The following is a 288,358-nucleotide window of genomic DNA, read 5'->3' on the forward strand; positions in this document are numbered from 1 at the left end:
TGAGAAAGTAGCCAACTGAGATGGAAAGGCAGAGGCCTTGATAATAATTTAATATGATAAAAATGAGGAGGAGATTATAAACCTAGAGGCTTAGGCAGGAGAAAGGAGATAAAGTTAGGTACATAGGACTCTTCAGTTTTGGTAACACTCTTAAAAAAATGCACATTGTCACAGTTAAAGCAACATTTATAGATGCAAGTTAAGAAGGGAGATGTTTCTAATTTGAAAAGATATATGCACCCCTATGTTTATTGCAGGAATATTTACAATAGCCAAGTTATAGAAGCAACCCAAGTGTCCATCAATAGATGAATGGATAAAGAAGTTACACACACACTCACATACATACACTGGACTATTACTCAGCCATAAAAAAGACTTAAAACTTGCCATTTGCAATAATATGGATGGACTTAGAGGGTATAATGCTAAGCAAAATAAGTCAGTCAGAGAAAGACAAATACCAGATGATTTCTCTCACATGTGGAATTTAAGAAACAAAGAAGAAAAGAGACAAACCAAAAAACAGACTCTTAACTATAGAGAACAAACTGATGGTTACTAGAGGGGAGGTAGGTGGGGGGATGGATGAAATAGGTGACCAGGATTAAGAGTATGCTTATCATGATGAGAACTGAGTAATGTACAGAATTGTTAAATCACTATATTGTACACCTGAAACTAATATAACACTATGTTAACTATACTAGAATTAAAATTAAAAATAACAGAAGAAGGGAGATGTTTGCAGATATAAAAAAGTTGTGAGGAAAGGAATATATTGACAAAAAATTTCCTAAAAATTCAACAACAGAATGCTGTTACAGTCTATACAGGTGAATTCTTGTAAAATAAAGCAGTATGAATAATTTTTGCAGTTACGTATGTTGGAAAAATGATTGATTAAAATATGCATTTACTTGAATAGGCCAGGAGTATCTGTACTAGTTTCACAGATAAGTGTGTGCAGCTTGTGGTTTGTGGTTTTACAACCAAGGTGCCCAGAGGGAGGAGAACACAGCTGGGTTGGTGGCTGTGACCTTCGTTATTTCCATCATCATCATTAGGCAACAAAGACACTGTACATTTTGGGGTGCTGAACCCCACAAGTGTGATCCAAATATCAACTGCCTAAATATTTCTAATTCTCCCAGATTACTGAGGTCACAAGTCCAGCCTCAGTGCCAACTGGGAAACCACCATCCTCAACTATGTTCCTTATCTCCCCAATCTCTAAGGATTCCTGGGGTTGCTATTTCTTATTATTCTTAGTCTCTGCTCTGAATCTTACCTTATGTGACTGCTTCTCTTGTCTTCATAGCACTTTGCCCCATATTGGACACTGGTCTGCTTATTTCAGTTCTCCAAACTGCCAATAACACAAGGCTGAGCATGTGGCAGACTTTTACTTTGAGGGTATTTGCTATGGACTTAGTGTTTGCATCCTACCCAACTTCACATTTTGAAACCCTAATCCTTAATATTATGGTGTTTAGAGACGGGGCCTTTAGGAGGTAATGAGGTCATGAAGGTGGAGCTCTCAGGATGGGATTAGTGCCCTTTTAAGAAGAGACAAAGGGAGTTTGCTTCCTCTTTGCATGTGCACACCGAGGATAGGCCACATATGGACATAACCAGGAAGAGGGGCCTCACCAAGAACCCAATCATACTGACATCCTGATCTTGGACTTCCACCCTCCAGAACCATAAGAAATAAATGTTTGTTAGTTAAGCCACCCAGTCTATGGTAATTTGTCATAGCAGCCCAAACTAGACAGTAATAGAGTGATTACATGGTATAACTGTGGAGACAAAACAAGATATAAAATATTAATCATCATTGTTCTAACATTCATTACCAATTTCCTACCTTCACATAATTTTTGCTATACATATGACCTCCTTATGTTTTGGCTGCCTTAATTTTTTGTCTCTGGTCCTCTCTATCTGCTAGCCTCTAGCCCCCAAAATTCCTGTTAATTTTTAGGCAATATGATTTAGTTTTTGGCCTGCTACTCTAAACTAGACATGTAATTGAGTATGTTTTAACAGAAATGATTTTCTACTGTGGGTGACCACTGTTTCATAGCATACTTTTAAGAAGCTCTGCTAACCTAAAAGGCTTTCTACCACGGGTGTCTAAAATTTAACAGTAGAGGGGGAAAAAACTAGAAGAAGCTCTGTAATTTTTTTCTTTTAACATGATCAGAATTTTAGAGAAGATTTCCTCTCCCTGGTAAGAGCACAACACATGGACTTTTGTTCTCCTTCCTTTAGAAACACAAATTAAACACAACGATCCTTATAGTTTTAATGATAACAGACTGAAACAATTCAGTGTAAAGGGATAAATAGAAAAATGTATTCATACAAAAAACTTTAAGTGATTTTATGAATCAGACTTTGTTGTCGAGATTTTCACATACCCAGTGTCTTTAATTTTTTACAACCACCTGGTGGGTAGTTTTTAGTCATTTAATTTCACGTATTGCTAAGGTATTGAGTGACATTCAGATAGAGATGTTGACCAATGGGCCACTACATTTCAAGTTATGTTCTCAGTTTGACAAGTTAATAATCTATTCAATTTCATATACTCTAAAATGATCTGGATTTCAGTAACAGATTCACACTACCTTAATCCAAAAAAGGCTGTTATATGATCCAGAATGCCAAAATTCTAATTTATAATAGGACACATCCCTCGCCAGTGAACATAACTTTTGTGTACTATATACTTGGGGACTACTTCCTTCCTCCTGGAATCAATGTATTTTGGGGTCACACTATTAATCAGAAATATATCATCAGAAAATAGGAAGAAGTATTGCTTAGAGATATTTTACCTAAATTCAGAAAACCTTGATCAGCTACGAGTATCCTAAAGTCTCTTCCAAGGAGACATTTTCCATGCAGGCCACCCTCTTTTCCTTGACACATATTTTCTTAAGATCAGTTAATATTACCGGTTAATACATAATCTAGACATTAATTCATGGAACTGAGAAAGAGTCCAATCCTCAGAGTGTTGGATTGCCCCAAATCATAGTTTATATACACTACAGAGAAAACAGAAGGCTGAGATTAAGTGACTCATTCAGTGTCCCAAGGGGAGCAGGTGCTTGTGTTTGCTTGTATACCGCAGAGGGAGAGCCACTCTTTAAGAGAGGCTACAGCATTAAGAGCTATTCTAGGGGGAAAATGAAACAATATGAATGAGTAGACCCTTGATTTATAAGAGGAATAAAATTATTAATATGTAATCAGGACAGAAAACATTGCTAAATGTATATTTATAGTCTGTTCCCTCCTTTCATTCTCATCAGAGGAAAAGATTCTTGCCCTCTGCATCAGACTCTGGGCTCTCCTTTGGGGTAGAGAACCTTAGTAATGGGCAAAGGAGAGAAAGAATTTAAAGAGATATCCAAGAGGCTGAGTTGATTTACCTAAGAGCTGGGAGTGGGGGAGGCAGAGGGGAGAGCAAAAACTTTTATGGGCTTTGTTTTTTTTTTTTAAAGATTTTATTTATTTATATGAGAGACAGTGAGTGAGAGAGCACAAGCAGGGGGAGAGGCAGAAGAAGAGGGAGAAGCAGGCTCCCCGCTGAGCAGGGAGCTCGATGCAGGGCTCAATCCCAGGACCCTAGGATCGTGACCTGAGCTGAACACAGATGCTTAGCCAACTTAGCCAACTGAGCCACCCAGGCACCCCGCTTTATGGGCTTTTTATCAGGAGAACATATTTTGCTACAAAATGGCAAGTGAGAAGCAAAGAATAAAAGATTCTAGAGCAGCTTCTATAAAGGAAGATCAGAGAACAGAAACCATGAGTTTAAAAATTGTAACTTAGTGTAATGAATTAGATTCTCTTTATTGGTCTTTGCATAATGCAAGCAAAGAGTAGAATTATTCTTAATTACACTTGGCTACTTTACTGGCTTGTGTTTCTTTGAGTGAGATATCTTGGCAAGGCTAGGTCACTTGAAGCCCTGGGATTTATTTGGGTCATAGTTGGAGAAAAGACACATTGTACCTGAAAATTCATTTATTTGAAATAGGGTTGGGGCTGGCTTCATGGGTATGTGGCCAGTGCAGTGGCACAGGCCCCTTTATGCATAGGAACCCATGTTTGCCAACTGTAGTCTGAAATTCTTGATAATTCTATCTCAGAATTTGTGTTTTGTAAGTGAGGTCTGATGGGACAATGGAGCATGGGTGTAAAGATGGGCTAGTTGGAGTCAGGCCATGTCTGGCATAGTGGGGCATAGTGGTGGCTGTCCTAATGCCAATGATATGGAGCATTAAATGGCACAGCAGAGTACAGCCTCCTGTCCATTTTGATTCATGAACTAAGCAATTCCTGGTGTAGAGGTTTTAAGATCACTGGGGTCATTCATCTGCCCAGAGTTGGGCCAGTGGGAAGGGGGAAATGCTTGACTGACTTTCTTTAGGGTGGCTGGTGGGATGAGGAACCCTTGCTTGGGACCTGACACAGTGCTTGCACATGGTCCACTTCCCAAGGCCAGATCTTAAGGCCTGGGGGTGTGGGGTGGGAGTGGTCTGGGAAGGTCTTCTTTCTCCCCCTACAAGTATTCTTGTGGCCTGGAGTGCTCCTTTGACCGACTTTTTATTTGTGGGCATGCTTTTCCTGCTTCCTACCGCCTGTGTTTGACTTGTGCTTGTCTCTTCTGGTCAGTTCAGAGGACCTATGCAAATGAACCACTAAATACAAACTGAGTAATTCTGGTGATTCCCCACAACAATTAAATACTCTAATATTTCCATTTAGAACTGGCACTACATAGTATAAATATGGATGGTAACATTCGGGCTAGTAATTTAAAATTTTAGTTTTTCTTTACTTAGGATGACATTAAGTAGCACATATAAAACAACATGATAAGTAGAGAGAAATCATTGGGAAAATGACAAAATTTTATATTTTTATTTCATTTAATGGCATCCCTCCCCCCCTGTTTTTTGAACAAAGGGCTCTGTTTTTGGGGGGGTTGTTTTTGTTTTTCTGTTTTTTGCTTTGTTTTTTTTTGTTTTGTTTTTTTGTTTTTTTTAAAGATTTTATTTATTTGACAGAGATAGAGACAGCCAGCGAGAGAGGGAACACAGGCAGGGGGGAGTGGGAGAGGAAGAACCAGGCTCATAGCGGAGGAGCCTGATGTGGGGCTCAATCCCATAATGCCGGGATCACGCCCTGAGCCGAAGGCAGACGCTTAACCACTGTGCCACCCAGGCGCCCCAAAGATTTTATTTATTTATTTGACAGAGAGAGAGACAGCCAGCGAGAGAGGGAACACAAGCAGGGGGAGTGGGAGAGGAAGAAGGCAGGCTCCCAGCAGAGGAGCCTGATGTGGGGCTCGATCCCACAACGCCGGGATCACACCCTGAGCCGAAGGCAGACGCTTAACCGCTGTGCCACCCAGGCACCCCCCCCTTGCTTTGTTTTGTTTTGTTTTGTTTTTTTGCACTGGGACTCCCAAATTATGTAGCCAGCTTTCATGAGGGAAATTTGTGGCTAGACATTGCTAGAAGAAGGGAGAAGGCTGGCAGAAACTGATTCAGGCTTAAGGTGGAAATGTAGTCAAGATGCTTTACCACTGGAAATGATGGGATTACTTTGAGTGGATATAGTGATGCAGAACACAGGATCCCACTAGGATTCTATGGTATGGCATTTCAAGCTATGACTTCTACAGTGTATTTATGGAACTTTCATTTTTTGGGAAATGAATCATTCCATCAATTGCAGCATGGGGTGTTGCTTGAATACAGGGGCTATTTGAATATATTGACACTGCATTTTCCCGAGATCTTTATATAATTAGGATGGTGTTTGTGAGGTTGTCTACCAAAACTTGTGTTCCACCTTCCATAATGTAGAGTTGTCACTGCAAAGTAGCAACCCAGCTAGGGACTACATTTCCCAGTCCCTCTTGCATCTAAATAGGATCATGTGATTAGTTCTGGCCAGTAGAAAACAAATAAATGAAAATAAGAGTGTCATTTCCAGGCAAAGGAGTTTAAGAAATGAGTGTACTTTCCTTGCTTCTTCTTTACTCTTTTGTGGGTCAGATGCAGAGAGATCCAAGGCTTAGGGAACAGTAGAGTCACAAGATGAAGGAAACTTCAGTTCCCTAATTGACACACAGAAGAAATCTACCTGAAATGTGTTTATTGAACTTGGTCATGTAATGACCAGTAAATAAACTTCTCTTGTGTTAAGCCTCTAAATTTGAGAGATTTTGGTATTATATAACTGACCTACTCTAACAGCTTTCACCAAAATCTGTAACAGACTGTCTGTAACCTTTAAAAAAATTCAGTCTACACTCTGATTGTACAGATGAGGAAATCAAAGTCTTGGTACTTAAATTACTCTTTCATATAAATGTAAATAGCTGCTAGCAGAAGCAGAGACAGATACTAGAGCTCCAGTCTTCTAGTCCAGCTTACTTTCTACTTTCTGGTGATAAATTCTAAACTTAATAACTATTTACCTACGGCATGCTCTTGGAAGCATTATTTGGTAGAGAACTGCAATAGCATTTCTTACTTAAAAATCAGAATAGCACTAAACTACTCAATATATATTTTTTCATGTTATATTATTTAATTTTGTTAATCATAAAATCTTTTCCCTTTAAACATAATTTTAAAAGTTTCATAAAATTTTAATCTTTTGCTATGCATGTTTAGTTTTAAATGAAAATCAAGAGAGAGCTTGATTCACTTATGAACAATTTTCTTTACAGCAAACTTTGTTAGAATGTGCATTAAAATCTTCTAAATGAAAAAAGAAATGCCAGTTATGAATGCTATAGTTTAAACTTGAATTACATTTTTGGAGACTGCCAAGAGATTTCTATGAACTCCATCACCAAAGATTCTGCTTCATCAAACAAAGGAATCAGATCAAGAAAGAAAAAAGCACAAGAGAAAGAATGTGGAAGTTGTCTCTCTGTTTGAAAATTGAATAGGAAAGAGTGAAAATAGTCTTGTGCCTCTGAGTTTTGGGTAAAAATCTTGGTCAAAGAATACTTTTGTAGGAAGAGAATGTAATGATAGGTGCTAGTATTAGTATAGAAAAATATTTTGGGTGGAAAATAGTGATATGCAGTATATGTTGAAAGTGGTTCTCCTGTGGGAGGATTAGGAAGTTTTCATCCTCTGTTAAGTATTTCTGTAATAATAGAATTTTGAGAATTAATAACTGCTTCTATAAACAACAAACTGTAATTGAGGGACAGAGACTTGAATCAGACTACGCACTGTGTCAGTTCTGCAAGATATTGAGCAAAGTGTTCTAAAAGTCTGTTGTATCTCATAGTTAAGGAAACTGCCAGAGGTGAAGTTTTAAGGCATAAAGTTGTCCATTTGAGAGAATTTAGAAGTGGTAACTAAAGGCTTCTGGCTAGCTAGCTAGGTAGTTGTTAGGATTTTGTTTGTGACGTGGACATATCATCATGCCTTTTACTCAAATCTCCTTTCCTGGTTATTCAAACTCTCTCATAACTATTTTCACAGTTAACACTGGTTTTACTACATTCTTGGAGTGGGGGTGGAGATGGAGACAGGAAGGAGGAGTATTAACTGAGAGAGAAAGCATTCTTCAAGGCAGGCTATGATCTGCAGAAATATCTCAGAGGTATCTCTCTAAGGCACCCCTGTTCTTAATTTTTGTTGAAACCATGAACACCTCTTTGATGTATTGGGTCTAGTAATACACACCTTCTTCCTTTCCAGCCAGCCATATGAATTTATTTACATCACAAGCTTCTGCCAGAGGCCAGGAAAGAGATCTGTATAGTAATTCCAAACGCAGTCAAAAAAGGAAGTGGCTCAGTAGTTTTCATAAAAGTCAATGACACCTATCAAATGGCATTAGAAATATTTAGGAAGGACTATTCACAATTGCCTCAAACTGACATGATAGTACCTGTCTCAAATGAAATTGCACATCACTGGATGGTCTTTTAAACATTCGTTCAAAGTCATGCAGTCAGCAAAACAGTTTCAGCTGCCCAGAAAAACGGATGTTAAGTGGTGATTGTGCTTTGAAATAGAAATGAAGTCAAAGGTCTTCTACTGCTTTTGAGTATCCGAAAAATAAAACAATTTAAACGAAAACATTCTTTTATATTGCAGTTTTTTCTCATAACTCACATTGTGTTGTCTGTGTGTACAGTTCTAGCTATTTCTATAATTAGGAGAAAATTCTAAAAGCAGTTTCTACATAGAATTGCTAGTAAAATCAGCTGTATAACATTAAGCCTCTACTCACCTTATTATATTAGAAATAAGCTGTTAATTATAAAAACAACTCTATGCTGGGTAGGCAAGCATTAGATGATCAGCTCTTCAATTTATAAATTAAACAACAATAAATGTGCCATAATCCATCATACATTGATAGCTCCATTTTTTAAAACCAAGTTATCTTTTTTATCTAAAAGAAGTTTTGGTTGTTTTGTTTTTTTTTTTTTTTTGATTCTCAAAATAACACTCTCCTTTCTAATTTAATCACTAATTCTTATGTACTGAATTCGGACATGCTCAATAGTACCAGGAAGCATTTATTTTTGCTCAGTTGCATTCTTTTAACAAGTCTTAGGATTCAAGCTTTTAAAAAAGTAATTTGCTCTCATAATCTGTGCTTCTGCGATATTTCAATCCAGCAGCTTGGAGAGTCTTCCAGTCACTCTCGTGTGAATCACCCTCAGACCTTCCTAAATGAGAACAGAAGTCTCACTCAGCATTCTTTCCTCACTTTCAGGTAACAGTGACCTTTCCTCATTGTTTGAAGGCAACCCAAACTCATGATTAAGATGAAATCTACCGAGGATGTAGGACTGATGTCTAGCACTGGATATTCAAGGGAGTTTGGCCAACTCGTGTGTATCTGGATGTTTGTATGCATACATATCATATGTATGTATTTGTATCTTTAGAAGAGCAATATATATTTACATAACACTGATTTTAAAGGACAATTAATCTTTAGATAGTAATGAACATCTTCTCCATGATTATACAAATTTCTGAGGTACAATTTAGTCCAGTACTGTTTTGGCATGCAAAACACTGACAGCCAAAATCCTGTTTATCAAGTCTTAGGCTGTTGTTCACATGTTTCAAACAGTATTCCATATTTTTAAAAAAATGTATTAGAGCACTTCCTTAGAGATTGTATTAATAAGATTTTCTAAAATTTGAAAACCAAAAATTTAAAATCATCAACTGAATATATATCCCAATACTCATATTTTTGGCATTATATATTAAAACACCTTGATATTTTTGTAGAGAACTCTTATCCTAATGTTTGAAATCAGGTAGATATGATCTATGTTAACTATGAAAATAAGCATTCGTCTACAAATGGCCTTGACTTTGCCCAGGACTTTGCCCAGCATATGCTTAAAGGAATTAGGCAATGCATTTAATGGAAATCAGGTGTTATGCCTTAAACACATAAAGTAGATTCTTTTCATTACCTAAACATGGGATTTTATGTTTGAAAGAGACCAAACTGCTATTGTTATCCATAGGTACTAGAATTTTCTTCGACTAAGTTCCATTAAATGGTAAATATATGGTGATTTGTCTCACTTTTTTTTTTAACAACTGTCTCTTTGTTACACATGCCTTCCTCCCTTTATATCTCCCCTTCATCAAGTTTCATTGGATATATCTGCTTTGTTCTGCCATCAAGACTTAGAGAACCAATCATGGTTTATTTCCTCAGGTCCCAAATCTAGGCTCTTAAAGAACCTAAGCTGATACATACAGATGGCTAACAGACACATGAAAAGATGCTCAATATGACTCATCATCAGGGAAATACGAATTAAAACTACAAGGAGATACCACCTCACACCATTAAAAATGACTAAAATGAACAACAGGAAAAAACAGGTGGTGGTAAGGATGCAGAAAAAGGGGAACCCTCTTACACTGTTGGTGGGAATGCAAACTGGTGCAGCCACCCTGGAAAACAGTGTGGAGGTTCCTCAAAAAGTTAAAAATAGGGTTACCCTACAATCCAGCAATTGTACTGCTAGATACCAACCCAAAGGATACCAAAATACTGATTCAAAGGGTTACATGCACCCCAATGTTTATAGCAGCATTATCAACAATAGCCAAATTATGGAAAGAGCATAAATGTCCACTGATTGATGAATGGATAAAGAAGAGGTGATACACACACACATACACACACACACAATGGAATATTACTCAGCCATCAAAAAAGAATGAAATCTTGCCATTTGCAATGACGTGGATGGAACTACAGAGTATTATGCTCAGTGAAATAAGTCAGTCAGAGAAAGACAAATACCCTATGATTTCACTCATATGTAAAATTTCAGAAATGTAACAGGTGAATGAACACAGGGGAAAAAAAGAGAGGCAAACCATAAAACAGACTCTTAACTATAGAGAACAAACTGAGGTTTGCTGGAGGAGAGCTTAATGGGGGAATGGGTTAAATAGGTGACAAGTATTAAGGAGGGCCCTTGTGATATGCACTGGGTGTTGTTGTATATAAGTGATGAATCACTCAATTCTGCACCTGAAACTAATATTACACTGTATGTTAACTACCTGTAATTTAAATAAAAACTTGGGGAAAAAATAAAGAATTTAGGCTGATTACTTTACCCACATTAATCAACACTAGTATATTGGTACATTACCCTTTCCAGCTAAGCTCTTTGCAAACTTTTAATGATGATCCTCTCTATTTCAGTTTCCAGACTGGTTAGGTAGTAGAACTGAAAGGAATATAGAATTTGTAGTGAAAATATTTGGGCCAAATTCTGATTTTGCTACTGTACCCTAGGCAAGTGAACCTTCCAGAACTTTAGTTTTTCATCTATAAAACGGAAACATGGAGAAGATCCTGCAATATGTCACAACATGGAAGAGCCTGGAGGGCATTATGTTTGGTGAAATAAACCAGGAACAGGACAAATACCAAATGGTTCCACTTATATGAGGTATCTAAAATATTCAAACTCATAGAGAGTGGAGTGATAGTTGCCAGAGGCTGAGAGAGGATGAAATGGGGGGTTGCTAAAAACAGGTATAAAGTTTCACTTATGCAAAATGAATACTTTCTAGAGATCTGTTGTACAACATAGTGCCTATAGATAACAATTCTGGATTGTACACTTAAAAATCTGTAAAGAGAATAGATCTCATGGTAAGTGTTCCTAGCACAATACAATAAAAATTAAATTTTGAAAAAGCCAGTACACTTATACTTGCCTCAGACGTAATGGATACATTTTGGGGTTATCTGCTTAACTTATTACAAGCCAGTTGCTCTGAAATTGCCCACTGCCCACAGGCAGGCCATGGCAGCCATGTTTACAGTACCTGGCCCAAGCCTGCTGGCCAAAGATGATTGGACCAGGAAAGGATATCTTTTAAACTGGGCTGATTAGAGCTATACCCTCCTGGGAGCTTGGAGTCGGTACTGAGTAATTATAATTCTGCTGGTCTGGTCACTTGATCAGAGGAGGAATAAACTGGGAGTCTTGATGGTCAAGTTGGACATAATGAAACAGATGTACAGAGAGAAACAGAGCCAGAGATGAAGAGTGCAACCGTCAGGTCCTCCTGGCCTTCCCAGGTCCCAGTTCCACCTGTTTGTGAGGCTGGTTGCCCTTTGGGTTTCATGAGATGATGATGATGATGATGATGATGATGATGATGATGATGATGATTTTTTTTCTTAATGTTTAACATTGGTTTCTTTTATTTTCTACAAAAAGACTTGACTGAGCCATCATAGATATGCTATGAGGATCAAATCATAATATTTGGGAGACTTTGTAAAACCGTATTGAACTATATAAATATAAATATATATACATATATATAAAGATTTTATTTATTTATGTGACAGAGAGCCAGTGAGAGAGGGAACACAGCAGGGGAGTGAGAGAGGAAGAAGCAGGCTCCCAGTGGAGGAGCCCGATGTGGGACTCGATCCCAGAATGCCGGGATCACGCCCTGAGCCGAAGGCAGACGCTTAACGACTGCGCTACCCAGGCGCCCCTATATAAATATATTTTTTAAAGATTATTCATTTATTTATTTAGAGAGCAATCGGGGGGAGGGGCAGAAGGAAAGGGAGAGAGAAAATCTCAAGCAGACTCCATGCTGAGCCCAGTTCAAGGCTCCATCTCACGACCCTGAGATCATGACCTGAGCCCAAATCAAGAGTTGGTGGCTCAACTGACTGAGCCACCCAGGTGCCCTGAATTATATAAATATTATCTATGATTATTATTAGAAAATGTCCTAATATTTAGGTGGGATGAATATTAGGACAGTGTGGGAGGTACTCAGAGGCAGATAGGATACTTCAAACCTTTTCAGTGTGCCATGTAGGTAGGTATTACTCTACTACTTCTAGTCAATTTTGTTTTTAGTCTAGAGATAAAGTGAAAAGAATAAATCTGGCCTAGAATTGGAGGAAAGTAGCCCTGAAAAATTGGGAATTGCCTAATTTAACATTTTTTTAAAGATTTTATTTATTTGAGAGAGAGAGAGAGAGAGAGAGCACGCGTGCGCACACAAGCAGGGGGAGGGGCAGAGGGAAAAACAGACTCCCTGCTGAGCAGGGAGCCTTAGCGGTGCTGGATCCTGGGATTGCAGGATCATGACCTGAGCCTAAGGCTAGACACTTAACTGACTGAGCCACTCAGATGCCCCTACTTTAACATTTTTAAGCCAAATATTTTTTGTCATCTAAATATTTTTGAAAGTGATTGGCAAAAATTTAATAATATAATAAACTGGGAGAATTACTGGAGATCCTAAATTTTCATATATAAAAACAGATCAACCAATAGAACTGAAATTAGTGATTGAGAAATGGAAGCATAATAGCAATTGTTAACAAATATGCTTTTTAAAAATGTTTTTTCTTATTTTTGTTTGTGACTTATAAATACATATTTTGTGTTCATTGTTTCCAACCTGAGGGCCAAGGATGCCTGCCTGAAGACATGGGAGTTCAGAGTAGATTTAGAGAAAATGACCTGTAAATTCATATATCCATCAGGTATTATCTATAGATGTGATAAATACTTTGTATTAAAAATGGCTAACATTAATTAAATAATTACTTACTGAATTATATAATTTAATTCTCACAACAAACCTAGATTTTATTACCATGTTATAAATGAGGTATCTGGGACCTAGAGTGATTTGGTCAGTGTCAAACAGTGGTAGAACTGATTTACACCCAGTCAGCATGACTCCCAAGCTCTTAATTCACCATAATCCATTACTTCCAGTATAAACTTTATTAGGTTGAACCATATTAAATTGCCATTTGTATAGGCTGAGAACATGCAAATATTAGCAATTTCATGATTCAGCATTATTATTTTCTATTAGCTTACGTAAAGCACTAATTCATTTGGAAACATAATTGAATCTAATGTAGTTTAGCAACATATATTTTCCCATAATGAAGAAATTGAAAATACAGCTAATGTCTTATGAACATTAATGTCTTTGGTTTAATTGGGAGGTGACGTCTCGGAATAACAAGAGTAAGGGAAAAAGAGAAGTAAAGTAGGGAAGAAAGAAAAGCAAATACTATGTTGTAAATTTCTGAGCTGGCCACAGCTTAACACATGCACAGACACACATGTACACAGAGCTAGTTACTCAGGCACACGGGGAATCTTTCTGTGCACACTGTACTCAGAACAGTCTGTGAGGGACTTGAGGACAAAGGACTTCATCTGCTGGTCACATTGTATTTCCCAACTCTCGCTGAGGTACCCAAAAATCAAAGTTCAACCTTTCTAGGTTAAGTTATTTGGTCTGTTTGGGAAGATCTCTCTCTCATCATCTGAGTCTGGAAATAGTGGGAAAAGCTAGAACCCTTCATGGGTTTGGTCTGACAGGCCTATATCTGCTATTGGTTTTGACACAGTAGGTTGAGTGAAGATGGTGCTGACACCTAGTTCTCACTTGGGGGAACCCTGAGACAGCATTAGACTATAAGGCCAGGGCAGCAACAGCTGAGGCACTCCATTCAGCAACCAGTTGAGGACCAGAAGGCTGGGGTGAGCCAAGCAAATCTGGGCAAGCTCATAAACTAGATCTGGTATGGGAGAACCTCAATTTTATTTGAAGCTTTGAAGAATTCCTAGTAATCTAAAAATCATAGAAAAACATAGCATTTTCCCCCCTGTTAATAGGTTATTTTCTATTTTTTTTCCTTGGGTTGCCTGCAATCAGTAATTCCTAATGAAACCACAGTTTTATACTGTATGGTGACTAACATAACATAATAAAAAATTATTATTAAAAAAAGAAAATATTCTTTTTTTTTTTAAAGATTTTATTTATTTATTCGACAGAGATAGAGACAGCCAGCGAGAGAGGGAACACAAGCAGGGGGAGTGGGAGAGGAAGAAGAAGGCTCATAGCTGAGGAGCCTGATGTGGGGCTCGATCCCACAACGCCGGGATCACGCCCTGAGCCGAAGGCAGAGCCTTAACCGCTGTGCCACCCAGGCGCCCCAAAAAAGAAAATATTCTAGGAAGCAATTAAAAATACAGCAAAAATCTAAAATAAAAAAAAAGAAACCACAGTTTTAATATCATGCTTTTAGAAATAATATAAGATGACCCCCCACCCCCTGAAATGATAGCAAACAAACAAACAAACAAAAACTAGTGTGCAATTTAGGAAAGATTGATTAAGACCACTTATCTGGTATAAAAAAAAAGAATTACATCATTCATAAATATTCAGGGCTCATCTCTATTTGAGAAAAGATGTTTGCAATTTTTAAAGCCTTCCAGTGACCATCACTTTGCCTTTTTTTTCAGTGACCACAAATTAAGTTTTATTGGAATATAGTCATGCTTACTTGCTTACATGCCATTTTTGCTTTTTTTTTGCACAAAGAAGAGTTAAGTACTTGCAACAGAGTCCATATAACTCACAAGGTCTAAAATACTTCCTATCTAACCCTTTATAGGAAAAGTTTGCCAACTTGTGCTTTAGGTTGCTATCTGTATTCTGAGATTCCCCAAAGATTCCACTGGACACAATTTTATATAAATACAGCTTGCCATCAGGTGCCCAAAATAATTTTAGAATTTAGCTAAGATGCAAGAACATTACTAATTACCTGTTCTTAAAGCTCAAACTTATATTTGATTTTCTGAAAAGGAACTGGCATATGTAAACAAAATGCATACATGTATTCTTCTATCTGAAACAACTTAAAACTAGTTGAAGACTTCGGACATATGTTTCTTCCCACAGATAATTTAGAGCAGTTCAGAGTGAATCTTCTCAATTGGACACGAGCAGAATAAAGACAGGGTGTACTATTGGCCAGTTGAGAAGAGTTGGTTATTTTTTGCCCTGACAAGTCGTCCCACCTCTGGCTTTGAAGGCTTGTCTGAGTCAGCCACCTTTTCTCTAATTTCTTTTCCTAGACTCTTCCTGCCCCTCAAGATCAAACCTGTTTCTCAGATAATTTCACAAGCTAATCAACAGTCACTGTTCATAAGGGTGGGAAGGAAAGTGAGCAACTAAAACATGACTTTGCCTTTTATTCTTATTGGAAAGACAGCACCTTTCATGATACAGTGCCCCCAAACACTGCTATATGGAATGGATCCTGAGAAGTATTCATTTCCTCTAGACAGTACTTGCTCACATTTCTATTGTTGTTGGATAAGCCCCATTTCAGTATTGGCCAGAACTGACCTTTCATATAACTATCCATTCTGAATAGCCCATGGCTTGAGGTGTTAGGATGTCAGCCAAACTGAAGGAAATATAATCCTAGAACAGTGTGTATTTCTCTTTTTTTTTTTTTTCTCTTTAGATAGGTTTTCAAGAAGAACGTAGGGATGGGCAAGTTGAATGGGGAGGAAGAGGCAAGAGAATGTAGAGTAAAAGGCATTTTCCATAATCCTGTGTTATGATGTTGCCATTATAGTAGTAGTCATATGATGGCTGTCAGTAGCATTGTCCCTACTGCCCTGCTCAATGATATGACAGCAGTCTTTTCTGGTGAACAATTGACAAAATGATGTGTTTGCCTGTCTGAGTATGGAGCCTGCATGTGAATACAACAGTTACTTTTAGAAAAATCTTGCTTTTTCTTTTCTTTCATGAACAAAAATCCTTTTCCTACTTAAGACCTGCCACAGAAGACAGACATGATAGAAAGGTTCCCACACAGGGGTCTTTGGGTATCTGGAAACCTCATTTACTTGGCATGTGCCTTTCAAAATTACTGTGTTTTCTAGTTTTAAGACTATTTGTTAACTTTAATTGTAATTCACTGTGAAACTGGCTAAAATTCAATAGCTAAGAGGGCTAAAATTCAATAACTAAAAGGTCAAAATACAATTACATAAGGAGTGGGCAAGCTAGACCAGTTTGGAATTGGCTCAGGTTTTCATCTTATTCTTTCATGGTCTCAGATTTAAGTATTTCTTAAAGTTTAGAACAGAATATTTAAAAACCATATACATAGGAAGAAAATAAGATTAATTCCTAGTATTGTGTGGTGATATGATCAGTGGCAGCATGGTTTTTAAAAGTTCATAGTAAGAACTTGAGCAATATATTATATTTCATCTGCAATTTTTCTCCATCCCCCAGAATTGCACTACTTTTTTGAGGCCATTTTGGTTCCTCTGTATTAATCCATTTTTGAAATATTAGGATATGAAAATAGTCACACAGGAAATAGTGCATGCAAGTTGAAGGAAAAGACTGAAATATGAACATCTGGCTATGGTTTATTGATTAGCCCGTGACAAAAATTAAGTCCTAGAAATAGCTTGGGTCAAAGTACTGGAGGTTAAAATAAAATGCCAAATGCTTGGCATCAGTTAACTGAATTCAACATTATTTTCATTTTTTTAAGCATTTAATGCCTGACCAGTGATCTGGAAGAGAAGAGAACGTATCCAACTCTGTCATTGCCCTTGAATAAAGCAAGACACAGGAGGTAATTAGTGACCCTTACAAGGCAAAATGGGATGTTGTACAATTCCAAAGCAGTTCATATTTTTCCAAGACCCTCACTTCACAACAAGTGAGACATAGCTGGATCACATGTTATTTTTAAAATTTTACAGATAGGAAAACTGAAATTCCAAGGGAATATTTGATTTGCCCAGGATTATGCAAGAATAAATGGTGTACTGTGAGTTAAATAAGGTAACATTTTTCAGTGTGGGACTTCAGTGATAATGGACACAAATGTTATGAGCCAAAGGGCAGGACATGACCACTTAGACAAAGCTAAACATATAAAAAGAGGTTAATGGCAGCTATTTATGAATTGTCTTGAGTGAATTGTTTCCTCTCCTGAAGCTAGAACTGCTCAGCTGGCGCTCTAAAGTTCTAGCATGCCCGTTGCTAAAAAGAAGCATGAAAATAGGAACAGACAATTCATGGACTGTGTGTGTGTGTGTGTGTGTGTGTGTGTGTGTATACACATGTGTACATACACACATATATATACACATATATTCGGTAAACCAAGACATACATTTTTGTACTTCATCAATCATCTACTTTGTGCCAGACATTGTTCCTGGGTGCTAGGAGTACAACACTAAATAAACAGTAATATAATAATAATAATAATAATAATAATAATAATAATAAAATACATATTAAATTCATAGTTGGATATAATTTTTTTTGTTTCTGAATGGCAAAAAAAGTTTCAGATTATAATTTTTTCAAAGACTTATTTATTTATTTATTTGTGTGAGAGAGCGAGAGAGTGAGAGCAGAAGCAGGGGCAGCGGCAGGCTCCCCTCTGAGCTGGGGAGTCTGATGCGGGATTTGATCCCAGGACCCGGGATCATGACCTGAGCAGAATGCAGATGTTTAACCAATTGAGCCATCCAGGCATTCCAGTATAATTTACAAAATCATAAAACACTCATATACCATTTATGAAAACATAAAGTGGTACCAGTTTTTTAGAAAGAATTTTGGTAATATATTTCTAAAGCATTCAAAATGGTAGCTTTAGAACCAGCAGTTCAATTTCTAGGAATCCGTCCTAAGTACATAAGGATGTACCCAAATACTGTATATTTGAAAGTTGTTTAGAAGAATAGATTTTAAAAGTTATTATCACAAGAAGAAAAATTGATAACTGTCTGTGGTTTATTAACTCACTTATTGTGTTGATAATTTCACAATATATATACCTTTATCAAATTATTATGTTGTATACCTGAAATGAGTACAATTATATCTCAAGAAAAATTTAAAAAATGAATCTGTGGACCAGATCAAGAATTGTATATTGGTGGCCTAAAGGAAACCTGAAGCCCACAGATGTGTTTTGTTTAGGCTGCATATTTGTTTTGGTTTAGTTTTGGGGGGCAATGAATTGTATTAAATTTGCATTAGGTACACAAAGGTGAGGACAGGCTAATTCTTACTATCCCACACCCTCCAAACAAGACAATAAAAAGAGGAAAATTTGGGTGCATCCTGAGGGAATTTGAGCAGGGCTGATTTGAGCTATGTGCTACTTCCTGTACCTAACCACCTGTGAGATTAGGTCCTATGCCAGACAGCTCAAAGCATGGGCACGCCACTCTCCAGTGGTGACATGGAGTGTTACTCTCTACATCACCAATGGAGAGTGACAATCTTCTATTGTTCTTGAAACCCAATCAGCATGACCTTTCCCTGAACTTCTGTATTTGTTGTATGCCCAAACTATTGTTTGGAAGATCACAGCAATGGTCACTGTGTCAGTGCAGAGTTTGATGATTCCCAAGGCAATTGGTGCTTGCTGGAGAACCACTTACTGAGTTTGACAGCTTTGGTTTTGCTTGCGCTGTGTTCTTCTGTGCATAAGTAGAAATATCCTGAAAAGTTTCACTTGGTTTACTGGAATACCAAATATATGAGAATTTTGGCAAAACTGTAAAACATCTTGATACACTGGCTATTGTTGATAATTTGGGAAGGTTCAAAATATTCAACCAAACCTTCAGAAAATTATTATTGTTCTGGACTCTGTTAGACAAGTGGCAAGTTCCCTGAATTTACCAAGTTGGAGAGTCATGACCTTTTTCCTGATATCTTTGGGTGTTCGGTATATTCAGGCCCATTTTTCCAGGAACATGTGACTTAGATTATGTCCAATGAACCCATCAGTGTCAGCAGCAAATGGATGTCCCAAACCTACTTCAGCAAGGAAGATGAACTGAAGGGACTAACAGAAAGCAATTATTATCCCACTTAGTTACCGAAAACCACACAAATTAAAGTGACTGTTAAGTAAGATCATCTGAAAGCTGGAGTGCATGTATTAATACTCCAGGGGAGTTCTGTTCTAGCTAAGCACAAATCAGCCTTGGAAATCTGGCACTGGCAGTGTTTCATCTTGCGTTCTATTTCCTTAATCTATACACCTGAGATAGTTACCAGTGAAGTGTGAAAGGCTGTAGACAAAGTACTGTATTCTTATATAGAGAGACCATTGTAATGTATGTGTCATGCTTGATAAAATTGTGATGATTAGTGCTTTGGCTATGGTAGTACTTTTCCTATAGCAGATATTATAATCAAAAGAAAAGGAATATGAATAGTGGCATTTCCTTCTCAGGATTTAGGTCTTATGAATACCTTTAGTTATTCACTTAAATGCTATTTTTAAAACAGAAGAGAGCAGAATGGTTGAGAACAAATTTCATTAGTTAGGTAAATTGCATTATGCAAGGAGAATTAGGTAAAATGATTAGTCCCAAGATCAGGGAAATTGAAATATCAATTTGAAATTTAAAAAAAAATTAATTAAACTTAAGAATTCTGCTATAATTCAGTCACTTTTGAATTTCAGAGATATAAATGAAGTATTTGCTGTAAAAGGTATTGCAATTGGATACAGGAAATATTTACTTTTAGATAATATATCACAATAATAACAATCTAAGTGTCCATAGATGAATGGACAAGAAATGTATATATAGAGAGACAATGAAATATTATTCAGTCATAAAAAGGAATAAAATACTGCCTTCTGTGACAACGTGGATGGACCTTGAAGGCCTTTATGTTAATTGAAATAAATCAGAGAAAGACAAATACTATAACATCTCACATATGTGGAATCTAAAAAAAGCCAAACTCATGTAAATAGTAGAATGGCGGTTATCAGGGTCTAGGGTGGGTTGGGGAATGGGGAGATGTTGGTCAAAGGGTATAAACTTCTAGTTATAAGATGTAGGTTCTGAGGATCTAATATAGAGCATGGTAACTGTAGTTAACAATACTGATTATATAGTTGAAAATTACTAAAATAATAGATCTTAAATATTCTTACCACAAAGAAGAAAGGTAAGTATGTGAGGTGATGGAGGTGTTAATTAATCTTGTTGTGGTAGTTATTTTATTATATATATTTGTATCAAACCATCACATTATACACCTAAACTTACACACTGTTATATGTCAACTATTTCTTAATAAAGCCGGAGAAACAATAACAAATATTGTATTTTAGATAGTTAATAAGAAAGTAATCATTAAAATGGAGAGAATTATACCCAAAAGAGACAAAACTTGATAAATTACATATAAAGTTTTTACACTGAGAAATATATATTAAAAATAGGAAATTAAGATGCATGCTTTCTGATTAATATACTCAATTACTTTGAAATGCTCAAAAATTAGCAAAGTAGAATGTGATACATAAAAAGCAAACATTTTATAGACATTAGGAACTACTATAATGGCAACGAGTATTTTTTCAACTATGAATTTGGCATATGTGTTTATAACTGATGTGATCTGATTCACAAACTCAGTACCATTAGGTGGACAAATAACAAATTTGTCCTTTGAGTAGGAAGCCCAGTCTTTTCTGCTTCCGAATGTCAGGTGAATAAGTTTGTGCCTGCCATTGCTGCTTAACTCCATGTGCTGCCACTGTTTCTTCAAAGATTGCCAGAGGCTTGTTATCTTACAATGATGTCTCAAACATGAAGTACCTTATAACTAGAAGTGTCTCAGCCTAGCAGGAGCATCACTGCAAGATGACAAGTTTTTTTCTACTGTCTTGGTGGATTGTCAGTAGTACCTTTTCCACTTAAAAGCATCATGATTTAAAAAGAAAATACACAGCCTCCTTAGTTTTTAAGGTCAGTGTACTACCTATTTCCACTGCACTTATTTCTCCTCAGATTATACTCACTTAACTAGAGTTGTTCTTTCCAGAGAGCTGCCAGCATCAACTACATTAACCTTTACCTCTGAACCTTAGACATTTGCTTGAGCCTGAATTACAAGCTTAGACTCCTCCCTTCCTAAGGTTAATATTATTTCAGAGATCTCCTTGCTCTTCTGTCTCTACTGGCCCCGAGGTCTTGATCTACCCCAGTTGGTCTCCCTAGCTTTAAAGCCAGGTTTGGAGCCTCTACCCTAAAAACCTCTGGACTCACTGTGGAAATGTCTATCACAACCCCTGTGGTTAACTTCTCACATCAGCCCTCTCACATGATGTAACAGGTTTGACAAAGCCCCAGAAGATTTTGTAATAGCTAATCCTGGAGCAATGAATGTCTTGTTCTCAAGAACAATAAGCAAGAGGGCCATCCACTCATGTGACCCTTCGTAAGACAATAAAAGATCAGCTTTTTTTCATTTAAAATAATACACTACTTAACAATGAAAAAATAAATAACCCAATTAAAAAATTGGCAAAGGATTTGAATAAACATTTCTCCAAAGATGTATGAATGGCCAATAAGCATTATGAAAAGATGCTCAACATCATTAGTCATTATAGACATACAAATTAAAACCACAGCAAGATACTACTCATACCCATTAGTATGGCTATAATAATAATAATAATACCCAGACAAGTGTTGTAACGATGTGAGGAAATTGGAACCCTTATACATTGCTGGTGGGGTTGTAAAATGGTGTAGCCAGTTAGAGAAAATTTGACAGTTTCTCAAAAAGTTAGACTTAGAGTTACCCTATGGCCCAGTAATACCCAAGAAAAATAAAAATTTGTGTCCACACAAAAACATGTATACAAATGGTCATAGAAGATTATTAGTAATTGCCAAATGTAGGAACAACCCAAATAGCCATCAACTTATGGGTGGATAAATGAAATGTAGAATATCTATATAATGGAATATTATTCAGCCATAAATAGGAATGAAATACTGATATATGCTACAACATGGATGAAAACACTGTGCTAAGTGAAAGAAGCTGGACACAAATGGACAAATATTGTTATGATTTCATTTATATGAAATGTCTGGAATAAGCAAATATATAGAGACAAAGTAATTTAGTTATTTCCAGGGGCTGGGAGGAGAGGAAATGGGGAGTGACTGCTAATAAGCATGATTTTTTTGGGAAGTGATGAAATTTTCTGGAATTAGATAGCAGTGATGGTTGCACAACTTTGTGAATATACAAAAAACACTGAATTGTACACTTTTACAGGGTGAATTTTATGATAATGTGAATTACATCTCAATTTTAAAAATATATTATGTTGCTTTGAGTCATTGGATAATTTGGTTTTAGTTCAAGACTGATGAATTGTTAATGAGTTCTTAGAGATGACGTTAAATCTAGAACTAGAGAGTGAAAGAAGTGTTCTGTATAAGGCAAACTTCATTTGCTAAATATCCCTTCACCCTGCCTTTCCTCCCCTTCACACACCTTATACAGAATTTGTATTATACTTCCATTACATGTAATGTAATTCTTTTCAGATTGGTCTATCCAAGTAATCCTACTATAATATGAATACTTTTTCTTAAAAAAGAAGATTATAAAATAGGTAAACCTTTAAGATTACTTATTGTCATTCATTTTTCATAGGGTTTCCATTAAATAGTGAGATTCTTTTTTTTTAATAGTGAGATTCTTATAATTTAAAATATGGTATTCACAAAAATTGATTTGGATATACCTTAAGAGGTACATGACAAAAAAGTCATCACTATATGATAATCAGTCTTCTGAAAGGGGTTGCAAACTGGGAGCTCCATGTCAACATCTGGCCTGCAAAGATGTCATATATTCACCTCAACTCCCTGATTCTATAGGCATTTGCGTTTATGACTTCTTTTGAAAATTTGAGTTTATCAGAATTATTGGTATGGTCTTTTTTCTTCTTCCATTTCAATTTTGTTCCTTTATTCCCTTGCTCCTTTCCATTCTTCTTTCCTTTCATTTTCTTTGTGCTTGCAAACTTGTGTCTGTCATGTAATTAGCTCAAATTCAGAGACTGGATTTAGGCTCATTAATCCCTTTATATTTGGGTCAGCATAGCCCAACTTGGGTAAGTTCATACATACAGAAACTCCCAATATAGCTTTCCATACAGATCGGGAGATTCATCCCTTTCTGTATTATATTAAAATACTTACAACTCTTATTATGATGGTAGTGACAGAGGTATCTCCATTTCCGCTTCCACTTTAAGTCAATTACAGTAATGATTTTTCTCTGTTACGTTACTCAAACAGAAGCACAAAACAGAGGCACTGGGAGCTTGGAGTGGCTAATGAGTTTAAGAATATTACATAATTTTCATAGATATGATCATCTGTCCTTCACTTAAAAGGTACATTTTTTCACATTCTCTAGTTGAGTTAGACAAAGGGTACTTAAATGTGAATCTAACATGGTCACACATTCGGTGTTTCTGGAAGGAGACTCTGAGACTGAGTTTAGTGTGTGGCATATTTACTGAGGAGTGCCCTGAGGGATGAACACCTGTGGAAGTCAACCTGTGATACAGGCCCTTGCACAGGAGCTCTGCAACTGGAATGGTCCTTCAGAATTGTTTCCCATTAGGCCAAGATGGCCAATCCTTTATAGCCCCACATCAATAAATTATTAGATGTCAGTTGTCCCAGTTAACCTTGGATAAGGAGATTTTCTGCAGCTGAGACAGTCCCTGATGAGACTGACAGCTATCTGCTGATGGAACTCCCAGAAGCTGGAGCAATAGGTCCTTCCTTCATTGAAAGGTATCTGGATGGTACATTACAGTCACCACCACAAATCACATGTAGAATATTGCTATCATTATCAAGCAATTAATGAATCAATCAATAGCTGGTTTATGCACATAGGAGATATTTAAGGAAATGAACTTCATTTTGTTTTTAGTCACTTGGTGATTGAATTTTAAGTCTTTTGCTTTCTCCTTTTCGTTTTTGAGCTGGGAAATCCGTGTGAACTGAAATGCCAACAACATACACTTCAACTCTTTGGAAATCATAATTAGCTTGTCCAGGAATCCTCTCATCTAAATACCAATACCCTTTTTAGGACTAGGAAGAAAAGTAAAATGAAGCTAATAAAAGCTGATCCCAGGAAGTATGAGCTCTTCAGGATGTGTCTCAGTCATGATACATCTGCTTTAGGTGTTCAGTATCTGAGCCCTTCTGAGTTTGAGTGAAGCTGTGACAGGCAACAGCTCTTCTCAATCTGGCCTAGATTCATTGATACACAAAAGGCTCGGTGAGCTGCCTGGGAGAGGACCACTTACTTTTTTGTTCTTTTTGTCTTTTTCTCCCTCTTCTCATTTTCTGCAACCCTCCCAACAGTATGTTGTATTTGAGAAACTAAAACAATAACTCACAAGTTCTGATTTGTGTCATCTCCAGAATATGAAAAAAAAAAAATCCTTGGGCAATGCCAAACTAAATAAATTTTTTCCCGTTCTGTGCTTCATTTGAAATGATTTATGCAGAACATTTTTTAATAGTAATCTTTACGTTTCAAAGACTGAAATATTTGTTTTGGTTTTGAAATAGTCTCACAATCTTTGTCTTTAGAACTATACTTAATGTCTTTGCAAATGTCAAATCTTTTACATAAGGCTTTTCCTTATATTATTGAATACTAAATATGTATGCAATGAATAAAAACTTTACATTACACTTTGAAGTTCTTAAGCTTGCTAAAATTTATTTTAAACATACTCTGGATGTTAATAGGCCTGATATGCATGTAGTTATTTAAAATAACTTCTAAACCAGAGTCATAGTCAAATTCAAGACTTCTGAAACCACAGTATAAACTTGGATATAAATTTAAGCCAGATAATCTGCTTTTTACAGTTTCCCTCCAATTTATAGTTTGCATGAACTGATTCCTTTGTATCTCTCTTACCTCTGCAATCCAGGCTACTTCTAAACTTTTATCAACCAGCGTCTTAGTTAAAGTATTCAAAAGTTAGAAATAATGAATCCGTTTGGAGTATACATTCCTCTCTGTGCTTGGATTGACAAAGTATACTTAAGGATAGTTTGTCCACTCTAAACTTAGTTCTGTTCATCTAGTTACAATGCATATAGTTGTTATAGTCATTAATCCTTATAAAGACAGAGAATAAAAAGGTTATATCGATTAAATACAGACCAAAACTACACATTAAATACGAAATCAAAAATCAAAAGCTTGGGAAGCCTGGGTGGCTCCGTGGTTAAGTGTCTGTCTTCAGCTCGGGTCATGGTCCTAGGGTCATGGGATCAAGTCCTACATTGGGCTCCTTGCTCAGCAGGGAGCCTGCCTCTCCCTCTGCTTGCCACTCCCCCTACTTGTGTTCTCTCTCCCACTCTGACAAATAAAAAAATAAAATCTTTTTTAAAAACTCAAAAGCTTGCATGCCCTAGGGCATTGGGAGATAACTTTTAAGTATTTGACTTAATACTTAAAGTACTTGATTTAAGTATTTAAGTACTTGTCATTAGTTTGAATTGTAATGGGACTATAGGGGGCAGGGAAACATTGTTAGAGTATAGTTTCAGAATGGAGAAGGTGAATGACAAAGAGAAATCACTTGCTTGTTAAGTTTTATCAGGTACCAGCTCAACATTTAAAAATACATAACTTTTTTACATGTACTAAGTTAGAATAATTTCTTTCTTTACTGGATATTGCAGTACCATATCTGTGTTATTCCCGCACTCCTCCACCTTTTTTTTTTTTTTTGCATACAGGGAAATGCCAGATGAGTTGGGAGAAGTGAGCCTCCTACCCTCCATAATCAGTGTCTGTGAGGGGAACAGAAAAGATTTACTGATGAGCATAATTTCACTACCAAATCACTAAGAAAATATTTCATTTCCAAGAACACTAACATAAAAAGAGAGCAAACTCATATATTGATGATGATTCAGTGTTGGCAAGGAAGACTACAAAGGCTTTTTCTAATAATGAATCATATGATAATGTCATGTTAGGTGGCAAATAACTCAATTACTCTTAATAATTTACAATTCCAGTGGTCAGCTTATATGTTGCAGATGTGAGATACATTAAAAACACATTTCATATTATTGCACAACATTTTGGTTAGCTTTTTCCATAAAGCGTGAATGCTTTTCTCTGCATTGGAGTTGAGTAAAAATATCCACTACTTCTCTAATACTCTGTCTTCAATCCCTGTCTTAGTCTGCTTGGGCTGCTATAAGAAAAATACCATAGACTGGAAGGGCTTAAAACAAACATTTATTTCTCATAGTTCTGGAGGCTGGGAAGTCTGAGATCAGGATGCAGGCAGATTCTGCGTCTGGTGAGTCCACTTCCTAGTGGTTCTCTTCTTGCTGTGTCCCCATGAAGGAGTTCTGTAGGATCTCTTTTATAAGGTCACTAATCCCACTCATGAGAGCTCCAACCTAAATCACCTCCCAATGGCCTTATCTCCAAATAACATCACGTTAGGGATTAGGTTTCAACATGTGAGTTTGGGGGAACACAAACATTTAGTCAATAGCAGTTTCCTTTATAATATACATTTTTCCCCACTCTTAACCAGAAAATATTTCAAACAATAAATTAAGATTGTTATTTTTTGATGCACTCTCTGTATATCCCCTTCCCCTCCAGTTTGTGTTTGCAAATCTGTTAGACACTGAGAAAATATAATAGAATTAAAACTTGTGTTTCCTATTGGGGCTGCCTGTAGCCTATAACGATTCTTTGTGCAAATTTGAAATAGGTGCCCCTTCCCCTGGCAGCCACAGCCCTGCACCAGGGCCAACGCTGGAGGGCAGAACACAGGCAGATTGCAGTCCCTGCTTCACCTTCAGCTGGGCGCCTGTTTGGCATGACTTGAGCAGCAATATACAGGGCCTTGTTTCCACCTTCCTTTTAGGAGTGTTCACTGAAGTTGGTAGATAGGCAACAGGTGGAGCAGTGTTACTATTTACATTTAGTAAATGTGGGATAATGTGATATTAACTTGGGGTAGAAACCCAGAGAAGATCAAAAACATAGTGGAGACCAGGAAGACTGAATTTCTACTCTAAGTAAGAACTTTTGATTTTATTTCAAAACATGTAAGTCCACTTGGGTCTTGCTAAGCATGGCTCAAGATAACCCTGGCTACCATTTGTTGAGAAGTAGAGGCTTCTTTCTAAAGCCTATGGGCTCCTGAGTTTCATCTACTCTCCATGAGAGAAGGAGGGGACTTTCTGAATGACTGTTATCAGACTTTCCACCACATGTTGGCAGATGGAGGTTCAAGCCAGTTCTAATTAAATCTGAGAAAATCAAGAAATGCCAGACATTATGCTAAGAATTTAACATATACTTGCTCAAACGATCCTCAAAACATCCTGTGAGGAAATTGCTTTTCATGTCATCCTCATTTTACAGATGGGGAAACTGAAATCTAAAAGAGTTCAGTAATTTACCCAAGGTCACCAGATGGTAAATGATAGAGCCTGAATTTAAACTGAGGCAGTGATCACAGGTATCACCACCTGGCCACCCTGCCTGGCTTTATCAGGTCTGATTCCACAAGTCTTACAGTAGGCACGCAAGCTTGGCAAGCGACTCCATGACCCAGCAGTTCTAGCATAAATCAGAAGGACTTACATTAAGATATTGGTATTATGAACAGAGTAGAAATAGCAATATGTCAATATCAATCGTGTGCTTGTTATTTCTTGAGGTGGACAGATACTGAACTGGGTCTGCTTATGGTATATACTGCAAGATAATCTATGCATAGATGGCAGATGTGTAGCATATCGTCAACACATCTATAAAAACAGCTCAAATGTTCCTCAAAGCCCTTAAGGGCTTCCCTGATCCTATTTGTTAATTGGTGATCTTTTGAGTTAACATGTATTTTATGGCTTTTTCACATATACTGCCATTCATACCTGCTATCTATGCCTTCCTTCTTCTTAAGCAGGAAAAGGCATGGGTGTAGGGGTCTGGGTAAGAATTAGGTATTAAGTTTGAAGCCTGGGGAATGTGCACAAGAGCCAATAGGAGGCGATACTCAGACTGGTTGAGGGGTCTTGCTGGTGTGGGTAGAGAGCCTGAGGTGGGAACTCTGAGGCATGAACCCATGGAGTTCTCGAAATGCACAGGCCAGAGAAGGAGGCTTCTCAAATGACTGGTATTGGACTCCACACCAATTTCTGACAGATTTAGTTTCAAGTTGGTTTTAACTGAATCAGAGAAGGAAAATGAAGGAATGTGAAATTACCTCCATCCTCAATATCATAGGGAGGGAGACCACAGAATTTATAATCCAAGCTGAGATCCTTTTGAAGGTAAAAGGGCATTCTAATTGAACCATGAGAGACTATGGACTCTGGAAAACAAACTGAGGGCTTCAGAGGGGAGGGGGGTGGGGGAATGGGATAGGCCAGTGATGGGTATTAAGGAGGGCACGTATTGCATGGTGCACTGCGTGTTATATGCAAGTAATGAATCATGGAACATTACATCAAAAACTGGGGATGTACTGTATGGTGACTAACATAACATAATAAACAATTATTATTAAAAAAAGGGCATTCTGTTACTATCGGCACGAACTCTGTGGGTTCCAGGCACATCTGCCATATCCATAGTTGTTTATCTTTGTGCAGTATTTTAGAGTTTGGTAGCATATCCATTACCATATATAGAATATAATACCTGTTTCACTATATGCATTTGTATAATTTATAAAAATAATTCCCTGAGCATCAACCACCATTGGCTCAGTTGAACAGCCATCTCCTTCTTGCTGGGTCATCCTTTAAAAAATATTTCTATTTGAAGTTTGTCAAGAGTCCCTCAACCTCAGCAATATGTGCATTAGTCTATTTTATAAATTGGGTTATCCAAAATCTGGGTCAGAAAGTTAAAAGTGAGAGGAAAAGCTAATCAGGGAAGTCAAGTCAAATCCTTAAATGCACACTACTCAGCTGGGTCTTCAAAGTCCTTGATAATGTATCCATCTAGCCAGTATTCCTCCTGCTTCTCTGTTCTCTCAACTCCTCTACCCCTGCCTTTACCACAGACTTATTTTTTATTTAAAGTGATTTATTTGAATTAACATTTTACCGTATCATCCTGAAATCACTGAATACAATGACTTATACAGAACCAAACTAGAATATCCAGAAATTTCTCTAAACTTTGTCTGAGAGCTTGAACTTTGTGGCAACACTGGCTCCATCTCTGCTACCGTGCTAAGCACATTCTGTCAGTGCTCAGAATGCAATGAAATTCATTAGCAATTATCAAAAAGAAAAATGTGAAGAACATTATAAATGAGCTTTGGGATAGTTTTCTATAATAATACTTACAGGGTTGATAAAAGCAGCAAACACTGAAAAGTGCCATCAGAAGTTTGTATTATCTATTGTGTGGTGAAGCAGAGCATTTTACATAGTGAATGATGGCCGTAACCAGACTCTGAGCAGTGTGTATTACTGTATTCTCTAGGCAATAAATCATTATCAATGTAGTTTCAACTATGCCTTTACCACACTTACCTTAATCTGCCTACTAACCTCCAAAATACCCTACTCACTTCTGCATTGGACCTTTGATCAAACTGAGACGTACTGGAATGCCCTTTACTCCAGATCTCATCTGCCCTAATACTTGCCTAGCAGAACGCTATAAATTCCAGTTCAAATGATCAAATTATTGTAGCAGGATTATCTCCTCCTTCCCCAATGCCATGTTTCTGTGTTCTCCTATACTATTTATCATAGACTATTTTCTCTCTAGTCTATGGGTAACCGTGTAATTTATTATCCAAATCAGGATACTTTTGAAAATAAAATGATGTGCTGAAAATAATTAACAGGTGTTAATTGATGTATAATAGGTATGAAACAAGTGAGATGTCTCATCAGCCAATTAGATATGTGCCTATCTGCTCCCACTAGAATGGGAGCTCCAAAAGGCAAGTATATTGGTCAGGATTGGTCACATTTACACTTCAGTAACAAACAACTCCAAAATTTCAGTGGCTTAATTAAAAAAAAAATCGCACTTTATTTCCAGCATGAGGCAGTGGAAGAACTAGTCCATACAGTTTCTCAGAATTCCAGCTGGTAGAGGGTCTATCATGGCACTGTAGCATCTAAAATAACTTTCTTGATTGTCAAGGAAGCAGAAGAGCAACAAGGAAAGTAATGAGCCAACTCTTTCTATGCTTTGGCCTTTCTTTTACTCACAGATAATTGGTAGAACAAGCCACATGGTCTTATCTAATTCCAAGAGGACTGAGAAATGCAGGAAAGCAGATCAAATGTTTCATGGGCACCATTACCTCTGTCAAATAAAAGATCCTTCAGGGCTGTATTTTTATGCATTTATATCCCTACAGTACCAAGCATAGTGCTCTATATGTAGAAAATACCCAGTAAATGTTTGTCATATTGACTTTGTTGAGTGGTTTGACTTGACCCATTTGCTTTCCTTTTGTATATTGTTTGCCTACTTTAAGAGGAAATCTGAATATTTGAAAGTGAGGTTTATGTCTGGAAAACATACCTCTGTATATCAGAAACAAATGTTTTAAAATAAAACTGAAAAAAAAAAAGATGAGGAAAGGGTGGGAAGTGATTCTTACCGTGAGACACTGCCACTCATCAGCATAAGAAGGCTCTTCTCTTTGCCAAAACATCTGTTTGCTATTGTGTAGACATGGCCTCCCCAATGTGATCTACATTTAAAAGTATGTTATTACATATTGATCTATGACTAAAGGTCACACGTGGAATCTTGTGAAATTTACTGATGGCTTTATCACTGGGAGGTAGAACATAAAATTCATTCAAGTAACTCTCAAGCTGAATTTTGAGATTGTGTGCAAAGAGCCAGAGATAGAAACACATGTTTGTTCTATACACATGGGCAGCGGTACTGCATATGGGGTGCAGAACTTTTGGAGCATCTAACTGTGAGAGGACTTCATCTATGCTCACTTTGTATGGGACTGAGATGGGAAGTGGAAGGGAATTAGGGAAGAAACAATCTTTGATAGTATTGACAGCTCTTAACCCCTTGGTCTTTGAATTTATTCCTCTTTTTTCTTCTGTGACTCTCCTTCCTGCTTCTCCTTTTACTGCTCTAACCACTTTTCCTCTTTTTTTTTTTTTTAAGATTTTTATTTACGCGTGATAGAGAGCACAAGCGGGGAAGAGGGACAAAGGGAGAAGGAGAAGCAGACTTTCTGCTGAGCAGGGAGCCCAATGTGGGGCTTGATCCCAGGACCCTGGGATCATAACCTGAGCTGAAGGCCGATGCTTAACTGACTGAGCCACCCAGGCACCTCACTTTTCCTCTTTTCCTAGCTCCTCTTCCTTCAACTTCCCATTTAATGTAGTCCCCAAGGGAAGTTTATCAACTTACGTTTTATGTTTTTATGGGTTGGTTTTATGTGTTGCCTTTCTGCAGCATATCCAATCTATATTTACAAGCGATAAGTGAAGAATTCCAGTTTCCTAGTGCTCAGTGTCTAGGAAATACCAGCATAAATTTCAGAAGGCATAAGTCTGGTTCTGGCCTTGTAATTATCTCCCAACATGGACTTAGGACAAATTATTTACCATCTCCATGTTGTTTCCTTTTATGTAAAATGGAAATAAAATTTGCTATGGTTACTTTTGCAGAACTGTAGTGCAGGTAATACATAAAAATGGTGAGAAAGTACTTTGGTTTAACGTATAGAACTATTAAAAACATCACTCTAAATATTGCCAAGGCAAACAAATGTAAAACTATAACCCTGACTACTTTCCTTAACACCAGTTCTAAATTTGCATCTGTTTGCAGGACATTTATCTCCACATGGTTGTCTTCCAGGCACCTCAAATTCAACATTTTCAGAAGCAAATTTTTTTGGTTTCTTCCCATGGGATTTCCCTTCCCCTTGTCCTCTGCCTCCTGCATTTCTTCTTTTAGTTAAGGCATCACCATCTTACCATTTTTCTCGACTGGGAGCCTTGAGGACATCTCTAACCCATCTTTCTACTGAACCTTCATACTTGCTTCTCTAATCAGTTTATATATCTTGTGGCTTCTTCCTCTAAAATGCCTCTTGAATACACCCACCATTTCCTTCAGACTGCTGCCACTTTTTTCCCCTATTCAGATTCTGATCTTTCTTTCTTTGTTCAATCTATCAAGAGTATATTACCTCTAGATCAATTATGGCTTGTTATGGGAGAGGACTAGTGCTTTGTTTTGGCAGTACCTGTGGACACAATCTATGCAATAAAAGATAGACCTGATATTTCAGTTCTTTCTGATGTCACTATGTGCCTCAGAGTCTGCAGTCATGGTATATCTCAGCCAACTGAAATACTTTCCCTTAAATAATATACAGAGGCATCCTTGATGCCCTGGTCCAGGGGACTTGGCGCATGGTAAATCTTCTGAGGGTGGAAATGGGCTGGTATATTCCCTTAGTGCAACCAAAATTTTACCTGCAAACAAGGACAACAATTATGGGATAGCAGCAAAGCAACAGAACTCTGCTGGTGTCACTTATTTCCAGTACTAATGTCCATGAATTACAATGGGATTTTGGTTACTTAAGTTCAGGCAATGGTCTCCATATCTTATGTCTCAAGTTGTGCATCTTTGTACCCTGAAATATGTATCCATGGCAAAAAAAAAAAATCTTGTATTTACTTTGTGAGACCAGAAACAGATGAAGATAAAACAAAAACCAGCCTCAAAACTTTTTAGTGTTTATTCTTCATCTGTATGTCTCCTAAAACCCCTCATTTTTCACTTTTTATATGAAAACTTGTGAATCAATTAAAAACAACATCAAGTCTCACATGCAAACAGAAGAGTTGCTCTTTCTTCTCCACGTGTTTCAAATTAGTTCAGTTTGTTCATCAGTGAGAAATAAAACAGCAGACTAAGTTCCTGGCAGAGACTAATCTAGAGATATCAAAGTATTGAAAGATTAATGCAACGTTAAGACCCAGAATACAATATTAAGACTCAGAGTTGATAAGTTTCTTTTCCTTGGAATTCATTTGAGATCTTCCACAATGGTACATTGTAGTATTTCTAAAATGCTGTTTCTTCTACTTTCTGTTCAAGTGAAAGATTATACTGTAGGAAGGCACTGACCTTTCCAGTTTTATATTACTGAGGATATTGAGCTAAGAATTCATCTCAAAGTTAAATTCATAATCTTGAGATTGGTTTTGTTTTCTACCAAATCACAAAATTATAAAAATTAATTATAGCTTTAAAACTTAGACCATTTATCTTTTACTTTCAAAAAAAGCCTCCTCTTTAAAAGAGAATACTTACATAGCTCTGACTCTGTCCAGTCATTGTTCTAAGCCCTTTACATATATTAACTCATTTAATAGTCACACCAACTGTATAAAGTAGACACTGTTATTTTACCCAATTACTTATGAGGAAACTCCCATCTTCCATCTCATCTTGTTCCAACACGAAACTCCGAAGACCCGCAGACTTACTCACTACACTTATTTATTCCTGTGTTTACTTAGGAGTTATTGTGGCATCATTCATTCGTTCTACAAATATTTTTAAGCACAGACTGTGAGCCAGACACCAAATAGACCTGGAGAACAAAGATAATGGCATGGACCCTGTCATAGAAGAGCTCATAGTCCAGTGAAAAGAATGACAAGCTAAAGGATGACTGCAGAGTGAGACCAGAGTGAAAGTGTAATGGGATCCTCAAACCAGGGGTGGGGGTCAGGAAAGAAAGTAGAGTGACCTGTGTCCTTGAGATCAAGTATGGGAGGACATCTGGTCCAAGGAACAGATTGCAGACAGCATGGAGATGGGAAAAGGCATTTGAGTAGATCTCTGTGGCTGGAGCGTACAGCATGAGAAAAGACCTTGAGCTTTGGAATTCAACTGAACTTACCTCTTCTACTACGTATTTGACAGATGACTTAGGACACTTATTCTAACCCTCAATTTCCTTATCTGTAAAATAGGGGTAATAGCTATCTCAAAAAATCATGAGGATTAAATGAGATAATATATGTATATTTGTTTCCTATGGCTGTTGTAAAAAGTTACCACAAATTTGATGGCTTAGAACAACAGAGATTTATTCCTTCATGGTTCTGGAGACTAGTAGTTTGAAATCAGTATCACTGGACTGAAATCTAGGTGTCATCAGGGCTGTACTCCTTCCAGAGGCTGTAGAGGAGAATCCATTTCTTGTCTCTTCCAGCTCTTGGAGCTGCTGACATTCCTTGGCTTTTGGCCACATCACTTCAATCTCTACTTCCATGGCCACATTTTTTTCTCATCTTCTGTATTATTTCCCTTTGCCTATCTCTTATGAGGACACTTATGATTGCATTTAAGGCTCTTCTGGATAATCCAGGATAATCTCCCCATCTCAAGATCATTAATTTACTTTCTCTCCTTTTCCATATAAGGTAACATTTACAGGTTTCAGGTATTAGGATCTGATATTTTTAGACAGTCATTATTCAGCTTACTACAATATGTAAAAGATACTGGCACATCGGAAGCCTTCAGTGCATGCTAATTCTACCATCCCTATATTATGCTTTGACTGGGTCATTGATGGGTCCTAGTCTCTTACACCTGCTGGCCTTTCTAAGTGATGGTTAGACAACTTTGGTATCCCAGATAAGTCTGTCACTATAAAGATAAAAGGAACACAAAGATTAGTAGCTTTGTGTTAATGGAGGAAATAATTCTTATTTATTTTGCTAATGCAGTCCAAACCATTAAGATTATTATGTTGAGGACCCAGTGGTGCATTTCAGAGGGGGCTTTTCTTCCATGTTTTATTTTGCCAGGCATGCCAATGGGCTTTGTATATGATTAGAGTAGATATATATTGATCTTTTTTTCTCTACACGTTACTCATTCTTCTTTGCCGATCAGTGTATGGGAAGAATAATCACTGCAGAGGTCAAATAGCACTTAGGAACAATTTAAGAGTCAAAGCACTAGGCTATGAGATTTGAGATAATGCTCAACTTTACACAGACTCATCAACTCCTACATTTATTTTGACAAAGAGACAAATATTTTCATAACTCACCAACCCTAAGTCAAGAGGGCAAACCGCAAGGATTTGAGATAAAATATTTATTGCCCTGAAAAAGTAAAAAATTGAATTCACTTATAGAATTACTGCTAATGGGATAATGAAGCAATTGTGATTCTTAAACAAATAATGACTAAAAGGATATATAATGTCAAGGATGTGACCCACTCCAGGTTCCAAAATTTGGCTGACTTGAAATTCTTTTACTTTGACCATTGGGCCTAATTTTCCACATTAGCACTTTAAAAGTCATCTCTTTACTCAAAACTGTGCCTCCTAACACATTTGCTGCCAGTATATTTGTTCCATATTGGTAGTCATCTTCATCACTCCTTTTTTTTTCTTTTACTCATATTGTATCAATAAATATATCTTGGGTAACTTCATGTGCTAGAGGCATTAAGCTTGCCTCCAAGGAACTATTAGTGTTTCCCCCGAAAAGCAGAAGCTAGGGTAAGGACTTGAGGACAAGTGGTTTATTTGAACAGTTGATCCCAAGGAACAGGAGTGTTGTACTGAGAAGTTAAAACAGGAACTGAGGAAAAGCCAGTCCAAGAATTGTGATTAGGCTAGTTACTGCTGTGGGCAATTGCTGTGGGCAATTGAGCAGAAGTTATTGCTGAATCTTCCTTGGGACTCATTGAGGATTCACTTGGAAATTTTGGCTCAGGAGACAGTAAAGAGGAATATTTATTCATTGATTCCTGTCCCCCATTGGTCAAGGGTTCCTTGTACTTCCATGTTTGTTAATGCCATGCTTCAGAATGCCTGAGTGGCTCCCTGCAGCAGGTATCCCAAGTGATGGTGGTGCAAGTGCACTGGGGCAGAAAATGAGAGAGTTAGTCCTCTTAGCTGAGATGGATGAGGTGCCTCCAAGTTACACTGGCCATAGGTGATGGCTGCACCAGTGTCTGAACTGAAAAGATAGGCCATGAAAATGTGAGGCTGGGCATTATGCCCAGTACCTACATAGACAGCTACGAGTGCAAAGTATAAACAGTAGTTTATGATAGCTAGGTACATAATATCACAGGGTATACAGAAGTTATTGCCAAAGGAGTAATAGAGACAGAAAGTATATTTGAGAGTTTATTGTACAGTTTTTCAGGACTGGATGTTCAAAGAATTTTAACCAAAAAGGGTGGGTTTCAATCTAGAACTTGAAGGAGGAGTAACATAGTGGACATAAGTTGTGTTTTCCACTCAGCGTCCACTTGTTCTTCTTTTGGTAACCAAATAAAATTCTCTTTAAAGGATGTCTCCTCCTTTTCCCCTAGCCTTGTGCTTTGGCTTATTCCAGCCCAGGGGTAGAAAAGACAGGAGCCTATGCAAATCAGAGCATGGTGCTCCCTAGCCACTGGGATTGAAGATGAGAGCAGTTAGAATGAAATGAGATTTTCCTAAAATTTCTGGGCAAGAGATTTGCCTTATTTGCTGGATTTAAAGCCAAGATGATGCAAGGTATAGACTTGTTATAATTAAGCTGTTCCTTTAAGGGTAAAGCTGCCTGAGGAGGTGGAGTTGAGAAACAGAGAAAGAGAAACTAAGACCCAGAAATGATGTTTGAGTCCCTTGCCTCAAGTAGTACTTGAAGCCAGAAGTTCCTCTGGATTTTTCAGATCTATGAACCAATAATCTCCCTGTTATGTTTAAGTCGGGTTTAGATGGATTTTCAGTTGCTTCCAACAACAAAAACAGCAACAAATCTTATAATTCAGGCAACTTTTAGGCACTTTTGTCTTCCCTATGATTTATTCAAATTTTTAAACTTTAATTATAATGATTCCAGTGTTTTCTTCCTCAACCTTTTCACTTGAGAATGAAAAAAGAGAGGAAAATGTCTATTTTCAAAGCACAGAGAATCAAAATAGGGTAGAGGTAGGTAAAGTGTGACTTGGAAATTTGATTATATAATTTGGCAGACAGATCGTGTGCATGTCATATTTATAAGATATCTTGTAGTTCTATCATGTGGAAGAAAAGTACCCAGATTATAGTATCTTTCTCCATATGCCTGCACTGACCCTATAAATTTGTTGTTGGCTTTATATGAATACTGTGAAGGTTGCACTATCAATCAAGAGTCTAAACCAGACTGTCTCTGAATGACCTACAGTTCCAAGCAGGACACGAGAAAAGTGAAGATGAATTTGCAGAAAAAAAATTTATCCTAATGCCAAGAAAATCTTTAGACAATGAGATGGTTACTTACTTATTATATTTATTGGATCTTTCCTATCACTTACTAGCTTCTAGCACAGTTGTGCATCAGAAATCCTAAAGGTTGAATGGTCATGTCTGACGTTATAGCTCAGTCTATAGTAAACATAAAAAGTAAGCTTGAGATGCAAATAGCATTTCAAATAAAGCCAAGTAGAAGCCCTAGGAAGGAAATTGGCCATGGCCGTGCTGGTTTAGGATACTCAGTGGAAGGAAGCCCCATCAAGCTCACTGTAATTTCAGATTCTTAATATGAACTGGAAATGCAGCTACTGTTGTATTCAGACATTATTTTTTCATTGGGGTTGTCTAAACAGCTAGTGAACCATGACCACTCTACACGATCTTGGCCTTTGTCCTCTATGACGGACTTTACTCTTAGTATTATTGTTAGGAATGATTGAAATCACATGAGCAGCCATTTGTGCTGATCACATTTAAAGCTTCTATCTTATGGAAAACCCATTATCGGATGGTCATTTTTCTTGACAGAAGTCATATTAGAAGCAGGACTATTACACTTATATATCTATAGAGTAAAAGTTAAATTAGAAGATTGAAGCTATTTTCTTGGATCCACAACCTTGGAACAATCTGGTTTGAAGGTCTCCACTGTCCAAATCAATCTCTATCCATCTTTTTAAAAAAACCCATATTAGGTCTTTGCACACACTTAGAACACAATACATGTATCTGAACTAAATTAATGATATAAAATGTGAACCTTCTTTCAGTAGCAGAATTTGATATTGTGTCCAAGTCTTGAGTAACACACTTAACATTTAATTTCTGTTATGTTTTAAAATAGATGAAAAAGAAGCTATTTTAGAGATAATATCTTTAATCCTCAACCCTCATATATAGTCATCTAATATATCTCTAGTTATACCAATATGAGTAAGAAATGATTTCTGAAACAAAATGAAATTTAATTTTTAAAAAAGGAATGCTATGCAATATTTGGCATAAAAATCGAAGAAGTTCATGAAATCAGATAACATGCCTCCCTCTAATAGAACAAAGAATCATTGCTTTGAACTAATGAGGAGGTGGCTTGGTTAAACAAAAACATTTATTTTGATTGGTTTAGGTTCTCAGAAATACCATATTAACATAGGGAATCATTTTGAAGATGATTTGGGTATTTAAAATTGCTCACTGAATAACTTGAATCTTTTCTGGTGGGACATTTCACTAATCTGATTTTTGATTTTGTTAAACTCCCGAGTCCTGTGTTTGGCCACATTAACCTGAGAGCATGATTAGAGTTAGAAAAGCAACTCTGTAAAAGCTGTCACCTTCCTACTGAACCATATCTGCAGCTCCCCTTGTGTCTCTGGATCACATCTGTTTACTGACAGAGGTCCAACCAATGTCCTCATTCACTCACACGGAACATCAGTGAGGGTTGCGTGTATGTTCTGATAATACATGTTGGCCCCAAACACATGTTGTACTACTGTTAGTCTTGAAGTCCATACAGAAATGACCTGGATTTTATCTACTCAACTCTGTACATCAAAATAGCTCCCATCCAAGTTCCTATCCTTGCAGCTTTACCTTCATGGCTGTAGAAAAAAACAACAAACCCAAATACTGCATTACAATTTGATTTTCAGATCTCAGGGCTATTTTAAGCTTGCTGAAATAATTAAGTTTGTATTTCTAGCAAAGTAAGCTGCTTTGGTAGAGAAGTTAAAATTTACTGGGTAAAATTAAAGGTCTTTCTTCCTCCATATTTTCCCCCCACCAACCCTTGACACCCACAAATAGAGTTAATTTTTTTTTTTTTTAAAGAGGAGCTTCTGGAGTTTAAAAAAAAATAAGACTATGGACTCTGGGAAACAAACTGAGGGCTTCAGAGGGAAGGGGGTGGGGAATGGGATAGGCTGGTGATGGGTATTAAGGAGGGCACGTATTACATGGTGCACTGGGTGTTATACACAAGTAATGAATCATGGAACTTTACATCAAAAACTAGGGATGTACTGTATGGTGACTAACATAATATAATAAAAAATATTATTATTAAAAAAAATAAGTATGAGATACTGCCTCAGATAATTTCAGCATATTTTATAGAGAAAGAATATAGAGTGTTTGATGATAGATACAGAATCCTACTTTTGTATTCAAATAAATAGTTTTATTTAATGTGCTTTTCTTTATGATAGCTAAAAATAAGATTATGCCTTTTCCTTTTAAGACTGGCGTAGATCTTCTCTTGCTTTGGTAACTTTTTCTAATTTTAAAAAAGAATATCAACATGTAACTATTTAACTTTACTTTTACTTAAAGCATATTGCTGTAGAACAGCAGTGGATACATAATGATTAACATTATGGTGACCTAGTTTGAGCCAAATTCTTTCTTTCTGCTTATGAGGAAGAGAGAGGTATGCAAATTACCACAGTCCCATGGGCAGCAAATGTAAGTAAAAGTCAAATGAGAGCCTGTGATTGCACCCAGGACACCAGTCACACACCAGTCTTTGCAAACGCATTTATTTATATGGGAAATAAAATAGATAGAAGCATCTATTTTCAACATAGTATTTCTTTTTTTTTATTTTTTATTTTTTTATTTTTATGTTTTTTTATTATATTATGTTAGTCACCATACAGTACATCCCTGGTTTCCGATGTAAAGTTCGATGATTAATTAGTTGCGTATAACACCCAGTGCACCATGCAATACGTGCCCTCCTTCTATCCCATTCCCCCACCTCCCTCCCCTCTGAAGTCCTCAGTTTGTTTCTCATAGTCCATAGTCTCTCATGTTTCATTCCCCCTTCTGATTACCCCCCTTTCTTTATCCTTTTCTTCCGCTACCAATCTTCCTAGTTCTTATGTTCCATAGATGAGAGAAATTATATGATAATTATCTTTCTCTGCTTGACTTATTTGACTTAGCATTATCTCCTCCAGTGCCGTCCATGTTGCAGCAAATGTTGAGAACTTGTTCTTTCTGATAGCTGAGTAATATTCCATTGTATATATGGACCACGACTTCTTAATCCAGTCATCTGTTGAAGGGCATCTTGGTTCCTTCCATGATTTAGCTATTGTGGACAATGCTGCTATGAACATTGGGGTGCATATGGCCCTTCTCTTCACTACGTCCATATCTTAGGGGTAAATACCCAGTAGTGCAATGGCTGGGTCATAGGGTAGCTCAATTTTTAACTTTTTAAGGGACCTCCACACTGTTTTCCAGAGTGGCTGTACCAACTTGCATTCCCACCAACAATGTAGGAGGGATCCCCTTTCTCCACATCCTCTCCAACAATTGTTGTTTCTTGCCTTGTCTATTTTTGCCATTCTAACTGGCGTAAGGTGGTATCTCAGTGTGGTTTTGATTTGAATTTCCTTGATGGCTAATGATTTTGAACATTTTTTCATGTGTCTGTTAGCCATTTGTATGTCTTCATTGGAAAAGTGTCTGTTCATATCTTCTGCCCATTTTTTGATTTGTTTATTTGTTTCTCGTGTATTGAGTTTGAGAAGTTCTTTGTAGATCTTGGATACCAGTCCTTTATCTGTAGTGTCATTTGCAAATATCTTCTCCCATTCCGTGGGCTGCCTCTTAGTTTTTCTGACTGTTTCCTTGGCTGTGCAGAAACTTTTAATCTTGATGAAGTCCCATAAATGCATTTTATCTTTTGTTTCTCTTGCCTTTGGAGATGTGTCATGAAAAAGGTTGCTTTGGCCGATGTCGTAGAGGTTGCTGCCTATGTTCTCCTCTAGAATTTTGATGGATTCCTGTCTCACATCGAGGTCTTTCATCCATTTGGAGTTTATTTTTGTGTATGGTGTGAGAGAGTGGTCAAGTTTCATTCTTTTGCATGTAGCTGTCCAATTTTCCCAGCACCATTTATTGAAGAGACTGTCTTTTTCCCACCGGATGTTTTTTCCTGCTTTATCAAATATTAGTTGCCCAAAGAGCCGAGGGTCCATTTCTGGGCTCTCTATTCTGTTCCATTGGTCTATGTGTCTGTTTTTGTGCCAGTACCATGCTGTCTTTGTGATCACAGCTTTGTAGTACAGCTCGAAATCCGGCATTGTGATGCCCCCAGCTTAGTTTTTCCTTTTCAACAGTTCCTTGGAGATTCGGGGCCTTTTCTGTTTCCATACAAATTTAAGGACTGTTTGTTCCAGTTCTTTGAAAAATGTCTTTGGTATTTTGATCGGGATAGCATTGAAAGTGTAGATTGCTCTGGGTAGCATGGACATTTTAACTATGTTAATTCTTCCTATCCATGAGCATGGAATATCTTTCCATCTTTTTATGTCTTCCTCAATGTCTTTCAAGAGTGATTTATAGTTTCTAGAATATAGGTCCTTTACGTCTCTGGTTAAGTTAATTCCAAGGTAACGTATGGTTTTTGGTGCTATTGTAAATGGGATGGATTCCCTAATTTCTCTTTCTTCGGTCTCGTTATTCGTGTATAGAAATGCAACTGATTTCTGAGCATTGATTTTGTATCCCGCCACGTTACTGAATTGCTCTATAACTTCTAATAGTTTGGGAGTGGCTTCTTTTGGGTTTTCCATATAGAGTATCATGTCATCTGCGAAGAGAGACATTTTGACTTCTTCTTTGCCGATTTGAATACCTTTGATCCCTTTTTGTCGTCTGATTGCTGTCGCAAGGACTTCTAGTACTATGTTGAATAATAGTGGCGAGGGTGGGCATCCTTGTCGTGTTCCTGATCTTAAGGGAAAGGCTTCCAGCTTTTCCCCATTGAGAATAATATTTGCAGTAGGCTTTTCATAGATGGCTTTTATGAGATTGAGAAATGTACCTTCTATTCCTACACTCTGAAGGGTTTTAATCAGGAAAGGATGCTGTATTTTGTCAAATGCTTTTTCTGCATCAATTGAGAGGATCATATGGTTCCTGAGTCTTTTCTTGTTGATATGATGTATCATGCTGATCGATTCGCGAATGTTGAACCACACTTGCCTCCCAGGGATGAATCCCACTTGGTCATGATGGATAATCCTTTTAATGTACTGTTGGATTCTATTAGCCAGGATCTTGTTGAGGATTTTGGCGTCCATATTCATTAGGGAAATCGGTCTGTAATTCTCCTTTTTGATGGGGTCTTTGCCTGGTTTGGGGATCGAGGAATATTGGCCTCATAGAATGAGTTTGGTAGCTTTCCTTCTGTTTCTATTTTTTGAAATAGCTTTAGGAGAATAGGTATTATTTCTTCTTTGAATGTTTGGTAGAATTCCCCAGGAAAACCATCCGGGCCTGTAATTTTGTTATTTGGAAGGTTGTTTATCACTGACTCAATCTCTTCATAATTAATTGTCCTGTTTAAAAAATCAATTTCTTCCTGTTTCAGTCTTGGTAGTTTATAGGTTTCCAGGAAGGATTCCATCTCTTCCAGATTGTTTAATTTATTGGCATGTAGCTGTTGATAATCAACATAGTATTTCTAAGCTAGAAATGATTTGCTACATGACTGGTAAATAAATGGATGAGGAAACTCAGGAATTTTGTGAGATGATGGAGCAATTTTACTCTTCTTTGATTATATACTGGTTTCTCAGAGAAAATGTGGACTTCTTAAGGCTAGGTACCATGTTGACTCAGCATCTGGTGTGCAGATTACTATTTAAGAAATTACAACCCATGCATTTATTCCATGTATATTTATTGAGAATCTATTATGAACTAGGCGCTGTGTTAATTGATGAGTATAGGGTAGTGAATGAGGGGGATGAAGAAAAGGATATCCTTCCCTAGGCATTGAGATTGTAATCTGTTTTGTAAATTTGGAAGAAAGAATCAGGCATAGCCAACTGAATGCTTCCTTCTATTTGGAGTCATCCTCCTGGCAGAGAGCATGTTTTATGACCAACCTTTTACCATGAGCTAATAGTGACCTTTACCTAGAGAGGGAGGCCTGATGTTTCCTACCTAATTACCAGATGAGTAAGATTCCTGATTTTGGAATGAAGTATCAGCATGCCTGTTTGATCTTATGCCCAAGATGTTTTTCTCACAAATATTCTCATCATTCAAAAAGTTAACACTTTTTCTACCTGACTTGTAAGTCTATCTCTTTCTAAATGGGTTCTAAATTTGAGTGGATAAGAAAAGGATAGTAATATTGACTCCTTAAAACACCAAGATAGACATATCTCTGGCACTAAACAGCGGGATGACCGATGTCAAATTACTTAACTTCTGAGTTTCTTTATCTGAAAATAAGACTAGGAAGTGATTTCTAAATTCCATGCCTGCTCACATATTCTGTGATTCTATGATTATTTATGGTAAAATTGTTTTAAAGTGTAATTGATTAAAATAATTTTTTTTTATTGAGAGTTTAGAAAATTTTTAGTTTTAAAACTTGTTATTGGTTGTGCAGTGCAAGTTCTTAGGACTGTGGTCAAATTTGGGAAAATACCTGTCACAGTTTCTTTTACAAATGAACTGTTGTTGCATTGCTACAAGTTGTGCCCTATAAACATAGGAATTCTGTGAAATTTTATTTTGCATGATTTCTATCAAAAATTTTTAAGTATGACACATTTATCACTGTATTCACTATATTATTTAACATATTCTAAAGGAAATTTGTATATTGAAGCCTTAACCCCCAATGTGAAGACTACTTGAAGATAAGGTTTATGAAGGGTAATTAAGATTAAATAAGGCCATAAGGGTAGGGTCCCAATTCATTAGGACTGATATCCTTATAAAAAGAGGAAGAGACACAGGGATATTTGTATATACATAGAAGAAAGGCCCTGTAGGACATAATGAGAAAGTGATCATCAACAAGCCAGGGAGAGAGGAGTTAGGAGGAACCAAACCTGCCAACACCTTGATCTTAGATTTCCAGCATCTAGAATTGTGAGAAAATAAATTCCTATTATTTAAGCCACCCAGTCAGTGATATTTTGTTATAGCAGCCCTAGCAGACTAAGACAGTGGGGAAAGTTAAGTGGAAAGAGTCCATGATCTTAATTGATTTTGATTAAAATATCTTAATTCTGAAAGTTTTGCAAAAATATATGACTCAAGTTGTGTTTCCACTCAGGATGTAACAAGATGCGAGAGAACATTGACCCCACCCTGACAAATCAGAAAAATCTGTACAATCTATAAACTTACAACTTTTTCTGAGCCTATCAGAGAGTGAGATTACAAAGGCAACTCCGTGGGTTGAATTCCAAAGGGTGACAAACCCCCCTATGAAAGATGGACATAGGAAATATTTCACCTTTGACAGAGCATTGGAGGAAGAGATAGCCACCATAAAAGAGCGTCAGAAGAAAACAGCTGAAAATTCAACAAATTCTCAATGGCAGAGTTCAACTTAACTTGACAGTGTAGAGCAGGGGTCAACAAACCTTAGCCCATGAACCAAATCCAGCTTTCTGCTTACTTTTTATATTTTTAAATCATTGTGAAACACTCAAAAGAGTAATAGTTTGTGACATATGAAAATTACATGAAATTCAAATTTCAGCATTTATAAATAATTTTTTGGAACACAGCCACCTCATTGTTTACTTATTGTCTGTGTCTGCTTTTTGTACTACAATGGCAGAGTTCATTCATTGCAACTGACTGTATGTTCCGCAAAGTCTAAAGTATTTACTATCAGGACCTCAACATTTTTTGACCCCTGATTTAGAGCCCTGTGAGCCCTGGACACATAGAAGTTACACTTACTTGCCAGCTCTTTTCCATGCCAAGTGTCTACCACGTTCTTATGAGAAAGATTGGGCAGGGCAAGAGAACAGAAAAGTCCCTTGGTGATACGCAGACATAAAACTACTTCCTCTTCCCCAGAACTTTCTCTCATATGAGGAAAAAGCTGCAATTGCCAGGGGAATGCCAGGAAATCCTTCCAATCTCTAGGTCAGGAAAAGAGTCAGTACCTCTGAGGCAAGGGTAGAAGTAAACCTTCTGACACTAGGGGAGTTGTGGGGAACTCTTCTGCTCCCCCAGTCTCTGGTCCTTACTGAGGAAGAGGTAGAAGCAAAAGGCCTCTATTGCTGTTGGAGAGTAAGGAAACACTCTCATGCCCTGGGTTCTGTATTAAACAAAATAGAGATCTACTACCACTGGGGGAAGATTAATAAATTCCTCTTGCCTAATACCTCTCAGCTATACAAGAACTGTTAGACTGCAATAGGGGGCAGGGACAGAAATGCCAAGAAAGTCCCTCTTCTGAGATCCAGATGCACGGAGCCTGCCTAGACTGAGGCTGGACTGGAACAATAGAGAACTATGCCTACCCACCATGAGCCTTGTACTAAGTAACCAGCAGTATCAATCTACTAGTTGGGGAGAGAAACTACCTACAAAGAAGTACTCTGTGTGATGTAGGTGTACAGGACTTGCTGAAAGGCATTGGTTGATCAGGACCATGGAAAAAGAAAAATCCTCCAACACTACAGGTCATGAATTGGGTATAAGATAGGAGCTGACCACCACTGGAGGAATTTGAAGTCTGTGGTGCATTGAAAGTAACTCAATCAATGGCAAACCCAAACTCAGCTCAAGTATTGAGTAAATTGACTTAACTCTCTGCGCTAACAGTGGTTCAGAAGAGGTATGTCCTGTTCCAACTGTAAGTACCACTTACCTTGGTCTCTACTAGTTTTTGGTTTTGTTTGTTTTTACATAAAATATTCAAAGAACTACGGAAAATTATGAGATATATTTAAATAGCAAGAAGAAGAAAACTTGACCTATTGTCAAAAGAAAAAAATAGTCAATAGAAGCTGGTGACGAGATGACTTACATGTTAGAACTATCAAAAACTTTAAAGTAATCATAATCAACATGTTAAAAGCCTTATGAAAAAAATGAATAAAATGAATAAACACATAAGACATTGCAGCAAAGAGATGAAAACCTAAAAAAAATTAAATGGAAATCCTACGAATAGGCACACCTGGGTGGCTCAGTTGTTAAGCGTCTGCCTTTGGCTCAGGGCGTGATCCCAGGGTCCTGGGATTGAGCCCCGCATCAGGCTCCCTGCTCTGCTGGGAGCCTGCTTCTTCCTCTCCCATTTCCCCTGCTTGTGTTTCCTCTCTCGCTGGCTGTCTCTCTCTATGTCAAATAAATAAATAAAATCTTAAAAAAAAAGAAATCTTATGAATAATTGAAATATTATAGTTGAATAAGTCCTTTGGTAGGTTAATTAGCAGACCAGACACAGCAGAAAAGAAAATCAGGGATAGTCAATAGAAATTATGCAAATTGAAACATAAAGAGAAAAAAAAAACCAGCAAAAAAGTATAACAGTGCATCGAGGAGGTCTTGCCCACCATCTAATGGGCTAACTGTGTAAATGGAATCCCAGAAGGAGATTCGAGAGAGAATGAGGTGGAAGAAATATTAGAAGAGTTAATGGCAAGAATTTCCCCAGCTTAATGAAGACAATAAACCACAGATCCACGAAACTCAGAAAAACCCACAGAAGATATATACAAAGAAAAACACAGCCAGGCACATCTTAGTCAAGCTGCTATAAACCAAAAATAAAGAGAACATCTTAAAGGTAGGCGGAATGAAAGAATTCACTGCATGTAGACAAACAAGATAAGAATAATAGTAAACTTCTTGTTAGTAACTATGCATATCAGAAGACAGTATAGCATTATCTTTTAAGTACTGGGGGGGACTCTCAAGCTAGAGAAGACACAAATTATAAATTATGAAGATGAAGAATGAAAGAGAAGTCATTTGTATAGATACTACAGGCATTGAAAGGATAATAAGAGACTATTTTCTATCTTCTCCTTTTCTTCTTCACGTGCATAGATTTGATACCTTAGATAAAAAGGACAAATTCACTAAAGGCACAAATTCCCAAGTGCTTGCAGGAAAAAAAAATAGATAATTTGAATAGCCCTGTACCTCTTAAATACACTGAATTCATATTTTAAAAAATTTCTTATTGGTGTATTTTGCTAAACATTTAAGGAAGAAATAATACCAACTTTGTAAAAAATCTTGAAGAAAATAGAAGAGGGAACACTTCCCATCACACTTTACGAGGTCAGCATTACTCTGACACAAAAACCACAGATTAATATTCCTCATGCACAAAGAAACAAAAATCTTCAAAATATTAGTAAATCAAATTGTACTGTATGTATCATGATGAGATAGGTTTATCCCAGGTATGTAAATTTGGTTCTAAATAACTGATCAATCAATGTAATTTACCATCTCCATATACTAATAAGAGAAACCATATGTTCATCTCCATAGATGCAGGAAAACCTTTGACTAAGTTGAACAACCATCAGTGATAGAGTCACTGGAATATAAGAAAACTTCCACAGCCTGATAAATGGCATCTATAAAACACCTGCAGATAACATCATATTAAATTGTGAAAAAAATTAATGCTTTCCCTCTAAGATAAGAAACAAGGCAAGGATTTCCATAAAGGCATACAAGTAGGAAAGAAAGAAAAAAAGTCTTTATATAAAAATGACCTCATTGTCTGGAATCTCTCTCTCTCTCTCTCTGGAAAATCTAAGGAATTTATGAAAAAATTAGAACTAATAAGTGACATTAGCAAGGTCAGCACACAATTTTGCAAAAGAACAAAGTCTAAGGAACTATGCTGCCTGATTTTAAGATTTAATATAAAGCTACAATTATAAAAACAGTATGATATTAGAGAAAGAATAGGCATATAGATCAAATGAACATAATAGAGAATTCAGATTTATTAAGTCAGAATCTGCATCTTAATAATATTCACAGGTAATTCATATATACATTCAATTTTGAGAAGCATTAGGCTAGAATAAGAAGAATGAATGGTGTTAATCTACAATACAAATGATCTCTTATTGGTTCACATCTCTTAAAAAGATTTTACCATTGACTAGGTCCTCAAGTCTCCAACTTAGGTGTTTTCCCTGATTTTTCCCTTTGCCTCACCCCTTCGTCCAAGATCATATCTATCTGCAAGTTATGTTTGTTTATACCTCCCAAACAGGTCTCAATCCATCCATGTCCCTATTCCATGGCCACTGTATTCTAAGACACCATTTTCTCCCCTGTATTACTGTGGCCTTCTGATTTCTTTACTTCTTCCCCCCCCCACAGACAAGTTATAAAACAGCCAGAGTGATCTTCATGGAGCTTGTGTTCAAGTGGAGAAGACAGAATAAACACGTAAGTAAATAAATGAAAACAATCATTATTAACTGTAATAAATGCAATGAAGGGCATCAATACAGTGATGTGATAAAGAGGAGGCTACTTGCCTCCTGTAGATGAAGACTATATAAGTAAACTTGGGTTGTCCTAACAAAATACCACAGACTGGATGGCTTGAACAACAAAAATTTATTTTCTCACAGTTCTAGAGGCTGAAGTCTAAGATCAAGGTTACCTCAGAGTTGGTTTCTGGTGAAACCTCTCATGTCTTGTAGAGAGTTACTTTTTGCTGTGTTCTTACCCTGCCTTTCCTCTGAGCCCATGTGGGGCATGGAGTATACTCTTGTATCTCTTCTTCTTCTTTCTTCTTTCTTCTTTCTTCTTTCTTCTTTCTTCTTTCTCTTTCTTCCTTCTCCTTCTCCTTCTCCTTCTCCTTCTCCTTCTCCTTCTCCTTCTCCTTCTCCTTCTCCTTCTCCTTCTCCTTCTCCTTCTCCTTCTCCTTCTCCTTCTCCTTCTCCTTCTCCTTCTTCTTCTTCTTCTTCTTCTTCTTCTTCTTCTTCTTCCACCAGTCCTATCAGATTAGGGCCCTTATGACCATTTAACCTTAATTACCTTTTTACAGGCCCTATCACCAATAGTGATACTGGGTTTAAGGCTTCCATGCATGAAATTGGGTGGGTGGAGATACAATTCAGTCCACAACAGGGAGACTGGGAAGGCTGCTCTGTAGAGGTGGGATCTGAGGATCTGAGATTTGAGGTGGAGCCAACCATGTGAAGAATAAGGAAAAAAGCATCATGGGTAGAGGGAACTCATGGACATAAGACACCTTCAAGTATTGGAGTTTTGGGTTATCAGGAAAAAAGTAAATCCAGCTATTTCCATCCTGGTCAGAGGTAAGACTTTACAGTCAGACCTGACATCTTCATATTTCTATTCAAAAGTCACTCTACAGCATTTGAAATTGGCATTTGGACAAGGACAGAAAGAATACAAGCAGAAACCAATCACAGGCAGGTGGGAATTGCAGCTTTATTTCCAATCCAGAACTAACACCTCTCTCCCTGAGACTGGTTCACTTAAAAGTCATCTCAATGAAGGATGACTTCTTGGGACATCTCATTAAGTATTCAATGGCTATATGCCTGTTCCATTGATGGTGATTTAAAAGCATTACCATGAAGGAAGAGTCCTTAGACAGTTCTGAAGTTCTCATTGGCTGATGTACATGGAAATTCTTAATCTCAGACTAAGTCAACTGAAAAATATTTGACATCACATGTCAGCAGAAACTTCTTATGGGTGCCGCCTGCAGCTCTCCACTGTTTACCCAAGCAGCAGCACCCAGCAGACTATGGTTGAGACCTGCTCCAAGGCTGGAATGGGGAATGTGAAACACTGAAATTTTTCCACGTTTATTCAACCACACCCCATTTTCATTATCTCTGTGCAAGGAGGTGAACAGAGAGAACTACTAAATACCACAATAAGCATGATTTGTGCTTGATTNNCTCTTTCCTCACTCAGTGTGATCGTCAGTAACATCTCAGTGATACAAATGGGCATTTTGCTGAGTTCACTCCCAAAGAAGGATTGCTTTCATGGCAGGACTCTAAGGGATTGAAGTCTTAACTTACTCAGACTCTTTGTGTGTTGTCCTACTGTTACTTTTTGGCAATCATCTGACCAAAAACTATATTTAAAAAAATTATCTTAAATATTATTATAGTGCATAGATGCTGTTGTTTGTGAAAAAGAAATATACAAAAATAATACACACTGTATGTTCCATTGCCAATGGATAGGTTGTATTCTTTGATAGATTCTATGTCATACTGCTTTGGTATATAGTATCATTGGCTGGTTTTCTGAAGTAATGGCCAAGAAAAATTAATATTTATCTTTCTTTACATTACATTCTGTGCAAACTCTACTTATATAAGTGATAAGTAGAATAGGACTATGTTGCTTATCCAGTTTTCTGTGGTTTAATTTGTATTTAGTTGGACAAAATTGGAAGAGGCTTTTATCAGATAAAGGGCTAGTATCCAAAATCTATAAAGAACTTATTAAACTCAACACCCAAAAACCAAAAAAGAAAAAAAAAATCCAGTCGAGAAATGGGCAGAGGTCATGAACAGACGTTCTCCAAAGAAGACAGACAAATGGCTAACAGATGCATGAAAAAATGCTCAGAATCATTTGTCATCAGGGAAATACAAATCAAAACCACAATGAGATACCACCTCACACTGGTCAGAATGGCTAAAATTAACAACTCAGGAAACAACAGATGTTGGCAAGGATGCAGAGAAAGGGGAACCCTCTTACACTGTTGGTGTGAATGCAAACTGGTACAGCCACCCTGGAAAACAGTATGGCAGTTCCTCAAAAAGTTAAAAATAGAAATATCCTATGATCCAGCAAGTACACTACTGGGTATTTATCCAAAGTATACAAAAATAGTGATCTGAAGGGGCACATGCACCCCAATGTTTATAGCAGCAATGTCCACAATAGCCAAACTGGAAGAAGCCGAGATGTCCATCGACAGATGAATGGATAAAGAAGATATATATATATAATATGAATATTGCTCTGTTATCAAAAAGAATTAAATGAAATCTTGCCATTTGCAATGATGTGGATGGAACTGGAATGGTTATTATGCTAAGTGAAATAAGTCAGTCAGAGAAAGACAAATACCATATGATTTCACTCATGTGTAGAATTTAAGAAACAAAACAGATGAACGTAGGGGAAGGGAAGGAAAAATAAAATAAGATAAAAGCAGACAGGAAGCAAACCGTAAGAGACTCTTAACTATAGGGAACAAACAGGGGTGTTGGAGGGGAGGGGAGTGGGGGGATGGGGTAATTGGGTGATGGGCATTAAGGAGGATACTTGATATAATGAGCAGTGGGTGTTATATGCAACTGATGAATCACTAAATTCTGTCCCTGAAACTAGTAATGCACTATATGTTAACTAAATTGAATTTAAATAAAAAATTTAAAAATAAAAATAATGAGAAAAAACAAACCTCTGGAAACCATTTAATTATAATTATTACAATCAAACAGAATCTTACATTTAGGATTCAGTGATATGTAAAAATATCTAGTTACACATGAGCCTGAACTTTTAAAGTTTAAGTTTGTATGTTCAAATAATATACATGTTTATTTCAATTCAGCTTCTTTTCAGTGAATGCAATTTTTCTATGTCTATTAAAATCATTGAGAATCATTTAAGCCATTATTCCGTGAAACAGATTACCTTAAAACTAATACTGTAGATTGCTCAATTTTGGATGATACTTATTTAGTTGTAAAATCCACTCGCTGTATATGTTTTCAACAAAGCCTGTGTATTCTTCTTGGTTTTCTCCAAGGACCAATTTTGGGATCTTTTTCTGTTTTTGGTTTGTACTAATAATCTTTTTTTCTTACAGGTAATTCAAAGTTTACTTTATTACAGATGGTATTTGTCTATAGCTAAAAATACTTTCTAAGATGCACCCTAGCTCAACAGACTAGTTTAAAAAGCATCTTTAATGAAAACAACCAGTCACAACAGATTAACCAGAATCAAAACCCCCAAGAGCATTATAACTGGCTATTTGCACTTTACTAATCCTAGTTTCTTAAAAAATTAATCTAGAATACAAATGGGTAAGAAATAGAAAATCAATTGTGTCACTATATACATGATTTAATGGGACATGGTAACTTGAAGGGCTGCCACTGTGCTGTGTTAAAAACAGGATTTTGCCCATCTCTCTAAACACCAGATAAAACTGATCACTGAGTTTAATAGTCTAGATTACCAAGTATGGAGTAGTTTTGGCTAAAACCTTGGACAGTTGGTTGAACAGGCAGAAAAATTAATTTTTCTACAGTCAAAATTTTATCTTTAGATTTTTATATCAGCATGAAGCCATAAAAAAAATATCTGAGTGCCTACTATTTATGAACTGAACTAGATATCACAGAACAAAGTACATATGACATATGATATGTGACATTAATGTATGTTATTATATATCATGATATATATTATATATTTTTACTTATATTATCATGAAAATATATATCAGTGAATAAAATATAGATTATCTACAATCATTAATTAAAATATGTAAACATCTGAAAGATAGTTTCATCCCTGATCTTTTATCATTTAAATGGGAAATGAATTGCCTTTATGAAAAGATTGTTATTGGAGTTTAAGAAAATGAAATAAAAATTCCAATTTCAAAAATAATGTGTTCAACTGGCAGTATTAGGTTGTTCTGAACATGTACTGCCACCCAATGGAGATGTGCCCCAATGGCACCAGTGTGTAGGTTTGGAGACCATACATCCTTTTGTGGAAATAATACATGTGCCAATCATTCAGTGTGGTAGGTTTTTTGGTTTAGAATGTACTAGACTGCCCTTGGGGAAGGAGGAATGGCAAACTTTAGGTAAAAATATTTTCTTCCATAAGCCCAAGGAAAAAAAAGCCTTATCCAAAATCAGATCTGAGGCGACTATAGTGAAATAGTAAAATTGCCTATAAATATCTTCAGCGATATCAAGTAACAGTGACTGTCTCAGAAACATTACCAACATGCTGATAATAACCTTTTTGTATTATGTAGAAGTTGTATCATGAAGAATTGAGGCTGGGAAAAAAACATTGGAATAAACCACAAGTCTTCTGAGTTGCAGTCTGAATTTTCAGCGTGATCCTTTTGTTTTGTTTTTTTTTGTTGTTTTTTCTTAGAATCAACTGGTTCTTATCAAGGGTAGTTTGTAAAGAGTTCTGATTGCCCTAGAGGAGGAATGGATTAGAATGTCCCTCAGGGTCCCTTCCGCCTTCATGATTACATTTTCAATGCCATTGTTCAAGCCTCTGACAAAAAGTATTTAAAGATGGAAAAAATGTAATTCACCTCCAAAGTTCTTAAAATGACTTACGTTAGGTGCTTTTTAAAAGGTGTTGAATAGGGATTTTCACATTTTTATTGATCCAGAACTTGAGATAACAGCGTATCGTCCCATGGCAAGTTTTTAAATAAAAAGGTGTGCTGATACAGAGGCTTGCTTTGTTTAGGAAATCTTTCATTCAGTAAAAGTTAAAGTAATTTCCAGTTCAATGATAATGTTACTGTGGAGGCTCTTAATGTTCAAAATGCCACTTCCATTTTTCACATAGACCAAAGAAACAGAGGGGTTTAGGTGTTGGAACCAGAACTTCTTTTTTTAACTTTAGCTGTTAAAAAGGTCTGAGCTTAGTAATATCATTTTGGGTAAGCTGCAACATTCTCTAAGGCAACAACCGCATTACTGAATTTATAATTGGATTACCTTAACACCCTACTCGCCAAAGAGAGTAATTACCTAATAATGCATATTATGTGACTATTTAAGTTACAGTATGAAATGTGATAAGAAAGATTAAATTGGTTAAATGAAAAATGTTATGGTAAATTTCTTGTGTAGATTTCCTGAACAAGTGATTGAAGCTATGCTTTGTGTAGGCTTTGCAGTGTTTTTCTGTTTATTGAAGTCAGAAAGTGACAAACATGGAGGCGAAACTGATGGAACATTACATCAAATGATCATCAAGTGAATTGGTACATTGTTGCTATAATTGAAAATTACTGTTCCATTAAAAAATAACTATTACATTTTTTACAAAAATTATGCCAAAGATAGCATCTTTTAGCTAGAAGAAAGTTTCCATGATCAAATCAGATTACTTTAATAATGGTAAGGTACTCTACTAAAAAAGTTATAAACGTTGTATGTATGTAAGATACATAGTGATACTGTAATGACTAAACACATGGGAATGCAGTTGCTCTACGGGATCCTCATTAATAAAATTTGTATCAAGTTAGTTGCTGAAGGACTACAGGGGAATCTAGATGTCCAAGATAAGGGCTCTTGTATCTCACTTGCAATTCACTGGAATTGAGAACCACTGGAGATGTGCATGTAAATCCTGACCATGCTTTTGACTTGCTCAAGTCACAAAAGGATCTGTCCTACCGCCTATTTATCTTACTCTTGGCCAGATTCTCGAAGTGCAGAAGTCACTTCCATTTTAATTCTTACAAGCTCCTCAGGGTACCAGTTAAAAAAAAATTGCTTTTACATAAATAGCTCTCAAATGACCTTGGAATTGAAAACTTTCTAAAATTGCCCAACTGACTCCCAGAGAGTAATTTATAAACAGAAAGTTACTGGTTTTGATCTGCATGGGGCCTACTCTGTAGATCAGAAGGTGAGTGGACTAATAAATATCTTCATAGACTATTCATATTTTGGATTTTCATGGACGGTTCATGTTTACAGCATTAGAGTTAATTCAGTTTGCCTATTTTTTCTATTATCTCTAACTTTGACTCCATCATTAATAACATCAATTATACATCCACTGTTTGTAGAACCCTCTGTCTTCCTTCTAGATTTCTAACCCCTTTTAAGGGAGATATTTTGTTTTCTTTTGACAAAATTTATATCTGTTCTTCTCCCTTCCAGTGGACTGAGAAAACAAAGTGTTCTATGGGGGAGAAATATTTAATGTGAAAAGATTTCTATTCTGTGACCCCATGTGGACTTTCTAATTTGGACAGTATATAATAAAATTGATTATTTGGGAGGATAAAAAATGTTTGGATTCTTTTAATAAATCAGTCCTTTATGAATGGGCAAAAGAACACAACTAGTTAATGAAGGAATAACGGGTATTTCAAAAATTATGTCATACTTCATTTTACTTTTAGTAACAAAATGAAAACATTTAGAGTATCTTTCTCCAGAGCCATGCTTATCTTCCACTCCCCACAGATGCACTCATGAAAATCACCTTATCCTTTTTTTTTTTAATTCTGAGACTTTTTCTGTATCTTTAAGGCCATGTAATGTTTCTTGTTTGTCTGTTCCTTCCCGTGGTCATTGCCCAATGACACCAGATCCAGCCAACTTCCATCCACAAGGATCTGGGTTTGTCCATAGCTTATGTCTTCCAACTGTCCCTGATTTCTGTTCTCAGTTCTGTTCTCTGTGTCCTCAGCTGCAGCTTGTCCCTGGAACTATTCCCAGTTTTAGGAACTAGCCAAGAGAAGCTGACCCACAAGATGAGAGAAATAGAAGAGAGATTTCCTCAACTCTCTTAATTCTTTGGACCTGGGCGCTGTTGTGGTAGGTAGTAGGAGCATGTCAAGTTCTAGCAATGCCCTTCCACTCTCACTATAGGCATTAGTCCCTTGAGTCTTCACAACAGTTCCATAAAGTGGATAATTCTTTTACACATTAAAAAAATGAGATTTCAAGAGGTTATATCTCACACTTACAATGGCACAGCCGATAAGAGAGCCAGGATTTGAACCCAGTTGTGCCTGACTCCAAGAATCATGCTCTTAATCACTATAGGTCACTGCATTCTAGACATCCAGATGTATAAACAGCACCTATGACATTCAGTTTTACCAGCTAAGCAAGTGAAATGCAATACAAATGACCTAATCAATTATATTTTGTTTAATATATTTGGAGTTTAGAGCTTTTTGAATTTAATGTATGAATATATAGTAGCTCATATTTTTGTGTAGTTATTGTGTTCTAGGCAAGGTATTTTACATATATTTTCTTCATTTAAGTCTCATAACCACCATGTAGAAAGGCAGGTACTATTATTATTTCCAGTGAAAAAAATTGAAAACAGAGGCACAATATGCTTAAATAATTTGCCCCAAATCAGAGAGCTGGGAAGAACCGAGAGTTGAACTACAGGTATTTCTTACCCACTGTACTTTACCACTTCAGATAGAATTTTATGGCTTCTATTATAAATGCTTTCTATGAGTAGATATTATGCAAAATGTTGTTTATGTTTATGCCTTGAGTCCTCATATAAACCTAGAGAGGTAGTACTATTATCTATCTCTTAAAGCTGAAGAAAACAAGGATAAGAGATTTTTAGTGACACAATAATAGGAAATAATAGTAGAACTAGTATTTGAACCTAGATTTGATTGATTCAAAATTGATGCTTATGGGAAATAATCTGAAAAATAAGAGGATGGTCCAAAATGGTGGCGTAGACAGATCCTGAACTCACCTCTTCACATGGACACATCAAATCTATATCTATATATAAAGCAGTTCCTCCTGAAGAAGAACTGAGGGTTGATTGAACAGCTTGTGCACAATAAACAATAGAGGGATCGTGTAGAAAAGGGTAGGAAAGTTGGAGACATGGTACCAGTGGGAATGCCACCTTTGACATGGCACTCTGCAGTAGGGAGGGATATCACTGAGGGGCCCACACGCACTCACTCACTTTGGGGCACAATGAAAAAAAAACTATAGTATGGAAAACAACTAGACTGTAAGTGAGGGAAATCCATTTACTAACTCTGCACATCAGCCAAATGGGTGGGGAAGTGCTAGAACTCTCTCTGGGGTCAAGGGCGCTGATGAGGGTCACTTTTTTTGCTCTCCTTCTACCCTGATAGTGCCAGTAGGAGCAGCATACAGGTGCTCTAACTGGTCTGCTAGGCCACCCTGGCATGCCCTGGACCATTTGCTCACAACAGATCCAGCCATTTTGCCAAGGTGGCCCCAGGACATAAAACTAAAAACTGGTTCTTTGAGAAGATAAACAAAATCAATAAACCTCTAGCCAGGCTCATGGACAAAAAAAAGAGAATGCCCCCAAAATAAAATCAGAAATGAAAGAGAAGTTACAACTGACACCACAGAAATACAGAGAGGATCAGAAGAGACTACTACTAACAATTATATGCTAACAAATTGGAAAACCTAGAAGAAATGGATAAATTCCTAGAAACATACAACCTGGCAAGACTGAACCATGAAGAAATAGAAAATCTGTACAGACCAATTACAAGAATAATATTGAATCAGTAATTTAAAACCCCCAAAAAATAAAAGTTCAAGGCCAGACAGCTTCTTAAGTGAATTCTACCCAAATTCAAAGAATTAGTACCTATCCTTCTCAAATTATTCCAAAAATTGAAGAGGAAGGAATGCTTCCAAATGCATTTTATGAGGCAAGCATTACCCTGATACCAAAACCAGGAGACACTGCAAAATAAGAAAAGTATAGGCCAATACCCCTGATGAATATACATGCAAAAATCCTTAACAAAATATCAGCAAACTGAATTCAACAATACATTAAAAGGATCATACACCATAATCAAGTGGGACTTATTCTAGGGTTGCAGGTATGTTTCAGTATCTGACAATCAATCAATGTGATACATCACATAACAAAATTATGGATAAAAATTATGTTCAATAGAAGCAGAAAGACCATTTGAGAAAATTTAACATCTATTTATGACAAAAACTCTCAACAAAGTGCATATAGAAGGAACATACCTCAACATGATAAAGGCCATGTTTGACAAACCTATAACTAATATTGTACTCAATGGTGAAAACCTGAGCTTTTTGTCCAAGATCAGGAACAACACAAGGTTGCCCACTCTCACCACTTTTATTTAACATAGTTTTGGAAGTCCTTGCCATAGCAATTAGGCAAGAAAAAGGAAAAAAAGGGAAAGGAAGGAGTAAAATTTTCACTGTTTGGAGATGACATGATATAGAAAACCCTGAAGACTCCACTAAAAAATTATTACAACTAAGACATGAATTCAGTAAAGTCTCAGGCTACAAAATTAACATACAAAAATTGGTTGCATTTTTATATAATAATAACAACAAGCTATCAGAAAAAGAAATTAGAAAACAATCGCACTTATAATTGCATCAAAAAGAATAAAACACCTAAGAATAAACTTAAACAAGGAGGTGAAATACCTATATTCTGAAAACTATAAGATATTGATGAAAGAAATTGAAGATAGCACAAATAAATGGAAACATACTTGTCATCATGGATTGGAAAAATTAAAATTGTCAAAATGTCCATACTCCCCAAAGTAATCTACAAATTCAATGTAATCTCCATCAAAATACCAAGAGCATTCTTCACAGAGTTAGAACAAAGAATCCTAAAATATGTATGCAGTCACAAAAGACCCTGAATTGCCAAAGGACTCTTGATAAAGAACAAAGCTGAAATTATTACTCTCCCTGATTTCAAACTACACTACAAAGATGTAGTAAATAAAAAACAATATGATACTGGAATGAAAACAGACATGTACATCAATGAAACAGATTAGAGAACCCAGAAATAAGTCCACACATATGTGGCCAATTAATCTAAGACAATGGAGGTGAAAATATGCAATGGGGGAAAAGTCTTCAATAAATGGTGATGGGAAAACTGGACAGCTACATGTCAAAAAATGAAACTGGACTACTGTGTTACATCATATTATAAAAATGATTTCAAAATGGATTAAAGACTTGAATGTAAGACCTGAAACCATAAAACTTCCAGAAGAAAACATAGGCAATAAACTCTTTGACATCATATACATATATATAAAACCAGTTTCCTCAGGCAAGGGCAACAAAAGATAAAATAAACGGGATTACATCAGACTAAAAAGCTTTTGCATAGCAAAGGAAACTATAAAGAAAATGAAAAGCAACCTATTGAATGGGAAAAGAATATTTGCAAATCACACATCCAGTAAGGGATTAATATCTAAAATATAAAAGGGACTTATATTTAATATAAGACAATTTAATATAAAAAAACCTCAACTCAATTAAAATATGGGCAGAGGGCTTCAACAGAAATTTTTCCAAAGAAGACATACAGATGGCTAACGGGAACATGAAAGATGCTCGACATCTCTAATCATCAGGGAAATGCAAATCAAAGCCACAATGAGCTATTACCTCACTCCTGTCAGATTGGCTATTGATACAGCCTTGAAAAGGTGGTGTCTCCCTTGCAAAACATGAAGCAATGTTAGATACACCGGGATAATTGTCTCCCAACACATAAAAGCAGTCTTGTAACAAACTGAATCTGTTGTTTACAAGGGGGACAAAAAGACCAAAATAACAAGTGTTGGTGAGGATGTGGAGAAAAGAGAATCCTTGTGCATTGTTAGTGGGAATGTAAATTGGTGCAACAACTGTTGAAAACAGTATGGAGGTTGCTAAAAAAAATTAAAAATAGAACTACCATATGATCCAGCAATTCCACTTATGAGTATGTATCTGAAGAAAACAAAAACACAAATTTGAGGAGATATACACCCACCTGTGTTCATTGTAGCATTATTTACGATAGCCAAGATATGGAAGCTACCTAAGTGTCCATCAAAAGATAAATGGATAACAAAGATATGGTATATAACATGATGTAATATTTCTCAGCCATAAAAAAGCATAAAATACTGCCATTGGCAACAGCATGGAGAGAATTGGGGGATATTATACTAAGTGAAATAAGTCAGACAGAGAAAGGTAAATATGATTTTACTTGTATGTGGAATCTAAAAAACAAAACAAACAAATAAACAAAACTAAGCAGAAACCGGCTCATAGATACAAGAAACAAACTATTGGTTACCCCAGAGAGGAGAGAGGTTAGGGGGTGGGTGAAAGAGGTGAAGGGAATTAAAAGGTACAAACTTCCAATTATAAAATAAGTTGTGAGGATGTAATGTACAGCACAGGGAAAATAGTTAATAACATTGTGATAACTTTGTATGCTAACAGATGGTAGATTTATTGTGGGGATCATTTTGTAGTGTACAAAAATATTGACTCACTGTGATGTACACCTGAAACTAATAGATATTGTATGCCAATTATAGTTCAATAAAAAGTAATCAATCACTCACTCAATCTCCCAAAATAACTTTAAATAAATTCCTGAAGAGCAGATTCCAAAAAGACCTCCTTCATCCTCTGGCAAGTGCAGTCATCTTGGGTTTCACTTGAGGTCTTCACATAGCTTCTGCTCACGAGCAGTACTATTTGGAAGATGTAGTGTTTGAAGCATAAGAAAATATTTATTGAAATGATTTCTGCCTGTTGGTCATAGTTAAACAGTCATGGCATTAGCATTTTATTTTTACCTTCTATTTGTGGGATTAGATTATTCATTTTAATGCTTTGAGTCTTAATTGCACACAGGTTGACTGTCATAGGCAGACCATTAAAATGGCTGTCGCCTTCCACCCACTCCATCTTCCTAAAGTCCAAAAACCTTTCTACTGTGAGTGGTGTCTAGTCACCTGAGCCTATTTAATAGATCTGTTAATGCAGTTCTTCTGGCTTTTCTGGAAGTGCCACTAGCTCATTCCACGGTGCTATTAGAGTGGCCTCACATGATTATTGACCTGATGTGCCCCTCTGTGGTATTGTTCCTACCCTCTCAGCTACATACTCTGGCTTTATAATATTTGCAAATATGTAAAGTTTTAATCTCCACTCTTGGAAGTGACAGACCTTATTTGGGAATGAAAAGTACTGTGAGTTTTGTTACTTGCTCTTTTTTTTTTCTTCCTTCAGGCCAGATTTTGGACCCTTTTCCTGTTTCATATCATAATTCCCAATTGCATTGACATTCATATTTCCAAGTTGAATTTCATTTCACAATTTTTTCCCCATATTTCTAGCCCCTCTTTTTCATGGTGAATTACATTGTCTGTCGTTACAATTTTAAACAGCTGCCAACTCAACACATTTATCAAACTAGCAGGGGATATTGTTTACTCCCTGCCCTTTACCAGACCATGAATAAAGATATTAAAATAACTTGGTTCCACTCCAATACTATAGAGACCTTACTGGACACCTTCCCCTGTTCAGGGATGGCCATTTATCACTGTTTTTGGATGTGGTACTCTAGCTTATTTTCAGCCCATCTGACAGGGCTTCCATATAAATACATCTACTTCAAGGGAGATTTTTGTGTTGCAATATATTAGCTGTGATATTGCAGATCAGTTCTATTAGGTCTACTGAATTCTTTCCTTCACACTGATCTTGGTAATTCATTCAAAAGAGGGATTAAGTGTGCCTGGCATTATGCACACTGCATTTTGTTTAGAGTTCCATTATTCCAGATGTTCCAAATAAGCAGCTATGGGTACTTTTGATGAGAAAAGTAAAATATTCCCAGACACCACATTATGTGTACATAAATGCCAGAAGTGGTTGCTGACTATAAATATATATATATATGTATTTATGTATATATTCACATATATGAATTTATATATGTATATTCGTATATGTTCTCTGAGAGAGCATATGGTAGTGTGTGAAGCAGAACTATGAAAGAGGGAAAACATTAACCAGGTTGTCAAGAGATATTTCTTATACTTTAGGTTCTGATGCTAGATAGCTATTTGACCCAGTTTAAGACAATGATCTTATAAAGTCTCACTTTCTTCATATGTGAAATGTCTAGGTGGGTCATAATTATTTCTAATGTCCAATGTGGCATCTAAATATATTGTTGCATATCCTCTTTCTTTTTACCTTCAATTTTAGTATCAGGGCAAACAACAGTCCTTTGAGGTAGCCTGGGCAAACTGATGTGTTACATCTGAGTCTATGTCTTTCTTTTCCCCCCGGCATTAGATTAGGGGATTCAGGCTTTCTTGGCATATTAACAGAAAATATTTGATTCTGGAACTAAACCATACAATGGGAAGAAGAGGGAGGAGTTGCCAATACCATTTTGGTAGAACAGATGAGCTGCATTATATACCCTGGGCCGGAAGATTCACTTTTAAGTTTGCTCCTAAGGGTTCCTGAGAATAAAATGGAAACTTCCTTGTCTTTGCAGAGCTTCTGCCTTAGAAACTCACAGAATTTTAGATCTGGGAGCATATTTCTTTTCTTTTTTTTTTCTTCAGATTTTATTTATTTATTTGACAGAGATAGAGACAGCTAGCGAGAGAGGGAACACAAGCAGGGGGAGTGGGAGAGGAAGAAGCAGGCTCATAGCGGAGGAGACTGATGTGGGGCTCAATCCCAGATCGCCGGGATCACGCCCTGAGCCGAAGGCAGACGCTCAACCGCTGTGCCACCCAGGCGCCCCTGGGATCATATTTCTAAGTCAACTATCCAGTCCCTCATTTTAGGAGGCCTAACTTCTTACAACTCCCAGTGTAGGGCTCTTTCCTCTGCATGCAAGGGAGGGAAAATCAAGAATTTATAGCCAAGGGGTGACCGGACCTTCAAGTTTCACTTGGAGCAGGAGCTGGGGACCTGCTAACTGCAGCTGGGTAAGCAAGAGGCACAAGGAGATGCCTCAGACATTCTCTGAGAGGGAGTAGGGAAGAATGACAGGGTCAACTCCCTGTCAACTGCCCCCCTCCCAAAAAAAAACAGAACAGAGGGCTTTGTCCTTGGATTTTCATGAAGGTTTAATTCACAATTTAAAGACAAGACAAGTGGCCATGACTTCTCACCCTGGTATTTCTCTCACAGTTTATAGTTCAGTGAAAACAAAGGTGAAGCAAACACTGAGGGGGCATGCTCACCCTCCATCCCCAGCCAAAGTGCAAGAGAGTTACAAGGTTATTTATTCATAAAAACACTAAAACCAAAGGAGAGTCTGTACTTTATTTAATCAAATGCATGTTATTTGAAAGCCAAGTTTCCCAGAGTAAATTATGTCCATTTCTATTACCAGTGAAATTTCTGTATTCTTTAATTAAGTCATCTGCAACACATGAAGTAATGAGATGCTGAATGTTTCAAAAATTATACAAATACTTTGCAATCACTGGATCTTAAAAACAGTTTCATAAACTATCGAATATACTAACTAAAAATGAGAAATAATCACCCATTTTTATAAAAAATGTATAATTGCATAGGAAAGTTACTGGGAGTATGCTCACTAAGATATAAAGTGTTTACCTCAGATTTTTAAAGTTTTGGATAATTTTTACTTTCTCTTTAACCTTTTCATGTATCATTTAAAGGGCATATATAAAAATTATTTTCTTACTCTAAAATGACAAAGCTTATATCTTTGAGAAGTATTAATAGAGGTCTAGCTTTCAGGTGCCTACAGATTTTTTACCTTGTGGTTCATGATAGGAACTTCCATTTCCCATCCATTCAATTTCTTCTTAAACCTCCATTATTCCTCTTCAACCCAAATCTAATGAAACTCCTTTTCGAATTTACCAATGATTTGCCCTTTTTAAAGATCTGATGTTATTTTATGTGTCTTAATTCCCCGAATTTTCTGTAGTCTAGAGCCAGCTGGCTATATATTCCTTGAATATTTCTTCCCATAATTTTTAATGACACCGAAATTTTCTCCTCCTCCTCCTTCATCCTATGTGAACATTCCTTCTCTATGCTATCACTGAACTGTAGCTATATCCCCCCCCCCTTCATTCACATCTTTGGTGACCCCATCAGCTTTGATGATTCTAACTCCTCAGGATTCTACCACATGGAAATTGATAGCCACTAGATGCCAGACATTGTGCTAGGTGATGAGGAGTCCATCAGAGATAAGACACAGCATCTTCAAGGAACTCACAAGAAAGGGGAGAATATTAGATTATTAGCTTGCTAATTTTAAAGGTAGAGTCACACAGGGAAATCCAAGGAAGGAGTACTTAACCCAGCCTGGAAAGTGAGGAAAACCTTCCTTAAAGAAATGGTCAGTCATTTTAGAATACAATGCAAATCAAGAAAAGGAACAAAGACATGAGATAGCACAAAGTGCATGCTGAGCTATAAGCAGCCTGGTGTTGATGAGCCTGCAAGGCAGTTATGCCCACAGAGAGCAGACAGTGGAGGGCCTTGTGTGATGTGCTAGTGCTATGGACTGAATTGTGTTTCCCTCAAATTCATATGTTGAAGCCCTAACTCCCAATGTGACTGTATTTGAAAATAGGGCCTTTATGGAAGTAATTTTAGGTTAGATGAAGTTATAAGGGTAGGGCCCTGATCTAATAGGATTTGTGCCCTTATGAGAAGAAATGCTAGAGAGATTGCTCTTTCTCTGTACCATGTGAGGACACAGAGAGAGGGTAGCCATTTGTAACCGAGAAGAATATACTTGCTAGAACCTGATTATGCTGGCACCTTGATCTCAGTCTTCCACCTTTCTGAACTGTGAGAAAATAAATTCCTGTTGCTTAAGTCCCCCCACTCTGGTATTTTGTTATAGCAGCCTGAGATAAGATAGCTAGGGAGTTTGAACTTCATCCTGCAGACCAGGGATTCTTTACAGAGAAGTACGACTGCCAGGGGCATTTTTGAAATTTGAGAGAGGGTGTTATTTTTTGGTTGTCACAATGATTGCCAAGTGCTATTGGCATTTACTGGGTAGGGGCCAATGGTGCTAGATGTCTTCTACTTCATGGAGCATTTCCATGCAATGAAGAAATGTCCCACATCCAAGAAACATTTATGTAGGCGAAAAACCTATTTATCTGGGTCCAGAACCAATCTCCATTTTACATAAAAGTACCAAGTGTTTTTATGTAATTTAATATACACTGAAATTTTCAGGAAGATCACTACCCTGTAAATTGAGAAAAATGTATTTTTAAAATGTGTAAACGTTATGTACAATTGCAGAAAAACATGCTGCCACAATAAAACCATTCTTGGTATTTATCTTTCTAGTTTGTGTACCTATAGCAGTCAGCATTTGCAATTGTCACGTGTGTGGTGTTTCAACATATAGGTGTAAACATATGTCTACTTTATTAGGTCTTTTAGTGGTTTTGTGTCTAGGCATTTACTATTGAAAGATATTTTATTATGTTACTTTTTAAAATTTTTCCTTCATAATACAGCTAGAAAAAATTCTAGTTTTTTGCTTTGTTTTGTTTTAAATGTGTACGGGAAGATTGTACTCTTGTGTAAATTATATATGAGGATAATAAAAAGGACATGGAAAAATATTTGTTATAAAAATGGAAGGATTAAGATCTATTGCTCTAGAAGATGGGGTCCTTGTGAAGAATTTTAAGACAAATATTTATATAACTGTATTCAGAGCCTTTAACTTCTTTGCCCAAGAGTTCAGAGGTGGGAAAGACACAAAAGTTCCCTATTACCTCCTTCCCACCCCCGTGTACTGTTGGCATAAGAAATCTTTGAAGCTCCCACTCTGCAAGTCACTGGATTGAGCCTTGGGCTTGACTATTAGCGGCATAAACCAAATGTAGGAGGAAGTCACTACTCATTTCAACATTACTTTAGCCAACCTCATCAAAACCCTGCTCCTGGCTACTGTCAATCTCAGAGGGATCATGATAACCCAAAGAACCTTCTGTCCCTTCTCTTGAGGAGGCACTTATTTCAGGATGAATCAAATTCTGCACTCATAGTAACCTTGGTTTTGTGCTCAGCACCTCATAGCACTCTTGATTTTGTGCTCAACTAAGGTAACGAAGTGATCGGTGTGTCTGATGCCACACTAAGTCACATACCAACAGCTCTGTGAATTGAATATCAATACCATGTAAGGGTCTCATGGAGGTCCACTCCCAGTTACACTGCATAATTCAGTTTCTTTGCCCTAGCCTAGTTCTGTGACTGCTGTTCTGGGAAAGTCTTAGGATTGTTCCATGCGATGGATGCATAATAAAAACTGAAAACACTGCTTCTATGGGCCGGTGGACTTTGCCTTGATGTCAGATATGAGACTGGCAAAAGGATCACATTTCACTCATCATCTCTCCCATTCCTACCAAGAGGAAGAGCATGTCTTTTTTTTTTTTTTTAAGATTTTATTTACTTATTTGACAGAGAGAGAGACAGCCAGCGAGAGAGGGAACACAAGCAGGGGGAGTGGGAGAGGAAGAAGCAGGCTCCCAGCAGAAGAGCCCGATGTGGGACTCGATCCCGGAACGCCGGGATCATGCCCTGAGCTGAAGGCAGACGCTTTTAACGACTGCGCTACCCAGGCACCCCGAGGAAGAGCATGTCTTGATGCTAGTGATTCTGGCCCACCCTCTCTCTCATTGCTCCCCAGATCCTACAGTGGAATCAATTCTGCTGCATGTTAAGGCTCAGATCCCTGCAGGGGAGTTAGAATGCTAGTGGATTTCCTGAAGATGGGCATTTGCTCCAGGTTGTGACAATAATAGATTCATTGGCATGGGCTGCACCTTGATTAGTAGACCAGGCACACTATCTACCCCAAGGGTCTATCTTGCATTTGAGATGTACAAGAATATCTTCAATACTTGTTGGGTTAGTGACCTAGGAGACCACATTCACTGAAAGAGATGTAGGGGAAATCCTGAGATGCTAGGACCATTGATCATGTGCTCCCCACATCATACTTCAGTCTTCACCTTCTGGCTAGAAGTCCCTAACTTGCTCTTCTTGTAAATAGGCTATACCTTTTGGTTTTTTTCAGCAAAGCAATTCTCCTGTTAGCATTGTCTTGATTCTCCTACAAAGCCCCATGTAATCCCTGTGTCATAGGTTTTGAGTAAACATGCCACGTATAAGGAAGCATATCTCCCAGTTATGGTCTCCTTGCCCCTATTTTCATATGAGTAAAAACTTTATGATTGACCTAGGGTCCATCTTCAAGGCAAGAAGATAACACAGCATCTTCTAACCAACCTCTTTTAAGCTTTTGCAATTTCTTTGACACAAATTTAAGACAGAATTTATGGGGCTCCCAACTATAATTGTGAGAGACATAGCATTTTCTGTGAAGAAAAAGTCTGTAAGGCTCTTTTCTGGAAATAGACTATGGCTTAAACATGGTCATACTCTTTTAACTGGTATCAATTTCCCTGATTCCTAAGCCCTTGGATCAGATCGTCAGATGCCCTCCAGAGATTTTTCAACCTCATCTAATTTTGGAAAGGTGATAAATGGAAGGTCTTGCAGACATGCCTTGTCTAGTATGAGTATACTCTAACACTATGTGTAGTGGAGGCTACAATGCCCCACCCAGATTCCCCCTCAGGAATGAAGGATTTATTACCCTAGCTGCTGGATGAGCTATCAAAAAGTTTTGGCTGTCAGCCTTCTTCAGGGTTTGCCTCAGTGAAGAGAATAGCCTTACTCAGTGTCATAATCCCTTTCTGGGGTAGCTAATATTCAATGTGAGGGAGCTATAAAAACTTTGTCCCTTCTTTCCAACTTGGGCCTTCTAAAGGATTATCCCATCTTCAGAGTAACCCAGAGGATTAGCTGAGGCTTCTACTGATGCTGCATCTGAAATTGGCTTTTCCCTTTAACTGATCTTGCTTCTTTCCTTCCTTTCCACAGGTCCTGATCCTAAGAGCACTACCTACTAACATCCTATATGCCAGTCTTTGTCTCAGAGTCTTCTTCCCAGGGAATACAAACTTCAGTAGTTGGTGTTGGGAGTGCTCTGAGAAAGCAGATACTGGGATGTGATTTTGGGGATGGGTCACCCACCATTGTCCTGAACTGGGACAGTATGCATTGGACTAGATTCTGAGGGTACTGATCAAGAGAGAAGAAGCATAGGTTGAAAAATGGAGAAGTTCTAAATCTGGGATCACATTCCTAAGATACAGCATTTAACACCCTGGAGATGGTGCACACTAGTTACTAGGAGGACCCCTAGAAGCATGGGAAAGTGATGGCCCACTCTAAGTGAGGTGGAAGTGCCAAAATGCTATGGCTGGTGGGAAAGAAGAGTTTGGAAGATTCAGAGAAGTGGGCATGCTGGAGTGAATATACCATAAGGCAGAAAACCACTAAGACTGTGTTGCACAGGGGGGTTTGGAGGATAAAACACTTACTCAAGCAATAAAGCTCCCAGTCAGTCTACTGGATCCATGGAATATTCTGTTGCCATTTCCCTGGTCTCAAACGCATAACTGAAATAAACTAATTGGTACTTGTGACAGCCTGTATTGGTCCTGGGCCTCTGGAGTAAGAGCAGTCATAGTGGGAAAGGTCAAGTGGAGCCTCTGAAACTATCCCTACTTAAGTCAGGAGAGTAATCTCATATCTGGGGGTTAGACCAAAGCTATCTTTAAAGACCTAAAAGGTGCAGGGGTAGTGGTACCCATCATATCTCTGATTAATTCAGGAATCTGGTTCCTGCAAAACTCAGACAGATCAAGAGGATAACAATAGATTACTGTGAAATCTACCAGCTAGTAGCCCCCATCCAAGCTACTGGGTCAGATGTAGTACTTTTTGCTGGATCAGATTAACACAAATCTGAGAATGTGGTAATTTGCCATTCATTTGCTGAATAAATCCTTTTTTATCCTTATCAGAAAGGAGGTTCAAGATCAGTTTGCCTTATTTGGGATAAGCCACAATATACATCTTCAGTCTTGCCTCAAGGCTATATCAACTCTCCTGGCTTTTGTCATCATATAGTCTAAAAAGATCTGAGCTTACTAGACATCACGCAGAATATCACATCAATGACATCATATTAATCAGACTACGTGAGTACAAAGTGGAAGTACATTTGAAGGCCTGGTAAGATACAAGCACTTCAGAGGGTGGGAGATAAAACTTATAGAAATTCAGGGTCCTACCACCATTTTGGGTACCTGGTCATCTAGGGCATGCTGAAATATCCCCTTCAAAGTGAAAGCTGCATCTACTGCTTATTGTAACGCCCACACCAGTAGCAATTCCACTCCTACTAATACCGCTCCAACTAATATGGTGTGTGACACAAAAACTGCCAGGTTTGAAAGGGGTCCAGAGCAGGAAAAGACTTGGCATTAGTTCCAAGTTGCAGTGCAAACAGATCTACTGCACTGATCATATGATCTGTAAGACACTATGTTATTAGAAGAATAGCTGGTGGGAAAAGACACTGTATGGAGTTTATGGCAAGCTTCAGTGGGGAAATCATAGTGCAAACATCTTCAGTTCAGCCATGCCTTCTGTAGTAGCTTCAGGTGTGCTGTTGGGCCCTGGTAGAGACAGAGCACCTCACCATGGGACATCAAATGACCATGTTGCCAGAACTACTCTTGTGGGTATTGTCAAACCTACAAAACCCAAAAGTCAAGTGAGCCCAATGTCAATAAATCTTAAGATGGAACTGGTACTTCCAAGAAAAAGCACAAGTAGGACCAGTAGAGGAAATGTAGGTGCTGTGAGCTGGTAGGCCAGACCTCCATGTCATCTACCACTGTTGCACTTGTACCTTCCTCAGCTTACATTATGGGGGATCCTTAATGACCAAAGAATGAAGGAGGAAGAAAAAGTCCAAATTTTGTTTGCAGATAGATCACGTTAGGAATGTGAATGCAAGTCAAAAATGGATGGTGGCTGTGCTGCATCCTCACTCAAGTGTGGCTTTGAAAGTCAATGATAAAGGAAAGTCTTCATAATGGACAGAGCTTCAGGCAGCAGACCTGGTTATTTACCTTATCTAGAAAGAGAAGAAGCCTGAGGTTAAAATATACATAGTATACACAGACTTAACTGGCTGTGCCAGATGATTTGGCTCCATCTTCAGGAGCTTGGAAATGAGAAAGTTTTGAGCTGTAGTAAATGGACCTATGGGAGTGGACATAAAGTGTGAAATGTCTTTGTATCTTATGCTATCCACCAAAGAGAACAGAAGAGGCACAAAATATCAGTTAATCAAAATGACTTGACAGTAAATATCAGCCAGACTGTGCCATTGGCTCCCCGATGCTGTCACAATGGACATGTGAATGGAGTGGCAATGTTGGCAAGGATGAAGGGTATGTGTGGACCCAACAGCATGAACTTTTGAGGCTGAACTAACCATTGCTAATAACAGACTAGTGCTGAATTGCCAATGGATTATTAGATATATGTGTCTGAAACCTAGGAAAAAAGGGTAGGATAGTGGTATACATTTGGTAGTTTACTAGTATAAGATTAGTATGTTATAGGCTCTGATCAAGGGAAAGATGGTAAAACTTGGGAAATAGCAATAGTTAAAGGAAGAAAAATTTTAAAGGGAGGCTGAGAAGGAGCTGTTAGAAGAAAAATAAATCAAGAGCCAACGGAGAAGAGGTTCATATAGAAAGAAGTACAAACAGATTAACTAAGTTGTGAATTAGAAAATATCCGTTGGTTTTAGCAACAAAGAGGACATTAAAAATTTTGGCTGGCGGGCGCCTTGGTGGCTCAGTTGTTAAGCATCTGTGTTTGGCTCAGGGTGTGATCCCGGCATTCTGGGATGGAGCCCTGCATCAGGCTCCTCTGCTGGGAGCCTGCTTCTTCCTCTCCCACTCCCCCTGCTTGTGTTCCCTCTCTCACTGGCTGTCTCTCTCTCTGTCAAATAAATAAATAATATCTTTAAAAAAAATTTTTTGGCTGGAGCGATTTCAAAGGAAACTAGAGAATAGGGGACCTGAAATGTGATTGGTAACTGAAGAATACGATGAGTGTTAGTTGAGTTTTTAAAGCAAAGTACTACTGTGGGAGAAGAACAGAGAGGTGGTACATAAAGAGGAAAGTAATGAAGGTTTGAAATAGCTGCTATAGAAAAATAAGTTGGCCAATCATGTACACAAATAAAGATAGTCAAGCAGTGCTAAAGCCAAGCCAAAGTTGAAGTCCACAAATCTGCGTTGGCACCAACCAATTTGATTTATGTGCTTTTTCACTGGTGCTTGGCTTCTAGAAGTAGGGTCCAGAAAGCACATGGTTAGATTGATCTAGGAATTGGTATAAAGGTAAAAGTTTTTACAGTGGGTATAGTGGGAAAAAAATGGGCCACAATGTTCAGGATCTTGGCAAGTAAGATTATAGTATGATTCATCGTGTTGGAAAAAAAAAAAGGGAAACCATGAGAAGGTGATGGTCTAGGAAGCAGAGAGAGAGTCCAGATGTCTAAGACCAAGAATTCTGGAAGCTAGGGAGTGAAAGAGATAGAGGTATGAGAGGTTATGGGCATACAGATGTGATACACTGGGGTTTGTTTATGCTTTCATAGGTCATTCNNTTCCTGCTGATGGTAGTGTCTACCTTGAGATGACAGTATACCATGAACTAGAGCCTTTGACGGACCACCAGCCTGGGTAGCCAGTGGCTAAAGTGCAATTAATTTGAAAACTGTTAGAAGTAAGGAAGTCAACAGAAGTTAAATATGTCTTCAACATAGATGCTGAGGACACCCAGAATAATGATAGTAATTAGCTTTGAACATCCCAGCAGCTAAGGCACAATGGAGACCCTTTGTCTTATTTAGTTCCTATCTCCTTAAAGAAAGTATCATATTGGTCTGAAGAGATGTTAAATTCTAGAAAAAATGTATTGGGTGAATAACTTTAAGCTTGACTCAAATGGAGTCTGACATTGCTCCAGGAGCAGCACCCGAGTTCTGTAACAGCCCGAGAGAGTACCACTACTACTCTTAGCATGTCCAGCAACTGGAAATGCTCCATCTTCTTTTCTAATTAGTCAAAGTGTAAAATTGCTGTTTTCTTTAAGTGCCCAAAAGATAATAGTAGGGATGTGCAGATAGGATGCCAATCATGTGGCTAAGATGTCTTCAAGAGCCTCTCTGCTGCTTAAACCAAATTCCATTGTCTATGGGAATTCAAAGACTTCCCAAGAGTGTCTTCTGATTCTGCAGGTGGTTTCTGTTTCCTTAGCCTCCCCTAACTCTTAGATTTCTCACTCACCTACACCATTTTGACCCCAAAGTGAAATTCAGTCTTTTCTGCAGTTTTTGCTAGTAAGACAACCACAAAGAAATTTCTCAAATTAACTATTCTTTCTGAGTCAAAACTTTAATATACAGCATGTAATGGGCGGAAAACCAAGAGATAGCACATAGAAAGCCATCTCAAGAGAGCCAAGCCATAGCCTAAGTAAAGTTTTGCTTGTCAGTTCTAAAATTTCATGTTTCTAAACTCTAAACTCTGAGACTTCATCATGATCATGATGATATCCAACTTTATCAACGTTTTCTTTAATCACTTGGTAATGCAAACAGAAACTTCCTTGTCTGTAAGTAGGAATTTTGTACCTATTGCTTGAAGGCATAGATATACATCATTTTGTTACTAACAGGAGGGTTTATAGGCCAGCCTATTTATAAGCCAGACTATTCTGTCTAGCCTGAATAAATAGGAGAAGGGCAGACTGAAGATGCTATGTGTTGGTATAATAAAAAATTTGCTATGGGGCAAGAGAACTTCACTGTGCAAAGTAATTATAGCTACAATTCTTAGAGGAGCTGGCAGGGGGCAAATGATTCTTCCAGTTTTATAACAAGAATGATCTTCTTAGGGATTACTCATTGTAGCCATACTTGATACTGTTTGCAGAGTGCACATGTGCTTAGAGAGTGGTGGTATTCCCTCCTAGGTATCAGGATAGGTGAGCAACTAAAGGATGCTGTGATGAAGAGAAAATCCACCTATTAGCCAAGTGCATATTGTTTTCAACTCTTGCCCTAATCAGATTTCCCCCAAACTAATCAGTGGTACTTTTATTAACTTACGTAGGTGGATGCTGTTTGGCAAATTATGAAACAGTTCGCTACACTTTTAAAAAAGTCAATAACACAACATCTGATTCTTGTTAACAAAAAGTTTCTTCCCTTGAATACTTTCATTACTTTTGACCGTGGACTTATAACCAGTTGTTATTTCCATCGACTAACCCAACTTTTCTAGTTTCTGGTTCCATGTAACTGGAGCCCAATAGATTTAATCACATTTAAAGATGACTTAAGTAGCTGAACTTTGCTTTAGCTTGAAGCTGTGAGTTCAACTGTGCCTTGATATGCATTAGCTGCCTAATCAATCACTCAGCTGGCTACACATTGTACCGTAGGAGAGTCTGTCTATGTGTTCATGTGAAAAATAATGGAACTGGTCCAGAAGAATACCCGGTGGACTCTCAAATCATTAATTTTTGGATTAGGCCTTTACTTTGGCAACATGTGTACAAATAAACAAGCATGACTGAAATTAATTTATTGCATTCAAGAGACATCTGTAATTCTGCAGTTACTCGGTGAGAAAGAATTAAACAATTTCAGCTTTGACCATTTCCCTTTTTATTCCAGCTAAACAAACCTCGCCTTCCCAAATTACTCAGATCCTCTCTTCCAGCTGATAGGAAAACAAAGGGACTCATAAATGAGCCTTTCTTTGTATTTGTAAATTTTAACACAAATAAAAACACAAAGAATGACTTTAAAGTGTCCTAAAAGATGAGTTTAGAGACAAATTAAAGACTAATGCTCCTTGCTTCAAGTGGATCTTGGGCATCTGTACCAAAGTAGTACAGCACATGCTATGTGAGAGAACAGGATCTGAGCGCATCCCTTTCAGTTCTGAATTATGAAGGCTGGTATACAAATCACCTCTGAATATCTTGTGGATCCTGAAAAGTTATATTCAACAAGACCTTATTTCAGATTTTTCCCCCCTATTTTAATTTACTTCCCTTTTTTAAAAAAAAATGGGGGACTCTATTACTGGAGAAAGGTAAAATATGCAGTTTGTAAGATTATCATAGTGCCCTCTTATCTTATTAGGGGCACCCTCACCAAAACTCCCAGCTGGCTAAGGGATGGGTTGGCCTCTTCTGACTCGGGACAAGTAACCTAAGGCTAAAGGGCCTGATGCAGAAATGCATCAGGATAAATGACAGTCCTATTCCAATAATTGACAACTTAATATTCCAGGGTATTTGAGATTTCTGCCAAGATTAGCAAACTTTTTAATTCCAGGTGGCTAACTGGGAAGCTGTCCACAGGTACCAATATGTGTTATTGGAAGGCCTGCAGGAAGAAGGGAGAGGGAGAGAGAGAAGATAAATCCAGGTGGTAGGATAATGGAAGAGGAGAAGATGGGAGCCATTTAATAATGATGGAAGAAAGCTATCAACCTATGAACAGGCAACCTATAGAATGAGAAAAAATATTTGCAAACCATGTATCTGATAAGGGGTTAATATAAAAATATATAAAGAACTCATACAACTCAATAGCAAAAAAATACATAATCTGATTTTAAAATGAGCAAAATACCTCAAAAGACATTTTTCCAAAGAAGACCTGTGAATGACCAACAGATGTATGGAAAGGTGCTCAATGTCACTAAGCATCAGGGAAGTGCAAATATAAACCACAATGAGATACCACTTCACACCTATTAGGCTGACTATTATCATTCATTTACTGTGGTTGTGGTGGAGGGCATGAAGATGGAAAGAGATTTAAAGTGCATTTTTTTCCTTTCTACATAAGAATCTTTTTGTCACTTCATATTATTTTGGGAACTTTGTGGAAGTACATTGAATGGAATAAGTTCCACTCATTGAATACCCACTATGTATTTGCTCTTACAACATCATAAGGAGTCTTATCTGAATTTATCTGGGTTTATAAGGAAACTAAGCCTCCAAGAAGTTAATACATTAAGAGATTTATTCAAGTCAAACATATAATGGAAGGAGAGTTGGGCTTGATTGAACCTGGATCTGGCTTCAAAATCTGAATACCTTATAGTGGCCCCTTCAAAGTGCCAACTTCCCTGACTGCAAATTAAAATCTCTGCATTAGGTATTTAATTGTTCAAAGAGATTATCTTTCTTTAAGTAAGATTTAGTATTTCATTATATGAAAATGTCATTTTTTTTTTAAATAGGCTCCACGCCTAGTGTGAGAGACCAATGCATGGTTTGAACTCATGACCCTGTGATCAAGCCCTGAGCTGAGATCAAGAGTTGGCTGCTTAACCAACTGAGCCACCCAGGTGCCCCACAAAATGTCATCTTCTTAATGTGGGTTCTATTCCATAGAATATTATTTTGTAGATTCATTTAGGACTTGGAGGACAACAAAGTGTCGTAGAAGGCAGACAGAGGGTCAAAATCCATTTAGCATTGTTTGGACAATTTCATGGTACATAATTTGCGCTTTCATTTTATTTTAGCTTGTAGAGTTAAAAATATGAAATGATTATTGACCTACCAAGTTCAAAATAATTTGTAACCCATCTTGTTCGAGAAAGGATTTCAGTTGACTTGAATAATTAGCTAAGTATTTCTTTACTCCTTCATCTCTCCTAACTAGATAGTTCCAGTCTTTGGGGCCAGCGAGTATCCTAGCCATCTTTATTTCTCCAGCAGTACCTAGTAGTTCCTGATATGGTAAGTCACCAACATTTGTTGAATTTATTCTTGCAGAGATGGCTTGACAATGGAGTGTACAAAGAAGAAGGACTTCTATAGAAAAGAGCTGTACTGATTGTCTCTCAAAAGAAATAGAATATTTTAGAATCACGGCTAGATGAAATGATTCAAGTTTGATACTCTTTACAGATTAGTAGTTGACCCTTTTGAGTGTTCAAATATCAATAATTCACATTGAATGAAGAACATTTCTATATTTAGATCTATCACTTTATAAATATTTTCCTAGGCCAGCAAGAATCATTCTACACTTATATTGTAATAGATACTGTTATTTCTGCTCTTTTATAAGGGAACAAAAGAGACAGGTGCACTAAGAAGCAAGCACATAGACTGTATTTATCTCTGGGCTCTGCTTTTATCTATTGACAATTTTATAGATGGTATTGGCTGCCTTCTACTTGTATTCTTTTTGCTTTTTATTTGTTGGCAGCTCTTGTTTATAGTTTGAGAAAATAAAAACGCTACCTGACAGACTTTGGTTTTACTTTATTCTTACGTTGTTTTTTACTTGCACAATACGAGTGCTATGATTAAAATGGCAATTAAAATTCAATACTACATTATATATTTAATGCTATATTACCCGTGACACAGTGAAAAATTAATAAGTGATGATGGATTAAGATTTCACTTGCTGTTGGGGCGCCTGAGTGGCACAGCGATTAAGCGTCTGCCTTCGGCTCAGGGCGTGATCCTGGCGTTCTGGGATCGAGCCCCACATCAGGCTCCTCCGCTATGAGCCTGCTTCTTCCTCTCTCACTCCCCCTGCTTGTGTTCCCTCTCTCTCTGGCTGTCTCTATCTCTGTCGAATAAATAAATAAAATCTTAAAAAAAAAAAAAGATTTCACTTGCTGTTAACTTTGGACAAGTTGTATCACCCGCCCCCCAGATTTCAATTTTAGCATCTGAAGAAAGAAGAGATCAAAGCAAATAATGTACAAGGACCATTGAAACCTTAGCATCCTAAGAATGACTGCACAGTATAGATTAGTTCATTACCTCTGTTTTTCCACTAGGAGAGTCAAGTTGCTTGTAGTTTTATGGCGTAGATGAGTTTAGAATACAGCTTTACCATTTCTACTTTCTTAACCAGAGATCAGCTTCAGGGCAAATCATATTAAGGTATTTTTTGTAGTATCCTAAATACTCTTCCTTCAACCACTTAGGGTAGGCCTAGAAAGAAATTCTTTTTGCCATGCTGTTCCAATAATGGGGTAAAAGCTTTCAGAAATATTACTACTCTCACTGATACTCATGCTACTCTGACTATTAAAAAAATTTTTAGCCTCCTAAAACTGCCCAGTAAGGAGAAGAAATAGCCAGAATCAATCTAACTTTAGATGAAATCGTATGCTGATCCAAATACAAGTTAACTTGGAAGAAATTAAATGTCTTCACAGTGAACTTCTAGACAAAGTCTGTGAAAGTAGTTAATATTTTTCATAAGGGTATTGGGTGGGGAGACTACCTAGCTACAAATTATACTATAAGAGCTTATAAGTCCATAAATTATTTCTAAAAGATTATTGGTGATATTCTTTTGTTATGCAGAACAAATTTCCAGAAAGAAAATTACCAGGGTTGATATCTGATATCCAAGCCAGTTAAAAAACAAAACAAAACAAAACAAAAACAGGAAACTTATTACAAGTGCCAGTAAAATACTCGCCATTTCCCCTTCTTTAAATATGATTTCTTTTACTTTTTTCTTTTATGGGCTTCACTTTTCTGATGCTAGCGATATGTGATCAAAAAAATGTTATATGCTCCAAAGATGGAGATGAATTGCAAAAGCCAGCCAGGGAATTTATTTTAATACTTTAGACTACCCAGAGGATTAGAAAACATATCTTAGGTTTCTAGGGATTCTGGAATAAATTTGGATTATGCTGCTAGCAATGGGTAACTAATACTTTGCATACACTGCTAATATACACTATATTTTTATTGAGATATGGAAAAATCTCTAAAGAGCCCCTCATATCTACTTGGTCCAGAACACTCATTGTTGGGGCTCCTGGGTGGCGCAGTCGTTAAGCGTCTGCCTTCGGCTCAGGGCGTGATCCCAGCGTTATGGGACCGAGCCCCACATCAGGCTCCTCCGCTAGGAGCCTGCTTCTTCTTCTCCCACTCGCCCTTCTTGTGTTCTCTCTCTCGCTGGCTGTCTGTCTCTGTCAAATAAATAAGTAAAATCTTTAAAAAAAAAAAAAGAACACTCATTGTTGCTTTCTTCAATTAGCAATAAAAGATTTGCTAATCATTGGCAGATGACACTAATCAACTCTGTAAATATGTTCTAAATTCATTTGAATTTTATATGGAAATCAGTATGTTCTGAGTTATGTCCCAACCATCCAAAATGTAAATACCCAACTTTGAAATTAATGTTTACATATATGCTTATGTATTAATACTTAGATTTTTTAAAAGAAAAATCTACAGATAGTTTAAATAAAAATGTCTCATGAATGGATGAATGAAGTGCTGTTTGTATCTTATTTTATTTTATTTTTTAAGATTTTATTTATTTATTTGACACAGAGAGAGAGCACACAGCAGGGGGAACGACAGGCAGAGGAAGAAGGAGAAATAGGCTCCCCGCTGAGCAGGGAGCCCAATGCAGGGCTCCATCCCAGGACCCTAGGATCATGACCTGGGCTGAAGGCAGATATTTAACTGACTGAGCCACCCAGGTGCCCCTGTTTATATCTTATTTTAAAAAGTTGTGCCATAGTCTTATAATCTGCTCCATTATTGTGTGCTACTGTTGAAAGAGAACAGTAAATATTCAGAAATGTCATTGCCTTCCTCAGATAGCCTGAGTTTTGGAGACTTTTTGTTCTTGAAGGTTATATACAATTCTGGTAGTTTATCCCATGAGAAGGTTATGGCCTTTGTAGCCTCTCAAAAACAAATAAAATAAAGACCACTTTCTAAACTGTGATCACAGAAAGATTTGCAACCACTCGAGTCTGAAGGGCAGTTTGAACTGATGTGCCATTGATTAGCAGTCTCTCCCTACTCTGAATTTAGCAGACAGCCCATACTGACCTTGACTCAAAGAGCAGAAGGGTGACGGACATTTACAATGTAATTTGGATGCCCATGGATCATTTTAGTGTGCAAAACATTGGAACTTGGTAGCATAAATGGAGAAAGATTGGTAGATAGGTAAAGAGACGTGTAGATGGACAAAGATCACCAGAAATGATTTTTGTGACATTGATTTAATTCACACAATGAGAAATAATTATTTTTAAAAATACCTTCTCCAGCCAATCTGTAGTTCCTGGTTTTGGGTAGAAATAATAGGTGCCTGGGACTTTCCTATGCCCTAATGAATGTCAGATGTTAGGAAAATCTTGCAGGAGATCTGCACCAGGAATTCTTGTCTCTACAGAAAACTGCCCAGGTTTGGTTGGTACCCGTGGTACTGTCATCAAATTATACTTGACTTTTAAGTGCTAGTTTGATCTAAGGCATGGCTTCTTCTATTTGTAGTGATCCTTGCGACTACAGGAAAATCATGATTGAAGGTTATGCTGCATGCATCTGCTTTGTATAAATACTTTATTTCACTTGGAAAAAGTTCAAATTTTTGAGTGACCACAATTTTTGAGTATTATAGACAGACAAATGAGGCTCTGGAGCTTCAAGAGATAATAAGGAAGTGTTTAGTTTTTCAGGGATAACTGAAAAACGTCCCTTTATTTACATAAGATGTGGTTATCTTAGAGGGCACACATTGTTTGCTTTCTCTCAACTTTGAGCCAACATACACATCACTCTGATTTCCTGGAGTTTCTTCACTCCTCCTTCTGCCAAATTATATCCCAGTCTCCTTTCAAAACTATTTGTAAGACACACATCCTTCAGGGAGCTTTCTGGACTAACCCCCCAAGTTCCAGTTGCTTTCATGATATTCCTGTTGAGTTTTACTTTTATTTTTAAAGACTCAATCATTCATTCATTGATTCATGTAACATACGCACCAACTCTATGCTAGGCATAGTTCTAGGCACTTGAGATATATTAGTGGACAAAAAAAGAATTTCTTTCCTCTAGAAACATATTTCATTTAAAGAGAGTGTGGTGGTTAATTTTATCTGTTACTTTGCGTAGGCCATGGCACCCAGATATTTGGTCAAACCCAGTCTAGATGTTATTGTAAAGGTATTTTTATAATGAGATTATTCAGACTTTGAGTAAAGCAAATTACCTTTCATATTTGGGTGAGACCCATCCAATATTTGTAGGCCTTAAGAGAAAAAGACTGAGGTCTCCTGAAGAAGGAAGTCTCTCTCCAGGCTGCCTTTGCAGTCAGCTGCAACATCAACTCTTCCCTGGGTCTCTAGCCTGTTGGCCTACCTTGCAAAATTTGAACTTGCCAGTCCCCACAGTCAGGTGAGCCAATTCTTTAAAATAAGTCTCTCTCTTTCCACACACACACACACACACACACACTCAATTGGTTTTGCTTCTCTAGAGAACCTTGGATAATACAGAGATACATACAACAAATACTTAAGTAAATTACCTAGTATATTAGAAGATGATAATGTGAAAGAAAAATATGAAAAAAAGTAGAGCAGGATAAGGAGGACTGGGAATATTGGGGATGGGACTCAGGCTGTTTTATTAAATAGAGGAGACCTTGTGAATATGAGATTTGAAAAAATATCTGAAGATACGGAAAGAGTTAGCCAAGGGGCTCTCTAGAGAAAGAGCATTTCAGGCAGACTGATCAACTGAAGCAAATTCCTAAGGCAGGAGTGTGTCCGGTATATTCAAGAAATACCAAGGAAGTCAGTATGGCTGGGATGGAAAGCACAAACGGTAGAGTAGTAGGAGATGTGAGCAGAGTGGTAACAGAAAGCCATATGAGTTAGAACCTTACAGCCCCCTGTAAAGTGAGCCACTGCAGAGTGTTGAGCAAAAGAGTGATATAATTCTGATTTATTTTTTTTAAAAAGTTATTCTTGTCTGCTGTCCGGAGAACAGACATTAGAGGCCAAGAGTAGCAGTAGGGATGTATGTTAGGAAGCTGTATCCATCAGCTATTGTTCAGTGAAAACCATCCCATATTTTAGTGGCTGAAAACAATAACCATTATTTAGCTCACAATTATGTGGATTGGCAAATTCCACGGGGCTGAAGTGGGCAGTTCTACTGGTCTTGCCTGCAGTCAGCTACAGGTCAGCTGGGTGGCTCTGCCTCAGGGAGCTGCCTAGCTGTTGACTTAGACAATAGGGATGACTGGGCCACATGTTTATTCACATAATGGCAGCAGGGTTTCAAGAGAACAAGCAAAAGTGTGCAAGATCTCTTGAAACCCAGGCTCAAAACTGGCACTTCTATCACTTGGGGGGCTATATTATATTAGTTGAAGCAAGTCATGAGGTTTACACAAATTGAAGAATTAGAGGAATAAATCCCACATCTTGATAGAGAAGCTCCAAGGCCAAATTACAAAGGGGTATGCTATAGCAAGGGGAATAATTGCTGCCATTTTTGCAAACAATCTACCATGGAGGCTATTTTGGATGTCCAGGGGAAAGATGATGGCTGCTTAGACTAGGATGGTAGCAGTAGAAGTGGGGAGAACTGGTCAGAGCCCATATCTGTTTTCAACACTGAGGCAACATGATTTCTTGATGGATGGTAGAGAGGAGGGGAAGAGAAGAGTCAAGGGTAAGTCTGAGGTTTTTAGCCTAAATGACTGGAACGGTGGAATTGCCTTAAACAGAAATAGAGGAGATTGTATGTAGGACAGATTCCTGAGAGAAGACCAGGACTTTCATTCTGGCCATATTATTTAAAAAGTCTGTTAGATATCTAAGTAGAAATGTGAAATAGACAATTTGATAATAAGACTGACATTTGAGAGATAGGTTTAACCTAGAGTCCTCAGCGCCTAGTTAATATTTAAAACCTTGGGACTGGAAAATATCACTTCAGGAATGACTAAAGATAAAAGGAAAGGACCAAGGATTGAGCCCCAGAACTAATACACTAATACTAATACAATACTGACGCTGATACTAATATGATACTCCTGTTAGGAGTTCAAGAAGAAGAGCAAGAACTGATAATGGAGGCTGAGAAGGAACAGACAGTGACACAGGGAAAAAACATACTAAAAGAGGGCAGCATCCTAGAAGTCAAAGGAAGACAGTGAATTGAGGCATTTAAAATGACTATGTCAAATGTTGCAGACAGATCACCTGAGATCATTGCCAGCCAGATCATTTGAGGATCTTTGCAAGAGCAAACTTTGGGACTTTTCTGTTGTATTTTCTGTCAAAAAAGTATTTCCACATGGGCTATTACAGGAGTGGCAGTGGTAGTAGTAATGTAATAGTTGTGGTAGTAGTAGTGATGGTAGTAGTTGTAGTAGTAATGTAGTAGTGGTAGTAGTAGTCGTAGTAGTAGTGTAGTAATAGCAGCAACAGCAGGGCAATAGTGGTAGTATGGTAGCAGTAGTACAAGTAATAGTAATGGTGGTGGTGGTGGTAGTAGTAGTAAACAGTGTGGTGGCAGCAGCAGTAGAAGTACTATAGTCTAGTGTAGTAGTAGTAGTAGTAATAGCCACAGCAGCAACAGTGGCATGCTCCAGTCACTGTTCCACATGCTTCATGTGGATTATCATTGAATCTTCACAGTAATCCTTTTCTTTATGGATGAGGAGACCGAGTCACAGAAAGGAAACTAACTTTTCCAGAGTCACACAGCCAGTATGTGATGACTCCAGAAGTCACATGCAGACATTATGATTCCAGAACCTTTCCCCTCACCACTCTGCTATACTGACACTCAGGAAGTAGCAGCAGTGGCCTCCTTAGTGCTGGGGTTACAACACATTACATTTTAGGCATCAGATTCAATCGTCATTTATTACGAAAGCCAGGCTCCTGGTCCTGTAACCATTCTTGCAGCGTATCTTGTTCTTATTTATTTACTTAATTATCTTCACTTCAACCTAAAACCAATTTGAAGCAGTTTGTACAAATTATCCAGCATAACTAAAGAATAAGTGATGGGCTGGGGCAGACACCTTGCTTTCATAGGTTATTCTAATACCTGACATACTTCTGGTAGGGAAATGATAACTTTTATTGCCTCAAAATTTGCTTGCCAACCAGTTTAAGAATGTTATATATAAATTTTGATAAAGTCTTTCATAATTGTCCATTTCTTCATAGAATAAGTGGTAAATGTCCTATATCAGTAAGTATAAGCAGCATGTCAAACTCTTTGTACTTTATATAATCAAAATATTATCTTTGAATTATAAACACATTGTAATTGTGAATAATACAAAGAATAAATACTGTTTTTTTTTTCCAATTCCAATTTGGCCTTAGAATCACTTCCATCTATTTCATTTTTCTCTGAAAAAGATACTAACACACCTCCTATTCTTTCTAATAAGATAAAATGATTTGACACAATACAAAAATATGCCTTTGGCCATAAAATATTTTTGTCATGGTGGCCATTTAAATCCACTGTTGGAAGTGATGAAGCAGAGATGATGGTGGGGTATCTAAGTAGAGGTGTCTGTAGGCAGGTAGGTTAACTTTGGGTCAGTGTTGCCCACCTAAAGCATGGTGTGGTGAACAAAGTGTGATTTTAAACCCATTTGAAGACAGGAGAAAAAACTGACACAAACTCATATTCCCGTCATCAAACTCTGCCCCACTTGGAAGTGAATACGTGTTTAAAATGAGACATGTTCTTAATCTTCCTTGTTGCCTCTAGTCTCTCTGCTCTCAAATTCATTCTTTTCACCACCTTCAGATCAGTCATACTAAAGTCTCACTCTGTGTTATTTCTCTTCTTAAAATCTTTAACAACTATCTGTTGCCTGTAAGACCCATACAGTCCTCTGTAGCTTGGGCAGATGGCTAACTAAGGCACTGGCCATCCCCAACACTTTTCTTCTTTGCCAGTCCCACTATAAATGCTGAAAAGCAGAAACCTCTTTGTCTGCCTCTCCTTCAGCTGCAAGTGGCTGTTGACTCATTTTTAGACAGATATAAGACTAATAGGGATCCTGAGAAAGACTTTGCTTTTTTGATTAAAAGAACATATGTGGTAGTTAGTATTCTGTTTTGTGTCTGCAGTGTAAATATAATGCCTGGAACTTCTGCATCCATCTTGTGACCATGAGGAGACATATATAAAGATAAAAAGTCCTTAAGGATGGCAGAGCAGAAGTAGAAAGATTCTGGTCCATGAGAACTCTGTTGAACTGCTGACACAACACTGAGACTGCCTGTTTTTAGATTTCTTGTTAAGAAAACAATAAATGTCCGTATGTTTTAATTAGATTGTCTGTTTCATCATTCCTAAGTAATACACCTTGGCATTCAAACACCTACACTATCTGATTTAAAGCTTTCCTTCCATATACAACCACCTTTTCTACTTGATCATTGTGTTTCAAAAAATCTTTACTAGTTTCCATTTCCAGAACTCTTCCTGGCTTTTCCTGCTTCAGTGGGTTAGCTCATGTTATTTCTTCCACTTGTAATTCTTTTTTTTTTTTTTTTTTGGTATTCTCCCACCAACACCCTTCTCCCTTCTTTGTCTCTAGCCTTGCTATATGGTCTAGTCTTAGATGTCCAGCTTATGAAAACCATGCTGATCTTTCTGGAAATGATAGCTCCTTTCTTTAAATTCCTATGGAAGTTGACTGTGTATAATGAAGATCATACCAAACCCTAGAATATAACGACATATGTATATATCATCTCATCTTCTAAATTATAATCTTTGACTAAAATTTGACCCATTCGTCATGGGTAGGGGGTATTGAACTTCAGAGTTCAATTTTTTTCCTAACTGAGTCAATGAATGAATAAAGAATTGGATTCTAAGTTTCTAAAATATAAAGTAGTATGGAACAACAGAATTCAGAAGTGGTGATAGAGAGAGGACTCCCTAGATAAAGCCAAAGAGCAGAGTATTCTCTCACTGCTAGAGGCCACAACCAAGTCCCCTCAATTATGGGACAACCTAAGTGAGGTTTTGGTCAATTGCAAGAAATGAAGCAACTCTTTGGTCTTAAGTCATATTTTGACTGTTGGGTGGTTGTGCTTTTCTGCATCGTTTTTGTTACATTTAATGAGAATTTGGCACATAATTCTATATATTCTACAAGGGAAACTGGGCCCATAAAATATTCTAATTAAAAATTGTATTCTTTGTGGTTTTATTCACATGTTTTCTTTGTATTATAACCTAATATGCTTGCTTAGAAAAACACATTTCATTGTTTTTGAGTCATTTCTCCATCTTGAGTTTATTAAACTTGAATTAAAATTATTCTAAAAACAAAGCTCTGTTTTCTACACTGGAACTTGAAAAACTTTTGAAACTAAATAAAGTTAAAATTCAAAACACTAAGCAAATATAAGTCTTAAAAATACTAAGGCCTTGCCCATCTCAAATATAGACATTTATTACAGTAACATGGGAATCATTTTGTTCCTTAGTCTTTTCCAGTCGAGGCTGATTAATGTGATGTTAAATGCCTAATATTAGGTAATGAATTAAATTACTCATCCTGTGCCTAGCCCCTTCCCACCCACTTGTAGCAGCAAAGGGTGACTGAAGATAAACAATTATGTGAGTGGAAATAAATATACTTACCCATATGTACAGACAGACATATCCATGGCCTTGGAGAAAGAAAGAGAGAGAGAAAGAGAAAAGCTTCGGGGAAAAAATCTTTCAAATATTTGCCTCTCTCTCCCCATCATGTTTCATAAATATGTATTACAGAAGAAATAAAAATGCTTAGCAAATAAGGAAAGCCCGTTAGCACTCCCTAAGGACTGCTGTCACTACTAGATCTTGATGACAGCCAGCATTCTGAAGAAATATATCTAAATCATGAACTTTTTTTTAAGTTAAGAAATCCAGAAAAGTCATTGGTCCTGATTACAGATTCTGGGATGAGCTCAGTAACAGTTTTTAGACATAGTGTCCTCTCAGTTGTAAACCCACATATGGGTCCTTTACTGGCCAACTTCAGAGCCAATTTCTTCATGCAAGCCTGGAACTCTATCTACTCCTTTCGTATCTTTCAACAGTTTTCAAGGAGTCAGCCTTCCTTCTTTCCAGAAAGCAACCACCCATTCTTTCAACTTCATGTCACTAACATTACTCATCACAGAGGAGGAATAGACAAGGGTAATCATATATTTTTTTAATTTTGGAAACAGCCCAAAGGTTCCAAATTTCTTTCAAAATGATCTAAGTAGCTCCCTAGTATGTGACTGTCAATTTTTTCAGAGGTTATTAGAAGTGGTTTTTTTTTTAACTTTGTTCATTCATTCATTCATTCATTCATTCACTTCTTTATTCACCAAATATTTATCAAGCACCTCCTATGCAGTGGGTACTGTTCTGGACTTTGGGAATATATCAGGGGACAAAATCCTAATGGAGTTTGCATTCTAATGGGAAGAGATGATTACAGGAAAATAAACAAAAAACCAATATACCAGGTAGTGATAAGTAATATGAAAGAAACAACCAGAGTTATGGAAAAAGAGTAAGCTGGGTAGGAGTACTGCTATTTGCATTGTGTGGTCAGTAAAGGATGCTCTGATGATGTGCACCAAGCAGGAAATGAGGGGTATACCATGCAGATACCTGGGAGAAGAACCCTTCTGACAGAGCAAACAGGAAGTACAAAGATCCTGAATGTGTTGATGTGTTCAGGGAATGGCTGGAGGCCAGCATGGCTGGAGCAGAATGGGCAAGAGGTGGGGGTTGAAGGAAATGACGTTAGATATGACATAGCCGAGGCTAGATCAAGACCTTGTCAACCATTTTAAGGATTTTGGCATCTATTCCAAGTGAGATAGGAAGCCATGGAAGAATTTTTAGAAGAGGAGTGATATGATCAGGTTTAAGTCTTAAAGGGATCACTTTGTTGAGAATGGGCTGTAGAGCTCAAGTTCGGAAGCAAGGAGACCAGTTAGGAGACTACAACAATAATTCAAATGCTAGATGAGTTCTTGTCTTAGAAATTTATATATCAAGCCCTGTCTGCATTAGATGTTTAACCAAGATGCTAACCTCATAGCCAGCTTCTGGTTGTAGCATTTCCTCAGAACCATTCATAACCTGCTCTGGTCTCACTTCTGTACATGGACCAACATCTCTTTTACCTACCTATATTCAAGTCAGCCCTGTGATACTATCCCAGGGAAGGAAGACATTCAGCTTGTAGGCTCTCAAAGTCTCTTCCTCTGGGCCTTAAATGTTTTTGAAAGAACCTGGCATTTGTATCTTTCTTCTCTTCCCGGGTATTTCTGATACCTCCAGTTTTGATACTTCTTCTATCTTTGGTCCACTTTTTAAAATATTCTTTTGGTCTTACCCATAGCACATTCAGCTATATGTTTCTAAAGCAAGTTCTGGCTTTAGTTGGATTTCAGTCTCTTTACCTGTTCTCAGTGGTGCCTGAAATGAGTCTTTCTGAGCTGATGTGTGTCCTGTGGCAAGTGACATCGTCCTAGGGGCACCAGTGCCTCATTCTTCAGCATTAGCAGAATTTGTCCTGCTTTCTTTACCCCTCAGACTTCCTACAAAGTTCCTATTTCCAGTCTGAGAGATGCCTCTGGTTCAGAGCTCATTTTAGGAGCAGTAGTGACTGACAGACCCCGAGCCTTCATTCCATTTTTCAGTTCCGACCACCTTCTACCATTACCTATGCCAGAGGTTGCTGGCAATCCACCAGCCATATCAGCTCACAGATGTGTTTCATTTGGCCTATACAGTGCTGTTTAAAAATTTTGAATAATTGCCAATACTTAGAAATGATGAGATTTATATAAAAACCTGAAATTTTCATTTCTCTTGAAAATTGGAAGACTTGGCTAAACTAGGTATGCACACTCACATAGCACCAGTAAATGGGTTGAGTAGCAGCTGCGTCATTTGATGAGGTGTGTACTCTGCAGTTCTCCCCTGCCCCACCCAGCCCATTTCACTGGTTACATTCCCTGCCTGCTGATCCCTCTAGATACTTGAGTGCAAAGCCTCTCATTCTCCCAAACCCCAGTAGCCTTTCCAAAATTATTCTAGAAGTCTCCAATCCCTTGAAGAATTTTTAAGGATGAGAGTAATCATTTAAAATTATACCTTAAGGGGCACCTGGGTGATTTAGTTAAGCGTCTGACTCTTGATTTTGGCTCAAGTCATGATCTCAGGGCTGTGAGATCGAGTCTCACTTTGGGCTCCACACTGGGCGTGGAGCCTGCTTAAGATTCTTTCTCTCCCTCTACCCCTCTATCCCCCCCAAAAAAAATAAAATAAAAAGATAAAATTATACCTTGAAATAAAATTAACACCTCTCACCATATAGAAAGAATAAGAGGTATAATTTTATATAGGAAAGTACTAGTTTCTTATACCAAAATAAGAATCTAAATTGATAACTGGGTAGTTGTCCAGTTTAATGCAACCTCTATAACCATTGGACATACGCCTTGACCTTCCCCTTGGCCCAGCCCTTCCCTGCTCCATTCTAGCAGTCTCCTGAAATAGGATTTATAGAAAGACCAACAGTGCAGTGCAACTGTAGACAGAGATACTGGTGCTGAATTTGCTATTGCTACTTCTGACCTAATGCCAAAGTTTTTATTGCTCCTTGATCCATTTTCAGGTGTCTGTATGGTGAAGGAGGAATTCTCCAATATACCACTGGAGTTACTGAGTAGTCTCAACTCAGTGGGGGTAGAAATACATAAAGGTTTTATTTCTCCCAGTCACTGCCTTCAACCATGCCTTATTCATTTTCCATTTCTTGTCACTTAATACCATCTGGGATAGATTCCATAAATTTCCAGTCACTTTGAGCCATTAAAACTCAGTTATTTTAAAGTATCAATCTCAAATTTGATTTAAATCCCTTCCTTCCTTTGTGATCTTTCTTGTGTGGTCCACGTATGAGTCCTTCAGAGGGCCCTGTAGGACCCACCCACTCTGCAGTTCACTCTTGAACCCCACCTCTTCCACCTCCCATTTGCTTGTACCATCACCCTACAGCTGTTTGTTACTGGAGTCCCTTTGCCAGGAGGACACCACTGTGGGCATGGCCAGATACCTAAACCTGCTACTTTCTGTAGTATTCATTTGACCCACAGTCAACTCGCTCATCTTTGCCACCAAACAATAGTAGAGGAAACTGACCCCTCTCCCCCTTTGCTCTTTCTCTTTAGATGCTTTCTTCCCACCAGATAGGCACAAGGACAAATCAACCAGTTCACTACCTAAGCAGTCATTTCACCAGGGATCCATCCATTTGGCCCCCTGCTCTGAGCTGTTTTCTTGGAGCCTCGGAGTCACATGCCTTGGTGGAGTCACTTCTCTTCTCCCTGGTAAAGGAGGAGTGAATCGTCTCTCATCTAAACCCTATAGTTTCCCTGAGTGAAAGGAATCCATTGACTCTCACCCTATCCTCTTCCCATCAGACTGGAGGAGGGAGGCAGTCACATGTGGGTGGGTCAGTTCTGCGGACTCTGTAAATCCTGAGGGAGGTGTCTGGCTGCTGTCTTCAGAATGCAGGGACTTCATGATTTCACATGTGTTGTTCTCTGTTCTGAGACTTGCTGCCAAGTTAGGAAAAGCCTGCTCAATATGCTGCTACACTGTTGTATTTGAGCTGGCTGAATCAGCTAGGGTACCTCCAGTTATGAGTGACCGAGAACTTGACATAAAATGGCTCAGCTAGTAGGAAGTATATTGTCTCACATAACTAAAAATGTCAAATAAAAAGACCTGGCTTCGGGCCCTATTGATTCCTGGCCACAGTGGTATCCCCAGGGTCCCTATCTCCACTCTGTTTTCTCTGGATAATAAATGGTAGGCGGAAGAGTCTCAGGGTTTTTATGGAGGCCCACTCAAGACTCATGCCATCACACATCAGCAGTGGAGAGTGTGCTTTCCCAGTTGCTCAAATAAAAATCCTGAAATGTGCCTTGGGTCATGTGCCTATCCTTGACCTAATCACAGTGTTAAGAGATGGCTGACGACACTTTGAGAGCCAGTTAAAATTTGGAAATAACTTTCCTTTATCTTTCCCACTTCCTATGATAGCCATCAAAGGAAACCATGGATTTCCCAGATCCACCCTTGTCCAAATATAACCTGTGGGTACTAGATACATCCCAGGACCTGATTCCAAGATGTAAGCCTGGTAAATCATGGAGTTCTTGCTGGGTTTCAGAGAGTCATGAAGAATAGTGGTTAAAAGTTTGGGGCCTGGGAATAAGATAGACCTGTATCCAAATCCTGGCCCTCGTAGGGCAAGAAACCTTGGGGAAGTCCTTCTCTGCAACTCAGTTTTCTCAGCTATAAAATGAGAGTATTGGTAATACCTAAATTATTGTGTTGTTAAGAGGATAAAATAAAATGTGCATGGTACAATTATTATTGCATAATGCCTGGAACAATTAGGAGCTCAATAAATACAATTTTTATTGCTAAACACTTCCTCCTTTGTGCATAGAGACCAACACTATGGAAAAACATGCTAAATTATGAAAGTCTTCCACAGTTCCTAGAAAGGACCAATTTGACACTGTTATCCCAGGGGGTAAACAGATTTTTCTGCCAATTCTCCTATTATTCTTTGCACACAGCAAGTGGAGGACTCAGTGTGAAAGACGAAGGGTGGAGGAGCCCTAAGTATGTAAAATGTCTTAAGTATTGAGAGTGTAGTGTGTGTGTGTGTCTGTGTTGTGTGTATACGTACTAGGAAGCTCATGCTAGGATTAAACTAGCAGAGATTTACTGATCATTTCCAAAGAGCAACATAGGATACATTGGAGTATCTGCCAAACTTAATTCACCTATGAATTCAGCAACACTCTCAAGACCCTGCTGAGGCCTTCTGCTCTTAGGTTTATCCCCATAAAAAGGGGGAAATTGAGGCATGTTGGTTTTGTCATTTAAAGCAAAGCAATCTTGCTAAATTTCACATTTGGAATAAACTGTAAAAATATTGATAGCATGAATTCATTTTTCTAAAATACATTTTAATATTTATTTAAAAAAATTAAACAATACTCGACTTTAACATGAAAGATTTTTTTTTAATGGATTGGGAATGCACCTTCCTGAAACCTAAAATGTTCTTTTCTTGAGAGACAGTAAAAATGAAGGTGATCTTCCCAAGTATACTGTGTGAATTATGTTGAAATATTCGGTGTAACTACGTAAGTACAGAATGTAACAACAGCCCATTATTTCAAACTGGTATTTCATTTATTGAGAATAAGATATCAATTGGTGCCCTCTTGTGGAAGTGATTATGTTAGGTGTTGGAAAGGAAGATCTATAGACTATTGTGTTATACCTGTCCTAGATGTGTTTTTTCCAGGCGCTTTTGATGACTTCAAATTAATATGTAGTTTTGTTTACACGTGACGTGCAGGAGAAGATTTTAGCATGTAGCATAATTAAGGTCTTCACAGATTCACACTGTAAGACTATTTTTTCTTGAGTAGATCTTGATCTGTCGTCTGATTCAACTGTTCTAAGAACTTTAATCAGAATTCATTTATGTACATTTACATTTTACCTCAAAAAGTTGAACCAAATAAGTATATTAAAATACTAATAAATATACTTTCACAGGCTTTAACCCTGTTGTGCCTCCATCAGAATTTTTTCCTTTAGCACCTGCCCTGCTAAAGCTTCTCTTGATGGTTTTCCTCCAGGGATAGCTGGAGTAGCTGACCCAGCTCCTGAACAAGTTCTGATCAAGTGAGAAAGCCTCTACCAACTTCATGGCCATGGCCACCTCCATCTCCTTAGTGGCTGGTCATCCCTACTATATGTGTCATACGAAAAAGAACAATTAGACTAGCCCAAGACTAAAAGTGATTCCTGAGCTATGGAATTCTCTAGTATTCAAGGAGTAGCTGGCCAGCTGCTGAGTAGGCTTATGGACAATTGCATTCAAGCTTGGTTATTTGGATTCAGTGATCTTCACGGTCTCTTTCAACTCTGAGATTCTAAAGCTCTGCCTTTTATTCTTTTTTATTTTTTTAAAAGATTTTATTTATTTATTCGACAGAGATAGAGACAGCCAGCGAGAGAGGGAACACAAGCAGGGGGAGTGGGAGAGGAAGAAGCAGGCTCATAGCGGAGGAGCCTGATGTGGGGCTCAATCCCATAACGCCGGGGTCACGCCCTGAGCTGAAGGCAGACGCTCAACTGCTGTGCCACCCAGGCGCCCCAAGCTCTGCCTTTTAATCTGATGGCCAACCCCACCGAATAAACTGACCACTTCAGTGGCTTCTCTCCAGTCCCAAGATGGCTATGTAGACTTGAACCTACCCCTCACAGCAATGGTCTGTACATTCCTGTGGAATTGCTCTATCAAGTAAACCCTCAGAACCTTCAAAGGGCCAGTCAGAGCGTACATTAGGGCAGTGGACCATAATAGAGATATGAAGCCCTTTCACCATTATTTTAAAACAGTTATAAATAATCAAGGAATGTATAAATTATCTCTAGCAGGCAACTGTCAGGCAGAATTATAGGTGGGATGCTGATCCATATAGGAAAACAGGCAACATAGAAAGTGTAGGTATACAGATTCAAAGGAGTGAAGCTTGATGTGTATGCTTTGGATCACAAAGGACCCAGATACAAACCGTAGCTCTGTTACTCATGAGCTGAATGATACTAGGTAAATGTCTGAGCTTCCTTCACCTGTAGAATAATGAGTATACTTACCCTGAAGGCTTGTGGTAAGAATTAAATGGCATAAAAAATGCAAAGCACAGAGCATGTTATTTAGCACATAGAAGGCTCTGCAAAAATGCTGGCTATTCTTATTAAGGGAATAAATAATATAAAAGGTAAAGTCATGGCCAGAAATGGTCCTTGATGTTTAAGGCCTTAAGAGGCATGGAAAAAAAAAACACTAAATAAATATTTCTTGTATATAATTAAATTATGTTTACTGAAGATCTCTAATACGCTTACCTTGTGAATCAGCAGACTATCTCTCCATCTTCCCAAGTATTTTATCTTTGATTATTGACTGGGGCACATTTCAGTCTCTCAGCATTTGGATTCACACAGTGTAAGCACCCTTACCTGACTCAGAACCATGTATCTGTACAAGCAGAACACTGTAATTTGTACTTCACCTAGCTTTTCATTAGGTCATCTCTGAAACCTGACAGCAACACCTTTCAGGAAACTACAGCTTTAGGCCCCCACAGGGTGAGATCTATGGAGAACCTTGATGGATGAGAACTGACTATTCTTCAGTTCAAAATCCAAACTGTAAGTTTGGTCAGGTCTATAAATTGGTGATTACAGTTTATTCAGTAGAGGATAATTTCTGGAGACTTAGTAGCATTCAAAGGATACAGAACTGGAGAAAAATTCTGTTGGAGAATGATATTTATAATTATTAGCTAAAATGGTGACATCATCAAAAATTAACAAAACAGGAAACAACAAATGTTGGTGAGGATGTGGAGAAGGGGGGGGCGGTCCCTCTTACACTGTTGATGGGAATGCAAGCTGGTACAGCCACTCTGGAAAACAGTATGGAGGCTCCTCAAGATGTTAAGAATAGAGCTACCTACAACCTAGCAATTGTACTACTAGGTATTTACTCCAAAGATACAGATGTAGTAAAAAGAAGGGGCACGTGCACCCCAATATTCATAGCAGCAATGTCCACAATAGCCAAACTATGGAAGGAGCTGAGATGCCCTTCAACAGATGAATGGTTAAAGAAGGTATGGTCCATATATACAATGGAATATTACTCAGTCATCAGAAAGGATGAATACCCACCAGTTTCGTTGACATGGATGGAACTGGAGGGGATTACGTAAGTGAAATAAGTCAAGCAGAGAAAGACAATTATCATATGGTTTCATTTGTATGTGGAACATAAGGAATAGCATGGAGGACATTAGAAGAAGGAAGGGAAAAATGAAGGGGGGCGGAATCAGAGGGGGAGATGAACCATGAGAGACTATGGGCTCCAGGAAACAAACTAAGGGTTTCAGATGAGAGGTGGGTGGGGGGATGGGTTAGCCAGGTGATTAAGGAGGGTACGTATTGCATGGAGCACTGGTTGTTATATGCAAACAATGAATCATGGAACACTACATCAAAAACTAATGATGTACCCTATGGTGACTAACAACATAATAAAATTAAAAAAAAAAGAAAAAAGAAAATAAAATGGTGCCATCATGTGGCAAGAGCAAAAATAGCATGCACTCAGCCAATTCTCAAAGTAGCAATTCTTGATTGATTTTAATTAATCGATTTTGATAATTGGAATAATTGATTTTAATTAATTTCAATTTAAAATAACTTATTTCTGGGGCACCTGGGTGGCTCAGTGGGTTGAGCGTTTGACTCTTGGTTTTGGCTCAGGTCATGATCTCAGGGTGGAGAAATCAAGCTCCTTGTCCAGATCCATCCATGCTCAGCAGGGAGTCACCTTCTTTTCCTCTCTCTCTGCCCCTCCCCCTGCTCATGTTCTCTCTCTCTCTCTCAAGTAAGTAAATCTTTATTTACTTTTTTAAGATTTTATTTACTTATGAGAGAGAGAGAGAGAGAAAGAGAGCACCAGCACGGGGAGGGGCAGAGGGAGAAGCAGGCTCCCCGCCCAGCAGGAGCACGATGTCGGGCTTGATCCCAGGACCCCGGGATCATGACCTGAGCTGAAGGCAGATGCTCAACCAACTGAGCCACCCAGGCGCCCCTAAATAAGTAAATCTTTAAAAAATAAAATAAGATGTATTTCAGATGTATTTCAAATACTATACAAAGTGAAACTTTATTATTGTTTTTTATTTGGTTGACTTTAAATACACATAATTCAACTGTGCATAAAATGTAAAAGCCTTTTAATTTAATTTCTGTGATCTGAACCTAATGTAGACAACAAATGATAAATTGGACTCCTGAAGCTACGTGAAGCATGAAGTCTGGGGGAATAATGTTAAATAAATATTCGATTGCTTTGCTTTGCTTAAAACTCTACTAAATAGTTTGATTGATTCCTGAGTAAAAATAAATATATAGAGTGCTAAGAGAATTGACCAGCATTAAAAATATAAAGGCCAGCTTTTGTGGTCAGTATGGCAGGCTGACTGCATAAAATTGATGAAATTTCAACAGGAAAAATTCTCAATGAGAAAGAGAGAAAGAGACACAGAGAGAGAATGAATAGGTATCAGTGAGTACCTGGAAGAAAAAGTGCAGTTGGAGGACTTGTAACTAATGAGCACAGAGGGAGTTGTAACAGTCTAGAATGTCTAAGGAGAAGGATACAACTGAGAAAGTTTAGATTAGGCCTCAGAAACCTGGAGCTGGAGAAAAAGCCCAGTGGTGTGTGGAAATGAGAACACACAGCAAAAATAAGATTTTGGGGGTAGTCAGGTGATGGGTATGAAGGAGGGCACATGTTGTGATGAGCACTGGGTGTTATATGCAACTAATGAATCATGGAACACTACATCAAAAACTAATGATGTACACACAGTGGCTAACTGAACATAATAAAAATAAATAAATAAAAATAAAAAACTAATTTTATACAAAAATATCAATAAAATCTACACTTAGAAAAGTTGACCCCTAAATTCCCAGTCACCACCCTCTCTATATGCACAGAACTCCAGGTAGCCAGACACTTATGCCCCCAGAAACAAATTGGAATATATTTTTCTGGCTTCTATTCCAAAATGCTATGGAAAAAGCCTCTTCTTCTGGCTAAGATGAGTAACATGAACAATATTTACCCTTCCAATTGAAACAACTAAAAAAATGGACAAAATATATGAAACAAGTTTTTAAGATATTGAGAAAACCTTAAAAAAACGACAGAGGGGGAAAAGCCACAGTAGGTATAGAGAAGCAAAGATAAGGTAACAGAAGAGAAAATAAAAACTAGAAAGCCATGGAGAAACAGTTTCAAAGTACCAAAAAAAAAAAAAAAAAAAAGAAAAGAAAAAGAAAACCCAACTCAACCTAGAATTATGCAATTGTTGGATATAGTGTTCTATATGTCAATGAGATCGAATTGATTAATTGTTGTATCCAAATCTCTATTCCTACTGACTTTTGTCTGCTTGTTTGTCTATCAATTGATAGACATGTACTGATAGACATGTGTTAAAATCCCCAACTGTGATTGTGGATTTATCTACCTTTGCCTTTAGTTCTGTCAATATTAGCTTTGGTATTTTAAAGCCATGTTATACAGTATATACTAATTTAGGAATGTTATACCTTCCCCTTGAATTGACCTTGTTTTTTTAAGGGGGGAGTACAGAGGGAGAGGGAGAGAGGATCTTAAGCAGACTCCTTGACCAGAGTGGAGCCTGACTTGGGGCTCAATCTCATGACCCAGAGATCATGAGCTGAACCGAAATCAAGAGTCAGACACTTAACCAACTGAGCCGTCCAGGTGCCCCTTGAATTGACATTTTAATTATGATGTGATATCCTTCTTTATCTCTTACACTTCTTACTTTAAAATCTATTTTGTTCTTTGTGAATATAGTCAAACCAGCTTTCTTTTGTTTAGTGTTTGCACAGTATATCTTGTCTTCACTCTTTTCTTTCCGATCTGCCTTCTCTCTTCTTGGGGTCTATTTCCCTGTGCCGAGGTTTGGAAAATTCCCTTAAGGAGAAAGCTGGAATGAAGGTGAGGCTTACCACATGTGCTTCCCTTCCCTCAATGACCCTAGCTCTTGGAATCCAGTGCGTGCAGACGGTTGTTTAATATATCTTTCCAGATTTTAATTTTTTGGGAGAAGGTAAGCCTCAATCCAGCTACTCAATCATGACCAGAACTGGAAATGTCCCATCTACTGTCTAGCTTCCAACACTTTTCTTTTGTTGTCTTTCCTATTCTCCTCACCCTTGTGGGTTTATGCCATTTTTTTTTTCTCCTTTTACCATAGTTTTTCAGGCAGAGAAGAGGTAAACATACATGTTCAAACTGCCAGGTTTAATAAGACACTCTCATCTATGTTATGCTGAAGTTTTGCCTGAAATCAGTTCCTTGCACGTTGCTTGCTTGCTTTCTCGTCCTTATTTTTCCCCACTTCCTAACCAATAGTTTCCTAGGATCATTTCCTTAATAAATATATGTGTATTTAAATTCTCATTTCAGCTTGTGCTTCTGGGGAACCAGGCCTAAGGTATTTTATTATATGGTAGTATTTACATCTTAAATTAAAATATATTTACATTTTCTGACCATAGTTTACATGATTACTCAAGTTTGGTTAAATATTTACATGGATTTAAATTTTGCCACCAGTCTTTTTTCACAATGCCTTTCATTTTTATTTCTTCTTTGGTCAGATTTTGAGGAAGATTTTATAATACGGTACAATGTGTAATATATTTCTCAAATTCTTTCATTTTTACCTGTTGTCTTTTTTTCTTTGAATGACAATATGTCTGAATGTGAAACATTTTAGGCTCAGTTTCTTTCCTTCAGCAGTGGTCCATGTCTTCTGTTGATAAATGTTATTGTGAAGAAGTCAAAAGGTAGCTCAATTTTCTTCCACTTCTAAGTAACTTAAAAAAAATTCTTGAATATCTGAAGAAATTTTATCCTGAAAATTCAATAAAGACGAGGGAATATTTTCTTGTCCATTGTGATGTTTCAGAATTTTATTAATATACACTGTGCCCTTTGAATCTGCAGCATAAATTCCTCCTGCATTTGGGATAATTATCTTTTATTGTGTTCACTGTAATTGTTTAACCTCTTTTTTTCTCTGTGTTCATTATAATATTCTCCAGAGTGTCCTCTAGACCTGTACTTCCATAAATAGCTACTGGCCATATGTGGCTATTTAAATCTAAATTAATTAAAAACTTCTCATTGTAAAATTTAGTTCCTTGATTGCATTAACTACATTTTAAGTGTTCAGTAGTCATTGTGGCTATTCTATTGGTTAGCACAGTTATAGATCATTCCAATCATTGCAGAAAGTTCTACTGGACAGTGCTACTCTATACTAATAATTGAGTCTCTGCTGCTTGTTGTATTTATGTGATGTATTTATTCTTTGTTCTGTACTGGTCATATGTTAGTCCATAGTTAATTATATTTCCATATAATCTTTATTTCTATTTTGTATTTTTAACTTACCCTTGAAGTGTAAGGGACACAAATTTGTGTCCTTATAAATTCTCTCATAAAGTACTCTGGGAGAAGGTGCAAGGGGTTTGCTTTCTACTATAAGATATTTTTTCATCTGTCATTTACATACTACATTTTTTCATATTAGTTTCCATCAATTTTTGCTGAAGTATATTTTCCCTTGTTTTTTATACTTTGTTTTCTGTTTCTCAATTTACTGATACTTAACATGTAAAGATTTGTCTAAATGTATTTATGCCAATTACAATATGACTGAATTCCCCTTTCCTCCACCTCCATCCTTTTCCCTCATTTTATGAGTGACACTGCAAAGGTCAGCAAATATGGCGTGTACTACAAATTGGCCCATCTCCTATTTTTGTAAATAATTTTATTGAAACCGAGCCACACTTCTTCACTTACGTAGTGTTACTGGCTGCTTTCATGGTGCAATAGCAGAGCTGGATAGCTGTGACAGGATCACATGGCTTGGGATGTCTAAATATTTACTATCTGGCGCTTTACAGAAAAGGTTTGCTGACCCCTGAGGTACAGAGAAGGAAGCATCTATAGCCTGAGGGCATGGGGTGGGCTGAGTAAATGGTTGGAAGAGATTTTTTTCAGCTAGGCCTGTGTGCAGCCTCTATTGGCCAAACTAGGCTCTGTTCTGTTGCACTTTTATTAAGGGTCTTCATCTGGGTTAACTTTATCTGGGTTAACTATTAAAGGTCTCCATCTGGGTTAACTTCATAATATCTAGGATATCCCTTTACATCCAGGGATAAACTTGAGCTTCAGATCCTCCTCAATTTCTTGTTGAATTTGGGCATCTGGAACTTTTGCCACTTCTGAGGAAAGGCAGTAATACAAGAGGTCTTACCGTGTATTCAGGCATCAGTTGTTTCTACTTTAAAATTGCTGACTGGGGGACGCCTGGGTAGCGCAGTCGTTAAAGCGTCTGCCTTCGGCTCAGGGCGTGATCCCGGCGTGCCGGGATCGAGTCCCACGTCAGGCTCCTCCGCTATGAGCCTGCTTCTTCCTCTCCCACTCCCCCTGCTGTGTTCCCTCTCTCGCTGGCTGTCTCTCTGTCACATAAATAAATAAAATCTTAAAAAAAAATAAAATAAAATAAAATTGCTGACTGGTATGTGATAGGTGGGGTTTGACTCACTTCTTGCACACCTTTAAGACAAGGAGGACTTTTCCTGGGCTGTCCCTAAGGATTCTGGGCTCAGCCTCTCGCTGCTCCTGCAACTGCCTCAAATCAATTTTTTATGTCTGAAGGGATGTGTTTCCTATTTTTATAAAGATTTCTTTGTCACCAACTCTCCTTTGGTAAGATTTTTCAGGTTTCTGTTTTCCTCAGTTCTCCCTCTTAAAGAGTATTAAGAAAGTCAGTAATAGGAGCTTTCTAGAGCCCACTCCACGCTCCTTAAAAGAGCCTTTGTACTTTTCATTGGCTAATAACCCCTGTGTGGTGTATTTTTCTGTTTTTTTTTTCTTTAACTTATTTGTTGTGCATATCTTAGATTATGGAGAAATGAAATTTTGAGATCTGGTTTTCCTCTGCCATCTAAAACTGGAAGATTGTATATTGGCTTTAGAATGTGGTCAGTGAAAAGCTGACCATTTGCTAAAAGCTCTTTCGTATTTGCTTTCCACTTACACGGTGAAGGATTTGCAAGTGGAATAGCTAACCACAAGGGGGCGTGCTTCTTTTGACTCATTGCTTTGAATAAACTATCGTTTATAGTGTATACAGGTTTTTATGTTTTTGTTGAAAACAACCAATGAATAAAATTACACAAGAAGAATGTGTTATTTTGTAAATAATTTCATTCCATTGCAAAACTGCATCAACAATATTTTGTATACCTACAAGGTGCAAGGCACTCTGGTAAGCTGTTTATTAGTTGGGTAACCTGTTAGAAGAGTAATTCCAGATGAGTTTATGTTGAACTAGTCTTTCAAAAAATAACTATTGCATAATCCATTTTTTAATGAGAATGTCAAATACCACCAAAAATATATTAAAGATATTAGTCAAGTGTCTACAGATCTCACACCACACAGTTGAAATTTCTTCAGATAGAGATATTTTCACTTTTCACAAGTCCGGCTACACCTAATAATAAGGGCCTGCATATGGACTGAGACTTGAAAATCTATTCCTTCTTTTTTTAAAAAACCTTCCAGAATCATAGCATTTTATTTTTATTTTAAAGGTTTCACACATTTGAGAGAGAGAGAGAGAGAGAGCAGGCACACGAGTGGGTGGAGGGGCAGAGAGAGAAGCAGACTCCCTGCTGAGCAGGGAGCCTGATGCGGGATTTGATCCTAGGACCCCGAGATCACGACCCGACAGACGCTCAACCCACTGAGCGACCCAGACACCCCTATTCCTTCTATTTTTAAATATAGTATATGAGAATAGTCTTCAACTTGCCTAAAGTCACTGAAGTAACATTTCATTAAGAGTTCATGCTAATGAGGTAAAATATATTACCAGATACCTAGGACTAGACACTATTTAATAGCTGAAAATTATGGCAGGAAATATTTAGGAAAACTAAGGAATTTATTGTCTCACATAATTAAAAAGTCCATGGATAAGACTTCATTGGCCTTCTTTTTATTTTTTTATTTTTTTAAATGATTTTTTATTATATTATGTTAGTCACCATACAGTACATCCCCGGTTTCCGATGTAAGGCTCGATGATTCATTACTTGCGTATAACACCCAGTGCACCATGCAATACGTGCCCTCCTTACTACCCATCACCGGTCTATCCCATTCCCCCACCCCCCTCCCCTCCTAGTTCTTATGTTCCATAGATGAGAGAAATCATATGATAGTTGTCTTTCTCTGCTTGACTTACTTCACTTAGCATTATCTCCTCCAATGCCGTCCATGTTGCAGCAAATGTTGAGAACTCGTTTTTTTCTGATAGCTGAGTAATATTCCATTGTATATATGGACCACAACTTCTTAATCCAGTCATCTGTTGAAGCATTGGCCTTCTTTTTAGACTTATTTGTGCTCAGCCTCCTCAAAATGGCTCAGAGCAGATGCAGAATCATATCTTTAAAAGTGTGTGTGTGTGTGTGTGTGTGTGTCTTTGAATGTGGCTTTCCACTGAAAGTAAAAAGCCATACTTGGCTTTCAGGACCTCCCAGAATCTGTATGTCCAGGTTCCCTTTATGCTCTTCAAAATCATCTCACCAGGCTTGCTTGCTTGCTCTCTCTCATTTTGTATTTTTTATTTTATTTTAGTTTTACATTTCAGCCACACTGGCCTCTCTTTTATCCTTCAAACATGTGGAGTCTTTCCTACCCAAAGTCAGGTTGCCTCTTCCCCCAGCACTGCACACAGCTGGCTCCTCTCATCCTTCAGAGGTCATCTCAGGTCAGGCGATGTTCATTCCCCCCTGATCCTAACGAACCTGTAACCTGATCCTTCCCTACTCATTTCCTTCCAAGCATTCATCACAAACTGTCCTTATTTATTTATTATTTATTTATTTATTTATTTATTTATTTATTTACATACAGTGTCTTCCTAACTAGAATGTAAGCTCTATGAGGCAAGGACCTTATTTTTACAGTTCATAGACATGTCCTTGGTGCTTAAATAACAATAAACACTCAATATATATTTATAGAATAAACAAATTACTTCTAAAATCAAGCAACACAAACTTTCAAAGAAGAAAGCAAAAGTATTTTTTAAGTCATCCGTAATTCCACTGCCCAGATACAGTAACTATTATCATTTGGTGAATGTTATTCCATCCCTTTTCTCTGGGCATTAAAGTTACATTGATATAATTTTTTAAAAGATTTTATTTATTTATTTGACAGAGAGAGAGACAGCCAGCGAGAGAGGGAACACAAGCAGGGGGAGTGGGAGAGGAAGAAGCAGGCTCCCAGCGGAGCAGGGAGCCCGATGTGGGGCTCGATCCGAGAACCCTGGGATCACGCCCTGAGCCGAAGGCAGACGCCTAACGACTGAGCCACCCAGGCGCCTCACATAGATATAACTTTTAAATGCAATTATACTTTGTACTATTTTTCTTTTTTAGATTTTTCTTTTACTTCAATTTAACAACAAAGTAGGGAATTACAAATCATCAGATTATTATTTATCCACAAGACATAGCTGCCCCTAAAGGATCCTTCTAAAATTAAGAAACAAGATTATGAAAAATATTAAGAGGCTTGAATTGTATTTTGTAACTACATGTTCCAATTTGGGGCAGTTTCTATAACTTTTTAAAAATTATTTCAATGTTATTTACATTTTATTGCATAACCATAATCCCACAATTGCTGTCTTTGTTTTATTAAAATTTAAATGGATTAAAATCTCCAGTTGCTTTGTTTTTACCATTAACTTCTTTATTACTGAGTTTTAAAGCTTGATTACTCTCTTTATTGACTGGATTTTTTGCCTGAGGAGATTTTGTAAGAAGGGCTCTTGGATATTCTATTTTTTGAGATTTTGCAGATTTAGGAGTATTAGGCTATGGCCTTTTACAATACCCATTTGGCGGTACTTAACATTTTGGGTCATGCTTTTGTTCTCAGCCTCTTTTAGATATTGCACTGTCTTCTGGCATTAGCTCTCACCGAGAAGTCTAAGGCTGATGTCATCATTCCCCTGTTTTCCTATGTTTGTGAATATAATTCTTTATCCTTGATGTTTAGCAACTGTATAGGAATATATGTTGGTGTTAGTCAGTTCTTGTCAGTTTTTCCTCCCATGGCCTACTACGTGGTATCTAGCCTCATTTCCAATACTTCTTGCAGGGGGCGTGTCCACTTTGCCAACTATTTGCCCTTCTGTGAGCTCATAATGCTGCTTTATATCCCTCTGGCTTAGTACACCTTAGTGAAATTCCCTCATCCCTACCCTCACTCTGACATTGCTGCTACTCATTCTAGCAGATTTAGCTTAGGCATGCCTCTGTGAAGACTTCTAGACTATACTCCTCAGGTGACCAGCCACTTTCCCCTTACCACCCCTGTGAAATGTAACATGTACCTCTAGTATTGCATTTGGTACACTGACTTACCATTAATTGTTTATGACTGTCTCACATCCAGCACTGTGAATTCCAAGGGGAGGGGCGCCTAGCTTATATTCACAAAACTGTGTAAGCAATTTAAAACAGAGTTCTTGCTGATAAAAAGTTGGAAATGTTGGATGGATAGATAGCAACTGGACAAATTACTAAGCAGCTAGTAAACCGGGAAAGTGTAAATCTGACACAGTTCGAATGCTCTGATAAATTGAATGCTCTGCCTATGAGGGACATTAATCATATGCCGGATGTCGGGGTAGATAAGTATCAAAGACAAGCCTACAAGTGAACGAGGGGGAAAGGCGAACTTCCATGACGCAGGTGACAAGCGTCCAGTAGAGACCGATGTCTGCTCCCCCGCACTTCGGCCTCTCATCTAAGACGACGAGCATGAACGGCCAGCCCTTCCCGCACTGCAGGATACCTACAGCTGAAGCTCGCCACCACTACCCACCAGCAAGTGAAAATTGAGCTTTTCGCGGAGCGGTCCGCAGCTGGAACCCCGCAGTGAGAGCAGCGGGGCGGAGCTAGTTTTGCGCAGGCCCTGTGTGGGCGGAAAGAGCCGTCAAACTGCGCCTGCGCTCTCAGTCGGCCCTGCTCCGCTTCCGCGGCCGGAATACCAGACCCGGGATCCGGGCGGGATGGTGTTGCGATGTCAGGTAAGGGTGGAACGCCCTCACCCATGCACCTTCCCCCTTTCCTTCCTCCCTCCACAGACCTGGCCCTGCTCAGCCAGAGTCGAGTCTTACGTCCGGTGCTGCGCCCACTACCACCAGTGTTGCCCCTGCGGGCTGCGGAGACTTTACTTCGGCTGCCCGAACGTAGGTCAGGTCCTCTCCGCTAACTCTTGGTCTCCGAGGTGACGGCGTCAGAGGTTTCTAAAGGCACCCACCACTTCGCCCCATGCTTCGACGCTTGTACGTTTTGGCAAAGACAGTTTTCAAGTTCATGCATTTAACTAAGAGTTCTTGTGAAAAAAGGTGCTTCATATATGCATTTGCAAACCCTTGATGATTTGCAAACCTCTATTTCGTAGAGAATAATTTGCACACTGGGACAGGTGGGTTATTTAATTGGCCGGATTACTTAGATACCAGGCTGACGGCATAGGTTTGTCCTAGGATATACCAGTTTAACCTGTATATCAAACCCACCTGCCTTTACAAACGTCAGGGTTTGTATGTTGCATAACTTAATCCTTGGCAGCTGGGTTCGCTGTAATGTGGGCCGGAATCAAAGGTCATATGACAACCGTGAGAGACGTGTCTCATATTCTTGGTTATTTATTTTATTTGTGTAATTTATATCTTGACTCAGACATCAGTTCACTGCTTAAGTGTTTATAAAACGTGCTATAATTTTATGTCAAATAAAGAACAATTTCATGGTTTTTAAGAAGGGTTTTGTTGTGTCATACATTCATAAAACTAAACATTTGGTAATTAGTCTGAATTGTGCTTAAAACGAAGAGTTTTGAAATTTTGAACTTGTAATTATACTAACATTTTTTTGGTGTGATTTAATTATCCCTAACTCATAAAATTTGCCTTTGATTAAAGTAAGTGGAAAGAATATATTACTGTTATTGTTAAAGGCATTTCCTCTCCTTTACAGGTTGAAGTGTTGTATTTTGCAAAAAGTGCTGAGATAGCAGGAATTCGCTCAGAGACGATTTCTGTGCCACGAGAAATAAAAGCGTTTCAGCTGTGGAATGAGATAGAAGCGCGGCATCCTGGGTAAACATTTGCAGAATGCATATGATTAGCACTTTTTAACATTGAAAAATGTGTAAATGATTAGAGAAAAAAAGCTAATTTTTATTAATGTAAAAAAGTAGACATATTTTTCCAGGACTGCTAATAAATTCTGGTTTCTAAAAATGCATAGATTTCTTAAAGTAATTTTACTAAAAAAAAAACCACAATGAGCTGGAATACTGCCAAATAATTTACAAAATACTGATGTGGGTTCTGCATTTTTATAAAATTAAATGAAATTGTTACAAATTAGGTTGAAAACCTGTGCTTTAAGTTTTATGTCCCGCCCCTTCTTTAGAGAACTCAAAGTAGAAATTTCTGAGATTAAAAGAAAAGTGAAAGCTCACAAACTGTAGCTACTGCTGAATCGAGGATTCATAATATTTGATTTTTTCTGGTTCTTGAAAATCTGTAATTTACTGCTATTGTTCCTACCTCAAGTCTCTTTTGCAACAAAGTGTAATTATGGCTTATTTGAAGGAGTTCCAGGAATTTTAATTGTATTACTTAAGTCTGTATAGATTTTAAACTGGGAAGTCCTAGTGCATGGTAGAAGATACTCCACAATGTGGGTTTAATGGGAAAACTATTTCTTCATTTCTTATCTTTTAAGTTGCGCTTTTTTTTAGGGAAAGAGAATCTTAAGCAGGCTCTGCACCCAGTGTGGAGCTCTACTCGAAGCTCGACCTCACAACCCGGAGATGGTGACTTGAGTGGAAATCATGGGTTGGGCACTTAACTGAGTGAGCCATCCAGGTGCCCTTTGAGTTGCTTTTAAAGTGCCCTGATAATCAATGAAATTGGGTGGGGCCTCTGTCCTGCTCTATCTTGAACTTTTTACCTATTGGGAGACAACTGGTCTTGTGGGGAAATTCTGAGATACACTTAGTATACTTGTGTACTGAGAAGATCTTCTAGGGAGGGAATGTGCTGATTTGGAAATCTCTCTCTCTCTCTTTTCTTGAACTGGTCTGAATGTTGTATATAATCTAGTCTTTTTTTGGGGAGGGTTGTTTAAATCCCTGAGACACAACACTCATTGAAGTGTTGTTAGCAGTTTACTGTGTTCTTTGTGGTGAATATGTTCTTCAGGGGAATTGTACTTTCTCTGCAGAATATGAATTGGTTTAATTAGTAACTTCGCAGGTGGTACTTCATGAAGTAATATTTAATGTGGTATTTTTAGTTGCAGCTGAAGAGATTTGAGGTCTAACACAACATTGATACTTCTAATTATACTTTTTTCCCCTTCAGATTGGCTGATGTCAGAAATCAGGTGATATTTGCTGTCCGTCAAGAATATGTCGAGCTTGGAGATCAACTCCTCCAGCTTCAATCGGGAGATGAAATTGCCATTATCCCCCCCATTAGTGGAGGGTAGTGCTCAGGAGCCACTTGGGTGTGTGAGCTATGTTTTTCTTAACCAATTTTGTGGAAAAGGATCACATAGATGATAACTTGTACATGATTTGCTTTAAGTATATACTCTTTGTAAGTCCGTGTGCACCAGTAAAGAGTTCTTGCTATAATAGTTGATGTAGACAGACTTACACATACCTGTGTATCATCTCTACATTTGTTCTCTTATAAGCAGTTTAATTGTATGTCAGTTTGACATGTTCATTTGCTCCACTTAAAATGGTTTATTGAAATTTTATTATGTGTCAGGCACAGTGCTGGATGCTGGAGTGTTAATATTTCTATTTTGCAGAAAGGAAAACAAATTCAGAGAAGTTAAAAGACTTGTCTGTGATCACATGGCTAATAAGTGGCAGAGCCAACATTTGAATTCAGATTATTGGATTCTGTGTACTTTTTCACAAACATGTTTATTAATATAGGATAATAGCTGTCCTGGGTACAGAGAAATGTAGAAAAATTGCATAGCCAAGAAGTAAAAAGATCACTGTGCCTAACACGAAAGCTTACCATTTTCCAGGTATAAAGAAATGCTTGATTATTATAGCTGTGTTGCAGGTAGCTCTAGGACCCAGTGCATCTTCCCAAACAGCATAGTCTTTATTGTAAGATGATGAATAAGAATATCTCTTAGTATAGTCTGAGAGACAGACTGAGGCTCTATTGTCAACTGAAGAACAAATAATGTAGAAATTAACGATTATCCCTAATTAAAAAAAATTTTAAAGTTAGGAATGAAAGAAAACTTTCTTAATGTGATAGAGCTTTTCTCCAAAATCAAGAGTAAATACCATACTCAATCGTAAAACCTCGGTTTCATTAAAGAAAGGAACATATCAAGGATGCCCGTAATTTTTTTCACCAATTTTTTTCTCCTCTCTGCTGGAGGGCATTGCCCCCCTGCTCAGAGTGAAGAATATATATTGCAAAGCAAATTGCCCATCTTGCTGATAAAACTGGATCTTTCGTAGTCCTACTATTTGGAAATAACAGAATTTCTTGTTAGATATGTATCTCAGTTTTACTGGGAAACTGGTCACCATTCACCATGATTTTAGAAAAATGCCATTTTTTTTGAGTTTGGAATTTATTCAGAAAATAGTATGCTGCCATTAAAGGTGTGTGTGTGTACATGTGAGGGAGAGAGAGAAGATTAAAGGTGTTCTTTGGAAAGATTAGGAAGATGAGTCAAACAGCATTATGTATTGTTTGAAGGTGTTTGACAGGATTTGTAATGTGGTTTTAAAATCCATGTCCTTATAGAACCAAGTTGTAGGAATTTGGTATGGTTCCAAGTTCATAGAGCATAGGCCATGTTTGGGTTACCTATGAAGTTCTTGTAAGAAGCTTAGGTGGCATGTACAGAAGGTTGAAACATCTTAGAATGTGGAATGTAAATATTTGTGCTTTTCTTTCTTTTCAGTAGCTGGAAGTACAGGGAAAAGAACATTGCATTTAGTGAGATTCCCTGATTGGAATCACCTTGAATGAGTCCTTAACTCCTCTGAGCCTTCTTTCCCAATGTGCATAAAATCCCTTAGGATTTATAATTCTATCCAGACTCCTCATCTTGCAAAGTCCCACCTGTGTGCGCAGTCTCAGTCCATCTGTTCCCTCCTTTGAACCCTGGGTTCCAGCCTCCCCTTAGGCTCTGGAGCACACCTTGGTCTTTCTTGTCCCAAAGGCTTTGCATTTGCCATTCCGTCTGTCTCTGCCTGGGAGCATGTTCCCCTGTTTCCTTACAGGACTGCTTGTTTATCTTTCAGGTCTCACTTCTAAATACTATCTCTTGAGAAAGGCTTTCCCCGATGCTCTTTCACAGCCCCCTTCCCTAGCATCCATCCTCTGTCTTAGAACCCTGTTTGTGTTACCCCTATGTATAATTTTTCTTTATTGCTTTGTTTCTTCCATTCCAGTGTAGGTGCCCTGAGGGCAGGAGCCAGGTTTTTTGTTCCCTGGTCCTTGTCTAGTGCATGGGGTTGGTCTCTTAGTATGTAATAGATGCTTGATGACTGAAATGAGAAGTGCATGGCAAAGGGCTTTGTAGGACATCTGGCAAGAGGCACGCAGTTCATTTCCTTATTTCCTCAGTTACTTAACTGGGATTATGTCCAGTTGTAAAATGAGCCCAGTTTCTGTGGAGTCAGCATTGCTTCTCCTTGTCCTCTTTTTGGTTTAGGTGTGGTGCACGGAAATAGAGTGGTTAGAGGCGCTGTGCTTGTGGATGGAGGTGTCGCTGTCTGACCTATACGGTGATGGGAGATAAGAGCAGCAATTCCAGAATTTGGAATAAAGTGGCACATGAGAGGTTACATTTTAAGTGATCATGTTAAGGGTAAATTCCTTTTTATAGACTGCTTGAGTCATTAGGGATATTTATAAACATGCTGAGTTTTGGTAAAATTTTACACTTGCTTATTTTTATCATTCTAGCCCATCTAATGTACAAAAAATATAAATTGAAAAGCAGTCTGTAAGTTGGGTGTCTTGCCTCTAGTACCAATGTTAAGGTTTATTAATATCTTCTAGGGAAGATCTGAATGAAGTTGAAGAGAAATCTAAAGATATAATAAAATTCACTACTGAGAAGCTCTCCATAGATGAAGTCTCACAGTTGGTGATTTCTCCACTCTGTGGTGCATTATCCCTATTTGTAGGTGAGTTGTCATTTTCACAGTATCTGTTGACTGCACAAGACAAGAGAAATTAGCAAGTGTTGCCCACTGAGAACAGTAAGTCAAGATTACCCGTGGTGGTGGGTAGACATTTTTTTGGTTCACATTTTGTTTTAGTAATCTTCAAATTAACCTATGTTAAAGGCATTAAAAGAGTAGGATAAAAGTCGTAATTAGCAGGGAGAATTCTGTATTTTCCAAATATTGAGGGGGAAAAAGTGGTGATGATACTAACAGCGATAATTCTGGGAGTGTAATGTTTCCCATCTTCGTTTGTCCTATGAGTATTTTTGGTATGCTTGCCTAATCAGTGCCATTTTATTTCCTTATCTTTGTGATAATTATTTTTTCTTTCTTTTTTATTTTTTTTAAAGATTTTATTTATTTGATGGAGAGAGAGAGCACAAGCAGGGGAGCAGCAGGTATAGGGGGAAGAAGAAGCAGGCTCCCCGCTGAGCAGAGAGCCTGATGTGGGACTCGATCCCAGGACCCTGGGATCATGATCTGAGCCAAAGGCAGATGCTTAACTTACTTAGCCACCCAGGAGGCCCTATTTTTTATTTTTCTAACCGAGTTTTTATTTTTAGAAAATTTGAGAGCAATTTTTAGACAAATCGGCATGCTGCTTATCTATTCAAAAATAATCCTCTTTTCTATTAATGTGTTATTTCTATTTTAAGGAAAAACCTTATTTTAATACTTTTCTTTCTTTTTTTTTTTTTTTTTAGGGACTACAAGAAATAACTTTGAAGGGAAAAAAGTCATTAGCTTAGAATATGAAGCATATCTCCCGATGGCAGAAAATGAAATCAGAAAGATCTGTAGTGACATTAGGCAGAAATGGCCAGTCAAACACATAGCAGTGTTTCATAGACTTGGGTATGATTTTCTTTAGCAATTTAAAAGTTAATTGTAGTTGTTTTCCATCTTTGTACTGATTCTGATTCTGGAATCTTCCATAGGAATCCTGTATTACCATGAGAGGAAGGTTTGTGTATTATTTTGGCAGACAGAGTGGAGACACTCTGGGTGTTACATTGTAACATTTGGAGAGCGGCTGATGCTGTAACAAAGTCCAAACGTGCCCAAACTCTAAGGCTGCAACAAAGTCTAAACGTGCCCAAACTCTAAGGCCCCAGCACAGATAGCTTGTGCTAATGTGTGCTAAAGTCCTGAAGGCCTTTTAAGAATCGGTTCATAATCTGGACTCAGTTTGTATGACAAGTTATTACTAGATTATTTTTTTTTTTTATGTAAATGCCTTTGAAGGTCACTAGATTAGTTTACCTTTTCGTACCACTAAGAAGAGTGGAGTTCCACGCTTTAAAAAGCACCCAGCAAACAAACTGAGGGCTTCAGAGGGGAGGGGGGTGGGGAATTGGGATAGGCCGGTGATGGGTGTTAAGGAGGGTACGTATTGCATGGAGGACTGGGTGTTATACACAAACAATGAATCATGGAACATTGCATCAAAAACTGGAGATGTACTGTATGGTGACTAATATAACAAAAATTATTAAAAAAATAAAAAAAAGCACCCAGCAATAGAGACTCCATTCTATTATTTTCCATTAGTTGTTATTTTATTATTAATAATGTTAATTTTATTAACAATTTTATCAGTTCTATTAATATTTCTGTTTAATATTTTAAATTCTACATTATACTCCTGGCACCGTGCCTTGTTTGAATCAGATAGAATCAGTGAAAGGCGTTTTTCTCAGTGCCCACCAGACAGGTTTAATGGATCGATGCTAACCAGTTAGCCACAACCTCAGCATCCCCTCTGCTGAGTGCAGTTGGGGTCAATTACTGTTTTTTTAACTAATCTGGAAGTTTATATAACAGAACTGGATGTTTAGTTATAAGAATGTTTTACTGGAATTGTTTTTTCATCTGTTTAGTAGCTTCTTTAACTAGATTCAGAAGAAATGGCATTTTTTTTCCTTCATTTTGTTAAAGCTTAGTTCCAGTGTCAGAAGCAAGCATTATCATTGCTGTGTCCTCAGCCCATAGGGCTTCATCCCTCCAAGCTGTGAGCTATGCCATTGATACTTTAAAAGCCAAGGTGCCCATATGGAAAAAGGTAAGAAAATACCTATTTTTGCCATTTGGATATGATTTTTGTCACAAATTTTTAAAAGATAAGGAACAAGATTACATATAGAGCTTGTATTCATGGGTCTTCTCTCACTATAGAATCATGTTTTCTTTATCTATGAAATAGGGTTTTTATGTAATATTTCCTTTCTAAGGTTTGTTAAACATGAAAAGAACATGCCCCAAAGAATGCGTGGCACAGATTAGGGCTCAATAGATGGTAACAACTAGAATTCCTAGTCGGGACTGTTCCATTGGTTCATACATGAGTTCATTTTTTTGGATTAGAATTCCCTTGAATATCTTTTGGAGAGTGGGCATAAATGCACGGCTATTTATGCAATAGCTAAAAAAAAAAGTTTCTGAAGGCAAAAGAATGAAGAACATTCTAGAATTTCTTTTTAGGAAATGAAAACGGTGGAGTATTGCCTCTTCGGAGAAAATGCATAGTTAGTGGATTTTTAAAATATAAATAGGAAATTCTAGCTCATTTTCTGTCAACACATCAAACCAATTAATAGAAGCAAATCTCTGGTTAAAGAGGACCTTTTTAAGGGATGAAAAGCCCCAACTCCCTAATTTCTTCCCTGGTGTCATAACAACAGTGGGCTTATTCTGAATTTCAAACTCTTAATTGCACTTAAGAGTCTAGAATTGCCCACAACATTTTGGCTGGTGGCAAAGCTGAGGAATGAATTAACTGCTCAGATGAGAAGGCCAGAGCAGAGGACCAGAGGGTGAGTCTTTCCTAGGATCCTACCACCTCAGTGGTGGAGATGAGCAAATGGGACTCTGACCCCGGGCCTGTGAAATTCAGTGACTGTATTTTCTGAGTAAAAACTGAAACCCGTTCTTATAAGGGGATACTTTGAGATTTGAAGATAGGATATGTGAGAGAAAACTGTCTTAGTGAAGCTCAGATAGATGGCGGCTTTGCTCTGAACAAAGTTGCCGCAATTTTGATGGACTACATGAGGCGGTTCCCTGAATAGAGTGAAGTAGGAAGAGCATTCTACATTGAATTGTGAGCCTGGGAGGCAGAGGTGGTTTTCTTTACCAGAGAGGAAGAGGGGACAGGCAGCCGGTAGAAAGTAGATGAGAGGGTGGGCCTCCAGGGTGAGAGTGGGCAGGAGTTGGGGCATCGTCTCGTTTTTATACTTTGAGGACGAGCTGAGCTTTCTATTTACTTTTCTGCCTGTGGAGGGTGAGACAGGTAGACAGGTGTTCAGAGGAAAGTCGAATTTGGATTTCTGTCCCTCAAAAATAGAGTCTGACAGGAGAGTGAGACGAAAGAGCTATACATTCTTGTTCCCCTCCCTTCCAAGAAGTATCTAAATTGTTGTGGGGGTTCTATTCCCACCTGGCTTTGAGGTCACTGGTGATCTAGGCAGGGGGTAGGCAGGTGGGTGGGGCACACTCACAGCTGTCAGCAGGGTGCAGCCCAAACCCGCTTAGGAACTTCTGAGGGTGGTCACTTAATTTCACACCGAGGGAAATACCCCTGCTGCCTACAGAAAAGCTTGTTTAGAAATGTTGAAGTAGTAGATATGTTTGGAAAGGAAAAAAATGTTTAAAACTAAAGATCTTCCATTTTCCCTGCACGACCTTCTTGCTCAGGCTGTCTCCTGACATGGTTCCAAATGGAATTGTTTATTCCATTCTGTGGTTGTACCTTGTCTTGTTAGGTCTTCTTGTCTGTTGTTTCTCCCACTGGATTGGGAGTCCTTAAGTGTAGGGAGCATATTTATTCATTTTTCTACTCTTAGGGCCTCATACAGACGTCTGTTGGATTGTTAGAAGAGTGGCAGATTTAAATAGGTGTGATGTTCATTTGCCTCAGTTATTCAGGTGGAGTTGACTTTATTAAGCCACTCTGTTTTGAATACCTGTTATGGTTCTGTTTTTCAGGAAATGTATGAAGAATCCTCATCATCTTGGAAAAGAAACAAAGAATGCTTTTGGGCAACCGGTGATTAAATCACACATTTTTCAAGAGTACTAAAATTAAATGTGGTAAACCTCTGTCTTTAACCATAGTTTGATTTTTTCTTCTCCAGAAGTTAAGATAGTTTAATGAAGTATAGTCTCATGTTACACCAGTAATGTGTGACAAAAGGGAGACAAAGAAGTGGGTGTTCAGGATGAGGGCTTATGCAGGAACAGAGATGGAGGAAGGGCGTTGGGGAAAAAGTGAGAAAGCAATTGAAATGTGAGGAAGGATGCCTGTGGTAGACATACTCTCCCAGAAGTAGGAAGTTCTGATTTCTTATGATTTAGGTGTTTTTCAATGAGAAGCAAAATGAAAAGGGTTCTGGTTTCTTTGAAAGTAACAGTAGATGGTCAATGAGTGAAGTATTTTGTGATTTTATGGATGGCTTTGTCCTTTGGATATGATGTTAGGAGCACGGTGTATTTCAGTTTGTTGTGAGAAGTAGTGGTCAAGAAGCCAGTACTTTTGAGTCTTGATCTCTGACCCACTGCTGCGTCTCTTATCCAGGCCAGCACTCCATTTCTCCTGGACTGCTGCTGTGGCCTGCTGACAGTCCCCTGCTGCCATTCTTCTGCCTCCTACTGAGTCACTTCATCCTCCTGGGAACCTCCTGAGAGCCAGTCCCGTCCTAGAACCCCGTAGTCCCCACCATGGCCTACAGTCTGTGATTGGGCCCCCCTGCTTTGCTGTGGCTGGTATGCAACAAGCGTATTTTGTTGTAGGGCCCTTACTTGTTCCTTTGTCTAGGATGCTCTTCCACAGTCTGCTTCCTCACTTTCTTTCCATCCTTGGTTACATGTTACCTCCCCCGAGAGCCTTCTCTGACTATCCTCCTTCAGACTGGAGTCCTGTTCCCTTACTCTGCCTTCTAGCTTGCTGTGGCCCTTCGTGCTACCCGATGTACTATATCTGTTAGTTTTCTCCATCGCTGGACTCTAGACTTGCTGAGGTCAGGGAGTCTCCGTCAAATGTCCCGCCCACTACCATGCACTGAAAAGTGCTGTTCGTGTTCAGTATTGTGCCCCAAATTAAACACACCTGACACGTGTAGTTGTAGCACTTACAGTTGTGTGTAGGTATCAGGCTAAATGCATGAGTGGGTGGGTTTCCCCTCCGCTTCTCCCCCCACTCCCATCCTATGACGTCTTACATATAGTCCCTTCATGTGGAGCATGGAGTTGTGAGGTCTCTTAAGGCGGGAATGATCTGTGATGTAGTTAGTAGCTGACCCAGCAGAGGGCAGTAGAGCCGGGGCTACAGTAAGAGCCACTTGAGTCAGATTCTTAGTCTGTTACTTTTCTTTTGCATAGAACCAGAATTTCAATTTAGTTAGCCTTTTTCTTTAGAGTGGTTCTTAGATGAAAAGTAGTGTGTGACTTTGAGGAAGATTATTTCCAGGGTTTAATTGGTACCTGAGTTTAAAATATTGAGGGGTTAGGATAGGATGCGGGTGGAATTTTTAAAAATGCTGTTTATAGTTTTTAATAAGTGACATAGAATAAGTAAAAGGAATTACTTTTAAAATATGAGTAAATATAAAATTTTCTAATTTGGGACAAAATGGTAGCCTTAATATATAGATCTATTCTGTGACAAAGCTAATGGTCTTTTTCTTCATAGTTGTATTTTAATGTACGGTGTATACCACTCATTGGTGGTAGTTCTGCAGTAAGCTGCCCTTACAGCTTGGGTCACCAGAACTGAAATGGGCAGAGTTGAGGAAGGTGTTTGAGAGATCACCTGATCTGGGAATGGGAGACATTTGTGCATCAATGTAGATGGAAGCACGTGCCACCAAACCTTTGCATGAATGTGCCATCCACACAGTGAGGGTCAGTCGGTAAGCTTGCTATGTATCTTTCCTAACACGTAATCACTTCAGCATCTTTAATCCTTAAAATATTTAAACTCTCCTGCTTACTACTAATAGAAACTTCAGATGACTGCTTTGGCAGGTTGCAACAGTTTGGCTAACCTTTTTTTCCCTCTCTATTCCAAGCACACATTTCAAGAGAGTAGTTTACTTTAGAGCAGTGCTTCTCAAACTTGAATATGTAATGTAATATGAATCATCTGGGGATTTTGTTAAACTTCCCCTTAGAATTCAGTAGTTCTGGGTGGCGCCTGAGATACGCATTTTGTAGCAGGCTCTGGGTGATGCAATGCTGCCTATCTGTGGACACACATTTAGAGGCAAGGTTGACACCTAGTCCCTAAACCATGAGGGTAGTTTAAGGTTCTTACAAACATCCTGTGGTCACTGCTAGTAATTTAAGAGATTAGATACATCCTCACTCTTACTTTGCTTCAGGATGTGTTCAAGACTCAATGGGAGCGCCTAAGATAAATTTAGTGAAATAGACAAGCCATAGAATTAAGTAAGTCCAAAGTAACATAACTGTATTTATTTTCAAAACAATTTTAATTCAGTAATGTGGTATGAAAAGAGTTTACAATTAAGAGTTTTTCTCATGTTAATGTTGATTACTTTTCCAATTCGATTCTTTCTCAGAAATGTACAATTTGATGCACATACATACATTTTTATATTTTTGGTGGAGAGAAAAAAGGCAAAAACCAGTTAAAAAAAGCAACTATACTTAAAGATTTACACTTTACATGAAGGAAAATATCCAAGACAATTTCTCTTTAAAAAATATACAGTTCTAACATAGTTGTGCAATATATACATTTTTATTTTGACTTTATCTGTCAAAGTCCAGCACAGATGAAACCATCTTTTTATATTTACATATGGCTACATTTTCATTATTTAAGGTTCAAAGACGTAATGAACATTTTTATTTCAAACTTTACCCTCATGTTTGCCTCTGGATGTTTAGTCTTTCAAATTGTTTAAAATGGGTATGGTCAGTGGACCTGAGGGGTATCATCCCGAAAAGTCGTGGATGCAGGTGTTATCTGTGTGCAAACTGAAGTAGCAAAGATGGGCCAGGGTGCTGAGTTTGAGGGATCCTGCTTTCTGCTGAATGTCTGAATTGATGAGATTTTTAATATATTAACTTATAGCTGTATATCAGAATAGATAAATACATTATAAAATTATAATAGCTTTTAGTATAATCACTTGGTGTGATTATGATAAATTGGTTTTAGTTTTCTTTTCACAGTTAATAGATAACTTCTATTTTATAAAAAGAACACTACCAGCTAGAAATAATTTCTTTCCAGTTGGGAGTTCTCCTTTTGCTGCTAAAATGAATGATGCACCATTTCAAGTCTCAAGGCGGCTTCCTCACAAACTATTTCACAAACGGCTTGTGTGGCAGCCGTGCATGAAGCAGCTCTGTTTTTAATCACATTGTACAGATCTTGTCTACATACCATTTATGAAATGGAAACTTTAAGATGGTATCTTTTAAGCCCCATATTATACTTTTAAAACAAAAGTATGGCTGAAGAGGAATACATAACTTTTTTTCAAGCAGTGGGATTTGTTTTTAATTTCTTGGATAAATACTCGCCTTTGCTTGAAAGTGCTTAGAGAAATACTCACTAGAGCCCCTGCCTCAAATTTTGATCTGATGACAGAAGTTGTGTATTTATATTTAGGCCACTTGCTCTTAGTGTAGTGGGGTTCTCAATTGGGGCGATTTTGCCTCCCAGGTGGTGTGATACAATATCTGGAGATATTTGTCACAACTTGGGGGAGAGGATGTTCCTGGCATCTGGTAGATGCCAGGGATAATGCCCAGGACAGTCCCCTGCAAGAATGAATTACTGGCCCCTCCTGTCAGTAGTGTGCAGGCTGAGAAACCCTGCCCTAGGGTAATAAATGGTACAGAGACAAGTAGCTATGTTTTTTAGTTTGTAGTAACCCAGCCACTTCATGGAGACAATGCCGACAAGGTGGATTTCCTAAGGCATGGCTTGGCCAGAGCTCTCAAACTTGCCGTGGGTATGTGACCTCCGTTTAGTGCTTCTGTAAGAAAGGTGGGGCAGAGTAAAATGAAGGACCTGCTAGAATTCTTTGTGTAGCACCCTGAAGAACTAGTATGTCTATGTGTACAGCAGTTACGTGGTTTATTAAATATTTTATCAACCTAGTGATGTTCTCCTCTACTCTTTTAAAGAAGTTTTGGACTCAAAGCCCACACAACTGTTATAAGAATTGGGCTCTAGCACATCTAGAGAATATCATGTTTTTGCTATAAATCCCCGACATTTTATGGCAAATTTTCCCTCTAGTTTTGCTTTGTCAAATACAAAATAAATCACTAAACAGTGCTGATAGCTTTAGATAGCTCACAGGAGTTGGGCCAGGAGGGCAGTTGGGACCAGATGCACACAGGCATATACCTGTTTTCAAAGTCAGGTTTCTGGAGAATTGTAATTATAAGAAATCCGGATCATAGACTTTGAAAGCTAAAAGCATTGCTGCTGAATTCCAACCCAGGCTTCCCATTTTATAATGAGGACGCTGCAGTGTAAAGAGGCAAAGTGACTTGTCCAAAGCTTTAGGTATGCAGTTTCTGACATAAAGTAGTCCCTGTGCCTTTCTCCTAGTCCCTCCTGGAGAATGTGTGGGCTCAAACAGAAAGTGCAGAAGGAGAAATGAGTGGTGTATCCCCAAGACAGTTCATTTACATCAGTGACTGGGATGCTTGTTACAATACAGACTAGTGGGTTTCATCCCTGTCTGACCAAGTAAACGTCTCAGGAGTTGGAACCCGACAAGCTACCTAGGGAGCAAACGTGCCCAGGTGGGAGTCATTCTTCTGGAAGTTTAAGTCCTCTAGCAACGCACAAACACAGAGGCTGTACCTGCTAATTTGGTGGTTTCCAATATCTCCTTGTAGTTTCTTACAAATTCCTGAGATTTTTTTTTTAATCTTCTTTACACTGCCTGACATTCCAACAGTTAGAAATTCACTCTGGCTTATTTTTCTTACCTGTTTACCAATAAAGGAAAATAGCTCCCTGGAGTTAAGGGGATTATTCACTTAAGTACGTGAGATGATTTTTCTTCCTCACACCTGGTATAGAGCAGCTACCCCCCCTCCCCCCAACGAAGGGGAGATTTGGACGAGGGCCAGGGGAAGGTGGCTAACTCTGGATTACTGGAGAGGAAGGCATGCCTCAGGGAGCTTCTCGAAGATGGGGACACCAGGAGGTGGGAGAGTGGTTTAGTATGGGAGGAAGGATGCCAAAGAAATTAATCCTTTTCCAAAAATTCGAACTGGGTCCCTGCCAGCCAGTCAGGTTAGCCAGTTGAAGGAGAAAGGAAACTTCCTACTTCTTGTAGCATAGGCTGGGCCCCTAGCAGATAGGATTTTACCATAAATGTGATATTACAGATTTTAAACAAAATTTTGTGCTTTGGCCTCTAAACTGCTACCCCCTCTCCACCCTTAAATGGAGGTTTCTCCTCCAGGAAGTGTACTCTGGTCTCCTGCAGGGTGTGCAAGCATGTTTTGATAAGTACATCCGGCAGACAGGGCACTGAGGAGGCAGCTGCAGGCTGGCAACGGCAAATTTCATCCTACTGTGTTAAGAAAATCATCACTTAAAATAACAGTGGCAGCTCTGGATGAGCAGCCTAAGTTGAAAACCTGTTGTTTTTTCCCTATCAACCTCAGTATCCAGGCTAATTCTGTATCTATGCCAAGTCCTTCCACTCCTGCTGTAACTATTTAAAAACAATCATTTTCAATGGTTGGCATTCCCGCCCCCCTGCCCAAATCTGAGAAAGGTTATATTTTTCTTTGAGACTTCTCATGTTTTTAAGCATTTCATTTTTCTGACACAATGCACATTATAATGTAAACTCTGGACCAGCCAGTGGAAAGATCACTTTTTTCCCCATATAAAATAAGTCTTATACCCTTTATACTCCTAGCCACCCTCCCCCCCGCAATTTCTTCTTTCCAAACTGACCTGCAGTTTTCGTAAAATGTCAGGCTAGTTTACCTATTACACATAAAACACTGGGATTTAAAAAAACAAAACATTGCATTCATGCAAATCACAAACCCGTGCTGCAACACTGCCCGCTGGTACTGCAGGGAGACTGCGGGGGCTCAGCTGTTGAGTTCTGTGGTCTCGTCAATCTCATCTGCATTTTTGGACATTTTTTCATATTTTCTTTTGAAGAAGCCGAGCTGCAAGATGATGGTGTAAAAATTTTATCACCTGTGGGCTCTTTTGTTTTGGTGTCTTTGCCCCGCCTGGGAATCTCTGGGCTCGGGAGAGGATGGTGTGCAGACTGTGACCTGGTATCAGCTTTTCAATGAGGAAATAACACCCAGGGAGTTGAACTGAATCCTGAATTGCATAAAGTTACATTTCTCAGGGTCTACGTACTTGCAGCTGAACAAAACATCCAGGGGTCTGGACGTAAGGCAGGCTAGAAGAAAAAGTATGGGGACCAAGACCGAGTATATAAAATCCTTACTGATCGCTTTCAAGGACATAAGGGAGAATTTGCAAATAAATCTGCATTTCCTTTTCTCTTATGATGGAGGAGGTACTATATAAAAATTGAATTTCCTTATCAAACGGTAACCTTAAGTCAAAGGTCTTTAGGAGCCTCATGTTTTTAAATATGAAAATTTTCTTACCTTCCATAAAACTGCAACCAGAGCTAATAGCAAAAGGATTCCAGCAATTACACTTCCTACTATAACTCCAGTTGGAACTTCAGCTTTCTCGTGGGGTTTCATTATCGTGATGGGAATCTGTAAATGTATATATGCAACAACTGAGGTAACTGTAGCACCCGGCGAAAGTGAGATGGTCTAGTCAAATTCTCTAATTTGATAAGTGGTGGTCCAGAAAGGTGACATGACTCACTCATGATCTCATTCCTCAACTAAACGTTGTGCAGTGTAATTTCTAGGGAAAACGCTTCTGCACAGTACAGGCAAGGAATACAAGTTTTCTCTTTAATTGTGTATTTAGTGGGTATGTCACCTCTGACAACCTCACATGCTTTATTTATGAAATAGGAACTTCGGTTTCTGGCATAGTCTCATTGTCAAGTGACAGCATTTGGAGTCCAGACTTGGAGAGGGGAGTTGAAGACTAAACTAATTAACCACCCCAGATCCCTTGTGATTAAGCAACAGCAGCCTTGTACTAGGATCCTAAATATTGCTTTCACTTACTCAAGTTATCTGATGTGGATTGTTAAAAAGTGGAAGTAACAGCTTAGGGCTCAGGTTGATCTTTTCAGTGATAAACTGACCTTGAGGCTACTTGTGATTCTTTATGTCTACTTTCTGGGAATCTTTGGGACATTGTAATAGAATGACTGCCCTAAAAGTTCTAATGGTAAAACAGTATCTTTTATATATATATATTTTATATATACTTTTTTAATTGCAGAAAGAATCACTGCCATTTCCTCCACAAAGTATATTAAGAATATTAAGAGCTGCATTTTGGGGAAAACAAGTCGACAAAACCCAATTTATTGATTAACACTACATTACAGTGGCAGATAAGCTGCTTCTCGTCACAGAATTTATAAGTTGGGCTGAACTTTTGTCTTGCCTTTTGGTAATTATATTTCTTTTCATTTATATTTTCAAGAGCTAAAATGAGGTTTTATAATTTAGGAATAAAGTAACTGAGTTCATATAGTTCACTGCTTAATGGCAGTAATACCTCTAGTCTCCATTCCAGAATTTCCCAGTCCTGGGGTCCATGGATCCAAAGGGATCCGTGAGTATAAAAATTTTTGTATCACATATTTAAATGGACTGGGTTTTGAATAAATTTAAGAATTGCTCATCTACCTAAAGGGATATGCCAGTTTATTATCTGGATTCCAAATATTATTCAAAAAATTATCCGATTATTTGGATTCAAAATGTATTTTCATAGACAATAGTTGGCCTTTGTTATTTATCAGTATTGATAAGAGAAAACCAAGAAAAAAATCTACAGTGTTCATTAAAATTGTTAGACATATGTATTAATTGAAAATTGAAATAGTGCTTTCTGAAAAAAAAATAAAGACCTCAGCAGATGTTCAGAGAGTCTGAACAGTACGTTTTTCTAAAATGAACTTTTTAAATATCTATAGTACTGCTAAGTTCATAACTTTGAATTTGAAGTCCACATTTCCTTTGGCTCCATTTCTGATTTTCCATGCCCCAACCTCTGAAGAGAGGATGTGGGCCTTTGCTGAGGGTCATAAGCCAGGGGCCGAACAGCATCCTTTCTTGGAATCCTTTCCCCTGGGACCAGAGTGGGACACCAGTGCTGTGAGGTCCAGAGTTCACAGGGCCATGGGCTTTTTAATGGCTACAACAGTGGACTGAGGCCAGCTGCCAGGCTGGTCTTGGGGCAGAGTCTTAAACTGGGGTTTCCAATTGTTAACAAAAGCATTGGGAGGAAAATGCTCAGGGCTCTCCCAGCAGATTAGCTGAGCTTGGAAATTCCGCTATATCTAAATATGGCCTATTCCAGCCAGAGGTTCACTGCAAAGGAAAGTTGTCCTGTGCCAGCCCTTGGAACAGTGAGCCTTTGTTTTCTCTGAAAGTACGTTTCTTTACAAGACCTTTTTTTTTTTTTTTTTTTTTTTTAAATCAAAGGGAACATTTATAGTTTTCTAGACTATAAGAACTAATGAATGGACACTTCACACAGTGCCAGTATCTAGCTATATGGAATACTAAACAAAAAAAACCCCCAAACCCTTAATAAATGCCTTATTTATTAAGCATACTTAAGCACTTCTCTTTAAACAATAAAATATATGATTTAAATAAGCATGATTTGAATGTCATAGCCTAAGATGTAGATTGTGCTGTGAAAGCAAGAGGAGAAGGGAAGAGCTGGTGGGCTGGTTGAGGCCTGGGTAGGGAGCCACAAATGGCAGGAGCCCCTTTTGTTGTGTCTTGCAGCGACTGTCCCCTCTGATCCAGCTTCACCAACACGGGTTGGGGGCTGTGGGGGAGTGTGGAGGGCGAGTATATCACTGAACTTTTTAAAGTAGAAAACAACTTTGCCAACAAGCCTAACGTAGTAAACCTCAGGCTTTTAGAGTTTCACTAAGAGACTTGTACAGATGTGTAGGTGAGAAGAACCACTACTCTTAAGTTTTCAGAAACGAATGCCCATCAAAGACTAGTGCCCCCTGGGGTGACAGGATGCGCTCACCGTGACTGTGTTTTCTTCGATTACGTATATCTGAGGGTTATAGGTGTCGATTTCTGCAGATGCTGTCAGCTGTATGGTCTGGAAAGTTGACTGGAACATAAGAATAAAGAATAGGTTTTATCCTAACAGAAGTTAAATAATAAACATGCCAAAGTTTTGTGTGTTATTTCCTTGTGGAAAATGATAAGAGCAAATGGCACCTATGAAGCCCCAAGAATCTCTGTGTTCCTAAATCGCTGGTATGTGTAGGACCACACGTGGGAAGCGGCCGGGGAACTGAAAACGTGTGGATACCTGGGCCATAATCGCAAATTAAACCAAATCTTGGGGGGTGAAGTTCAGGCATCAGCAGGTTAAAACCGCTGTCCAGGTGATTCTAACTTCAAAACAGTTGGAAAACAAGGACTTAGAAATTAAGTTTTTAATTGGGGAAAGATCATGGTTCAGATTTTTAAAAACTTTATGAAGTTGGCATCGTGATGGAAATTTACAAGCTTTAGGTTTTATATATTTACCTGAGTAAGTCAAATAATGGAATAGAAAATCAGAATAAAAACAGTAAAACTACACTTGAACTTGACCATACATGTCAGCAGCAGACACCCTGAACCTTTTGTCATGCTACCTAATGAGTAATTTCGGGTTTCCTAATCTAAGTGTTTCTATAAAATACTGGATTTGGGGCAGGCATGTAGGAAGGACACATTTTATGCTGTTACTAGTAACCTTGTAATATGAAATAACTTCACATGTATTCCTGGATCTAGTTACAGAAAGATAATTTTTCAATGGATACATTATTGATGTGTATTTTGTTTTTTTCTATAATGCAAGTGTTGGGACTGATGCTTACTTTGAAACAGCATACAATGCCCAGATTTGAGAACTGCCTTCCTATGCTCTGGCTACTAGGATTCAGTTTTTTCTGGTTACCAAGGCGCATGTTTCAACATACTCCGTGAGGTAATTTGCTAAATTATATCTGGGAGCATATCCAAAAAAGTGAGCAATTTATTTCCCTTCCCCCCGGCTCAGTCTGATTAGTTTTAATTTTCTCAAGATGGAAGATTGCATCAGAAGTTAAGCCTGATCCCTTGTGTCTTAAGCACATACTATTGGGGAAACATTCACAGTGTTGATAATGGTATCCTTTAAAAAGAAAAGCAGCAATTAAATGAGGCTGGTTTCATAGTCCCTGCAGACTAAAAAGAATTTCTTCACAACACTGATCGACCTGCCCTCCCAAGCCTGCCCCCTCGCACAGCTGTGCACATGACATCCTGCAGGGTTAACAGTGGTAGTTACACCATGGGTACCTGGGCGACTGAAGTAACACCTGCCTTACAAATGGCAGCCAACCATGCCATGGATGCGGAGGCCTGAGCAATCACTTCATGAGGAAATCATGGAGACGCTCACTTGCAGTACCTCAGGAGAAGGCTGAAGGGCAGTATGCTAATGGACTCTAATACAGGAAATGAGATTTGTATTTCACACTGGATCTCCTAGGTGGCCTGAGAACATCCATTTGACTGTTGAAATAGCTGAAAACAAGGTGGGAATAAACATTTGACCTTTCATGGAGGAGGAAGGTGTGTGGACTCCACAGACAATAACTCTCATGGGGGTTTTTACCTTGTCCGTAACCACTGAAAAAGGATAAATACAGTTCAGAAATTTGCTTCCAGAAATGAAACTGCTACTCCTGACTACGTTTGGGAAGGTACTTCTGAAAGTCTTACAGTTAAAATAATGTAGTTTTAAACAAACTCAAGAAAACCCAGATGCTTTTTACAGAGCCAGCATGATTGCGTTTTGACTTGCAACAGTCCGTTTTCCTTCCCAGCTGGCAAAGGTTGCTAGGAAAACATTTGTTCCTCAAATCCAAGGAGACAAGAACCAATTGGTGAAACCTGGCCCAAACTGCATCATCTGGGACAGTGGTATAACTCACTGCATGCTTCCCCTCTTATAGGATTTAGAGGGGTCTGAAAGGCTTGCAGGCAAATGTAGCCAACAACAAAATCAAGCAAGAAGTAAACCCAGTTCCTCCCTCCTACACTCTCCCACTTCTCTGTTCCTCTCCCTGCCTTTCACTGTTCCTCTTTCTATTATGTCTTTATCCAATAATATGGCTCATATTTTGGTTCCAGAGACAAGTTTGGAGGGAATTCAGTTCTCTAATCTTAAAACTCCATAGCAGGGAAAAATGGGGTTGTTGGAGAGATCATGAAATGGTTAGAAAATAGAGTGTGGTTGGTAAGCACCTTGAGGATTCATTATTCGTTTTTTTTTTTTTTTTTTTTAAAAACCCTCAGCCACAAGGACCTCTGGAGGTTTCAGACTAATTTTTATTTTGCTGCCTCGGATCAGAGCCAGTGTTGATAAAATGAATAGCTACTTACGTAGTCAGCTTTAAGGAGCCCTATCCTTCTATTTTTCATGCCAGACTGAGATTCTGGCTACCGAAATCTCAGCTGAAAGCAGATATGACTACGGCAGAGTCACACCTGCCAAATGGAAAAAACACTGATATGGTTTTGACACTTTCTTTAAACTTTTCATGAGATGGGAAGGACTTAAAAAAAAGATGTACACTGGGCTTTCACCAGAGAAAGGGTAAAACAGGAGAGCAGAGTGGCTCCATGGCTCGAATATAGGAAGATAGATCCTTATGTTAGATTCATCTACGTGGTGGACTGAGATCAATTAGCTGGGAGCTCAAGGAAGGAGACGGAGACGTGCACTTTGTGATTTGGGCGTGTTAGAAGTGACTAGGAAGGCAGAAATATCAAGGGCACGAGGGCAAAGACAAACCAGGTGGCCCATTGTGCCCCAGGACAGCACAGGGGATCTGGACAACATCCCAGAGATTCTGATGTAGTAGGGTGGCATGGAGTCTATGAAGCTGATGCTTTACAAGCGTCCCAGGTGCTTCTGAGGCATAACCAGGTTGGACAAGCTTTGGAAAGGGATCAGAAGCCTATCGCTTTCCAGGGTAGAATTGCTCTGAGTCATCCCGGCATTGCTGTATCGGTCAGAATGCTACTTTTGTCGACGGATATGAATTTATTGACAGTGAAACCTTATGCATCCTTGCTATTGATAAGCCCAACAAGTAAAGCTTATACTTACTGCTGCAAAAGTCCCGTTCCAAATTCTGGTCGACACGTTAAGGAAGTACTCTCCTTTGACCTGAAGGTCTTTCAGCCAGCAGGTAACATTACCACATGAAGCAGTTCTGCAGTTCTTTCAGGTTGGAGTCAATAGTAAAAGGAAAGAGTTAGTATGGGCTTAAAAAAGTAAATGCTAAAATTTTACAAAGATAGATAAAACCTAATGCTGGGAAGGATCTAGGAAAACAGGCAGCCTCATGAGCCTTCTAACCCTTCTTCAGGTGGTTGTGGCACTGTGCTCAAAGGTAGAAAGTGCATGCCCTTTGGTCCAGCTATCTCCCATCCGTCTGGACAATGGTAATCAGAAATGTGTGGGGAAGAGTACGTCAAACCTGCTTGTTGTATTATCATTTCTGAGAGTAAAAACCCTCCCCAAAAGAAGTAATTTGTGTTTATCCATAATGTACTAGTTAGGTAAATTACTGAATACTCATGCACAAGTGCATTTTGTGTAATTTAGTCATTAAACATAATTGATAAAGATGCATTCTTTAGATTAAAAAAAAGTTGACAGGAAAAGAATTATGGTTGCCAAGAGTTAGGGAGGAAGGAAGTATGAATAGATGGAGCGCAGAGTTGCTTTAAGGCAGCGAAAGGATTCTGTTCGATACTGTAATTGTGGATACAGGTCATTATACGTTTGTGAAAATCCACAGACTGTCCGACCTCCACGAGCGAGTGCGAATGTAAACTGTGGGCTTGGGGGGGTGATGTGTCAGTGCAGGTTCATCAGCTGTACCACTGACGCGGGCGGGGATTTTGAGAGTGAGCGGAGGCTGTCCACGTGGCGGGACAAAAGGTATTTGGGAAATTTCTGTACCTTCCACTCAGTTTTGCTGTGAACCTAAAACTGCTCTAAAACATGAAGTCTATTTTTTAAAAAAAAGTCGATGTATTGACCTATTAAAAAAAAAAACATGGTCCATTTATGTAACGGGATACATGTATCTAGATGTGGATTAATACTTGGGGTATAGAGATGGATGGTCATTAAATACTGAGTGGTCGGCGATTAGATTTCTAGAGGACCTTAGTTTCTTTGTTGTTTGTGTTTTACGTTGTTCACAGTGAGCAGATGCCATTTTTACAAAATGAAAACATTTTTACAAAAATAAGGAAAATGCTCAGAAGTGTATTTTGGCATACCCTGACATGAGTTTCTCCTGGGCATTTTTACATAGTACTATATAGATTTAAGCCATATTTACACTGTAATTACACTATAAAAAGAAACTATTTCATTCTATTTTCCTGTAACCCCACCCCCATCCATCACAAAATAATTTCAATAAATGAAAACCAGAATTTCAATGTTGTTCTTAGAGGAGAACTAAGGTTTGTTTAAGGTTGCTGTTTGCTACATGTTTACTATTTGAGTTCTTAATATGGGCCAAGTACCACACCAGATGCTAGACTAGCCTCTTTCTCAAGGAAAGGCAAATCGCTCTGGAGCAGGAGATAATGAAGTATTGGAAAACTGACAAGGATGGCCAGAGAGGCATTTTAGCAGCTAAATAAGACCTCAGTGATTATGTGGAAGGGGGACGTAAGGAGCTTCATCTTCAAAACCCATGCTAGTTCCCTCACGGCTCTTCGCAATGCTGGCAAAGTGCCTGATACAAACAGTTTCACATGGAGTCCTTTTGATTTCACGACATCTGGTGCATGGATTTTATAGTACCAGCATAATAATCCCAATAACCTAGATTTGAGAGTATTTTCTAAATCTTGATTCATACAGGCCATCAAAGCCAAAATGAGAAAATTCTGTAATATGAGGTGATAGGAGAAAAGAAGTGCATTGATTTCCAGGTAAAACAAACAGTAAATCACCCAAAGAAATAGTCACCCCATTAACCTGTCCTCACCAACTCTTTTATGTGCCGGAAATTTTCATTCTTGAAAGACACAGAAGGAGATGTGTGTCCTATTTTCAGTGGATTTATTTCGGCATTACAGCTGATGTCACCAGCCTATAAAGAAGGACATCAAATCAGTCTCAGGAAGCAAAAATCATTTCTGATGTTCCTTTTAACATGTTAGGAAGTCCTATGGTCGCATGTTGGGGCGGGGTAGGGACTTGAGGCTCCTTTGACCTCACCGACCATGCCCCACTTCCAGTAACCATTCATGTAAACTTGGACGTATTCAGATCCTCCTGATGTGTCTCGCTGGGGTGGCACTGGTTCTTACAGCCTCGTATGTAACAAGACCATTTTCAATGATAATAGACTGTGACAGACTGAATTCAGGGTTCTCTGTGGACCATTTTACGACTGATTTCGTGTCATCACCTGTGCACACCACAGGACTAACGCTACCAGAGAGCCAGCTCTAAGTGCCAGACTAAGGCTGAGCCAGTGTCAAGGGGTTTGGCTCAACGGTGCTGCTCAATCTGGGCTGCACGTTAGAACTACCTGGGGGTGGGGGCTTTTACAGAATCTTTGGTGCTAGAGCCTTGTCCTGAAGATTCTGATTTAATCAACTGTGGGTGGGCCTGAGCCCGGGCAGGAAATCCTGCTGATAAAAATGGGGAGCCAGGGTTGATCACTACCAGGTGAAAGTCCAGGCTGGCATCTTAAAGACCAGCTACTAATTGCAGCTGTGTAGTCCAACTGGTCTCCCATGGTGGCAGTCAACTAACTTCTCCAGAAACAGTACGCTGACAAAGTCAGGTCTTCACCTGGCCAAGACCGAGCTTTAGGAATAATTTCTGCCACCTATAATTATTTCCTTAGGACAATAACCTGCTTCTAATATGAAACTGACTGCTAGTTAGTTGGTACTCAGGATGCATAGCTTTTATCTTCTCAGTTTTCCATCCATAAGATATCAGACACAATCACCTTAACCTCATGGGGTATTTCCATATGGAAAGTGCACACGTTTGTAGGCAGTGTGGTTGTCCTTACCTGATCTGTATGCACCCCAGTCAGGTACATCAGTGGGTTCTTGTCTTTGGTGTACTGAGGGATGTGGATGATTACAGATGCCATGCTTACTGGAACACTTCCTGTTGTGACCTGCGTGATACGGAAGAAAACATTCTGGTTATTGCTACATCATGCACACGTTGTAAAAATAATAATCATCACCTCTGTGTTGATGTAAGGCAACCATTAAGCGGTAAGATTGAGTCCATTTGAAAGTAAGCCTTGTTACTTAGAATCATACTTGGGCCTCTGTGTCTCACCTCTTCGTGGAGAATCTCAACATCTACAATGTGAACTGGTAAGTAATTTGTGACTTAGGAGTGGGTTAAAAACACTTACTGTGGAGTTGGGCTACAGGGCAGAAGTCCCACTCTGCCCTTGACGAGCAGTGTGGCTTGGGCAAGATACTTGACCTCTGTTTGCTTCAGTTTTCCACATTTGTAAAATAAAAATAATCAGCAACTTAGTGGCTATGTGCAGGAACAGCGTTTGTTCTCATTGGTGGGGAATCTAATTGGCCAGTGCTCATGTCCTTCTGGTTGTTAAATATTTTTTAAAAGATTTTATTTATTTATTTCTCAGAAAGTGCTCACAAGCACAAGCAGGGAGAGCTGCAGGGAGAGCTGCAGGTAGAGGGAGAAGCAAGCCTCCCGCTTAGCAAGGAGCCTGATGCAGGACTCGATCCCAGGATCCTGGGATCATGACCTGAGCTGAAGGCAGATGCTTAACCGACTGAGCCACCCAGGTGTCCCTATTAAACATTTTAAATAACAACCATGGGGGGCACCTGGCTGGCTCAGTCAGTAAAGCGTGCAACCCTGGATCTTGGGGTTGTGAGTTTGAGTCCCACATTGGGTATAGAAATCACTCAAAAATAAAATCTTAAAAAGAAAACAACCATAGGAATAATAATCCTACCAATCTTATAACTAAGCTGGGAATTAAATGGGTTAATACACATAACATATTTGATTCAAAGTGCTGATACTTACTATACCCTATGTTATTTTATTGTTACTACTAATCAGATTAAATATCCTATTAAATAAGTAGTTGCCAAAAACTAGCCACATGTTATACATTCCAGTATCTGGATCACAAATCAGGACTTTTTTTAGAGATTTTTTTTTTTTAAATCAAATCATCATCAAATCACAGGGTTGTAACCATGTAACTGACTAGTAGGAAATGTTAAAAAAAAATAATAAAATGGTATTCATTTAAGGTAGTGGATGAATTCTTTTTACTTTTCATATTTTCTATAATTTATTATAAAATAGCAATTTTTCACAAATTTATATAATTGATACAATCTTTAGATTGTAATTGCTTACGAATGCCAATGCAAACTGACTGAAGGTATTTGTGTGTAAATGGTTAGCTTCTCAAGTACAAGTGGTCTCCAAGGATAAACTGACATTTTAATTATATTCCAGAGACTTTTGCCCACAGTAATACCATTATATTAACACTTCGTTGATTAATGTTGAGCACTTGCTTTCAAAATATATCAATTATTGGGGTGCCTGAGTGGCTCAGTCGGTTAAGCATCTGCTTTCAGCTCAGGTCATGATCCCAGGGTCCTAGGATTGAGCCCTGCATCGGGCTCCCTGCTCAGCGGGGAGCCTGTTTCTCCCTCTCCCTCTGTCTCCTGGTTTGTGCTCTCACTCTGTGAAATATTTTTAAAAACCCAAAACATATCAATCGTTTCTTACTCAGAACACGTAGCTATGCACAAAGCCCAGCTGTTTATGTATTGAGAGCCCTAGTGGTCCTCAAAGTACAGCAGCAGCACCAGCAGCATCGGCAACACCTGGACACTTGTTAGACATGCACGTTTTTGGGCTCACCACAGACCTACTGAATCAGAAACTCGGATGATGGAGCCCATGACATGTATCTTAATGTTCCTCCAGGTGATTCTAATGCATACTCAAGTTTGAGAAGCACTGGTATAGTTCAGCTTTTCACTTCTCTTCCTGGTCTCATCCACCCCCCCGCCCCTGGTCCTGACTTAGTATTCTTATGACAGGCTTACCAACCTTAATGGAGAAGGTGAATTTTGGACCAATATCTTCAAAACTGTGCACGATAGAAGGAACATTCCCATCTGAGGAGACTTCATAAAAGTTTATGTTGGTGAATCTGTTGGATGATGTTTGTAAAGTCAAATATTTTAGTTTTGCTGTTGTTCTCGAAGCTTAATACTTCTTTTAAATATCTGCTAGCTTATATTACAAGTGTCTATATTTAGTATAAAAACATCCTGAAAACAAGTGCTACCTAGAGGCTAATGTTCCCAAGACTAAAACAAATTCCTTTAAAAACATATCCCTTCATGATCTTTCCATAAGATTCTTTGTGTTCCATGTTTACCAGTTGTAAGGTTTCTAAAATAAGTGCAAATGCATCACTTTAGAACTGACAGAACTCAAGACTGCTATTACACCAACTGGTGTGCTAGGGCAGTGCACACCTGCTCCTTGTTGATCGGATGGCTGGATTGATAAGCCAGAGGATTTGCCATCACTGCCAAAATGCAATGATAGGGTATTGGGTTTTAGCTCCTGCAGTATTTTGTACTGGATGCCTGTAAGAGAGGGCATACATCTTCCTTGTTATTCCTTCTCCCTATCTTCTGTAGTTCCAAACCAACTCTGATGCTTTTGGTCTGAATTGAGGTTGGTCGGTCTGTTTCCATGACTAGTGTGGAGACCACGTTTATGAAGGCTGACCCAGAGGTTTTATTAGACTAAACTTAGAGGTATCAGATGATTTGATCTCTTTGCCTGGGGTTGCCAACTAAGGTTTGCAAGTGAAGTGAGCACCAGGTCAGAGGAACGCCAACAGGACCACTCATAACTGGATACCCTTCCCTCTCCTCCTCACTCATTTCTGGGACTAAGGCTGGATTCAAACAGGATAACTTCATTGGGACTGTGAGGGGGTCGGTAGCAGGCATAGGAGTCTGAAAAGCAGTATTTCTTCCCCCTGGACAGTGTATCATAATTCTCAGATGTTGATTCTATTTCCTTAAAAAATTTTTTTGAACTGGACATTTTCTGAGATAGTTTTTGGGCTTCTTTATGAAACTCCTGTCTTTTTTAATGCTTTAAAAAAAAAAACTTTTCCAAATTCTCAAAAGGAAAATATGTCCTAGGAGACTCAAATAGATGTGGCATTTGTCAAGGTTATGTAGATGAGAGGAAACAATGATTTGTCAGCCTCACATGGAAAGTGGGAACACTGACTAGAATTTGAAACAGAAAGCCTGGCTGTATTTGCATGAGTTAGTCCCTTTACCTTCCAGAAGACCTTTGTGTGAGCCCCTAAGAAGAGTTAGTTTCTATATTCGTATTTTCTGTTTTTGAATTTTAAAGCAATCTGACATTTTTCCATTTGTTACTTAAGTTTTCCTTAAGTTACTTAAGTGTGGATGATCAATGTATTTATGAGCAGTTAGCTATACTCAGGGGCCTCCTGTTTTAGAAATAAGTCTATCATCATGATTTCCACCCCTAATATTTGTACAGTATAACTGCACATTTATCAAAGTGGTTGCTAAGGGATACACTCAATGATTGGGTAGGACTGTTTCAAAAAGTTTTCAAAAAAAAATTTTTTTTTACAGTACTTGTGATGGTTAAACAAAATAAATCTGCAAAACAATCAACTATCTTATTAATCATGAACTGGTTACATCTGATCCAGCCAGGAATAGGATAAGTTAGATCTGTATGTCCTGATAGAAAAACTTCTCTAAGATTACATAAAAAGCAAGGTTCGAGAAGGATTTTATCGTTCCATTCAGGGAAGTGTGTGTGTGTTGCATATATCCTGGTAGACAGACAAATCTCGCATCTGGAAGGTGTTCTGAAAAATAGCTGAGTCATCTCCGGAATGGCCAGAGGGGCGGGAGGGATGACTTCACTTTTCATTGTCTATCTTTCTGTAGTGTTTGGATTTTCTATCCATGTCTTTCTTTAAAAAAACACCAAGAGGAATTATCTGGGTGGTGGGATTAGGAGCCATTTTAGTGTTTACACATAATTCTCTATTAATTTTTAAAGAAGCTTTTTGATATCTTTTGAAGAACATGAGACAGTCTTAAAATCCAGTTTACCATCACGAAAATACAGGGCTAAAATGTTACTGAAAGTGAAGTCCCACTTCAATCTTATATTTATTTCATGTTAAACTATCTGGAAAAATTGGCCGTGGTTCAAGAGTAGAATCCTATAAAGGCTGTGTTAAGAAAAAGCATTTAGGGTAAGAATCAGTGTAGGTAGGAAAAAAAATCAGGTAATGTGGTAATAACAATCTCTCTGGATGAACTGGTCTTCAGTTCTTTTAGCCCTGCGGGGCCTTTTGGAATCTGTAGTTACTGATTAATTTTTCAGGGATGGACGGCTTGGGCTGTATTTTGTTCTGCTTTTGCTGTTTGCAGCTCTCTTGATATAGAAGCATTCTTTCATCTTTGCTCATGTGTCTCATGCTCTAGACATAATGACACATTTTCCTTTTTGTTTTTGCTCAGTGACCTAGTGCATGATCTGTGTGTTCCGTGCTTTTAGGGGTTGGGGCGATGTGGCAAGTGGGAGAAATCCGCCGTGCCTAAACACCGTTCGCAGCCTGGCTTCTTGGCAATACACTGCAGCACATTTTCCAGGCATCACTGGTGTGTGCTAGGCAGCTGCCTTCGTGCCTCAATAGGTGGAAAACCCTGGTTCCCAGGCTGGGAGGTGGGCTTTGCCTTCAGCCTGCGTACCTGCAGAGCTGTGCTCGGGGGTGTCTGCGCCCACGAACCTGCTTCACTTTCTGGTGGGAGCGAAGGTGATCAATCACCCTATTCGTGCCTTTGGTGTTCCACGTCTTAGCCACTTCTCAAGACACCTGTCCCTCTGAACAATTCAAGATAGCTGGTACCGACCAGTATCATTTTGCCACTGCTTTCAGCTATGCTTGCTGGGATCGGGCAAGAAAAGGGAAAACAGCATTTCTTCGTAGATGACCTCCTTTGGGAAATGCCTCATTTCCTCTGGGTTGGAAGAAACCCCTCGTAAATTATGTCAGGAATTTTCCACCCAGAAACTGATTTTCTGTGCCAAGATTTCCTATTTGTGGTGGACCTACTATGTGCAAAGCGTGTGCTTGGGGCTTCAGTGTTTGGGAGGGGGATCTTGCTTGCGAGCTCATGGGGATGGTAGGAAGCAGGCGTGGAGAAGGAAGTGGCGGCAACTCCTCAGGGCCCAAAGAGTTCTGCTGTGACTGCTTGGGGAAGTGTGCACCGCATCTGAAGCCCGCGGACATCCTTCCCTGCGGCAGGGGCAGGGGGGCTGCCCCTCTGACCCTTCCGGTGTTGCTCTCAGTCCGTAAACCTACATAGTCACTTGGGGTTCTCCTAAGGACTGACTTGTCCCTGGACTTCCATTTCAGTTGACAAGGGGGAAATATTTAATTCAATTTTTCCAGTTAAGAATGAACATAGAGAGAACTTCTTTAGCCACGAGCCAAATGTGTCATAAACCAGGTAGTATCAGTGGCCAGAGGCTACTCACTGTGTCACCTACCTTGTTATGTGAATATCGGCGTCATACCGCAGAGGAATTTTGAAGCTGACCGAATTATCTGCCTCGTTTTCTTCATGGCTTTCACTATTGAAGCAAACATTAGGAAACTATTTAGAGAGAAATATTATTAAAGCCCTTCTGTCATCAATTCATAACTTCATTATGTTTTACCTTGAGGCTTGGAAACTGACAGATGCCTGATTCTGAAGGCTTTGAAGATTGAAGTCAAAGTTAATAGTGAAAGTCACCTGTACGCAGAATTAAAATTCATTAATCTAGGGTGGTTCATACTCAAGGACCAATAAAAAAAACAAAAGTTTCCCAGAAAAGCAAGCTCACCCCAATTTGATTCTGATTGTAAGCTTTCAGGCTTGTAGAGTATCTGTTCACGCCCCTTGCTATACTTAGCATACCTCACCTTCAGCCTTAGAGGGCTTGCCTTTTGAGTCACGTGTACAGATCATGACATCACAGGCATATCTACTTGTCAGAATTTGAAAGTTCTGTGCTGATGTGAAACTTGCTTACCAGGGGTTAACTTAGGATACCTGTGACTCTGGATAGCACTCTGAATAGTGTTGGTCAACGTATTCAGGCGGAAAAAAAAAAAAGGACTCTCCCTCTTGTATGTGCTTTTGAAATGAATTGTGTGGGGAAAATCCACTTTTATTAATAACTTAAAACATTCAGATATTTTAGAAACTTCCTGTAAATATGCAGCTGGTTATTTTGTGACACCTGTCAAATGATGTTACCTAACAATGAAGATGAAATGGTGGTGAATGAACACTAGTGCTGAGAGGGGCTAGTGTGGATTTGAGGACGAAATGCAAGTCGTACCTGTTGCTCCCTCTTCAAAGCAGGGTAGCCAACGTCACAGGTAACAGTCCTCTGAGATGAAGCAATCTGGCATGTTACTTCTGTCCCATCAACCTGAAGGAGAAGGAAACAATGATCAATTAATATGTGGAGTGCGTGTGTGTGTGTCTGTGTGTGCGCGCGCCCGCCCGTGCACATACATGCTGAAGGATGTATAAACCACGTGAGCATTTTAGCAGTAAAGCTGGTTCACGATGAATTTATTGTCCCCCAAGACTCGAAAATCTTATATTGTCTTAGATTGTCCAGTATAAAATACTATACTGTTTTTATTGCTAAGCAGGACCTCCAATAAACCAAAAGTGAGGTCAAAATACTAGAATTTTCCCCCAGAAGTAAATCATAGTTCTTATATTTCAGAAGCACAAAATAACTTTAATCCAATATTTAGAAATGCTGTCTTTAATACATACCTTTCTCTCAATACATTTGAAATTTGTACTTTCAAGAGAAGAAAACAAATCATATGTTGATATTTGTATTTTAAATAATTTAAAGAAATCTTTTTTAGTTCTCCTTGGGTTTTCCCCCCCTCTTTAAAATAAGTTCTCATTTGGCACAGGGAATTGAAACACCGAAGTCAGAATAGATTTAGAACACTAAATCTGTTACGTTCGTGTTGACTTTAACTTGGATGATGCCATTTTAAATCCTTTTATCAAGTAGTGAATTTGGCAAATCTCAGCTTTTCCCTCCTCTCCCTTTCATTGCTTGGTGGCAGCGGAGGGGCCAGAGGGGCATTCGTGGCCAAGTGTGTTCCTGGTATAGTGATCAAGTCAACGTGATTAACTGACCTCGCTGGAATGCATCATCTTGGCAGTAGCAAGACTTGTGGTTACAAAGCTTGGACTGGGCTATGGGACTCTAACTTCCCAGAGCAAGTGCAGCTCGAAGCATGTGTGCTACGACCACGGCAGCCTCATCACACAGATGGCTAGAGAAGAGTTATGGTTGTGTCTGGCCAAGTCTCAGGGCAGAGGAAAAACTGACCAAGCTGTGGAGCAGAACTGGTCTAGATACAGAGCCAGGCTACATTCTCATGTGGTTTAACTAGTTGGGAGCCCCAAAGTTAGGACTGATGGCACTTAGGAGTAAGATGCTTCTTCAGGTAGCATACAGCACACGGGGTTTTGAGTGTGAGCAAGACGGTCTTGAACAACAGGCAGAAAACACAAGAGCGGTGAGCCCAGAGTGTTGGAGTGTAGTCACCTACCGGCATCGACCAGGAAGCAAAAAACAAGTTTTCTGAAAAACCAACAACAATTTCAGTGTTGTATGCACTTTCCCTTTTGTTTTTCAGTGTTATTGAAAATGTTAACCTTCTGTTTTGGTTGCCGACAATAAAGGCTTGATCTCTGTTAAAAGAAAAAAGGAAAAAAAAGTTAAGGTTAAAAAGGCTGGTGTTCAAATACTTCACTGATTTTTAAAATAAGAAGATAGAACTCTTCAGATTCGGAGGACTGAGAAAGTTGTTTAATAGTCCATCTTCACAGTGAAATGATGCAAACAACAACTAAGTCAATGCTATTAGATTTTCTTCTTCGTTGATTTTAACTACCTTGCAGGGAGAGGAACCATCCAAGTACAAACGGTTTGCAATTTCTTACTGTTTTACTCTTTTATGGATGGAAGAAATTGAAATTCAGATTTTAAGGGTCTTTATTAGTTATGGATGTTTCTTTTGTAGAACAAAATCTCCATAAACATTCATTTGAATAAAGTGATCTAATGTGTCTTATTTCTACATTTTACACTGAGCTCAAAAGCAGACTTACTGAGCAGCTGACAGTTGTTGGACATCTAGAACCAGATCCGAGATACAAACTCCATCATCCCCACAGTCCTTGTAGAAAGGGATCTACAAAAAGGGAAAAACATTCCAACACATTTGCTCTTGAGTTAAAAACCAGATTGTGGAAGAATACATGTAGAATTATGCCATTTATACAAGCTCGAAACCATGCAAAGCTAAACTACATTTTAGGAATATACACGTTTAGCAACATAGGAAGAAAAGCCTCAGTAAAGGCGAAATTCAAGGTGATGATTTGCCTGGGGGAGCAAGATGAACGTGAACGTGATGGGGGTAGGGAGGGATGCAGAGAACATAGGTATTGGTAACATTTTTTTAAGTGGGTGGTGAGCACGAGGTGTTTGACTTTATGGTTATTTATTTCTTCAACAAATATTTATCAAACACCTATGGTGGGCCAGGCACTGCTCCAGGAGCTGGGAATAGAGCAGTGAAGAAGACAGAAGTCCCTGTCCTCGGAACTTGCATGCTGGTGAGCTTTGCACATAAAGGTATTTCACTTAGAAGACTAACAGTTGAAGAGTTATGTCCTAGGTAGCTTCCGACCACGATGGCAGCGACTATGAAGCTAACCAGTCTGAATTCCAGGAAGGGCAAACCGCACTTACACTGAAGACCTTGGCCTTCTCAGAGTAGGCTTCAAGGGCGGGGCTGGCGCCAGGGTTTTCCAGACTGATGTTCACACACAGATCCAAAGAGCTGACAACGTCAGAGGGCTTCTAAACACACAGAGACACAGTGAGGCAGTTTACCAGGGCACAGCAGCTTCAAAACAAGAAAATGACCACAAATGTGTTCACGATTAAGAACACAGTCCCCTCTCAATTGTGGAGAATATCCTCGTTTTGAATTTTCCACACTCTTGCTTCTTCTCGGTCTTAATTCTGCTCTTAGCCTCTCCACAACCAAGAAACTTAGAGACTTGGGTTCAGTAAAAATCTGAAGCAGCAGTTCTTAGTTAAGCTCACCAGTGATCTTGTTATTCATATGCAATTTATAAATATTTAGAGGATATGCCAGTTTTAATACTTAAAAGTCCTATCAGTACATAGCTCTTGGGTTGTTGCATACGGTCTTTCCAGTTTCTACTGCCAAGACTGAGGAGTCCTTAGGTATCCTGACCAAATCTCTGGGCGGGCATAGTATGACCTAGATGGGAAGGTGCTCAGGGCTGCTCTCAGGAAATGACAAGAGAACTCCCTTCCTTAGTCAGAACCTAACTCTGCTCTACAAAACCAGATGAAGGGGGTTTCCTCAGCTGGCTGTAAGGCTGGCACACAGGATGGGCTTGGGACTGATATCCAGTACGGTGTTTTAACTGAAACAAGGTCTCTTCGCTGACCCGAATCACACACATCTTCTTAAATACTTCACAACTACACATCAGCGTGAATGGGGTATATGTGTGAACAACAGCTTGGCTGACTTCATTCCCCCAGAATGCACTGAGGGTTTCATTTGATCTATGACTTAGCACAAAAATAGGAGAGAATGAGAGCTGGCTTTTAGCCCCTTAAAGAATGTGTATAATTGTCATCTTAACAAAAAACATCCAGGCCTTCATAAACAAGAGTCTTTTAACATGAACAAGAAATTAAACAATGCAATTGATTTTAATTCCTCTATTAACTCTGTTTTTCCAACTCCTATTTAGTAGTTTTTGATATGTGATCTCCGTATCATTCATCTATATCAAAAATATCTGGGAGTACTTAAATCTGCATATACCTTGGACCTTCAAACCCAAACTTCTGGTGGTGGGAACCCAGAATATGCATTTTATGAAAGTTCTCTTGGCAATTCTTATGCATCTTGAACTCTGACAACCATGTTCTAGGAAAGTTCTTAAGCAGCTCTTTTAAAAATGGTTTCCTGAGGAAATCACATTTTCAAACACCATTACATCATTCTGGGGGGAAACAGTCATATAATTTATAAAATCAATTTTCTGTTGGAAATTTCCCCCTGAGAAGCATTTTTCCTACTTGTGAGATTTTCAAACTTCATGTCAACTACAGTAACTATGGCATAAGATTGGAGTAAATAATTTTAACCTCATCCTTAACCTATATTAATTTAAATCCAATAGTGGAAATCACAGTTGGAATTGTCCTTTTCAACAGCTTAAAAATAAAAATTTTCCCTGATAGGAAAATGCTAGAATTAAAATTTACTGTCTACTAAAAGCTTTTCCTGTTAAATGTTTAAGAAAGCACTGTATTTGCTTTCTGTAAGAACCTTATTTTTAGCCTTTGTTGTAATCCCAAATAAAATTTCATGCTAGTAACATAATAGAAGGTGACCACATACTAGCATAAAGAATGTGGGATTTCCTGCTCATAAGATTAGACAAGAAAAGCATTAATTAGAAGGGCAAGCATTTTCTAACTCCCAAGCTTCCTTGTTAGACTTTGGCCATTCATTAGTCATTCAGAGGAAAAGATGAAGAAAGGACTGAGGCCTCACCTGTATGTGGATGTCGTACTCGGCGCAACTCTGTGCTTGGCTTACGAGCATATTCCTTTGTAGGCACCTTTCATTATTGTCTTTAAATAAACCCCTGGAGGTTACTCTGGATGAATATAGGTCTGCATCAATTGTGATGTTGTATAAAATGGCTATAATAAAAATCACAAAGAAATGTTATTGCAAATAAGTCTTTACAGAAAAACCATCCCTGCCTTCCTGTATCTTACTGGGCAAAATCAAGGACCTCAAGAAAATATAAAAACAGTCTTTATGTGGATGGTTTGTGAGCTGTGGACAGCCACGACATTTGTAATTCAGGCTCTGGTACAATGTAGGGGACTGTGGTTACCGAGAGATGGGATTCAAAGAAGCATGGCTTGAAGAGTGGGGAGCAAAGTGGGCTTGCCACCAGGAAATCTACTGAGGGAATTTGGTCAAGTTACTTCCTCAAGGATCGATTTCATCATCCCTGACACAGTGATGTGATAAAGAAGCAGTTCCTGAGTGCCTGCAGTTGAATACATTCTCATATGTTCCCTTATTCAAGTTTTACTCTCAACCTGGAAAGTGGATATGATCTCATATTTCAGATAACAAACATAATAAAAGAGGTAAAATAAACCAACTCCATTCACAGAGCTAGGGCATAGTCAGAAATGAAATGGGTAATTTTGAAATCAGGGCTCATGTTCTTTCGGCTTCCATTCAGTTGTGAGGATTAACTGTTACTTGAGATCAACTCTGAGGGAACACCCTAGATGCTTATTTGAGGGGGAAGGCATGTAACTCTGCAGTAAGAAGTTTGGAGTCAAAGACTTGGTTTGAGGGGCGCCTGGGTGGCACAGCAGTTGATCGTCTGCCTTCGGCTCAGGGCGTGATCCTGGCGTTACGGGATCGAGCCCCACATCAGGCTCTTCCACTATGAGCCTGCTTCTTCCTCTCCCACTCCCCCTGCTTGTGTTCCCTCTCTCGCTGGCTGTCCCTGTCGAATAAATAAAATCTTTAAAAAAAAAAAAAAGGCTTGGTTTGAATTCTAATTCCACCATGTATGAGCTCTATGACTTTAGGCAATTTGTGTAGCCTCTTTGAACCTCCATTTCCTCATCTATAAAACAGAGATACTACTACTAACCCAGGGGAATGAAAATGAAAAAAAAAAAAAAAGCAATAAAAACTGATGTCAGTAGCCAATATACAAAGTATCAGAGCCTTCAACTAGAAACTGCTGCCCAAAACTGAGAAAGAAGAGCATTAGCTGTCTTATCTGGGGTTATTCCATCTTATTTTACAATTTTAAAGATTTTAAAGTTTGAATAGACTTCCAAAATAGATTAATTCTACAGGTTACCTTTAAAATATCTATTAGAGATGTCAGATAATTTTTCTTGCTCCAATGACTTAATGAGGTTAACAAAGATAGATAAAATATAAGTGAATCAAATGAACTAAAAACAAGTGGTGAAAATAATACAAAGGAAAAACAACGCCAGGGAGGTGAACATAGCCAGGATAGAGTTAGTACACATGGTAATACTAGCTCATTTTTCTCCAGTGGCCTGGTGAAAAGGATGGCCTCATAGGCAATATATCAGTTTTTTAGGTTACTAACTTTAAACTGGCGTGAGCACCTGGTACAATAAATAATCAAGACCATATGCTTTAGAAATTTACTTTTCAGAGTTGTGAAGATGGGATTCTGGTCTTACATACTATTATTGCCAGACAATTAAGTGATAGATGATCATGACTGGGTAGTCTGTGTGGACCTGAAGACGTCAAGGAAAAGGTGCCCAATGGGAAGAAAGCCCAGTGAAGGACATTCTCTGAAGGTGGAAACCTGCTTTCGAGTTACAGCAACAGAAGGGGGGAAGCCCCACCAAAAAGAGGAAGATTTAGGAGACAAATCCATGCTTTCAGGCCAGGAGAGCTAACCAGCCAGCCATTTCTGCCAACTAATATATTTCTCAAATTAATGTTTTAGGCAGACTAGCTACTTAATTCCCCGCCCGCCCCCCAGCTTTGTTGAGATGTAACGGAGATATAATATCGTATCAATTCCAGGTATACAGTGTAGTTATTTTGTATACGTAAACATTGGAAAATGACTACAATAAGGTTCATTAACAGATCGCCACCTTACACAGTTGCAATTGTGTGTGTGTGTGTGTGTGTGTGTGTGTGTGTGGTGAGGACGTTTAAAATCTCTCTTAGCAACCTTCAGATATACAACACAGTGTTGTTAGCTATAGTCTCCATGCTGTACATTACATCTAGCCACTTAGTCTTTATATGGGAATGGTTTTTGTTTCAGCTCTCCCGGCTACTCAAACGGACCTGCTACAAGGCAGGTCTGTGAGATGTGCTACTCGGAGTTGGGTCAGCATTTGAATGCCTGAAAGGAAAAATGCCAGAGAGATATGAGAAGTAGGAAAACATGGAAAGCATGGCAAGATGTGAATCTCACTTCTTTTTTTTTTTTTTTTTTAAAGATTTTATTTATTTATGTGACAGAGAGACAGCCAGCGAGAGAGGGAACAGAGCAGGCGAGTGAGAGAGGAAGAAGCAGGCTCCCAGCAGAGGAGCCCGATGTGGGACTCGATCCCGGAACGCCGGGATCACGCCCTGAGCGGAAGGCAGACGCTTTAACGACTGCGCTACCCAGGCGCCCCATGAATCTCACTTCTGCTTTATGTTTTTAACCTATGTATTTCTTGGTATGGCTCATGACAAAGACTGAAAATAGAGAGGCAGATTAAGTTGGTTTGTTAACCACTTAATGAAACATGTGTAGGAACTACAGGTGTCTGAAGGTTAGAGCCAAAATCTGATGGAAGGGGGATGAGAATCCACGAAAAAGCAGCAAGAGAAGGAAGGCAGGGTTTAATCAAGTGCTAACTCCATTGCCATGCTCTTCGAGCACTGGAGCAGGAGAGATGAAAGGGAGGGGCAGTGGTTAGGAAGGACTCGGTCACACCCTGAAAGAAGACGTGCCGGTCCAAGAGAAAGGACAATTCCTGGTGACATTTGTCCAGTTTTCCTCACTCTTNCCTGCTGGCAGGACACATTTCGGATTTTTACCTACTTCTCCAGATTATTTAGAGCATTTAAGACACTGGGCACAAACTAGATATTGTTTATATTTTCTCTATTTCATGTCTATTAATTGCTCAAGAATAGGAATATTTGGTACTTGTGCTGAACACACTCTATCTAGATCATGTCATAGCCGACATATGGCATAAAATAGGGGCGTAACATCAGTGTCATCTGTGTGTGCCCAAGGTTTGAGGTAAGGAGCCTGTGGGTAAAAGACACTTGGTTAGAGCTGGGAGAGCCTGGGACTAGGTCACAGAGTTAGTAACTTTCTGCGGCAGACTGTTACCTTCTAGAGACAATAGAGGAAGATCTAACCACACCTTCCACGTCTAATTAACCATTCTCAGGCACCTCAAATGTGTGGCAATTTAAATGTCTGCAAGACCCTTTTTCCTTTTGGTCCATAAGCCCAAAGTACAGGTTATATTCAGGACTAAAACTCTACAAGCAAACCTGTCTCCACACAGATTATTTTAGGTCAACCCACCCACTTGATCATTTTGCTTAGTAGGTCTAAACTTGGCACTGAAACAGAGGGTGAGTTTTATATCAGCATTCTTGTTGAACAAAGTAATTTTTTCTGGTGTGAACGAAGCATCCACAGACACATCAGCAATACTTTGTGACCTGAAAGACACAAATGGAAACAGGTTACTACCAAGTGCACATGTTAGAACCTTTACCTGGAGGACCCAGGGCCAACATTATCAAATTATTCTCTGCACGATCTAAGCACTTGAGCAGTATTTCATATTTGAAAGCCTTAAAGTGGCAGGTAGGAATAATGTCTGTGTTTGTGACTGTACTGCCAGCCCAATCCACATGTAATATTTTTTTTGTTCGATGCATGCATAAGTGCAGGAGGTGAGTCTGCAGCCTCTTGGCAAATCAAGTACAAAGTCATGATCCCTGTTGTGTAATGCCAGCCACCAACAGTGATGTTTGCTCTTCTCACAAAGGGACAGCAGGTGGCAAGGTGGGAGTGGCACAGCTGGAGGAACGTGGCCGGGCTGTCTCCTTGTTGCCTCCCTTAATGGCTGGCAGCAGTTCTTTGATGTGTGGCGTATGACCACGACGGTGGCAACTAGCCTGGTACCCGAAAACGGCTGGGGAGTTTCTCAGGCAGGGCACTGAAGACTTCTGACTCTGGCACAGCCCTCCAGATATCTAAAAGGCTTTCACATACACGTGGCCTCATTTGCTTCTACAGCACTCCTGTGAAATAGATATTGTCTCCCTTTATTGATGAAAAAGTCTGCGACAAAAACCATTTAGTAACTTGTCAGTTTACCGAGTAACAGTTAGCACGTGAGGAGCTAGAGCTCATGATCTCCTAGTTCCTCTGCCAGCAGAATTTTGTACGTTATCGTACTGACCCTTCAGGCACACGCTCCATTATTCACAGAGAGGCAGGTAGTAATTAGTAATTTCACCGTTTTGAGAAGTACTGCAAGAAAATGCGGAAGACTTTTTTTTCTTTAACTTCAGGTACCATCTGAAGGACCTGAGTCAATTGAAAAATTGTTTCATCAGTTAATCATGTACCTATGAGGCCCCCTAATAAGCAGCCATAGAACATCTAACAACAAGTATAACATGTCCTCAAACCTACAAGATCTAAAATGTCTAAGTGAATGGTTTCTGTAAGTCAATCTCTTTAAGAGAATCTTTTATCCCAGTGGAGATGGCGGCATTGATTGAAATGATTTTGTAAACTTGTTTCCTAAAAATTACTCTCAGGAAGTTACCCAGAAAATCCAGTCTCAGCACCTTATAGGAATGTGACCACAAAATGCCAAGAACCTAGCTCGACTGATCACCTCAATAAACTGATCTGACGCCATGTGTCTTGACTTTTATGAAGAATCAAATCCACCTTTAAAGAAAAGTTTGGCCATCATTGGAGATATTAAGAGGGAGTATTGGGGTGCCTAGCCGGCTCAGTTAGTGGAGTATGGGACTCTTGACCTTGGGGTGGTGGGTTTGAAACCCCCAATGGGTGTAGAGATTACTTAATAAAATCTTTTAAAAACAGGGAGTGTCATAGTATAGCAATTATATAGGCTATGAAGGATGTAGCCTAGCAAGATGGCTGGAGGGTGATGTTCACTGAAAGGTAGGATTTTTTATAAATTTTTTAAAAAATAAGTCCCGTGACTATGTTACCACACCTTGTATTTTTCTAATGGCATGCTACTCTTAACTGATTTTATTTAATATATTTTTTAATGTGTCAGTCTTAAGTATGATCTGTACTTTTCCCCCCACATGAAGTTTTCTTTAAAATGATGCACTCCAAACAGTGCATTTCATTTTTTTAAAAGCACATGTGAAATATTATAAATAGTTTAATGAAATTCAGAAACAACACATCAATATGTAATGTTTTTCTGTTCTTGAAATATTTGAACATTTAAAGCACATTTTTCAACAGAGACAAATGAATGAAATATATTTTTTGCAGGGGGAGCTCTTGATCGAATTCTCAATTTCTTTCTGATTCCAATCCCTGGCCAACACAATATATTTATTTCTGTCCTTGAATCACACCGCCCTTGAGTCCTTTATTGCTCGTCCCTGCTCTTCAACTTCTACTGAGGTCAGTGAGAGGTCAGCTAAACCTAAATAAGGGCTTCTTGTTTCTGACTAATAATTTCAAAAGTTACTTCATAACCACATGAGAAGTTATACTTCACTTGTGTGGTCTGAGTATTCAGTATTTTTAGAGCATTCTCATGAGGCTTCCTTTCTGTGAGCTGAGGTAAGGTTATTGGGAAGATAATATTCAGAAATATCTTGGATACCATTTCAAAGACTCTGTCTTTTCTAGGTCCTTTTTCTGCTCACCATATAGAGAAGAGGAACTTGACAGCGATGTTAAGAAAGTATTTTTCTTCTCCCACAAGGAAAAACACATTTCTTCCTTTGATACATAAACTATGACACATAATTATCCTGGAGTCTTCTAGAATGCATGTGGCATTTCCACAATTTCAGCACAGCTATCTGCTCTACTTAGCAGGTCAGTTTTTAGTTCATTTGTATCTGGCTCTCAACTGACTCACCAGAGCTGAACCACTTGCCCAAAGGCACCAACGGACACGTCGGTGATGGAATCCCCATTTAAATCACCATAACCGTCCAAAGATCTCCCAAAGTACTGCAGCTGGCTCCTAAAGGCTCCATCGGATCCCAAGATTTTCTGAAAGAGCAAGTTTGACATGAAATTATAATGCGTAACAACTGAAATAGAAACAAAGGGAGCTTCTACACTGCACCGTTCGATTTTCTATACAGCCACTTCTCAGGTTGTCTTATTCTCCACAAAATTCCATTGATTTTTCAATTGCAGCTTTTCTCATCTGTTTGTCATGCTTGCAGCCACATTAAAGAAACAGCATGAATCTTTTAAAATAAAAAAAATCACAAAGCAGCAACAGATCAGTGGACTGAACAACTGAACAGGATTTGATTCAAGCTCAGGTGTGACTGCTCTCCTAGCCCACATCTTTTAGGATTTCACTGGGAAGTTGCCTGATCAATGAGGCCCCCTTGGACACCCTTTAAAGTACCTAATAACTCCCATCCCTGAACATTTAAAAACATTTTTTTTAATGCCTTATCATTTATTATGTTCTGGAACACTCTTTCTCACTTATCTTATTCTCCCTCTGTCTCCTCCACAAAAAAAAATGGAAGATCCACAAAAAGCAGAATTTTATCTGTCCTGTTCTTTACAGTGTCTCCAGAACCTAGGACAGTGCCTGACACACAGTAGGAGGTTCACTAAATGTTTGCTTAATGAACGAACAAAGTTCTAAAAATAAGTGGGATGGCTCAGATTGTCTGCATGGTACTCTGTAGTTCTAACATGTACATACATCACTATGGAACTCACGGATTACCTGGGAATACCTCTTGCGAATGGTGCCCTCGTGACCATTGTAGATGTACACAGCTCCAGAGTTCTGATTTTCCAAAGGTGAACCAACGATTACATCATTAAAGCCATCCATGTTGATATCTGAAAGAGCTGCAATCGCTGAACCAAACCGAGCATTTTCAACACCCTCGGGGCCTTCAAGAAATTGGTGCCAATTCAAAACACCCTTGCAAAGGGGAAAAGAGGGATGATTAAAGAAAACCTTCCAACTTTTATCACTAAAATTCACAGCAAATGATGCCCGAACCAATTTGGAAACTGTTAAAAGTAGACAGGATTGTAAACCTAAATTACAAAAATTCTCTGATGAGAATTATGAGAATTCTAGCAAGTAAGCTCATAGGATATGTGCTCATAAACTGAGGTGAAAGCAGTGAATTCTCTTTACTGTGACTGCACAACGTACATAACACTATCCATATCCTTACCTCCTTTCCCCCTTAATATTAGGATCTTTACCTGTTTCAAAACTTTTGATTTAAAATTTGCTGATGAAAATCTACTAACATCTTGAATAAAAATTAAGGTGGAGACACAATAAAATCACTGAACAGTGACATCATTATAATGGTACAGGAAGTAGGAAAGGAGACCGCTAGGTTCCAGTGCAAGGCAGCAACCCTGAACTCACCCCTCCCTGGAACCCACCAAGTTACACTTATTGATAGAACAATTCCTCCTAAAAAACAAAACAAAACTGAGGGCTGACTGAACAACTACTGAACAGCCAAAGATGGAGAGAATGGCAAGAGAACACAAAGAGAGACGGAGACACAATAACAAAGGGAAACTGATGCAGTGGGGATGCAGGGTACTGGGAGGGCAGGAACAGATTCCTCTGTCCTTGGGCACAGAAAAGAAGCCACAGTTTAAAAGAGCAATTAGCATCTAAAGGAAATAACAGAACTCCGTCACACGGTGGAGGAGCTGCGGGCTAAGCTCTCCGGAGGGACTGGAGAATGATGGTTTCCATTATTACCATTCCACCTTAAAACCTCAGTCAGAACAAGGTCTGATCAGCAGAGGGGCAGGTCTGGTTGTCTCAGTGAGCTCTGCCTCATCGACCTCAGCAAGCCCAAGGTCCTCAAGCCCATACCAGTCTCAATGGGCTGTGTTGTGTCCCAGCACAGGAAAAAAGCATAGTTTAAAAGAGCCAAAGAACTGTGGGCCCACTCTCTCCCCCTCCCCCTTTAAAGCCCAGACTGGAACAGGGTCTAAATGCAATAACCAGTGGGTTTAGATGCTGTAACGTGCAGGTCCCAGCCCTATAAATGGCAGGGTTCAGTCATCAGAGGGGTCTTGCAAATCAGCAAACCCGGGGTCTGTAAGCCCATACCAGCCTCTGTGGTGCCAGGGCATGGAAAACAAATTGTAGAATTTTAGAGTTTTGTTTTTCTTTTAAATTTTTAAATTAAAACAAGTTTTTATTTTTAAATTTAAAAAAAGCCTTTTTTTTTTGCTTTATTTCCTCTTCTTTCTCTTTCAAATTTTATTATTTTCTTCTTTCTGCAGAAAGCCACAGTTTAAAAGAGTAACTAGCATATACAGCCACAGCTCAGCCAGCAGCAAATCACCAAGCACACATAGTCTGCAAAGGGACACCATCCAAGTTCAGGAGCGGTAATCATTCTGCCTAATCCACAGAAACACATGCAGAAAGTCAAGCAAAATGCAGAGACAGAGGACTATGCTCCAAAAGGAAAAAAACAAAACAAAACAAAACAACAAAAAACAAACCTCAGAAGAAGAACTAAATGAAACAGAGATAAGCAACATGCCTAATAAAGAATTTAATAATTATGAAGATACAGGGCTAGAGAAAAAAGCAGAAGATTTCAGCGAGACTTTCAATAAAGACATAGAAAGTATTAAAAAGGACCAGAGTTGAAGAATACAATAACTGAAATAATGGAATCAACAGTAGATTAGAGGATGCAAAAGAACATACCAGCACCCTGAATGGCGAGCAACACGAGCTGAGCAGCAAAAAGAGAAAAGAATTTTTTTAAAAAAAATGATAGGTTGGAACCCTCTTACACTGTTGGTGGGAATGCAAGTTGGTACAGCCACTTTGGAAAACAGTCTGGAGGTTCCTCAAAAAGTTAAAAATAGATCTACCTTATGACCCAGCAATTGCACTACTGGGTATTTACCCCCAAAATACAGATGTAGTGAAAGGAAGCGCCATACGCACCCCAATGTTCATAGCAGCAACGTCCACAATAACCAAACTGTGGAAGGAGCCAAGATGCCCTTCAACAGAGGAATGGATAAAGAAGATGTGGTCCATATATATACAATGGAATATTACTCAGCCATTAGAAAGAACGATTACCCAACATTTGCAGCAACATGGACAGGACTGGAGGAGATTATGCTAAGTGAAATAAGTCAAGCAGAGAAAGACAATTATCATATGGTTTCACTCATTTGTGGAACATAAGGAATAGCAAGGAGATCGTTAGGAGAAGGAAGGGAAAAATGAAGGGGGCTGGAACAGAGGAGGAGATGAACCATGAAAGACTATGGACTCAGGAAACAAACTGAGGGTTTTAGAGGGGAGGGGGATGGGGGATGGGCTAGCCCAGTGAAGAGTATTAAGGAAGGCATGTATTGCATGGAGCACTGGGTGTTATATGCAAACAATGAATCATGGAACACTACATCAAAAGCTAATGATGTACTGTATGGTGACTAACATAATTTAAAAAAATTTAAAAAGATTAAGAGCTCATGGACAACATAAAGTGAACAAACATTTGCATTATAGGGGTCCCAGAAAAAGAGAAGAAGGTGTAGAAAACTTATTTGAAGAAATAACTGAAAATTTCCCTAACCTACGGAAGGAAATAGACATCCAAGTCCAGTAAGCACAGAGAGTTCCAAATATGATGAACCCAAGGAGGGCCACACCATGGCACGTATTAATTAAAATGTCAAAGGTTAAAGATAAAGAGAATCTTAAAAGCATCAAGAAAGGAAAAAAAGTTACTTAGAAGGGAAAAATCTATAAGGCTATTGGCTGATTTTTCAGCAAATACTTTGAATATATCCTGCCACTTTCTTCTGGCTCACAAAGTGCTGAAAGGAAAAAAAAATCAAAAACCTACAGCCAAGAATACTCTACCAGGCAAGATTATCATTCAGATCTGAAGGCGAGATAAAGGGTTTCCCAGACAAATGAAAGAGAAAGGAGTTCATCACCACTAACCTGGCCTTAAAGACACATTAAAGGGACTTAAGTGGAAAAGAAATGGCCATAATTAGACATAAGAAAATTATTAATAAAAGATGTAAAATATGACAACATACACATAAAATGTGGAGAAAGGAGTAAAAAGGGAAGAGAAGGGGAAAAAGAAAAAGCCCCCCCCAACTCCTGCCACCTTTGGAATGCCTTTGAACTTAAATGACCAAATTAATATAGACTGCTATTTACTTGGAATGTTATATATGAACTTCATGGTAACCACAAGCCCAAAACCTATGATAGACACACAAAAAAGAAAGAGAAAGAAAGCTAAATATAACACTATAGAACCTCACCAATCACAGAAAGAAAAAGGAACAATAAGACAACCAGAAAACAAATTTTAAAAAATGGCAAAAAGTATATATCAATAATTACTTTAAATGTAAATGGTCTAAATGCTCCAATCAAAAGACATAGGGTGACAGTGTTGATTAAAAAAAAAAACAAAAAACAAAAACAAGCACCCATCTATATGCTGCCTACAAAAGATTCACACGTCTGACCTAAAGACGTATGCAGACTGAAAGTGAAGGGATAGAGAAACATTCACCATGCAAATGGAAGTGAAAAAAAGCTGGGGTAGCACTAATTATATCAGACAAAATAGACTTTAAAGACTAACAACAATTATTACATAATAAAAGGATCACTCCAACAAGAGGAGAGAACAATTATAAATATCTACACACCCAACACTGGAGCACCCAAATACATAAAGCAAACATAAATGGACATAAGTAGAAATTTATGGTAATACAATAATAGGAGGGGAATTTAACACCCCACTTACATCAACGGAGAGATAAGACAGAAAAAAAAATCAATAAGGAAACAATGTCTTTGAATGACACAGTAGACCAGTTGGGCATAACAGATATATATGGAACATTTCATCCCAAAACAGAATACTCATGCTTTTCAAGCGCACACGGAACATTCTCCAGAATAGATCACATATCAGGCCATAAAAGAAGCCTTAAAATAAATTTAAGATTGAAATCATACCATGCATTTTTATCACGACAGTATGAAACTAAAAACAAATGACAAGAAAAAAAGGGAAAAACACAAACACAAAGAGACTACATACCATGATACCAGACAACCACTAGGTCAATAAAGCAAAAAAGAAGAAATAAAATACATGGAGATGAATGAAAGTGAAAACACAATGGTCCAAAAATCTTTGGGATGTAGCAAAAGCAGTACTAAGAGGGAAGTACACAGTATACAGTGATAGAGGCCTACCCCAAATAAGAAATAAGAAATAAGAAAAAGTTCAAATAAACAATCTAACCTTACACATAAAGGAACTAGAGAAAGAAGAACAAACAAAACCAAAGGAAATAAAGATCAGAGCAGAAATAAATGGCCTAGAAACAACAATAACAACAACAAAGGGAAATCAATGAAACTGCGATGGTTCTTTGAAAAGATAAACAAAATTGATAAACCCTTAGCCAAATTTGTCAAGGGAAAAAAAAAAAAAAGAGGACCCAAATTAAAAAAAAAAAATCAGAAGTTTAAAGTAACAGAGGAGGGGGAAAGATGGCGGAGGACCCTATTTCAACCGGTCCCCTGAATCAAGCTGGATATCTACCAGACCATCCTGAACACCCACGAAATCAGCCTGAGACATAAGAAGATACATACAGATCTCTACAAATGAACATCTCCGGCACTTGGTCTCAAGGTACGAGCAGGGAGCCGAGAGTCTGCATGCAGATATCAGAAGATAAACAGAAGGGGGAGGGAGCCGCCAGGCTCGGGTGCCGGGAGGCAGTAGCCTCCTGTGCTGGGGGGTGGGCCGGACTCAGGGACCGGTAGCCTCCGGAAAACCAGACTGAGACCAGGAGGCCCGGAGCACACATGTGAGCCAGGGACAGCTGGCAGTTTTAGAAACACAAAGGACAGAGACGTGCTGGCCCTGGGAACGAAGACTGAGAAAGCAGCTGTGGGGCGCACAACCTGGGACGTTGTGGGGTTTTTATCAGCATGGACAGAAACGGAGTTAGAGCGGCCAGGAGAGCTCAGTGAAGAGCAGACTGCGATCTCTCTGTTCTGAAACAGAGGTTTGGATATGGTCCCTGCTGCTTTGACTCTCAGAAGAGACACAGAAAGCCACCAGGGAACAAAAGCCCTAAAAAACCAGTTCTTACTGAGCCATCTCCCCACCCCCACCCCCCTGCCAGGGAACAGGGCAACTCTGCCCAAACGGGGTTGCCTGGGTATCAGTGCGGCAGGCCCCTCCCCCAGAAGGCAGGCTGAAAGAACAAGAAGCCCACATCCCTAAGGTCCCTATAAAACAGGTGCATCTTGCTTGGGTCCTGGTCAATAATTTGGACTCCATACATTCTGCAACCACACCTCATCAGAATGACAATGGGGGGAACCCCCAACAAAGGAAAGAAACAGAGACTGTGGCCTCTGCCCCAGAACTAATGGATATGGATATAACCAAGAAGTCAGAAATGGATTTCAGAGTAACAATTATCAAGATGATATATAGGCTTGAGAAAAATATTAATGAAAATACAGAATCTCTAAGGGCTGAAATGAGAACAAATCTGGCAGAAATTAAAAATGTTTTGAATGAAATGCAATCTAAACTGAATGCTCTGACTGCCAAAGTAAACAAGGCAGAAGAAGGAATTAGTGAGAAGATAAGATGATAGAAAAGGTAAGAGGTAAAATGGGAAAAAAACCCTCCAATTTCATGAAAAAAAAAAAAAGCTACGGGAGATTACTGACTCAATGAAATGTTCCAATGTCAGAATTATTGGGATCCCCAAGGGGGTGGAGAAAGAGAGGTCTAGAAGAGATATTTGAACAAATTGTAGCTGAGAACTTTCCTAATCTGGGGAAGGAAACAAGCATTTGTGTCCAAGAGGCAGAGAGGACCCCTCCCAAGATCAATGAGAACAGACCAACACCACGACATATGATAGTACAATTCGCAAATCTTAGATCCAACGAAACAATCTTGAAAGCGGTGAGGGGGAAGAGATTCCTCACGTACAGAGGGAGGAACATGAGAATAACATCAGACCTATCTACAGAGACCTGGCAAGCCAGAAAGGGCTGGCAAAGCATATTCAGAGCACTATGTGGGGAGAACATGCAGCCAAGGATACTGTATCCAGCAAGGCTGTCATTCAGAATGGATGGCGAGACAAGGAGCTTCCAAGACTGGCAGAAACTGAAAGAATATGTGACCACCAAGCCAGTCCTACAAGAAATATTAAGGGGAGTTCTATAAAAGAAGACCCCAAGAGTGATACAGAGCAGAAATTTACAGAGACAATCTATAGAAACAAGGACTTCACAGGCAACATGACAACATTAAAATCATATCTCAATAATCACTCTCAATGTGAATGGCCTAAGTGCTCCCATAAATGCCATGGGGTGGCAGATTGGATAAAAAGATATGACCCATCCATATGCTGTCTACAAGAGACACATTTTGAACCTAAGGATACATCCAGACAACATAAAGGGATGGAGAACCATTTTTTCATGCCAACGGACCTCAAAAGAAAGCTGGGGTAGCAATTCTCATATCAGACAAATTAGATTTTAAGCTAAAGACTGTAGTTAGAGATACAGAAGGACACTATATTATTCTTAAAGGGTGTATCCAACAAGAGGATCTAACAATTATAAATACCTATGCCCCCAACAGGGGAGCAGCCAACTACACAGGGCAATTGTTAACCAAATAAAGAGACATATTAGATAATAATACATTAGTAGTAGGGGACCTCAACACTTCACTCTCAGCAACAGACAGATCATCTAAGCAGAAAATCAACAAAGAAACAAGAGCTTTGAATGACACAATGGACCAGATGGCCCTCATAGATCTATACAGAGCATTCCACCCTAAAACAACAGGATACTCATTTTTTTGTTTCTTTTGTTTTTGGTTTTGTTTTTTGTTTTTTTCTCCAAACGCACATGGAACTCTCTCCAGGATAGACCATATACTGGGTCACAAAACAGGTCTCAATCAATACCAAAAGATTATTTCCTACATATTCTCAGACCACAATGCTTTGAAACTAGAACTCAACCACAAGAAAAAAATTGGAAGAAACTAAAATATTTGGAGTCTAAGGACCATCCTGCTTAAGAATGTTTGGGTAAACAAGGAAATTAAGGAAGAACTTAAGCAATTTATGGAAACCAATGAGAACGAAAACATATCGGTCCAAAACCCATGGGACACTGCAATGGCAGTCCTAAGGGGGATATACATAGCCATCCAAGCCTCACTCAAAAAAACAAAAATCTAAAATGCAGCCCTTATACTCACACCTTAAACAGCTGGAGATGGAACAAAAGAATAGGCCTAAGCCACACACAAAAAGACAAATGATTAAGATTAGAGCAGAGATCAATGAACTAGAAACCAGAAATATAGTAGAGCAGATCAAGAAAACTAGAAGCTGGTTCTTTGAAAGAATTAATAAGATCAATAAGCCATTGGCCAGACTTATTCAAAAGAATAGAAAAAGGACCCAAATTAATAAAATTATGAATGAAAAGGGAGAGATCACGATGAACACCAAGGAAATAGAAACAATCATTAGAAACTATCATCAACAACTATATTACAATAAATTAAGCAACCTGGAAGTAATGGGTGCCTTCCTGGAACCCTGGAAACTACCAAGACTGAAACAGGAAGAAATTGACAACCTAAATAGGCCAATAACCAGTGAAAAGATTGAAGCAGTGATCAAAACCTCCCAAAAAACAAGAGTCCAGGGCCTGATGGATTCCCTGGGGAATTCTACCAAACATTCAAAGAAGAAGTAATACCTATTCTCCTGAAGCTGTTTCAAAAAATAGAAACAGAAGGAAAACTTCCAAACTTATTCTATGAGGCCAGCATTACCTTGATCCCAAAACTAGGCAAAGACCCCATCAAAACGGAGAATTACAGACCAATATCCCTGATGAATATGGATGCCAAAATTCTCAAGATACTAGTCAATAGGATCCAACAGTACATAACAAGGATTATCCATCATGACCAAATGGGATTCAACCCTGGGATAAAGCGTGGTTCAACATTTGCAAATCGATCAGTGTGATAAGATCACATTAATATGAGAAGAGACAAGAATCATATGGTCCTCTCAATTGATGCAGAAAAAGCATCTGACAAAATACAGCATCCTTTCCTGATTAAAACCCTTCAGAGTGTAGGGATAGAGGGTATATTCCTTAATTTCATAAAAACCATCTATGAAAAGCCTACAACGAATATCATGCTCAATGAGGAAAAGCTGAGATCCTTTTGCTTAAGACCAGGAGCACGACAAGGATGCCCACACTCACCGTTATAGTTCAACATAGTACTAGAAGTCCCTGGGGCACCTGGGTGGCTCAATCAGTTAGGCATCTGACTTTGGCTCAGGTCCTGATCTCATTGTCCTGGGATCAAGCCCCACATCAGGCTCCCTGCTCAGCAGGGATGTCTGCTTCTCCCTCTCCCTCTGCTCTCTTACTCCCTCATTCTCTCTCTCTCTCTCAAATAAATAAAATCTTAAAAAAAAAAAGTCCTAGCAACAGCAATCAGACAACAAAAAAGAATAAAAGGTATTCAAATTGGTAAAGAAGAAGTCAAACTCTCTCTCTTCACAGATGACATGATACTTTATGTGGAAAACCCAAAAGACTCCACCCCAAAATTACTAGAACTCCTACAGCAATTCAGTAATGTGGCAGGATACAAAAAGCAGTTGCTTTTCTGTACACTTACAATGTAACTGTAGGAAGAGAAATTAGGGAATCAATTCCATTTACAATAGCACCAAAAACCATAAGATATCTCAGAATAAACTTAACCAGAGAGGTAGAGGATCTATACTCTGGAAACTACAGAACATTTATGAAAGACATTAAAGAAGACACAAAAAGATGGAAAAACATTCCATGCTCAGGGATCGGAAGNCATAGTTAAAATGTCTATGCTACCCAGAGCAATCTATACTTAAAGGGTATTTAAGATTAGAGCAGAGATCAATGAATTAGAAACCAGAAATATAGTAGAGCAGATCAAGAAAACTAGAAGCTGGGTCTTTGAAAGAATTAAGAAGATCGATAAGCCATTGGCCAGACTTATTCAAAAGTCTAGAAAAAGGACCCAAATTAATAAAATTATGAATGAAAAGGGAGAGATCACGATGAACACCAAGGAAATAGAAACAATCATTAGAAACGCCATCCCAATAAAAATACCAATGACATTTTTCAAAGTGCTGGAACAAAAAATCCTAAAATTTGTGTGGAATCAGAAAAGACCCCAAATCACCAAAGAAATGTTGAAAAAGAAAAAACAAAGCTGGACTCACAGGGGAATTCTACCAACACTTAAAGAGTTAATACCTATTCTCCCTCAAACATTCCAAACAAAAGAAGAAGGAAAGCTTCCAAATACATTCTATGAGCCGAGTATTACCCTAATATCAAAAGTAGACAAAGACACCACAAAAATAAAACTATAGGCCAATATCCCTGATAAACATAAATACAAAAGTCCTCCATAAAATATTAGCAGATTGCATACAATATGTTAAAATGATAATTCACCACAATCAGGTAGGATTTATTCCAGGGATGCAAGGATGGTTCAATATTTTCAAATCAATGCCATACACCACACTAACAAAATGAAGGGTAAATGATTATCTTAATAGATGCAGAAAAAGCATGTGACAAGATTCAACCTCAATTTGTGATAAAAACTCTCAACAAAGTGGGGTTAGAGGGAATATACCTCAACATGACAAAGGTCATATATGAAAAACCCAACGCTGACATCATACTCAATGGTGAAAAACTGAGAGCTTTCCCTCTGAGGTCAGAATAGGATAAGGTTGTTTACCCATCATTTTTATTCAACATAATACTGGAAGTCCTAACCCCAGCAATCAGACACAAAGAAGAAATAAGCAGCATCTATATTGGTAAAGAAGAAATTAAACTGTCACTATTTGCAGACAACATGATATTATATATATACAAAACTTAAAGACCACACCAGAAAAAACCGGAGTAATAAACAAATTCAGTAAAGTGGTGGGATACAAAATTAATACCCAGAAATCAGTAGCGTTTCTATACTCTAACAAAGAAGTCACAGCAAGAGAAATTAAAACAAACAAACAAACAAAAACCCCACCAACACCATTTACAATTGCACCCCAAATAAAATATCTAGGAATAAACTTAACCAAAGCGGTGAAAGACCTACCTGTACTCCAAACAGTATAAAACACTGACAAAAGAAATTGAAGATGACACAAACAAATGGAAAGACACTCCATGCTCATGGATTAGAATAATTAATATTGTTAAAATGTCCATATTGCCCAAAGCAATCTACAGATTCAATGCAATCTCTGTCAAAATACCAACGTTTTTCACAAAACCAGAATACTAAAACGTGCACAAAACTACAGAAGACCCTGAATAGTGAAAGCAATCTTTTTTTTTTTTTTTAAAGATTTTATTTATTTATTCGACAGAGATAGAGACAGCCAGCGAGAGAGGGAACACAAGCAGGGGGAGTGGGAGAGGAAGAAGCAGGCTCACAGCAGAGGAGCCTGATGTGGGGCTTGATCCCATAACGCCAGGATCACGCCCTGAGCCGAAGGCAGACGCTTAACCGCTGTGCCACCCAGGTGCCCCCTGAATAGTGAAAGCAATCTTAAGAACAAAACTGAGTATATTACAGTTCCAGGTTTTAAGATATACTACAAAGCTGTAGTAATCAAAACAGTATGGTACAAAAACAGACACAAAAACAGACACACAGATCAAAGGAACAGAATAGAGACTCCAGATAAACCCATGGTTATATGGTCAATTGATCTATGACAAAGGAGGCTAGAATATAATAGGGAGAACACAGTCTTTTAAATTAATAGTGCTGGGATAACTGGATAGCTACATGCTAAAGAAGGAAACTAGACCACGTTCTAGTACTGAACACAAAAATAAACTCAAAATGGATTAAACACATATATGTGAGACCTGAAAGCCAAAAAAATCCTCCTAGAAGAGGACACAGGCAGTAATTTCTGACATTAGCAATAGCAACATTTTTCTAGGTAAGTCTCTTGAGTCAAGGAAAACAAAAGCAAAAATAAACTATTGAGACTACACCAAAATAAAAGGCTTCTGCACAGGGCGCCTGGGTGGCTCAGTTGGTTAAGCATCTACCTTTGGCTCAGGTCATGATCCCAGGGTCCCAGGATCGAGCTAGTGTTAGACTCCCTGCTCCCTCTGCTCCTCTCCCCCACTTGTGCTCGTGTTCTATCTCAAATAATTAAATAAAATCTTAAGAAACAAAAATAAAAGACTTCCGCACAGCAAAGGAAACCATTGGCAAAACAAAAAGACAACCTACTGAGTGGGAGAAAATATTTACAAGTGATAGATCCAAAAAGGGGTTAATATTTAAAATGTATGAAGAACTTAAACACCGAAAAAAACCCAGACAATCCTATTAAAAAAATGGAAAGACCTGAACATTTTTCCAAAGAAAACATACAGACGGCCGACATGAAAAGATGCTCAACATCACTCATCAGAGGAATACAAATCAAAACCACAATGAGATAACACCTGACAACAGTTAGAATGGCTAAAATCAAAATGACAAGAAATAGCAAGTATTGGCAAGGATGTGGAGAAAAAGGAACCCTTGTGCACTGTTGGTGGGAATGCAAACTGGTGCAGCCACTGTGGAAAACAGTGTGCACATTCCTCAAAAAATTAAAAATAGAAATACTATACAATCCAATAATTTCACTATTGGGTGTTTACCCAAAGAAAGCAGAAACACTAATTTGAAAAGATCTATGCACCCCTGTGTTTATTGAGCATTATTTACAATAGCCAAGATATGGGGACAACCTAAGTGTCCATCAATAGACAAATGGATAAGGAAAATGTGTACACACACAAATATTAAACAACTATAAGGGAGATCATGCCATTTGAGATAACATGGATGGAGCAAGAGGGTATTATGCAAAGTGAAACAGGTCAAAGAAAGACAAATACTATATGATTCCACTCATAAGTGGAATCTAAAAATAAAAAAAAATAAAAAACAAAACCAAAAAACCCAAAGGAAATGAATAAGCAAAAAGCAGAATCGGACCTATAAATACAGAGAACAAACTGGTGGTTTCCAGAGAGGAGGGGGATAGAGCATCAGGCAAAATGGGTGAAGGGGAGTGGGAGATAGAGGCTTCCAGTTGTGTAATGAATAAATCATGGAATAAAAACCACAGCATAAGGAATATGGTGAATGATATTATGATGTAAAGGGACAGACGGAAGCTACATTTGTGATGAACGCAGCATGATGTATAAACTTGTCAAATCACTTTGCTGTACACCTGAAACTAATGTAACATTGTGTGTCACCTCTACTCAAAAAAAAAAAAAAAGTGAGACTGTTAATGTCACATTATAAAAAATAATTCTGCCCAAAGAAAGACATTTTCTTGTTTTTCTTTTTCTTCCAGATTTTGAAATCAGGAATGGAAATATTTCATGACCTCACAAGGAAGCGATGCTCTTCAACCATGAAACTAGGTCAGTGCTGATTCTTCTCTATAATAATCTTATGGAAATCACTTTGTAACTGAGATTGACAAAGTATTAGGAAATCTCCTCATCCAACAATTAATGATAATTCAGAATGTTTGAGAAACAACATTTAAGAAACTAGGGATTTGTTAAATTTTTAGACAAATATTTATGCCCCTCTCTTACTGAATATTCAATTATACATTCTTTATATGCTTTAGAATTTTTTTTAAGTGGGGGGGAGGGGAGAGGGAGGGAGGGAGGGAGGGAGAGAGGGAGAGAGAGAGAGAGAGAGAGAGAGCAAGCTGAGCAGGGGGTGGGAGGGGGAGAGGGAGAGAGAGAGAACCTTAAGTAGGCTCCACAGTCAGAGAGGAGCCCAACATGGGGCTCAATCTCATGACCCTGAGATCATGACTTGAGCCAAAATCAAGAGTTGGATGCTCCACTGAGTTACCCAGGCACCCCTGCTTTAGAATTGTTTTAATTGCTTCTGTTTGAGAGCTAATTTTTACATTCATTTAAATAAATGAGGTAGGACAAACTATCACAACAGCAAATCATAATATTTACTATCTTAATATCAGCTACCCTTTCTTTCCCCCATCCTTTCTACAGTTTTCTATGTCAACTTGTGTCTTTGATTTTAGGTTTTTTTTCAGCTCCAAGCGCATTATACTATGGGTGTGGATTTAGAGAACTCAGTCTGGTTACAGTCTGCTAATTTTTATGTGCAAGGACTAAAATTTCCAAGAGCTGCACGTATACATACCTCACTGTTAAACTAAGCAACAGAATTTCCTGACAAACTAATGTAGAAAACAACCCGGATTAAACAAAAATTTGCAGAGTACCTGGTACAATTTTTTTTTTCACTGTAAGATGTTAGGAAGATAGTTTGTTCTGTTATTATGATCCCTTTACAGTGAAGAATAATTGAAGGAGATACTTAGGAAATACAGATTTTTCTATGTACATGCATTTAAAAAATGACAGTACTTTGTCTGGATATATATTATATATTCAAAGACCTTTCAGGGAAAACAGCAGGGCACTATGCATTAAGCTCTTTCTCTAAAGATTATGCTTTTTATGTGTTTTTTAAAATAAATTAATGGATACATCCTCAAAATGGTGAGATACAAACCATACTACATATGAAAATGATCATTCAAGTCTTTATTCTGCAAAAATGCAGATTAACTTTTATTTACCAATACTGAAGCAAAGTAAACTAAGTCAGTTGAATCGTTTTTCTTACCCGTGTGATGGTAAACAGGTAGACTCTTCCTTCCTCCTTCTTTAGGTCATTCATGTACGTTGGTGCGCCCACCAAGAGCACGTCTGTGATGGTGTCTTTATTCACGTCGACTGAACACAGCACACTCCCAAAATAGGAGCCGATCTGGAACGAGAAAGCATATTAATTCCTAGAACTCCTACACTCCTAATGTTACACTGAACTTTCATTTACTCATTCAACAAACAAAAATCGAGTGCTTACTAGCTGTAAGGTGCTAGAAGAATTAAGATGGACAACCCAGTCCGCTCTCTCAGGTCGTATCATGATAGAACACTGGTTGTTAAACCTCAGTGTGCACACAAATCAAGAACGTGTCTTTAAAATACAGATTGTGGAGACCCATTTCCAGAAACTCTGAATGGGTGCAATCCAGAAAACAGTCTTATTTTAAATAAGCACTCCAGGTGTTTCTGATGCTGGGGGCTCAAAGACCACATTTAAAACAGAAACACTTAGAAGGTTCTGTGAGGTGTGCTGTGGAGAAAGGCAGGAAGGGGAGAGGGAGGTGGTGCCCGGGCTGTGTGGTCAGGCATGTTCCAGTAGAGGCAAGGGCCAGATGCTGTGTGAGCCGAGTGCAGAGGCCCCAGGAAGGCTCGGAAAGATTAAATGTTCAGGGCACGCCCCGTGAATACCTCTGCAAGATTCAGAAATGGGTAAGAAAAGATTCATTCTAGAACACAGTCCTTGTTTCTCTCAAAATAAAAGCACCCTTCTTTAAAATAGAGAGGAGGCGAGGAAAATATGTGACCATAGCTGGTTTGTGGTCAAGGAAGTCAAAGACTCAGGTCCTCTTATTCCTGGAAAATCCATAGAGACAGTAGAGACATCACACTTAATCCCAGAGAAGGGAAATCTAAATGGTTGGTTTTTTCTGACTCAAGGAAGGACAATTTCTGTTGGTTGTCAGAGATCAGGGTTGCCCATTTCAAATATGTGCCAAGCCCATGGGTGCAATCTGTTTAGTAAGGAAATAGGAGTCCGTCAGCTGGCCTCTGCTCCAGTGAGCCATGACTGGGAGTCATCAGCTGTTCTGACTACCAAACAGTCATGCTGAGAAGAACGTGGAGGAAAAGAAAGTTGCTTTAATTTTAGAGACCTCAAAGCCACAGGACACCTTGACAGGCCCAGACAGAGTAGCTTAGTCTTGACAATGCTGTACTGCTCCCTTCTCATTTTTCCTCCCGATCATTGGCTCCTAGGAGGAGCTTGCCAACAAAGCTGTGGTTAGGTGCTTGTCATGAGGATTAAATAAAACCCACGTTTTATTAATCTGGGGAGTCAAAGACTTGCAATTGAATGTAGCCAAACAGTACAGGCTTTGATGACAAATCAACCCCATGAAAGCTATTTGACCTTAGGAAGGTAAACTCTCAGGAACCCGTTAGAAGAGGACGGTAGGTCTCAGTATTGTGAAAATTTGAGGAATTTTAAAATTTTATTTAAATTCAATTAACATATAGTGTATGATTAGTTTCAGAGGTAGAGTTCAGTGATTCGTCAGTTGCTCATTCACGTGCCCTCCTTAATGGCATCACCCAGTTGATTTAAGGAATATTCAAGTAAATACAGATTACAGAACCAGCCACAGTTCGGCATTCAATAAACGCTAGTTTCCATTTCTATCAACTCCCACTCCTCATCTGCCCCAGTTGTCCCTGCAGTTAATTTCACCTGCTACACAATGGCATTTACCTGGTCACCTCGGTGAGCCTGAATAACTGTGACATTGCCATTCTCATTCACACTGTAGAGCACGATCTGGCCAGTATAATTTGCCCGAGGAGCGCCAGCAACAAAGTGGATATCGGTTCCAGTAGAAATCGCTGCCACAGAGTAACCTAGGAGAAAAAGTTACAGAGTAGGTACTATTGAAATGCTCAGCCACATAAGCTCTCAAAGTTAGTAGAGAGGACCAGAGGTCCTTTTTTTGTTGTGGGGGTGGGGCGACGTGTTAGAAGACGGAGGAGGGTCAGTAATGTATCCTTCCAGACTGAGAAGGTATTTTAATGCTGAAACACAAAGCAAGCTACTCTGTATTGTTTAGAGTTTCAGTCGGGCTAACTTACTGATAAGAGCAATCCGGCAGGCAGGCGGGCGGGCGGGCAGGCACGCACGCACGCACGCACAGACGGCCGATTCAAGACACTACGCAACTACTCTCCACCCCAACTCAGACCTTCAACTCCAGCTTTTATGGAGCAACGGGCATGGTGGTGAGGTCACGGGGTCGTTATCTAAAGAAGCCCCACCTGTGCCAGAGAGCTCTCTATTGTTTATCTTAAGTGTTGGCATCTGTGCCCCAGAGGGGAAGTTAAGCAGAAGGCCAACAATGGAGTCGGTGTTGTCAGCACTCCTTCCGGGGGATGCACGGTTCCTAGTGTGCCTGGGCACATCACTGCGGGCACATCTTCCTTTTTCTAAGATGAACTGCTCCTGCCCTCTGACTGGCAGCACTGCCCTGCAGAGATGGGACACCTACCTATAAAGCAGGCCCTAGATTCAGGGTTGTCCCATCAGTCACTCATGAACGTGGCACTGAACAAGTATTTCTTGAATGACTAACTACATGAATTTAAAAGGTAATGTCCCACAGTGTGAAGAACATAGGCTTTGGAGTTAGACTGCCCCAGGTTCGAATTCTGGATTTGCCACTAAGTTGTTTACCTTTGGGAAAGTTATTAACCTCACGGGCTCTCGAAGGTAAAATGGGGATAATAATACTTTCTTCAAAGAATTGGTAGGAGGATTTTTTTTAGTTAAGCAGGCTCCATGCCCAGCGTGGGGCCCAATGTGGGGCTTGAACTCACGACCCCTGAACTGAGATCAAGAGTCAGACACTCAACCAACTGAGGCGCCCAGGTGCCCTGGAAGGATTAAAATGTTTGTGTAGATAGAATTGCCAGCTCAGGAACTGTCCCATCGCAGGTGCTCAAAATCAGTGGCTGCTTATTATAGGAACAAAAAGACTAAGAGCTCTAACATAATATAAGACTACCACTTACTATATTGGCTTTTAGGAACTATTTCCATTTTAGAGAAGCACAATCACAGCTGCTTGAACAGCCAGAAGAGATCAGCAAGTGTAATACAGTGTGTCATTAAAGAGTTTTAGGATACGGCCCGATTTGCAAAGAGGCAACATGAACACGTACAATAAATATAATTAGATGACACTTCAAGGGCTTTGCTGAACGGATCCCGAGATTCAGCAAGGGGCTCGTTTATAAAAAGGGAACTTAAATTTGCTGAGTCAAACGCTGCTATGCCTTACCTAAATATGAACTGTGATTTTTATCTTGCAGAATTTGGTCAAAGGCTTGGTTAGGAAAGATCAAATGTCCATGAGATGTCTGCTGGACAACAGTCCCACTCCAGGCATAAGCTCCTACTGCACCCAGCATCAGGATGTCCTAAAAGAGTTGAAAAATGAAGATCATGAGAACAAACTACCTTTAAAGCACAGGAATGCAACGTAGGCAAAACATCGAAATAAATGGTCTAGATTTAAGGAGAAAATGATGAAGTAAAATGTATATGAATGTATGTTGATATGTGTCCACATTGTTTTACTGTATTTTGTGCTGGAAAACAAGCCTTCCCCCAGGCCATGTTATCTTGCTACATTCTGTAGATAAATCTCTACTATGGGAGGAGCACATAGCCATCTTCTAATTTCCATTGAAAGGTGCACATGTGCAAATGCCAAACAGTTGTGAGCCTCCTGTCCCATGTACTCATGAGAAAAGCTCAGGGTGGGATGTGAGGCATGCTTGAGAAATGGGAAGTGCGGCTGACAGAGGGGGAGAGGTGGGCCCCACTGCTATCCAGGCATGTCCTCGTAGGAGGACCTCTTCTGACCTGTTCTATTTTCAACTTTTTCCTCTTTCCTCTTGACTCCTTCTCAAATGTTCCTCCATCATCTATATCCTAGTCCATCTATTGGAAGACAGCACAGCTACAAAAGGTAACTATAGTATGACATTTCATCTCCTTGGAGGAAAATAGCCACTGGTCAACACAGCGCCAGGACGGACTGGTACACAAACCAGGACAGGCTGCTCTGGACTGACTCAAAATCCAATCTGAATCGTCAAAGCTGTAAGTCAACGTACAAGGCAGGGTTTCTCAGGATGGGATTTATTATTTTTAAGTTTTTGATCTTAGATCTCAGAAAACAACAAAGATATAGATTTTGGATTGAAAAATATAAGCCATTAAAAATAGAGCAAATAGGAAAAAATGTCCCATTTTGAGGACAAGAGACCATGAAATTGTGTGAATGACGGTCATAAATTTGGGACTCTGCATCAGGGGTGCAGGAAAGGACTTCAGGACATGTAAAACACCTCAGGAAGTTATGTGCAAAATTCTCTGTGTGTGGGTTCATTTATATTCCTTCCTAGGGAAAAACCCATAACTTTTATGAGCATTCCTAACAATTGGTGATCCAGACAAAGCACCTTTACTTCTAGGGAAAAAAAATAAGCCATTCCTGGTCCTTCATTCTGGCAAACAAGTCATCTGAGTTCATACTGTTCCCTAAGCTTTTCCAGTGTCCTCCATCTCTGTGTCCCTCTGCTACTCCACTGGGACCCTGAGGAGAGTTGGAACCAGAGCCCAGGGAGGTAGATGTTTATGAGAAGAATGGATTTTCCGAGCTAAGAAAGCCTCCCAACTCACATGTTTCCTAACTCCTCACATTTTTCAACCATCTTGTGTCTCTGCTCTTTGAAAAGAGAAACTCTGGCATCTCAGAATTCAACAGTGACAGTGATGACAAGAATTTGTGTTTTGTTTTTTTAAAGATCTATCTATCTATCTATCTATCTATCTATCTATCTATCTATCTATCTATCTATCTAAGAGAGAAAGAGTGTGTGTCCATGAGCTGGGGGAGAGGGAGAGGGAGAGAAAGAATTTTAAGCAGACACACCGCTGAGCATGGAGTGGGCTCAATTCCAAGACCCTGAGGTCATGACCTGAGCCAAAATTGAGAGTCAGACATTTAACCGACTGAGCCCCCCAGATGCCCCAAGAGTTTGTGTGTTTAATAAACTTTTCCAGTAGTTAATTGATTTAAAGCAAATTCCTGCAATGATAATTCTTCGAATTAATATGTGCCTGCCCTTTGGAGTACTCATATGCTTTCTTGCCTATTACCATTTTTTTCCATAAAAAATCCCTGTCAAACAGGGAAGGGAAGGCATTATTATCCTTCATCTTTTAGATGACAAATCAACAGCACAAAGAAACTGAATGACTATGACTGGGAATCAGAACCGTTGATCACTAGATGGCCGTTTTTTCCATTCTATATATAAAGTTACCGTGCCCTGAAATGTTAGGTCAAATGACAGCGTGGCTGGAAGTTATCTGATATACACACGTTTTGAGGAGAGTAATCTGCGCTGAATCCCACTTGTGACATTTCCATCTGGAAGTTGTCTCCTCCTTGAGTAGTACCTGGGAGATGACAATTTCAAGACTTATATCACTGTCACTTTTTAAATCAAATTTTCAAACACACGTGCATGCACACACACAAGTGAACACATGCACACACACACATATACAGACATACACACACTCATACACCCACAACGTTCTGATGTTTGCTCGAAAACATAAAGCTGGCAAATTCTGGGAGGGGGAAATCACTAAGGAAGTGTTCCAACAACAACCCACAAGACTTCCAAGGTAGTGTTTGAGGTTGGTGTTAATCTCAATTATGCATTAATGTGCTTATTGGTATGCGTATGATGTTCCTGATATCAAAAATACTCGACATAAGGGATGAGGTAAAATAAAAACTGAAGTGATGGCCTTTTCAAAAAAATATTATGACTAGCTAAGAAACTAACTGAATTTTTAGCTTTTAAATATTGGTACTGGTAAATGTACATGCATCTCAGATGCAGCTGGAAGAGCCAGGCAGTTGATGTGTAGTGAAGAGCAGACAGAGATATTTGGGTTAGACTTCAGGATCCAGGATTCAAGACTAGGAATTTTAGCAACTGGGAAGCTTGTCCTATTTCTACATACATGCTTGCCTCTGACAGTCAAACCGTAGGACTCAATTAGTATTCATTTCCCATACAGTGTGGTCAACATGGTTACATTTCATTACTCTTCACAAAAGATTAATAAATTCCTGGACTACCACTTTGATATGGAGAGTGATATATATAATGTATACCATACAACACAGTCACTTGTTTAGAAGATGAGATTTACAGGATGAATAGAGATAATTTTTTAAAGATTTTAAGTAATCTCTACACCCAGCATGGGGCTCGACCTCACAACCCTGAGATCGAGAGTTGCACGCTCCACTGACCAAGCCAGCCAGGTGTTCAAGATAATTTTTAATAAAGTAGAACAGTGCTTCCCCCAAATCCAAAATAGCAGATAAGGCACAAAATCACTTCTAATTAGCATTTAGGTTGCACTGTGATTATTCATGTTCATGCCACCACAAACAAGCATAAGTCATACCATAGGTAGCCAAATAATTTTATATTATCTCAAGCCACATTAGATATTGATAATGATTTCAATAACTTAGAAGTACCATTGGATGTTTAAAGAAGCATAATATTTTGGGGGTAGAAGTCTCCAGTGGCTAATCAGGAGGTAAAGATAACACTGAGAAATGAATGCTTAATTTATGCAATGCCCTTGGACCCAGCTTCTGAAAGAGTACCTGACATATAGTAGGTGCTCAATAAAATAGACTCTTTATTGCTGAGAGTTATTTGGGTTAACCACCAGGAACCAGAATTTGGGTCATGTGGGACTTTCTGCCAACTGGAATTATGTTCCATACAGTGATTTCTTGAACATTTGGTATTTCTACACTGACTAGACCTTCCAAGGCCATTTAAGTAAGTTATTATAGATCTGGTAAATAACGTTTCCTTGAAATCTGAACTATTAAAAATCTTCACTATGTTTTTCTAATTTTAAAGGTATACATGTTCGCTGTAAATGAATTCAAGAATTTCAGAAATTATGTAACAGTAAAAAAGGTAAAACTTTTTATATTATAAAAACTACGCAAGGGTAAAAAAGCAAAACTATTTACAATTATAATAGGAGATATTACTAAATTGCCTTCCCCCCAAAGCTATATAATTTATAATCTTATCAATAGTGTATGAGCTTCTTTGGTTCCCCATAATATCTCCAAGATAATATATTACTAATCTTTGTTATATTTTAGGCACAAAGTAACATTGATTTAATTTATAATTTAAAATAATTACTGAAATTGGGAATATTTTCTTATGTTTATTAGCCATTTGTATCTTATCTTTTATGAACAACTCATTCATGTTGTCTGTTTTTCCTACTGATTCACGGGAGTTCTTCTCATATAAGGTATACAAGTTAACATTAATAGAGCAAGACTACAGTAATAAAATAAAGAATTCTTGAAAAAGGTTTTTGAAAGATGGAGTTCTTTTACCTTCAATGCTAAAAATTTGTTCTCCTAGTGTCCCAGCCTTTTCTAGTAGAGCTGCTTCATCAGACACGTTGAAAAAATATCTTTCTGTTGGAATACTGGCAATTGCTTTAATTTCTTTTATTAAATTTTTAGTATCAAGGGCATTTCTGTTTAAGTACCCAAGAACCTTGAAAATAGAGGAAGAGGGGAAAAAAGTCATCACAGCTGTACTCCAGTATCCCTACTAGTACTTTCTAGTACTTTATTTCTGAACACAATAGGGCCTCTGGAGAAGTAAGTCCACACCCCCTAAGTCAATAGGACTGAAAATCAGCAAGAAGCGAGAGAGTGAAAATCTTTTCTATAAAGCTGAGAGCAGCGAATGAGAAAGTGCAGTTTTGGGAAGCGATGTTATAAAGGAGCACTTACCCATCAACTGAAAGACAACTAAAAAGAAAATCTACTTACTGCTATGCCAAACCTCAGTATATTGTCATTGTTGCATTGATCAATCACGGCTTTCAACATTGAACCATCATGCGATTCACCATCAGTTACAACCACCATTACTTTGGTAGCACCTGGTCGTCCTCCAGCCCCTGCTGCATAAGCGAAATCTCTGTGGCAGATAAGATTAAAGACTCGCTATCAAAAGATGAAGCTAATATGTGGACCTCTGGTTAGAAATATAAATGTGAAACTAACTTCTTTGAGCATGACCTACTGTGACTTAGAATTTCTCTCTATATCAGGTCTGGTGACATATTTACCAACATTCTATTTGCAGTTTATAGGGAAATATATATAAATCTTGCTTGGCATTAACAATAATTTCCATAGTTTCCATGGTGTGTGTGTACGTGTTTGCATGTGTATATGGTGTATATGTATTTACATCAAGAATCCTTAGAATTATCTTCTGATAAGAAAATTAAATTCATTAATACTAATCAACAGAGCAAAGATATTCAGTCCTGTCACCAGTTTTATTCACTGGATCTGCATTTACTTTCTCAATACGAAACTGTTTTTTTAAAAAGTAATAAACACACTTGATAAAAGAATTTCAAAGCATTTGGAAAGGTATAAAATAAAAATCTGACACCAAGCCACTGTTCCAAAGGTAACCACCCTTATCAGTTTATGTCTCCTTATAGAAAATGTTTTATTTAGATGTATACGCATAATCTACTCCTCAAATGTTCATGCAAATGGGGGCATAGTCTATACAGTTATTTTTCATTTTGATGGAGGTCTTTCCATATAGGCATATACAAAGCTCCCCCCCCTTTTTTTTTAAAGATTTTTATTTATTTGAGAGAAAGAGCAAGAAGGAGTACACAAGCGTGGGGGGGAGGGGCAGAGGGAAAGGGAGAGGGAGAAGCAGACTCCCCACTGAGCAGGGAACCCAATGTGGGACTTGATCTCAGGACTCAAGATCATGACCTGAGCTGAAGGCAGACGCTTAACTGACAGACACCCAGGTGCCCCCCAAGCTCTCCTTTTTAAGGGCTGCATAATATTTCATTATTTGGGGGTAACCATAGTTTAACCAATTCTCCATTATTGTGCATTTAGGCCATTTTGAGTTTTACAAGTAATACTGTAATAAATGTCCTTGTGTATATATCTTGGCATACTTTTCCAAATGTAGCAATAGGATAAAAATCTTAGCAGTGAAATTACTGAGACAAAGGATTTACACATTTCAAACTTTTACCTATTTATATTACCATAATGTAAAAGAATGCAAGGTTCTCCATCTCCTTTCCTTAACAATGAGGATTATTAAACTTTTAAATTGGGGACATTCTGATAAGTGAGACTATACAATTATTTTAATATGCCTTTTTTTTCATTATAAAGAGATAATGAACATGTTATATTTATTAGCCATTTGTGTTTTTCTCTATGAACTCTTGATTTTTCTTTATCTTTGCCCATTTTTCTTTGTATTGTTCATTATTTTCTAATTAGTAAGATCTCTTTGTTAATCAAGAAAATGATCTTTTGTCATATACATCATAAATATTTTCCTCAGTTCATTAATCTTTTACATTTTAGTGGTATTACTTCTGTATAGAAATTGTATATTTTGGCATCAATTTCATTGATTTTTTTATGTGTGCCTTTTATATTTGACATGGTATTTTAAAAGGACTTCTTATCTCTAAGTCTTGTTTCTTTAAGGACTCAAGTTTCTCATAGTCCTTTAATAATTCCGTTTTCTTAGATTTAAATTTTTGGTGCAGCTGGAATTTATTTTGATTCAATGAGTGAGTCAGGGATTCAGCTTTATTTTGTCTCTAGATGGGTATCCAGTTGTCCTTCAACTTTTTTTCCTGACTATTGGATTCTCCTGTTCCACATTCTTTCTGGGGAATGCCACCCACTCCTTTGGACTACCTACCACCTATAAGATGACACCTTAAAGTCTACTTCTATTTCCATTCATCTCTCCCATTTCAAATTTATGTATCCAAAACCTGCTGAATATTTTCATTGGAATGTGTAAGGGACTCTTTAATTTCAACATGCTTAAAACTGAGAATGTCATTTTATTCCCTAAAACTTTCCTGTATTCAACATAGCAGAATGTAGACATATAGAAAAATATTTCATATTTGTCACCCAGACAAATTTGAATACAGTACTCACATGAAATACTTGTTGAGTGAATTATACTCTTTATGACACATGGTAGAATTCATGTATGATTGTAAGATTTCTGAAGGTAGAAACTGCCTCATTTGTTCTGATTGCTTTCAGGTCTTGGAATAATAAATTGCAACCATAGGCAGCCAATGAGATAAGATAAATGGAAAATGGTAATATTTACTAAAAGAGTGTCAGAATTCTATTTGATGTTATAAAGAAACAGACAAAAAAAAAGAGAGAGAGAGAGAGAAAGAAAAGAGAAAAAAAGATAATTAACTCCTGGAAGGTGTGAGTAAGAAGTTAGGTGATTCTCCTAACAAAGGAAAGGCTTCTATTAGCTTGGGAAATAGTGGTAAGAGCGAGATGATGGCACAGGAGAGAAAACCAAAGTTCTGAAAAGATGATAAAAGCCAAAAAAGTCACATCTTAACAGACAGTGGCCATTCTTCTTGAGAGGAGAGCTTACCAGGCAGTCCCCTGAGCTCCTTCCAGGGAAAAATACCACATCCACACTTCCTGCTGAAAACACAGGCCCTCTGCAGTTTGTAGCTCCTTCTAGGCCATTTTCTATGTCAACCTACTCTTCCTCTGAGTCCAGTTTACTAGGACATAAAGGGCGCTTTGACAGATGGCAACTGACCTATTGACTAGCCACAGCCTGTGAGATGGCGTGGCCCAAAAGAACATCTCAATAGGAACAACAGAGATTAACCAAACTGATCCACTTGTATAAATCCACCTTTGAGACATATAGGGAAAGTCCCCAGTTGATAGAAACAGCAACTAGAATATACACCCAGAAAAAAGGAGGAGCAGATACAATAGGAAATGCAGAAATAGAAAAGACAGGATGTGGTGACTGCCCAGATGTATGCTACTAAGGAAGAAGAAAAAGAGTAAAGAAAACCAGTAAGTGCTTACTTTGAATGACTAGGGGGAAAGGCGGTAGCATGAATCAGAATGGAAAAGTTGTGAGCATGGGTAGGGAAAAGAATAAGGCTGGTTTAGGATGTATTGAATTTGATAAGTGAGCCAACACTCCAAATTAAAGATATCCAGCATCAGCTGGATGCCTGTGTGAATTTGGGAGAGTTCAGAGCTGACCACGTAGCAATGTGGTGACCTACACAGGGCTAATGCAGGTGCCATGAGAGTGGAGACAATGCCTAAGAGGAAAGGGAGATAAGAAAAAAAGGGGGGTTCTGTTGTAGTGAAATAAAAATAGGAAAAGGAGCCAAAGAAGAGGCAAAATTGTTGACAAAAAGTTGGCAGGGATTCTAAAAGTCTGTGATGTCATAGCAACTGGGGCTGGAATAGCAGTGTGTGCTCAGCAGGAGCAAATGGTAAGGGGAGCTAAAGAGGATGAGGTTTGAGGCAGGACCACTGGGTAGTTGGCTGATGAAGAGGCCCACGTTTACCCGGTGGCATGCCATATGTTTCAAGGAAGTGGAGGGAGGGAGTAAAGACAATTTTTTAAGGAGTATAGTAGTGGAAGGAAGAAATACACAACACGAAGACAAAGGCAGGAAGTAGGTTTAAGGGAAGGTGAAGTTTTTGTTCTCATTTATTTTTTAACAATAGGAGACTCTCTCGCATTTTTGTAAAGGTATATGATTAAAACAGAGTGAAGATGAATGCAGGAGTGCTGAGAAAATAGAGAAACTGAGCTAAAAATTAAGAGTGTTATGTAGTTGTCACATTCACATTGCTCCGGATTGTAATAAACATAGTGAACCCATTCCATTCAATTCTGACTCCTAGGTCATTAACATTTAAGATTCCATTACCCTTCTTAATATGCATGAAGCGCTCCATTAGCTCAAGTTGTCTGTGGCCTTGATAAATATTAACAAATAATTGCATTTCCTACTTAATCTAAGGTCTTTTAATGTCATTTCATGTACTTCATATAAAATCTTTAAAAAATCATGGAATATCTTGTAGAATTCCTAGAAATCAAAGATTTTAAAATTTCATTTCCTGTTGCCTTCTCAAAGTGTTCGAGTGACAGAATGCTTGAACTTTTCTTCTTTATTACTTCTGATTTAAGTGTAAGTACCAGGTATGTTATTTTTGTCTTTTTTTCTTCTTTCTTACTTACAGGCACTTCTATTTTATCAAAATATTGGGCTATTAGCATCATAACTTACTTTGCATATTGAATTGCTTTGAATGTATTTGTGAGGTCTCCACCATATTGGTATGTCTGGGATGTTGCTTCAATCATTTCAGCTTTCGTTTTGAAAGTGTTCAGGTTAAATACAACTCTTGGTTTGTTGGCATACTGAATTAACCCCACCTTCAAGAAAGCAGAAGTTCATTAAAGGTTTGTCATTGTTATAAATAATTTCTAATTAACCAATATAATCAAAATCAAAAATGCATCTGGATGTGGGCTGATAGTATAAGGGAATCATTTCCAATTTTGTTCTTAAGAATAGTTATTTTTCTTCCAATGGAATGACTTCTTTGTTAGAGGCTGTGAGTATATAGCAGAACTTACTGATAAGCAAGATGATGTCCTAAGAGGTATGATTTGGTTCTCAAGAGTAATAGTTATAAATTTTCAACTATAATGGTCATAGATTATCTAGTAATTGATTTTAAAGCACTGTCTTATAATATTTTAATATGGATAAATATTAGAATAAAGTTCATAACAAGATTAAAATGATATAAATTTTCTAACTAACAATGGATATAAGCATATAAACAATTACAAGCAGTCATGGAGAGAGAATAACAGCTCATTAATTGAGAATATTTGCTTATTAAAGAATTAGACTTGAATACAAAAAAAAAAAAAAACAACAACAAAAACAAAACCAGTGAGCTAATCAACACAGTTAATTTGGATGTATTTATTGTTCTGGATTTCCTCTAATCACAGACTTCAGCATTTTTGGAAGGAAGCTGCTATATGAGCATGTGGGCAAGAAGTTTCTGGACTTCAGAGGAAATGCCCTTAGAGGGAGTCTTATCTGAGAGATCTGACAGACAGAACAACTTCTGAACAAGATGCTGGGGCACATATCCTAACCCTTTAGATCAAGAAGGCCAAACACTTCTATGAACATCCTCGTTCTCAGCACTGAAATCATCCTCTATGCCTAGGAGTTGGGGGCTTTCAGAAAAACAGGAAGTGGCAATAGGAGATCAGTGGTAAAAAAAAAAGGTCTCTAAAATAGAGGTCAGTAGGTAAGGAAGGTGGAAGGGGCAAGGCCTGGATTTCTGAGTTCAATCAGCTACTTTCGCTAGGAAGCAGTCAAGTAGGCACTGGGAAGACGTGAAAAATATGATACTGCTGGAGCAATGTCTCTTTAGGATAGGATGTAAGACTTGAGAGGGAGGATGGGTCAACAATAACTCTAAGGATTTAAAAGTCTAATATGAGAGGAAGATGTTAGTAACTCCGGTGACAGCCCCAGAACTTCTTGTGAGAAAAGAGAATGATGAATAGAAGACTTAAAGAAATGTGGCATATTAGGACTTACGGAAAGGCCAAATTTAGATTGGAAGAAAAAGAGACTCTGTAAAGCACCTCTAGAGATGAAGAAGGTGCATTGGGGTGGGAAGACGAGAAGAGGAAGGCATAAATTCCGTTCGAGAGACTATTAAATACAACAAATCTCGCTATGGGGTAATCCATTTAAAGGCAGATAAAATAAGCAGATACTTACGAAAACTTCTCCTATGATGGGCTTTAAGAAGATGCTATACAGAAATCAGTGCTATACCTAGTCTTCTTTTTAAAAAAGATTTTATTTATTTGAGAGAGAGAGAGCATGAGCTGGGGGAGGGACAGAAGGAGAGGGACAAGGAGACTCTCTGCTGAGCATGGATCTTGCCATGGGGCTTGATGCGGGGCTCCATCCCAGGACCCCGAGATCATGACCTGAGCTGAAGTTAGACACTTAACTGACTGAGCCACCCATGTGCCCCTATACCTGTCTTATTCACAGAATTTTCTGGTAAAATCCCACAGTGAAACCTCCAAAGTTTCAGTGGACATTAGTGTCTTATTGGTATTGAAAAGCAATGTCAATGGGGAAAACATATAATACTGTACAGGAAAGCAGAAAATCAAATTTCAATATAGCTAACTGCAAAGCATTTAGGGGAAAATGTTCCAACAATTGTTACTAGATGTTGGACACTAAGGCCTCAGATGACAGGAACAACCCCAAAACATACACTGGTTAACTGTGAACTGATCCTTGTTGATATTGGTTCAATGTGCTTCTACAACCAGAATGAGCAATGAAATGGCAAATCCAAGAAGAAAGAAAGAAAGAAAAAAGACCCAGAACTTTAACAAGAAATGCTATTCAGTTTTATGAAAGCAGGAAGCTTCTGTTCCTGAGTTTTGGATGCCTATCTCAAGAAGACAGAAAAGCAAATTAAACACTCGTTAAAACACAGCTACACAAAATTATTGAAAAGACTTGTCCTGTGTAAGAAAAGAAGCATAGACTAAAATATAATAAAAGACTAAAAAATAACAAAAGATAGGATTATGCTGTCTATGGACGTCTTTATAAAAAATCCCAGAATTCGAGGACAATTGTTTTACCAGCAAACAATAAACAAAAGAAATTAATTACTAGTCCAAATGGCTGTCAAGAAAAAAATACATAATAGATTTTAAAATGTATGAATAAATTCATGAGTTATAGGAGGGAAAAATAAGAAAAAAAAAGAGGATTAAAATGCTACATCCTAGGGGCACCTGGGTGGCTCAGTTGGTTAAGCATCCGACACTTGTTTTCAGCTCTGGTCATGATCTTGGGGTTGTGAGATTGAGCCTCAAGTCAGGCTCTGTGGTGGGTCTGGAGCCTGCTTGAGATTCTTTCTCTCTCCCTCTGCCCCTCCTCCAACTCCCACTCTTTCTCTCTCTTTCTCTTGCTCTCTCACACACAAAAAATGTTATATCTCATATCCGATGCCTGTGTCAGAAATAGAAATCTCAAAGCTTAAAGACCAGCATTGAGCAATATCATGGACAGCACAACTCAATGTAGTGCAAGTTTCAATTAACTGTCAAGATTACCATTAAGCGCATTCAATATGGGGATCTGACAAATGTAAAAATTAAGACCTCATATCTAATAATATTTTCTCAGAAAGAAAGTTGTGGGTTAGTGTATGTATTATTCAAACCCATACCTGTGTTTTTTTGGGGCCTATATCCAGGCCTTGGACAAATTTTTCCAAGAAATTCTTTACTGCCTCCCAGGGATAAATGCTGTTTGATTCATCACACACAACCACAACATCTATGAGGGCAGGGCAGGCTACACAGGAAAAATGAAAGAAACAGATTCCATAGGTAATTCAGTCTTCACACTCATATGCAAATGGAACAAAGTAAAATGCACTGGAGGAATTGGGTGGTACTTGATAAATCCCGCCTTCCCCCTTCACATAAGGCACTGCTCATACCCTCTGCACATTCGTCACTTACCCTGAACTGCAGGTGCGAAGCTGGTTAAGAGCTGAAAATCGGCACTGACGTCAGAACAAACACCAGTTGTGTAATATTGGCTTCCACACTGCTGTGCCCACAGGGGACCACAGGTCTTCAAAGAGAGAGCAATGACAAAACATACAGAAAACATGAGTCCTCTACTTTTCCATTTGTGAAACTCAGAGATCAGTTCTGTGACTTTACAGGATACTAGGAATTGTCAACTCTTATAACTTGCAGGTTAAAAAAAGCCTCGGAGAGAATGTCTCAGAAAGAAAGAGCAAACAGAAGTAAGGGAGAAAGAAGGTGGCAGCTGGACTGGGAGGCTGGTGGTGGTGCAGGGAAAAGCCCCTTGGGTCATCCCCCAAGCTTAGAGAAAGAGGGTGCTTTCCTTCATCTTCCGTCTCTCAGTTACCGAGGCCTCAGGGACTGAATCTGTAAATGAGGATACATCATACCTACTATTTTTTAAGGTTGTTGTAAAGATTATACATATAAAACATTTAGAACAGTGCGGGGTAAATAGCAAAGGCTACAAAATTGTGAGCCAGCACCATTGCTGTTGTTATTCTTGAACAAAGATTATATTGTTCACCTATATTTTATGCTCTCTATATACCACTTATACTATTCAGCAGAAACCACAGGCCCACAAGCACCAGGACCAGGCAGGAACCTCGGAGTGTTCAGGCTCGTGTAGACTCCGTGATGAATGAAGAACCCAGGCCTCATACACAGGGGCAGGTCACCGCGGCTCCTGCCCATTGCCAGCCTTGCCAGATCTTTCCAATTTTCAAGGAGAGCCCGACAGGACAAACTCTTTGTGAAAATCCAGTTAAAATAAACACTCTACGGGCTAAACAAACACAGTGAGGTTCAGGAACTGCCAGTTTCTAACTTTGTTATCGAGTATTTATTTGAGGACTTCTGATCCCCCTATTTCTACTACCTAAAACCTTCATCCTTGCCCACACCAGACAAACTACAATTCTTCTTATTCCCATCAACCCAACCTCAAATCTCTCCTTTTCAGCAGCCCCTGAACGCCAAGAACTCCTGCTTCAATTGTGATTAAATCATACAGGAAACATTACATTAAATAATACCTAAATTGCTAGATGTGAAAGGACAAAAACGGGAAAGAGAAGTCCAGTCAAGGTCTTAAAGAGCATCTACAAAGTGTAACGTTAGGTAAAGCTGTGGATCAATTATTAGAACTTAACAAAAAAGGGTGAACTTGCAAAAAGCAATTGGAAGAATAAAAAGGAATTTATTTGACCCGATTTAATTGTTGGTTGCTCAAAGGAAAAGCAGCTGTGCTCATAGTTCATGCTCAGTGAATAAGCCATAGTTCTTCCTTCTATAAAACTGGTTCATTTTGCCAATTAGTCAGGGGAAAATCACGATCGATGCCTTTGGTTAGTTTACCAAATAACAGATACCAATCATTGATTCCTATATCCCCATCTCCAATTGTTTGTTTTTTTTTTAATCACCTTGAAAAACAATAACTCATGCAGTATTTAAGACTTTTTTTTTTGTTTTAAAAGCAATGGAAAACAGCATTTAGAACTTGAAATTAGAATGTGCCAATTGTTAACGCCAGAACTACATTCCTGCTTTAAGCCCAGAACTTAAGAAGTTTCAAAAAAATGTGATGATTGTCAGTCTTTTCCACATAATTCTTAAGAGTATCTTAAGATTTTGACCTTTTAGGTATGTAAAGGAAGCTTAGCCTTTTTTTTTTTTCCTTTCTTTTTTCCTCTCTCTCCCTCCCTCCCCCTTCCCTCCTTCTCTGGTTGCTACATTGGTTGTTAAATTAGTCTCTTAAATTTTCTAGCAATTTAAATTACTTTATCTCAAGTTACACATTAAAAATTTTGAAGTACATCCTGTAATCCCTATATCTCAATATTTTCCTCTTCCTGAATTTATTCAACCTTAAAAACAAACAAGCAAACAAAAAAAGAGGAAAGCAACCCTATTATAAAGACTTTAGAATGTCATAAACCATGAAGATTCATTGCAATATTCTATTTTGCTTTGAATTACACATATTATAAGCAATAACTGATGTCTGAATACCAATGTCTGAATGCTAGTATCTATTAGTAGAAGTAGAATGACATTGTTAAAAATTGATTATATTTTTAGAATAATTCAGTTATACATATCGGCTTTTAAGTTAGCATGTCAATGGTATAGACATAACTAATGTAAAGTTAAATTAAGCATTCTATGGCTATAACAGGGTGATATACGTAGGATCATCTATGAGCTGGTGGAAATGTCTAATAAGATTGGATTTTATTTGCCTTAAAATTTTTTTTGGTATGTGATGGTTTTCATTTTTTTTTATATAGTCAAATCTTTTCAACAATTTCCTATATTATTTCTTCTGTTAGTTCTAAGCTCAGAAATTTTTCCTTCTTTCAGAAAATTTCCATTTCTTCTAGTTTTTTTATATTAACTCTTTAATTCACTTGAAAGTATACTTGGATACACAAGTTATTTACCAATTAATTGTCCCAGACCACTTGTTAAAGAAGGTATTTTATCTCATTGATTTGGAATGTCTTTTCACAGCATTCTAGAAACTAAATGAGAGTAAACACTAGCATGAAATAAGAAGAGACCAAGCCATGACTTCGAAGATACCAGATTTGCCAACAGTTATAGCAAAGGACTAAAGACAGAAATACTCTTCAGCTTTGAAATCCACTCTCTGAATTAACAGTACCTATCTTGAATGTTCCTATGGGAAGGAGAAATGAAACCTGGAATTCTGCTATTATCAACAAATGCTAGGCATACTTTCCAAAGGCAAAGAATTGGTGTTCCTTGTGCTGCTTTTTTCTGAGACATTCTGTGGCAATGGTTTTGCTGAATATCTTAAGAAGTCTATACATCAACAGATGGTATTTCATGTTGGATATCCATGTTGTATGATTTATCCGAAAGCAAACTCTAATATTTAAATGTCAAGATTTGATTTGATAGGTGGGATGGTGAGAAGACACCAACTTCGTACTTTCTTGAAATGGATGAGAATTTGAAAGGTAAACACTCACAAGAAATCCTCCGGTTCCCATGTTCCTTGTGAGGGTCAAGCCAAGGCTCATGTTGGTTTTCATTTCGGTAACATTGGGAATGCTTGTGGCAGCTTTCAAAGGGAAAAAGATTTAAAAAATCGAATAAATCTTCACCATTTATTTAAACTTGTTAAAAAAAAAACCGCACACACTGATGTTTATGTGTAGCATTGAATTTACTGTCATATACACAGTTGCTCACATTATATAATCCCATGTAAAGAAATGAGGGACCTTCAGTGATCTGGTAGCTTGTATCCTTAAATGTGTGAAGTTACAGAATGTCAGATATTAGGGAGTGGTGTGTGGAAAGGGCATGACTTATAGGTATTTAAATTAAAAAATTTTTTAAAACAAAGTGCTGGCCAAACAAAACACATTTGAGGACACGATTTGGTCTCCAATTTGCCAACCTACTCTTTTCAAGGTCTCGACAGCTCCATCTAATGCTTTATTCTAGATCAGAAAAAAAAATCCTTAAAGTGTTATCAAAAAATGCTATGCAGTAGAATCTGGACCAAAACATTAGTGAGTGAATTTTAAAAGGAAATCATGAGACTAGTCATGTAAAATAATAAATACACCTCCCCTACCTCCTCTCTCCCACTGAACTAGGGCATCATCCACTGTATCCATTCTTGAGCTACAGAACATTGCAATTCTCTTCAATAGTATTATATGCTCAAGTTCTCTAATCTTTGCCAAGCCAACATTGTCACTTTGATTTATCCCCCTTGACCCAGGGTGATTGTTTTATTATCTTTATTTAAAGGTCATTCTTGGAACTTCCTCCTTGTTCTCTCTTTCCTTTGTGTCTTTGAGAAGGGAACAATCTTTTTTTTTTTTTAAGATTTTATTTATTTATTTGACAGAGAGAGAGACAGCCAGCGAGAGAGGGAACACAAGCAGGGGGAGTGGGAGAGGAAGAAGCAGGCTCATAGCGGAGGAGGCTGATGTGGGGCTCCATCCCAGAACGCCGGGATCACGCCCTGAGCCGAAGGCAGACGCTTAACCGCTGTGCCACCCAGGCGCCCCAGGAACAATCTTTCTAAGTCTAATTTTTCCATGGACCAGTGAGTGATGTTAATTCCGACCAGTCACTTCTTTTTTTTTTTTTTTTAAGATTTTATTTATTTATTTGACAGAGAGACAGCCAGCCAGAGTGGGAACACAAGCAGAGGAGTGGGAGAGGAAGAAGGCAGGCTCGCAGCGGAGGAGCCTGATGTGGGGCTCGATCCCATAATGCCGGGATCATGCCCTGATCCGAAGGATCTGCTTAACGACTGCGCTACCCAGGCCCCCCCCCAACCAGTCACTTCTATTCTTGACTAATGGTTACTCCTTTTTATTACCTCCTTCTACTCTTCCTACACACAAGATCATCTCCTTTTTATTAGGAAAGTCTTCACTCAACCCTGCTACTCCATAGAACTATTTTCCCAATTCTCCTTCACTCCTCAACTTCTGGAAAAAAAGGTCTACCGTTACTTATAGAACTTGTTCATACCTCACATGCTCCTAAATTCATTGTGACCTATTTTCTCCCCTCAACACTAGTAGATTCATATTCTCGGCAAGAAAGTTGCAAAATGTGATCTGCTGGAGTGCAGAAAGAAAATAATGGAACTGCTATGTGTGTGTTTTCATTCTTTTACATGTATTTTTTAAAACTTTGTTTCAGGAGTAGAATTTAGTAATTTATTGCTTACAAAAAAACCCCAGTGCTTATTCTTATAAATTCTTTTATAATATTTTAAAAATAAAAAATATATACATTGAGATGACTGTTCAAAAGTTATAGGTGATATGATACATTGGGATGTTATAATAAAATGAACTATATAATAAATTGTTTGAACATTCACCCTTAATGTATACATTTTTATTTTTAGAAACATGTATATGTATATATATTTATAATATGTATTACTTATGTTTTATGTAGATGAGTGTTCAAAATGTTTGGAGAGCACTGATCTAGTTCACCCATTATCTCCCTATAGATGCCGACGATCTGTACTCAGTCTTCATACCCTTCAGCCCCTGTAGCATTTGACAGCACTGATATTCCTACCACCTCATGTTTATTGAACTCCTATTATATGCCAGAAATGATGTTAGAAATTAGGTACGCAGAGATGTGCAAGAAACATGCCCTTACTTCTAAGTCTTAATCACTGTTTTTGAATCTCTACTTTCCCTTGATTCCTTAACGCTGTATTTTCCTAATCAATGCTTTAGTTCTTTGGAACACTAAGACTCCTCAGTGCTGTTTTTTCTGTTTTGTTTTGTTTTGTTTTTGCATGAGGATGATGATTCAATTGAGTAATTTTTTAGATGCATCAAGAGATATTGCATGGAAATATGACTTGTTTAGCTTTTCAGTCTTGCATCTTTAATAATTTTTTGCATTAATAGAGAGCATCTGAGATATGGATAATTAAAACAGCAATTCCAAACACTTACAAAGTATTCCAAAAAGTGACAATGTTTTTTGTTGGAATGCAATCATTTAGATAAAACCAGAAACAGGTGTTTCTCAGCATCTCTAAATGCAACATTAGTATTGACAGGTCTATACCTAATGGTTTAAGGAGGAAGAAAGGTATGGATGGACTTAGTTATCTGTAAATAATCAGGAAAATAATCCTAAACATTGATGGAAACTAGTCCACAATCTGGGGGTAGATGGTCCAAAAGGCAGCACATTTCTCATGCATCTTACTAAATCAGGTTTTTAAGCTGTGCTGGAAATTTGGATACAATTGGACCCCACATGACTAAAGATATAAAGGCAAAAAAGTTGTCTAGGTTTCTTAAGACAGACTATGATTTTATTATTTTTTTTAGTTAGAGTTATATCAAATGAGATCTTGTTATTTGTAAAACATCAGATTGCTAGTTACCACTTACTTTCCAAATTCAGTTTTTCACATGTAGCAGTGGACAGATCAACAGGACATTTATACACATCTCCCATTCGGTTCGCAGGAAAGCCACTCCAAGGTGAACCAACCAGTAACCTAGAAATAGGAATGTTTTTTCATTAGATGTAAAATCTTAGTATAGTTTCTTAAAGATTAAAACAGACCACAAAACAACGAACAAAATGCCCCATATTAAATTCAAATTTTTAATAAGAAAATAGTTCATATTTGTTCAGCTATAATTTGTTCTTTTTCTTTTTCTCTTAGCTGATCAAGACTTTAATAAATATCCGCAATACATTATAGAAATATAATGCAGGCCACAAATGTGATCTGCATATGTTAATTAAAAATTTTCTAGTAGTCACATTAATACAATAAGAAGCAAAGGTGAAATTCAATTTATTATGTTTTATCTAACTTGATATATCCAAACTAGTATGTAATCATTATAAAGATTATTATTGAGCTATATGACATTCTTTTTTCCATACTAAGTCTTTGAAATTCAGTGTGTATTTTATCCTCAGAGCACAAATCAGTACGGAGAAGTAACATTTCAAGTGCTCAGTAGCCACATGTGGCTAGTGGCTGCCATATTGGTCAGCACAACTTTATTTTTTATTTATTTTTTTTTTAAAGATTTTATTTATTTATGTGACAGAGAGACAGCCAGCGAGAGAGGGAACACAGCAGGGGAGTGAGAGAGGAAGAAGCAGGCTCCCAGCAGAGGAGCCCGATGTGGGACTCGATCCCGGCACGCCGGGATCACGCCCTGAGCCGAAGGCAGACGCTTTAACGACTGCGCTACCCAGGCGCCCCGGTCAGCACAACTTTAAAGAATGAACAATATTAAAACCAAAAGCAAAAACTAACATTTGTTGAGCGCTTTTCTTGTCCTAAGTATTTTCATATGTTAATTTACTTAGGGAGCAGATGAGTTATCTAAGTGGTTTTACTGTCTATATAAGAGGATCCTTAGCAAAAACACAGAGCAATATACTATGGAGCCTTCCTTATGTGTAACATGTTTGTAGCCAGGACACAGGATGCAGAGGCTGGAGACTGGTGTTCACATCCTCCTTTTGGTTAGTTTCATTTCCTACAGAGCTTCTCCAACTAGAGACAAAGTGTTTCTCGGTGGAGTCACTCACCTAACATTTCTGGTCACAGAAGAATAGACAGAAAGTGTCCATTCTTATCTTCAGAATCTATAGTAGGTTAATTACTCAGCAGCATTCAGTTACAAAGGAAGCATATTTGATTCAATGTTTTTTTCCTTGTCAGGGTTGGAAGATTAGATGAAACTTAAATTCTTTCATGAGCCGTCTGTATAAATATTTTATCATTGTTGATTAAACAACATGTGCCTCACACTAAGTGCCACAATGGATACAAAAAGACTAAGGTGCATGCCTGTCTACTAAATCTAGTAAAGCTGTTGAAGATGCATGACAAGTAAAACAATAACAATACAAATGAACACAAAGATATAAATAAGTTCCTCTCTGGAACAAATATTAAAATTGTCAGAGGATGTAAAAATGGATATTGAAGGATGAAAGTGGCAGTCATCATTCTCAGCAGAGGGAAGAGTGTGAATAACCATGGAAAGAGGAAAATACAGATTATTTTGAAAGACAGTTAATGATTCACACAGTTACTGAGAGCTATGTGTAACTGATTCTGAAGCCCAAACTCTTAACCCTTAGCTTATTCTCCTTCCTCTTAGCTGCACAAAGGCCTGGCATAGGGCCCAGATTGGGTAATCTATCTGGACAAATGGGCTGGGTTCCAGAATAATAGAGGAGTAGATCTGGAAATGGATAATCGGGACGTGCCTACCGCAATGAGGGTATGGCTGTGTGGTGTGTAAGGAGGCTGTGGACTGGAAGGACACCAGCCAAGGTCAACTTGTAAGAGCACATCCACACTGTGGGCCCAGGCTGTACTGTTCATAATGTAGGTAAGAGCAGATTATGTTTAAATAGTACTAAAGGTGGTAATTTGGGAGACTTTTATTATGCGTATTTTCCATCCATCCTCACCAGCCCAAGAGCAAGAAACACACTGAAGAGTAAAAGTTAAGTGTTTCTCATCTAAAATTTAACCATCTTGTTCTTCAGAGCTTTCAGCAGTAAAGCACCATCAGCTACCTATTTCTCAATGAGAAAGCTCAAAAGGCTACTTGCTGTTTCCCCTTGACTAAGTGTTCTCTGGACACATCCCCATCTCACTTCCTCCAACCTCACCAAAGAGTTTGGGATTTGATAATCTCACACTCAGGAGGGGGTATGACATCTCCACTACTGCTGTGAGAGCTGTGGCCTCCTACATGAATCAAATGGGAAGAAGAGAGAAAAAGAAGCATCTGCACAACTGTGTGCCTCTTTACAAAAAGGATGTGAAAGTACTTGTAAATCTCTTGGAGAATACATGTAAATCTCTGGCAGTATGATGTCATATTAAACTCTTAACACACGACAACAGATAACAGTGGAAGACCAGATCATCTTGGTGACTGGTAAAGAACCAGGGTGTTCTCATAATCTATGACTCATTCTTTCAATATGGCGAACGACATTAGTCAGTAGCCTCCAGGTCATGCTAGTGACTACAGAGAATGTTTCAAGACCATCATTAACTCCTTTATTGGCAATGTTTCCAGTAGACTCTCCTCACTTCTACATGCAGGCCTCAGTGAAATCCTGGTTCCTGACAATTCATCCTCATAAGGAAAGGCTATGACATCACCGGTGGCTACTCCAAGGGAATTGTGACATTCTTATATTAATCAGACAGGAAGAGGAGGGAGGCTGGTATTTTTATCTATAAAATCTTCTGTAATCAGCTGTAACAGGAAGAAACATGCCAGGAGGAAACGTTACAAAGGCGGAGGATAGGATAGGTGAGTGGGTAAACCCTGCTGGACTATGGTAAAACTTCTTTGAAGGAATGGATTTAACATAATCCCAACCAGACAGAAGAGCTGCATGAACAGTCATGTGTGCTGATTCTCAAAACAAAACAAAATCCCAAGATATAAACTCTCTTTCCTACAGTGAAACTGGGAATTCTTCCAAGACGACTTAAAATAACACTTACTGTTCAATTATCTTGTGGGGAAATAGTGATTATGAGAGTTCCAAAACATAGCCAATTTGCCCACCTCCAGTGGAATTCAAAATACTTTGTTTAGTTAGTAAACAGTATTTATGGTGGTGTAGGTAGTTTTAAACCCACAATCCAGGGGCTGTTATAAATATCTTCCTTTGGTCTGTGAGTCTATAAACCCTCCAAGTGTTCCTTTAATACTAGCGATTTTTCTAGAGATTATTGACAGAGGTGTACTTAAAATAGTAGGGCAAAACATGTTTTCTTTGATTCGACAAACGTTTATTGAGATCCTGTGGGGCTGAAATTTTGCACAACTCCAGAGGGTACCATTTCCATATAAATTCTATTTATATGGAAGGCTCTGGCCTTGTTGAGTATGCAAACTGTGAGGCTGTACATGGTGGCCAGACCTACTATGTGCCAGACTTGATTCTAGGCACTGGGGATACATTGGTGAATAAGGCAGTCAAACATTTCTGGTCTCATGGAGCTGACATTCTAGTGGGAAAAGATAGACAATAAATTTAATAAGTAAATAAAACACATTGTGATGACGATCAGTGCTTTGTGGCAAAGAGCAGCAGGATAGTTAGGAGTATGGCGTGGAGGGTGTTGTAATCTTTATTAGAATGGTCAGGGAGGGCCTCACTAAGAAGGTGCCATTTAAGCAAAGACTTGAAGGAGGTGAAGGAGTAAACCATAAGACTCGGGTGGAAGATTACTAGGCTGTGGGAACAGCTAGTGCAAAAGTCCTGTGGTTGGACCACAGTGTATGAGGAAGAATGTGGGAGGTGATGCGGTCAGATTGGTAATGAGACCAGATCCCATAAGATAGGGACGAAATTCTAAGAACATGGCTTTGCCTCTTAGTGACATGAGAAAGCCATTGGAGGGTTTTTAGCACAGTAGTGATATGATCTGACATATTCTAGAAGGATTTTGAAGACTGCTTTGTTGAGAATTATTGTACCGGGCAAAGGTTAAACAGGTAAAGCGCTTCCGAGGCAAATGCAAAATCCAGGAAAGAGGTGACGAGGGGCTCCTACAGGGCTGGTGAAAAGTGATCTTAATTTTGGTTATATTTTAAAGGTAGGGCCAGCGGGATTTCTTGAGAGGTTAAGTTTTTAAATACGCACACCCATACACACGCACGTGCGCACACACAGAGTCAAGGACGACTCCAAGTTTTCTCTGCTAAGAAACTAGAAGGAAATAAGTGGTCATGATCAGCAAAGGGGGATACTCTCAGTACAGCAAGATTTTGAGTTAGGGTGAGCTCAAGAGCTTAGTATGAGCTATGTGAAGTTTGAGATATCTATCAGACATGCAAGGGGATATTTACTTAGGATTAGAAACCTATTGTATGTAATATATTAATGTAAGAAATTTCAAAGTCTAGAGTATAGAAGTATAAATATTGTTCCTTACATCGTTTAGTTCCAAGGCACCGATGACACAAGGGGTCTGGTGAGTTCTATATAGCTACTTGCTTCCTGCTTGTAATGTAAAAGGAGTTTATGATGCAAAGAAATCACCCATGAAGACTTCAAGTCTCCAGGAAGGAGGAAGACAGGTAAAGAGAGTTCATTTTTAGCTCCTGGTTGGGAAATACTGTTGTTATAAATTTAATAGTTAAACCCTTTGGCATGTGTTGAAAGGCAATTTTACTTTCTAAGCTTCATTATGCTACCTCAGACTCCTTCGGCTGCCAGATTGCTTCCTTAAATAGGGGATGGCTAAACCCTCAAGGTCTTTCAGTTGGTGGAGTCCACCAACCTCATTATTGCTAAAACATCTTAAGCCTATTGTTCTGTTTCATAAAAAGCCTGGAAATCAGCTTTTGCACTGGAAGCAAATGAATCAAATAAAAGCTGATTCTGTTATGTTGACTCATCCAACATGAGGTTTTTCTAAAGTTAAAATCAAAAGCTGGTATATTCAATTTAAAGCCTTGTGATGATATAATTCCACATTCTTCGAAGGGAAGGAATGACTTTTAAGACCACCACATTTTTCTAAATCAAAGCCCATGAGATAGTACCTTTCAACAAGGTGTTTCGGCAGATGGTTGTTTTATCAATGATAAAATTTGGAAAAGCAACATTTATAAACTGCTTCATAGTTTATAAAGTACGTTTTATGCACACTGTCTTCTTTGATCCTTATAAATAGAGGTCAAGTGTCACAACTATTCCTGTTTTCCTATAAAAAACCAAGTCTAAGTGTCTAATTGGCAACAAAGTCTAGATCTGCACCAGTGTCCTTTCATTCCAAACCCCTGATTCTATCATAGTAAGTTCTACTTAGAACTCTTCTAGAGAGCAGGTACTCTTGTTTGCCCATCTTATTGGCCATAAACAAATTAACAGTTTCCACCTGTGCCACTTTGTATTCCCCAAATCCCTCTTCGGATGGAGCTAGACTGATGGAAAAGTTTCAGACAACTGGCCACCAGGAAGGTGTGCATGTGTAACCCTCATTCACTTTTAAATGAACTTTGTTCCCGGAACAGACATTCAGGCATTAACATAGTGGAAAGCTTTAAATTATAAGACAAGCTAGTGAGGCATGGAGAATTTTCACAGATCACTGAAGGTCTCCAGACATTTGGAAGTAGCAGATCTATCCTCTATGCAAATCACAAAAGATGGGTGTGTATGTGTGTGTGTGTGTGTGTGTGTGTGTGTGTAGGTATACACACAAATTTGTGTCCAGAGTGGGGGAAGGGAGAAAGAAGTCAGAGCAGGGGATATTTAAAGCGCCTTTTCTACTACAGATTTTTACTTATGATAAATAACAGAAACCATGGAAAAAATTTAGCTACAAATTTTATTTAAACTTAGTGGAAAAGAAATGAACAATCAACACCAGGGTGGTCCATGGGGTTCTGAAAGGTACTTGGTTCACTCTTCTGCCCCTACTGGCTGCCTAGAGAAGGCCTTTGTTGCTAGGAGACATGCCATTGTGCACATCTGTATTCACAGTGTTGAGTGATGGTTTAGTTATATGGCAATAACATAATAATTATTTATAAAAATATTAAGTTTTGAAGCTTAAAAGTATAAGACTATTAGAGTCAGACTTCTAATGCCTTTCCAGAATCAAAAATTGGACTAAGTTACAAGTTAGTGAAAATAAAATGTAATGAAAGAACAAAATGGAATATATATGCCATGGGTTTAAAATGAAAGCGAACTCTGAGAATAAACAAAGTAAGCATGTTAAATGGCACTGCCAGGATAACCTAATGGCAAGAGAATTTTATCTTTGGAAAAAGACATAAAGGATGATATTGGCTAATATTTAAAGGCCATAATGAAAGACAAAGACATGATTATTTTGGAAAAGGGATCAGAATAGCATTCTTGGCCAAGAAGAAGAAGAAATGGACTGAAGCTAATCCAATATTCATGGAAGCTAATTGATGACAGATGAGAAATGGCTGAGAAACAGGCGGTGGAGAGAGGTAGGGAGGAACTTGTTATTAAAAATCCTGATTTTCTTCCTATGTATTTTTACACAGTGCTAAGGAGAGTCTTTCACATATGCATAGTGACTTCGTGGTTTTTTTTTTTTAAATGGTGGATATATTTCTTTTTTTAAAAAACAGTGGATATAGTCTATTTCTGTTTCTTTTTTTATTTTTATTTTAATTCCCATTAGCATGCAGTGTAATATTAGCTTCTGGTGTACAATATAGTGATTCAACACTTCCAAACATCACCCTGTGCTCATCACAAGTGCCCTCCTTAGTTCCCATCACCTATTTCACCCATCCTCCCACCCCCCACATCCCTTCTGGTAACCATCAGTTTGTTCTCTATAATTAAGAGTCTGTTTCTTGATTTTTTTCTCTTTTTTCCCTTTGCTTATTTGTTTTGTTTCTTAAATTCCACAGAATAGTGAAATCATATAGTATTTGTCTTTCTCTGAGTTATTTCAATTAGCATTATATTCTCTACATTCATCCATGTTGTTACAAATGGTAAGATTTCATTCATTTTTATGGCTGAATAATATTCCGAGATATATGCATATATATGTGTGTGTGTGTGTGTATATATATATATGTATATATACACACACACACACATTTTCTTTATCGATTCATCAACAGATGGACACTTGGGCTACTTCCATATCTTGGTTATTGTAGATTATGCTGCTATAAACACAGGGGTGCATGTATCCCTTTGAATTAGTGTTTTTTTTTTTATTCTTTGAGTAAATTCCCAGTAGTGCAATTACTGGATCATAGGGTAGTTCTATATTTAACGTTTTAAGGAACCTCCATACTGGTTTCCACAGTGGCTGCACCAGTTTGCATTCCCACCAACAGTGCGAGAGGGTTCCCCTTTCTCCTCATCCTTGCCAACATCTGTTGTTTCTTGTGTTGTTGATTTTAGCTATTTGTACAGGTGTGAGGTGATATCTCATAATAGTTTTGATTTTCATTTCTCTGATGATAAGTGATGATGAACATCTTTTCATGTATCTGTTGGCCATCTAGAGGCCTTCTTTGGAGAAATGTCTGTTTATGCCTTTGCCCTTTTTAAAATTGGATTATTTTTTGGGTGTTGAATTCCATATGTTCTTTTTTTTTTTTTTTTTTTTTTGTAGGCTCATGACCCTGAGATCAAGACCTGAGCTGAAATCAAGAGTCAGATGCTTAACTGACTGAGCCACTGGGTGTCCCGAGTCTCATAAGTTCTTTATATATTTTGGGCACATTAATCCTTTATCAGATACATCATTTGCAAATGTCTTTCCCCATTCACTAGGTTGCCTTTTAGTTCTTTTGATTGTTTCCTTCACTATGCAGAAGCTTTTTATTTTGATGTAGTCCCAATAATTTATTTTTTGCTTTTGTTTCCCTTGCCTCAGGAGACATATCAAGAAAAAAATGCTATGGCTGATGTCAGAGAGGTTACTGCCTGTGTCCTCTTCTAGGATTTTGATGGTTTCCTGCCTCACATCTAGGTCTTTAATTCATTTTGAATTTATTTTTGTGTATGACGTAAGAAAGCTTCTCTCTTTTGTACGTAGTTGTCCAGTTTTCCCAACATCATTTGTTGAAGAGACTGTCTTTTTCCTGTTTTACTGACGATTAACTGACTGTATAGTTGTGGGCTTATTTCTGGTGTTCTATTCTGTTCCATTGATCTGTGTGTCTATTTTTGTGCCATTACTATACCGTTGATTACTATAGCATTGTAATATAACTAGAAGTCTAGAATTGTGATGCCTCTAGCTTTGCTTTTCTTTTTCAAGATTGCTTTGGCAATTCAGGGCCTTTTGGGGTTCCACACAAATTTTGGGGTTGTGTGTTCTAGCTCAAATAATGCTGTTGGTATTTTGATAGGGATTGTACTAAATGTGTAGATTTCTTTGGGTAGTATAGACATTTTAACAATATTTGTTCTTCTACTCCATGCGCATGGAATATCTTTCCATTTCTTTGAGTCATCAATTTCTTTCATTAGTGTTTTACAGTTTTCCAAGTACAGAAGACTGTACTCTTTGGTTATTTTTCCTAGAGTGGTTTAGTGTTTGAAGTGCTTTACTTTTTTTTCCTTTTTTAAACTAAACTACAGATTTTATTTGGATTTCACCAGTGAAGTGCTTTACTTTTATTCTCTCACCAGGTGCTCAAAACATTCCAGTTTGGTAGGGATGGCCCTCTCTTTGTGCTCCAGAGAGGTTATGTGACTTTTTCAAAGTCACCCAGCTAGGTCTGGGGAAGCTGAGGGTAAAACCCTTGTGCTCCGGCTCCTAACTTACATGACAAATCACTGTCTATGAGAGAATGAAAAGACAGATGGTAACTGCCATCTCTGTCCAGGCAATGCTGTTTTGTAACAGAAATTTTAATCCAAAATACTGAATGAAGTTGATCTTAGTTTATAAAGTTTATATGACAATAGAATTAAATATTTTTTATAAATGCCAATTACCTTCTGCCACTCTCTTCCTTGGATACTTAAAAAATATGTACACTTGAAACATCTTATCTCTGTTTTGCATTAATCTACCAAATGCACATTACTTCTTAGCTCTGTAATCTTAGGCAAACTACTTAACGTTTCTAAGTCCCAGTACCCTCATTTGTAAAAGGAGTAATAATAGAGCCATTGTGGGTATTATGTGTTTGGCAAAGAAAGAGTACTCAGTACTTTTAAATATTGCAAATATCAGTAAATACCAAGTACTGTTATTACCAACCTACATGTGGCATACTCTTTGATATATGTCATAGAATGAATGTTTCTTATTCATCTAAAATTCTCTTCCATATCTCCTATAGACAAGCTGTTATATTTATAACACACATAGAGCTTTATTCCTATTTTTCTTAGTTAAAAAGTTAGAACTATAATATCAGCTCATATATGAATGGAATTTTTTATTGGCCATAACATGTTCATTATATTTCTCTTCTTTTCTTAAGGAACAAGTATGCACTAGTCCTTGCTGACAAGAAATTACATCTCTCCCGCTGGAAATACCCCTTGTTGCCAGACAGTTTTTGTTACACAAGTGACTGTTCTAAGGTTTTTGAGTCATATAATGAGCTCAGCCTGTTCATGCGGCAGGCCTTTGGATTAGACAAACAGAGACAGTACATATCACCACAAGCTTCCAGGAAATGACTTTAAACATATCTCAATCCTTTGTATAATTGCTTCTGATAAGAATTGCATCATCTACATTTGAACATCCTGTGTGTACAATGGGGGCCTAGGAGTGACATTGAAGGGGGAGCAGACCACAGCTTTACTTAGAGAGAGGGGTGCTCTGCGGCTCTGCTTGGGAGGTAATCTTGCATTTAAAATCATGCAGCTTGTCTGAGACTGTTAAAAAAAAAACCTCTAGAATTCTCAAAGCCACATCACCACTATTTCTAGAATGAAAGTCCACAGTGTAATAAAAGTATAATAAATAAAATGAGCAAAAGCATCCAGATCATTTTGTTAAAATCTTGTGCATCCCAATGTAAACTATGCCTATAAATTCTTAGAAACAAGGGATCTATGGGACAGTTGAAGTTGTACTTGAAAAATAAGGAGTGTGGTTTAAGAAAACTCAGAGCCCTAAGTGAGATGTCAGAAGGAAGGAAAGGGCTGAGAGATAGAGTTGGGGCTCAACAATACTGACCATAAAGAAAGTCAAAGAAAGCAGAGGAAAAACTATCCAAACAGCAGCTTCAAAACAAGCAGTAAGAGAGTAAAAACAAAAAAAATAAAAGGGTGTGTGTGTGTGTGTGTGTGTGTGTTATATAAGTCCAAGAGAAAAAGACTCACAGTTATTAAAGGAATTCACAGTAATCCCACTTTCTGTGCCCAAAGTTAACTTGATTAGTATCAGGAGGAAAGTTAATGTTTAAACAGTCCTTCCCACATCTGCTACTTCCATAATGTCTGTGCAGTTGTCATAAATTAGGAGTGGAGAAGGGCACAGTGCCAATCGTCAAAACAAATAGGCAATTTTGGATTCCAAGTTTCATATTATTTTCCTTGAGCCTGAGAGCTGTGAGGGCTGCCTGTCCTGCAGTGGGACATGCCATCCGCTGGATCCTGCCACAGCCTTGTCCACCACGGCAAAGCATGTTGGCAGGCCCAGGGTACTGAGAGAGGGACCAGGAGCAAATCTTGTCCCTCGAGTGTCCCACACCTTGGGAGGAGAGAACGAACTTTTAATAGTAAGATAATACTATCACTGAAAGAACACCAACACTATTAACCACATGGGGTTGGCCTTTATTATATATCTTTATAATATATCAATATATCTATAATATCTATAATATATCTATATTATATCTCTGGTATTACTCATGGCTGCTAGCTCTGCATATCAATCATCCGCTTTGACTCTACTCCACACTCCTTAAAGGGTAAGGTTGATGTTTTCTGCTTTGCACCTCACACAGGGTCCAGCCTGTGGGGGATTAGCAGATCATGTCCCTGACACGGCCTCTTCTGCTTCTTTGCTTTAACAAGGTCAGCACAGTGAAAGGACAGACTGGCACACCAGGCCAGCTTTGGTTCTCTTTCCTTCCAGCTTTGCACTGCCACAGGATTTAGCCTCTCAGGTAAGACAGGTACTCTCCCTTCTCCTCTTCTTGTGTTCTGGGTACACTCTTACCAGCTGGTGTTATAGACAGGCTTGAGGGAAGTAAGGCTAACATTACACCTTACCAGAAATCTCTACACTGGAGCTTTAAAAGCACTAGCCCAGCCGGTAATAGAGCTGTGCTTGTTCCCCAATAGTCATTGTTCTGTGCTTATACGTCTTTCAGGAATGTCATGAGAAGGCCACGGTAGGACTTAGGAATGTCTGCTGTCCTTGGTCTGGACATAACCTGATCAGCACCAGAATCTCATCATAATTTGCTAATACAGTCATCTTTTAATAATGTTTTACATGCTCAGAGAGAATCATGGAGGGAGAAAGGATGTATGGCTGCCTCTTACTTTCCCGGGACTCTGCCTGCTAGATTCCTGTCAACATTTTGTCCCTGTTGGTCTTGCTCAACATCCAACCTCCTACTGCCGTGTGGCTAGTAGTTGAGTTGCCTTCCAGTCCTGGCTAGGCTTATCTTCTCTAATAGCATCTCCTACTAATGGTGGCTCTTTCTCTCAGATTGACCTTGTCCCAGAAAAAACAACCTTTAGCTTGTCACTTAAAAAGAACCACCTTAAGCTTGATGGCACATTGTCCTCAGCAAGGCCATACTTATGAAGCGCACCATCAGAGTCCCTCCAAAGGTCTTATTCAGCTCATACTTAAGTCACACTACTGCAGTTCACTCTGTAGAGGACGTCAGGTGAATCGCTTGGAAACAGGACTTTCATTCAGTCATTCCTCAAATAATCACTGATCCCCTACTTGGTGCCAGATAACACTCTGTGTTCTGAGTACATGCCGTTGAAAAAAACAACGTGCCTCTTTTCAGAGACAGGGCAGAAGACAGACAATGAGATATAAACAAATAAAGGCGATTTCAGATACTAATAACGACTATAGAGAAAACCTGCGTGGAAGGCAGGAGTGGCTGGGAGGTGTGCTGAGTGTTCATTTAGGAAGACATGCTCTGAAAGGTTTCTGTGAGGAGGAGACACTTGAGCTGAGACTGAAAAATGGGAACCGAGCAGCCAAGTGAAGATCCTGGGGAGAAAAGCATGTGCAGAAGCTTTGACGTAGTAATGAGCTTAGTATGTTCAAGGGACAGACGGAAGACACAATTCACGGAGCACAAGGTGAGGCGATAAATCATGAGATGGGACAGGCCGACTGAGACCAGATCGTGGAAGATCCTTTAAGGAATTTTAATGTATTTTTAATTGCAGTAGGAAGCCACGGAAGGTTTTAGTCGAGGCAGTGGCATTATTTGAATCACGTATTATGAGTTCACAAGGCTGACCTGAGGGTAAGAAGGCAAGCAGGAGGCGGGCTGAGAAGTGGTTGTAGCAGTAGCCGCAAGGGCTCGCGTTGGCTTTGAGCAGGGGCTGCAGGGAAGACGGGGGAAACCAACAGTCTGTTATCATATGTATTTTGGTGGTGGCGTCAACAGGACTGGCTAATGGATGAGATATGGAGGAGGTGACAGAAAGAGAGGAGTCCAGGATTTTTGGTCTCATCAGCTGGTGTAGAAAATCAGATATGATAAACTGGGTATGTTTAGTAGGCATTAACGTAGTAATGGTTATGGGTGTCTACAGTTCAGGAAAGAATCCGGGCTGCACGTATAAAATTGTGGGCCATCAGCAACCTCATCTGCTAGATTTCAAGGTCAAACTATACCAACCATAGCATCTTTCTAGCCTTTTGACTACAGTTTACGGTTATCAAAGCATAATAAGCTAATTGTTAGAGATGCCCTCTCATATCCTTAATGATGTCAATAATTTTTACTCTTTGGGTCTTCAACCAGACCATTCTTATCCTCTGGCCAACCGACAAACCACAACATACCTTACCTTCCAAGTCTCCTCATATTAGTTAATGCTTTTCTCCTGACTATTCATCTCCTCCCCTTAAGACCCACCTCATGATTCACCTCCTTCAAGATGCCTTCTGAGACACAATACCCTCTTCGGTGATAATTTCATTTTGTTTATCACACAGATAGGCATGCTCCAAAATGTGAATAATTTGGATTTTAAATGTGTCTTTTTTTGGGGCATCAAACATAAAGTTCTCACAGAAAAAAGAGTATTAATTATAGCTCTTACTTGATAAGCCAACAATAGCCCATTCAATCAGTGGAAGGAACTCTAAAAGATCCAGATTTGAAGCTCCAGCGTAAGTGTGGAACCTTCTGCGGCGACAGGGAGTTAAGGTTCTAATGGCAGGACTCTTGTGACCAGTGGACATCAAGACTGGCAAGAGAGGAGCTACAGTTCTACCTAAAGACAACTTCCAGAATCATCTGAATTCCCCTGCATTGATTTTCATTATTTTTTATGGGAAACTTAAGCCAGCAATGAGGGTATATATTTCCACCCATGAAGGTACTGTATATAAATGTAACCATGGTTTAAATGTAACCATTAAACAGTATTAAATAGCTGGGGGCACTTCCATGCAAAATCAAATGATGCAAATGCACTAGAGAAAGGTAACTTCGTGAATTTTGCACAAAGGCTTGTGAGGGTCCTGTGCCACACAGAGGAGGGAAGGTGGATTTAGAATGAAGCCAGCAGACAAAGCCTTGCTGAAGGAAAAAAATTTAGGGAAAAATTCTGTCATCTAGAAATGGCCAAGAGGCAGCATTAGTTAGCTGACCATTTACAAAGCTCAAGGGTGGATACCAGTTTACAGAATTAGATACGAAGACAACTCTATCCATCTATCTATCTATCCAGCTATCCATTTATCCATCCACCCACCTATATATCCCCTTCTTCTCCTTCCCTCCTTCCATCTATTAATTAAATGGTCAAAACTGCTACTATGAATTTACTATGGAATATTTAGGGAAAGTTTTCTATCCAGGTTTTTAAAAAGTACCATTACACCCTCTCATTTATTATCAATCTGAAAGTTATCAACTCTCAAGGATAGATCCTTCATTTAAGGATATTTGAGGGCTATTTATTAATAATACATTCACGGACCCATTTGAAAAAGCTATGAGAGTCAAATATTAAATTTATTTAGTATTTTTATTGAAATCATAAAAAGAATATTCTTACCAGTTGCCTTTTGGATTTATAAACTGCTGCACTGCATAGCCAAACTGCTCACTGGAAGGGCCGGAAAATATCTTTGCTTCTAGGAGACCGACATTGTATGCCATACAACAATTTAAAAGGCCTGTTAAGAAAAATGAAAACAGTCCATATTTACAATTTGTGAATATAAGTTTGTAATATAATTCTCAAAGGCCACTTAAAAAAACTTGTTTTATATAATAATTATTCTCCCTATTAGTGTTTACCAAGAAATAATAGCTACTGCTTTTTAAGTACTTCTTTGGTGTCTCTGGTACCATGCTAAAATACTTTATATGTACGATTTATTACCTCATTCATCCTCATAGCATCCCTAGGAGATCATTTTTAATATTACACTTATTTTGGAGAGATTTCTAGGTTCCTGGAGATAAGTATGTCTCACAGGTGGAAAGGGATAAGGGTATGGGCAGGATATGAACACAGGGCTGCCTGATTCAATAGCTCAAATTCTTAAACCACATCTTAAGTACTAGGGACTTAAGTAACTTCAATTCTGTTTGCCCTTCTTAACACAATAAGGCTCCAAGCTGCCCAAGGGCAGAAGGTGAAGGCCAGCTCCTTTTTCTCCTAAATTCCCCTGAAGATTTTGACATGGACTCTATATGAAATATCTGTTGGAAAAGCACTGCTGACTACATCAAAGGAGGAAGAAAAATCACAGCTCCTTGAAAACGACATCATTTTCTTTCAGAAGAGATCATTTTTGAGAATGAACATGTAGGGGATGGTGTCCTATCACTCTTATTCCACTGAGAACAGACAAAAGTGGTTTTGGTTTTTGATGCTTCTTTCTGAATGCTCAAGAAACGATAATCAGTTTCAAAAACAACAAAGACTTTGCTAGGATAAGGCCCTGATAGACTTTTTTGAAAAACCTTTTTTTGTGATGGAAAGGGGAATAGGGGAAAGAGTAAGACTGATGGCTATCTGTCCTTTATTCTGGAGAAAGCTGTGTGGATATAAATGCCGTCTGTGGGGAGGAAGTGCACTTCATGCTGTTAGAGATCAGTCTTTCTTTTTGCAGACACTGAAGGCAAAGTGGGTTCCTTAAAACTGACATCCAAGTTCTATTAACAAGTGTTTTCATGAAGGAATATCCCACTTTCTGGACACCAGTGAAAGTACAGAGTATTTCATCGATCTATTGTTTCAGGCACGGAGAGGCTGGAGGACAAGGGCCTCCTCCATGGTGCCTGCGTAAGTCTGGGAGCTGATTCTGCGCAGGGCGCCCAGGGAATTACAAAGTCAGTGATAAAGCCTTAGGGACTTGAAGTAGTTAACGTGCTTCTCTATGTGGCAAAGTCATTCCACCACGGATCTGTTCATTCAAGAGAACTCAGCTCATTATTTCTTAGAAATGTGGTCAGCCAGGAAGAGGACAAATAGTAATTTTGGAATACTCCATGACAAAATCTACATAGCTCTACATTTGCAAATTTTCTCCTTAACATCTCCACATGTACCATTGCTCCTTCTTATTTTTCAGGAAATAAAATGCAGAAGAAAATAATGTAGCAAATTAATCATGGAACCAGAATTGACATTCAGAATACTGGTGTTTTCAATCAACAGTTTAACTTCACCCCACTGTGCAGAACTCAATAAATGCTATTTAATTGTGTTACCAATTATCTAACATACTAGTAAAAGCTTGGGGAGATGATGTCAAATGCTCCTACTTTTCTAATAGAGAATGATGGAAAGGCCACATATGACTGTAATGACATTTTAATTAATTAGACCTATTAATTAGACCTCAGCGATCATGTAATGACACAAAATCACATTGTAATTCATTTTATCTAGCAGTTAAATGTCAATTTATATATATTGTATGCAAATATATTTTATATTATATTAATATGTAAATATACACATATTATATATATATGTATATACATACATGTATAGACACATGTATAAAAATATTATTCAAAAATATAAATCAGATCATTTCATTTCTTTGCTAAAAATATCCCAGTGTCTTTTATTTATTTATTATTTTTTCTCAAGTATAATTAACACAGTGTTCTATTTCTTTAAGGCACACAATATAATTTAACAATTCTATACATTACTCAGTGCTGATCCCCATAAGTGTGCTCTCAGTCCTTTGTATCTATTTCACCCAACCCCTTGCCCACTTTGCCCACCTCCCCTTTGGCAACTACCAGTTTGTTCTCTGTGTTTAAGAGTCTGTTTTTCTGTTTGTCTCTTTTTTTCTTTGTTCATTTGTTTTGTTACTTAAATTTCACATATAAGCAAAATCATATGATATTTGTCTTTCTCAGACTGATTTTTTCACTTAGCATTATATCTTCTGGGTCCATCCATGTTGTTGCAAATGGCAAGATTTCATTCTTTTTTTATGTCTGAATAATATTCCACAGTAGTGTGTGTGTGTATATATATATATATACACACACACACATATATACATATAAATGTATATATAAATATAAATGTGTGTATACATAAATGTGTATCTATATGTACATACATATATACACATACCACATATTCTTTATCCATTCATCTATTGATGGACACTTGGATTGCTTCCACATCTTGGCTATTGTAAATAATGCTGCAATAAACATTGGGGTACATGTATCTTTTCCAATATGTGTTTTTGTACTCTTTGGGTAAATATCAGTAGTGGCATTACTGGATCAATTGTAACTTTATTTTTAATTTTTTGAAGAATCTCCATACTGTTTTCCACAGTGGCTGCACAAAATTACATTCCCACAACAGTGCACAAAGGTTCCTTTTTCTCCACATCTTTGTCAACCCTTGTTGTTTCTTGTGTTTTTGATTTTAGCCATTCTGACAGGTGTGAGGTGGTATCTCATTGTGGTTTTGATTTGCATTTCCTTCATGATTAGTGATGTTGAGCACCTTTTCATGTGTTTTTTGGCCATCTGGATGTCATCTTTAGAGAAATGTCTGTTTATGTTTTCTGCCCATTTTTAAAGATTTTATTTATTTATTTGACAGAGATAGAGACAGCCAGCGAGAGAGGGAACACAAGCAGGGGGAGTGGGAGAGGAAGAAGCAGGCTCATAGCAGAGGAGCCTGATGTGGGGCTCGATCCCGTAATGCCGGGATCACGCCCTGAGCCGAAGGCAGGCGCTTAACCGCTGTGCCACCCAGGCGCCCCTGTTTTCTGCCCATTTTTAATTGGATTTTTTTTTTTTGGTGTGAAGTTTTATAAGTTCTTTGCATATTTTGGATATTAATCCCTTATTGGATATATTACTTACAGATATCTTCTCCTATTCAGTGGGCTGTCTTTTTGTTTTGTTGATGGTTTCTTTCACTATGCAGAAGCATTTTATTTTGGTGTAATCCCAATAGTTTAATTTTGCTTTTATTTCCTTTCCCAGAGGAGACATATCTGGAAAAATATTTCTAAAGTGATGTCAAAAAAATTGTTGCCTATGTTTTTATCTAGGAATTTTACTGTTTCAGGTCTCACATTTAGGTCTTTAATCCATTTTGGATTTATTTTTGTGTATGGTGTTAGAAAACGGTCCAGTTTCCTTCTTGTGCCTGTAGCTGTTCAGTTTTTCCATCACCATTTGTTGAAGAGACGGTCTTTTTCCTATTGTGTGTTCTTGCCTCCTTTGTCATAAAAATATCTCAATGTCTTATGAGTACACTGAGAATAAAACCCAATTTTCTTACCATGATTTCGAAGGTCATTCATGATGTGACCTTGTGTATCTGGTGACTTCACTTTCACCACCCTCCTTCCTCACTATGTTCCAGCCACACTGGCTTTCCTTCTGTTCTTTGAACACAAGCAGTTCATTCTGCTTATGGCCTTAGCAGCTGCTTGACCCACTGCCTACAACACTTTCTTCCCAGTTCAGCATCTATGTCTTGGCATCCATTCATTATTTTGGTCTCTGCTCTCCTCATAGAGACTTCCCCTGACTCTCTATCAAGCAGCAACATTCTATTCCATCAATATACCACTATCACAGCCCTCATAACCTGAAATTATCTTACGTATCTGCATTATTTTGTGTCTGTCTCTGCCTAATAAGACCTAAACTCCTTCTCAGCTATCAGAAAGAATGAGTTCTCAACATTTGCTACAACATGGACGGCACTGGAGGAGATAATGCTAAGTGAAATAAGTCAAGCAGAGAAAGACAACTATCATATGATTTCTCTCATCTATGGAACATAAGAACTAGGATGATCGGTAGGGGAAGAAAGGGATAAAGAAAGGGGGGGTAATCAGAAGGGGGAATGAAACATGAGAGACTATGGACTATGAGAAACAAACTGAGGGCCTCAGAGGGGAGGGGGGTGGGGGAATGGGATAGACCAGTGATGGGTAGTAAGGAGGGCACGTATTGCATGGTGCACTGGGTGTTATACACAACTAATGAATCATTGAGCCTTACATCAGAAACCGGGGATGTACTGTATGGTGACTAACATAATATAATAAAAAATCAAAAAAAAAAAAAAAAGACCTAAACTCCTTGTGAGCTCGGATTTTATTTCTTTTATTTACTCTTATTTTCTCAGCACCTAGTATAGTTCACTTGTTGAATGAAATGAATTTTTAATTAATATATGCTCTTCAATGATAATTTGGAATATAATAGAGAAATTTAGGGGAAGAAAGATCACTCATAGTCATATTATTTTAATGCAAGTACAGTGAATTTGGATGTATTTTCTTCCAACATTTTTTCCTCTTACTTAAACCATAAACATGTATCATACTCTTTCTTAATGCTACGTCTACCTACCTATTTCAGAATCATTTTGACTCATTTAATCTCCCATGAAACCTTGTGAAAAAGCAAAATATAGCTATTATTACCAATGTATAAATAAGGAGGTTAGATACCATTCTTGTTCAGTGTCAGACATTTGGTGGCTGAGCTCTGAGTCTGGGTCTGGCTCATTTTCTTAACCCTACTGTCCAGAACTTCCTTTGTAAATGGTCTGCTCATTTCCTAACAAAATATGTCATTTTCCTTTGACGTTCCTTATTCCATTGATCCTAAATCTCTACTTTCCTACTAATTCAATCCTCCCCTCAGGACCATGCCTCTTTTTATAAACCTGGACAATCTCAGCTCACTATACTTATTTCTCTTCAAATATATATCTACAACTCACTATTTATGTCATCATTTCATACTTAGTCTATGATAGCTAATTAGCTTATGTAAATTTAATGTAAGTATTCTAATTCAATATCTATTCCTTCTTTACAGTCCCTACTGTGTGTAGAAATATGTTTCTATATCTGTTCTCATAACTTAACTGGATAGTATGGAAAATAACAACCATATTTGGTTCATTGTGATCCCTTCCCCCACAACCATGGCCATATGTCTGAACCCACTAATAAACGGATCATTCAAAACATATTTATCTAGCTCCTTTGTGCCAGGCATTTTCTAGTCCCTGGGGATATAGCAATGAACAAAACAGACAAGATCCCTGTTGTCTTTGAGCTTCTTTCTGGTAATTTGAGTAAAAAACAAATAATTACATCATAATGGGATAAGTATTAAATTTCAGAGAACTACAAAGAACCCTAAACCAAAAGTTGAGAAGAAGGTAAATCTAAGTTTGAAGGCTTCACAGAAGAGGTGGCGATTTGGACCTTGGAGGATTATCTGAAATTCATGACATAAAGAAGGCAAAGGTCATTCCAGGCACAAGGAACATCGTGCTCAGCAGTATAGAGATGTGAAAGAGTAGCTCTATTTTCAACTTTTTGTGGAACCTCTATTCTGTTTTCCAGAGTGGCTGCACCAGATTGCATTCCCACCAACAGTTACCCTACGACCCAGCAATTGCACTACTGGGTATTTACCCCAAAGATACAAATGTAGTGATCCAAAGGGGCACCTGCACCCCAATGTTTATAGCAGCAATGTCCACAACAGCCAAACTATGGAAAAAGCCCAGATGTCCATTGACAGATGAATGGATAAAGAAGATGCAGTATATATATACAATGGAATATTATGCAGACATCAAAAAATGAAATCTTGCCATTTGCAATGACATGGATGGAACCAGAGGATATTATGCTAAGCAAAATAAGTCAATTGGAGAAAGACAATTATCATATGATCTCATTGATATGTGGAATATAAGAAAAAAACCCCAGAAGATCATAGGGAAGGAGAGGAAAAATAAAACAAGATGAAACCAGAGAGGGAGACAAACCATAAGAGACTCTTATTTACAGGAAACAAACTGAGGGTTACCAGAGGCGAATGGAGTGGGAGGATGGGGTAACTGGGTAATAGACATTAAAGAGGGCACGTGATGTAATGAGCATTGGGTGTTTTGTAAGACTGATGAATCACAGGCCTGTACCTCTGAAACCAATAATACATTGTATGTTAATTAATTGAATTTAAATTAAAAAAATTTTTTTTAAAAAGAGATGTGATAGAGAAGAGTATGGGATTAAAAAATGGCACAGAATGTCATAGATTGTTTCATTAATTTATACATTTCCAGTTCTATGTTAAATGCAGTGAGTTTCAATGTGACTTGAGCTTTCCCCTGCCCAATATCACTACCCAAAGTGTAAATCTTCCCTCCGTGTCCTTATGTGAATGCCTGTGAATGCAATAATAGTGCAGCAAACTCAAAGTACTTATCAAAGGTGACTTTCCTGTGCATTTGTTAACAGTAATGAAGTCCAAGTATTCTAGTGAATCTCACTAAAATTTACTACAAATATAAGCACTTTATCCCCTGGAAGTCTAACTCATTTCCTCTATGTCCACAGCCCTCATTGATTATAACCTGGCTTGTTGCTATTTTAATACCCACAGTCTAACAGGATAGATAAGCACACCTTGATTAATGCAGAATTCATTTTTCTTCCGTTCATTTAAAATTTTTTTGAGAACCGCCTGCCCTGAGAATTCCTGCTCATCTCTGAAATAAGTGTTTGGGGAGCCTTAATAATTTTAAGAATTAGTTTCAGCAAATGTGAAATTCATTCTCCCACTTTGTTCTGGAACCCAATGGTAAGTTACAAGATAATTCAAAAGAGAACTATATGTTTGGGGACTAGATTCGTTAACCCAGTTTTGTTCTCAAAATGTAGTGAAGCTCAGATAGGAAAAAAAAAAATCTTTTGAAAACCAGAGCAGAAATGAATGTATGAAACAAAACAGATCATTCTATACTCAACAACAAAAGTTTGGCAGAGGAAGTTTATTGACTTCCAAAATATCATTGTGAGAGATTAATGACACATATTTGTAGTAAAAGATGGCAGAAGGAGGGTCTAATTTGTGTGGTCAATGCAAAATTTAAACATGTCTACATATGTTGAAGGGCTGCTGGGGCAGGCTTTTGAAGGAAGGGCTTCATTTGCAAAAAGGTCCAGGGAAATATTAGGGAAGAAATTCACGTTAAGAGAAAAAATTCAAGGCCAAATGCAAGAGGTAGATTTGGGAAGAGTGTGGTGTTTTTAACTAGGGCGCTCAGATTGCACTCTGGCCCATTCCTGCAAATGTATGTTGACATTTTACCGGGGAAATACCTCTGTTAACTAGTAAACAAAAACATAAGAACTCTCCCAGTGATAAAATAAGTCATGGAGATGTAATGTACAGCATGGTGAGTACAGTTAAAAACACTGTATTGTATATTTGACAGCTGCTGAGAGAGTAAATCTTAAAAGTTCAAGGAGGGCACATACTGCATGGTACACTGGGTGTTATATGCAGGTAATGAATCATGGAACTTTACATCAAAAACTAGGGATGTACTGTATGGTGACTAACATAATATAATAAAAAATTATTTTAAAAAAATGTCCCTTAAGCATGTGAAATGATGTTTGACCTCACTCATAATTTAAAAAAGTGCAAATTAAAAAAAAAGTTCTCATCGTAAGAACAAACTTTGTAATTATGTGTGGTGATAGATATTAACTAGACTTATTGTGGAGATCATTTCACAATACATACATATACAGAATCACTATGTTGCACACCTGAAAGTAATATAATGTTATATGTCAGTTACATCTCAATAAAAAATAAAATCCAAATTAATCATTATATAGATAGAGATATATAAACTAGTCCTCCTCAGAAGCTACAGAGGATTGGCGGAAGCAGGGGCACAGGGCAGTGAGTCAGGCATTTCAGGGGCAGCAGGAAGGTCTAGCAGTCACCAAGACACAGGAGAACACTCGTAGGGGACAACAACAGTTCCCAGGAAAACTGTGCTTAAGAGTCCAGAGAAACACTCTCATCTAAATCAGGGACAGGTGAGACTCCGGATGTGGTCTGTCCTGGGGCAAAATTTCTCTCCATCTGTGGGTCTATGAACCTTGAAAACAAGTTGTCTACTTCTAAAATACAGTGGTGTGACAGGTATGTGACAGACATTTCTATTTCAAAGTGAGAAATTAGAAAGAAAGAAGGGTCACAGGTACCAAGAAAGTTTAATTTAGCAGGTCAAATTCCATTAGGTTTCAAGGCCTGAGAATAATCCTCTGATGCTCAAGGCTCTGTCCCTGGGGGGCCCACAATAGCTCTACTGGCCTTTGCGTCTCTGTCCCCTTCAGTCCCAGGTGGCAGCATTTCTGCTGAAACAACATTCCCAAAAGCTTGTAGTTCTCCTGTGTACATCATGGGGATCTAGGCCATTACACAAGAGTGCTCTCCACAGACCTTTCCTGGATAACTCCATCTCTACCCCTGGCCTCTGCTGAGATGGTTCAGATGATCCATGGATCACATGCTTAATCTGTTCTGCAAAATTTTCCAACCACACCCTTGGCCTTTTCTTCAGAGCAACACTTTCTTAACAATGAGTCTCCTAATATTAGCTTTTATTTTTGTAATCTGGATAGGCCGAAAGTTTCTCATATCATTAAGTACTGTTCTGTTTTGTTGAATAGTTTCTTTCTCAATTTATCTCTTTTGTCTTGCATTTTACTACATTCAGCAAGGAAAAAGCGGGTTGCACCTTCAACATTTTAATGGGAAATCTCCTCAGCCAAACATCTACGTTCATTGCTTGAAATCTCTGTTTTCCACACAACTGCAGGACACAATTAGTCCAAATTTTCTGCCATGATATAACATGGATTACCTTCCCTCCAGTTTCCAATAGCATGTTCCTCATTTTCTTCTTGAGAACTTCACCAGAAGCAGCTTCAACATTCCTGTTTCTACCAACGGTCTCCACAGGCAATCTTCAAAGACCCTCTATCCAAATAAGGTAATATACACAGATTTTGGGGGCAAGGATGTAGACATATTGGGGGGGCACCATTCAACTTCATACAATGGGTATGCCAAGAATGTAAGATCCTGACTGCTGTTTACGTCGGCCATGTCTCAGGATTGTGTTTACAGTGAGCAGCCTTGATGGATGAGGTAAGATCTCACTCCAAGACAAAGAATAGGCTTGCTGACTTCTTGCTGTAAAATAGCATGTTCCTGTCTTGTAATGCAACCTAGTGTGGGTGCAGGCGTCCATTTGGACCCCTTTACACAGTTCCCATGAGACTTCATGGAGAAGCAAAAGGGTTCCTGATGTAAACATAATCGTGTGCATGCTGCTGTTGTGTGGTAATAAAGTCCTTTGTCTCTGACTCAGAAATCTCGTGTCATCTGTCGGTATCAATGAAACGGTAACAGTATTAGCTCGCACATAGGACACAATCAAATACTAGACCTGACAGAATGGAGAACAAAAACTCCACAGTCAGGAAGTTGGAGGTTGAATGACGATGAAAATGGATACCTCCCGGGAGTTCAGAGAACTCTTGGGAGAGCATTGTATTTTCCTATAAGGGTGGAATAGGAATTTGAAGGAGTCTTATCTCAATTTTAAGAAGCAGAGAGACTCCGGTTAACATCTGGGTAATAATTTCCTGCCTCATGGTTTGTGTCTACCTTTAAAAAAAAATCAGTGTGTGCATGTATCATTTATTTAACAACTACTCTGTGTTCATATTAAAGATATATGTGCACTACTTCCATGGCCAGAGACAAATCCATTAATATATTATTAAGGTTACAGGGGTGTTATGGATGAATTGCATCCCCCCAAATTCCTCTGTTGAAACCCTAAGTCCTAATGTGACTATATTTAAAGCTAGGGCCTTTAAGGAGGTAATTAAGGTTAAAAGAGGTCATAAGGGTAGGACCCTAATCTGATAGGACTGGTGTCCCTATAAGAAGAGGAAAATTCCCAGAGAGTTCTCTCCCCATGTGATCACTGAGGTATGACCATGTGAGGACACAAGATGGCAGGAGTCCACCAGCCAGAAAGAGCGGTCTCACCACAAGCCAACCCTGAGGGCCCCTTGGTCTTGAACGACCAGTCTCCAGAACTGTGAGAAAATAAATTTCTGTTGTTGAAGCCACCCAGTTTGTGATATTTTGTTAATCGTAGCCCCAGAAGACTAAGACAGGGAGAAATCAGTTTATATCAGAAAATTTCAATTTACTATTCTGAGTTTCAAAGATAATTCTGTCAATCCATATATGTGCATATATAAATACAGGAGAGATATATACTAACTCCACTTATATCATCTAAAGTTCATATTTTGTGTGAAAAAAAAATCTAAGTTTCTTCCTGACAAAGTAACTGCATCAAGTCTTGGACTACCGCGGCACGTAGTTGGATGATTTTGAGGTCCTTTCACATTTTTTGATCCTGCAGGCAATGAACATCTTCAAAATTCTCCTTAAACTCATTTATTGTGACTTAGTGCCTCCTGATAACTCAATAGATTCTCTTTTTTTCATAAAGATGCCATCTGGCAGACTTGCTGTCTCCTAGTGGCCAAGAGGACTGGGAATACCCACTCATCAATCCACTTCCTATTTGCACACTTTATTCCTAAATTCCTTCTGTGTGAAAGGAGAAATTCTCCTTCACTCTCTCACAGAATAACATTTTTGTGCATTTAGCAAGTCAATGTCTGCTGAGTAACTTACTCAGTAACAAGATATGCCTCATATATCCTGAGGCAATGTATGGAAACAACAGGCATAACTGAAGTGAATATTTCCTCTATTAAATCTCTATTCACAGGCCACTTCACTATAAACTTTGCTTCTGGTCTTCCCCTACCATTCAAGCCTGCATACACCCTTCTAACACCCTTGAAACTCCCCATTTGCATCTCTTGTTGTGGTATACTGCCTTGAAATGTCCCTCCACTATTCTCCTGTGTGAGTTCTTCCTGGAGAGCTATGTCATCATTCCCTCCCCTACCTGTCTGATCTCACCTCCTGCCCTATCCCCATAGCCCACTCAGCTGGACTCTGGCTCTTCCTTAAATACACTCTGACCGCCAGCCTTTTCCACTCTGTCCCTTGGCATGGAATATTCTTTTCCCAGAAAGTGTCACCTTCACTTTTGCTGCCCTTCTGTTTGCATCAAACATCAATCCATCAGAGCTGTCATTCCTCACTACCTGTGGTGGTCAGGGGGCTCCCAATGATCCCCATTTCCTCTTATTCATGCCTTTGTGTGTCCTCTCCCCGTGACTTCAAACCAATAGAACTGAAGATTCAAAACATAGAATCAAAGTCTAGGATAGATAACTTCTGTGATTATATTACATGAGACTGTAACTTCTGTCTTGCTAGCAGATGCTCTCTTTGTCTTTGATGAAGCAAAGAAGTCCACAGGGCAAGGAACTCAGGTCAGCCTCCAGTGGGAACCAGAGACGAACTGAGACCTTCAGTCCAACAGCCCTGCAGAAAATCAATTCTGCCAAGAATCAAAGTGAGCAGAAGTGGATCCTTCCTCAGCTGAGCATTCAGATGACATCCCAGCCCTGGCCCACACTTTGAGTGAAGTTTTAAGAGATATCCTGACACAGAGGACTCCAGTGAATCCAGGCCCAAATTCCTGACCCACAGAAATTATAAGATAATAAGTGTATATTATTTTAAGTCATTGCCTGTGTGGTAATTTGTTATGTAATCATAGATAACTAACATAACCCCACGTAAAGTGATACCTGCCCTTTCCCACCCCCTGCCCAGCATTCTCTATCCCCCTTACTCTGCTGTGCTTTGAATCACCACCTCACATGTTATATATCTATCTCTTTTATTTGTCTGCCTCCCTCATTAGAATCTGTACAGGGAGATCTAAGTTTTGTTGGAATTGAAACTTCTACAATTGGGGGCAGAGTGACTCTTTAAGGAAAAAAATTACAAAATGATGAAACAAAATTCAGGTATTAAATACTTAATTAGGATGAGAAAAGCAATCCTTGCAAATTACATATTTTTAAAAGCTGAAACATCTGAAAAAACAATATATATTTTACTGATTGCCTAACATACTTCTGTAATACCCCTTTCCTACAGTTTTTGGCCTCTGTATCTTTTAATCACCTCTCCATTTGACAATTTATAAAATCATATTTTCTAAAAAGTATTCAATATTTTTTGGCATGGTAAGTTGAATCTTTTTTGAAAAAGATTTATTTATTTATTTATTTATTTATTTATTTGAAGGGTGGGTGGGAAGGGGCGAGGGAGAGAGAGTCTTAAGCAGACTCCACACTGAGCACAGAGGCTGACTCAGGGCTCGATCCCACAACTCCAAGATCACGAACTGAGCCAAAACCAAGAGTCGGATGTTCAACCAACTGCACCACCCAGGTCCGCGGACACGGTAAGTTGAATCTTAAAAATGTTTATTATTTATAGTTAAGAGAAGTTCCTTTCATTTTTATAACTCCTATTTATAATGTCATGAGAATGTTTAGGACTGTTTTCCAATATCATACAACTATAATATTTTAAGTTCCCTCAAGTTTTCTTTACAGGGATTAATCCAGAAAATCTTTGAATTGGTGACATTTCTTAACCAGTTTGCTGTTGACATCTTTGTTGAAATATGCGAGGGCACAAAAGAGACAGTGACCTCAACTTTCGCATGTCAGGCTGTGTGAACACTTGGGAAGGGCCTGCAGAGTGAGGGTCCTTAAAACATAAGCTTCTCTTGTTTTATGGTAAATCTGTCTTTGTCCTTAAGAGTAAGGGAACCTGCCTATTTTATTTACTGCTGTATTCCCCAGTATTCAGAAGAGTGCCCAGCCCATGGTTGTGGATCAATAATAATCAACTGAACTGACAAACTGCTGATTGTTTCACCTTGCTATCTAACAATAACATATAATGGGAGACCAATATCTAACAATAACATACAATGGGAAGTGAATAAAGACCAGCTTAGTTAATAAATATGAGTTCTGGACTCGTTCAAAGGAAGATGCTTGAATGCAGGCTACTGAGAAGCTACACAGATAGATGAATGAAAGGTAGATTAGTAAATATGTATACATACATAGACGTATACACATATGTACAGACAAATATACAGACACATTTTATTTTCTATTTAGAATTTTAGAGAACATTTAACTGTGCTTTTTTACCTAGCTATAGGTGAACCCTAAAAAGCAGATGAACTATTTCGGGGGGTGATGGGGTAGCAGAAGTACGCCAGTGCTAGAAGTATAAGGATTTTTTTTAACCGAAAAATCCACATACTGGGCAAGACCAACAGTATCTCATAGTGCCTAAGAGCTTAGCGTTTGACTGGCTCTGTGACCTTGGGCAAGTTCTTCATCCTAAATAAGCCACCACTTTTTCACCTGTGAAATAGATATAACACACAAATCCACCTCATCGTGATCAGACAATGCATTTAAAACCCCCAGCCCACTGCCTAGCAAACGATGAGCACTAGTAAAGACAGCTGATTTTGTTTGTTTTGTTTTGTTCACTATTAGCACCATTATACGTTACCAAGGACAGCATGATTTTTGTGACGTTTACAAAGTCATACCAATTTGTGATCCCATCTTCACCTCTACCATGAAAAGCAAATTCTAAATGAATTTCCATTTAAGTTCCTGAGAACTCGTGTATAACGGGTAGGAAGACGACACATTGCTGCATTTTGCTGAGGCATACCCAAAGTCTACCACGAAAGCCAAGAAAACAGTATCAGTTGGTGGATCCTTCAGGAAGTTGCACAATCAGGAAATGGGGTTACTCAGATCCTGACTTTAAACTTTGAAAACAGACTTCAAACACTAAAGTGTAGCTAATCATTACTTAGAATATTTATGACAATGACAAGTGGTCATAGGTCACATTAGATCATTTGAACACATACGCAGCCACAGGAATTCATTTTCAATAGCACTGTCTTCATGCTAAAAGGACAAAAATGCAGACATAATGTAGAAGGCCCTCTCCTGCCCCTAAAAAAACACAAAGCACGTAAACTTGGAAATTATAGACCCTCTAGAAATGACCATATATCATATACAGATTTAAGCTCTGTGATGGCTAGCTTACAGCTATAGTGCTTAAAAAAAAAAAAAAAGATAGTACAAAACCCAAAAGCATAAGATGACATTTACAACTGCTTTTAGACTATAGTGGCGTAACATTTTCCTGCTTTCATTAAGAAAAATGCAATTTTTCTTTAAAAGACTGTTTTCAGTGTTAAATTTAAATTCAGTAAGGATCTAGCTGCTACCTTTTGCTCTACAGGTGATGTTAGAAATGAAAAGCAGGGGCGCCTGGCTGGCTCAGTCGTTAAGCGTCTGCCTTCGGCTCAGGGAGTGATGGCGTTCTGGGATCGAGCCCTACATCAGGCTCCTCCGCTGGGAGCCTGCTTCTTCCTCTCCCACTCCCCCTACTTGTGTTCCCTCTCTCACAGGGTATCTCTCTGTCAAATAAATAAATAAAATCTTAAAAAAAAAAAAAAGAAATGAAAAGCAGAGCTCTTGAGGGGCTGCCTTGACTCCTCCAATTCCCCCAGGGTCTGACACAGCTGCCATAGGATAGGACTACATAAAGGTTCCTCAAACAGATCTCTTCAATAAATGAATGATAATAAAAATAGATGAATACCAAGTATACGGATTTTTAAAAAATAGCTTCATATATGCTTTTCCTGTTTGCAAGATACTTTGCTGTTCATAAACCCCTTTGACCCTCCCATTGACCCAGAAAGGTAGGGAATAGGGAATTCGCCTGTGATATGTAAAGTCACAGGGAAAAGTGGGATTCAGTTTACTCTTCAGGGCTGGAGTTCTTCCCACGAGGCCATGAACATTAAATGTGCCTAAAACTGGCACACTTCGTTGTATTGCCTTCACTTTATTGAGTTTTATGTTGCATTTTTTACCAATTGAAGGACTATGGCAACCCTGTGTCTTGCAGGTTATTGCTCACATTTTTCCAACACCATTTGCTCACTTCATGTCTCTGTGTCATATTTTGGTAATTCTTGCAGTATTTCAAACTTCTCCATTATTATTATATTTGTTACGGTGATCTGTGATCAGTGATTACGACTTGCTGAAAGCTTAGATGATGATGAGCACTTTTTAGCAATAAAGTATTTTTAATTAAGGCATCTACTTTTGGGGGACATAATGCTGTCACGCGCTTAAGAGCCGACAGTATAATCTAAACATAACTTTTGTATACACTGGGAAACCAAAAGAGTGCTTAACCCACTTTATTGCAATATTTGCTTTATTGTGGTGGTCTAGAACTGAAGCCCCATTATCTCCAAGGTACATCTGTACATGTTTGTTTAGTGTAGTAGCTCTCGACTGGGAGAATTTTGTTCCTCGGGGGCATTTTGTAATATCTGGACATAGTTTTGGTTGTCACACTTGGGGGATAGTGGCTACTAGTATCTAGTGGGTGAAGACCAGTGATGTCATTCAACATCCTACAGTGTCCCACAGGAATGATCTGGCCCCGACGTCAATAATGCCCACGTTGAGCAACTCTGATGTAAACAATGAATGGTCTTGTAAGCACCATTAAGTTACCGTGGTGGTTTTAAAATCTGTCTGGGAATTACTTGACACTCTCCCCATCAAGAGAATAAGTCTCCTCCCTCAGAATCTAGGTGAGACTTTATGATTGTTTTGATGAATAGAGACAGTTGCATGACTTCTGAAACTATGTTAGAAAAGGCCAGGCAGGGGGCGCCTGGGTGGCACAGTGGTTAAGCGTCTGCCTTCGGCTCAGGGCGTGACCCCGGCGTTATGGGATCGAGCCCCATATCAGGCTCCTCCGCTATGAGTCTGCTTTTTCCTCCCACTCCCCCTGCTGTGTTCCCTCTCTCGCTGGCTGTCTCTATCTCTGTCGAATAAATAAATAAATAAATAAATAAATAAATAAATAAATAAATAAAAAGAAAAGGCCAGGCAGTTTCTAACAGTTGGGGGGGGGGGAGAAGAAACACACATCTTTGGATCCCTGAGTCATCCTGCAGGAAGTCAGGCTATCGGAGGGTGCCGTGATGGCAAGGCCACTTGACGGGGCCACACAAAGAGAGAGCTGCCCACCCTCTGACAGTTACCACATGAGAAACCTCAAGCCAGAACTGCCCAGCCAAGCTATTCCCAAAGTCCTACTCAAGAAACCATGAGAGATAGCAAATGATGGTTGTCATTTTAAGCCACTAAGTGTTCGGGTGAGGGCTTACATGGCAATAGCTAACCAGAACATTCTCCCAATCCAATTACTTGAAGTCACGTGCTCTCTTGAGTGTTCTCTCTCCCCCCCTAAACGGGGTCCGACCCGTGGAAGAATGGAAATCTTAACTAGAGGACTGCCACTCTCCAAGTGAAATGGATTATAATCGGCCTGTGGGAAATAGGTCACCAAGAGGGGTTTGTCAAAGATTTTCAGAAGAAATTCTGAAGAGCATTTTGAAATGATGGACAGCACCCTGCAGGTGGGAGTCTTGGGCTTTAGTCATTTCAAAAACTGATTATTATAAAACTGAGGCATTTGCTAGATGACCTTTTGATGTTCTTCTAGGCCTAAATTCGAGAGCATCCTAATCTACACATATTTTTCAAAAGATAGGCATTTTTAAATTGTAACTAAAAAGTGCATTCTAATGAATATAAAGAAGGAGGATTAAAATAAATATGAAGCATCACTTCACATCCACCAAACTACAAAATGTTAAAAAAAAAAAAACTACAAAAGGGAAATTAAAACCTAACATTGGTGAAATTTGTAAATTCACACATTATTGAGGCCTACACCGTTCAGTACACAACAAAAGCTAAAAAATACACATAATCTTTGACCCAGTAATGCCTCCTCTGGAAACCGTCCAAAAGGAAAAAGGAAAGAAAAAGCTTCTGGCACAATGATATTTATAGCCACTTTATCTACAGTAGGGGAAAAAGCCCACAGGAAACAACCTAAATATTCAACAATGAAACAATAGTTTACCACAATACGGCAGGATGCATTAATGCAAAACTGTAAACATGAGGCCCGTATAGAAAAGTATGTACAAAAGATACCAAGTGAAAAAAGCTATATATTTTTTTACCAATCATTTTCACATATATGGTAAATATATCGATAAAAAGTTACTTTCACACTGATAAATATCAAAAGAGAGAGCTACAAATACTTTTTCTGTCAAGATTAACTATTTTAGTATGTATCATTTTTCTGTAAGGATAGTAAAACATTCTACTTTAATGTTCTCAAACTATTAATCAAGTTTAGTATTTCAAGGGACATATGTACCTCACAGTTATCTGAATGTTAGTTTTATGTTTGTTTGTTTATTTTTTTATTTAAAAAAATGTTATTTATTTATCTGTCAGAGAGAGTGAGAGAGAGCGCACATAGGCAGGGGGAGCGGCGGGCAGAGGAAGAAGTAGGCTCCTCACTGAGCAGGGAGCCTGACGTGGGACTCGATCCCCGGACCCTGGGATCATGACCTGAGCCGAAGGTGACTGAGCCACTCAGATTTCCCTAGTTTTAGGTTTATTTTTAAAATTTTTTTTTACCAATCGTTTTTTTGAGCACTTACTATATGCCAGGTCTCGAGGACACTGTGACAAATAGGATTGAAGGTGATTTTAAAGAACGTATTCAGTGGGAGAGAGGGTCCAGCTGAAGTTAAATTATGGGTGCTGCTTCATGAGAACAGAATAGGGAAATGGGACAGTGCGTTGGGGACAAAAGGATGTCTGCACCGTCCTCATGGTTTGATTCGTCCTGTTACTTGTCAATAGAGCTAGCCTAATTGGACATTTCAAGGCAAAGAAGAAACATTTTAAAAGCAAACAAAATCTGCCAAAGAAGTGAAGAAAAAAAAGGTTGATGAAAGAAATATTTTAGCCAATTCAGATAAATCTGCACAGAGAGACTTTTTTGCATCTTCTAATTGGAGAGAACTAGGGTTTTCAGCTTGGCCTTCATTTAGAAAGTGTGCCTTTCCTCTGTGTTACAGGAGCTGTCATACATGTCTCAAACTGTCATCACTCACTCAACAAAGTTCAGCTGGGCCCGAGTGAAAAGGACATGGGCCCTGTCTTCTCAGAGTTTGCAGTCGATGGGGGTTAGAGCTGAGTAAATGGATTTTTGAAATAGAAAGTGACAAGTGCTATGAACGTGCAGAGAGCACACCCAAACTGGATTGGGGTTGGGAAGGTTTCCTGGGGTGCATGAGCCTCAATGATATTGACACATAAATGATGTGCAGAAGATGGGTTGGGGGATAGAGAGTATTTCAGAAAGAGAAAACACGGACTAAGGTAAGAGACCATGGGACTGTACTCTTAAAAAGAGTTAAGGTCATATTTCACTTAGAGCATAACAAAAAAGTAATGATAAAATGATGTCCAATAATTTCAGGGCAAAAATTAAATACTGTGATAATAAAGGGGTTCCTTAATTATTATGTGCTGTGGTCTGAATGCTTGTGTCCCCCTTCCCCACCCCAACTTCATATGTTGAAATCCTAACCCACAAAGATGATGGTGTTAGGGAGTGGGGCCTTTGAGAGGGGCTTAGGCTTCACCCTCATGAATGGAATTGGTGCCTCATTAAAGAGGCTGCAGAGACTCCAGCCCCTTCCACCAGCTATGAACCAGGAGGAGGCCTCTTGCCAGAACATGAACATGCTGGCGTCTTGATCTTGGACTTCCAGCCTCTAGAATCACGAGCAATAAATCTCTGTTGTTCACGAGCCACCCAGGCTGTGGTGTTTTGTTACAGCAATCCAAATGGACTAAGACACTATGACATTTACATAAATTATCTATTTAATCATCTTTTGATTTTTCATTAGGCTTTTTTATTCAAGCTATTATATTTTTATGCTGAAAAAGTAAATAAGGATCACATATAAGTATCCCAATTTCCAAGGCTAAGTTATTCTTTTTTTCCCCTCAACGATGTTAATAAGTACATAGAAAAACTAAGTCAATTGTTCTGAAAGATCTATTTATACACTAGCATTTGGAATACGGCTTTGGAAAGGTTATAAAATCTAAAAGATGCAGTGTCCACATTCTAATAAGCGGCCGGGGAGCTATTTGGTTAAGGACCTGAAGGTAACTGGTAAACAATTTGGAATAGAGTTATCTGAGTGAGCTGAGCAGAAGCCAGCTTGCATTCAGTCTGCATTTCTGCACCGTATCCATGGGCATGAGATCAGGCGTGCACAAAGGCAAACAAAGGCCACCTTCAAATGAATGAGAGGGAGTGACAACTGCCAATGTTCAAGGCAACCACGGGCACAAGAGCTTTGCTCACGCTTTTCAAAACACAATGAAATAATCTCTTACGCTGACAATACAGTGTCCATCACCCCTTTATTTCCATGACTCTGTTTAAACATTAACCTCATTTTTATACAGAGAGCCTTTCAATGATCAGGAGTCATGTACGGCTTCTGTAGTAAAAATTGTCTCTAGTTACTTTAAACTACTAAAAGGAAGATGTGCAGTTACTCTTTCCGAACATCGAATAATAATGCGGGAATCTTCACCCACAAAAGTGCAGTTGCCGTGACAGACAACTCTTTCAAAGGAAGAACAATATATTTCAAAACTATTAACAGTCCCAATATCCTGTGGACCTGAAAACATAGCAAAATATGCAGTTCAAGTTTATACTGGTTAGTAAATGTAATTTATATGTACAAGAGTCAGCAGGCACAGACTGGAAAAAATACTTGAATATAAGCACTTTGAACTAATTATAACTTTAACAAAATTAAGAATCGACATTAATTTCTTTTCTAATTTGTATGATTAAATGAAAATGTTTTAAAACACTTTGAAAACACCACTGAGTTATACAGAAGAAAAGGCTCTAATATTTTCCTAACAGAACCTTTCAAAGCCAATTCCAATTCTCTGTGTTGTATGGGACTATGATTTCTGAAAAGATGATTCTGAGGATCTTTATGCTGGATAGAAATAAAGAACTAAAAGCTTAACTGGAGAAGCTTACTTATAACTCTAAAAAAACTTCCTTGTTTCTTATGAAATCTGACTAAGGCACAGATATTAATTCTTTGACCAGAATTTGAATACTGTTATATATTATGCACCCTAAAAACCATGCAAAGCTTATTAATCACAGCTATTTTAGCATGGTAAGTCTGTTCTGAAATAGACAATATATACAAGGGCTCTCGTCAACCTAAGCAGCCGCATTGGGGGGGGGGTGCCTATTCCCACGGCTCACCTGTCTCCCTCTGCCTTCAAAGTCATCGACTTCATCTCTGTCTCACCAGTTCATGTCTTCTCCATGTCAGACCCCAGAACCCACTCTGCCTTCCTTCATACGGTCATCTGTGGCTTCGAAGCTGTTGCCAGAGTGGCTGCTGTTGTGGCCTTACGAATCTGCACCCCCACTTTCTCATGGACGTCAGCGCTCCTCCTGTCCGGCAGTCTCTCCCCCATTAGGCGTCCCTGCCACATACAGATGCCTCAGTGCAGTTCTCAATAATCACAAGGAGACCATGCAATAACATAAGTAACAGAGGTAAAAAAATCTCATCGCCATCATTTTTATGCAAGTCTCTCCCATCCTGTCCATCAGCCACTTCCTCTCCTCTTTTACTGCCTAACTTCCCGACACTGCCTGCATTTCCTCACAGTGCACTGACTCCTCAGACCACTCCACTCTGGCTTCCACTTTGGCCCCATGGAGACGGTCCTCGTCAAGGCTGACCAACATGTTTGACATCTGTGAAGACGCTGATCCTACTGACCAACCCTTCCCACTCAAAATATTTGTGTGGTGTCCTACTTCCTGCAGTCTTCTTTCTGCTTACTGCTCCCACTGCTCCTCTCTCCCTGGTGTCTCCTCTTCCTCACCTGACTCTCGCAGGTAATCTCTCGTGTTGTGGCCAAAGCTGTCTTCTGGTCTCTGCCTGACTCGTCAACGCCACGTCTTCAATGACTCTAGCTGCCTCTCACTCCTCAATCTCTATCCTCTGTTGTTCTCTCTCATGCTTCTAATACTGCTGTATATAGAACTACCTACTAGACGTGTGCACCTGGATCTCTCAAACAACCTTTCAAGGTGAACTGATTATCTTTTTCAACTAAGTTGCCTTTTTTCCTTGCCTCCCCTTCTCTCAGCCAGTAGCAGCTCGCTGAGTTGTCTACAGCCAAAACCTCGGCTCCAGTCTTGTCTTCTCCGTCGCTTGCTGCCACCATAGTAAATCCTTCACCAAATCCTGTCCATTCTCCCTAACCACTTTTCTTTTTTTTTTTTTTTAAGATTTTATTTATTTATTTGACAGAGATAGAGACAGCCAGCGAGAGAGGGAACACAAGCAGGGGGAGTGGGAGAGGAAGAAGCAGGCTCATAGAGGAAGAGCCTGATGTGGGGCTCGATCCCAGAACTCCGGGATCACGCCCTGAGCCAAAGGCAGACGCTTAACCGCTGTGCCACCCAGGCGCCCCTCCCTAACTATTTTTCAAACCTATCCCCCGTGAGCGTTCTCTACTGCTACTGAGTTTTAGCACCATCACCCTCCAACTGTGGACTAAACTAAAACTAAGACCAGAATGAGTTTTTCCCAAGTGCTTGTGGTGCCTGCAGTCTGGCCTCCATTCAATCCACTATCCTCCTTGCCTCCAGGGTGATCCACCCAAGGAGCCAATCTGAGCATGTCACTCCCGTGCTTAAGGCCCTTCAAATCCTTCCCATTGTGCTAAAAAATCCACAGTTTACAAGGCCATTTAGGGTCAGGTGCCTACTAACTGTCAGCTTTCACCCTCTGTGAATACCTTGAACAGTGTGTTCTGGACATAAAGACCTTCTCCTTTCCTATTCAAGCATCTAAAACATCTGATCCAGGAACTAGGATACTGGGGACCCATTCATGGTTATGTTACTCTCCGTCTTATGTTATTATCACTGACGTCCATTTTAAAGGGGGAGAACTAGACTCTGAGCTCTGAGGTCCTTCACAGTTTTGTAAATTGATCTGAATTGTAAAGATTCTTTCCTGTCCCCACGGAGACTTGCCAGGAGGCTTGATACTTAAATGCATCACAGTGACATTTCTCCATTTTCTGAACTCAATATTAAGTTCTGTACCACCCATTTAGCAATTAATTATATGTAACCAAATGATATCTATTACAATATAGAAACTTATGTTACATATCTCTGTTATAGACAACAGAACAATATGACAAAAACAACATAACCAAGTTTTAAATTACATGGACATTTTTTTAGGCACAAAGAGATGGCTCTAAATTTTAATAATTCAGAAACTCAAAGACAGTTTCAAGGGCCTGCTTTCTGTCTTTCCACTAGGCCAGTGTCCTGGCTTTACCCTCAACCTAGCCGACACCATGGCTGTAAGATGGCTGCAGCTGTCTCAAGCTTCACCGTTAGACCTGGCAGTATGTTTCTTAACCAGTGTCACTCTAAAGAATGAAAAATTCTTTCCCCAAAGTCTCCAAGCGTATCTCCCTTCATATCTCATTGCAATCACATGCCCATGTCCAAATCAGGCACTGGAGAGAAGTGCAATCCCCTCGAGGTCCCCCGCTCTCCTAGCTGCACAGAGGAAGAGGCTCTTGTAACTGCATTTCGGTCAGAAAGGAGGATGGCAGGGTCTGAAATTGCTTAGGTACCTTCCGGGGGCTGAGACAATGGACTTCCCTCATGTTTGGATTTGTTTCCAAATAGACTGTGAACTCCCTGGATGATGTTTCAAGTTTTCTATGGCTGGGCCTAGCCCATTGCCTTCCATGAAACATTACTGCATAAAAATATGTTCCAATACCAGTTTTATGGAATTCACCACAGCCACATGAACAAAGCACCTATGGATCATCTGAAGGGGCATCATAGGAATCACGTTCACACACAGAACCTCTTGTTGTTTCAGGATTTGTAGTATTAAGATTCTTCTCTTTAGAGAGACATTCTTCTGTGTATTCAGGTAAATCATTAGTCACCATAACAAATGAAAAAAAATAACAACCCACAAAAACCCTCCTATCTTTGACTTGCCAATTAGAGTGACAGCCTTCTGTGTTTTTTTCTCTTTTATGCTGTCTTGAATCTTTCAGTAACATCCCAAGCTAAGCAAGGCTGACAGTCCAGACCAAAACTTTTGACTTACATTCACATGACATCAGGATGATATTTTTGGTCCCCAATATTTTCCCCATTCATCCTGAAATACTTTATTTTTGACATACTGACTTGAATCTGTGTCTTTATTTTGCTGAATGTCTAAAATTCCATCATTAGAAGCTCATCTCTTTACATTAACAGGCTTCTCCCTTTTAATAGGCCCAAGGCCATTAGCACATTAAGACAGGAACAGTCATCACCCACTTTAGAGGGAATTCATTTGAACTGACGCATTCACTGTCTCTTGGTGTTGAAACCTGCTTGTCTTGGTGGTCATCTCACAACAAGGTGGTACAGGCAATACTGGAATTTTAATTTGTTAGGAAAGATGAGATACAGCCCTAATATTTAAGCAATTACTTTCAAATCTGGCTGTACGTCAGAAACATAAGAATAATTATTCTTAAATACTGATCCTGAGCCCGAGTGCATGAATTTAAATCAAACAGAGGCTCATGAACCAGGACTTAAGAGAGAAAAGCATAGTTGTAGTTGGGCAGGTGTAGTTGGAGACCCATGGTTTGGGGAGTTACTTTATAAGACAGTGGTTTTCAGCTGTGGAGGTGCTGAGGATAAGAGGGTGGAGGCAGTTTAGGGTCAGTCCCAGAAATGAGAGATGACCTCAAACTTCCCTTTTAGTCATAAAAGAAAAACTTCCCTACTTTATAATTTTGCTTGGCGTTATCTTAGGACAAAGGTGAGTTGCAAAGGAATAAGAAGAAAAGGGAAAAAGCATCAGGGCAGTGAAGGCAGGATGAATATTCTGGAAAATAACACTAGCTATGGTCTGATCCAGTGCAGTCAGAATACAGAAGGGTGTGTGTAGATGTGTCTACACAGCTTCGGGGCGTGTGTATCATGTCCGTGCCTGTGTGCAGTATGTGTACTTGCCTCGATGTGTGTGCATGAGGAGCATAGCAGAGAAAAGCCCGAATAGGCAGGCCAGCCTACAACCAGATGGAGAAGGACTTTTTAAGCCAGGCCAAGAAATCTGGACTTTACCCGACATGAGATGGGGAGCCACCAGACATCTGAAGGAAGGGGTTGATTGGATACAAATAAGTGTTTAGAAAGATAACCCTGGTGACCACGAGAAGAATGGATCAGAGGGATAAGAGATAAAAACAGGAAAACCAGTTTACAGTTGTCCAGACACAAAGAAAGAAAGGGCCTGAACTGGGTGGTGGCAGAAGTTGCATAAGATGGGGAGAACAGACAGAACCTGAAGATGGGCTGTAAAGTTGAATCAAGGGAGAAGATTCATTGTTTTGGTGTTTGCATGCAAATGCTGCTGCCCAGTAAACAACAGTAGGTGATACAGGAGAGAATTCTGGAGGCAGGTGTTGATTTCAGTTGAGGACGCATTGAGTCCATGCTTATTTGACATTGGGTGGAGATGGTAGCCAATGGAAATACTGATCGGGAACAAGAAGAGGAGTCTGGCCAGGGGTCCTGACTTGAGTGGGGAACTGGCCCAGAAAAAACTGGGAGAATGAAGACAAGGATCCAGGGTGGAACTCTAAACACCAAGAACTGAGCTAAACAGACAAGCCTGTGAAAGAGAGTGAGGAGGAGCTGCTGGGGAAAACAGAAGAAAAATAGGGAGAAGACAGAGGTGGAAGGTGTTTCAGGAGGACAGAGCTGCCAAATTACATATTAAAAGAAGGGTTTACTTATTCTGAGAGAAATTAGAATACTTATAGCTTGAGGGGCATTAGGGAGAGGATTGGAAGGTGTTTGGTAAAGGGGGTGACTCTGGGGCGGGGTGACTCTGGGGCAGGGTGCCAGAGATAGGGAGAAAAGATGGGGATTATCTGTGGTAAGTGTCACTGTGAACTTTAAAATTACATTTTTCTTTCTTCTATGGACTTATTATTTAGATTATGAATGATCTAGGCCCTTTATGGCCTTTCCCTTCCATCCTTCATCTGCCAGTTACCATTTCAATGACTTCAAGCACTTAAACCAAGGAGTGATCAATGCAAGGTGATAAATAGGAAACTGAACGTTGAGCACTGCTTTTTCTTAAATACCCATGAGAAAGTTTACAGAAAGTAGATTTGATTCTAAGTGTTAAAATGAGATTTGAGGGTTTTAAGTTTCTACAGTGGTTGGCATGTATGCTGGAGACAATGTGAGATGTATAAATACATATACACACACGTATGCTTTTTACATTCTCATTTTTGGTATATATTTATATTACACATGTACTTATATACATTTTGGTATATATTTATATATATACATGTATATATTTTATAAACACCTATATATGTATGTATAAAGTAATGACAAATACTCAAAAATTGTACATACCTAAGGTAATGCCAAAAAACTTCAGCTATCGCTGATCTAGAGATTTAATTATTCATGTTAATTTGGGATAGTCATGGCATCACAAAATGATGTTGTTTCCCTAGGAACCTGGATTGATATCACGAATGACCAAGCTTGATTATGATCATCCTGAATTAAGAGAAAACTTGTTTCTTGAGTATGCAAATAACTGGAACAGAAGGAAGGAACAAATATAAAAAAATCATTTGTACGGATGTCATTTCAAATCACCTCCGCCTGCTTGCACTGATTTGTCCTAATTAACTACCTCCAGGTTAAAAGTCTCTATACCTGACTTCATGCCTCGCAGCAACACATTCCACTAAAGTATTTCTCACTGCTCTCTAAAAAACAAGCCTCAACACTTCGAAGATAAGAAAATAATGTTAGGTTTCCATAGCTTCTGTTAATAATGGGTAATTAATGAGAGATGAAAAGCTTGGATTCAAACGTCTATTAGTTCTTGGGAAGGTTGTGGTGTTCCAGGGACCGATTTTCAATGTGAATTCAACTTTATTTGAAACCCCTAGATTAGGGTTGATGGTCTCTCAAAACATTCTTTGGGTCCCAGCACAGAACATCCACAAAGCACCAGAGAAAGGGTTGGACAGAAAACCTAATGATGCCTAGTTTCTGCTGGGGGTGGGGATGGTGGTGCGATTTCTGTGTTATCTCTGACAGGGAGAAAATGCTACAGGATTATCTGGATTAAGGTTTCTTCCATAATAAATGCCTCAGAGGAGGATAAAAAAAATTTATATGTATTAGGAAATATTTATATTCTTTGTAAAAACACTTGAAAAACAGAGACCATTTTTTTTGTTTGTTTTGATAGCTGTTTAAACTTACAAAATACAAATGTGATTCCCCCCACTCCTCCCAGTAAACTAAAGTGCTTACAGTAAGGACACACTAGGCTCTGGAAGAAGTCTGGGGAAGGTAGACTTGAAGGATCAGGGTCACACAACTTGGTGCAAAAGGCGATGGGTGGGCCTCGCTCTCACCGCCCTGCAGCTGGAGCTGCCGCTTTAGTTAATTCTCTTATTGGCAGCAGCTAAGATCAAGAAAGTAAAAAGAACTTTTCCTGGCCTAAGTTTATATTAAGTTGAACAAAAACGTTACAACAATTAGAGGAAGGCAGAAGGGAAGGAAGAATTCCCCTCTGCCAAGTATTTAAGAGACGCTAGGTTTTCTGTGTCCTCTAAGGTTAGAAACATCCTTGCTGCAGCCTGAAGAAATGGGAACGTAATTCACACCCTCGGGTTGAAAAACAAGCATTTCGGGCTCCCAGGCTCCTGCAAAGCCACCGGGCATAGCGCTGAGGTGGTGCATGCTGCCTCCCAGAACCGGATTCCCGGGACCCGAAGAACCTTGTGGTGCTGGTCCCGGGCGGCACCTGCTCTCTAAACCGGGCTGCAGGGCTTTCCATCTTCAGGACACCCCTTAGTCTCCACTCCACTCTGTTCATGTGTGTGTGCGCGCGTGTGTCTAAAACCAAGGCACGCAGTGAGCTGACTTTGAAGGGTGCTTCACAAACAGGGTGAGACATGCCTTACGGGGACACCAGGCGGGGGAGAAAGAGAGAATGGGGAGTCTCTCTCTATCCTGCTCCGGATGGCTGGGAGCCTGGGTCCACGTGGAATCCGAGCAGAGAGGCGGCTGCCTGCCCCCTCGTCCCGCAAAACTCCTCCCTCCTGCCCCGGGACCCGCGCAGGTCTCTCCCTCAGTTGATGGAGAGTGAGCTCCTCGCTTACCTTGACTGAGCACTAACACCAGCCGCAGCGGCGCGCCCCCTGCCCGTCCTGGCCGCATTCTGAGCCTGCCGGAGAACGGTAGCTGCTCTCGGTTTGCAGAAGGACTCCAGAACGCGGACTCCAGAAGCTGTCCCGAGGGCTTCTCTCGCCCGCCGGGGTGAGGGCAGGGAAAAGTTGCCTGGCAGCTCCTGGGACGCCAAGGCCCGCCCCGGCCCGCCCCTCGGCCACGGCAAACACCGGATCTGCCCCGCCCCACCGAGCCCAGTCCCCGCGGCCCCGCGGGCACCTGCGCGCTGCCACACCCTTGGAAACCGCACCTTAACTCCCCCGCGCGGTCCCCGCCCCCGCCCCGGGAATCCCGGAGGCCGCGGGACTGGGGTCCGCGCGCCTGGCCCTCATCCTGCCCTGCACCGGACCCGCCCGGCACATTCGACGGGCGGGAGCCGGCCTGTCACTACCCCGCCCCTGAAGGCCAGCCGCCCGCCCACAGGAGCCCCCGGTGCGCCGGAGAACCTTGGCCCTTCTGCAGCCCTTTGTGGCTCCGGGCTCCAGACAGAGGTGGAGGGCAAGGGGTGGGGGGTGGGGGGGCGCAAGCAAGCCCAAAGCCACACTTTTACGGGTGGCGCGGTGCGTGGCTCTCTCTGCTTTTCTCAAGTGGGTGGAGGAACGGACAAAAATAAGTGCAGAATGACCAGGTTAAAACCAACTCCACAGGAAAGAAGATCTGCTCACAAGTTATGATTATCCGAGGTATATTTAAGCAAGACCTGTTGCAAGAGCACTGTGTGTGTGTGTGTGTGTGTGTGTGTGTGATAAATCCTCATTCATTCCTTTCCTCCAAGATAATAAGCAGCTGATTTGATTACTAAGTTTAAGCGATTTACTTCAAGACACAAGAGGAGTGAGAACCCATATATGAACTTGTGACTCTTCCTCTTTGTCTGTATTACACCATGACTATTTTATTCCATTATTTTAGTCTCAGATCTGGAAAAAGGACATTCTGTAACCATATCTGAGATTTTTACTTACAAACCTAAGAAATAGGATATTCACCTTTCTTTAAATCTGATTTTTCCTCAAAAAGTTCACCCACAAATTCTCAGCACATTGCTGAAACCAGAATTCTTCCAGTGACAACTTTTGTGAAATAATAAAATGTTTTAATAAACTTAAGGAACTATTAGACTAATCATTATTATTATTGCCATTCCAAATCTTTATGGAGCAGCTACTATGAGCATTATGGAGTATGTGGGATATTGCCACTCAGAAGCAAAGTGGTTCAGGGTGGAAGGACTTAGTTAACTGGTAAAAAATCAAATGCTCTCCTTTACCATAGCTGAGGCTGGAGTCTTAAAGCACTAAATTGGTACTCATCAGATGTTACTGCTACTCACCATGACTATAAACTCAGTATCTTTGAACTCAAAATGTGTGGCCCCTGGTTCTTTCCTGTTTTCTTATCTGTCACTTACTAATTCTACTTACTAATCCTGAAAAACACCTGAAGGCATTTTTTTCTAACCTGTCTATGGTACTCACCTGCTTACTAAGACTCTAGATATCACCTGAGAGCTCTTAGGTGGCCGTTCATAACCCTGACACCCACCTTGCCTCTCCTCACAGACTTCTTGCAGGAAGTCAGCCAGGTTTCAGGGAGATGAATATCTGTCTGTTTCCTTCTGACTCACTGAAATGTGAGTAAGTGTTTGGAACCGACCCTTGTTTGGGAGGCAGTATAGTTCCCTTCATGTGAGACAGGAATCTGTGCTTTGTCTCTGGGTGCTGGAGAGGAAAATGCACCCTTCTTTTCTTTCGTGCTCAGAACTGGACAAATTAACATTATGCTGGCATGAGGTACAGAATAAATCAGGAGCTATATTTTTCCAGAGCAGGCAAACTTTCAAAGTTCAAGAAACAAAGAGTCGACTCCTGCCCCACATTAATTTTAAAAGTATAAAGGGTTCTTGATACAAAATAGTTTGAGAACTCATGCCTTTATCTTCCTAGGAACTATTCTGCCTAGGTGTAACTGTACTGGACACCATATTCTGAGGAAATAAGATTAAGGCAGGGCTTTTAAAACTCTTTGCTCTCAAGGAGCCCTTTGCACTTAAAATTATTGAGAATCTCTCAGATGAATGAATAAAAAGATGGTGGAATACGTATATGTTTTCTAACACTTCCAAAGTCCTATATTGGGCCAAGAAAGCTGGGAGCTGCTCTTGGAGTGGGGTCCCAGTCCCAGTCTGGAGTCTCCAGGTCTACGGTGCCTCTGCCTCTGTTCATAAGTGGGGCAGGTTGTCTCTGACAGGCTACTGAGCTCGCTCCTTCAGGTATCCCCAGCCCTCCTTGCAGTACTCCTGGGTCTTGGAGGGGGGCACCGAGAGAGCCAACATCAGCATGATGATGCCTGAATCACAGGACTTAGGGATGTGAGAGTTAAACTTTGGAGGCACTAGGAGCTGGGGTATCTTCACACTGGTCTGCTCACATATGTACTGACTGAACTGGTCCACGGCTGGGTAGGGGGGAGGGGTGCTACCTCCTCAGACTTCTGAAGGGTAGTCTGGCTCTTGTCACTAGGCCCCAGCAGCTGCTGGTAATACACCATAGATGGTGCCCCCAGCCACACTGCCCTTGATGAGGAACCTCCTCAGTGGCCATGCTTGGGGCACCATGGTCACTCAGCTCTGTGTGCAAAGACCAAAATGATGGAATATTATTCAGCCATAAAAAGGAAGGAAATCTTTCCATTTGCAATGACGTGGATGAACTGGATGACATTATCCTAAGTGAAATAAGCCAGACAGAGAAAGACAAATACTGTATGATCTCACTTACATGTGGAACTAAAAAAGCCAACTCATAATACAGAGACTAGAACGGTGGTTACCAGGGGCTGGAGGTGAGGAAAATGGGGAGATGTTGGTCAAAGGGTACAAATTTTTAGTTGTAAGATAAATAAGTCCTGGATGTATAGAGTACAGCATGGTGCCTTTAGTTAATAACATTGTATTGTATATTTGACATTTGCTAAGAGAGTAGGTCTCAAGTGTTCTCACAACAACAAAAAAGTGGTAACTGTGTGAAGGGATGGATATGTTAATTATCTTGATTGCGATAATCAGATCACAACGTATATGTATATCAAAACCTAATGACGCACACGTCATATATATATACACAAATTGTAATTGTCAATTATACCTTATTAAAGCTGGGAAACATATGGAGGATCCCAAAGAACTTTTGTTTATATGGATTATTTCTACCTGTGTTCATCATGTAAGAAATTGAAACAGATACATTTTCTAATATATAAGTATTAATTCAACAATAAGGCTCTTACGTGTTAACATAAATAACATTTTTTACAAAAAATAGCTATTACAAAAAATAGCTATATTTCCCCAAATAAGGAAAATCATGAGACGAATGGCGTTGTCTTACAATTTTGCCAATCTTTTTCATGTCTGGCTTAAAAATTAAACACTTGATTTCTCATATCTGCTCCTGCATTCAATCTGTTGTGATAGGTAGTTTCAGTGAAACTACATTAATTTGAAGTTAATCTGGTATCACACAGATGTAGTTAAAAAAAAAACAGGACATAATTGTGGATATTCCTGATACTGCCCCCAAACTCAAAAAGTGGTAGTTTCTTCAAGACCAGTTCCAGTGTGGAATCTGAAACCACAACAATAAACCTTTCCTACCCTACTGTTGATTTGCAACCTCAAGAGTTCCTGGGGTTGAAATCTGAAACTGGCCTCCATAGATGGAGGACAAGGAGAGAGAAGAGAAAGAGATCTCTTCAGATTGGGGGGTTGCAGTTTAAATAAACAAGGGAACTTATATGCTAGGTTTGTCTGGAGTGGCCACAAGATGAGTGAATTTCCACACTGCTGCCAGAATCTCAAGTTTATGTATAGCCCTTAACAGGCAGGGTTCAGTCATATATACGGTTCGGATAGTCTCAATAACTTTCTCAAAGCTGTGTCCCTGAAGTGGCTCCTAGTGTGGGAGCAGTAGGCAGAACCTACATTTCAAGGACAGGGGAGGGGATAAGGAGCCTCCAATTACTGGGTCTAACTTGCAGGTCAACCAGCAGTCTCATCCTCCTGATAACCTCCTCCAAACTTTGTGCATTAAAATTCATTGGTCTATTGAGCACTTTGAGTAGATCTTTTACCCATGTAAAGTTTTGTCCCATCATACATTGGTCATTTGGAAAATATTGGTTCACTGAGTTATGCAGATTTCTCAATTGTTGACACATTTCAGTACACAATATCAAAAAAATCATATCATCACCTATCTCATTAGAAAAGTCTCCACATATTGGGAAGCTGTCAAACTCATGCTGGCACATACACATTTTTCCAAAATTTCAATTTTCATTCGAAAGCTTGAATTTTATCATGGGTAGCACATACTATCAGCTGTTCTATGTGGAAGGCCCACTTCGTTCATTTTTGAGAAACGTCTATCCAATACCCAAGTCTGAATAATCGTAAAATATCTATCAATTGTTCTTTCAAGTAAAACTGGTGTTCCATGAAAACTGTGGCTAGTTCAGTTTACGGATCCTTGGGTCTTTGAGACAACCATCCTATTTCAGTGTGCAACACAAGTGCTCTATGTGTATTACTCATAAGGTTTACTCATGCAAAATGTTTAAAAGACATGTACTCAAGAGTTGAGATTTAATAAAGGTAGTTAATTTTTACTGCTTTGTCAAGAATATTCTTTTTTTTTTTTAAGAGATTTTTTACAGAGAGAGAGCAAGCGCATGAGAGCACAAGCAGGGGAGGGAGGGGTCAGGGCAGAGGAAGAAAGAGAGCCAGAATTCCAAGCAGGCTTCAAGCTCACATGGAGCCCAAAGTGGGGATCCATCTCATGACCCTGACATCATGACCTGAGCCAAAATCAAGAGTCAGGTGCTTAACCACCCAGCCACCCAGGTGCCCTGTCAAGGATATTCTTAAGTGAGACTAGCTCTCTACTTCCTTCCTTCTTCCTTCCCTCCTTCTTTCCCTCCTTCCTGGTTTCTTCTCTCCCTCCCTCTTCCCCCCTCCTCTGTCTTCTTCTCCCATATTTCTTCCTTCCTTTCTCTCCATTGCTCCCCTTGCCCTCTCCCTCTCATTTTTTATCTGTGAGTGTCCAGTGGTGAAGAATGCAGTGATTACTCTTACTGGTCATTGTTCTTGCACCATAGGGCAAATGCGAACACAGTGAAAAATGCAAATAATGTCTCAGTATTAGTATGAAAAGACCAAAAGTGTCTTGAGACACCAGAGGCCACATTCTGAGAATTGCTAAGGGATGGAGTGAGGCCTCTCCACTCTTTTCTTTCCAACTCTAGCCTGGAATTTTTTAGGGAGGAGGCTCAGATGAATTTTCCCCAGCATTCTCTCTGACCTCTTTGTATCTTCAAATCCAGCTCTTTTTTTTTTTTTAAATCTCATTCCCCCATGTACAATCACCTAAACTATAAGCCTCTGTTTTCCATCCTCAGGGCTACCACCAGGCCTCCCTGCCTCCACACCATATCAATTTTTTCCTTATCCCTAACATAGTTATCTATCCATTTTCTACTTTCTATGTGCACTGCTACTCTCTTTAGTTCAAGCCCTTCTGGTCTTTCCCCACAATGTCAGTCTTCTATGCAATCTCTCTGTGCTTCCTCCTCTCCTGTCTCCAATCCACTCTATACCATCATCACAGTTCTCTTTCCAAAACGCAAGACTGATTTGCTGAAAATCTTTGGAAGTCTACAGGATGAAGTTCAAGCACCTTAGTGTTTAAGCTCTCAGTTGAACTTCAGCCTGCCTCTGCTATCTCTCTTACCAAAACTCTTTCTTTTGTATGTATTATGATATGACTTGACTTTAGTTACATATGTATACTCCACATAAATGCCAGATCTCTGAAATCTTACATGTTTACATCACAAGTGTCTAGTCCTGTACCTGGCAAATAGTTCCTAAAAATAATTACTAAATTGAATTTCTGAAGAGTTCTACATTCTTCTCCCTAGACCTGAAAAGGGTAGGGAATGTGAAGTTCTATGTTATTCCTGGAAAATTTGCTATGGAATAACCAGTGACTCCTCAAATGTTACCCAGAAAATCCATGACAAGACTGAGTAAAGTTCAGAATCCATTGGGTTTGACTCACCCTCAGGTCTCCCGACACCTGTTGAGTTGCGTGATGTCCAGACACTTCCAACTTAAAAACAAAACAAGTGTTAAAAAAATTGAATAATTCTCTGTTCCTCAGGTCCCTGGAACCATCAATTCATCTATGCATTTTATTCATACTTCTGTTCTAGCACTACTAGGATTAACTGTCCTTATTTGTTTTCATGTGTGTGGCAGACATGCAAAGCAATTGGCCAGCTCTGCCCACAGGTTGTTCTCAGAGTTTGCCATGATTTCCCTCTGGGAGTCACCCTGCCTCCTAGTGATACAGAGAGACACCTGACCCAAACTGGATTGATTAGATTTTCTCCTAGAGAGTTGTACTCAGGGTACAGAGATTCTAGTGGGTCCTTGCTGGCCACATGGACTAGGAATTCATGTTCACTTGAGGCAGCCATTTTTCAAATGAGCGTAGAAAAAGCCAATAAGCAACTATTCATAGAAAACAGAAAGGAGAGAACAAGATACTGAGGCATGAATAAATTAGAGCGAGAGAGAAAGAAGAAAAGAGAGAGAGAGATTGCCCTAGTTCCTATTCTCTTTCTGTTTTCTGTTTCCAGTCAGTTGAGAGATCTGACTGCCCATTCCATGAAATTCTCTGGTGTCCTCCTAATATTTTCTCTTTTTATTTTTCCTATTGGACATCCTTGAGGACAGTGACCATGTCTCATTGACTTTACTCACAGTCCCCAAAACAGGACCTGACACATAGTTGGTGGTCAGTAAATGTTTCTTCCATTAATGAATAAACACATTTATTCAACTAACATCTAATTATTAAGATGAACCAGAGAAAAGGAGAAGTTAGGAAGTTTATCTCTTAGAACATGGAAAAGCTCAATGAAGGAAAACATTGTTCACATGTATTTCAGGAGATTTTTTGTTCAGTTTTTTGTTGTTGATGCTTTTTTTTTTTTTAAAGAAATGTGTCTTATGATGGATCAAGCCAGCTATATGGTTATTTGTTACTCTGCTGTCTCTGGAAAACTTGGATGTTTCAGTTAGAGATAAAGATTGAAATGACTGTATTTTCCAAGGAGGAAAACACAATCTTACTTAAACAAGCCTAAGTCAAAGAATTGAAGGGATTTGAGGAAATTTCAAAGAACCCAAAGATGTGAATCAATTACAGCCTGGTCTCAGGGACCTAAAGTGGAGACTGGAAAAGGCAAGAGCATGTATCATTTTATACAGCTTTAAGCATTGGTGTGAGTTGTTGGCTTTGCCTCCCTGCCTGTACCTGCTCCATTCTCCTCACTGTGGATTTATTTCCTCTTTAATTTCTCATCACTTCCATGGCCCTATATCTTCAAACTTCAAGTGCCTTTAGTTTCCATGGCACATCTCTAGCCTTGATTCTATGAGACCTAACTTTAACTCAGTACATGGTTTTCTTCAGTTTGACACACTCATAAGACCAGCTCACAATGACAACTTTTTTCTTCAGTCCTCTGCCAAGAATACACAATCTTTGATTTTGTAGGCAGTTTTTATTCTTTTGTGAAGCCAAGACCTCTCCTTTCTCAACCATTTTGCAATTTAAGTGCATCCTCTGAATCCCAGTACCTCTTCTTTGAAGTAATTTTGATTTTGTCAGTTAGATTGGAGTCTGTCCTTTTAGACAGAAACACATTTCAAATGTTTAAAATCAAAAAGTCAAACAGAGCCAATTTTGCCATTAGGATTTATTTGACTGGCAGGTCAATGCGCTTTGTTTATACGTCAAAAGAATGAAATCAGTGAAGACGGGAGAGCCTCAAAAGATTAGGAACTTAGGTTTTGCCAGGAATCTCCATCTTAATCATTAAATCTTTTCTGCTTCTACGGCCTCTATTACGCTATATGAGAAAGTAAAACTTCTATTCCTGGCTCACAAACTTTGGTCCATCTTACGGTCTTCTAGTATTTGTCTTTAAGTTTTCTGCATAATTCTCCTCCAGACATCTTACCTCTTTTTCCCTCTTATATTTTTATAATTTCTAACATGTTCCTTTACTTGGATTAAATTGAGAATCTTGCAGAAGCATCACTTTTGTCATTTATTCATTTACTTAACACATACCTACCATGTGCAAAGTAATAGTCTAAGCAGTGCGGTGGGAAACAATATGTTCTCTGGCTATCCTCTATGAGCTTGAAATCTCATTACCAAGTATTATCTCCAGAGTCTTGCTATAGGTGAAATCATATGAGATATATAAGCAGAAGATATGGAAGTTTGGTCTGGTTTATGCCATTTAGTGGAATGAAAGAACATTTAGCCACATTTTCTTTAGATTTGGTATGAACCTTTATAAAAGTACAGTTATGTGGAAAGTGGTTTCTTCTATCAAAAACCTCGAGATCTAAAGGTAAAGGAAGACGTTTCAAGGCTTAAATTCGTGGAGGCCTAAAATTTTTTAAAGTCTATAAAACCATACATTTTCACATGGTATAGTATAGTAGTGTAGTTCATTTTCTTCTGAGAGTTGTGGCCCATGACATATACACAGAGATAGTAGCTTTCACACAGTTATAAACTGAAACTCATCAGCCTTGCCAGTCTCTGAGTGCAGATGAGATCCCATTCATGCAAATGCCCAAGTGTCTTCCTTTCACTGTTCCTGCTTATAACTAGGGCCCTCAACCCATGAACTATTTCTTATGTCCATGGGTTATGACTTCCACACATTTACTGGGAGATCAGTGCTAGTTGCTGTTGGCTCCTGCTGCTTGAGGCCCGTGCTTTCCCTCACCGCTGAATGGGCATAGATCCTTTTCCATTTCAACAACTTAGGATGACTTCAGTCTTCATGTTGCCAGGTTTGCTTGGGACTCTGCCTTAAAATAAGGAGGCTGCTACCTCCCCTTAGACTGACATTCTCTTAGAGGGAATCCCCAGAAGGCTTGCATATACCCCAGTGCTTTACAAGATCCAGTTAGATTTACCTGTGGCCATTCTTCCCTTCCCAATCTTCCTAGGATGCATAGCTGTGCCCAGAGTAGCTGGGTCACAAAGTGTTCAAACAAGTTACCACATTTATCCAGAGACGCTATTTCCTCTTGACCTTTGGCTCTGTTTTTGAGTCTGGCTCAGAAATTTTTTCCACCATATTTCCTTGCAATTTGGCTTCTGTTCTTTTCCATTCTCTGCTTTCTCCTTCCCAACTACCTAATTCCATATGACATATATGACTAAAACTCAGCTCTAGCCCTAGCATGAACTCCTTCCATATGTTTATATATATATTAAATATAAGATTTTAATAGTGGTTATATTCATATTTTCTTTAACAGCTGCATTGAGGTATAACTGATATACAATAAACTGTACATGCTTAAATTGTTCAATATAATAAGTCTTGGCATTGCATATCTATATATTAGCACATTTTTAAATAATATTAAAAGATTTTTAAAAATACATGCAGTTGTGTAGGGGTGTGTGTGTGTATATACTCATGTATGTGTGCATATTTGTGTGTCCTTCAACTAGAGGGCATGGAGGAGGCACTCATAGAAGGCAAGCTAACTTGAGGACCCAGATGGAGACTGGAGAGTTAGTGTGGCAGACCCATATATCCAGGGAAGGAACACCTAGGAGAGAGTAAGGTGTAAAACCTTAATCCAAGAAACAAGAGGTTTTCAAGGGGCAAGATTAATTTGAGTAAAACGAGGTGTCAGTTCTAAATCCTGGAGTGTGTGGGGGGTGGATATTAAAAGGATTACAAAACAAAATGGTAAAAATGGTACTAACATTCCAGTGATAGAGTAAAAGATAGTGATACATTTTTGGCTAAGTTATAACACAAACGGAGTGGTAAATATACTCTCATATCAATAGAAGCATTACTGGATCATGAACCAGAGGAGGAAATGACTGAAATGGTTCAGAGTACACCACCCCAAAATATGCTGCTTTGACATAAGGATTATTTTGATGTAAAGACAATAGAAAGTAAGCAGACACAAGAAAATCTCTCTGCCTTTTCCTTTCTACCAGGAAGGGCAGGACAATTCTTCATCACCTGGGACAACTCTAGACTCTTACCCGCCTGGAGAGGGCACCAGAGAAATCTGCATAACCAACCTCATGCACTAGCTCTTAACTTCATGAGTTTCTCCATGTATTTATCTTTCCATTATTTGCCACCCCTAAAAGCCTAAACCACTTTTCCTTTGTCTTGTCATTTGTCTATAAAATTGTTGTTCTTTGTTAAGATGCTATATAATCCCCAAATTCTAACCACCACTTTGAGTTACCATCACTGACTTTCTCATATGAATGCTTGATGAACATGTTAATAAACTTCTGCTTTGTTTTTCCTGTTAATCTGTTCTTTGTCCATCTAATTCATAGGGCCCTAGCCATAACATCTAGGAGAGTAGAGGGAAAAATTTTTTCCTTCCCAAAATCACCAAGCATGTACAATGATCAACACCAAGAACAGAAGAAGACCACAATGAGTAGGGCACCATGTCATGCAGTCCAGGTTGAAAGCTGGGACCCTCACGGTAGTTAGAGGAGCCAAGGAAAAGGATGACAGGAGGACAGTGTTGTTGCTAATTGGTATGTGTGAGATATACATTCTAGTAACCCACAGAAGATCAGAAGGAAAGATTTAGGCCTGAGGTTCCTACACATCTCTAAGTAGGGCTTGGTCAGAGAAATGTTACTGTAATACTATAAGCTAACCACTGCATGCTTCAGGCTGAGAAACCAAGATATATGCACATCTGCTTGGTACATTGTACATTACTGTGTATAATTGGCCTTTTATTTTTGATTATAGTCTATTTCCATCCCACCTCCCAAATTAGGGTTACTTTATATGCTCCTCTTATTGGCTCTCCATATCTGAAGCAAAGCATCAGAACTTCCTGTTTTTATCATCTTTGGGTTGTAAGTTGCAGAGATGAATATGTGGATGAAGAAGATAAGTGACAAACATCAAGGTTGATCACAAAAGATTAGCTCAACCAGTTCTGGAGTCAGTTTCTGTACATTAATATATAACTTAATTTGAACCAAAACAAACACCAGCTGTTGCTATTTACATGGTTAGAAGAATATAGATGCATGTTCTTATAAACTGGGGCAAAAAGAAAATGTGCATATTTTTGACTAAAAAATAATCATTTGTTATTGCCATCCACAGTGAGAATCACATCAAACCATTTAAAATAGTTTAAGTAAGTTATTTGGAATTTAAAGGAAAAGCCCTAAATTGTTGCCCCAAATTATTACAGAAATTAAAAATACATATATACCAAAGAAACTACTCAGGACAGGGAGCTGAGAAGAGGGGAGTAAGATAACTATTTACTGTCTACCAAGTGCTAAGAATGCCACATGTATTATTATTCTACATTTATTTTATTTTGGCTTTTCATCACAACTTATGGGCTGGTATTATGTTCTCTACTGTGTGAGTGAAGAAGCTCATTCCTAGAAAGCCAAGGTCAGGACGCTCGTCCAAGCAAGTGCAGCTAGCAGTGCCAGAGTGGGCATGTGGACCCAAGCCTCCCTGATTCCAAAGTTCATTCTCTTTGCACTATATTAGGTGGCCAAATTATACTCTGAGATACCGTATTTCAAAATTGCTTTATAAGGAAAGGAATCACATACATTTATCAGGTTGTTCATGAAGCATCTAAAATCTGAGTACATTTCAGCTCAGGCAGTACAAGGCATATAACTATGTTGAGTAGTAGGCATGATTGTCTTTCAAGGCCATATTGTCTCATAGGGAATATAAACAAAAATAGCCAACTATAATATAATCACAATCCCTTCCTGCCACCACCCCTGTAAGTTTCAAAGACAATAAAAACTAACTAATAAATATATCATAATCACAAAATACATCCATACAATGGAATAATCTTCAGCAGTGAAAAGGAACACACTGATATATAAGCAACATGGATAAATCACAAACATGTTATGCTGAATGAGAAAAGGCAGATACAAAAGGCAGATACTTTATGAATCCTCTGATATGACCTTCTGCATAAAGCAAAACTAAATGGACAGGAATCAGATCCATTGAGGAGTCTGGGAATGTGGAGAGGAAAGGGACTAAAAGGAGCATGTGGAAACTTTTAGGGCGATAGAAACATTTTGTATCTTGATTGTGGTGGTGGTTTCATGAGTGTGTACATTTTTCACAACCTGTAGAACTGCTGATTTGAAAAGGATAAACTGCTGTATGTAAATATCTGAATCACCACTATTTAAAAACTTTTAAGATCCAAAGTAAAAAGAGAATATGTTTATAGAGAGACAGGTGGGGTGACGTCTGGGCTTCAGAAACGCCATCTGGGGAAAGAGGTCTGGGGGAAGTGAACTTAGGATGTGAGTTAAGGAAACAAAATGCCAATGTTTATGCCACAATGTCTAGGAAAGGAAAGAAGAGAGACTAATTCTTCATATTTAATTACATCTTTAAAAGACACTTTCAATGTAAGCGCATTTGCCTGACTTGACTAAAAATTGATTAAAGAGAATGGATGTTTCCTTTTATAGTCAGTGGAAGTAATATTTACACATAATGCAAATGCCTCATTGGAGAGGTAGGTAGCCCTAGGATGTCTGAACAGTCTCCTCTTCCTCTCTTATTTCTGTCACTTCAAGGGTGCCTTCCTGACAATGCCAATCAAATGCAGTACAATCAACATTTCTGGGAAAATCTCGCATTCATTTTCATTTTTGCCTCAGCTAAGTTCTGAATTCTGTGCAGTGAGAAAAGTTAGTGTCTTCATGCTAAATAGGTCCAGTCACATTCAATCCAGCACATGTTTACGGAGTACCTATTGTGGCTAACTACTGCACAAAAAGCAGAGGCAGGGCAAAATGGAAGTACAATGCCTGCTGCCCTCAGGAAGCTGATAGGTGACTTGTAGTATAAGACATACTTAGGCAATAAGGGCCCCTGCTTGGACTTTGTATGTGCAGGTCTAAAGGACCGAAGGGAGAATTCACCGGGAGTCAGTCTGCATTCGGGTTTGAGGGGCTTTATAAATGGAGTTACCTTAATGGAGGAGATAGATAAAACAAGGTCTGGCATCTGAAAGGAGGGCAACTTTGATTACAGAAAAGTCTGTCCTGGCTTCTATTGGTGGGTTAAAATAGAAAGCATGTCTTTTTTTTTTTTTTTTTTTTTTTTAGTATTGGGACCACAAGGGTATCTGAGAGAAATATAGACAGAAGGAAGGTATTCTCATCCCCATTTCAGAAGAGAAGACAAGACAGTACCTTTGTATTGAGGATGTCATCAGCGAAAGATGCCACAGGCAAGACCTAGAGGAAGAAAATGGCAGACACCACTTGATAACCAAGAAGTTGTGCTCATGAACATGAGACAGCCCTTTGGGAATTACAGAAATAATTGGAGGGGGTGCATTTTTAAGGGCCAGGAATAGGAGGACTCCAGGTCAAAGAACAAAGGATTGGATACAACGAGGGATATTTGTAACTGTTAATGTGAGCCCAGTTTTATCTTCAGAAGGGCCTGGAATAGGTATAGATGGGTAAATGTATATGTATAAAATTAAAATGTCGTTTAGTGCCATATGGACCGGGACAGACTGGAATTACTGTAGGAATTTAGAGAAGGGAGAAATCATAGTGTGCCATTCAGTAGGACTTCCTTGAGAAAGAGAAACTGGAGCTTGAGAGTCAACACATTTAACTCACAACTCTGACAAAAGCGTTTTCCAAACAATTGTCAGGAAAGAATCACCCTCAGATAAAAACCATCTTTTGATATCTCTTTGAGGGAATGGGGACTGCTCCTCAGTTTTCAGGTATAAAATTACTTACAAACAGTAGATACTTAATAAATGTCTGTTAAATGAATATTTTTATAAATGAATAAGGTCTTAAACATTTTATTTTTTAATATTTTAAAACAATGTCACTGTTTTAGAATTTTAAATATTAGACAAGTCTTACAAAGACACTATATAGATTCATGATATATTATGAAGAACATGGATTAAATCATCTTGAAAAATATTTCTAATTTTTACTTTGTACTTTCATAGAGTTTTGGAGTGGAAAGTTTCTCAGAGATCCTTCCTGGTCTGAAGTTCCATTCATATTAGAATAAACTTAATAGTAATCATGTTGATTATATTTGAAATACCATTTGAATGGACATTATGAGTTTAATCACTTAATACCAAATTCCACCCAACTCATCTCTTACTTCTGTTATAGAGGCTGGAAGTTAAATATTCTATTTCCCTTGTAATGTGGAATGGTCATGTAACACCATTATGCAAGGTATAAGTGAAAGCCTGCTGGGAAGAAGAAATTCTGGGAAATGTTTTACAATTCTGATTTTTTAAAAAAGAATGACAGATTGGCTTTCTACCTAACTTCTTCAAGCTTGGGACCCAGATGTCATTCTGTAAGGGGTAACAAACTGGCTTGTGACGAAGGCCAGCAAAAAGGCCAAGAGAATCAGGATTTCCAAGAACTGACCATTGTATCTAAGATCTTAAATAAGTGGTACTAATTTCTTGACCTCTGGCAGTGCCATACAAGAGCTAATATATTCTTTGTAAAATGCATTCTTTCATTTTATAAACTCTCATATTCTATCAAGAACCTACTTGTCACTATGAAAAAAGATTGTTAGATGCAAAATATACCATAGCTGTGTTGTATTTTATGTTTGCACTGTCATATGTTGTCTTGATTTTTAAAATAGTTTATCATATAGTAATGATCTTAATATCCTAATATCCAATTTTGTCGATTGGATTTTTTTATTTTTTGGATAAGTTAAAACACTTGTCTGAGAGTCCTGACAGTTGATAGAAGGAAAAAAAAATTGACAGACATTAACTTGAGAGGCAATTTTAGACATTAAAATAATACGAAGACAGAAAAATTAAACTAAGTGTTACTTTGCACAAGAAGTAGTAAGTTTATGGGACTTAATACTCTAAGATACAATTAATAGTTTAAAGAATATCTACTTAAATGAACTAACACTTTGGTTAATACAGAGTTAATATTAGAATTTGAGTTATAAGGGCATGCTTTCAAACAATTAGTGTTTCTCAAAAGCAGAGCAGGATTTCCAGCTGGAGTAGTGAAAACCTCAGTCTTGGAAGAGCCTAAAATAGGCTGGGTCATACTATCTGGGTTGTTGTAGAGAAATTTCCAGTACTGGATGACTTTTAAATTGCCTTCAAATCTATGAGTCTATGATTAGTGACCATATTATATGTTCATGGTTTTCTTCCCAAAGAGATATAATAGCTAGATAAATAACACTTTATTCAGATTATCATTTCTTGCATTCATTCAATAATAAAAAAAGTTTTCTAAGTACCTACTATGTGGCAGTTACTACAATGATAGTATGCATCTCTGTGTTTTCATTTCTCTTCCCGTGACTTCTGAAATCCTTGCTGTTGGGGGAAATGACTTTGGAAACAGATAGGACTTGGTTTTTATTTCAACATCATCACTTAGTAGCTTTATAACCTTGAAGTAGCCCCTTAACTCCTGTCTCAGTTCCATCACCTAAAAAACAAAAATAATAATAGTATCACCACAGTGTTAGTGATAAGATGAAATAACATGTTAGAAAATTGCCTGATATGTGGGATGTAGGCAATAAATGTTGATTTTCTTCCTTTTTTTCTCTGCTTGTAGAAAATTGGGAGACTTCACCCAGCCCCATCAGTTCCACTCAAAACTACCTGCTTCACATGTGCCAATTCTTATAGCTCTTAGAAATACAAATGACTTCATTCAAACATACAATCTTCATTCAGGAAGATATGGTCCACCTTAGAAGGTGAAGAACTGCTGTGCTGTCAAATAATACACTAATTGGAATCTTTGCAGAATTACCCACCTTAAAATGATGAGGTATACAGAATGGGTGGGAATGAAAGAAGAGTTTGAAAAGTGAATGAAAAGGAATAGCAGATGGTACTTGGGTGCTAATAGAATATAAAAGTCTGAGAGTAAAGGAAGGAAGAAAACAGAAAATGAGAGACTCAGCATATGAAACTAAAGAGCCCTGGGCATTTCATCGAGGACGCTTAGAATCTCCAGCATGGCTAATTTCAAGCTCCACTAATTATAGTCTGATGACCAATTCTGGAGACTATTCTTTATTTACCAGGTTGAGGCATTTCCACTCTTGCTTTTGGAATGCCATTTGGGATTGTGGTATCTAAATGAATTCTTGCCACACAGGCTTGGTTGAAAGATACTACAAAAACAAAAAAAATAGCTGAGCAAAGTGGAAGCTAAAGACCAAACCTGCAGATGTTTCAATGCTGCTTTTATTAATTCAAGCCAGTTCTTGCCAGTCAAGTACTAACTGGAGCACTGGCAGATGACCAAACTGCATTCATCTGTGAAGTGGCTGGCAGCCTGGGTGCCTACAGACAATGGTGCTTGCCCTATTATTCCTGCCATAAGGGAGGAATTGGAACATTGTAACTGGAATTTGCGCAGGTCAGGGACCCTATCCACTGATTTAAGACTCAACTCTCAGAGTGGAATGACTCTGATTCTGCTCTAATCCACAGGGAAAGTTTCATTTCAGGCACCAATGAATCCTTGAAAATCAGCAAGATATCAAATTCAATTAAAGTATAAACCTGGATTTCTGTATACTGAGGAATTCCAGGGATCTCCTTCTTTCTCACAAGATTACACTCTTCCCACGTCTGGAATTGTACATATCTTAGAGTTCATTTTGTTTGATATTCATACAGCCACCTCCAGCTTTCTTATGGTACCCGTTGGCATGGCATATTTTTTCCCCATCATTTTCCTTTCAACTGATTTGTGCCTTTGAATCTAAAGTTTGTCTCTTCTAGAGGGCATGTAAATGGACCTTATTCTTTTATCAGACTGACAATCTCTGCTTTTTGATGAAAGATGAATCACCTTTAACATAATTATTGATATGATTGGAGTAACATTTGCTATGTTGCTGTGTGTTTTCTATATGCCTCATGCTTTGTTTGTTCCTCTGTTTCCTCTTCTCTGTCTTCATTTGTTTGTAATGCTTGTAATGTAATCATGACAGCTCTTGTTTCTGGCAAAAAGTCTTTCTTTTTTCAAGGATTGTTACTAAAATAACCCAGCTGATTTTGCATAATCAGTGGGGCCACAGTTGCTATTATTCTTAGCGAGACTACCTTTCCCATCTTTCTGTATCCACTCCTTGCTGTCCAGCTCATCTCACCCCTGCTTGAAGAAGTAGGTAAAAAAAGTAATTATTTGACATCTGGACTATGGAGAATTCTAGTATGGCATATATATGTGTGTATAATGATTATTTACTTAGAATGTGAGAGGGGATAATTTTTCTTCTTATTGTCAGCTCCAGAGTGAGGGAAAGAATTTGATGGCTGTCACCATTTTAATACTAAAGAAAAAACACAAATAGAATGCAACATTTTTAGAAGGTACAGGGTACCATGTTCTCTGTGATATCAAGTATATCAAAATAGAAATACGTAAAAAATAAGCATGTATGCCAGAAAAAGGATAAATTGATGTTAGTAATTTCTGGTGTTACAACTGTTTTTAAATGATTTTTCTGTTTTTCAGATTTTCTACAATGTGTATATATTCCCTTTTACCCCAATTCTTTCCTGATTTAAAAATGGATACTCAATCATCCTACAGCATGGTTTGAGGATGAAAACACTGACAAGATGAGCATGTGTGATTACTACTAAAACTTCTCATATTCTCTTCTAGCCCTTATATATTAAATAATTATATTTCTTTGAATTATAGATTAAATAAAGAAAATAACCTTTTTTCCCACTTCTTAGTATTTTTTTGTTTCTCACCAGGTGGTCCAATCTATTGTTATACAACAGATAATTTATTATTAAAACATTCCATTAGAAGAAGATATGTAGTAATACGGATTCTGTGGCTTTTGTGTCAAGTTTGCAAAAGACTAATCACATTGCTATATTGTGTACAGGAAACACCACAGACACACTTAATTTGCTTTTGTTTTTTCCTTTTAGACCATCAAAGTGAAAACCTACTAGGAAGCTAAAAAAAAATTGGAACTTTGGAAGAAATACTAATCTTGGATAAAATTTATGTACTTAAAATCACAGCAATCACATTCTTCTTTGAATCATTTAAAAAAATTCATAGATACGACAGGATGCTCCTTTACCTTGACGTAAGATACACAGCTGATGAACAAGATAAGAAAGAATTATACCAAAAATACCAAACCTCTGACCTCAAATCAGTGTACAGGATACACCATAAACTGGATATTCAAAATACTCTTTTATTCTCTCAGCTATTTCTAACTCTATCAGTTAATGACTGCTACCTGATAACTGATTTTTAAAAATGTGTTTAAGTTAGGCATCTAATAAATTACTAAAGTCAACAAAGGTTGTGCTTCTTTGTTCTTGAAGGAGATGAAAACATTTTCTTCTAATGAGTTTGTCCAATAAAAGTCTTATAGAAATGCACATACCCTTATTCATTTTAATAAGTTTATTCTGAAGTACATAAAAAAATACACAATGCAATACGCCTTATGTCAGACCATGCTGAAAACTTTATTGGAGTGATACGATACATGTTTCAGGACAGTAGTTACTATACACAGTATTTTTCTTTTTAATCAAATGGATACGATTCTTCACACTGTCTGTTAACAATTTTACAGCCTCACAGTAGTAATACACAGTACACCATTCTCTTCACAGGCCAATGTTTCCTAATGAAGAAAGCAGAGAGAGAGCTGTTGCATTTCGCCATAAGGCCAAGAGGTGTCAGAATTAAATGCCAAGTATCAGGATGTCCTGTGTGAAATGATTCCAGTATGAAGAAGATCTGATGTGTTGCTGCTTCAAATGATTGTTTTTACTTGAGACAATGTACACTAAACTCCAGGAAATTAGCCCAGCTAATAAGCAAGTAAAAATATATTTTTATTTAATCAACAATTTACTTGTGCAAAGTACATGTGTTGCTATGGCATGTGGGTATGATGTGGTCTAAGGAAGCTTGTGGTATTTTGAGGAGGGTGTATATATAAAAGATAAACAGCTTCATTTCCTCCCCCTCCCCCCACCTATCTATCTATCTATCTATCTATCTACCTATCTATATATATATTTTTCTGTCTCTCAAGACGTAAGATGCCTCAGAGGCATGACAGGAAGCCTGCCACCTAGCACTGGACCTACCATGCTACCATCTCTCAGAAAGCCATGATCAGTTTCTGTGTGGGGCTCCCCTTCTGCTTGGCTACTCTGTGGAGAAACAATGATGTTTAGTTTTCCTCATTCAATCTCTCTCTTAAGAAATGGGGGTGGGAACTAGTAATGTCAACAGGGAATTATTCAAGAGGACACCTGGCTTGCATTCTGTGTTACTGGGAAGATGTCTCTTTAAAATTTTGTCCTCCAACTATATGCACAGATCAAGCTGAAATAAAAAATTAAGCATTGAGTCTCAGTCTTTTGCAGAAGAGCTTCTAAAATTCCACTTAGTTCTTTTTTTTTTCATAAAGATGTGATTGAAATATGGTAAAATCAAATATCATCATAGGAGTGGCACTGGTCCCTAGTTTACCGCCATGGTTTCCGTGGTGTGTCAGATAATTAAAGGATTTCCAAGTCTCAACTCACCAGAAAAAACATGCAACCACGCAAGGTCCTGCAAGGGGCACAAGGCTTATAATGGCCTTGCCAAGGAAGTTCCAAAGCAAAACAAAACGTCCTCAGTGTGCACTTGAGAATAGAAGAGACCAACTGGAAGGCAGAAGGCAGAGATCTTGCAAATGGGCTCTGGCTCCTGCTGCCCGGTCCTCACAGCATGGAAATTCTCCAGCCAGTGACAGGAGGCAAATGCAAGGAAGTTTTAGGTAAAGTTCTGCACTCATTAGTTATGGGGGAAAGGTTTTGATATATTTAAAAAGGCAAAAAAAAAAAAAAAAAAGCCGACGTCAAAGCAGAGTACATTTGAAGCGATAACTCACCCTTGCATATTTTTCAGTATGGTAAATTTTCAGCAAGAAATGCTTCTGTGTATATCTGATATGGGGTGGGGCCAGGCTGATCTGGGGTGCAGCGATTCAGGGGTGTTAAGCTCAGGCCTTTTATAGAGGCAGAACTATCCATCCCCATCAGCTCAGACCTGGACCTCCTGGTGCCAGATGTCACAGGGGACAATGGGCCTGGGGCTTAGGAGCCGACACATGCTCCTTCAGGTTTCCTCAAGGTAGATGGTAAAAGGCTGTTACTTGGAATTTTTAAATTCAAGGTTTAATTTTATTATGAGGATCAAAGATACTGACTTGTTCATCAGATTACGATGTTAGATGTTAGCTCTATTTTTATTGTTTTACATAAGATGTTGCACAATAGTGCTTCCATTTGGGAAACAGCAGAATTGAGCCCTTTGTGATGTACTGCAGAGTTAACGTCTAGGGCTGGTTTCAGAAGTTCTGCATAGGAGAGGTTTAGGGACAGCAGTTTGATATGAAAAGGGTTGCTGGGTGGACTCATCTTGAAGCTGTGTTTTCACTAAAAAATCTGCTGTTTACAGTTAATTTACATTAAAAAATAGCATCAGTCTGAAGATTTTAGAGCCCTCTTTTAATTTTTTGGATTATTATGTCCATGGGTGAGGATGGAGATTGTGGGGTGCTGATGGCTACATCCTACCAGCCCTTCCCACAACCCTTGGCATAGTTGTTGACAGCGTCCCACAACGGCTGGTAAATCTGTGAAAGATATTCCTTCTCTGAAGTACAAGGCATTTTGTCCCTATTACATTATGCTTATATCATGTCATGCCTTTAGAGTGTCAGCGAAGAACCGAGGCCTGAAATCCTGCATAAACGATCAGTTCACTGAAGCTGGTATTCACAGCAAACAGAGAGCACATGTAAACAGATTTTGCTCCAACAGTCTTCTTGAAAATCTCCCTTGGTGGTGGTGGTGGGGGGGAGGGGGGATGACTAATGTAGAGGACTTGAGAAGCGTTGAAAATAAATGAAGGATGCAGAGGATATCATTTTGTAAAAAAGGATTTGCCAGAAGCCTCTTTATTTGAACAATAACGTGACCGCACCAAACCCATGAATCATGCTCCGAGCCTGGGTCTTCCCTAGTTTTCTCAGTGTTGTGCCAAGCAAGACAGTTCATTTGCAGGGAGCAGATTACCACATGTTTGACAAAGACATTATCCTCTACGAAAGCACACTGCTGGGAGCTGGAGGGGTGGCTGTTCGCTCTACAAGCTGTGGCGCTTTCAGGGGACGCCTTGGGAGAATGCGGGCGCAGCTTCTCACGGCTGCTACGACCCAGCTTTGGTCAAAGACGGTGCAACTACCTTCTGCTTTTGGTGCACATATTTGTTTTCCAATTGAGTAGATATTGGTTTTGTAAAAGGAAAAGACAATATATTTATAGGTATTTGCATGTGTAGGTACATTTATTATGGTTGAGTAAGCATCAAATTTTGCAAAAATATCTCCCCCTACAAGCCTCATTTTAAGCATCCTGATGACATGGAATTGTCAGAGATGAAATTGTGCATGACTCTAAGGCTCAGAGAAAACGACTGAATTACAAATTGGATCATAGAAACTACAAATATTTGCAAAGGATGGACTTTCACAATATTGTTTCAGGGCTCTGGATTCCTAGAGAAAGTAAAACAGCTTCTTTGTGGCTGTGAAGGTCTGATTTTCATTGTGTCATCCTTTATATTTTCTTGCTTTCAACTCCTTGCTTCTCCTGAAAGTTTATATCATTTTATTGATATTAAAGGAAGGCTGTAATTCTAGAAATTGAAATTGAAGAATGAGGGATAACGTTATGTCTGCTAGGCTTGAGATGAGCATTTAAAGCATAATTTGAAATATGATTATATTTTGTGCATTTATATATGTATATATCTAACATGTTATATCTCTGTATCTCTGTATCTATTTATCTATCATCTACCTATTGTCTACTATTGTCACTATTATTGGTGTGCTGAAGCCAGCTCATACCGGTTCATGAGAGCTGACAGATCAATTTTCAGGAGTTTTGCAAGCTGGTTAGGGTTATATTCGTAGCTTGAAAATGGCCATGGCAAGACTATTTAAATCATGGAAATTGGCAAATGATACAAATTGGGGATTTTTTTTTTCCTTCTGGAGAGCCAGTTGTTGAATAATTTACCAATATACCATTCTAAGTTTGGTCTGGAAAGGGACTTCATGCATATTTTAGTTCACAATGGAAGAAATAATCAATTTTGTAAGATACCAATGTTAAAAAAAAGTTTTTGGCATAAACTCATAGTCTTAAATAGCACTCACTTTTCTTATTAAGTGCTTTAGAATAAAATGATAAAGTTTAGTATATTCCTTAATCATTGACTATGTTTTAGTACATTTGTACTGTTGACTTATTATTTTAATCAAAACCTCCACATGTATACATCTTTTAGATAGTTGCAGAACTGTGCACTAAAGTTAAAAATTAAAGAAAATGAATGAATGAATTAATGAAAATGGATGAATCAAACTTTTCTCGTTGGTGTAGTTTTTGTGTTTATTTTTTGTCATTTTTGTCAAACCCTGTCATTTGGTATTATTGAGGTATTTTGTATTTGATTTGTGTTTTTCCATTCGTGCGTGTGTACATGTGTGTTTACATACAGATGCTCACACATCTAAACACATAAAGCTCAACAAATAATAGTATTAGGGAAAAGGGATATCTGGTTCATTAAACATTCTTATTTGAAAACTGGGAACAACTTATATTAAAAACCGTGCCAGGCTTATAAGTAGCTATTTGATCTATCCCAGTGGCTCTTCCTGTCTTTTCTAACAAGTTCGAAATGGCATTGTTTCCAACTTTCCCCTCTGGGTTAACACCCTATTTGGTTGAAATGTGCCCATTCCTGTTTCAGTGAATGCTCTGCCTAGCAATCATAGAAGCCAAGTGTGAATTTAAGTTTACTTGTTCGATTTACTTCTAAGAATGTGCTGAGATTGGAGCCAAGCTGCTGAGCAGGCTGTGCAATGTGGTGACTCTGAATAAGAGGAACCTGAGTTCTGTTGGGCAAAAAAAGAACAGGTGGGAAAAATGATTTCTGAACCTGGAGATAAGTAGTGGGAATGAAAGAAATTCCCGAAGTGACATTTCTGAACAATGACCAGCAGGAGGACATCAAATCTCTGGAAAGATTAAGGATTTCTTCTAGTATTGATGACCTCGGCACTCCGCAGGTGTGTGACTTTGATAGTTGGGATCTTAGAGGAAGATGCGGAGAGCCACGAGGGAAGATGACTCTGAGTCCTCGGAGAATTCCTTGGAAATTAGTTTTAAAAATTAAACCTATGGCATTTAGTTTCTCCCTTGATTTGATGCCTTCTGAGAAAAGTAGAGTCCAGGACTTTCTAGATAAGGTGCTGGACAGGTGCTGGTCTTGTGATGGTCATCCAGGTGGAGAGATGGAGTTGTTGCAGAAGTATCAGCAAATTTTACAGCAGTAGTTCACACATGCGGCAATGATACATTCATCCATTGTTATTTTCCTAAGAAACGGAGCAACCTACGAGCTTATGCTACAGTAGAGTTCAATGCACCATAATGATTACTTCAGGAGCAAAGAAGCTCATACAGAGCTGTGATATCTTTCTGTTGGTGCAAGGTTTCAAACCTAAGATTCTTTAAAATACATTTCTGGAGTCCTATTTAAATATTGATATGCCACACTAAAAAAGCAGTGGCTTCTTGGTAAAATGCAATACTGAAATGGAATACTGCCTTTCATAAAAATAAGAAATGTGTTTGGAAAATTAAATACCTTTTAAAAAATTAAACATAAACGTACTCTCACAGCTTGAGGGTTAAAATGAACCATGTGCCAAGGAGTTGAGAAAACTCCTACTTTGGGTTACATCCTGGGACCCCCTAACATTCAAAAGCCGCCCAGCAAAGATGACTTTGGCACCCCGTGACATCTGTCTACGCTGTCACATTCCATTCAGAAGCCATCTTAGCATATCCCACACACAACACGGCTTTTCATGACAAATCACTGGTATGCCCCACAAAACTGCTGTGAAGTGTTGTTTTCAGCATGAAAGTTTTGAGTTTTAGGGCTCATGTCAAAATTAAGCATGTTTTGTGAAAGCTTAAATTAATCCATTCAGTGAGCGGCCTTTATTTAAACAAGTCTATCTTCATTTTCCATCAGCTCAATTGTTTCCAAACACTTTGGGAAAAAAAACCAAAAAATTTTCCAAGTACAGAACCCAACACAAAGATGCTGAATGTACTCTCTGTGACTTAATTCTATTTTCAGTCCATATTTTATATATACTCTATCCAGGAAAATTTTCTCATTTGAATAGGGAGAAATGCTCTTTTTCAGTTAATTCCTTTTTTGTCATTTACAAATGCTGACTATCATGCTGAATGTGGATATCCATCAGGAATCAATGGAAAAAGCTTAATTTATCAATGATCATAAAAATCTTTTTATGCATTCCTTAAATACTCTGGATGCTGATTTAATATATAAACATATTTGTACAAGTTATTCTTCATCTTCAAAACACTTTGTAATTTTACTTAACACAAATGAGTAATTATTAAAAATATTATGAGTAATATTAAAAATATTTTTCATCATTTTACAAAATATATCTTTATGGTATTATTTTTGGATCTTCCTTGATCTGTCATTTTCCAAGTGATTAATCCCTGATGGATTAAAGTTATGTGACTATGTCTTTAATTGTATTAATAAATTTCTTGTCACATATTTGAGGCAAACCTGAGGATAGATCATTGAATAATTCTTATTTTTTTCCTCCTGTAAAATATGTCATTTCTCCATTTTCTTCTTTAGTGGTCTTTTGAAGAATCCAATCTGTGGAGAAAATACCAAATATAACACAATTAATTATTTGAATTTAGGTAATAAATACTAATTTCCTTGGATAAAATTTAATACTATGTTAGTGATTCTGGACATACAAATAATTAATATAATTGAGAAGTTTTTTTTTCATTGTCCTATTAAGTAATATTGTCAAGAAATGACATTTATCAAATTGCTATTTCATTTTAAACTTTTTTGTTGGTTAAATATATCATGTCTTCTAGTAAAAACTCCTAGTAAAAATATATCATGTCTCCTAGTAAAAAAAAGTTAGTGGTGAACTAACTTAAAAAGGTTCTGGGAAAATATTTGGGAAGACATACAAACCACAGTTAGCTGGCACTTAATGGCACTTTGCCATCATCCGTTTTCTCAGGTGTGTTGCAGAGAAATCCCATCAAATAACTTGATGGTCACAAATTGAGGTCATTAGAGCTGGTGGGGAACCTGGCACAGGCACCATGGCTGAGGGGTAGGGTAGATTCGAGTTGTCTGGATTAACCTTAAATGTGTTAGAACATCTGACTTTATAGGCTTGACAGGAAGTGCCTCTTGAAAACATGCTGTATCGTCTGGATATGAAAAGGAACTCACTGAACGTAGAAGAAATTTCACATGGGGTGAATGTGGGTGACTTTTCATTATACTTTGTAATATGGGTCATTATAAAAATTATAAGTGCTTTATTTATTCCTATTGTACAGTACAATAAAAGTAAGTATAGGGGCTGGAAGGGACCTTTGTAATAATCTCATCGAAAATGTAGGTATTATTAAATAAAAGGAAATTAAGGGTCCTAGAGAAGTGTTTTTTTTAAGTCTGTGCATTTTTTTTTTTAACTTGAGAGTGGATTATAATAGTTCAAGCAGACAATGAGTTAATTCTTTGAAAGTATGGTACTTCCAAATCATTTTAATAATGAAGTTATGGTGAATTAAGCAAGGGAATGGTATATTTTTAAAAAAATCATTATTGAATAATTGAGGGCTTGTATGCAGTTTTAAGTTAAAGAAGGTAACTTCTTTATGTCTTCCACCATGACAGGGCTTTATGTCTTCCATTATGTCAGAATCTAGTTGGTGGGGGTAGATGAGAGAAAGGTGACAACAGAAAAATAAACATGAAAAAACATTAAAAAACCCAATAAATTTGTCCTGCTTCGAATGGCAGTTCTGTATGTCTCAGGGTTTTTTCTTTGAGCCAACAATAAAAATTATGGATTCACAAACTATCAGGCCCCTTAACTTGTGCCTGCAGGTCTTGAATTGAAAATAAATCAAACAAGGCTTTCACAGGAACATGTGGTGAATATAAGACTTTTCTCTCTTCTGTCCTGCCCTGCTCTCTCTCTCTTGTCCTTTCCCTCTCAAGTCTTTTTGCATCTTTTCAACCTTCCTTCGCTTTCACATACGAAATGCTCTGTTTTATTTTATTTTTAAGATTTATTTATTTATTTAAGAGTGAGAGAGAGAAAGAAAGAAGGAGAGCTAGTGGGGGTGGGGGAGAGAGGCAGAGGGAGGGGGAGAGGGAGACTCCCAAGCAGACTCCCTGCTGAGCACGGAGCCCCATGCACAGCTGCATCTCACAACCCTGAGATCATGACCTCAGCTGAAATCAAGAGTTGGTCGCTCAACCGACTGAGCCATTCAAGCACCCCTAAGTGCTCTATTTTAAAACTTAATTGTGCTATCTGAGATTTTCCACTCAACTAATTCTATTAACATGGGTTGTTAGTGGAAGTTGGGTCATAAGAGTGGAGACTAGGTGAATACAGTACATAGCTTCAGACTGGCTGGGGCCAATACCAGCTAAAATTAAGAACAAGTTAAGTTTGTTTTCAGCGCCCAGACTTACAACTTTCACTTTTCTTCTTTGTCTTTCCATATTTACTTATTAGTAAGTGCTAGATCTTATTTATGCTTTTCCCTAGTTCAAAACCCTATGGCAAAGGGTCAGATTCAATGGTACCTGGTAGAAATTACGTGCTTACTGACTATAATATGGAATAAATGTTGAATGAATACATTTAACTAGTATATAAAAGACTAGAAAATGGTGGTGCTATTCCCCACCCACATCTGCCAAGGATATGCATATTGGATGAGGAATAAAGCTTTAGGATTAGTAAATAAATCATCAGTGATGGAACTTCAGGCATCAGTATGAAATCAAGTTAAGAGAGAAAAACGCTCTGCTTTCTTAGGGCTTCTCTGTGAGCTGAGTCTCATTTCATTTTATTGGTTATATTGGCCTGACTGGGCTTCTCCCTCAACGTGTGGTCCTATATTCCAGAACATGTTTCTCAATTTACTTAAACCCGTGCCCCCTAAAAGCCTTCTCTCTTCAATATTAAGTATATTAAGCTACTATTAGGATTTTGAAAAACTTCAATTTCTACCGTGTGTACTGCAAGGATAAATTCTATAAAGACAATGCTCTTTGAAATAGATTCACAGCTCCAGGAAGAATCTTTGGCCTGTTCCCTGTATGGAGTCTGGGCGTTCCAATGAATTTCCAGAGTGGTCAGATTTGGAAGAAGAAGGAAGAAGGGGTAGTCCTGAGGTTTCTGCTCCAGGTCTAATTACTGTAAAAAGATCCCTGGGGTAAGAGTAGCTCTTCTGAGCCTACTGCAGACCAAATACATGCTTCAGGGAAGTTCCACATGGCTTTAAAGTGGGAAGAGGGGCAATTAATCTTTTTGGTATAATGGAGCTGCCGAAAGTCTGAAATCCAACCAGGGACTCTCATTCCAAAACAAAATATTTTTATATATTTCAGAGAGTTCCTGACTGTGTCGAAAAAAACCCAAGTCCTGGAGCTCCAGAATAAGGAGCCCTGCCCTGTAGCCTCTAGCAGTGGGAGATACTGGAAAAGGATGGGCTTTGCTGATAGATCATTGCTTCCATCCAATCCTTTACTAGCTGGTAATCTTGGGAGAGTTACTTAAATTCTCTTTGCTTTAATGTCATCAACTATAACATGTAGTTAAAATACTTAGTTGAAAAGGTTGTAAGCACAACAGAGTGAATAAAAGCAAGAAAGAACACAAAGCAAGGGGTTAACAGTGTTGGCAAGGAAGTAAAATGGTCTGGATTTAGGTCCTTACTCTGAATCTGATAAACCATGTGGCCTTGGGGAATATATTTAACTCTTGTACATCTCAGCGTCTCATTAACAAAATGAGGTTCATAGCCGTGTCTTTCTCAGAGGGTTGATGTTAACATTAATGTGGAAAAGTTTAAAACAGTTCCTGGCATGTAGAAAGCACTCAGCATGTCCTAATTTTCTTCCCTTCCACTGTGGAGTTGACGGTCTGATCTCTGGATCTCCCACTGAAGTGGCTGAACTAACTGCACCTACTGGTCAGAACAGCCCAAAGGTTGCTAAATGACCTTCCTTCCTGGGCCTAAAGAGATCCAAGAAGCCAGTAGCGCGTATCAACGAAACATTTACTGGATGGAAGAATGTGTTTATTTTTACTTTTATGCTTCTTCAGACTGGTGACCAAAAAAAAACCCCAGATGGATAAAACTTGTTTTAAGCAGAGATATGCCACCAGAGAAAACCTATCCAAATATCATCTCTGGCTTTCCTTTTCCCTTGTCAGCTGTGTCTGAAAACTACACAGGCAGGTTCAGTGCTCAGAACAGAAGAGCACACTGAAAGAAATCAACTGTAAAACTCTCTCTGGAATACAGGTGCAGAAGTGAAGAAACCACATTCCTTGTTTCAAGCACAACCTCGACACCACTAAGCAAGGTCTCGGGTACCACGGTGTGGCAAAGCCAGGTATTACAGACAGAGCACTGATAACCCTGCAGAGCAGGGGGAGGAACTGGAGGTCTGAGAAAGCTAGGAATTCTGTCTCAAGGACTTTGCTGGAGAAAAGCTGTGGTTTCTATTCACTGAACTAAATGCTACTAACTTACATCTTTAACATGGCTTTGTGTATCATCTTCTCTGAGTGTAATCCCCCACCCAAAGAGGAAGTTAGGCGTTGTGAGTCAAAAAGGGTAGAAACAGTTGGCAATTCGGTGGGACAGAAATTTATTATTTAAACTATTTGATTGAAAGAGAATTCTGCTGCTCAGGTATTAAGAAAAATGAATATGTAACCACGACCTGTATTTTTAGCAGAGTTTAGCTATTTGGTAAAACAATTTGGTAAAATATAGGGTGGTGTTATGTTAGAATAAATACCAATTTGATGTTTCATTGGAAAAACATTAAATTCAACTTTTTGATGGCATTTTATTCTCTATTAAATTTAGTGTAATTGCTATCATCTCAGTTCTGCTTAATTTGAAAATGATATAGCTAAGAGTTTGAAAAATCTCACACACCTCAGTATAGCAAAATATCTATGTAAATATACAGATTTACGCAATAGAAATAGTTTTACAAGAGGATTTGAAATAGGAGTCAGTGAAACAGTAAGATTTCTCTTTCATCAACTAACTAACAAATTTCTCCTCTCTCACTCAGGCACATAGCTATTGCATAAAACATGGCATATTTCTTTATATATTAAAGAAATCTTAGTTTTGAAGATAACACAAAGATAACGTATTTGGACAAAGCTCATCTTAACCATTCTACTGTTTATTATTCTTAAACTGACATAGGAATTCATTTTGTTCTTTTTTTAAATAAAAGAGTTTTCATTTTTCTTTACTTATAAAAGTAATGCATACTTAGTTTACAGTTCTCAATGTTATAGACATATAAAGGTCTTTTATAATCCCAACCTCCAGAGAGATCCATTAAGATTTTTGGATTTGTTTATTTATTTATTTATTTTACAAAACTGGGATCGAGTTGTGCACAATGTTTGGGATATACATTTTTCTTTTTTCTTTTGTCTTGGTCATCATCTCAATATTTTTAATGGCTGTATAATACCATATTACGCAGCATGGATAAATAATAATTTATTTCACCAATTTGCTGTTGATAGCTGAAACAGAAAGTCAAGGGAACTTTGGTGCTTACCTTCCACAGTGCTAATATGAGCAACATTAGTAGCAATAATCCAGCAAAAGCACTCAACAGGATGACCCATAATGGCACTCTGCCCGGCAGTCCATCTTTGGATATTTGAATAGCAAACTGAAATTTATTAAACAAGACTGTTAACATTGATAAACACCTGTTATAACTTCTGCTACATTGAGTTCTTGCAGGCTATAATTTTCCACCAAACAATATACTTAATCTGATTACTACATACAGAGAAAACGTTGAGTTTACATTTAAAAATGCCCTTCATCTATTCAAAATCTTTAAGCATGTCAAATTTATTATTACCCAAATATTTATAATCTTATGCTTTAGAAATATATACGTAAAGAGTAAACTGTCTATGAATCAGAATGCTTGGGAGCAGAGGTGAATTTAACTCAGTGAGAACCAAAAGTATTATATATTTTAAAGATTTATTGATTGACATTAGTGCATTATCATCATGGTAAAAGCTTAGGCTGGAGCATTACCACAGGTCGTTGACATAAAAAACCTGAGTAGGTCTTCTTCTAATGCTAATTTTTATGTGCTTTATTTTTTTGCCTACAAATTAGATATAATTTTCATATAGTAAAATACACAAATCTAAAGTGTAGAGGTAACATGAATTTTTGCACATATATTCACCCTCGTGTATTTTTATGAGACCACACTGTCTCTGCCAGTCGACTTATCTTTAGTCTGTACATTAGGTCTTAACTGAAGGAAAACTTTGAGGTGAAGAGCTGTTAGCGTTTCAGCTACTCCATGTGGCACCCACACCGCGGTGAGACTTGTCTGCCCTGGGTCTCATCCCTAGTTTCTGAGAAAAAAAAACTAACTCAGGGTAGATCTCAATGATGAATAACAGCTCAAGTTTTTGTGCCTGTTGTCACAGGGAACTTCTCAATTCCTAAAGCTAGCGGGAAGACTGGAGGTAAAAAAAAAGAGAACAGGGGAGATATTTACATATATTGGATATGGATACAAACTCCTCAGATGGCTCCGTGTGGGTCACTGCTGGTGTCTGGGAATGCAGAGCCGGCACGAGTGTACACGTGCACAGAATAAGATCTTTTAAGACGATTTTAAATACATCTAAAACAATTCTCAGAACTGACGGATACAGAAGCTGAAATATGGGTGGGATCAGTGACTTCTCTAAGCTCACACAATTACAAAATGATCACTTTTAGTAATTTTAACAATGTAGGTATTATTTTCCTTTAGGATAAGGTGTTGAATAATAGTTCCATGGCGAATTTTAAACTAACATTTAGGGGAAATAAAGCAAATTATAAAATTTCAACAAAACATATCTAGGAATCAAGTGTACTCTTTTCCTATTATATAATATATACTCATTTTTTGGGGGGTGCTTATTGGTAAAATTTTGGCTTCTTTGCATGTGGAACAGCTTTGCATTTATCAGTGTTCTTTATAATGTAAGTAAACATTACATGCATATATTCTTTAAAGGTGAATACTTACCAGGGGTCATTGATATTGGAATTATTTGAAATAAGTATTAATTTGAAATAAGAAATTTTTATTTTATTTTATTTTTTTTAATTCTTTTTTTTTTAAAGATTTTATTTATTTATTCGACAGAGATAAAGACAGCCAGCGAGAGAGGGAAACAAGCAGGGGGAGTGGGAGAGGAAGAAGCAGGCTCCCAGCGGAGGAGCCTGATGTGGGGCTCGATCCCATAACGCCGGGATCACGCCCTGAGCCAAAGGCAGACGCTTAACCGCTGTGCCACCCAGGCGCCCCATGAAATAAGAAATTTTTAAACAACATCTGAATGTTAGGTAGCTTCCAAATAAAATTATATGGCTCATACTATCCACATGGGATATTTAAACTCTCCCATGATAAGAGGAGAAATGCTTACATATCCACATCTGAATACGTCCTCTGGCCTTATTTTATAATAAAACAAGAGGAAAAACCTCAAACCATTTTATTTTTACCAAGGACTGAAGTGTGAATTTGTCTGAGGGAATAATATTTCATTTTTGCTTCAGATTTCCCAATGACTAAATGAAGAAAACCTTTCAAAACCTAACATTTATTTCTGTACAGTGTACAGTCACTTTCTGTAAAGTGTTTTTCAAGTCTGCTCTCCGGATGTCAACTGCATTTTATAATGTCAGTTTTTAAGGAGGAAAATTACAAATGCATCATTCGTTATCAAGGTGAAAGTAAAAACATCAATTTATTGTGATAGTTACAAGCAGTAAAGTCAAACATGGCATGTTAATTGTAAATATCATGGCATTTCCCAGTTTCTTACAAAGAAGACTGAAATCACACTTGAAGCTAATTAAGTATAATTTGAAGCAAAAAGTGTCTGTTACTTAGTGACTAGCTAGTTACTGCTTTAGGTTCTATAAGCAATTATAAAACATTATATCACAAAATTCAGAGTGAAATGTGTAATGTTTCAAAACTTAGAGTTGCACTTACCTCTCTTTTTTGATTGCCAGTACTTAAAATCAGTGATGTGTTTTCACTCTGAAGGTCTGCCCTTACAGTAAGATTTAAGCTGGAAAAACGTGCCTGAAAAGCAAATAGGATTTATTTGCAATATATTATGCTAATCACAGTGAGAGCTAGTCATGTTTGAGTAGTGCAATTTTTAAAATTGAGATATTCCTGAGAGATTTAAAAACACTGGTTTTGTTAACTTCCAAATAGAACTGGTGGTTTCCAATGATGACCCAACCCTCTTCTCTCCACTCAAGTTGTCACCTAGGTCCTTGTTACAGAATGGAACAATTTCCTAAATCATTTTCTTCAGATTTATCCTTAGCAAAAACAAACCTCAAACCCTGCCCCCTTTTCATGTAGCTAGGTATGAAATAGCTACACTCTGGTAATTAAGTTTATATAGGAGCTTGTGTGGGATTAAGCACGAAACTGCCAATATCCAACAGTTTGTGACTTATAAAAATTGCAACTTAATATGATCGAACCTAAAAAATGGAAATTTCGTATAATTAACCAAACACTTCTAAGAGAGAAAGAAACCATACAAAATACAATGGATTAAGTTTTAAAGTTAGCTTGTTGTCAGATAGATTTGACTATTAGGAGCTAAAAAATGTCCTCCTATTTACATATGGTATATATAAATGTGTGTATAGATATATAGTATATATAAATTGTGTTTATATACAGTATATATAAATGTGTGTGCATGCATGTGTGTATATATATAAAGTCTGATCTAATACAAAGAGTCCATAATACGTGTTAGCTCTATTTGTTGTTAATGGTATCAAGGAGTCAAGCACTGTCTCTCTATAATTCTTTGTCCCTTAACTTAGTTCTACAGTATTAAGATAAATGCAAACTTTGATACTGTATAGGTGTTTATTTCTAGAGGTACAAAAAAAAAAAAAGACTAAGAGAGACTGAAAAAAATTATTTATCTGGAAGGGGATCTTGGGGATAACTTAGTTAATAATAAACAAGGAAAATGAGACCCAAATAGTTGGTTAAGTAGAGCTGGGGCTTGGACCACATTTTTTTACACTTCCAGTTCTTTCTACAGAATCACTCTGCTTTGCATATACTAAGTAATGAGCAAACATTTGTTAACATAATCCAGTAATTGCAGAGAGAACAATGCAATCACTTACTTTGATAAAAGTCGGTTTCCATAAGATAAGTGAAACATTCACTTGGCTCATGTCAGAAGGAATCAAATTACACGTAATTGTAGCAAATTTACACATACTGCAGTCCTGTTTAAATGTTCAGAGGTATATATTAGTATCTTTGTCATTTGGCAAAAAGATGCCATATTAAAATATTCTAGAAGAGAGCTATTTTTAGGTTGATATTGAATTTATTCACTTAAAAAACATGAGGTAAAACTAGCACTTGTCTTCGTTATCTGAATTTACCGGAATTGTGCCTCGTTTGAGATCTTCAGGTTTGGATATAATCGTTTTCTTCCCAGAGTTGACACCAAGAGGGTCCTGAAGGGTACTGGGTCTGCAGTTTGCATTCTAAGAAGTGAAAATATTTCTTTTATCAGACAATGCCAGATGTCAGAGGGAAAAATGACGTGGTACGATAACATGAAGAATCTGAGTGACAGCCATTGTCACAGATGAAAGATTCATCTTCGGGAGTGTGGAATATGGAAGAAGCTATTCTGTAGCAGCCATATACACCCACTCCCAGATAATAATTACTGTTAGCATGCTACTTTTGAATTGTAATAGATATCAGGGAGGTCGTTAGCGAAAAGGCAGGATGCTAGCGGAACTTACTATCGTGTAAGTAACATACTCATTAATTTATTGTTTTCATCAAATATCAGTTGTAAATTCCCATAATACAGAGAGAGAAAAGAAATTAAAACTACACTGGAAAAAAAAGGGTCAGCCATCGTATGATGGCTCATACGATGGTTTGTGAAACAAACAAAAAAAGAAAGGGGTTTTCATCTGTATTTGTGCATTCATCCAATAATATTTTAGGAGTCTCTAAACACCAAGGGTAAACTACTTGGTCTATGTGGGAGGAAGATGTAAGTAAGCAGCCCTATAAATGTTAAGATGCCATGTTTATACGACAGTTCATTCTTGAATTGTTTTTCTAGATTTACTCTAATAAACCTTTCATTAATCAAGACTCTCTACATCCTTGATAAAAGGTAATAAGGATAAAGTTCATAAGTAATAGGAAAAGTACAATTTTAGGGGTGCCTGGGTGGCACAGCGGTTGAGCGTCTGCCTTCGGCTCAGGGCGTGATCCCAGCCTTGTGGGATTGAGCCCCACGTCAGGCTCTTCCGCTATGAGCCTGCTTCTTCCTCTCCCACTCACCCTGCTTGTGTTCCCTCTCTCGCTGGCTGTCTCTATCTCTGTCGAATAAATAAATAAAAAATCTTTAAAAAAAAAAAGGAAAAGTACAATTTTAGTCTTTCTACATCCACACAAACCTGCTTTTTTGGATTAGAGAGAAATGGTAGAGATTTAATTTTTCCTTGCATTTAGGAAAACATTTAAATATTATAATCCAACTATCACTGTTTCTACTTCTTGATTTCTGAGAATATTTTTACCTAAAAAAATCTCTGAAGAGAAGATAGATTGTCAAATGCTGATAATATACATGCATTACTTCAATATTTATTGTGATTTTCTATGTCTTAGAGACTGAACCATAACAATTTACCACATTGACTCATTCAAAGCTATAGGTCCAAAATGATTGCGATATTGCTATTGTTTGGGGTGAGTCAAAAGTACTGTACCGTTTTATGCGCAGCTGTGTAAGTGCTTAGGAACAATGAAAAAGTCTCCTTATAGAGCTGTTTGATCACCTCAAACAATTAAAGCTGTAACAATCATTTTAAGGCGCAAGTCAACAAGCAATTATCTAAAATCTACTCTAGTAGATTGAATAGTATTCCAAAAAGACATGCTCAAGTCCTAGCACCTGGAACCTGTGAATGTGACCTTATTTGGAAAAAGGGTCATTTTGGGGTGCCTCGGTGGCTTGGTTGGTTAAGTTTCTGCTTTCAGCTCAGGTCATGATCTCCAGATCCTGTAACTGAGTCCCAAGTCCGGAATAGGGCTCCCTGCACCGCGGGGAGTCTGCTTCTCCCTCTGCCCCTCCCCTTGCTCCTGTGCTCTCTCTCTCTCTCTCCCTCTCAGATAAATAAATAAAATCTTAAAAAAAAAAAAAAAAAGGGAACAGGGTCATTGCAGATGTAATTAAGGATCTCCAGATGAGGTCCTTCTGGATTTAGGATGGGCTCTAAATTCACTGATGAGTGTGCTGTAAGAAACAGAAGAGGCAAAGACACAGAAACACAAAGAAGACAGGCATGTGAAGACAGAGGCAGGCTGCAGTTAGCTGCGTCAAGCTAAGGCATGCCACCCGTTGACAGCAGCCCCAAGAAATTAGGAGAGAGGCATGGCACAGATTCTCCCTGTGAGCCTCCAGTGGGAGCGAACAGTGTTGACACCTTGATTGTAGACTCTGGCCTCCAGGACTGTGAAAGAATACATTTCTGTTGTTTCTAGCCACCCAGTTGGGGTAAACTGTTACCACAGTAGTTGTAGGAAACTAATACATCTACTAAGTAGCTACTGGAAGTTATTGCTATTATTTAAAATTTTCTAAATGCTTCTCCAGGTCACTTTGGTAAAGCTCTTTACGGCAAGTGTCCTGCAGAACAAAAGGCTTTAAATACAAATTGAAAAAGATAACAATTATGATGTAATTCCAAGGCAAACATGACTTACATTAGAAGATGACCATCCACTTGGGTATAGCACGGGATAACCATCTGATGTCAAGTTGGGAAATGAAACTGACAGTTTAAGTTCCGGCATTGGAAAATGTCCACTCTTTCTAATCTATAGGAAAAAAAAAAAATGTAACCCTCTCTTCCTCTTCCAACAGCATCCTTCCTGTATTAGGTAGGACATCTGTTCTTAATTGATGAATTAAGTTGTATAATATTTTGAATCTGAAAGTGAATGCAGACAGTTTATGGCACTGGATAGAGAACTGGCATAATTAAACAAGCAAAAAATAGGGATGTTTAATAGTGATCGTATGTATCGGTTACAATGTATACTGCTCCTTCATCCTCCCACTCCCAAGATAGGACTGGGATTAAGGAAAATCAGAATGAAATTTCTTTATGCTCATCATGTTTTTGGACATACTAGTCTTTTTGGAGGTGGGAAGGAGGGAGAACATTTGCTTGATCCACTCAGAACAGGTGAGCATATTTTGTTTGCCTAACCAGCTTGCCATAACTCCCTAAGCCCAGAAATCATTTCTCAGCCCAGCCCCACGGGATCTGCCACCACTGCACAGGCAAACCAGATACCCATTTGCTTCCCTTCACTATCCTATCTCCAGCTAGGGCACTGTGTCAATAATGATTGATAATCTAGTTGGATGAGAGTCCCATTGATTCTCCTCTCAATGCCCATCTGTTTTTATCCACTAAACCACAATTCCCACTTAATGTTACATCATGCCACCAAGGGTGAGTATAGCTCATAGGGAAGGAAAGCCAGGCAGGAAGAAATTCAGCAGGAAGCTGAATTTACCATTCAAAAGTCCTCATAGGTAGAAGAGGTGCAACTGAATTGGAGCAACCAGGTGCTATGGCCCTCCCTTCTTCCACTCAAGCACAATTTCCAGGACCTATGCCTTCTTCACACCCTCCCTAGTCTGAATTCTTAGGGGAGTAGGAAGCTCCTTAATCTACAGATGCCAAAAAATCCAACTGATCTATCTAACTGAGCCTTCTGGACTGGGAGTTACACAGATCTGAAGCAATTCCCTGTGGTTGCCAGAAACTGAATGCATCCCTTAACTTTGGAATTTTAGGAATTCCCAACCAGCTGTGCCTGGCCTCTTAATCATGCTCCTTGCCTCTTGCCCCTTCTTTTTGTAATATGCCTTAAACTTGCCTGCCATGGCCTCCCACTCTAATTCCATCTGTTTTCCATTAATAACATTTTTTTTTCTGATTAAAAACAATGTTCTTTACAGAAACATTGGAAGATATTGAAAATAAACAGGAAGTAAGTTTTCTACAGTTCTACTACATTAGTAACACTAGTGTACAACTTACCTGCCCATCATATATGTATATATGTACATATATATACATACCCATGTGGTTAAACTTTTAGAGTGTGTCCAGGTTTCAATTTTTAAACTGCTATAAATGACACTGATAACAGTGTCTCCCAGGGGTGCCTGGCTGGCTCAGTCAGAACAGAATGTGACTCTTGATCTTGGGGTCCTGAGTTTGAGCCCCATGTTGGATGAGAGATTACTTAAAAATAAATAAATAAATAAATAAATAAATAAATAAATAAATAAATAAACTAACTAACTAACTAACTTAAAAAAAAAGTATCTCTGAGAATAAATCTTTGTATCACCCATAATTTTCTATAGTACATTTCTAGCAATAAATTCATTCACTGGGTCTCACCTAAGAAAATATTCACTTTTTTTTTCAATTCTATTACTCCAATTTTAGATTTTATCCCAACAAAATAATGAGATACAAAAGATTATGGTCAGGGATATTCTTAACAATGTTATTTATATCAACATTATTTATAATAGTTTGAGAGTACCCGTTTCAAGTTTGGACCCTAGTAACAACATATGAAGAGCTATAATATTCAAAATTCCTTCCTTCCTTCCTTCCTTCCTTCCTTCCTTCCTTCCTTCCTTCCTTCTTTCCTTCCATTTTGTTGAATTCTTTAATCTGGGAAAAGCAAATGGGTCTAGAAGAACTTGGCAGCTGCAATTACAAAAATTAATCTCAGTAAAAAGGTGATTGGCATTTATGCTAATTTCCAGGGTATAGCTTGTCACAGAAATTTTAGCAAAGAGCACAAATAAAAACAATGGAATGAATCTTGAGAGCATACATTTATTTCACTTTGTAAGAGAACTTCCCTTTCCACTGTTGGCAATTCCCAAAGAGATTGAGACCATTTTCACCCACAATACTGTTGCGGTATAGCATACTTCTTAATATATATTTAAATCCATCATTTGAACTGGACCCTCTTTTACTTGAGTAATATTAACTTGAGTCTGTGTCTGTAAGTAGGCATTACCTAAAATGAAAGTCTGGTTCAACTCCATAATTGTTTGCTATAATGGTTAGGAAAAGTTCATTATGAGGAATTCAAAGAGAAAAATAAATATTGTAATAGAAAACATAACTTAAGGATGTGGTAGGAAGAACTTAAGTTATAGTATGATACCTATGGAAGGTAGCAATGAGCAGAATGAGATACAAATTTATTTGTTGAGTAAAGTAAAATATTACCAAGATATTTGAAGCAATCAATTTCTGAAATAGTCATAATTATTTTTTTAAAAGTGCTTTGCTCACTCATACTGAAAAAATAATGTAAATAAAGTCTAAAGGCTTATAGGTAGTGTTTCTTTGGTTTTAAGTTTATTTTTTCTAGGAAGTCATTCTAAGAATGTGTTAGGAGGAAATTAGAGACTTAGGTTTTTAAAATTGCTTCAAAGTATAATTATCAGTAATTCTTTAAATAAAATTACTTCAAAACAGTGAAATTATAAAAAATATTCTGGAATATAGAGATTAAGTGTTGAATCAACAAGTTTCTATGTGTTTGTTAATACTTTCATTTAATTTATAAACTTATAAATGACTCCTTGACAATACTAACTTAGAGGTAGCTTCTTACCAAGTAGAAGATACTAATTTCATCTCCAATGTCCTCAGTAGAATTAATCACTTCAGGGACAGTCTCATTGGCTGCAATTGAAATATGGTATTCGCTTGCAGAGCTTAGAATTAATTGGAAGAAGAAAAACAAAACACAGTGAAATTTAACTTTTATTTGACCTCACTCTTTTTTTTCTTTATACCAGGTAATCCCACAAAAAGTATTTGTGGAGATTTCAAATCAGAGGCAAATTCTTTTACCCTGGAACCTACAATTATATCTTTGAGGAGGGTGAAAAAATTACATATTTTAGCTCAATAAGTCACTGATGCTTATTTGGCCTTAAAATACCAAATATGTACAATTTTTAAAATAAAAGTTTCATTGTTACCAAGTGAAAAGTTTCCATTAATTCACTAATATCATTTACATTTTGTGAATAATGAGACTAAAACTTAGTGTTTTTAGTAGTGCTGAATTTTAAATAGATTTTAAAAAATTGTTAACTTTTTCACATTAAAGGCCTATATTTACAGCTAAACTTAAAAATTCAATCTTTCCCATACAACTTCTCTATGTTCTTTGGATGAACTTGGTGGAATGAAGTATAATAAAAATATATAGGTGTTTGCCAAAATTTTATTTTAATAAAATGAAAAATTCTTGGAAAAAGTCATTGTACCAAGAGAAGTGGATAAGAGCAAGATAGAAAATAGCAAACAGAATTTGGAGGCTAATTAATATACACAAAATCTATGTGTATATCCTATAATCCTCTCATTTTTGTTGTTTGTTACCAGAAAAAGCCAGTGCTATAGAAAATATATTAATAAAATGATAAGACTTTTAGACTAAACTTGCCTCTGATTCTTATACTTTTTATATACATTGCACATATTTTTTTTTAGCAAAAGCTTGGAGTCTTGCTTAAGCAAGGGAATTTATACTGGGAAACGTTGCCAATATGATTTGTGTTTGGATATATTGGAAGTTCTTAGGGGAAAGGACAGTTTATGAATAATGAAAGAAATAAACAGCCCTCATCAATAAGAAATGATTTAATCTTGTGTGTCCAGAATGGGCAGGCTGATCAGACCCCTCACAATAAGAAATGATGGCTAAGAAATATGCTGGTGACCTCTAAGAACACTGCCATTTGTAAAGTACTTCTGGGTCTTCAGAATTTAGACTAGAGTGCTAATGCAATCCAGGATCATTAGCACCTCACATTTAAGATTATTTAGCATGCTGGGTCTCAGACTTTAGAGTGCATGAAAATTACCCGGAGGGCTTGTTTAACATCGATTTCTGGGCCCTAGAGTTTCTGATTCAGTAGACTGGGGTGGGGCCAAGAATTTGCCTAAGTTCCTAGGTGCGTCTGATGTCCTTGGCCAGGGACCTCACTTTGAGAACCACTGAGTTTGTAGAAAGATATCAACATAAAAATGCAGTTTCCTCCTACCTGTAAAACTGAAGTCCAACTTCATATTTTACTGGGATAGAAATGTTTACTTCATTATCAGAAAGGGTTTCAGGAGGTTCCTCGCTGTCACTAGAAAATACATACAATGTTCAGACAAATCATGAAACTATTGGCTATTTAGAGACATTTCTGAGCATTGGAAAGGGATGCTTATTTTGGCAACTAAATAAAAGCATAAAAAAGCAGAATTCTTGTTTTTATGTTTTTTGTTTGTTTTGGTGCTGTGGTTATTTTTCAATCGGGGTGGGGAGGGAGGTCGGAGATGGGTATTATTAAATTTCCCAAGTTGATTCTCAATTGCAGCTAGGTTTGAAAAACCACGCTGATTTAGTCCAATGTTTCTCAAACTTCTATGAGAATTAAATGTTTCTCAAACTTCTATGAGAATTATGGATAAGTAACCTTGGGTCAATCATTAAATACACAGATTACTGGGCTTTGCTCCTTGAAATACAGATTTAGTAGGTAGCTTTGAGTTGGGACCCAGGAATTTGTGTTTTTAACACAAATCACATAGTGATTCTTATTTATTCCTTACAGATGAGGACCTCAAAGAAGACATGACTGGGTTTATGTGGCAGAAAGTCAATACAAAATCTTTGGTCTTCCCGTTTTAATAGTCTTTCCATGCTTATTGTTTGATGCTAATGTTATTTGTTAAAGACTTACTTATTCCCTTGATTTGTCATTTCGATTATATATTATGTAAATGCATGCATGTTTATACATGCATATGCATATCTCATACTCCCACGTGTTAAAAAAAGCACACATGAGGGATGTAACAGTTGCCAACACTGGCTCTGGGCCAGCGTGCAGGGGATTGTTCTTGAACATTAACATTCTTTGGGCAAGTTATTTAATTTCTCATTGCCTTGGTTTCTTCATCTATAAAATGGGGATTTATCATTAAATGATAAATAGGGGCACCTGAGTGGTTCAGTCATCCAGTGTCTGCCTTCGGCTCAGGTCATGATCCCAGGGTCCTGGGATTGAGCCCCACGGGGACTGAGCCTACTTCTCCCTCTCCCACTCCCCCTGCTTGTGTTCCCTCTCTCACTGTGTCTCTCTCTGTCATATAAATAAATAAATAAATAAATAAATAAATAAATAAATGATTATAGTACACGTGAAGTGCTTAACGTTGTGCCTAGATGTAGGAAATACTTAATGAATGCTAGCTTTCATTATTTTTATCACATGCCCTCTCCACCAAGTGACCAAGCACCTAGCATTTGGTCTCACAGAATGGGCAATGAGGAACTTTTTATGACTCTGCTCTCCCCAAGTGTACTAAGTGGCTTGGTGTGAGCTACAGGACAGTGAAAGCAGCGCCTTGCTTTGGGTTATAGATATTTGTATGACTGGGCTTTTGCTATGGATCGTCCCCTCTTCTCCTACCTGTTCCCCACTGTGGCCAAATTAATCTTCCTAAGAAACAGCTAGCTCCGTATATAAACTTCACCCCTCAAAAACTTCTCTGGCTCCTTATGGTTTGTTCAGTTAAGAAAACACGCCTCATTCTGACATTCAATACTCACCATAACATGGTAGGATGCACAGCCCCTGTTTATCTTCTGTTACTCCTTTATGCATTCTCTATGTTTGAGCTAACATGGATTACCTGATATTCCCTCAGTAGATCTAGTGGTCCACCATTGACTTTTTGCTCAAGCTGTATATTTTGCCTAAAATGCTCCACCTGATTCTATTTACTAACCTCTCTATGAATTTCTACCACCCTTTAAGGTTCTTCTTAATTATAATCTCCTTGATAAAGTTTTCTTGGGCTCTCAATGCCAAGTAGATATAATTTCAACCTCAATTAAGTCTCTGATACACAGTTTACATTTCTCTAATGAATTTTCCTTGTTGTACCCTATATTATAATAATTTATACATTAGTCTTAGCCCCCTACTGTAATGTTTACTCCATGAAGTTCCTGTGCTTATTAATTTTTATATTCCCGATAGTGACTAATTCAATATCTTCTCTGTAGTAGATGTCAAATAAATATTTGTTGAGCTGGACTAAATTGGGCATACAGAATTCATTTACCCATTAATTTATTTTCTCATTTATTCATTCATTCTACATTTATTCAGTGATTATTAGATGTGAGGCACTACGCTAGCTACTGGGGAATAAAGCAACAAAAGATAGAATTTTATCTAAAGGAGTTTAAGGGTCAGGGGATGATTATACTTAGAAGAAAGTTAAGACACTATTTCAATTTCCTTATTAGCCTTTAGTTATTTTTAGTCTGGGTATTCTATGATATCTTTCAGAAGCTTTGACTGATTTGGATAAAATGTATTAAACTACAAAAGGGCATTGTAAAACTTTAAGTCCATCCAGTGATTCAGTTGACCTTGATGGGCAGCCAGTAAAAGTTAACTTAGCAATCCTGTAAAATTTTACATAAATTTAAATGCAATTTGGCAGATATAAGTGATGTGTGATTACAACATGTTTTACAGCTCATAGAATCAATGGTTTAATCTTGTAGGTGCATTAATTCTATTAAATAAAAATTTATTTTTAGTTAATCATAAGGATGTTTTTGTGAAGTACAGGAGTTCACTGCCTTCTACTTTTGCTAATCTCATAAAAGCTGTAAGAAGTTCCAGTGAGTCTATAAAGCAAAATATTCTAAGTACATGAAATTATATACGTAAACACTTACATACACATACACTCATGCATGCATATCAACTAACCTTGTTACGCTTAAATGAATGATCACATTTTCCATGAGATAAGATGTGTTAAACTGAAATAATATTTTGAAAGTAACCTATGAAATAAAAATATTTTTAGTTGAGTAACAGATAAAGAAGTAAAATGTTTACTTTGATCAAAATGTTTAAGTACATTAATGATATTACCTAGACTGAAATTGCAAAGTTTTTTAAGCAATATGACCTTAGAAAATAAAACCTAATCACATCTCAAAAATAGAACAAGATATAACAAACATATACTTTTAAATGTAAATACGTAATATGCTTTGTATATTGATATTGAATTTAAACACTTTATTCGAATTATATTAATAAAAATAATTTATACTACATCAACTATTACCATGAAGGTACATTCTATATATTATATTACCACAGTCTACAAGATCACAATCATAAACAACGTAGTTATGAAATGGTCATAATTAAAGCCTCCTTAATATGTAAACTTCAGGTATCACTAACCATCTATACATGTTCATTATAAAATAGGGGAAAACCTACTTGGTTCCATTAATTTGTTAGTATAAAACCGTTTTGGACTTTAAAGGAATCAAAACAAAATGAAAAAATAAAAAGCTTATTTATAGTAAACTATAATAACAACAACAACAACAATAATAATAATGTAGTAAGTTTTGTTTAAAAATTGCATAGTTAAAATAATACCTAAGAAAAACTGGAAAATGTTTTTGTTATACTAACACTCCGATACAGGCAACTTATTTTTAAAAACTATGCCTGAGCATATAAGCTATATAATTCAGGACTCTTCAACACTGACAGGCAGGCCAGAAACTGGATTACTTATTTGAAGAAATAGGTCCTCAGCAAAGTTCTAGTCCAAGACTCCTCATGTAAATCTTCATAAAGCTGTATTTCCTATTCTGAAAACTAATCTTGGTTTGTGCTAACTAGGGTGTTTTGGAATTTGGCCAGCTAAATAAATGGCTCAAAATGCACACTTAATAGAAACTACCTAAAATTTTACCTTTGTGATTAAGTGCCAGACAGGACAGAGTTTGATATTTAAAGCTCTTGAAAGAAGAGTTTCTATACAAAGATCTAAACCAATCTGCTTGAAAGATTTTCTTTGTCTACAGGCTAGAAAAGCCTACTACTATCAGATAAATTATCAAGTACAAATTTTTAATTTTGTCTTAGCATTTGAGTTTGATCATGCAATAATTGGCTTTGATTCCAATATCTCAAAATTTTAAGCTCAACCTTCTTCATCTACGTCATGCTAAAATACCGTTAGAGGGATTTATATATTTAACTTTGAGCATGGTATTTTTCATATCCAATTGCCACATGTATGCTTTAAAATCTGCTTACCTCTTCTCCTCTTCTCAGGAAAGGATATCCAACTTTACATGTGAGATTATGATTGGATTCACAGCTGTCTTTTTGGATAGCCTTGGAAGAAAAAGTAAACAGAATTAGAGCAGACACACAGGTGAAATACTTGAGCTTGGTTTTCCAGAATTTTCCCAGCTGTGCTTTGGACTCTGCCTTGCTAAGATTTGTCTCTCAATTTAGTTGGGACAGTCACAGCATTCTGGGATCACCTGTCTCACCACCCATAGAAAATCTGAAAACAGTTAAGGGAGACTGAAGGACAAAGCACATCACATATCTTGTCTAGGTGTCCCACTGTACAATGGACATAGTAATGGTGTGTGTCACATAGGGTGATTAGGTGCCGGGACAAAATAGTCCACACACACTAGACTGCCACATGGAAGCCCACAGTGAGTGGTTGTCATGAGAAGAGTCACTCCTCTTACCCCAGGTAAGAGCCCGGGTTCTGACGTGAGACTACCAGGAATTAAATTCTGAGTCCATCACTATTAGCTTTCTCCTTGTCAAGACTCCTCACTTTCTGAGTGTGATTTTCTGTCAAGTGAAGTTAGTCATATTCTATTTCATCAAATTGAAAATGCCACTGAATAGGAGACTCACCATTATTTTGCGTACCAATAAGAAGGGAAAAATTCTGCCAGTTAAGTAAACATATCAACTGTAAAACGCAGTTACAGCAAGGTTAAAATGTGACAGGAAAGGTTTATCTTAGAATCTCTGTAGTACAAAAATACCTATTTACTTAATGAGAATTGAGTAAGTGGAATGATTAGAACAGTGCCTGGAACATAATATGACTCAGGAAAAGACTGTCATTATTATTACTGTTTTAATTGTTAATAGAAGTAGAGGAGATGCATTGTTGATTTCTGTAGTTCTCCCTCTCTACCAAGGCCATGAAGTTAGTTGAAGAGGATACTGGCAATGATTTTTAATATAGTCCCCTTTCCAGAGAAAAATTCAGTGGTAATATTTTTCCAGCATCTCTTTGCACATTTGGATTTATAATTAACATTCTTTACTGAATATAAAATATGTGGTAGTAATGGAGGACAATTTTTATGCCTCTGTTAGTCATCATGTCCTTAAGTGATATCCTAATAAAGAGAGAGAAGTATCAGTGAAAGTTTGAATTTACAGACACTAGACAATTGAGTTTTAATATTATAATTAATAAGGGTATTGTTTTTAATATGAATCATACACATTACTAATTCATATATATATAGATAGAAGTGTAAATAAGGGGGATTCACTCAGAGATCAGAATTAAAAGAAAAATTCAAATGTGGAAGTACTAATTCCTGATATAGCAACTTATGCAACTATATGTTATTGCCAAGAAAGAAAAAATTCTGTTATGACAATGAGACATTGTAATTTAACACCTCTCTTGCCAACGTAAGGATTTTACATAGGAAATGAGAAATGGTATCTTGATTTTTCTTTATGTAAACATTTTTTTCGTTCCATACATGCATTACTCTCTCTGTACCTCTGTTTAACTGTCCTGACTTTGTTAGGCTTATATTTTTCTTTGACTTTGTCTCAATTTCAGCTATGTATTGCCTCTATGAAATGTATGATTTTGATACATCAGTGATCCTTTCCTCATACTGAATCTAAGAAAAGTCATAGATCTCTAAAGACATGAATCAAAACAAAACTTTTTTAAAAAAAGTTTGGTACTTTCACCATTAGTGAGTACTAATAATTTGTACAAAATGTTCTCTATTCTTCTAAACCCAATAAAAACAATTAGTTCAGTGGCAGGAAAAGTAGGCTGAATAAATGATTATTATAAGAATAAACAAATATAAAATTAAAAGTTTACCTCAATTCCTGAAAAAATTAGATTTGGAGAATAGTGCACTATGGTTCTGGTGTTATAGGCACTGTCCTTTTTATTTTTGACTGTGAGACTAACATTGAACTTATCGTTGTGGGACCTGACAATAAGCAGGCCCTCTTCTGTGGTGGATACTTTCAGGGTGAGGTCCGAGATACATTTTTCCTTGTTTCCACAATCTTTGGCAAAGGGAATCTGAAATGGTCACAGGAAAGCATTTTTCAACATTTAGTTAAGCATGACTGAAAATTACTTATTAACCTGCTTAGTGAAATGACATATTGCCAAACTAAGTTAAGCAACTCCATAAGGAGAACAGATTCCACTGAAGAAATCATAAGGAATTTTAGATTTATTCCTATAATTTATAGGGAAAAATAATAAACTTCTGTATATAAATTCTTCCAGTCCTTTAAAGAATGCAAGTTTTCACAGATGTTTTTCACTGGCTTTAGTCTGCCAGAGTAGAACAGTTTAAAAAAAAAATCAAGTACTTGAAGATCTAAATTTATGAGAGAACACTTTAACACTCAACCCCAATTATGACACTTTCTATTGAAAAGAATCAAATACTTAGGAATGTAATAGGGCTCAGAGGTACAAAATTGTCAAGCCACATAACTAGGAGCTTTCCTTGACTCGTCTTCCCATTAAGACCCATCCTCTTATCTAAACTTTCATAAGAGCTGTCCATTCTACCTCTCTTCTAAGTATCTCCCAACTCTCCATGTCCACCATTGCCTGTAGTCTAGCCATCCTTATTTCCTCCCTGAACTAATGCACCTAAGTGGTCTCCTGCACCCAATCTTTTTCCAACCACTGTTCCTCCAATCATTCTCCACATTGCAGCTGGAGTAATCCTTAAAAAAATATAAATCCAGTGCTATCACTGAACCCATTAAAGCAATCAATAGCATTCCATTGCTCTTCAAGATATCTGTGCAGTAGCACAAAGTCCAGAATGATCTGGTTCCTGCATATGCCTCCCTCCTCATCCCACATCACCTTCCCCCCTTACTCTTCAGCTTCAGCCACATTAGAGGGTTTGGTGTAGTTCCTTTATGCCTTAGAACCTTTACACATATGTCTGTGTGTAAAACACTGCTCCCTCCACTCCTGTGAATAGGATGGAAAATCCTCCTATGCTTCAAGTCTCAATTTAAATGTCACAACTTCTGTCTACCTAGGCAGAAGTTCCCATCAAACAATTAAGTTCTCCTCCAGACCACATGCCTTAATTCCTACCTAATACCAGTTTCCTAGGTTAGACTGTAAACCCTGAAGCCTGGTACATATAAGACACCCAATAGGGAGGAGGATAGGGATAGGAGGAAAGGGAAAGTGAAAGATATGGATATGGGGAAAACTAATTCCCCATCCCTAATATCTCCTCCATTGGTGCCACCCCATCTTTCTACTTGCTCACTCACTCTTTCTCAGGGGCGAGACATTGGACTTTGTGAATTTGGAAGCAGGAGCAGTGTGCCCATGAGAAGCATACATTCTTGCTCTATATCTCCATTCTGCAAGTTTTATGAGGTGGGCTCCCTTGAAAGAGGTGTGAGATTGATGAGCACTGCTGATGATGTACTTGGTTATCTGTGGTCTAAGCCTTGTTCAGTAGGAGGACACCCAATATGCCTAAGCCATGCCTGCAACCCGGAGTTCTTTAGTAATAAGGGAGCACTAGTAGGCTAACCCATGCCTTTCTTTCAATCGGTCCTAAATTTAGGGGAGATAAAAGTAGGTGCTATTTATAAGTTCCCTCCAACAACAGGAAGTAGAAGAGTTGAGAAAAGTCTAGAAGAGTCTCATTCATTTTTTAAAAAATTGATTTAGGGTTGTGTGTGTGTTTGTGTGTGTCTATGTGTTTCAGGTCCCTCCCCCCAATATGTTCACATATAGGCATTCTGAATTTAAACAAAAATCTGACTTACATATTCATGTACTGAATTTGGCAGGGAATCATCAAGAACAGGCCCATTTTCTGGATCGGTAAGATTAAAATCCAAAGTTATCCTTACGGAGTCCCGAAAGTCATGCTTGTCCTGCAGGTTAAAACATAGTGTATTTTATCATTGGTATCATATTACTGGATGTTCTGACCTTGTTATGGCTTCCTTCTTCTGCCCCTGTGGGTCAGGCTTACTGGAACATTCTTGTGCACCTGATCTGACATATGATCTCATCAGGCTTTTGCTTCATTGGAGAGAGACTGCCTTCTGCCTTGATAAGGGATACTGCTGAAAGCAAAGCCTTCAGAGTATGACCAGCTGATTCACCTCCAGCTTCTCGGGGGCCCTGCTGGGGTAATAGGATATGCCATACTTTGTCATGTCAGGATATACTACTCCGGGCTGCTTGCATAACAGTATCTTTCTCTTGAGATCTTGAGCTAAAAACTGCCATATATTACTTCTAGGAAAGTCTCCCAACTTGAAATGAGCAAACTTTCTTTAAGTTGAGTTGAATTTCATTAGTATAATATATGCCTTGAGTTGCAAGAATTTTATAATGTAAAATGATATGTAAGTAATATGAATGCAATCAATGTTGTTTTATAATATCATGAGTAACAGCCATCATTTACGGCATGTCGGAAATTATGAGCTTTACACACATTATTGAGAAGTATTTCAACAGTCCTCTAAAATGAAAAACTATTACAGTCATTATTTTACAAATGAAAAACAGGGCCTCTAAGAGACTAAACAACTTGGTCAAAATCACTTGGAATGTGGGGAAGTTTTGAGACAAATTCCATCCCGGCTGACTCCAGAACAAATCTTAATGTATCTATTAAAGTCCAAAAGAATTTTAGAAATTTTGAAACTAGTTCATTCCTTTTCATACCAAGTGCCTACACATAGCTAGATTCTACATTTTGGACAAATATACACTACAATGATTTCTAGCAGGTTGAAGGCAGGGGCACATCTGGTTTCACACCCTTTCAAATTTTATACAAGTTCTAACTCCTAAATATTCAGTTCTGATGAAGTAAATAGGAGGATAACTCCAGTTTTTTTTCTTCCTGATTATGGATTGATCTTAGTGTTGACAGATAAGTTAATTTTGATATACGCTGTGGGGAATATCGACTTGAAAATCACAGAAGAAAAATACAGTACACCAACTGGCATGTTTTCTGTCACTTCCCTACCCTGACTATAATATTTTAAAAATATAAAATATGAATACATCAGGAATACAGAAATAAATCAGAGGTGGGGGGAGATCGGCCTGTTTTCCTTTAAAATTCCAGGATCATGTATAAGTCCCAAGTCTGTCTCAGTCACTAAAATCATGTTTTCTCATTGCATCCATTCTTCCCTCTTTTTTTCCCTTTAAGTATCATGTTCATTATAGGAAAATGTTAAGAAATTCCTGCCCTTGTGTTGCCACTAATGGTTTTCTCAAGTCTAGGTGGCATGTGTGGTGGGTGTTATATGTAACTAATGAATCATGGAACACTACATCAAAAACTAATGATGTACTATATGGTGGCTAACTGAACATAATAAAAAATAAATCTTAAAAAAAAAAAAAAAGAAACTCTTGCCCTTATTGGGAACGTTCCCCATTTACATAGTGACTCAATAAAATGCATTTTAAATGGTTCAAACTGGCTTCCTAGCAATCTACAGAGATTAATAATTTGCTTTCCAAGGCTCCTTTATTACTGTAATAGAAAGACTATAGATGATAGAAAATACTAGATTTTTTCCCTTCAATTTAAAGTCCAAGAGTGAAATACATAGTTCAGTGGGCAAGAAGGGACCCCAGAAAGCACATGGGCCAACAGTTTCTTCTCAGGGCATGTAACCACTTAACCACATTTGATGGATGAGGCTCACAAAAGTTAAATGATGTTTTCAATTTGAAAGAATAAATGAATGAATGTAAAAAATGAATGAATGAATGAAAGCAGAAGGTTTCTTATCAACTAGTGCACTGTGCCTTCTACTATTCCATGATATGTGGATGACTGATAACACACACAGGGAAGATGAAAGATAGTTTCATGAAATGCATTTGGAAATTAGAAGATCAGGCCTGTGACTTTCTGATAAAAGTGACCAAATACAATGAAGTTTACTTCATCACGTGCACTTTGAAATAAAAACTGTTAAGACTGACTTGGAATAAGATATCTATGCTTTATTCTTGATTTGGAATAAAGCAGTTATAACATATGATTTACTTGCCAACATGTAGAAGGAGAGCTTAGTGCATTCTGTTTCTTCAACTGTGATGTTTCTTTGAATCTTTCTTTCTTGAGTTCCAGAGAAAAAACTTCGTGATATCTGTCTTAGTGAATCTAGTGTGACACGGTACTGCATATCTAGAAACAAAATGACAGAAATATTTACTTGAGGTAATTTTCATATGGTCTAGCTCATTAAATTAGCATTATAGGAAAACCTCTTGAGCAATCAGTCAACAAGACGTTCCTATTACTCAGCTTATCCACACTACTGTAGTACAATGGTAGTCCCAGGCATGAAGATAAGCTTCAGGAACTCTACAGAACCGCCTTCTGAGTTCACTGTGCCTTTAACGTTTAATCACACTTATTCTATAATGTACGTGTACATATGCACACCCACACATTCATACATATGAACACCAACATACAAACTGATTTTCTGGCTACGCGTGTGTTTATCGGGTTTTCACTTAAATTATTATTTTTTTTTAGTTTAGCAATGTTGAAGCCCTGTTTAGAATATTGATTTTATTTCAATTGACACAAAAATATACACTAATCAATTCTTATCTATTTTATGAAAAAGTCACTTCAGACTGTTCAAAGCACATAATAAAAGAAGCTTAATAAATAAGTTTAATAAAATAGGCGTACAAAAATAAAAAACACGTGAAACCTTACTTTCTAAAAGGGCAACAATCCTACTTATTTGATCACTTAGTTACTCTATAAAAATTAAATGAGACTTAAATAATGTTGCATATGAAAATGTAAATCATATTTTACGTTTCTATAACTTATTTATCTTCTAGTCAGACGGCTATTGCAGAGCATAATTATGCACATGTAGAGCAAACTAAGAAAAATAGATTTTAAAGATTCATGAGTTTTCATATTCTACTTACATTTGGTTTGTAGAGCAAACTACTCTTTTGCAGCCAATGGCCTCCACAGTTTTGACTCCAACGTATCTCAATATCATTAAAAAACCACCTTAGGAAGTGTACGTGTAGGGAGGAGGGCGTACCTAGACTGTGTCTGAGAACACGCACAGGGAACATGTCTGACTCTCAAAAACCAGGGTCACCTTCTGAGTGGAGCAAAGAGATCTCAGGAAGTGGGAGTGGCAAAGCAGTCAAGTCCTTTGCAATACCAGTCTTACCACAGAGAGGGCATGAGAAGGAAGAGAGGGTTTGTGAAAACCCACAGGAAGGAAAACTGGGCTCCTCTGGAGCCCATTTTCCAAACTCTACTTCTGAATTGGTATTATTGTTATTGTTTTTAGCACCTGGTTGAGGTAAATGGGAGAGCCAGAGGGGAACTTTGGACTGTTGTGACCATTGCCTATAAACATATAGTTTCTGCCCCAGAATTTACTGGGTTCCATAACATATTCTTTCCTCAGCAGATTTTTTATCAAGGTTCAACAGGTTCACAGGGGCAAATGTGATATGCAGATCCCTATCGTGGGGGAAAATACAATATCTTACTGGATTTCATCATGCGGAGCAAATGTATTGTCTTCCTGCCCCAAAGTACTTGGCATACATATGATACTTACCAGCTACAAAAATTGTGTCTTCTTTGGACTTTAATTTCACATCAAAACACACTGTAGCATTTATGCATACTGTTTCCTTTCCTTCCACACGGCAGTTTTTCTTCTGGATATTCACTTTATTGGGTTCAAAATTCATGGTCACTTTAACTACAGCCACATCTCGGGACCTATAAACACAAACAATGATGATTATTCACGCATTTTCACATTTAATAAATGCCATCATTATGGAAGCGCAATTTGAATGCACTGATCGGGAGTCTTCTTTGTATATAGTTGGGATCTCAGGATTCCATTTCTTTGGTGATTTTAAAAAAATATTTATTTATTTAATTTCATTTTTTATTATTTTTAAAGATTTTATTTCTTTGAGAGAGAGAGCACAAGAGAGCACACACATGAGCAGAGGGGAGAGGCAGAGGGACAGGGAGAAGCAGACTCCCCACTGAGCAGGGCGCCCCACGTGGGGCTCCATCCCAGCACCCTGGGATCATGACCTGAGCCAAAGGCAGATGCTTGACCCACTGAGCCACCCAAGTGCCCCTACTTATTTATTTGAGAGAGAGAGAGCGTGGTAGGGGGAGAGGGAGGACCTCAAGCTGACTCTGTGCTGAGCATGATCCCAAGGATCCTGAGACCATGACCTGAGCCGAAACTAAAAGTCGGGTGTTTAACCTATGGAGCCACCCAGGTGCCCCTCTATGGTGAATTTTTGATACAGAAGTGATGGTATCTGGTATTCTGAGGACACCCAGGTTGTTCTGGAACTCTCTTAGGCTTTGGTTCTGAATGGTAGCAGAATATGCCACTTCAAAATGTGACTACAGGAGTTCAGGCCATGTCACTCATACCACTTCGGTATTATTTTGAGCTGTGGGCACTTGAAAAACAGCAAATGCAGGGAAAGAGGCTTCTGTGAACTTTCCTTGTACCTAAAGACAGACACTCCAAAAGGAGCTTAACTGGAGTTCATCGACCAGGAAGGATTGATTCTTATCACAGGAAAGGAGATAGGACACAAGACAAGCTTTGTCACAAACTATCATATCACCCATCTGGTCTTTCCTAGGCCCATTTATCTTCCTCATAGAGGCCTGCATACCTTCTTTCTTTTCTCTATTAAGATAGTATGTAAGTCTGAATTCTAAGCCACCTCAAAGAATTACTCATTTTTCTCTGGGTATCTCCCATGTATATATGGGGCATACATGTTAATAAACTTCTGCTTGTTGTTTCCTTGTTAATCTGTCTTGTATTACAGGGGTGTCAGCCAAGAACTCAGGAGGCTAGAGGGAAAATTATTTTTCATTCCTTACAGTTCATAAGCCAAAAATCTGTTTTGCCTGTGATGGAAGGAAGACGGAACCCAGTGCTCAGGTGCAGCCTCAGAACCAAAACCATATTTGGGGAATCTGAGTTTGTTCCCAATCTGGGAAGAGTCCAAAGGCCCATGGACAACTTCTGTGCACTGTAATACTTGTACAGACAAGTACAAGTACTATAGCTAGGTATCTTGTGAATACATAGGTCTTTGATTTGCTTTTGCATTAAAAAGACTATATTTTTCTTTGAAAACATCTTACCCATAGAAAACACAGAAACATAAAAAAAGGAGACAAAGAAAACAGAAATCACCAGTAATTCTACCACTTAGCAATAATCACCGTTAATATTTGACATGCTTCTTTTTCTTTGCAGAAAAACATGTATCTATACATATAGATGTGTGTGTGTGTGTGTGTGTGTGTGTGTATACAGAAAGAGAGAGACATACACAAAAATGCATAGACATCCATACATACTTTTAAAACATCATAATATAATGAACTGCTTTCCAATATTTGTATTTTTCTGGGAACATTATTTTTAATGGCAACATACTATTCCAACATATGCATGTATTGTGATCTGTTTACTCAGTCCTTTCTTATTGGACATTTATCTTAATTTATTTTTTAAAAAAATAGTTACTGGTACAGTGCTGTGATGACTCTAAAGATTATATATCTTAGACATGGATTAAATCTTTAAAAACTTTCAGGAAGCAAATTTCTTGTTAAAAGTATGACTATTTTAAGGCTTTCTAACACTTATTGGCAAATACCTTCTAATGTGTTTTAACTAGTTTACTTACACCAGCAATGAACGAGCATGTCTAATTCCCTGCTTATTAGTTTGGATCCTTCAGGAATGAGGCTGCCTTGACCACTCCCCACCGCACATCCCTCTGCCCCAAAAAGGTCTTTAAAGGGATTATGACGCAATTTATTCCACATGACGGAGCTCTCAGTATCTGCTCCTGGATGTCCCTGATTGGGACGGGCTTCTGTTTATTGCCTGCCATCTATACCCACTCTCAATCCCTCCTTCAGCATTGTAAATCTTGGTCTTTGTGTCCCAGTCTGTTGGTCTGGTCCATTCTGCCAGGCAATTAGGTAGGGGTCCAACTCTGTCATTTTGGTCCATCAATGATAAAGCAATGACTGGGGGTAAAAGAGGCCATAAATAAGTGTTCAGAGCTTTCTAAGAAACCCTTTGAAACAAAAGGGAGTAAAAATTGACCTTATAATTATAGTATATTTTTTCAATATGAGAGTGAATACAGTAAATATTTTTTGAGTTAAGGTTATCATAATAAATTAATCCAGGGTTAGCAGTTACATGGAGACTAACTGTACCCTTCGTTGCTGGCACTGGCGACTTCTGGTTCAGAGCCCTGCTTCTGGGGGAGCCTTCCCCAAAGTCACAGCTACTTGTTGCCCAGCATTCTCCTTTCCTAGGTACCACCTTACCGTTTTCTTTTCCCCCTACTGTACAGCTAAAACAGTTTTTAACATAATGCGTATCAGTGTACAATTTAGTGTACAATTTTCATTTGACTATAAGTTCTTAAACATTATCTCTATTTTTAATTTTTAAATATTTTTTTCAAATTTTTAAGTTGAAGTATAGTTGACATATAATATTATATCAGTTTCAGGTGTGTAACGTAGTGATTCAATAATTGTATTTCTCACCACAATAAGTGCAGTTACCATCTATGTATGGTATGGTATAAGTATAATATATATAATACAAATATAATATAAACATAGACAATGATGCACAATTGTCTAATTATACATATTAGGTAAATGAGCAAAGAGTCAATTACCCTGAAAGTGTGTGAACAACTCAAAGTTAGGGACGTTTTCTTGTTTATATAATTCTCTATGAGGGCCTCTTCTTCCCTATGCTGCCCCCAAAACAGAATACCTACCTTAGTGTCAAGCACCTAATAAATACCCCAAATTAAGAGTTGGTTCTACTTGTCCCTTTAATATGGTGTCTCTATTTTTAAGATTTATTGACTCCTCCAGCTTCTTTAACTACACAACTTTTATTTAAATAATGGGGTACAAAAGAAAACAGATATTTGGTATGACACAAACTTCAATTATACTTTGAGCTCTGGAACTATTTGTGAAATATCATCAGATGAATTGGATGTTATTAAAATACATACCAGAAGAGGGCAGCACCACCAAGGCCCCCAATAGTCACATCAGTCAGACCGTCACCATTTAAATCCATTTCTCCATGGATAGACTGGCCAAAAAATTTTAGTGTCTTGCCGTCTCCACCTGATGGAATACGCTGTGAAAGTCCCAACAGAGAGTTTTTATGCCAGAAGTGTCTCTTCAAAAACAGTTTTAAATAAATCTGAGAACTTGGATTGGTTAACAAAAAATGAAAATTAAAGATCTTTTGGAAACGTGCCTAAGAAACCCCTCATGTGGAGACAAGTTGAATTACTCAGATGTTACCAAACGTTATTCTTTTTATAGTACAGACAAAATAATCCAGGGTTACTGACACCAGAGAGGGAAAAAATTTTATAACGTCATCTTGTCTAATGCTCAAGGAAAACATTGTGAGTAATTGGCTCTCCTTTCTAGTTCCCACTCAATCCCATAACACAGAGATATTTAAAGATACTGGAACCTTGAAAACGCATCATACAAGCAAGAGAGGGAGTAGAAGTTTGTCCTAGGGGTCAGTTTGGGGTTCACTGAATTTGGGGGGTGGATATAAACAGCACATTCCATCAAATACATTTTCCAGTGTATGATCTTCTTTGCTTAAAGTCAAGGGCACTGTAAACTCAACAGGTACAAGTGAATGTGGAATTCTCGATGACTGATTTGTGCACATAATGTGCTCAATATTCGTACTTCCTGACTTAACTTTGGTTCAAGCTGATAATATTTTAATAGAACCTGATGGCGAGGAGATAGGACTGACAGACCCTCCCTAAATTTGAGGTCTCCTTAAAAACCATAAATTAAGAAGCCAAAGAAGGCAAACCAAATGGAAACATTTTTCATGCTGAAATGTTTGTGGCTCATTGGGAAGTATTTCCTTACTTTTTCAGCAAACAAACCAGAGACATCTGCCTCATTGGTTCTGGAGGAGATCGTTCAGTTTGATTCTGGATTATTGCATACACAAGCAGCACCTCAGGTTATCACGGAAACAAGTGAGCACATCCTCCCCTGTCCTTGGGAAAGCGTTTTGCCGATAATTAAGCAAACTCAACTCTAAATTCTTTTTTGTTGTTATTTAAAGCTGCATCTTGAGTTACCACCATTTTACAAAAATAAATTTATGACAATCTATCCTATTAATGATTTAAATATCCTCTTTTTTTCTACTGCAAATGCCATTTCACTAAATTTTCAGGATTAATAGTGAAGGAATAAAGTGGTAGAACACAAGAAAGAAATGCCTTTCTGCAGTTCTTCATTCTGTCATGCTCCCATGGTTAATATTGCCTGTTTCCAGTTAAGTAATACCATGAAGACTTTTGAATTATTTGAAAACAAATAATTTACTAAGTGGATGGAAGTGTTGTTACTGAAATATGCCCTTTATTGTTTCACTAACGTCATTATGACTTTATGGAAAATTAACCACAACTTCACATGAATGGATTTTGAGAATTCTGTTGACTATAGTACAAAAAGAACAGTCAACTATAAAAAGAACTAATTGATGTTCTGATTTTCTTTTCATGTTATATAAGTAGTTCAATGCCTAACTACTTATGATTACTTAAAAACAGATAATTTTATTAGAAGAATTCCTTTAAACTCTCCTATTTTTATAGTGCATTAAATACTTCTGCAAATTGATATTTTTCTTATGTAGGAAAAATTACATTTATGGATTAGAACTGTTAACTGACAATAAATTTAAAACAAGAACAAGAGAAATCCCCTGCAGGTTAAGCTTAGTTATTAAGATTTTTTTCCAAGAGGGATTACTTGTGAGGAAATTATAAACCTTTAGGAACCCCAATTCATTTGACAAAAATATTCCAATTTAATTCATAAATATAAATGTAATGCAATTTCATTTTAACAACATGGATATTGAATGTAAAAGCAATAATCTCATCTTCTTTATTGGCTAAATCATATCATTATTGTTCTCTTATTCAGAAAGTGGTATCCTCTGTTTAGGATCAGGCACATTGCAATTGTTAAAACACATTGTTAAAAAGTATCCATTTTTTTTGGTTTGTGTTTTACTATTCCAGAAAGCTCAGATCATGGAGACATGGCAAATAACAACAGGAAAAAAAAAAAAACAAAAAAACCACCAAACTAGATAAAAAGATAAAATACAAAATAATGCTTCTGTAAAGAAAACTTAAAAGAGAATTAAATCTAGTTTCCCAATAGAGTCAGAAGAAAAAAAACCAAATAACTCAAGAAGCAAGACAAGAAGCAAGCCTAGTGTTGAAGCCACTTATCGTTTAAGGGTGGGAATGTGTAGGTTTAACTTCTTACTTGTGCGTACTCTTTCCTGATAGTCTTGCCACTCCCATGATAAATGTACACGGCTCCCCCATGATCATCTTCCAGGGGAGCTCCTATCACAATGTCATCAAATCCATCAAGATTGAGGTCTCTCACAGCAGCGATAGCTGTTCCGAAACGAGCCCCACATGGCTCATTTTTGTTTTCTTTTGTGCATGAATTGTGTTTCAGAGATGAGCAGCAAGTCTGCTTAATGGGCTCCAGGCTCATTTGATATTCAAACCTTGTCTGGAAGAAAGATAAACAGGATACTTATGGATTTCTATCATTACTACAGCACAGTGAAATTTTTAAGTATGTGCTAAATCAATGCTGTTAAAAACCATTTGTACATCAACGGTAAAGTTTGTAAAATTTCTTAAAAAGGGTGCTTATCTGAGAGCACAGTTAAAGATTTTAAAGAACAGACTGTAGAAGTGTGGGGAAGAAGGCATATTGAGGATTTTAATGGTTTCTTTTTTTAATGCAACCGAGTGAGTATTTAACTCACAGAATGTTTTTAAAGCCAAAGAGCTGAATTTTTAAATCCTCAATTCAGGCCTTTATCCTTCCTTCATCCAAAATTTGCTTCTTCGAAAAGTCTCTACATAGTCTCCTCTATAGGGCAAAGAGGAAATTACTCTGTTCAAAAAGCAAATTTTTCCCAAAGCTATCTAGAGCAAAAAAACCCCCCAAAACTCAGTAAAGAACAGGAAGTACTAGTAATGATGGACAGGAACACACGTTCTAGGAAAAAAGGGACCAAAAAAAATTGATGGGAGGACGCAAACAAAATGAAAGGAAGAAAGATATACAATTTATGAATTTAAAAATTAATTGGAGAAACTCTTAAGAATTTAAAAACCTAAATAGATGAATATTGACTTTGTTGTAAACAGCAAAACAAAACGAAACAGAACAAAAACTCTTCTAATGAAGAAATCAAGAATTATTTCACCTAACAAATGATGTCTGAAGTCAGGAGTGGCAAACAAAACCTCGCCCCAGCCCAATGGTCCAAAGACCATAGTAGTTTGCTAAAACTTTGTGGTGTCACCACCTTAAAACTCACTATTCCACAGTCCTTCTGCTTCCCCAGTTTTAACTGTTTTGACAGCTAACGCAGTTTTAACTGCAAATGTTCTGAACACCTCCAGGCCAGAGTCATGAATGGATGCCCTGGGAGTTTATTTAGCAGCTTAATGAGATTTATATTTGTCTTTATTCTATATTTTCAGATAAAAAAGAATAGTTCACATTTCCAAGCAGAAAACATCTAATGGTTTGAACTACTTTAACTAGAATTCTAAAATGTTCATTTAGAAACTGAGGAGTTGGTGGGGGTAAAGAGGCCCTGAAGGATTCTTTGCTCCTTTTTCAAAAGTGAGTACAAAATTGGAACTGCAGTACTTATTTGAAATTGAAAGAAAGGAAGAGATATTCCTGAAATTCTACCAAACTCAGAGGTACCATTACCTTATTCAGAGCATACACATACACCTTCCCTTGTTCCTCTTTCTCTGTTCCCATGTACATGGGAGCCCCAACCAGAAGAATGTCGGTATTAGAATCTTTATCAATGTCAATTGTCGTTAAAACACTGCCAAAGTAGGAACCAATCTAGGGTACAAAACAAAACAAAATAGTCTGATGAACATCAGAAATTCTCAAGAGAGCTAAAAGCCTGCATTTCTTTTACTCATCCTAATCGAGAAGAGTATTTGAGATTCAGATAGATACAGAAATAGAAATAAAATATAGAAATGGATTCTACCTGAGAGCTCTTTATTGGCTCTTGTTGGGGGGGCTAATAAATAGTCAGACCTATCCTTGAGGATGAGCAGCTGTTATAGATTCCACAGCCTGAACGTGAGAGAAATGGCTTCCTTTAGATTTCATCCTAACGTCTCTTCCTTCTCCAGAAAGCAGAAAAGATAAGTAATGCCACCATGATTTTTTGTAAGGAAATAAAATGAGATTAAACAATAAAAGGCATTCTGGGATGGCTTCAATATATGTTTATACACAGTAGTATAAAAATATGAAATAAAATACTGTATGAAGAACTGATTTGTCTTGGAATCCTGGTGCAGAGAATTTCATCTTGTAGACTTAGAAGATGGTTTACTATGCACCTGATAAATTATTGAACAGTACATCTGAAACTAATGATGTGCTGTAAATTGGCTAATTAAATTTAAATTTAAAAGAAGAAGAAGATTGGGACGCCTGGGTGGCTCAGTCCGTTAAGCATCTGCCTTCAGCTCAGGTCATGATCTCAGGGTCCTGGGACTGAACCCCACGTTGGGCTCCCTGGTCAGCGGGGAGCCTGCTTCTCTCTCTCCCTCTGCTGCTACCCCTGCTTGTGCTCTTTCTCCCTTTCCCATTCCCCCACTCATGCTCTCTCTTGCTCTCTCTCTCTCAAATAAATAAATAAAATCTTAAAAAAAAAAAGAAGATTGTTTACTCAACTAAATGGCTAAGTCTTGTTCTAGTACTTGCGGAAGATAGAAAAATATAAAAGGATTTCAGGGGACCATCCCCTTGCAGCAATGTTTTTTCTTTTAAAGATATGGATGTATCTTAAGGAAATGCAGGAGACTCACACTTCATTATCTAAATGCAAGAACCCTCCCAAATATTGACCTGTGTTTAATATTTGATGCTCTTGATAATCGTCTTATTGAAACTTCCTGTCTTGGTTTCCATGATTTTAATTTTGCTCTCTTGATTCTGCCACGATATCACAGGCCCCCCTTTGTTTTCATCTTTGCTTTCATCACTTTTTCCTCCTCCCATGCCCTAGATTTTGGCCTCCCCTAAGCCAAGACCTGCACCTTCCCGCCATTCTCTTCTTCTAGATGGCCAATCCATCCAGACATTTCTATTACTGAAAATTGCAAATTTCGCTCTATCCTCCTCTCAAGGCTCCAGTTCTGCATTCCTAGACATTGCTAGACACTCAGACAACTGCTAGACATTGGCTTTCGAATGTCCTTTACCCATAGGTTATGAAGAGTTTAAAAGGTTTTTTTTTTAAGTTGAATTAATTACAAACATAAATAAAATGCTGTAAGATCTAGCAACCTTGGGCCATGATTCCCCCATGACAATAGCCATCTGGAGCTGAGTGGGAGCTGAATGTTTAGATGGCTCATGAGCTGTCCGGTCCATGGTTCCCACCACTTCCTGCTGTCTTCTGTGCAGTAGCTTTATTTATTTACTTTACCTTCCAGACACCCACAACCATTTGAATTTGTGCTCACTGTTACAGGAGATATGTAAAACCAAATACCATTTAAAAGAAGTAACAAACTGAGGGCTTCAGAAGGGAGGGGGGTGGGGGACTGGGATAGGCCGGTGATGGGTATTAAGGAGGGCATGTATTGCATGGTGCACTGGGTGTTATACGCAAATAATGAATCATGGAACATTGCATCAAAAACTGCGGATGTACTGTATGGTGACTAACATAACATAATAAAAATTATAAAAAAAAAATAAAAGAAGTATCTACACTGCTTGAGTTACTGACATTCTAATAATGGTGCCACCTTTGTCTCAGGTTCCCAGGCTTGAAACTTAAATCATTCATAATTTAAATCATTTGTAACTTTCATGAGCAATTTTCCACAAAATTTTTACTTCCTGTCTCGCAGACAATTAGTAAAGTGATATCAGACTAAGATGTCATACAAAATGCTTCGTTTTACAATCCTGTCAGTTCCTCCTTATTTATGTCTACTACACTTCCTTTTCCATTTTTATTGGTGACACATCATTTTAGGCTCTCCTCACCTTAGCCTTTTTTAGATTGTTGATGCATTTTCTGATTACAAATGTGGGCAAAAGGCTAATAAAACCCTTTCACCAGGTTTTATTATTTTATATAAATGAGAATCTAAAGAGACTTTTACTTTTGGTTCACTCTTTGTTCCCCTGGACATCTGTGCGGGAAAGGAGTTCCATTATATTACTAAGCAATATTGAGAGTGGTACAAATAATCTCTGGTTGGGACACTGCATTTAGGCTGTGGGGATCTATGAATACCTGATGGAGCTAACATAGTTTGGGCTTCCCAGGATGACTCTGACAACTGCAGGCCCTTTGCAGGAGCCCTGGAAATTATGTCTATGTCATTATAAAAGATATTGGCTCCTGTGGGGCGTTCAAGAGGGCAAATCTGTCCTTCCCTGACGTGTCTGTCTCCTCTCACCTAAGCTGTTCTGCTGCGCTGGGCAGCGGTGAGTACCCCTGCAGGGGAGGAAGGCTGATGCTGCCCCGCCTTGTGGAGTAGTTGGTGATGGGAGGAGGGTATAGGGGCAATCTGGTGAGTTGGGATATTTAGTGAAGCCCAAATGATTGCAATGCAATACTAACCAACAGCATAGGTGTTTTGGTTAAAAAATATTTACATATATTTATGTTTGCATGTTGCATGTATAATTTCTAAACTATTTTTTTTGTATTCAATATCATCTAATGAGAATTTTGTGATTTTACATGTTATAACTTCCCATTACCTCCAGGAGAAAATCCAAATTCTTTAGTTTGCCCTTCAAAACCTCACACAATTGGGGTCCACATTATCTTTTTAACTGGCTCTTCTGCTCTCTCTACCTATCTACAGTCTATTTTTCCTTCTAGACTAGCACAAATCTTATCTCGTATTAAGACTTTTGGCACCAATTCTAGCTTAAAACGATCTTTCCGTCCTCTGCATTTACTGTTTGTGTCATTGGCATTTTCATGCTTCTTAATGTTTTAGATCTTTTTGTTATATGAATATATTTGTACACCTGTATCTACATCATCATCTAACCATCTTACCTCCATTTCCACGCAACTGAAATAGTCCTGAGGCTAAAGATGTAGGCATTTTACATCTCTGCAAGGAAACTAACACGGAGCCCTGTTCAAGGTTGATGTTGACTCTGAGAGCACTTTTTCATTTTTTTATTATTATTTTTTAAAGATTTTATTTATTCATTTGACAGAGAGTGAAGAGCACAAGTAGGGGGAATGGCAGAGGGAGACGGAGAAGCAGGCTCCCTGCTGAGCAGGAAGCCTGAAGTGGGGCTGGATCCCATGATGCTGGGCTCATGACCTGAGGCGAAGGCAGACACTCAACTGACCTAGCCGCCCAGGTGCCCCAGTACTTTTTCTTTTTAAAGTTTAGGACAATTGATGGTTAATTTGAATTTACATAGAGTATACATGGATTAAATTAAAACAATAAATTTCAATTACCTGTTCCCCACTGAGTGTCTGGAGAATCTTGATGTCTCCATCTTCCATCCTGTAGATGACAACCTGACCCATATGATTGTACCGTGGCTGTCCAGCAATGTACAGCACATTCCCGGAAACAGTGGCGGAGTTCACTGTGTAACCTAACAAGAGAGAAACGCCAGATGTCAGATATACTCTCTGACCCCTTAAAGTCTGCACAGAATAAATTGAGATCCATTTTAAATGATTGGGAAAATCATTTTTATATGTTTATATAGATTTCTCTTTTTTTGAAAATAATTATTTTTTAATTCAGGGAAGTTTGTAGAAGCTTTTATCTACTGTGACTGCTTTGTCCACCCTGCCACCTCGGTTTTTCATTGTATAAAGGCACAAATGATATAACAATGATGACAGAAGAAAAAAAAAACACAAAAAATCCCCCATAATCCCAATTCACCACTTTGTAATAAATTAGTTGTACTTCATCTGGACATATTTTATAAAATCTAATAATTGTAATAATTATTAATTTTATTTTATTGTTTTGCTTATTATTTATTTATTTTATAAAATTAATAATTTTATACAGTTGGAATCATAGGAAATGTAAGCCTTTTCTGTGTTGCTGCTGTAGATTTTTATTTATTTTAATTTATTTGTTTTTTAGCAAGAGACGGTGTGTCTGCGCGTGGGAGGTAGGGGGAGGAGCAGAGAGAGGAGCAGAGGGAGAGAATCTTTTTTTTTTTTTTAAGATTTTATTTATGTGACAGAGAGACAGCCAGCGAGAGAGGGAACACAGCAGGGGGAGTGGGAGAGGAAGAAGCAGGCTCATAGCGGAGGAGCCCGATGTGGGACTCGATCCCAAAACGCCAGGATCACGCCCTGAGCCGAAGGCAGACTGCTTTAACGACTGCGCTACCCAGGCGCCCCAGAGGGAGAAAATCTTAAGCACACTCCA

General features: G+C 38.3%; 3 protein-coding genes and 1 pseudogene across 4 annotated transcripts in view; 1 reads left to right on the plus strand and 3 right to left on the minus strand.

The window, feature by feature from the left end:
* Positions 1 to 104,726: 104,726 nt before the first annotated feature.
* Positions 104,727 to 113,085, plus strand: MOCS2 (molybdenum cofactor synthesis 2). The gene is made up of 6 exons (XM_008692555.2): positions 104,727 to 104,848; positions 106,124 to 106,268; positions 108,818 to 108,945; positions 109,692 to 109,842; positions 110,926 to 111,049; positions 112,972 to 113,085. The coding sequence occupies exons 2-6, from the start codon at positions 106,171 to 106,173 to the stop codon at positions 113,038 to 113,040; spliced, it is 570 nt and encodes a 189-aa protein (XP_008690777.2). The 5' UTR covers positions 104,727 to 104,848; positions 106,124 to 106,170; the 3' UTR covers positions 113,041 to 113,085.
* A 2,375-nt stretch (positions 113,086 to 115,460) lies between these two features.
* ITGA2 (integrin subunit alpha 2) lies at positions 115,461 to 223,960 on the minus strand. The gene is made up of 30 exons (XM_008692554.2): positions 223,764 to 223,960; positions 196,139 to 196,259; positions 181,810 to 181,919; positions 178,876 to 178,967; positions 175,802 to 175,916; positions 175,504 to 175,631; positions 172,488 to 172,636; positions 168,148 to 168,298; positions 167,701 to 167,866; positions 165,619 to 165,695; positions 163,504 to 163,642; positions 161,925 to 162,070; positions 160,191 to 160,334; positions 146,024 to 146,227; positions 145,184 to 145,320; positions 142,606 to 142,745; positions 139,020 to 139,171; positions 137,162 to 137,272; positions 136,516 to 136,598; positions 135,954 to 136,095; positions 134,702 to 134,794; positions 134,033 to 134,109; positions 133,862 to 133,945; positions 130,334 to 130,436; positions 128,271 to 128,381; positions 127,227 to 127,331; positions 125,318 to 125,431; positions 122,183 to 122,272; positions 119,635 to 119,751; positions 115,461 to 119,175 (listed from the first exon to the last, which is right to left on the minus strand). The coding sequence occupies exons 1-30, from the start codon at positions 223,819 to 223,821 to the stop codon at positions 119,095 to 119,097; spliced, it is 3,540 nt and encodes a 1,179-aa protein (XP_008690776.1). The 5' UTR covers positions 223,822 to 223,960; the 3' UTR covers positions 115,461 to 119,094.
* A 2,121-nt stretch (positions 223,961 to 226,081) lies between these two features.
* LOC103664836 lies at positions 226,082 to 226,447 on the minus strand (annotated as a pseudogene).
* A 16,065-nt stretch (positions 226,448 to 242,512) lies between these two features.
* ITGA1 (integrin subunit alpha 1) overlaps positions 242,513 to 288,358 on the minus strand; it is a 160,973-nt gene continuing 115,127 nt past the window's right edge. Inside the window, exons 12-29 of one of the 2 annotated variants that reach the window (XM_040630445.1) lie at positions 287,416 to 287,558; positions 283,641 to 283,784; positions 282,156 to 282,413; positions 279,827 to 279,957; positions 276,322 to 276,488; positions 274,759 to 274,895; positions 272,488 to 272,598; positions 270,536 to 270,745; positions 268,675 to 268,755; positions 267,313 to 267,389; positions 264,571 to 264,660; positions 263,127 to 263,229; positions 260,160 to 260,273; positions 257,804 to 257,908; positions 257,537 to 257,641; positions 256,359 to 256,451; positions 253,881 to 253,997; positions 242,513 to 248,876 (exon numbers count right to left, since the gene is read on the minus strand). In XM_040630445.1, the coding sequence (XP_040486379.1) occupies positions 248,832 to 248,876; positions 253,881 to 253,997; positions 256,359 to 256,451; positions 257,537 to 257,641; positions 257,804 to 257,908; positions 260,160 to 260,273; positions 263,127 to 263,229; positions 264,571 to 264,660; positions 267,313 to 267,389; positions 268,675 to 268,755; positions 270,536 to 270,745; positions 272,488 to 272,598; positions 274,759 to 274,895; positions 276,322 to 276,488; positions 279,827 to 279,957; positions 282,156 to 282,413; positions 283,641 to 283,784; positions 287,416 to 287,558 (2,231 nt within the window). In that variant the 3' untranslated portion in view covers positions 242,513 to 248,831. The remainder of the gene's footprint in view (positions 248,877 to 253,880; positions 253,998 to 256,358; positions 256,452 to 257,536; positions 257,642 to 257,803; positions 257,909 to 260,159; positions 260,274 to 263,126; positions 263,230 to 264,570; positions 264,661 to 267,312; positions 267,390 to 268,674; positions 268,756 to 270,535; positions 270,746 to 272,487; positions 272,599 to 274,758; positions 274,896 to 276,321; positions 276,489 to 279,826; positions 279,958 to 282,155; positions 282,414 to 283,640; positions 283,785 to 287,415; positions 287,559 to 288,358) is intronic. The other variant, XM_040630446.1, reaches the window with a different exon arrangement.

The sequence above is a fragment of the Ursus maritimus genome, unplaced genomic scaffold, assembly GCF_017311325.1.
Source record: "Ursus maritimus isolate PB19 unplaced genomic scaffold, ASM1731132v1 scaffold_15, whole genome shotgun sequence".
NCBI classification, from domain to species: Eukaryota; Metazoa; Chordata; class Mammalia; order Carnivora; family Ursidae; genus Ursus; species Ursus maritimus.

What these genes read in the sequence shown, in the direction of transcription:
- MOCS2 (XM_008692555.2), top strand. Translation starts at nt 106,171, where the DNA reads ATGTCGAGCTTGGAGATCAACTCCTCCAGCTTCAATCGGGAGATGAAA. An exon ending in GCAGTGTTTCATAGACTTGG is followed by an intron (nt 109,843 to 110,925) that starts GTATGATTTTCT and finishes ATTTTGTTAAAG; the next exon opens with CTTAGTTCCAGTGTCAGAAG. An exon ending in AGGTGCCCATATGGAAAAAG is followed by an intron (nt 111,050 to 112,971) that starts GTAAGAAAATAC and finishes TCTGTTTTTCAG; the next exon opens with GAAATGTATGAAGAATCCTC.
- ITGA2 (XM_008692554.2), bottom strand. Translation starts at nt 223,821, where the DNA reads ATGCGGCCAGGACGGGCAGGGGGCGCGCCGCTGCGGCTGGTGTTAGTG. An exon ending in CTTTGAAGAGGGAGCAACAG is followed by an intron (nt 134,110 to 134,701) that starts GTACGACTTGCA and finishes TTCTGCGTACAG; the next exon opens with GTGACTTTCACTATTAACTT. An exon ending in AATTCACCTTCTCCATTAAG is followed by an intron (nt 128,382 to 130,333) that starts GTTGGTAAGCCT and finishes CGTATCACGCAG; the next exon opens with GTCACAACAGGAAGTGTTCC.